This window comes from Triticum aestivum, chromosome 7D, assembly GCF_018294505.1.
Source record: "Triticum aestivum cultivar Chinese Spring chromosome 7D, IWGSC CS RefSeq v2.1, whole genome shotgun sequence".
Lineage (NCBI taxonomy): Eukaryota > Viridiplantae > Streptophyta > Magnoliopsida > Poales > Poaceae > Triticum > Triticum aestivum.
The window spans coordinates 478,799,239-479,087,596 of NC_057814.1; the positions used below are offsets into that span (position 1 = coordinate 478,799,239).

General features: G+C 45.5%; 1 protein-coding gene across 1 annotated transcript; it reads left to right on the top strand.

Annotated features, from left to right (window-relative positions):
• The first annotated feature begins 272,310 nt into the window (after positions 1 to 272,310).
• Positions 272,311 to 275,418, top strand: LOC123164695 (ras-related protein RIC2). The gene is made up of 2 exons (XM_044582244.1): positions 272,311 to 272,644; positions 274,766 to 275,418. Exons 1-2 carry the CDS (start codon positions 272,421 to 272,423, stop codon positions 275,193 to 275,195), a joined length of 654 nt encoding a protein of 217 aa, XP_044438179.1. The 5' UTR covers positions 272,311 to 272,420; the 3' UTR covers positions 275,196 to 275,418.
• The last annotated feature ends 12,940 nt before the right edge of the window (positions 275,419 to 288,358 follow it).

Below are 288,358 nucleotides of genomic sequence, written 5' to 3' on the forward strand. Positions count from 1 at the left end.
ATCACATATAAAGATCAATGATTTTCGACTTAGATGACCATACCCATGAGCATCTTCATGGCACAGTAGATGATAGCTTGAACATTTTTGGAACTAACAAGGGTGCTACAATAGTGAGCAATAATTCCACAAAAAGATTGAAGATTTGGTTAATAAATAGTTAATTTTCCATTTTTTCTAGTGTCATACATGAATTTTTTTTGTGAAGCAAGTGCCATGAATAGAATTGTAAACAGTGCCGTCACAATTTTCACCTGAAGTATACCACATGTGATTGCAGCTACCAATTTTTCATGAATTTCCGACTGATATTGCTATTTTTCATTGATTTTTGGAATTTCCAGCGATTTACATCAAGCAATTCAATTTTGAACTACAAGTGTGTTCTAGTTTGGTCCAATAAATGATGAAAAATCATTTTCACCTTCCACATTAGGAATGTAGGTTGTACCTACAAAGAAAACTCTAATTCCCAACCATTTTATATAATTAGTCATCCATGCAATTTTGAAAACACATTGAAACAAATTATAAAAAATAAAAAAATGCTCAAACATTGAAATCCTTTTGCATGGTGTCCTCTAATGTGCAATTTCTTGTGGAAAAAAATGATAAACTGACAATACCACAGACTTAAAAAAAGCCTTTCACAAAACTGACATATCTCATATGAAGATAAGTGACTTAAACTAAGATGACCATACCCATGAGCATCTTCATTGCACAATAGATGATAACATGAACATTTTTGGAACTAACAAGGGTGTTACAATAGTGAGCAATAATTCCACAAAAATATTGAAGGCTTGGTTAATAAAAAGTTAATTTTCTATTTTTCTAGTGCTATACATGACTGTTTTGTGAAGCAAGTGCAATGAATAATATTATGAATAGTGCCCTGTAAGTGCATCTAGTGTCCCTTAGTGATTTTGGTGTATTGAAGACTTATAGGTTAAGGGACTGATGCGTTTGTGAGTGTACATAGGTCTATAAGTCTATGAGGAGTTTGATATTTACAGAGAAAGTCGACCCCTAAAAATGAAGTTCTTCGACTGAAGACTTTGGATTTCTGAAGATTTTCTGAAGACTTTGAAAGTGAAGAAATTGGTGTGACCTTGAAGACTTGGTATTCATTTGAGGAACATGAAGCGTGAAGACTTTTGTTTTCGTAGTTTCATTTTCTCTTTCTTGAGTCATAGGAAACACCGTACTGTTAAAGGGGGTCGAGGAAATACTAAGGAAAAATTTCCATGTGATGCTCAACTCAAAATCCTACACCTACCAATCCATTCGAGTGAAGCCACTGGAAATCTCATATAGTTCAGTCATATTCTTCAGTGTCAGAGACGAAGTTCTTCTGGTCTCTGAGGAATTTGTTCTGACTAAGGAGTTAGGAATTCGCCAGTGCGGATTGCCTACACAGTGAGGAACATGATAGCCCTGAGGAATTTGATACTCAAAATTCCGACCGTTGCTGTGCTATGCGCCAGCTGTCCCAAAATATCTACCCACCTAACGGTCATATCATTGAAGGGCATTTTTGTCTTATCATGGCAGGCTGCTCCCTAGGCTATAAATAGCCGCCCCCTTCAACCACTAGCTGGTTGGCTCCTCCGAGAGAAACTAACACTTGTCAATTGAGAGCATCCCATCCTTCGATGACTTTGAGCAAAAATCATCAAGTGAGGAAAACCCAAACCCAAACACCTACAAACCCCAAGTGATTGAGCATCACTGAAGAGATTGATCCTGCGTGGATCCGATGCTTGTTACCTTTGAAGACTGTGCTTCTTCCAGACAGTTAGGTGTCATGGTCTAGAGCATCCAAGAGGAAATTGTGGATCGCCGAGTGACCGAGTTTGTGAAGGTTTGGAAGTCACCTGAAGACTTACCACGAGTGATTGGGCGAGGTTTCTGTGACCTTAGCTCAAGGAGAATATGGCGAGGACTGTGTGTCCTCAGGTTTAAATACCTAGCCGCTCCAACTAGACGTACAACTGAGACAACAGTTGGAACTGGTCTAACAAATCATTGTCTTCACCAAGCCAACTCGTTCTATTTCCTCAACTCTTTCATTTCCTCATTACTGTGTTGTATGCTTTGACATGTCTGTGTTTGAAGACTTTGACTGAAGACTTTCTCAATTTCCTCAGTTCAATTTCTTCAGTCTGTTTGTCTTGATCCTGTGTTATCCTGTGTTTACGCTTTCTGTACTCTGTGCTTGTCTTCATTTCATCATGATGACCATGCTTGTGTTCTGCTGTGCATACTTTTGAGTACTTATTCCGCTGCAAGTAGTTCTTCACTAAGGAATTTCCTCACTAGCAAATTCCTCAGTGAAGAATTCATAAAAATCGCCTATTCACCCCCCTCTAGTCGATATAACGCACTTTCAATTGGTATCAGAGCAAGGCACTCCCTTGTTCTGTGTGATTTTGGTTTAACCGCCTGGAGTTTTAGTTATGTCGACCGCAGGTTTGATCAAGGTCTCTGCTGGGTGTCCTACCTTTGATGGGACGGACTACCCCTACTGGAAGAATAAGATGCGAATGCATCTTGAGGTAATTGATAACGATCTCTGGTATGTTGTGGAAAATGGTGTTCCCTCTGTCTCACCCTCACTGAACGCTACCGATGTGAAGAGATTCAAGCAACTCGATTCTCAAGCGAAGAATATCATATGTGGCCATCTGAGTAAAGGACATTATGGAAGAGTGAGTGCTTTGGAAACTGCTAAGCTTATTTGGGATAGGCTGTCCAAAGTGAATGAAGGAGTCTCAACTCAGCGTGACTCTCGAGTTGATGTTCTTCGCAATCTCTTCAACTGCTTCAAAAGACTCGACAATGAAAATGTTCAACAAACCTTCGATCGCCTCACTGACATCTCAAATGAGCTTCAAGCGCTTGGTGCCACTGACATCACCGACCATGAGGTGGTGAAGAAATTGTTGAGATCGCTTGATTCCTCATTTGATACTCTGGCATTGATGATACAAGAACGTGCTGATTACAAGTCACTTGATCCAGCTGATATCCTCGAAAGGCTAAACACTCATGAGTTTCAGCTTGCTGAAAAGAGAGATCTATATGGTTCGAGCTATGGCAAATCACGTGCACTGAAGGCCAAGGCAGTTTCTGAGTCTGAAGATGAAGACTCTGACAGCAGCCTTGGTGACCCTGAAGAACTGAGCCATGATCTAGCACTGCTCATGAAGAAATTCCAGAAGTTCTCAAGACGTGGTCGCTTCGGAAGACCCTCAAGGAGCAATGATTCCTCATCCAGTGGCTACAAGAAGAGGCTTTGTCACAAATGCAAGAAACCCGGACACTACATTCAAGATTGTCCTCAGTGGGAAAAGGAATCAAAGAAGAAATACAAGGATTACAGTTCTGATGATGCGAAGAAAAAGAAGAAATCCTCAAAATCTTCATCATCAAAATCCTCAAAGTCTTCATCTCACAAGAAGAGCAGCTCCAAGAAGGCTCGGGCATTCATTGGCAAGGAAATGGACTCTGAGGCTGAATCTGAAGAAAATGAGGAAGAGGAGGCATCTGAAGATTCCGAATCCGGTGTGGCGAGACTAGTCCTCGCTACTGCATTCGTCAGCAAGTCTATCTTCAACACTGAAGAAAATGACCTCACCAACAATGCTGATGAAGGCAATGATGACTACGCTCCCACCTATTGCTTCATGGCAAAGGGTGCCAAGGTACTCAAATATACCTCCTCTGAATCAAGTGAGAGTGAATCTGATGAAAACCTCAAGCCCAGCTACTCTAAACTTGCTAAGATTGCTGTGAAACAACAAAGGGCTTTCGAAAAGGTTCAAAGCATGCTAGACAAAAGCGATGATATGTTGGGTGAAGAAATGGATCGCACTAAAACCTTGACTGAAAATCTTCAGAGACTTCAGACTAGGTTTGACAACCTTCAGGGTCATCATAACACTCTCTTATCTGATCATGAGAAGCTTTCTTATGAATTTCTTCAAAGAAAGCAAGATCTTGAAAAGCTAAGAGTGAGTTATGAAGATCTTCAGAAGGAGCGCGATTCATTACTTTCTCAACAAATCAGCGCTGCTCAGGAAGAATTTGTTCCTCCATGTTTGAAATGCATTGAACGTGAATCTGCTAATTCTTCACCTGAATGTTCAAATGCTTCTAATGCTACAAATTCTTCAACTGTCTCTGCTATCACTAATTCCTCATTTGAGGACATTGCTAGTATCACTGACGATGCAGGGCTGAAGGAATTGTGCATGACAGGCATGTACAAAAGCCTCAAAGGGCATCAGACTCTTTGTGATGTGCTTAAAAAGCAGATCCTCAACAGGAACCCTAGGAAAGAGGGTATTGCCTTTGAGAGGAAACTCAATGCTGATGGTACATATTGGAAGCGTGAGCAGTACCCCAAAACCTCATGGGTTGCTGCAAAGGGACCTCCAGTTGATCCATCTAATTTATCTGGCTTTACATGTGAATCTTCTCATTCTTCTGATGAGTCATTTGACTCCAACTATAAACTATTTAAAAATCAGAATGGTGAAGTATTTGCTAGATATGTTGGCACTAACTGCAGGAACGGTTCTCCTATGAAGAAAATCTGGGTTCCCAAAAGGTGCCTTGAAAGTCTTCACGTGAATGTCCTCATGACACCACCTGTGAAGAATAGGAACCCCAGATCAAATTCTTCATATGGACCAAATTCTTCATATGGATCCAAGTCCTCATACGGACCAAATTCCTCACATGGATCAAATTCCTCAAAAGGATCAAAGTCCTCATATGAACATCATCGTGCTAACAACTCTGTTTCGCAGGGAAGAGCTAAGGGCTATGAATATGAGCATTATTCCTCTAAGCATTATGTTCATAAGTCCTCGAAGAATTTCTCTGCTTATTCATATGCTTACCCTAACTCCTCTTATGTGAAACGAAATGGATTGGCTTCTATGCCACCTTTCTCGTATGGAGCTCACAGAGTGATGAACTCTTTGCCACGCCTTCAGATGTGGGTGGTGAAGAAAAAGAACTAATTCTTCTGCAGGGTCAGGTCTCCAGACGTACTCAAACGTCTGAAGAATTTGCTGGAGACCTGAAAGGTGCCTGAAAGGACGCAGGCTAATCATGAAGAAATGAACTTTCATTTCTCACGTCCTCATACTGTTTTAACTATTGCATTGCTTGATGAAATTGGTCTGATGAATTGTGATGTCATATTCTTCACTGATGAAGTATATGAAGTTCGTAAGCTGCACTAATTCATCTGCAGGATGATCAACCCAAAGCCACTGAGTGGGTCCTCGATAGTGGATGTACAAATCATATGACTGGTGACAAGAATCTATTGATGGATGCTCCTTTATCACCATCGCATCTGAAGCATATCATCTTCGCTGACAAGGGAAAAAGTCAGGTATTGGGTCTACGTAAGGTTGCGATCACAAAGGGTCGACACATGGACAAAGTCATGCTTGTAGAGTCCTTTGGATAAAACCTCATGTCTGTCTCAATGCTTTGTGATCTTGATATGGTTGTTGTCTTTGGCAAGTATCATTGTGTTGTGGTTATGGAAGCTGACAATTCCAAAGTCTTCGAAGGCTTTAGGAGAGGAGACTTGTATATTGTTGATTTCTCTATAGGACCGCAACCAGCCGTGTGCCTACTTGCAAAAGCTTCAAAAGGTTGGCTATGGCATCGACGACTTGGTCATGCAGGCATGAGGAATTTGCACACGCTTGCGAAGAAGAAGCATGTCATTGGCATTGAGAATGTCAAATTCCTCAAGGATCACTTGTGTGGAGCTTGTGAAGCTGGAAAGATGACCAATGCTAAGCATCCAGCGAAGACTATCATGACCACTACTCGACCATTCGAATTGCTTCACATGGACCTCTTTGGTCCTAACCATTACTCAGCTGTCACAAATGATGCATCTCTCTATGGCTTTGTTATTGTTAATGATTACTCTCGATACACATGGGTACACATTGTTACTTACAAACATGAAGTGCAGGAAGTCTTCAAACGATTTTCCTCGAGGGCTTCAACCAACTTTGGTGTGAAGATCAAGCACATCAGAAGTGACAATGGAACTGAGTTCAAGAATTCTGGTCTTGATGACTATCTTGATGAACTTGGTATTACTCATGAGTTATCTGCTCCTTACACTCCTCAGCAGAATGGTGTCGTGGAGCGCAATAATAGAACTCTTGTTGAGATGGCTCACACTATGCTTGATGAGTACAAGACGCCTCGTCACTTCTGGATTGAGGCAATTTATACTGCGTGCCACATCATCAACATGGTATATCTTCACAAATTCTTCAAGAAGACTACCTATGAACTCCTCACTGACAAGAAACCCAATGTGAGTTATTTCAAAGTCTTCGGTGCTAAATGTTGGATTAGAGATCCTCATCACAATGCTAAATTTGCACCGAAAGCACATGAAGGTTTTATGCTTGGTTACAGAAAGGACTCACACACCTACAGAGTATTCAACAACGTTCTTCACAAGGTTGTTGAAACTGTAGATGTGCGGTTCGATGAAACTAATGGCTCGCAAAGAGAGCACCTACCCTTTGTGATAGATGAACCAGCACCTGAGGAAACAATCAAGTTCAAGGCTACTGAGGATGTCATTCCTACCGAAGAATCTGCTGAAGAATTCATTCCAGAACATGAAGAACGTCGAGCTAATGCATCTGAAGAAAATGCTGAAGAAAATGGTGCTGAAGAAAATGCTGATCAAATTCCTCGACGACAACCCACTCATCCTCGCGTTGCAAAAGAAGTGCAAGTTGAAAAGATCATCGATGACATTAAAGCACCAGGTCCTCTCACACGCTCAAAAGCTTCACATTTATCTAACTTTTGTGGGCACTATGATTTTATCTCTATCACAGAGCCCACTAAGGTAGATGAAGCATTTCTGGAGCCTGAGTGGATTCAGGCCATGCAAGAAGAATTACATCAGTTCGAGCTCAACAACGTCTGGGAACTGGTCAATTGTCCAGATCCTCGCAAACACAATATCATTGGCACAAAGTGGATCTACCGCAACAAGCAAGATGAAAATGGCCTTGTGGTGAGGAGTAAGGCACGGCTTGTAGCTCATGGCTACACACAGGTTGAAGGAATTGATTTCGATGAAACTTTTGCACCTGTTGCTAGACTTGAAACTATTCGCATATTACTTGCTTATGCTAACCATCATGATATCACTTTATATCAAATGGATGTGAAAAGTGCATTCCTCAATGGTAAGCTTGAGGAAGAAGTATATGTTGCTCAACCCCGAGGTTTTGAAGATCCAAAGAATCCTGACAAAGTCTTCAGACTCAATAAGGCTCTCTATGGCCTCAAGCAGGCCCCTCGGGCGTGGTATGATACTTTGAAGGAATTCCTCATGAAGAAAGGCTTCAAACCCGGTTCACTCGACCCTACTCTTTTCACTAAATCTTATGATGGTGAATTGTTTGTGTGCCAAATATATGTTGATGATATTATCTTTGGCTGTACCGACCAACGTTATAGTGATGAATTTGCCTATATGATGAGTGAAGAATATCAAATGTCTATGATGGGAGAGTTGAAATTCTTCTTAGGTCTTCAAATTCGTCAACAGCGCAATGGCATATTCATATCTCAGGAGAAATACCTCAAGGATGTACTGAGGAAATTCGGCATGCAAGATTGCAAAGGCGTCAAAATTCCGATGCCCACAAATGGCCATCTGTGCACTGATGAAAATGGTATTGACTTCGATCGAAAGGTATATCACTCCATGATTGGTTCTTTATTGTATTTATGTGCATCTGGGCTAGATATTATGCTTAGTGTTTGCATGTGTGCCCGATTTCAAGCTACACCGAAGGAATCACACCATAAGGCTGTGAAACATATTCTTCGATATCTAGCGCACACACCAACACTTGGATTATGGTACCCCAAGGGCTCGGCTTTTGATCTCATTGGATATTCTGACTCTGACTATGCTGGTGATCGTGTGGACCGCAAGTCAACATCTGGTACATGTCATTTCCTCGGACGATCTTTGGTCTGTTGGTCCTCGAAGAAACAGAACTGCGTATCACTATCTGCTGCTGAAGCTGAGTACATTGCTGCTGGTTCTTGCTGTGCTCAATTGCTGTGGATGAAGCAAACTCTCAAGGACTACGGCGTCAACGTGAAGAATGTGCCCCTCTTCCGTGACAATGAGAGTGCCATCAAGATTGCTCACAACCCAATTCAGCACTCGAAGACAAAGCACATTCAGATTCGTCATCATTTCCTTCGCGATCATGTGTTGAAGGGCGACATTTCTATTGAGCATGTGAAGATTGAAGAACAGCTAGACGATATCTTCACAAAGCCCTTGGATGAGAAGAGATTTAGCAAGTTGTGGTGTGAGCTAAATATCCTAGAATCTTCAAATGTTCTTTGAAAAGGACACTCATCCTAACACTTATGCAAAATTGATGACTTAGATGTGCAACACATGAAGAAACGTTTTTCTTCAATCAATGAAGAATAACACTCTAAGTGTGAAGAAATTAATGAAGAATTTGATTCTCAGAACCCTACGACAATTGTACGCGGTGTCTGAAATCATCATTCTTATACGGTGGGTCACGCCACCACAAAAGTTGAAAATCTTCAATTTGAGTTTTTCCTCAGTTTTTGAAATTCCTCAGTTGTTCATATTCTTCAACTTTGCATTGTCTTCACCTTCTCCGTCGTTTTTCTTCATTGGCTATATATATATGAGTTTATGTCCTCTACAGCATTCACTTATGGCTAATTCTTCAAGTTGGTTTTTCTGCTAAGTGAATGTGATCGGACCCTTCCCCCTCTATGCTATACTCAACCCAATCTATTCACAAATTCTTCATATGCGTTCTATTTGAAACTCGTTCAAAATCTTCACTGTGTCCTTGTCAGCTGAAGAATTTGCGAACGGAACTTTTAACTTACCTTATCCAAATTTTCGGCTTTGCCGCTCAAACCGTTCCGCATCCCACGATATAGTTATCTATTCACCCACGATCTAACATGATCTCCACTTCTCAGTACGTGGGTGACACATGTCAAGCGAATGAGAAGGGTCAGGGGCACGTTCGTCCAATTTCTTCGGGCGAACAGTTTTTCACCGTGGCTATAAATACCCCCTCTCCCCTTCCTCACTTCCTTTACTCCGCTCGACCTCTCTCCCGCTCGAGCTTCTCAAACCCTAGCGCCGCCGCTACTTCATCGTCTCCGGTGAGGAAGAGCTTCACTGGCTCGACCTCGTCACCGCCGTACTCACGCCGGCCGCGGAAATCTTCACTCCGCCACCGCCGTAGCTGTCTTGCTCCGCCGGGTTAGGGCGTGGAAGATCTGCACAGACGAACTTCACTTCTCCACCTGTCAGTTCATCGTGTTCTTCGTCCAAGGTAATTAAAAGTTACTTTTACTGCCCTCTTTGATTCAAATGATTCCCACAAAATCTTCAAAGGTGTTTATTCCTCCAATTTTTCACACATTGAACACCTCACATGTCATCTGTTCTTGATTCGTTTCTCTAAGCATCATTTTTCTTCAAGATTCCTCAATTGTGTGGATCTTCATCTATACAACTCTGGAACCTAAGACAAAGAACGCTTAGTGAAATTCTTCAAGACTCATCTGGTCAAATTCCTCAAACTTGTTCTTTATGAAAAACCTTCTGAGAACGCATATGAACTCTCCAAATTCCTCGCAACTATACTCTGTTCACAGGTACTCATGTCCGCTGCTGAATCACTAGGTTCTCATCAACTTAACTCATTTGCAGTGTTCCTCGAAGAAAAGTTGCATACTTCTTCAGAGAGTTCAATTGTTCAAATTCCTCAACTGAAGAAAATGGCTGATGGAAAGAAGCCACAGAAAGGAGGAAAGAGGCCTGAAATCAATACTGCCTTTGAAATCCTTGAGGACATTTATGCTGGGTACTGCACACCCCCTGAGGAAGATAAAAATCAGTGCAAGGTGCGCATTCAGAGGATAGAGAGGAGATGGGCAAAAGAGTGGAGGGAGTACAGGTATGTGACTCCAAAATACATGAAGAAATTCGCCGTTACTCCTCCATGCTCAAGACCACCATTGGCACCTGGCCAAGAAGCAGATCCCACTAGCATCAAGCGCGGTGAGGATTTTCCTGAAGAATGGGCCAAGCGCCAGGCCAAACAGGCAAAAGATGCAGTGAGGAAATTCAACGAAGACTCCACTGCTGCTGCCGCTGAGGCCTCTGTAAGGCCGAAGAAATCCATGGCAAAGAAGCCCATGCACAAGCCAAGTGCTTCTTCTTCAATGCCATCACAGCCAATTTCCTCAGCTAAGCCCTCACGACCAATTCCTCAAGCCGCTCCCACTCCTCCAAAGTCCTCAGCTGCTCCGACCAAATCCTCAGCACCTGTGCATCTTGCCACGTGCTAAAGGACTACAGGCATCTCTATTGCCTCAGGAGCTTCAGCTAGTTCCTCAGCTGCACCTAATTCTTCAACAGGACCCTCTCTACTGAAGACAAAGACCATTGCTGGACGAGGCTGTCGCCCAAGTCTTCACAAGAAGCAGGTCACCTTCCAAGTGCCGTCTGAAGAAGACGAAGCTGACGATGAAGAACTTGCTGAAATCATCAGAGATAGGCAAGTCAGGGCCGCTAGAGCCAAGGGCACAAATGTGCCACTGCTTTTGGATCCAAAGTTGATCCTCGACTACATTGATCTCTGGCACAAGGACCCAAACACTCCTATGCCTGACTTCAAGCTGACTCCTGGTCAAAGTCATATGCTAACTGCCTTCATCCAAGAAGAAAAATGGAAATTTGAGAAGGCCAGGCAGCTCAAGAAAGCGCAGTACGGGAAGGAGAAATTCCTGAAGAACAACGTTGTCTCTATGACAACCGATGAACTTGTGAAGATCCAGTCTGAAATCAAAGTCCTCAATGATGATTTCAATGCTTACTGTGCTGATTGGAAAGGAGCCAAGGTTAGGTTTGTTAAACTGACTAAGATGTTCACCTCAAATGTTGCAGCCCCATCGCAACAAGAAATTCCTCAGGCTGAAGCATCTGCTCAGCCAACTGAAGAACATGCCAGCACCGCTGATGAAAATCAGGCTGCTGAAGAAAATATAAGTTCCAGGGCTGATGACTGCATTCCAGCCGCTGATGAAATTGCCAGGGCACACACTAGTGGTGCGCCTGAAGAAAAATGAAGAGGTCAGGGCAACTACATCAGTTGCTTCTGAAGAAAATCAACCACATTCCTCTGCTCCTCCTACGCCTACTCCAACTCCAATCCTTCCATCTGCATCAGATGTGAAGAAGACCATGGCTGCAGAGCGTGCAACAGTGAAGAAAAGGAAATCATCAGCTCCTTCAGATTCTTCAGCACCGAAGAAGATGAAGAAATTCACAAGCTCATTTGCTAATCCAATTGATGCTGTTCCAGTTTCCTCCATGCCATCAAAGGAAATCATCCCTTTTGATGAAGAATATGTGATCCCTAGCGGATCTGATGAAGAAAATCCTTCTGCTGCTTCGTCAGAGCAGATGGATGAAGAAATTGAAGTGGATAAAATCCCTTCAACCCCCATTGTTTCCTCGCCTATGCCTCAGTTTACTGATGAAGAGGCTGGCGTTGAAGAAATGGAAGATGAAGATGTGGACATTGGCTGTACCACACCAGTGATGAATGATGACTTTTGGGAAAGTCAGCACCCCAATTCTCCACTCTTCACTCCATTGCAACAAATTCCTCAGTCCCCAGCAACTACAGTTCAAATGGGATCTGATGAAGCTCATGAAGACATTCCAGCCGCTAGTGCTGAAGAAAATGAAAATGAAGATTTGAAGAACCAGGCTGCCACTGAAGAGGAACCCGAAATTCCTCAGCCTGAAGAACCTGAGATTGCGATTCCTGAGGTCATCATGCAATTGACTGACACTCCTCTGCCCAAGCCAAAGGATCCATTCTCAAGGAAGCAAAAATTCAAGGCTGATGATTTCTTCGGCGAGCACATATTCTTCACTGATTACAACCCATATGACTCTGCTCGCATTAGGAAGAGGCGTTTCTGGACTGCCAGCCAGGCAAATTTTTATTCCTCAGTGTTGTTCAACAAAGACAAAGTCTTCAATCATGAGCACATTCCTCACGTGGATATGGAATCTCTGCCGTGCTTCGGGCCAGTCCTCAGTGTTCTTTACGACGCTGGACTGTTAAATTTCTGCACTGATATCTGTGATTGGAATGAGGAGCTCATTCTTCAATTTTATGCAACTCTGCACATCACCGGAGACTCTGAAGATGTGAATTCATGGGTGCTGGACTGGATGTCTGAAAATACTCACTACAAGGCACCAGCTACTGAATTGCTTCGTGCTTTGCCTCTCAGTCCTCCCCTTGAAGGTGCTTGTTGAGTCTACAAGGAACCTGAGCTTACAGATCACTATATGCAAGTGCTGATGAAGCCATTGAAGCCAGGTCAGGCCCCAAGAACAAAATTCCTTGTGAAGGAATTGTTGTATGTGCCTCGGACTGTCTATCGCATTCTGACGAAGACATTGAGTCCTATCAAGGGCCATGACTCGAATGAAGAAGAAGTCGTTGGCATCATGAAGAATCTGCTTTTCAATATCATTCATGGCGTTCCCGTCAACTTCCATGATTTCTTCATGAGGACTCTGGCCAATGTCGCAATGTCACCATTTGAGTTGAAGCCTTATGCTCCGTGGATTACGAGATTCATCAGAACAAGGTCTTCACTCAACTACAAAGCTGATACACTGAATCATTGCAGCTACTTGCCCCCGATTGAAGTCCTCAAACGGACATTTTCCTCAGCTGATGAAAAGGGCAAGGCTACTGCTGTAAAGGATGAAGGCATTCGTCCATTGGATGGTCAATTTCGCAAGGCTGCATCCTACTCCACCAATGATGACTCTACCACCCATGACTCTGCCGCCAACGCACCCAAGCAAAATCCTCAAGGCACAGCTCCCAGGGTGATGACTGACCGTGAGCTACTCCTCAGTCTTCACCAGAAGGTTGATCGCAATCACAAATGGGTCAAGCGTCAGTTGTAACGCCCACGATGCGGCTATATCTCCCACGTGTCGAGGCACGACTTAGAGGCATAACCACATAGTGGTTTTGTCGCAAGAAGGGTCATCTTCACACAATCCCATGTAATGAACAAGAATGGGATAAAGAGTTGGCTTACAATCGCCACTTCACACAATACATAAATATAATTCATACATCAACCAAAATACAAACATATAGACCGACTACGGTCAAAATCCAGATGAAAATAAGACAACCCCAAATGCTAGATCCCCGATCGTCCCAACTGGGCTCCACTACTGATCATCAGGAAAAGACACATAATAACGACCACGTTCCTCGTCGAACTCCCACTTGAGATCGACCCCATCATCTGCACTGGCATCGTCGGCACCTGCAACTGTTTTGGTAGAATCTGTGAGTCACGGGGACTCAGCAATCTCACACCCGCGAGATCAAGACTATTTAAGCTTATAGGAAAGGATGGTGTAATGAGGTGGAGCAGCAGCGGCAATAAGCATATATGGTGGCTAACATACGCAAAAGAGAGCGAGAAGAGAAGCGACGGAACGGTCGTCAACTAGCAATGACCAAGAGGTGATCCTAAACTCCTACTTACGTCATACATAACTCAGACCGTGTTCACTTCCCGGACTCCGCCGAGAAGAGACCATCACGGCTACACATGCAGTTGATGTATTTTAATTGGGTCAAGTGACAAGTTCTCTACAACCGGACATTAACAAATTCCCATCTGCCTCATAACCGCGGGCACGGCTTTTGAAAGATAAAACCCTGCAGGGGTGTCCCAACTTAGCCCATCATAAGCTCTCACGGTCAACGAAGGATAAACCTTCTCCCGGAAAGACCCGATCAGTCTCGGAATCCCGGTTTACAAGACATTTCGACAATGGTAAAACAAGACCAGCAAAGCCGCCCGAATGTGCCGACAAATCCCGATAGGAGCTGCACATATCTCGTTCTCGGGGCACACCGGATTGTCCAAGCTTCCGATAGGCCAGCCTAGAGTTGCCCCTGGTGGCCACCGGCGACTGATAGTTTGGACCAATACTCAGAGGAGCACTGGCCCGGGGGTTTAAATAAATATGACCCTCGGGCTCTAGAAAACCCGAGGGAAAAAGGCTTAGGTGGCAAATGGTAAAACCAAGGTTGGGCCTTGCTGGAGGAGTTTTAGTCAAGGCGAACTGTCAAGGGGGTCCCATAAATCACCCGACCGCGTAAGGAACGCAAACTCAAGGAACATAATCCCGGTATAACAGAAACTAGGGCGGCAAGAGTGGAACAAAACACCAGGCATAAGGCCGAGCCTTCCACCCTTTACCAAGTATATATAGATGCATTAATTAAATAAGAGATATTGTGATATCCGAACATATCCATGTTCTGACATGGAACAAACTTCAACTTCACCTGCAACTAGCAACGCTATAAGAAGGGCTGAGCAAAAGCGGTAACTTAGCCAAACAATGGTTTGCTAGGAAAGGATGGTTAGAGGCTGACATGGCAAAATGGGAGACATGATATAGGATGTGATAGGTAGCGCAGCATGGCAATAGAGCGAACAACTAGCATAGCAAAGATAGAAGTGATTTCGAGGGGTGGTCATCTTGCCTGCAAGGTTCTCAGAGTTGTCGAAAGCTTGATCCTTGCAAGCGTACTCAACAGTTTCCTCGTTCACGAACTCGTCTCCCGGCTCTACCCAAGACAAGAACACAAGCAACGGAACCACAATCAATCACGAGAAATGCACAAGCAACATGATGCGAAACATGTATGATATGCGAGATATGATATGCGATGCATATGCGTGCTCCGGAAGGAAAAAGATGAACAAGGTAGTAACTTGGAAAACCAAGCATGCCACTGGAAAGATGAGATGATTTCGGTCGAAATCGATATAAAGATCACCGGGAACGGATGCACGGTTTGCAAATGGCAAGCAAAACAAGAATGACACGAATCTGCGATTAACAGCATGATAGCACTTAAAATGCAACAAGCAACAATGCTACAGCACTCCAACATAGCAACAAAGCATATGACAGTAATCTACAGGAGATGCTTGACAAAAGATGAACACTGAGCTACGGCTAGTGCACAACATATCAAGCTCAAACAAGCATGGAAAAAGTGCAAAAGATAACAGGATCACAGACTTGGTGAAAAACTGGACATGGCAGAAAACAGCATCAGGTAGCAATGTTCAGAGCACGAAATCAACATGCTACAGGAACTTAACATAGCAAAACAAGGCATGGCAGTGTTCTACTAAATGCATATGACACAAGTCCCTTACTGACCATAAGCCAAAAAGGAACAGAAGATATGATGGCAAGCATGTGAACATAGCAAGTTTCGTTATCAGGTTCCAGACTTGGCAGAAAACAGAGCATGGCAGAAACGATAATATGTAGGCATGTTGGTGAGCTTGATGCACTCACCACAAAGAAATGCATGATAACACAAGTATACCTACAGCAAGATGGCATGTTTATGAAGCTATCAATGGAAAGAGCAAGAGCATAGCATGTACGGATCAACTACAATAAGCTTGGCAAAATTGCATATCATGTTGAGAATCTGCCAGAAATATTTTATAGCAAAAGTAGAGCAAGATTGAGTCATGCTATGACACTCCATAATTGCAAACAAGGGCTGGAATAGATCAGTTACAATAATAGCTACAAAACATCCTTACTGAATATCTCCAAAATATGCATGGATCTCTCTGTAGCATCAACTTTACATGGCAACAAAATAACAGCAGACAAGGACTTGGAGAAATCACTGTCCCTGAAATCAGAAACATTACGGAGCCTAGTTTGCATGCTTGTGCTAGTCACCACAAAGATCACAAAAATACATGGCATACACCCTTGGAAAGATGGAATGGCATACAACAAAACACATGTAGAGCTCATGCCCACTAGATGCACAGATTTAATGATACAAAAATGACAAATCTCAAAGTTCTGCTAAGAACCAGAGGATAACAGCAACTAGCCCTCTTGCAACAGATATTTGGGCATCAAGATGACCTCTAATGAACATGGTGCAATTGAACGAAATGTGGAGCATCATGGGACAAACAATTTGACATATTACACGCGTGAAACGGAGCTACATGCAAGGAGTTATGCACTGAAGAACATGAGCACTTGCTGTAAAATTAAGAGGACTGAGAAAAAAACGAGATCGAGAAAGTCAACGCTACGGCTCACCGATTGGATCTCGCGCAAGCAGAGGAGCTCGAGCTCGGGGCCGGCGATGGAGGAGAGGGAGGCCGCGGCCGGAGGAAGAGGAGGCGGGGTGGCCGGCGACCGGGGGGGGGGGCGCCCGCTGCGGCGGCGGGGAAGGCGGCGCCCGCGGCGGACCGGCCGGCGGAGGACCGGCGAACGGCGGCGAGCGCGGCGGCGGGGCCGGCGGACGCGGGAGGCGGCGGCGCGGGGATCCGCGGGCTCGGGTGGGCCCCTCGTGGGCTGAACGGGCCGGCGGCGGAGGGAGGTCCGGCGGGCGACGTGGCGGCTCGCGATTCGTCGGGGCGGCGGCGGTGGACGCGTCCGGCTCCGCCCGGACGTGTCCGGCTGCACGGAGGGACGAGGTTAGGGTTTGGACTGCGTTCGTTTACGGGAGGGGAAGGAGTTTTATAGGTAGAGGGAGCTAGGAGAGTCCAAATGAGGTGCGGTTTTCGCCCACACGATCGTGATCGAACGACCTAGAGCATGGAAGAGAGTTTGGTGGGTTTTGGGCTGGTTTTAGAGGGGGTTTTTGCTGGACACTCAAATGGACTTTGCGGATGCCCGGTTAACCGTTGGAGTACCAAACGACCTTCAAATGGAACGAAACTTGACCGGTGGTCTCCGAGTGGTATAATAAGGCCACTTAACAAGCCTCGGTCCATTCCGAGAAAGTTTGACACCCGCACACGAAAGAAAACAAGAGGGGTGCACCGGAGGAGATAGGAGCGCCGGATTGCAAGACGGAACACGGGAAAATGCTCGGATGCATTAGACGAACTCGTATGCAAATGCAATGCACAAGATGACATGATATGAAATGCATGACATGAACAAAATGCAAAACGAGAAACAAAACCCGACCACGGAGGGAATATCATAACACATAGCCGAAAATGGCAAGAGTCGGAGTTACAATTATGGAAAGTTACATCCGGGGTGTTACATCAGTTTGGTTCAATTCTTCACAATATGACTGCTACTCACAATGCAGTGAAGAAAAACCATTACTACCTTCATGAAACCATCAACCGCACCTGGGCTGTTCTGTCGCACATATATGGTGAAGAAGATATGAAGAAAATGGGTCTCAAGGAAGATTTTGACTGGGCAGCACCTCCTCCGAAGAAGTACAAGGAGGTCAAGGTTCCTTCCTTGGTGTCCAGCTCCTATTCTTCATCACGTGACACTGATGAACATGAAGACTTGGACGACACTGCGGCAGGCCCTACTACAATGAACGACCCCAACAATGCTGACGCTCCTTCATCACCTTGATATTCTTCAGGGGCGTTAGTCCTCATTTTCGAACCTTTTGGTCATTCGATGACAAAGGGGGAGAAATTTGAGGTAGTCTTCAAGCGGGTCTATCTTATATGGGCGTTTTTTTCTTCTAAAGTTACAACTCTCGTTCTTCTGATGACTTTGTTGGATCGAGTTGTAAACTTAAACTCTATGGTGGCCTAATACTTTTGTTATTTCTTCTGCATGCTTATTCCTCGTTAATGTTATTGCACGCATGCTGAATTACATCAGTCACCATATTTCATCATGGATTTCAAATTCTTCATATATTATGTCAAATGCGTGTATGAATTACAAGATATAGGGGGAGATCTCCATGATTCAACTCTTCAAGTGTGCATTGCTTCAAAAGCAAATTCCTCACTATGCACATCTTCAGGGGGAGTTCTTCTATATCTTGCAATCAAATTCCTCAATATCAGTATTTACACTTCATATGTTTATTCCCGTTGAAAACTTAACCTATATTGTCATCAATCACCAAAAACGGGGAGATTGTAAGTGCATCTAGTGCCCCTTAGTGATTTTGGTGTATTGAAGACTTATAGGTTAAGGGACTAATGCGTTTGTGAGTGTACACAGGTCTATAAGTCTATGAGGAGTTTGATATTTACAGAGAAAGTCGACCCCTAAAAATGAAGTTCTTCGACTAAAGACTTTGGATTTCTGAAGACTTTCTGAAGACTTTGAAAGTGAAGAAATTGGTGTGACCTTGAAGACTTGGTATTCATTTGAGGAACATGAAGCGTGAAGACTTTTGTTTTCGTAGTTTCATTTTCTCTTTCTTGAGTCATAGGAAACACCGTACTGTTAAAGGGGGTCGAGGAAATACTAAGGAAAAATTTCCATGTGATGCTCAACTCAAAATCCTACACCTACCAATCCCTTCGAGTGAAGCCATTGGAAATCTCATACAGTTCAGTCATATTCTTTAGTGACAGAGACGAAGTTCTTCTGGTTTCTGAGGAATTTGTTCTGACTGAGGAGTTAGGAATTCGCCAGTGCGGATTGCCTACACAGTGAGGAACATGATAGCCCTGAGGAATTTGATACTCAAAATTCCGACCGTTGCTGTGCTATGCGCCAGTTGTCCCAAAATATCTACCCACCTAACGGTCATATCATTGAAGGGCATTTATGTCTTATCATGGCGGGCTGCTCCCTAGGCTATAAATAGCCGCCCCTTCAACCACTAGCTGGTTGGCTGCTCCGAGAGAAACTGACACTTGTCAATTGAGAGCATCCCATCCTCCGAGGACTTTGAGCGAAAATCATCAAGTGAGGAAAACCCAAACCCAAACACCTACAAACCCAAGTGATTGAGCATCACTGAAGAGATTGATCCTGCGGGGATCCGACGCTTGTTACCTTTGAATACTGTGCTTCTTCCAGACGGTTAGGCGTCATGGTCTAGAGCATCCAAGAGGAAATTATGGATCGCCGAGTGACCGAGTTTGTGAAGGTTTGGAAGTCACCTGAAGACTTACCACGAGTGATTGGGCGAGGTCTATGCGACCTTAGCTCAAGGAGAATACGGTGAGGACTGTGTGTCCGGGACTGTGTGTCCTCAGGTTTAAATACCTAGCCGCTCCAACCAGACGTACAACTGAGACAACAGTTGGAACTGGTCTACCAAATCATTGTCTTCACGAAGCCAACTCGTTCTATTTCCTCAACTCTTTCATTTCCTCAGTACTGTGTTGTATGCTTTGACATGTCTGTGTTTGAAGACTTTGACTGAAGACTTCCTCAATTTCCTCAGTTCAATTTCTTCAGTCTATTTGTCTTCATCCTGTGTTTACGCTTTCTGTACTCTGTGCTTGTCTTCATTTCATCATGATGACCATGCTTGTGTTCTGCTGTGCATACTTTTGAGTACTTATTCCGCTGCAAGTAGTTCTTCGCTAAGGAATTTCCTCACTAGCAAATTCCTCAGTGAAGAATTCATAAAAATCGCCTATTCACCCCCCTCTAGTCGATATAACGCACTTTCATGCCCTCACAATTTTAACTTGATATATACCACTTGTGCTTGCAGCTGCCAATTTTTCATGAATTTCCGAGTGATATCGCCGTTTTTCATTGATTTTTTTTGGTGATATACATCTAGTAATTCAAATTCGAACTACAGGCGTGCTCCAGTCTGGCCCAATAAATTATGAAAAATCAATTTCACCTTCCACATTAGGAATGTAGGCAGTACCCACAAAGAAAACTCTAATTTCCAACCATTTTATATGATTATCATCCATGCAATTTCTACAACACATTGAAATAAATTATAGAAATGAAAAATGCTAAAAAATGGTAATCATGTTGCATGGTGTCCTCAGATCCACAATATTGAAATTGTCAGCCATAAACAAAAAAAACTTCAGTAGATAAGGTGGCATACACATCTCAGATCAAGAAACTAAAAGTAGATAAGGTAGCATACACATCTCGGGTGAATATAGCAAACTTCTATAGATAGTGATAAACAAACTAAAAGTACATCACAACTCCAATTACACAACTACCGGCTTCCACTCATCCTCCGGCTTTGCTTTGTACATCATAAGCCCTAAAATCTCATCGTCTTTTCTCATACGCTTTACGAGGTACGAATACCTACCCTCACTACAATAGGATGATGCTAACGCGACACTACGATCAGAGACCCTTTGACAAAACTGTGTGCGATGCATTAATCGCAAATGGTGATGTAAAAAACCATCAAAAAAGATGCAAAACATTTGCGATGAATGATACATCAAACACGGTTCAGATTTTAGTTGCGTGTGCGATGTTGGGCATACGGTTGATCCATACGAACCGTTTGCAATGAGACAGAACAACAGAAACGGGCAGCCAGATCAAGGTGTGTGCGATATACGACATACAGTTTGCTCCAATGAACCATTTGCGATGATCGAGGTGAACACAAACGATTCGGCGTAACAAGATGTGTGTTATACGCGGCAAACATGTCGGTAATCAGAATTGTGTGCGATCATTATAGACAACCCATACGGTCTTTTTTGTGAATTGTGTGCTCGTCAGGGCACACAATTCAACAAACCAACCTGTGGGCAATAATGTAGAAGAACTCTGTCGAATATGTATTACTAGCCGTCTGCGATGAGATTGACAGGATAAACAGAGATAACAAATTAATATGAGCGAATGGAAACAGAGATATATACAGTCTGCTTAATTTAGTCCTTCTTGTTGTTGTTGTTGTTGGATGGCCTCGCGATATCGTCTTGGTGAGGATGCTTCTTGCCGCTGACTGTTGGCTTTTCATCGCCGCCGCAGTCGTCATCGTTGATGCTGTCGTCGTCATCCTCCTCCTCGTTCAACCATTCCTCCTCCTCCTCATTGTCGTCCTCTTCTTCGTCCTCCGACGGCTCCTCGTCCGTCTGGTTGTTGTCTGACGACTCCGGAGGCGGCGTCCCTTCCATGATCCGGATATAATTGAGGTCTGGGCTCGACACCGGACTCATGGAAGATGAGCGGGATGATTCCGATGCTGACCTATCATCGGGCGCCAGACTGCTGGCCGAACCGTCGTCCTCGTTGTCGCTCGACATGGCTGCAGAGTGTGTGCCAGTGTGTAGCGCGGCCTACCGGGGACGATGAAGATGGTGGGCACTTAAGCGGGGTATGCAGATAAGAGGAAATGCCAATTGAAGTGGGGGTTGACGTATTATCTAACCGCTGATATAATCAACCGCAATTATTTGTACCCAGTCGCTCCCAATTCCTGGGGTTGCACAGGACTCCTATTGGCTATTTGGCTGGTTTCTTTTTTTAGGAGAAAAACAAGGAACAAGTTTTAGGATTATGCACCGGTACCGGTACGAACGGAGTAGGACAGTTGGCAAGCAATACATTGAGCTCTTCTTATTGATAAAGCCAGTAATAATCAAACTACAAAGGAAATGAAAAAAGACAAAGGAAATATATGCACGAATCTCTGCGTAACATCAATGGCATAGGACCTAGATGTGCAATACTTAGAGCACATCTAGATGTGCTTTAGCAATACTATCAAACAAAACCCCTACTCATCATTGCAAACAGCACATAGAACATGGCTAATGCGACAACCACAACTACACATGCTAGTTCCTTCTTGTCTCTTGCTTTCATCTGTTGCCTGTGATTGATTCTTTCTTGCTTCATTGTACTGATTGTACATTCCAAATCAGCCAGTTTCTTCTTCAGCTTTACATTATCTTCTGCGAGCTTGGTGATAACACTCGAAGCCCTGCCATGCCATTCTTCATCCGGCCAGTTAACAAAGGCATAAGCCTCATATCCCTGCCAATGTTAAATAGTATTCAGGATGAGCGGTGGCATTAACTCAAGTAAAATGATGAACTTAGCACTAACCTCTAAGGGGCAACTGAGAAACTGCCTGCCAATGTCGAATCCCTCCGTGCATACACATCGAGCGGGGGTGTGCCCATGCACACAACTCAGCTTTTGGTACTTCTCGGTGGTGCAAAACTCGGAGTCGAACTCGTGTTGCGGGAGTTTGGAGTCATGCTCTAGATCCAGCGGTAGATCGCTTTCCTGGGGGGGGGGTGGCGGTGGGGGGAGGTTCATCCAGGACAGATTCAACAAGGAGCTACTTCGGACATGCTAAAAAAGATCAGGATAGATTGGAACCTGACAGGACGATTCGGATCCGTAGTACACCTGCCTTCTGATGACCTTAGGCAAGTGCTTGGCGGCGACTGCCGTCGTGGCGGCGATATGAGCAGGAGCAGCCGCACCGAAACCATCAGCACCACTCATCCGCATTCCCCCAATGCCAGCGCCACGCGAGGGAATTTGGAGGCTATGTAGGGGTTTGGGGGAAATGGGGAAAATATTGGGGATAAGCTAACGGTCGGGAACTACTTATGGCACTATATGTTGTATACGGCACACTGTTTATACATGTCATTTGTGTTAGGTATTACAATGTCACACACGATTTCCGCACAAAACCATGTGAGAAGACAACGTAGGTGAGACATGGTTGCCGTTACATAACCGTATGTGATGTACTACCCTGTACATATAATTGAGTTACAGTGATACCGTGTAAACAGCCGCTCTGCGGATATCCGTCCAAAAAAAATTGCCGCTCTGCATATAGAGATGGCGGCGGCGGCCTAGGCAGCAGCTACCGGAGAAGAGGTCAATCCTCGGTCGGTGGGCGGTGGCGGCATCATAGGAGGCCAATCCTCGGCCTGCGGCGGGAGATAGGAGGAGCTCAACCATCAAGGTCGGTGGCGGCGTGATTCAAGCACATCCATCACGGTCGATGGCGGGATAGTGGAGGTCGAACTTCAGGCGGCAGCCGCACTAAGCTTTGCTCCTCGACCCTACTATCTCGGCGTGCCGCCGCATCGCGCTTCTCTGTTTGCTGGGCGGAGGTCACCGCACGGCAAATTAATTAAGGTATTCTTGTCGTGAGTGGCTTAATTAAGGTATTCAATTCCTAAGGGTAGTGATGTACTAGTACTCTGCGTGTAAATTGACTGGCCATTAATTTTTGTCATTACATGTCTGGATAACAATATGGATCGCCCTCAGTAATTATGAAAATAAAAACTTATGATTTATGCACGCATCTTTGGGCAACAGTTAATCCGTGTATTAATGTTGTTGTTTTGTTTTTAATTACCATTCGTGTGGTGCAGATGGAACGATCTCGATGGATGAAGAATCGGACAACCGCAAATTTTATCAGTGGCATGACAGAGTTCATGAATTTGGCTGAAAGTACAAAGAGGAGAATTGGTGATGCGGATTACATCCTGTGTCCATGTACTGATTGTGCCAATACGGAGTCACATGAAGTTGCAGATGTCCGGTGGCACTTAGTCTCTCGGAGATTCATGGATGGATATACACGTTGGACCAGACACGGTGAAGAGGAGGTCATGGATGGAGATACCCAGGGCTGCGAGATGCCAAACCCCGATCAGTGTCACATGGATGTTGAATCTAACATCGGGGCAGAGGCATCAAGCTACCAATGGAACACCGGAAAGCCGAAACACCCACTGGAAAACCAAGACGTCGACGTAGATGACGACGATCTTGATATGCCAGATTTTGCTGCTATGATTGCAGATTTTGAGGGCCCAAAAAAGGATATGATTGGGTACAAGGATTTGCCAACCATTAATGCGGACTCCAAGAAAGAATTGTATCCAGGTTGCAAAAATAAATATTCCACGTTGAGTGCCACCCTGGCACTTCTCAGATTTAAAGCAGCAACGGTCTATCAAACAAGGGCTTCACAGATATGTTAGGTCTTTTCAAAGAAATTCTTCCAGAAGATAATGTGCTCCCCAGAAGCACGAATGAAGCGAAGAAAATTGTTTGCCCATTGGAACTTGAAGTACAAAAGATACACACTTGTGTGAATGATTGTATATTGTACCGTGGTGAGTACAAATATTTGCGTGCATGTCCCACATGCAAGCATGCATGATACAAGCGCAGGAGAGCAAAGGACAAGTACAAATTGGACGACGAGATCAAGACATGAATCCCGTTCAAGGTTGTTTGGCACTTGTCTTTAATTCCAAGGTTGAGGCGTTTGTTTGCAAACCCTAGAGAGGCAAAGAGGTTGCGGTGGCATCATGATGAGCGAATTGCGGATAAGTATATGAGGCCCCCGAAAGATGGGGCTCAGTGGGAATTAATCGACAATAAGTTTGAAGACGTTGCCAAGGATCCTAGAAGTATAAGGCTCGGGGAGTGTACTGGCGGATGAATTCTTTTGGCGATATCAGCACCAATCACAGCATATGGCCGGTGCTTCTGTGCATATATAACCTAGCTCCTTGGTTGTGTATGAAGAAAAAAACATTATGATGTCAATGATTATCCCAGGCCCGAAGCAACCTGGAAATGACATCGACATTTACTTTCAACTACTGGTAGAAGAACTGCTGACAGTGTGGATAGATGCGCCTGTTGTAAAATGTTATGATGCTTATAGAAAGGAGATTTTCGATCTACATGCGATGCTAATGCACACCATTCAAGATATGCCGGCATTAGGCAACACACCAGGGAAGAAAACAAAGGGAGATGTAGGGTGTGTCACATGCATGGCTAGGACAGCTAGTAGATTTCTTCCCAACTCGCGCAAAATCGTGTATTTGCGTCATCGTAGGTTCTTACAGAAAAATCACCCATACCAAAAGACGAAAGCTAAATTTGATGGTACGGCATAGGTAGGTGTGGGCCCAAGATCCTATGATGGGGAGGTGGTCCACAACATGGCTAAACAAATTAATGTTGTGCTTGGCAAGAAGCACCCTTTGACGGTGAAACAAACACCCAAGGGTCAAGTGTTTAAGAAGAAATTGGTGTTCTGGAAAGTACCTTACTGGGAGATTCTACGTGTACGTCACTACATCGATGTCATGCACGTAGAGAATAACGTATGCGAAAGCATCCTTGGTACTCCGCTCAAGATTAAAGGTAAAAGAAAGGATGGTGATGGTTCACGGCTCAATATGCTTGCTGATCAATCAAAACGCAAGAGTGAAGCAGAAGATGATGACAAATTCATCAAAGCTCGCCAGAGTTACAATTTCAGTACAAAAGAAGCAACACAGTTCTTCACCTATTTGTTGTCAGTTAAGACACCCTCTTCCTACTCCGCAAACATCAGAAGTCTCGTGGATGTGAGCTCAGGTAAAATGAAGTTGGGACACATGAAGTCACATGATTTCCATAAATGTTGACACAAATCCTCCCGGTGGCCATCAGGAATCTGATGGACAAAGAAATAAGAAACACACTCATTGGGCTCTATGATTTCTTCAACCAACTATGGCAGAAAGTTGTATATCCTGAAGAGTTGGATCATATGCAAGATGATATTGCAAGAATATTGTCCACCCTAGAGATGTTTTTCCCACCGTCATTCTTTGATGCCATGGTCCATCTCACTGTGCAGCTTGTCGACGAGATAAAGTATTGTGGTCCTGTGTTTCTTCGCAACATGTATCCCTTCGAGCGGTTCATGGGAATACTGAAGCGCTTTTGTTGGAACCGAAACCATCCAGAGGCAAGCATCCTACAAGATTATACCACGGAGGAGGTGGTTGAGTTTTGCACCGAATACATGAAACAAAGACCTATAGGTTTGCCCCTCTCTCTCCACGAGGGAAGGTTGAAAAGTAAGCCGGTCCTTGCTGGCACGCAAATGGCTGCACCCAGAGAATTGGCAGAGAAAGCCCATTTGACGGTACTGCTTAACAGCCCAGTTCTCAACGCTTATGCCGAAGAACACTTGGCGTAGATACGCCAAAGCTTCTTACCAATGGTGCCTTCATAAGATGTGGAGATGATGGAGAACACTAAGAACTACGCTGAATGGCTGAAGAATCGTTTGGCACAAGGATCCATCGATGACATTGCTACGTGGTTGGCACAAAAGCCATCACCTACGGTGTTGATGTACCAAGCATATGACATAAATGGATACACGTTCTACATTGAGGAACGTGATCAGAAGACCTCATATCAGAATAGCTCTGTTCTAATAGAATGCATGACCGTAGATGAAGCTGATAAAAGGGTATACTATGGAACCATCAAAGAGATTTGGGAGCTTGACTATGTGAAAGTTAAGGTGGCATTATTCAGGTGCGCATGGATCCCTCTTGGTCATGTAAAGGTTGATGATTACAGGAAGACCTGTGTTAACAGGACAACGATGGCATATCACGCGGACCCGTTCATTCTTGCCAGCGATGCTACGCAGATTTTCTTTGCGGAAGACCCCTTGCATAAGAACTGCCATGCAGTGATGCATGGGAAGAGGAGGGTACTGGGTGTCAAGGATGTTGCCGATGAGGACGAGTACGATGAATTTGCTGAGTAGCCAGCCAAGGGATCATGCACCCGTGTAACAGAGCAGCGTAAAATCATCAGAAAACCCAAGTTCATTCGGGGTCAACGTCATGATCCCAGTTCCCCCATGTACATGGGAATTAAGCTGTAAGACTAATATTTATGCCTACCCTGCAACTTAACTCGTTCAATTTAGAACTGTCGCCTGTACTGAATTTGTGAGTTATGCCCGGATTTCTGTTGATGTAAGAACCGTTAATATGTTGACCTTGATATGTTGTCAGCTCAGGCAATGAATATGAACTGTTTTTTGTTATTTTTATTATTATTATTATTATTATTATTATTATATCATAGAGGTAGCACACTCAATTGATCTCACTACAGTATGTGTGAACAAAAATATGCAATCTGGTTTGCGAATAGCACACGGTTCGTTGATGAAATCCGTGTGCCGACCAAACCCCGCCCGCGATCTGAGTCGTGCTTTCTGATTGGCCAGAACCCAAACCCCACGGATCGTACGTCTGCACCGTTGGATGCTCCCAAATCAAACGGTGATCATCATCCCTTTCGACAACACATGCAGTTCTGGTTGTAATTTTATTTTTATGCACAAAATGCATGTTAAACTCAAAAAAGTCTTAAATATAGCTAACGATACCTAAAATGCGCCAGAAAATCAAACCCGTGCTATAATGGTGATTGCATACCGTGGAAATTTTTATGAGGCCAAACGATGAAGTCACCGGCCACTGGAGTTTGATTTGACACGTCTCCTTTTGGAAACCATGATCCTTCATGTGAGATGCTCCGGTTTGGAAGGAGCGATCATCAAAACTTGTGCCAAACTTTACCAATATTTTTCCACGGGGTCGTGAGAGCATGCCACGGGCACACATCGATTTTGATGATGTCCGGACTCCATCTAAATTTCATGTGATTAAACTACCACCTAGGCCTATGCCAGTGGCTGCACCTCGCGGCCGAAATGTTTGAAACTTCTCCCCGCTTCTCGAACAAACGGATGAAAACTGGGAAAGCGATGCACAAATGATTTTTACACCTTTCTTTGCTAGGCTGATCGTAATGGGAGTATCATATATAACTAGTACCATGCATGCCAACTAGGCATTTTTGATGAGCTGTCATAGAATTAAATGAAGAAAGAGAGGGTTAAGTATCATATCATGATACCGTATCATAATAAATGCTATGATACTATGTGTCATGCATGACAATAAATAAAATACTACATGATACTAACTTATGATACTATGCACGTGTTACGGAGGTAGTATCATATGCATGATACTAGTATATGATACTCCCCATTAGGATGCTTCCAATGCATATTGGTGCTTACATGAGGTGCTAAGCATATTAAATACTTTAGCAACTAAAGACCCCAATGCATAGGTGCTTAACTTGTTGGTGCTAAGTATCCTTCATTTAATGATTTTGCAACTAAAGTTCTTCATGCATTGGTGGGATTCTTCCATTTAAGTGTTTTGCCTAGGTTCTTGTGCTTGGCATTGTTTCTTCCTGGGGTCACCACACTCATCTCTCTCTTCTTAATTACCTTGCCACATCAGATTTTTTGCCTACATGGCAGCCTTAGCACCTGTACAAGGTGGAGCATTGGGAGGGGCCTTACAACCAGCCTTATCATATACTAGTATCATGCATATGATACTATAGTATATGATACTACCTCGCATAGTATCATAAGTTAGTATCTTAGGTTGCCTTATTAATTGCCATGCATGACACAAAGTAGTCCACCATTTAATATGATACGGTATCATGATATGATACCACACCCTCTCTTACCTCATTTAACTGTGTGCCACTACATCATCCAAAAAGTCTAGTTGGCATGCATATTATACCGCTTGTGATACTCCCATTACGATCAACCTTAGGGTTGCCATAGTGGGGGTATCATAGCCTGTATCATGCACTCGGGAATAGCAAATATGATGATGTGGCAAAGAAGTAACATAGGTAGATACCATAACATAATAAATATGCTATACTACTTTGTGTCATGCATTGCAATAAATACCACTACTGAAGGATGCTGCTAACGCGACACTATGATCAGAGGCCCTTCGAGAAACTATGTGCGATGCAATAATCGCAAACGGTGGTGTATGAAAACCGTCAGGAAGGCGGGCGGCCATGGAAGTCAAAGGGCTCGCTTCCCAGTGAGCCTGCGCAGCGTACAACTTGCACGCTTCCCGGTGAGCCTGCGCATTGGAGGACAGCTTGCATGCCTCTCGGTCAGCCTGCGCTCGCACGCCTCCTGTTCAGTCAAGGTCAAGCAGCTGTCCGCCCGGCACCTCCTACAGCCATTAAAACCAAGACACGTGGCGTGACGTGAATGGTTAACAGAACGCACACGGTTTGAATTCTACAAACGTTTGAGATATTAAAGTGGCAGCTATTTTTTCAAAGTTCCGTTGTTGGCTGTCATTATTCGAGTGCGCCTTCTCTCAAAATGGACACAAAAAATGCCACAGCATGTCGCGTGCCATTCCATGATAGCATGCCAAGTTTCATGAATTTCAGACGAGTTTTGGATTTACTAGAATTTAAAAACCAGGCATCACAATGTTTTGCCTGCAATCAACGGTGCCCTGGTGTTTGAAATTCATTCCCATTTCTTGCATGGGACCTAAGCATGAACCCAAGGACATAGATTTGTTTTTTCAACCAATTTATATGCACTGGAGCATGTGCATGTAGTTCAAATTTGAATTATGCACATAAATGCATTGAAAACTCACTTAATGCATAAAAATGTCCAAACGAACCCCGAAAAATCCCAAAAATTGACACAACACTCCTGTTGTTCTATCTTGACACGAGAATTTTTTTGAAAGCAATAAGAGGCAATGGATATCGTTTCGTCCCCAAAGGTGGGACGTTCCCTACCGAAACCATCATGCTTGTTGTGAGAAGCTCTGGTTTGTGACAAGCATATACCCGAACCTGCCCTGAATGGGACAATGTTTTTACCACGACATGTTGATGCCGCTACATGATAGCATGCCAAGTTTCATGAATTTCAGATGAGTTTTGGATTTACTAGAATTTAAAAACCAGGCATCTCAATGTTTTGCCGGCAATCAACAGTGCCCTGGTGTTTGAATTTCATTCTCATCTCTTGCATGGAACCTAGAAATTCACCCAAGGACACAGATTAGATTTTTCAACCAACTTTAGTGCATTGGAGCATGTGCTTGTAGTTCAAATTTGAATTATGCACATAAAATGCCTAGAAAACCTAGTTAATGCATAAAAATGTCCAATGAACCCCGAAAAATCACAAAAATTGACACAACACTCCTGTTGTTATGTTGACACTAGAAAATTTTTGAAAGCAATAAGAGGCAATGGATATCGTTTCATCCCCAAAGGTGGGACGTTCCCTATCGAAACCATCATGCTTGTTGTGAGAAGCTCTGGTTTGTGAGAAGCTTATACCCGAACCTGCCCCAAATGGGACAAAAATTTTTACCACGACATGTTGATGCCGCTCCATGATAGCATGCCAAGTTTCATGAATTTTAAACGAGTTTTGGATTTACTAGAATTTAAAAACTAGGCATCTCAACATTTTGCCGGTAATAAACAGTGCCCTGGTGTTTGAATTTCATTCCCATCTCTTGCATGGGACCTAGAAATTCACCCAAGGACACACATGTGATTTTTCAACCAAGTTTGGTGCATTGGAGCATGTGCATGTAGTTCAAATTTGAATTATGCACATAAAATGCCTAGAAAACCCAGTTAATGTATAAAAAAGGCCAAACAAACCCTGAAAAATTCCAAGATTAAACATAACACTCCTGTTGTTCTATGTTGACACTAGAATTTTTTTGAAAGCAATAAGAGGCAACGGATATCGTCCCGTCCCCAAAGGTGGTACGTTCCCTATCGAAACCATCATGCTTATTGTGAGAAGCTCTGGTTTGTGAGAAGCTTATACCCAAACCTGCCCCAAATGGGAAAAAAATTTCGCCACGGCATGTTGATGCCGCTCCATGATAGCACGCCAAGTTTCATGAATTTTAGACGAGTTTTGAATTTACTAGAATTTAAAAACTAGGTATCTCAATGTTTTGCCGGCAATCAACAGTGCCCTGGTGTTCGAAATTCATTCCCATCTCTTGCATGGGACCTAGAAATTCACCCAAGGACACACATGCGATTTTTCAACCAACTTTGGTGCATTGGAGCATGTGCTTGTAGTTCAAATTTGAATTATGCACATAAAATGCCTAGAAAACCCAGTAATGTATAAAAAAGGCCAAACGAACCCCGAAAAATTCATTCGCATTTCTTGCATGGGACCTAAGCATGCAATGAAGGACACATATTTGTTTTTTCAACCAATTTGTATGCACCAGAGCATGTGCATGTAGTTTAATTTTGAATTGTGCACGTGAAATGGCTAGAAAACCAGTTTAATGTATAAAATTTCCAAACGAACCCTAAATAATTCCAATTCTTTTACGACACACATATAGTTGCATGTTCACTGCAGATAAAAGGTCTAGCAATTCAAACATCGTCCATTGCCGCTGTGACCCCATATTGTAATTCAAATCAAGTAGATCCCACACAGTTTATTATCACCAACCGTGTGAGATGTTGTACAAAATATCTTGGAGCATCGTTGGTGTATAGTACGCCTATGGCTTACGCGAGAAGGTGCGTCGACTACAGTCCACAGCTGGCGTGTCAAGCACACTAGCTCACTCCCCAAAAACTCCCGCCTCTGCATCCCTCGCAATCTCGAAAATATCTACCGCCTGGAAGGTTTTAATGTTTGATAGCACACGATTAGTATGTGCGGACCGTGTGCAATGTTTATTACTCCCGCTCTACTTCAGTCCCTTGATTCAAATTTTCAGTAGCCCCGGCATTTTACTCGCGCCTCTGCATCCCTCGCAATCTCAAAAATATCTGCTCGCCCTTGATCCAAATTTTCAATAGCCCCGCCTTGTTACTCCCGCCTAGTAAAATTTTCAGTTGCCGCAGTATTTCCTCAAACACAACCTTGCCCCCCGCCCCCTCCACACACACCCAAAAACCTCCGCTCACACAGACACACACAACCCTCGAAACCATTGGTAGGTCACCGCCATCACTGGCGCCTCCATCCTCAACCTCTGCCTGTGTGCCGGGGAGCTCGACGAGCCAATGGCCAAAAAGAGGTTTATCGCGGCCTTTTCGCCCGACGCTGGCGAGGTGGCCGCCGATGTGTCCCCGTCGTCCTCCGCGGGCCCGATCCGCCGTCGCCGGTCCCCCGATCCGCCCGCCGCCGCGCCCCTACGCTGGTTCGAGGACTTCCCCGTCCTTCCTCGGACCCGGCAGCCGACTAAGTCCTACCTCGGGGTCCGGCAGCGGCGGTCGGGGACATGGGTCACCGAGATTACAGATCGAGAGACCCACACCCGCCGGTGGCTCGGTAGCTTCCACACGGCCGAGCTCGCGGCTATGGAGTACGACCACTGGCAGGTCCGCTACCACGACGCGGTGGCTAGGCTCAATTTCCCCTTCGGCACACGTCCAGTCGACCTTGTTCCGCCGGAGCGAGGGGTGGTGAGCTCGGCTATGGCACAGGAGGACCGCGAGGCGTGGGAGCGCCTCGAGGCCGAGGCCACCGACGAGGCCTACATGCAAGAGCTCCGCTGGCATCACCCGGAGCTCGTGGAGGCAGAGTGGGTGATCTTTGCCGTCGCGGAGGGCGGCGAGGTTATCGCGGTCTCCTCCAATGACGAGGTCGAAGGCGGCGAGGACGGCGGCATAGAGGGCGGCGAAGTTATCGCGCTCTCCTCTGATGATGAGGTCGAAGGCGGCTACGACGGTGGCGCGGAGGGCGTCGAGGTGGGCCCCGAGGATGAGGAGATCAACATCGACGAGTGGAGGAGTGCCTTCCCCAACAACCCTGATGACGGTACTGGCCCGGACCCGGCTCGCGACACACCGTACATGACGAGGAAGGATTGGCTCGACCTCTACTTCGACCGATAGTAGTTTAGCTTAGTTTAAATTTATGTTTTATGTTTGGTTATGCAAAACTATCTATGTTTATGTTTGAACTCATGCTACTTTCGGTTGAACCTGCTTTGGACTTGATCAAATTGAACTTTACAACCTTAAGTTTAGGGGATCGACTAGAAAAGGCCAAAAAATGCTGGAGTATATATATCCACTAGGGGTTTTAGTCCTTTAACTTTTTAAGGATCGCCTAGAGATGTCCTTATGACTTCTTTATTTCAGTTCTTCACGATGTGATGCTCTATATGTGCAACTATTTGCCTTGCAGTTCAATTTCATCAATAACAGTTTCAACAATACCACTATGAATTACGATATTTGGTTGCTGTTAAGGATATTGCAGTTAACATGCCTTTTCGTTTTTCAATTGTTGTTTAGCAACATGCATTGTACTGAATGACTAAATATGCAATCCTAGGCTACATAGCAACAAGGAATAGTGTTACCTTAATGTTCTGATGATGTCTAGATATACATGTAATAAAATCTTATATAATGGGATGGATGGAGTGTTGTGCTACATCATTTTTCAATTGTTGTTTAGCTTCTAATATTAACTTGGTGCTTTTAGGTACATATATCATTGCCAAAGATCCACACTTCGACCCTTTCTGCGTATGGGGCAATGACATATTCATGAACCAGCATCAAGTGAGGAAACTGATGAAGATTGTTATTAAAATGGGTCAAAAGATGTCAATCAAACTATTTGTTTTCACTTTATGCAAGACAACCGTGAACTGCAGGATGGTAAGTAAGAACCCTGTAGCCTTCTTTTTACTGCCCGCAATGAGTTGTGTTAGATGACAATATCTGAATCTTTTTTCTTTTGCAGTGGATCCTGAAGCAGTTTAGTCAAGATAACCTCTCAAACTACATGATTGGCGGCCGACCATCACAAGGGGTTGGACTAGAGTCCTGCATGCCTTCTGCATCCAGGAGAGCACAATAGGGCCATTCCGCTTCACCTTGTTCAGCAACTGGAATGTCTGTCGCCTCTTTCTTTACCATCTGTAATAGTACAAGTATAGAACCCTGGTACATCATTCTTTATTTGGTACTTATGTAATTCTTAAACATATGTACCTGTGAATCGAATAATGCATTGGTTGTTTGAACCTGATGGATATGAATAAAGCTATAGCCTACTTTCAAGTTTAAATTAGGTACAATTTTAAATAGCAGCAATTAAATTAGGGCGAAATTACGTTGTGCAGGTCATTACGGCACACACGGTTGGTAAAACACTAACATTTGCGATATACACCATAATCCGAGACGGTTCACAGAGAGGAAATGTGTGCAAGCATGCACACAGTTGCTGTTTGCAAAGCATGTGTGATGTCAGACACTATCACATATGGTGCGGGAAAACTAAATGTGTGTGATTGTCTACCCATCGTACACGGTTTATAATCATGAACTGTTTGTGATGTGCCAGGCATCGTAAAACTCCCGTGCCTAGAATCTCCCTGGAAAACTCCCGTGCCTAGAATCTGCCTGGTTTTAGGCAGAACCACAAAACTCCGACTGTGATGGCAATGCGAGCACAAACGAGTAGCAAGGATGAAGCGTTCGGGATATTCGAGATATCGGAAATGTTTATATAGGGACAACTGTATGCATCAAGGCTCCCTATCCCCGACGGTTTCTGGGTCATGTGGGAAGGACCCCCGTATCGCCCACACTCACTTGGCAACGGTTCCAAATGCCGTCGCGGAAAGGGGTTAAAAACCGTTTGTTTAGGACTGACGCGTACCAGTGTACGATCATTTATGATACTACTCTATGATACTATGCACTATGAAGGTACGTACGTAGTATCATACACTAGTATCATATGCATGATACTATAGTTATATGATACTCCCCACTATAATTAGGTTGGCCATAGTGGTGGTATCATAGCCGATATCGTGCACTCGGAAATAGCAAGTATGCTGATGTGGCAAAGAAGTAAATAAGATAGAGAGGGTTAGAGTAACATATAGGTAGATACCGTATCATGTTAAATGCGATTCTAATTTGTGTCATGCATGGCAATAAATATGATCATCTATGATACTACTCTATTATACTATGCACTATAATTAAAGGTAGTATCATACACTAGTATATATATATGCATGATACTAGTATATGACACTCTCCACTATGAGTAGCCTAAGTATAGCCTAACTAAAACACCCACATGTAGTTGTAGTAGGGTTTTTGACTTTATATGCACTAAAATGCAACGTAAGTGCAAAGAATGACTTAAACATAGCAGACGAGACCTGAAATGGGACGGAAAATCAAACCAAGGGTATATCCACGATTGTTTACAAAGATTTTTTTCCGAGGCGGAACGATGTAGTAACTAACGATTTGGAGTCCGAAGTGCCGCGCCTCCTTTTGGAAACTATGATCCTTCTTGTGAGATGCTCTGGTATGGAAGGTGCGAGCGCCAAAACTTGTGCCAAACTTTACCATTTTTTCCATGCGATCTTGAGAGCACGCCGCAGTGACACAATGATTTTTGTTATTCTCTGGACTCTATATGCATTTCCTAAAATTAAAATACCAACAAGGCCTACGCCTCTGGCCGCACCCTGCGGCCGAACTGTTTGAAGTTTTCCCCCGTTTCTCGGACAATGAATAAAAACTCGCAAAGCGATGCACAAATGATCTTGCTAACACCCACATGTAGTTGCGACTATATATATATATATACAAACAAGATCTCTTCTTTTTTGCATATTCAAAGTTTGAGATTGCTAGCCAGGCCTGACGCCTGGTAAAATGTACCAGAAAATTGAACCATAGGGTACAATCGTGATTTCTTACCGTGGAAAAAAATTGGAGGCGAAACGATGATGTTTCCATTCAAACAAAAATATGTTGTTAGTTAATGTAAATCTTTTCAAATAGCACACGGTTCACTCACAAAAGACGTGTGTCCACTAAACCGTGGCTGATGCCCCCCGCCACGCGCGCGATCTGAGTCGTGCGTTCTGATTGGCCAAAACCCAAACCCCACGGATCGTACGTCTGCACCATTGTTTGCTCCTTGATTGAACGACGACCCTCATCCCTTTCGACAACACATGCAGTTTCGGTTCATGTAAATGTTTTCAAATAGCACACGGTTCACTCACGAAAGCCGTGTGCCTACCAAATCGTGGCCGACCCCACCCCTTACTGCGCGCGTGATCTGAGTCGTGTGTTCTGATTAGCCAGAACCCAAACCCCACGGATCGTACGTCTGCACCGTTGGATGCTCCCAGATCGAACGACAATCCTCATCCCTTTCGACAGGAAATGTAGTCCGGCTAGGATTTGATTTATATGCCAAAATGCACGATAAATGCCAAAAAATGTCTTAAATATAGCACATGAGACCTGAAATGCGCCAGCAAATCAAACCGGTGGTATAATGGTGATTGCTTAACGTGGGAAAAATTTAGAGGCGAAACGATGAACTCACGTCTTCATTTCAAACGAAAATTTTCTCTTTGTGCACACGAGCGCTTAGAGGCAACCGTTTGCATAGGCCTTTCCATGCGGTGACCGGGGATATTTTTCACCCTTTTCACCTAGGCTGCCAACACCCCCAAACGCCCACCCATGTTTCACTCAACTAGTCCACCCAATCTTCATCACTAGATCCCCCCTCCCCCAGATCCATAGCAGAACCCTCTCTGGCACCGGCGTGCTCACCCCGGCCGTGTGCCCGCTCTTTGGCGTCAAGTCTACCTCCACCGTCGTTCCCAACACGTGGCTGCCCGTGCCTCGCCGTCTTCGTTTGCTCGCCAGGCACCCTAGAGCATATCAATCCTGTAACCCTCGCCTCTCCTGTGGTCCGACCGGGTTTGCATTAAGAAGCCTGTTAGTTACTGCTCTCCATCACGGTGAGGCATATTTCCTCGCAATTCCTCTTCCTATTTCGTTCTGTATGTTTCCAAATTGGCTATAAAATAATAGAGAGCGTATATATGTTCATTATCTACCTTCCTAACTAGTACATATAAGCTGTATTTGTTCCAATAAGTTACTGCCGATTTATAGATCGCGGGCGCCCGAGTCACACAAACTTAACAAATAAGCCGTACATTTCCTAAATATTGCATGACATGTTCAGACAGCTTCATACCAAGTTGTTAGTTTTATGCTTATCCTCCTTTCCTGAGTTTCGCATGTGTTCTCTGTAGATGCTGAGTAGCAGCGACAACACTCATGCTTCAGGCGATGTATCTTCATCTGATTCCGACAACCCTAGGTCTTCAGCAAATGGTGAGGGAGGTAATCTTGAACGGGATAGAGCTGCAGCAATTACCCTTCCGGTCAGGACACAGAGGAACGCTCCAAGGAAGCCCACACACCAGCCTAAAGGTGTATATGAAGTAACCGAGATCGATTTAAAGTCTTGGGCTCCAACTAAACCAGATAAAGCACACGCGAGGTTCAGGAGTGTGTGTGGATTTGTTGGCAGGGCAAGGCTCAACATTAATCTGCCGGGGTTTCGGAAGGCTGACACAGAAACACGGCGAAGGATAGTCCGGGAGATCATGGATCACTTCCACGTTCCAGAGCAGTGGAGAATGCAGGTGGAACACGCTGCACTGAAGAAGGCTAGGGATGCTTGGAGAAACTTGAAGCGCGTGCTGTACAAGAAGTACTTGAGTGAAGGCAAGGATCCAATCCCCGCATACCCCCAAATTACAAAGGCAGACTGGGTAGAATTCAAAAGGGTCAGGGCAACTAAAGTGTTTGCTGAGAAGAGTGTCAAGCAATCGGAACTTCAGAAGAAGAACATACACCCCCACCGTATGGGTGTGGCAGGATACTACGGCATGAAACCGATATGGTACCATCATACGTCTCCAACGTATCTATAATTTATGAAGTCTTCATGCTATTATATTATCAATCTTAGATGTTTTATATGCATTTATATGCTGTTTTATATGATTTTTGGGACTAACCTATTAACCTAGAGCCCAGTGCCAGTTTCTGTTCTCTCCTTGTTTTTGAGTTTTACAGAAAAGGAATATCAAACGGAGTCCAATTGACGTGCCAATTTTTGACGATTTTTTATGGACCAAAAGAAGACCCCGGAGTAAAAGTGTTGGGCCAGGAGAGTCCTGGGGTGTCCACGAGGGTGGGGGCGCGCCCACCCCCCCAGGCGCATGGGCCTGCCTCGTGGACACCTCAGGCACCTCCTTGACGTGAGACCGATGCCAAAAATTCCTATAAATACAGAAACCTCGGAAAATTAACCTAGATCGAAAGTTCCGCCGCCGCAAGCCTCTGTAGCCACGAGAAATCAATCTAGGCCCTCTCTGGCACCCTGCCGGAGGGGGCCATCATCACCGGAGGCCATGGAGGAGGATCCCGGAGGGGCCATCATCGCCATGAAGGCCAAGGACCAGAGGGAGAACCTCTCCCCATCTAGGGGGGAGGCCATGGAGGAGGAAGCACAAGGGGGAGAACCTCTCCTCCTATCTCTCGGTGGCGCCAGAGTGCCATCGGGAGGGGAATCATCGCCGCGGTGATCGTCTTCATCAACATCACCATCATCATCACCATCCTCATCTCTTTTACGCGGTCCACTCTCCCGCACCCCGCTGTAATCCCTACTTGAACATGGTGCTTTATGCCACATATTATGATCCAATGATGTGTTGCCATCCTATGATGTTTTGAGTAGATATCCTTTGTCTTTGGGTTGATTGATGATATAGATTGGTATGAGTTGTATGTTTTATTTTGGTGCTGTCCTATTATGCCCTCCGTGTCGCGCAAGCGTGAGGGATTCCCGCTGTAGGGTGTTGCAATACGTTCATGATTCGCTTATAGTGGGTTGCTTGAGTGACAGAAGCATAAACCCGAGTAAGGGGGTTGTTGCATATGGGATAAATGGGACTTGATGCTTTAATGCTATGGTTGGGTTTTACCTTAATGATCTTTAGTAGTTGTGGATGCTTGCTAGAGTTCCAATCATAAGTGCATATGATCCAAGAAGAGAAAGTATGTTAGCTTATGACTCTCCCTCATATGAAATTGCAATGACGACCACCGGTCTTGTTAACAATTGCCTAGGACAATTCCGCACACCGATCCATCATTATTCCACACTCGCTATTTATAATATTTAGTAATATATTCTAACTTTACGATAATAGCACCTACTTTTATATTTTAGCTCTCCGATATCATGCAAAGTTATCCTCTTCATACCCATAACGTAGTTTTATTTCTCGTTGCTAGTTGGAAGCAAACGTTCGGTGTACGTAGAGTCGTATCAGTGGCAGATAGGGCTTGAGAGAATATTGATCTTACCTTTAGCTCCTTGTGGGTTCGACACTTCATACTTATCACTTCCACCTTTGGAAATTGCTATGATGATTCCCTGCACTTGGGGATTATCAGACCAGGAGGACAAAGAAGCAGTAGCGGCGGGTGGGCAACCGGCAAGAGACTACTTGCGGGCACGTGCAAGGAGGCGTGACGACGGAACTTATTACTTTGAAAACTCATGTGACGAAGAACTGTATCAAGTGATGTTAGATGCTTCCAAGATCCCTGGAAGGTTCTATAGGAACTCAGGGCCATGTGTCATTTTGTCCAATGCTCTGGAAACAAGAGAGTCCCCTGGCCGTGCAAGGGCTATAGGTGTTAATGTCCCGCACAAGAGGGCTTTCACACTCAGCAAAGAAGAGAGGCTCAACATGAAAAAAGCGAGGAGTGGAATGAAGCAGAATGAATTGTATGAAAGGTTGAGGAAGGACATGTATCCGGCTGTTCGAAAGGATATTGAGGAGTCAATGATGATGTAGAAGACTCTAACACTGACAGATAGCCAGCAGACGGGAGGGGAGGCGGGCATGGAGGATGCTGCTTATTGTGCGATAACACCGCACAAGAGTAGCTATGCATCAGCTGATCCCAGAGACACTGAGACTGCAGCTGCTCATGATGATGCTATATCTGATCTATCTAGAATGAAAGACAGACTGAAGGGCGTGCTTACACATTATGAAGGTACATTAAAATGTGCAACAGCCTAGGTTTGCCCACCCTTCTTGGAAGAGGGCCTCTTGTTGGACAATGTGCCATTGAAGCCGGGCTGTGTGAAGTGCTACGTGACTGAAGTAAAGCCTGGATTCAATGAATTTGCCCAGAAGAATGTTCTAGGAGACTTTGATGAGCAAAGGACCTTGGGATAAACATTGTTACATCACATCTAGTGGCCACGAAAGGAAATAGAGTTCATCGATGAGATCCCTGAAGCCCCGCCAAGAGCAACCAATGTCGCCCCTCAACCGGTGACGCTCTCCTTGCCACATCAGCTCTTATGTGCTTCCCCCAAAGAACCTAATACTCGTAATCCGACAGTTGATGCATCAACCTGTGATCAGCCAGCCCGACTTTGTGCCGTACATGCCATGTCATGCTCCGCAGAGCAGCTAGTGGCAAGGCCTACAACTGTTGAAGACGCACCACCGGTTCAGATGCCTGCCACTGAAGCAGCGGGGGGAGACCCAACTGCAGCACATGCTCAGCAGACCAACCTAGTGGAACGGACTGCTAAGCAGTCTGATGCTTCGGAACCGCCTGCTAAGCAGTCTGTAGGTCCAGAACCGACCGCTCATCAGTCCATTGGTCCGTAGTCGTGTGATCAGCATACCAATGTGTCAGCACTTCCTGCTGAGCAAACCAACATGTTGGCATGGCCTCCTTAGCACACCAACAAGTTGGCACTACCTACGCAGAAACCCGACATAGCTTCAACGCATGGTCAGCAGTCCAATGCCTCTGCTCCTACAGCCCAGCAGTCCGTCACAGCAGCACCGCCAGCTCAGCGGTCCGGCATAGATAAACCGTCTGCTAAGCAGTCCATCGAAGCTTCACCATCTGCTCGGCAGTCTAGCTTGCAGCCAACCAGACGTTCTTCCAGAAATGCTTCAACTACCAAGAAGGAAGCGGCCAAAAAGGCTGCACCCGCGAGGAAGCGCGGCGGGAGAGCGAAGAGGAAAGAGAACGATTGCCTCTTACTTAAAGCACTCATCACCTAGAACCAAATTAACAGCAGGTTGTTCGAATCGGGGAGTAATATTATTTCTGACAACATGGATGATGAAGAAGTAGATTCGTTGCTTGCTAAAAGTAAAGCAGACGTACTTGAAGCACGCAATTACGTCCATGGCCAACCATTTCTTGTTGGCGAATACTTTGATGAGTGCAGCTCCAGTTGCCGCGAGTTACATGAATATTGCATGGATCACATGTCAGCAGGTCTTCATGGTTTGCTAGTCCACTACAATAGAGATCATTTCTAACACGATGCTGGTTCCATCAATGTGAGTTTCGAGGACTTACATCTCTTCTTCAACTTCAACGAGCTCGATGCCAGTCTTGTTAGATGCCTGACTTTGTAAGTACTTAACAAACTCTGATCAACTTCTCCATACAAGGCTGTAAATGATACACAACTAACTGCATTTTATTCCTCTCAGGGGATTGAACACGCAGAGAAGAAAAAGGGAGAATGTGTATTTCATAGATCCTACATTAGCAAATGGGACAACATTAGATGGTAAGGACCTACGGGACTGGGCCATTAACACGGCCATCCGTCTCTTCGAAAACACGTCCCATGCAGAATCATTTCTCTGGCCATATCATGAACGGTAAGTCAAGTAAACAACTACGCATACACTGATTGTCTTTCAGATTTCGACATAATTCGTAAGTTCATGGCTTTCTTAATATGTAGCGATCACTGGATATTGGTATTCATTGTTTCAAACAAGAACAGAGTTTACTACATGGATTCTCTCAGAGAGTCAACAAACGCTCAGGATCTGACGCATCTTCATCAATTCATGGATAGGTATTGAATTCTATGATGTTGAAATTAATTTGCATTCATATCTGGTTCAATAATTGATGTTGTCAAAATTCATCTTCTTTGCAGCGTGCTCGCATTGTGGAAAACTAAACAAGGGAACCTGTTCAAGAGGGAACTACCTCTGCAGCACGAGATCGTTTCTCCGGTAACACACTGAAATCTGTTATTTTTGGAAAATTTATCCAATAGTCTGCAAATACCTTTTCTTACGCTAGTCAATTGATCAAGCTTCTAAATAAACCTCTTTCTATTTTTGTCCAAAGAAAAAAAATACATCTAACACCGGTTAGGTTGTTCCTAACATGACTAATTCTGTACAAAAAATTTCAGTGTCCTCAACAACAAGCAGGGACCAACCTTTGTGGATACTATGTTTGCAGACACATGATCTCCATCCGCAAATCTGTTGATAGTTGTGACGATCCTCATGAATTAGTACCAGTAAGTCTATCTTAATTAATATCTTCTACTACACTCATATGGCACATTCTGATCTTAAAAATACTGCAGCTCATCTTAGACCCGAGGACCCCTGAACCGCTCCCAGCTGGTGAATTGCTGATGGTTTGGAGATTTATCAGCGAATTCTTCCTGAATCATATCAATCCCACTGGTGATATTGAAGATTTCAGCATGCCTTGTCCTGAAACATTGAGTAAGAGTTAGCCGCCAAACATATACGCATGGATCCATTATTTTCCATCTGATGAGGTCTTTGTATTTCGTGCACTATGATTAATTATGTAGTGCATGTATGTGTGGACAAATCATTGGAATTTAGCTACCATGTGTTCAATTGCAACTGTTGCGAAATCTGATGAATGTTCTTCCTGTGGACACTATTTGTTCGATTGAATATTGTGGCAAATTTGCTTTTTGCATGCCGATTCAAAATGGGATATTTTTGTTTTAACCTGGCAATTTCTCTGCACACGGTTCAACTAAATGAGTGTGTGTGATCCTGAAAGTGCGTTATATCGACTAGAGGGGGGGTGAATAGGCGATTTTTACAATTTCGTCATTAAGGAATTTCAGGGTGAGGAAATTCCTAAGCAACGAACTACTTAGCAGCAGAATAAGTACTCAGATTCAAGCATAATAGAGTAGTAGCACAGTCATATTGATGAAATGAAAACAAGCACAGAGTACAAGTAGTGTAACACAGGATAAGCAGGCTGAAGACAAAGTGACTGAAGAATTAGGACTGAGGAAATTGAGAAAGTTTTTAGTCAAAGTCTTCAGCAATAACAATCAAGTACTTCAATGCAGTAATGAGGAAATGAAAGGGTTAAGGAAATAGAACCAGTAGCTCGGTGAAGGCAGTGATTTGGTAGACCAGTTCCAACTGCTGTGACAGTCGTACGTCTGGATGGAGCGGCTAGGTATTTAAACCCGAGGACACACAGTCCCGGACACACAATCCTCACCGTATTCTCCTTGAGCTAAGGTCACACAGACCGCTCCCAATCACTCGTGGTAAGTCTTAAGGTGACTTCCAAACCTTCACAGACTCGGTCACTCGGCGATCCACAATTTCCTCTTGGATGCTCTAAACCATGATGCCTAACCGTCTGGAGGATGCACAGTCCTCAAAGGTAACAAGCGTCGATTCCACACAAGAACAATCTCTTCAGTGATGCTCAATCACCTTGGGTTTGTAGGTGTTTGGGTTTGGGTTTTCCTCACTTGATGATTTTCGCTCAAAGTCCTCGGAGGATGGGATGCTCTCAATGACAAGTGTCAGTTTCTCTCGGAGCAGCCAACCAACTAGTGGTTGTAGGGGGTGGCTATTTATAGCCTAGGGAGCAGCCTGACATGATAAGACATAAATGCCCTTCAATGATATGACCGTTAGGTGGGTAGATATTTTGGGACAGCTGGCGCGTAGCACAACAACGGTCGGAAATTTGAGTATCAAATTCCTGAGGGCTATCATGTTCATGAATACCAAGTCTTCACGGTCACACCAATTTCTTCACTTTCAAAGTCTTCAAGAAAACCAAAGTCTTCAGCTGAAGACATTCATTTTTAGGGGCCGACTTTCATCGTAATTATAAAACTCCTCATAGACTTATAGACCTGTGTACACTCACAAACACATTAGTCCCTTAACCTATAAGTCTTCAATACACCAAAATCACTAAGGGGCACTATATGCACTTACAATCTCCCCCTTTTTGGTGATTGATGACAATATAGCTTAAGTTTTCAACGGGGATAAACATATGAAGTGTAAATACTAATATTGGGGAATTTGATTGCAAGATATAGAAAAACTCCCCCTGAAGATGTGCATATGTGAAGAATTTGCTTTGAATAGCAAATGCACATTGTAGAGTAATATCATGGAGACCCCCCATATATCTTGTAATTCATACACACATTTAACATATAATATGAAGAATTTAAAATGCATGATGAAATATGGTGACTGATGTAATTCAGCATGCGTGCATTAACATACTTGAGGAAATAGCATACAGAAAAACAGAGAAGAAGTATCAGACCACCATAGGACTTAAGTTTACAACTCGATCCAACAAAAACTTCAGAAGAACAAAAGTTGTAACTTAACAAAAAAACGCCCATAAATATAGACCCGCTTGAAGACTAACTCAAATTTCTCCCCCTTTGTCATCAAATGACCAAAAGGGACGAAAAATGATGTCGGTGTACAAAAAGAGGGGTGTGTTTTATACCCCTATACCTGTGCACGGGCAGTCGGAGCCGCGCCTACGGTCACGCCAAGCAGAACGGGGGAGGTGAGCCAAGGTAAGACCGAAGCCCAAGACAATCAGAGCAACGCCAAGGCCAAGACCACAAAGAGCAGAGGGACGAAGCAGGTTCCCCCGGCAAGACCCTTGCCGTGGCAGCCTCAGCAGCCCCGGCAAGACCCTTGTCGTGGCAGCTCGCCCCACACCAACAGAGCAAGCCACCCTTGAGCCCATGGTCCCCAACGCCATCATCCATGTGGGGCCAGGGCTCGGGAAGGCACCTCTGTGGTGGCATGCAGATCTTTGTGAAGACATATCCAAGATCAAATGAGGATTAGAAGACGGCGATCCACGGCAAGATCCTTGCCGAGGAAGGCCACCAGACCCCCGGCAAGGCCCTTGTCGGGGACGACAATGCACCACGGCAAGACCCTTGCCGGGCCACCCGGCAAGGCTCTCACCAAGGACACCAGCAGGGCCACCAACCAAGCTTCCACCGCCATTCACATGCAGCTGCCAGCCCAACCAGCTGGGCGGGCACCTGCGTGGCAACATACAGCTCCCAGGCCAACTCATCGAGTGCCTATGTGGCGGCATGCAGATCTTCGTGAAGGCTCCACCACCGCGCCACCTCAGCTGCCTGCCTGCCTACATGGCGCCGCACACATCGCTGGCCAGGGCACGTGTCGAAGCGAGGAGGAGCGGCAATGGACGGGACGGGCCTCGCCCCCGTCCCCAATAAAGCAAGGGGACACCTAAGCTACGCATTAAATGCGTCTTGTCCTGTAATACGAGCGATAAGCTCAGGGCACTGTACGCCTTTCCACCTCCTGTGTGCCACTGTGGCAGCCCCTTCCAACTATAAAAGGAGGCCCATGGCATACTGGAGAAGGATTCGGCTCTTTCGAACCACGCACACACCACAGCTAGTTCGAGAGCTCAAGAACTCTGTGAAATACACCCACCAAAGCAGGACTAGGGTTTTACGCATCCTCGCGGCCCGAACCTGGGTAAATGATCCTTGTGCTGGCTACTGATCCTGCTCTTCTTGCAACCCCGCGCCCCAGCAACCGTACTAGGGATTCTTGTGGTCCCATAGGTGTCGTTCCACACCGACATCTTTGGCGCGCCAGGTAGGGGGGCGCAATTGTGAGAATCTGGTCTAGTAGCTAGCCAACCAGTTCTTCGTCGCCATGGCTCCGAAGAAGAAGACGGCCACGGCGGTCGACTCGTTGGGAGCCGAACGGCCCGTGCCGGTGCGAACGAGCAGTGGCCCGGTCGCGGATAGGACCCGGGCCATGGTCCGCGAGCACCAGCATCGCCCAGGCAGTCGGAGCCTGGCGAGCGGCGTCGTTCGCGCCCCAGACGACCGGCTACGCGTCACCGGATCCAAAGGCGGAGCTGGGCCCCCCGCAGGCGGCGTGGGGCCCTCCGGGGATGTTGTTGTGCCACCTCCGGGCGGTGCAGCGACCTCCAGGACACCCACACCGGCGACCACCGCGCGCTCTTCCCATGGTGTGCGCGCCGAGCAGCGTCACCACGCTGGTGACCCTGGGCACTGCTGTGGGAAGAGCCTTGTGCGTCACCCATGAGATGAAGGGGTTCAGCATGCCCGCCGAAGTGCTGGCGAAAATGGCACGCAGCTGCTGGGTCGTAACGGAGCTCCTTCTAACACAGTTAGAGGTCGAAGCGCGCCGTGATCCACGCTGCTGTCGCCGCCGCCCACGCCAGCAGAAGCTTTGGCGCGCGCGCAGCTACTCCTCGACTTCCCTCCTGCTGCGGAGAAGCTCGACGAGTGGAGGGCCACCATCTGGAGCCTTGTTGCCGTCGCCAACAAAGACGATCCGCGACCGGCGGGGCCCTCTGGTCGGTGCTCCGCCGAGCCACCACACACTGGCGCTGGGAGGACCGGGGAGCTGCGGCCACGGTGCACTCTCCTCTTCCTCGCCAGCCGCCGCAGGCATCGGCCCGCCGTGACGATGCTTGTGATAACATCTCCATAGCATCGTCCGACCCGCGGACCCTCCGCGACCAGCGGCAGGTCCTTCGGGAACGAGCTCACGAGGACGCTCGAACCACCATCGAGCGCCGGCGCGAAACGCGCCGCCAGTCGGACAAGCGGGCGGGACCCGCTATGGACCACCCGGCACCGGGGGGCTCCGGTGGCCTACCTTACGAGGTGGGCTGCCCGGCCTTTACCCGTGAGCTGCGGTAGTTCCAGTGGCCGTCCCACCGCATGTTCAAGCCCGACGTCGGCGAGAAGTACACTGGCAAGACCCATCCATCCGAGTTCCTCAGCATCTACACCATCGCGATGCAGGCTGCTGGAGCTCACGACGACAAGGTACTTGCCAACTATTTCCCGTTGGCGCTCAAGCCCAATGTGATGTCTTGGTTGATGCACTTGCCGGTGGATTCCATTTCTTCTTGGTCGGATCAGCCCAAGTCTTTCAGCTACTGTGCCGAGGCCACGGATGCCGATGATTGGCTCGTGGACATCAACAAGCATTTTGAATGTAGCAATGTCAGGCCTGAGGACTATGTCAAGTTCGCTTCTTTCCAGCTCAAGGACCAAGCTGATTCCAGAGCAGCTTGAAGGAAGACGGCACCCCTTTCGACCAAAAGGACTTTGCTGCCTGTGTGAAAATCGTGCGCCCGGTGGCCACCCTCATTGGGAATGACACTAATATGACCAAGTACCAGCCGGGCTACGATGCAGAGAATCAGAGGATCCCCACTCCGCGTTATGAAGCCATCAGCTTAGTCCCGCCGACTCGTAAGCACACCTTTGCCCCGGAAATTGACCCGGCCGGGTTAATTGACGAGGAAGCTCAATTTGAAGCTTTGAGCGGCATTGACTGGAAATCGTCAACCTTCCAGGTCTTGGGAACAGCCGGAGGAGCGGAGAGGGATGAGCTGGAAGCTTCGACCCGGCAAGCATCTTGACTCTTTAGGCGGCTTCTTAAACAATGCTTCACCCTTTTGGACTCGGGGAGTCTTGTAATAGAATAGGACCAACATTTTAACTTTTTCGTGCCATCGTGCATGTGCTGAATGCTTAATTCCATTGAATTTGCTTCCTTATATTCCTCTGGGTCATAATTGATCATTCATTTTCCTTAAGCTCAAATAGTTGTCTTTAACTATCCTGCATAGAAAAACAAATCACAAGTCTCTAGGCGGCTTACCGCACGGAGAATCATAGTCTCATACATATAACCCGGAATATAAATCTAAGTCACGAAAGACTGGTCCTCAATTATGTCCTTGATATAACCGTAATAACACACTTACAGGCCTTCAAGCACACTTCCGGTTTATATAACCCGGATAATAAGGTTGGTACCTCAACTCTGGTTTACTAGTCTTGATAATGCTGATTGTGTGCGACTAGCACTGTGAATCGAAGTTAAGCCGGCGGAACAAGAACCGCCGTGTACACTGTTGATACAACCAGGAAAACTTGTTGTAAATCAGAAAATCAAACTCAGGGGCTTCCGGTTCGAATACGACCAGAGACCCGTCCCAAAGGGGTTAAGCTAAGATTCGAATGCGATCATATAGCCCCCAGTGGGTTTGGCGATGCCGATCAAGAGGGTACCGACAGCTATGTTCTCTTTGGTTCGAATACGACCCATGTTTGAACAGGAAGCCCCCAAATGACCTTGAGAGTTGTTTAACGACGCTGATTCGAATACGATCCACGTCGGTTCCCAAAGGGGGTTGAGCCATGATTCAAATATGATCAAAGAAAACTCCCCAATGAGCTCGGCACTTTGCCAATCAAATGGGTATCGACAGCTATGTTCTCTTTGGTTCGAATACGACCTATGTTTGAACAGGAAGCCCCCAAGTGATTATATTGCGTACGGCTAGATTCGAATACGATCATAAGCCGGATCCACCTCCAAGTTACCATGTGATCTTGTAATGGAAACAACACATTTACCTTTGGAGGAGAAAAAGGACAGAGGTCCTGCTTTATTGCTTATCATAATATATACATGGCTTATAGAAATATGTACATTACGAGAGCCGGCGGCTCAAGTGTAATAAGGCCGAAGCTGAGCTATGTTCCACGGCCGACGGGTCTCCTCCTCCGACTTACGTGAATCTTTGTGCTCCCGAATGTCAATGAGGTAATATGACCCGTTGTGCAAGTTCTTGCTGACCACAAAGGGTCCTTCCCAAGGCGGGGATAGCTTGTGCGCATCTGTTTGATCTTGGATGAGCCGGAGCACCAGATCACCTTCCTGGAAGACCCGGGACTTAACCCGGCGACTGTGATAACGGCGCAGGTCTTGTTGGTAAATCGCTGATCGAGCTGCTGCCACATCACGCTGTTCGTCCAACAAGTCAAGAGCATCTTGGCGCGCCTGTTCATTATCCGCCTCAACATAAGCCGCCACTCGAGGCGAGTCATGACGGATGTCACTGGGGAGGACTGCTTCCGCTCCATAAACCATGAAGAAAGGCGTGAAACCCGTAGACCTGTTAGGAGTAGTATTGATGCTCCATAACACGGAGGGTAACTCCTCCACCCAACAACCCGGCGTCCGTTGCAAAGGGACCAAAAGCCGGGGCTTGATGCCTTTCAGAATCTCCTGATTAGCCCTCTCAGCTTGACCATTGGATTGAGGGTGAGCCACTGATGAAACATCAAGTCGAATATGCTCTCGTTGACAAAACTCCTCCATGGCGCCCTTGGACAGATTGGTACCATTGTCAGTTGTAATGCTGTGTGGAAAGCCAAAACAAAATATCGCCCTTTTCATGAACTGAACCGCCGTGGCTGCATCACACTTGCTAACTGGCTCTGCTTCAACCCACTTTGTGAAATTGTCAACTGCCACCAAGAGGTGGGTCTTCTTGTCCTTGGACCTTTTAAAGGGCCCAACCATATCGAGCCCCCAGACCGCAAATGGCCAAGTGATTGGTATCATCCTCAGCTCCTGAGCCGGCACATGAGCCCGTCGCGAGAACCTCTGGCAACCATCACACTTACTGACCAAGTCCTCCGCATCAGCATGAGCCGTCAGCCAATAAAAACCATGACGAAAAGCTTTGGCCACAAGGGATTTTGAGCCGGCATGATGGCCACAATCCCCTTCATGAATCTCACGCAAGATCTCTTGACCTTCCTCAGGGGAGACACAACGCTGAAACGCTCCCGTAACACTGCGGCGATGCAGCTCACCATTGATAACAACCATTGACTTAGACCGCCGGGTTATTTGTCTGGCCAAAGTTTCATCCTCAGGCAAATCTCCCCGGGTCATGTAAGCCAAGTATGGCACCGTCCAGTCCGGGGTGATGTGGAGAGCCGCCACCAACTGTGCCTCCGGGTCAGGGACAGCCAAATCTTCCTCTGTAGGTACCTTAACAGAAGGGTTATGCAAGACATCCAGGAAAGTATTAGGCGGCACCGTTTTTCGCTGAGAGCCCAGCCGGCTTAATGCATCAGCCGCCTCGTTCTTCCTGCGATCGATGTGCTCTACTTGGTAACCCTGAAAGTGGCCAGCAATGGCATCAACTTCACGGCGATAAGCCGCCATGAGAGGGTCCTTGGAGTCCCACTTGCCTGATACTTGTTGAGCCACTAAGTCTGAATCGCCAAAACACCTTACCCGGCTCAAGCTCATCTCCTTAGCCATCCGAAGACCATGGAGCAAGGCCTCGTACTCAGCCGCATTGTTAGTGCAAGGAAACATCAACCGTAACACATAATGAAACTTGTCACCTTTAGGGGAAGCCAATACAACTCCAGCCCCCGAGCCCTCCAACTGCCTGGACCCATCGAAGTGAATAGTCCAATATGTATTATCCGGCTTTTCCTCGGGCACTTGTAGCTCTGTCCAATCGTTGATGAAATCCACCAAAGCTTGAGATTTAACAGCAGTGTGTGGTACGTATTTTAGGCCATGAGGCCCAAGCTCTATAGCCCACTTAGCCACTCTCCCTGTAGCTTCTCTGTTTTGGATGATATCTCCAAGGGGGGCAGAACTAACCACAGTGATAGGGTGACCCTGGAAGTAATGCTTAAGCTTCCGGCTTGCCATGAACACACCATAAACAAGCTTCTGCCAATGTGGATACCGCTGTTTGGACTCGATGAGCACTTCACTGACGTAATAAACCGGCCGCTGAACCGGATGCTCCTTACCCTCTTCCTTGCGCTCCACCACCACAGCCACACTGACGGCCCGTGTGTTAGCAGCTACATACAGCAATAAAGGCTCCTTGTCAACCGGAGCAGCAAGGACTGGGGGCTCTGCCAGCTGTCTCTTCAAATCCTCAAAAGCAGTATTAGCAGCATCATTCCAGACAAAGTCATCAGTTTTCTTCATCAACTGGTACAATGGCATGGCCTTCTCACCCAAACGGCTTATAAACCGGCTTAAAGCAGCAATACGACCCGCCAGGCGCTGGACGTCGTTTATACACGCCGGCTTAGCCAGAGAGGTGATTGCCTTGATCTTCTCCGGGTTAGCTTCAATGCCTCTGTTAGAAACCAAGAAACCCAAGAGCTTGCCTGCAGGAACACCAAAAACACACTTGGCCGGGTTAAGCATCATCTTGTAGACCCGGAGATTATCAAAGGTTTCCCTCAGATCATCTATCAAGGTTTCCTTCTCCCTGGACTTAACCACAATATCATCCACATAGGCATGAACATTGCGCCCAATCTGGTTATGAAGACAGTTCTGCACGCAACGCTGATAAGTCGCCTGTGCACTCTTGAGTCCAAAAGGCATAGACACATAGCAGAAGGCTCCAAAGGGAGTGATGAACGCCGTCTTCTCCTGGTCCTTAACTGCCATTTTAATCTGATGGTATCCAGAATAAGCATCCAAGAAACTTAAGCGCTCGCAACCCGCCGTAGCATCAATGATTTGATCAATACGGGGAAGGGCAAAAGGATCAGCCGGACATGCCTTGTTTAAGTCCGTGTAGTCCACACACATCCGCCAGGTGCCATTCTTCTTGAGCACGAGCACCGGGTTAGCTAACCACTCTGGGTGAAAGACTTCAACAATAAACCCGGCCGCCAAGAGCCGGGCCACCTCTTCACCAATGGCTTTCCGCCTCTCTTCATTAAACCGCCGAAGGAATTGCCTGACCGGCTTAAATTTCGGATCAACATTGAGAGTGTGCTCAGCGAGTTCTCTAGGTACACCTGGCATGTCAGAAGGTTTCCATGCAAAAATGTCCCTATTCTCACGGATGAACTCGATGAGCGCGCTTTCCTATTTTGGATCCAGATTGGCACTGATGCTAAACTGCTGAGATGAATCACCTGGAACGAAATCAACAAGTTTAGTCTCATCAGCCGACTTAAATTTCATTGCCGGCTCATGCTCCGTAGTCGGCTTTTTCAGAGAGGTCATATCTGTTGGGTCAACATTGTCCTTGTAAAATTTCAACTCCTCTGTTGCACAAACAGATTCTGCATAAGCTGCATCGCCTTCCTCACACTCCAAGGCCACCTTCCGGCTGCCGTGAACCGTAATGGTCCCATTGTGACCCGGCATCTTGAGCTGTAAATACACGTAACACGGCCGTGCCATGAACTTGGCGTAAGCCGGCCGCCCAAATATGGCATGATACGGACTTCTTATCTTGACCACCTCAAAGGTCAATTTTTCCACCCTGTAGTTGTACTCGTCTCCAAAGGCCACTTCCAACTCGATCTTGCCAACTGGATAAGCCGACTTACCAGGCACCACACCATGGAAAATAGTGTTGGACTGGCTGAGGTTCTTATCAATCAACCCCATACGACGGAAAGTCTCATAATAGAGGATGTTGATGCCGCTGCCTCCATCCATGAGCACCTTAGTGAACTTATATCCTCCCACCTGAGGAGCCACCACCAGGGCCAAGTGACCCGGATTATCAACCCGGGGAGGGTGATCCTCCCTACTCCACACAATAGGCTGCTCAGACCATCTTAAATAGCGTGGAACCGCCGGCTCAACAGCATTCACAGCCCTCTTATGAAGCTTCTGATCTCGCTTACACAGACTGGTGGTAAATACATGATACTGTCCACCGTTAAGCTGCTTTGGATTGGTCTGATAACCCCCCTGCTGCTGTTGATGACCCTGGCCAGACTGCTGATTAAAGCCCCCTTGACCGTTCTGTGGATTAGAATTTGAGCCGCCGCCCGGGCCATGAAAACCGCCAGCGCCTGAGCCGCCGCCCGGGCCATTGTTGCCATTAAAGGCATTGGAATTCTTAAAGGCCTTCATGATCGCGCAATCCTTCCATAAATGAGTAGCTGGCTTCTCCCTAGAGCCGTGCCTTGGACAAGGCTCATTCAACAGCTGCTCCAGCGTCGGGCCTGACCCGCCGGCTCGGGGAGGTGGCCTCCCCTTGCGTCGCTGGTTATTACCCTGTGAGCTGGCGTTGGCCACGAACTCTAGGCTGCCGTCGGCCTTACGCTTGCCACCTCCTTGGTTCCCCGGGTTATGCTGAGGACCCTTGCCATTGCCGTTCTTCTTTCCCTTCCCTGTCCTTTCATCATCTGAAGCGGGGTCCTTGGTACTATCAGAGTCGGCGTACTTGACGAGAGCCGCCATCAGCGTACCCATATCATTGCAGTCGCGCTTAAGCCGCCCGAGTTTCATCTTCAGGGGCAGGAAACGACAATTCTGCTCCAACATTAAGACTGCAGAGCCGGCATCCATCTTATCAGATGAATGTATGATCTCTTTGACCCGGCGAACCCAATGTGTCGTAGACTCACCCTCCTGCTGTTTACAGTTAGTCAAATCCACAATTGACATAGACTGCCTACAGGTATCCTTGAAGTTTTGGATGAACCGGGCTTTCAGCTCAGCCCAAGACCCGATGGAATTCGGTGGTAGCCCTTTCAACCAAGTGCGGGCAGTCCCATCTAACATCATGGTGAAGTACTTGGCCATCGCCGCTTCACTGACCTCCAGCAATTCCATGGCCATCTCGTAACTCTCGATCCAGGCTCCGGGTTGTAAATCAGCCGTGTAATTAGGCACCTTCCTAGGCCCTTTGAAGTCCTTGGGTAGACGTTCATTGCGGAGAGCCGGCACTAAACAAGGGACACCTCCAGTCCTCGTAGGGATACCCACGTCGACGGAAGTCGTCGGATAAGCCGGGGGTGTCTGGTAAGCCGTCAACTGAGGCACCTGCTCCGCCTCTTGCCGCGCTCTGTCTTGGTCTGTTGCGTGAAAGGCTCCGTTATGAGCCGGGCCATGGCCAGGGGGCGGGTCATGGCGTCGGACATTACTTGAGCCGGTCGCTGAGACCATGTGTCTGCTATAACTCGGGCTCCGGCCTGGACGAGGGGTTGAGTGGATCCTGTCCCGGCTGTAAGAGTACGCCTCTTGCTGCGCCAGCGCTGTCTGAAGGAGTTCTCTGACCCGGCGGGTTTCAATAGCCGTTGGAGAGTCGCCGTCAATTGGGAGAGCCGCCAGCCGTGCTGCTGCGGCGACCATGTTCTCCAGCGGGTTAGCATAATGACCCGGTGGTATTGGCACATACTGAGGCGGGGCAGGGTTCACCCGGGGAGGCCCCATCACTTGTGGCTGAACAGGGGTCCCAGACCCGGGCACTATGATCCCCGGCGGGTTACTAGACCCTGCACCTGGCGTGTTGAAGAGGTTTCGAGGATCGTAGACCGGAGGGAGTCGAGATTGGGCCTTTTGATGCCTCCTTCTCATGACCTCATTGGACGCGTTCTGATCCATCGTGAGCCGGAAGGACTGCGCCTGAATCAACTGAGTCTGGGCGTCGAGAGCCGCCCTCTCCGCAGCCATCCTGATCCCTTCCGCTGCCAGATCCTCCTTGGCTTTCACTAGATCTAACTTTAACTGCGCCACCTCCGCGTCATGCTGAGCTTGATCCGCCGGGTCAACCGTGGCGGTTAACAGGGCCGTCATCTTGTCCGTGAGGTCCATCAGCACCTGAGCCGGTGAGGGCACCAGGTTTCCCGACCCAGCGGTAGGGTTCTGAACAGGTTGTGCACTGGCCATGAAGATTCCAACCCGGCTCGGCGGCTCAAACGGGTCCGGAATACTATCACCATCGGAGAAACCCATGAGCCTGCCATCTTGAAGTTGATACAAGGAGTTTGACTCATCTGTGGATGACTCGCCGTCAGAGCCGGCGGCCGTCTCATCACCAGATCCAGATCCATCAGAGAGCCCTCCGTGGATACATCCCACAAAAGCATGCTTCAAGGCAGGTAGGGCCCGGGCGGATCGTGCACGCTGAGCCGTCTCGATGAGATCGGCGCAGAGATCCGGCTTAGGGCCCGGCTCACCAATCTTGCCAATGAAGACATGAATTCCGCCGAAGGGGACCCGGTACCCATACTCAATGAGCCGGCGTCGGGGCCTCAGTTTGCATCGTCGATGTAGAGCTTGCCGCGATGACTCTTGGTCATCCGGCCCACCACGTATCCCTTGAGCCCTTCGAAGCTACCCTTCAAGAACTCAAATCCACCGTGCGCTGGCCCCACGGTGGGCGCCAACTGTCGTGGAATTGTCACGGCAGATGTCCTCGAGCTAGGACTTAGTCGTGGAGCCATCGCAGCTAGGAAGCTTGAAGGGGTTAAACGGGACAAGGAACACGAGGGTTATACTGGTTCGGCCCCTTACGGTGAAGGTAAAAGCCTACGTCCAGTTGAGGTGGTATTGATTAGGGTTTCGATGAGCAGGGAGCTTGATTGCTATGCCTGGCTCTCGATGAGATCATTTTTGTCCCTAAACCGCCGCCAGGTCATCCCTTTATATAGGGAGGTTGACGCCCAGCAGCTCTCAGAGTCCCGGCCGGCTCATAAGAGTGTCCGGCTCGGACTCTCAACTATTCTTGCCTTACACTACAAGTTCTACCATAATGGCGGTTGTAACTACGGGCCTTAAGCCATCTCCGGGTCTTAAGACCATCTTTGGCCCGCCGTCTTCAAGCTTGGCGCCGGGCTTCAGGCGATGACCATTATGAGTAACCCGGCCCCTCCGGGCGGGTGACCATAAGGTTTATATCCTCAACAAATTATATTTATGTATTGTGTGAAGTGGCGATTGTAAGCCAACTCTTTATCCCATTCTTGTTCATTACATGGGATTGTGTGAAGATGACCCTTATTGCGACAAAACCACTATGCGGTTATGCCTCTAAGTCGTGCCTCGACACGTGGGAGATATAGCCGCATCGTGGGCGTTACAACGGGGGAAGAGCTGGAAGACGAGGCGGTAGGACCGGCAATACACGACGAAGGCGTCGGTGCCCGCGTACTCCGAGTTGACAGCCCGCCATCCGCCTTCTTCGCCTTCCCCGGGCCTCCTACGCCAGCCGCCCAAGGAGGCGACCCTGAGAAGTTCAAGGGGCCCGGTGCAGATGCTGCTGCTGCCGACGCCGCCCCGAGACGGCAGGTCCGACACCTAGTCGGACCCGTCATCCTCCCGCATATTACCCTCGTCGTCGTTGCCGCTGTCCTCCTCATCACTTTTGCTCGAGGTAGAGCTTCCATCGTCGGAATCTCCATCGGAGGAGCTCTCCACGCAGCACTTCAGGCGAGTCCCGAAGACACCGAAGACCTTGACGGAGAGCAGGCCGTCCTCTATTAATTTGAAATAGAGGACGAGCCCCGCCGTCATGCTGTGGATGCGGGCGAACGTCTTCCACCCACGACGGAGGTACATGACCTGAGGAGCCGGGAAGTCGACGTCGACCCGCGTGCCCCCATTCCCACAACCCCTCGTGCAATCTGAGGGATTGGGGCCGGTCACGCTCCATCTCCCGAGCGAACGGGGCGGGAAGACGGAGACGGCGATGCGGAGGCCGGCGCAGCCTGATGAAGAACTCGCGGGGCTGTTCTCCAACATGGCCTTCCATCGGGAAAGGCACCATTGGCGGGGGCGAAGCCGGCGCGCCGCCCCGTCCTCCTCTTCCCCGAACACTACGGCCTCTGCCCTGGCCTCGCCCACGGCCTCGTCCCCTCCCCCTTTCCCTCATGGCCGGTTCCACCACCGCGGGCTCAGGAGGAGGAGGGATGCGCTATCGAGCGGCGACCCTCGCCGCCACCGTTGAAGGACCAGGATTCCCCTTCTCCATGGCGAGTGAAAGGGAGGAGCAGAAGCAAGGGGAGGAAGATGACAGAAGATGTGCGGGAGGCCATCCCCCCTTCCCCCTCTTTATAAAGGGGTGGGATCGGGGCTCGGCCGCCCTGCTCGGCCAATCCAGCCACCAGAGGCGCAGGGAATCAAGACCGGCCCGCTGCCCCAACCAGCGACGGCCCGATTTACCGCCTCCACCGCTTGCCACCCCAGGCGCATGAAGGACGCGTGGCGGACGGGCAGAATCGAGGGGACGGGTGAAGCAACCTCTCCCCACCCCGTGATCGTGGGGAGTGGACGCCTTGAAGACCACGACCCGGCCCCATTCAGTAAATGAGCCGCGCCTCCACGCCTCCCTCTTTTTACGGGGAAGGCGCGAGCCGCCTCTTTACTATGATGTGACGCATGCGTGAGAAAACCGCCCCACGCATGCCTCCCACGTCACGCACACCCTTCCACGCCGCGCCGCGCGCGCGGGTTGTGGGAGGCGCAACGCGCGAAAAGTTTTACTGCGGTAAAAACCACCCCGCCTGCCCGCACACCGTTTTGGGCCTGGCCATACAACGTGTCGCGCTTATGTGTGGCCCAGGCCCGGGGGCTCCTGTCGGTGTACAAAAAGAGGGGTGCGTTTTGTACCCCTATACCTGTGCACGGGCAGTCGGAGCTGCGCCTACGGTCACACCAAGCAGAACGGGGAAGGTGAGCCAAGGTAAGACCGAAGCCCAAGACAATCAGACCAACGCCAAGGCCAAGATCACAAAGAGCAGAGGGACGAAGCAGGTTCCCCCGGCAAGACCCTTGCCGGGGCAGCCTCAGCAGCCCCGGCAAGACCCTTGCCGTGGCTGCTCGCCCCACACCAACAGAGCGAGCCACCCTTGAGCCCACGGTCCCCAACGCCATCATCCATGTGGGGCCAGGGCTCGGGAAGGCACCTCTGTGGTGGCATGCAGATCTTTGTGAAGACATATCCAAGATCAAATGAGGATTAGAAGACGGCGATCCACGACAAGATCCTTGCCGAGGAAGGCCACCAGACCCCCGGCAAGGCCCTTGCCGGGGACGACAATGCACCACGGCAAGACCCTTGCCGGGCCACCCGGCAAGGCTCTCACCAAGGACGCCAGCAGGGCCACCAACCAAGCTTCCACCGCCGTTCACATGCAGCTGCCAGCCCAACCAGCTGGGCGGGCACCTGCATGGCAACATGCAGCTCCCAGGCCAACTCATCGAGCGCCTATGTGGCGGCATGCAGATCTTCGTGAAGGCTCCACCACCGCGCCACCTCAGCTGCCTGCCTGCCTACATGGCGCCGCACACATCCTGGCCAGGGCACGTGTCGAAGCGAGGAGGAGCGGCAACGGACGGGACGGGCCTCGCCCCCGTCCCCGATAAAGCAAGGGGACACCTAATCTACGCATTAAATGCGTCTTGTCCTGTAATACGAGCGATAAACTCAGGGCACTGTACGCCTTTCCACCTCCTGTGTGCCACTATGGCAGCCCCTTCCAACTATAAAAGGAGGCCCATGGCATACTGGAGAAGGATTCGGCTCTTTCGAACCACGCACACACCACAGCTAGTTCGAGAGCTCAAGAACTCTGTGAAATACACCCACCAAAGCAGGACTAGGGTTTTACGCATCCTCGCAGCCCGAACCTGGGTAAACGATCCTTGTGCTGGCTACTGATCCTGCTCTTCTTGCAACCCCGCACCCCAGCAACCGTACTAGGGATTCTTGTGGTCCCATAGGTGTCGTTCCACACCGACGAATGAGGACTAATGCCTCTGAAGAATAACATCACGATGTTGATGGAGGAGCGCCAGTGTTGTTGGGCTCGTCCATTGGAGTAGGGCCTGCCGCAATGTCATTTAAATCTTCGGCTTCATCCATCTCGCGCGATGAAGAATATGAACTGGCAAGCAAGGGAGTAACTTTGACCTTCTTGAATTTCTTCGAAGGTGGCTGAGACCAGTCAAAGTCCTGTTGGAAGCCCATCTGCTTGAGATCTTCATCACCATAGAGGTGAGACATTATGGCCCAAGTGCGATAAAAAACAAGTAGTAATGGTTCTTCTTCATACAGTTTTGCGTGATTGTCACATTCTGAAGAATTGAACCAAACTGACGCTTGACCCACTTGTGGTTGCGATCGACCTTCTGATGAAGACTGAGGAGAAGCTCACGATCATTCATCACTCGTGGTGCAGTGGCTTGAGGAAATTGCTTGGATGCATTTGCGGCAGTGTCATGTGTGGCAGAGTCATCATAGGTGGAATATGAAGCAGCTTTGCGAAACTTTCCATCCAACGACGAGTGCCTTCATCAATAACAGCGGCCTTGCCCTTCTCATCAGTTGATGAAATAGTCCTTTCGAGGACTTCAATTGGGGGCAAATAGCTGAGATGATTTTGAAAATCTGCCTTGTAGTTGATTGAAGACCTTGATCTGATGAATCTTATGATCCATGGAGCGTAAGGCTTCAATTCAAACGGTGATAGAGCTACATTGGTGAAAGTCCTCATGAAGAAATCATGGTAGTTGATAGGAATACCATGTATGATGTTGAATAGCAGATTCTTCATGATGCCAACAACCTCTTCGTCATCAGAGTTGTGGCCCTTGATCGGACTGAGGGTTTTGGTCAATATTCTGTACATTGTCCTTGGCACATAGAGTAGTTCCTTGACAACGAATTTGGTCCTTGGAGCTTGGCCTGGCTTCAAAGGCTTCATTAGCACTTGCATCAGATGGTTGGAGAGCTCAGGTTCAGCATAGATGAACCTTGCACCTTCAGGGGGCGGACTGAGTGGGACGGCGTGAAGCAATTCAGAGGCCGGAGCTTTATAGTGAGTGTTTTCAGTCATCCAATCTAGCACCCATGAATTAACATCTTCAACATTTCCAGTGATGTGCAAAGTGGCATAGAACCGAAGAATGAGTTCTTCATTCTAGTCGCAGATGTCGGTGCAGAGGTTGAGCAGCCCAGCGTCATGAAGAACACTGAGGACTGGGCTGTAGCATGGTAGAGACTCCATATCCACATGAGGAAGTTGCTCATGGTCAAAGATCTTGTCCTTATCAAACAACAGCAAGGAATAGAAGTTCATCTGGCTAGCAGTCCACAAGCACTTGCAATGAAGTCGAGCAGCATCATAAGGATTGAAGTCAGTGAAGAAAATATGCTCAACAAAGAAGTCATCAGCCTTGAACTTCTGCTTCTTGGAGTGAGGATTCTGTGGCTTGGGCTGAAGATTAGCAATTGGAGTCTTCACCACCTCTTGACACACAACCTTTGGAGCCACAGGCTAAGGAATTTCAGGAGCAGTGTCATCAGCAGCAGCCTTGGCCTCCATTTCTTCAGCAACATTTGCATCAGCGCTAGTGGCTGGAACTTCTTCTGGAATAGACAGAAGTGAAGCTTGATGTTCTTCAGAGCCCATACGAATTTCTTCAGTTTGGATGGAGGACTGAGGAATTTGTTGCAGAGGAGTGGTCAGTGGTGAATTGAGATGATGACTTTCCCAGTAGTCATCATTTAGAATCGACGTTGTAGACCCAATATCCACATCCTCATCTTCTTCATCAATTTCTTCAACGCCTGCCTCTTCAGCTGTGAACTGAGGCATGGGTGATGGTACCAGAGGAGTTGAAGGGATATCATCCACTTCAATTTCTTCATCCATCTGCTCTGACGTAGCAGCAGAAGGATCTTCTTCATCAGATTCACTCGGAATCACATATTCCTCACCAAAGGGAATAATCTCCTTTGATGGCATGCTTGATATTGGAACATCATCTATGGGATTTGCATAGGAGCTCGTCAAAGTATTCACTTTCATCGGAGCTGAAGACTCTGAGGATGCAGATGCTTTCCTTTTCTTCACAGCTGCCCTCTCTATAGCCTTGGTCTTCTTCGCTTCTGATGCAGAAGGAAGAACAGTACTTGTTGTCTGGGCAGGAGGAGCAGAGGAAATTGGTGCAATTTCTTCAGGCGCAATTGATGCGGTTGCCCTGGCATGGTCAGTTTCCTCAGGCGCAGTAGCAGATGCTTCAACTGCCCTGGCTTGTTCTTCAGGCACAACACTAGAGGTTGCTGATACGTCTCCATCGTATCTACTTTTCCAAACACTTTTGCCCTTGTTTTGGACTCTAGCTTGCATGATTTGAATGGAACTAACCCGGACTGGCGCTATTTTCAGCAGAATTGCCATGGTGTTATTTTTGTGCAAAAATAAAAGTTCTCGGAATGACCTGAAACTTCACGGAGAATATTTTTGGAATTTATAAAAAATACTGGTGAAAGAATCAAGAGCAGGGGGCCCACACCCTGTCTACGAGGGTGGGGGCGCGCCCCCTGTCTCATGGGCCCCCTGAGGCTCCACGGACCTCAACTCCAACTCCATATATTCGTGTTCGGGGAGAAAAAATCAGAGAGAAGATTCATCGCGTTTTACGATACGGAGCCGCCGCCAAGCCCTAAACTCTCTCGGGAGGGCTGATCTGGAGTCCGTTCGGGACTCCGGAGAGGGGAATCCGTCGCCGTCGTCATCATCAACCTTCCTCCATCACCAATTTCATGATGATCACCGCCATGCGTGAGTAATTCTATCATAGGCTTGCTGGACTGTGATGGGTTGGATGAGATTTATCATGTAATCGATTTAGTTTTGTTAGGGTTTGATCCCTAGTATCCATTATGTCCTAAGATTGATGTTGCTATGACTTTGCTATGCTTAATGCTTGTCACTAGGGCCCGAGTGCCATGATTTCAGATCTGAACCTATTATGTTATCATGAATATATGTGAGTTCTTGATCCTATTATGCAAGTCAATAGTCACCTACTATGTGTTATGATCCGGTAACCCCAAAGTGACGATAATCGGGACCACTCCCGGTGATGACCGTAGTTTGAGGAGTTCATGTATTCACTAAGTGTTAATGCTTTGGTCCGGTACTCTATTAAAAGGAGGCCTTAATATCCCTTAGTTTCCAATAGGACCCCGCTGCCACGGGAGGGTAGGACAAAAGATGTCATGCAAGTTCTTTTCCATAAGCACGTATGACTATATTTGGAATACATGCCTACATTACATTGATGAATTGGAGCTAGTTCTGTGTCACCCTATGTTATAACTGTTGCATGAGGAATCGCATCCGACATAAGTATCCATCACTGATCCAATGCCTACGAGCTTTTCACATATTGATCTTTGCTTAGTTACTTTTTCGTTGCCACTGTTACGATTACTATAAAAACTGCTACTGTTACTTTTGCCACCGTTACCGCTACTTCCATACTGTTTTGCTACTAAATACTTTGCTGCAGATATTAAGCCTTTTAGGTGTGGTTGAATTGACAACTCAACTGCTAATACTTGAGAATATTCTTTGGCTCCCCTTGTGTCGAATCAATAAATTTGGGTTGAGTACTCTACCCTCGAAAACTGTTGCGATCCCCTATACTTGTGGGTTATCAAGACTATTTTCTGGCACCATTGCCGGGGATCATAGCTCTATTCTTTGAGTCACTTGGGATTTATATCTGCTGATCACTATGAGGAACTTGAAAGACGTAAAAACCAAGATTTATCCCTCAACTACGAGGGGAGGTAAGAATTTGCCATCTAGCTCTGCACTTGATTCTCCTTCTGTTTTGAGTAAACTAACGACACCTAAACCTGCTTCTACTATTAATTCTGATATGTCGCATGTTATTGATGATGCCACTTCTGCTATGCATGATACTTATGATGAAACTACTTCTATGCTTGATAATACTGTGCCACTAGGTGAATTTCTTGATGAACAACTTGCTAGGGCTAGAGAGACTGAAATTATTGAAACTGATAATATTGATGAAAGTGATGAAGACTCTCCCCCTAGATATGAATTGCCTGTTGTGCCTGAGGGTTATGTTATGGATGAAGAAACGGCTAGAGATTTTCTTGCTTGCAATGATAGATATGATCTTAAGAAATTATTAGCTAAGATGAAAGAAAAATCTTTGAATGCTAGAATGAAATATGACCCTGCTTTTGCTACTTCACCTATCTGTTTTACTGATAAGGATTATGATTTCTTTGTCGATCCAGAGATAATTACTTTGGTTGAATCTGATCCTTTCTATGGCTATGAATCTGAAACTGTTGTGGCACATCTTACTAAATTAATTGATATAGCCACCCTGTTCACTCATGAGGAAAAAATTCATTACTACTATATCCTTAAGTTATTTCCGTTCTCATTAAAGGGTGATGCAAAGACATGGTTTAATTCTCTTGATCCTGGTTGTGTGCGTAGTCCCCAGGATATGATTTATTACTTCTCTGCTAAATATTTCCCCGCTCATAAGAAACATGCTGCTTTAAGGGAAATATATAATTTTGTGCAAATTGAAGAAGAGAGGCTCCCACAAGCTTGGGGGAGGCTTCTCCAATTACTTAATGCTTTGCCTGACCATCCTCTTAAGAAAAATGAAATACTTGATATCTTTTATAATGGACTAACCGATGCTTCCAGAGACCACCTGGATAGTTGTGCTGGTTGCGTTTTCAGGGAAAGAACTGTTGATCAAGCTGAATTGCTATTGAATAATATGTTGAGTAATGAAAATGATTGGACACTTCCTGAACCAACTCCGAAGAAAAGGGGTATTCTATTTCTCAGTCCTGAAGATATGCAAGAGGCAAAGAAATCTATGAAAGAAAAGGGTATTAAGGCTGTTAAGAATTTACCACCTATTGAAGAAATACATGGTCTTGATAACCCGACACAGGTAGTAAAGGTAAATTCTCTCTATAGATATGATGAAGGTGATATTCCTCGTTATAAGTCCGCTAGCCAATGCTTGGATGAGTTTGATAATTTTATTGTCAAACAAGAAAACTTCAATGCTTATGTTGGTAGACAATTGAAATGTAATGCTTATATGATTGAACACTTGAGTGATTATATGTCTAGAGTTAAAGGTGAACTTAAACTCATTAGTAAACATGCTTCTATGGTTACCACTCAAGTAGAACAAGTGCTCAAAGCTCAAAATGATTTGCTCAATGAATTAAATAATAAGAAAAATGATAATGCTATTGGAGTTGTGACTAGAGGGGGTAAAATGACTCAGGAACCTTTGTATCCTGAGGGCCACCCTAAGAGAGTTGAGCAAGATTCTCAGAGAACTAATGTTGATGCACCAAGTTCTTCTAAAAAGATGAAAAATAAAAATGAAAGGACTTTGCATGCTTCTAGTGAACCTATTGTTGACACACCTGAGAATCCCAATGATATTTCTATTTCTGATGCTGAAACACAATCTGGTAATGAACGTGAACCTAGTGATAATATTAATGATGATGTTCATGTTGATGCTCAACCTAGCAATAACAATGATGTGGAGATTGAACCTGCTGTTGATCTTGATAACCCACAATCAAAGAATCAACATTATGATAAGAGAGACTTTGTTGCTAGGAAGAACGGTAAATAAAGAGAACCATGGGTTCAGAAACCCATGCCTTTTCCTCCTAAACCATCCAAGAAAAAGGATGATGAGGATTTTGCGCTTTGCTAAAATGATTAGACCTATCTTTTTGCGTATGCGTTTGACTCATATTCTTAAAATGAATCCTTATGCTAAGTATATGAAAGATATTGTTACAAATAAAAGAAAAATACGGGAAGCTGAAATTTCCACCATGCTTGCTAATTATACTTTTAAAGGTGGAATACCTAAGAAACTGGGAGATCCAGGAGTACCAACTATACCATGCTCCATTAAAAGAAACTATGTTAAAACTGCTTTATGTGATCTTGGAGCCGGTGTTAGTGTTATGCCTCTCTCTTTATATCATAGACTTGATTTGAATAAGTTGACACCTATTGAAATATCTTTGCAAATGGCCGATAAATCAACTGCTATACCTGTCGGTATTTGTGAGGATGTGCCTGCTGTGGTTGCAAATGTTACTATTTTAACGGACTTTGTTATTCTTGATATTCGGGAGGACGATAGTATGTCGATTATCCTTGGTAGACCCTTTTTGAATACTGCATGGGCTGTTATTGATTGCAACAAAGGCAATGTCACTTTTCATGTTGATGGTAATGAGAATACGATACACTTTCCGAGGAAACAACCTTAAGTCCACAGTACCAATTCTATTGGAAAAATTCCATCAATTATTATTGGAGGTTTTGAATTTCCTATTCCTACTGTCAAGAAGAAATACGATATTCTTATTATTGGGGACGTGCATATCCCCGTTGAGGTAACCTAGTGCTATTCGAAAATTCTCCGGTTTCATGCAAGTCGGAATGAGTTTGTTAACAAGACTTGATGAACCTTGTTAGTGGATTCCTTTTGATGAGCATGAGATGGATGAAGTTAGAAAGCACAACTCTATGTACCCTCCTTTTACTTTCTGTTATTTAGATTAAATAAAGCAAGAATAGTACTTTCTGTCTGTTTTCTGAATTATCTGTGCAATAAAAAATACCCCCAAAATAAAAGTTCTCCAAATGCCTTGAAATTGAAATATGATTTTTTTCTAGAATATTTAAGAATATTTGGCACTGAGAACACACCAGAGGGGGCAACCACCTGGCCACGAGGGTCCAGGGCGCGCCCACCCCCCTGGGCGCGCACCTGCCTCGTGGGCCCCACGTGCCCCCCTCCACTTATTCTTGCACCCACACACTTCGTCTTCCTCCAGAAAAAATCACCACACAGCTCAAGCCCGTGTTCTAGCTTGTTTTGCTGCGATTTTTGATCTCCTTGTTCAAAGCTTCACTCACAAAACTGCTTTGGGGGATTGTTCTCGATATGTGACTCCTCCAATGGTCCAATTAGTTTTTGTTCTAGTGCTTTATTTATTGCAAAATTTAGCTGCTTAGCTGACCCTGTTCTTGAGCTTGCATGTCAAGTTTATTTGGTCCCAAGTAGTTCTAATGCATGATATAGTCTCTTGGCACTTGTGGGGGTAGTTGCTATCAATTTTGTTGAGTTTGGTTCAATTTTATTTTGAGTTACTAAAAATTTCAGAAATTTTCAGAAAATGATGAAGAGATTATTGAGGGGCTCTTCGAGCCGAAGCTCGAAGGATAAGCAAAGTGAAGAGAATAAGAAGCCCAAATATAATCTTCCTCGCACCACGGAAGTTCGTCCGTGTGAATGGCCTTATGATGAGTTCTTGAGAGCAGCCGGAATTTATGATGTTTTTTATTACTTGGCTGAGAATGCAGGCCTCACCGACTTCCTCCACGACCAGCGCGAATAGTTTCTCCTCCTCACTAATATTTTTGTGCAAATTTTTTTACTTTCATGCTAAGAAATCACCACCTTCGGTGGAATTTCATTTATATGATGAGGTTAAGGAGATGTCACTATATGATTTATGCCGGGTATGTAAGACACCCTTTGCGGGTAGCATAGAGGAACCACATCGTAATGATGTGGAAGGGTTTATTGATATGATTGTTGTAGGGGAAACGAGGAAAGTTTCCGATGCAAGAATCACTAGCATACATTTTCCTATTCTACGTTAGTTTGCAATATTTGCTAGTAGATGCTTAATTAGTCGTGGGAACAGTGGAAACCTTAGTGCCCCTGATATTGTTATTTTGCGCCATGCCTTGTTTCGTGATACTACCTTCAGTTTAGGCGCTATTGTTGCTAAACAATTAAATCTGAACCGTACAAAGGGTCCCATCTTTGGAGGCATCTTTGCTTCACGCCTTGCTGCACACTTTAACATACCTATCAGGCATTATGAGAAAGAGGAAAAGTTGCTGCCTCCTATTTTTCTAGATTATAAGAGTATGGTAGCACATGATATTATTGTTAAAGATAAGAAGAAGATGCTTAAGTATAAACTGATATTTGATAAAAATTATTGTGAGATTATTACCTTGCCCGCGCCCTCTTTGTTTAACATATTTTCAGGCACGTACCTCATTTTGCCGGAGGCCGTTCATGCATACTTGAGCGTGACACCTGCTCCAGAGGCTGAGCTAGAGCCACCACTTGACCCTTATCGGCAGTCTGTTTATCAGTGGGATCCGGAGGAGATCGCTAACAAGTGGCACCCCGAGGATCCTCCTCAATACACCGGAGAGAGCAGCTTTGATCCTTGGGCATAGAAAAACTTAGGCCAAAATCCTAAGCTTGGGGGAGTACGTATTTCTCACCGACATTACATTCATGTTCACACACTTATGCCAGTTGTTGGTGCTCATACTTTTTCATTGTACTATCCATGCTAGTTTATTTTCCTTTTTCTCGCTTTCTTCTTGTGTGTTTGAAAGACCTTAAGAAAAACAAAAAAATAGTTGTAGCTTTTAGCTAGTTTACTTTCCATGCCTGTAGTAGTAATAATTAAAAGAAAACCCAAAAAAGATTTCTCGTTCTTCTTTTGCTTGTTGGGAGCTTTCCCGTGTAAATAGTTTTATTTCCTTTCTTTTCTTTGGGGGTCGAGAGGAGAAGACCATGATGAAAATGTTGAGTGGCTCTCATATGCATTATTGTTGATTTAACCAAGAGCCCATATTACCTTATCTTCTCCTGTGTATTAAATGCTTGCAGATTCTAGTCCAATGCACGTGCACTATTATTATTATCCACACCGTTCGGTCGTGCAAGTGAAAGGCAATAATGACGATATATGATGGACTGATTGAGATGAGAAAAGCTGGTATGAACTCGACCTATCTTGTTTTTGTAAATATGATTAGTTCATTGTTCTTGATTCAGCCTATTATGAATGAGACATGTTTGCAATGACAATTAGAGATTATAGTTGCTCATGCCATGCTTGATTAGCTAGGAGTTTATAATGGCTGACCTTGCGTGCCAACATGCTATTAAAATGGTTGTGATGTGGTATGATAGGGTGGTATCCTCCTCTAAATGATTCGAGTGGCTTGACTTGGCACATGTTCACGCATGTAGTTGAAACAAAATCAACATAGCCTCCACGATATATATGTTCATGGTGGATTATATCCTACTCATGCTTGCACTCAATGTTTATTAATTTTAATGCATGTTCATGACTGTTGTCGCTCTCTAGTTGGTCATTTCCCAGTCTCTTTGTAGCCTTCACTTGTACTAAGCGGGAATACTGCTTGTGCACCCACTTCCATAAACCCCAAAGTTATTCCATATGAGTCCACCATACCTTCCTATATGCGGTATGTACCTGCCGTTCCAAGTAAATTTGTATGTGCCAAACTCTAAACCTTCAAATGAAATTCTGTTTTGTATGTTTGAATAGCTCATGTATCAACTAGGGTTGTCTGTATCTTCCATGCTAGGCGGGTTATTCTCAAGAGGAGTGGACTCTGCTCCTCACTCACAAGAAAATGGCTGGTCACCGGGATGCCCAGTCTCATGCTTAAACCAAATTAAAATTATTGCAAACAAAACTCCCCCAGGATTGTTGTTAGTTGGAGGCACCCGTTGTTTTGGGCAAGCCATGGATTGATGCTTGTTGGTGCTGGGGGAGTATAAACTTTACCATTCTGTTTGGGAACCGCATATAATGTGTGTAGCATGGAAGATATCGAGATCTCTCGGTTGTTATGTTGACAATGAAAGTATGCCACTCTAAATATTATTTATCTCTATTTCAAAACTCGAGCTCTGGCACCTCTACAAATCCCTGCTTCCCTCTGCGAAGGGCCTATCTATTTACTTTTATGTTGAGTCATCACCCTCTTATTAAAAAGCACCAGTTGGGGAGCACTGCTGTCATTTGCATGCATTACTATTTGTTTACATTGAGTATGAATATGACTGGATCTCTTTTACCATGAATTACAATGTCTAGTCAGCCCTTGACCTTCAGAGGCGCTCTGGATTTATGTTTCGCGGTCTCAGAAAGGGCTAGTGAGATACCATCTTGTTATATCATATTATGATTGTTTTGAGAAAGTGTTGTCATCTGAGATTTATTATTATTGCTCGCTAGTTGATTATGCCATTGATATGAGTAAACATGAGACCTAAATGTTATTGTGAATATGGTTAGTTCATAATCTTTGCTGAAAACTTGAATGATGGCTTTACATATTTGCAACAACAAGAGCAAACAGAGTTTGCAAAAGTTTTTCTTTATCACTTTCAGTTTGTCAACTGAATTGCTTGAGGACAAGCAAAGGTTTAAGCTTGGGGGAGTTGATACGTCTCCATCGTATCTACTTTTCCAAACACTTTTGCCCTTGTTTTGGACTCTAACTTGCATGATTTGAATGGAACTAACCCAGACTGACGCTGTTTTCAGCAGAATTGCCATGGTGTTATTTTTGTGCAGAAATAAAAGTTCTCGGAATGACCTGAAACTTCACGGAGAATATTTTTGGAATTTATAAAAAATACTGGCGAAAGAATCAAGAGCAGGGGGGCCCTTGAGGCTCCACCGACCTCAACTCCAACTCCATATATTCATGTTCAGGGAGAAAAAAATTAGAGAGAAGGATTCATCACGTTTTACAATACGGAGCTGCCGCCAAGCCCAAAACTCTCTCGAGAGGGCTGATCTGGAGTCCGTTCGGGGCTCCAGAGAGGGAATCCATCGCCGTCGTCATCATCAACCTTCCTCCATCACCAATTTCATGATGCTCACCGCCGTGCGTGAGTAATTCCATCGTAGGCTTGCTGGACGGTGATGGGTTGGATGAGATTTATCATGTAATCGAGTTAGTTTTGTTAGGGTTTGATCCCTAGTATCCATTATGTTCTAAGATTGACGTTGCTATGACTTTTCTATGCTTAATGCTTGTCACTAGGGCCCAAATTTCATGATTTCAGATCTGAACCTATTATGTTTTCGTGAATATATGTGAGTTCTTGATCCTATTATGCAAGTCAATAGTCACCTACTATGTGTTATGATCCGGTAACCCCGAAGTGACAATAATCGGGACCGCTCCCGGTGATGAGCGTAGTTTGAGGAGTTCATGTATTCACTAAGTGTTAATGCTTTGGTCCGGTACTCTATTAAAAGGAGGCCTTAATATCCCTTAGTTTCCAATAGGACCCCGCTGCCACGGGAGGGTAGGACAAAAGATGTCATGCAAGTTCTTTTCCATAAGCACATATGACTATATTCCGAATACATGCGTACATTACATTGATGAATTGGAGCTAGTTCTGTGTCACCCTATGTTGTAACTGTTGCATGAGGAATCGCATCCGACATAATTATCCATCACTGATCCAATGCCTACGAGCACATATTGATCTTTGCTTAGTTACTTTTCCGTTGCCGCTGTTACGATTACTATAAAAACTGCTACTGTTACTTTTGCCACCGTTACCGCTACTTCCATACTATTTTGCTACTAAATACTTTGCTACAGATATTAAGTCTTTCAGGTGTGGTTGAATTGACAACTCAGCTGCTAATACTTGAGAATATTCTTTGACTCCCCTTGCGTCGAATCGATAAATTTGGGTCGAATACTCTACCCTCGAAAACTGTTGCGATCCCCTATACTTGTGGGTTATCAAGACTATTTTCTCGCGCCGTTGCCGGGGAACATAGCTCTATTCTTTGAGTCACTTGGGATTTATATCTGCTGATCACTATGAGGAACTTGAAAGACGAAAAAACCAAGATTTATCCCTCAACTACGAGGGGAGGTAAGAATTTGCCATCTAGCTCTGCACTTGATTCTCCTTCTGTTTTGACTAAGCTTGCGACACCTAAACCTGCTTCTGCTATTAATTCTGATATGTCGCATGTTATTGATGATGCCACTTCTGCTATGCATGATACTTATGATGAAACTACTTCTATGCTTGATAATACTGTGCCACTAGGTGAGTTTCTTGATGAACAACTTGCTAGGGCTAGAGAGACTGAAATTATTGACAACATGCTTCTTCAGAAATTGCTCTTCTTGTATTGAGCTTTCTTCAGTTTCCTGGCCTTTTCAAACTTCCATTTTTCTTCGCCTATGAAGGCAGTTAACATATGACTTTGGCCAGGTGTGAGATTGAAATCAGGCATAGGAGTGTTAGGGTCCTTGTGCCAGAGATCTATGAAGTCCAGGATCAACTTGGGATCCAGCAGAAGAGGCACATTACTGCCTTTGGCTCTAGCGGCCCTTTGTTGTCTGTCTGTGATGATTTCAGCCGATTCTTCATCCCCAGCTTCGTCTTCACTAGACGGCACGTGGAAGGCAACCTGTTTCTTGTGAGGACTTGGCCTCGAGCCACGTTCAGCAGCAGCCTTTTTCTTTGGCAAGGTCGGAGCTGTTGAGGATTGTGGAGGAGCTGAAGAACTTGTAGAAACTCCTGAAGCAATGGATATGCCAGTGGTCCTTTGGCAAGAGGCGAGATGCACAGGTGCCGAGGACTTGGCAGCAGCAGCTGAGGATTTTGTAGTGGGAACTGGAGCTGCCTTGGAGGAGGTGGCGTGAGGCACTTTCCGTGAGGGCTTAGAGGAACTTGGCTGTGAGGGCATTGCAGAGGAACTGGGCTTGTGAGCAAGCTTCTTGGGCATAGCCTTCTTGGGCTTGCTAGCAGAGGCCTCAGCAGCGGCAGCAGCAGAATCTTCATTGAATTTCTTCACTGCTTCTTTGGCCAACTTGGCTTACCGCTTTGCCCACTCCTTGGGAAATTCCTCACCTCTTCTGATGCTAGAGGGATCAGCAACTTGGCCTAGTGCCAATGGAGGTCTTGGGCAGGGAGGGTGTACTGCGAATTTCTTCATGTACTTGGGAGTTACATATCTGTACTCCCTCCATTCTTTGGCCCATCTCCTCTCTATCCTCTGTATGCGCACCTTGCGCTGATTCTTGTTTTCCTTGCCATGTTTTGCTTCACCAGAAGTGCAATATTCCTCATAAATGTCATCAGGAATTTCGAAAGCAATGTTTGCTTCTGGTCCCTTTCCTCCCTTCTGAGGTCTTTTGCCATCAGCCATTTTCTTCAGTAGAGGATTTTGAACAACTGAATTCTCTGATGAGGTATGCAATCTGTCTGCGAGGAACGCTGCAAATGAGTTAAGTTGATGAGAACCTAGAGATTCAGTAGTGGACATGTGTACCTGTGAACAGAGTATAGGTGCGAAGAATTTGGAGAGGTCATATGCGTTCTCAGAAGTTTTTCAAAAGAATTAAGTTTGAGGAATTTGACCAGGAGTGTCTTGAGGAATTTCACTAAGCGGTCTTTAACTTAGGTTCCAGAGTTGTATAGATAAAAAATCCACACAATTGAGGAATCTTGAAGAAAAACGTTGCTTACAGAAACAAATCAAGAACAGATGCAACTGTGGTGTTTAAGAGTGAGGTAGTTGAAGAATAAACACCTTTTGAAGATTTTGTGGAAATCATCAGAATCAACAAGGGCAGTAAAAATAAATTTTATTTATCCTTGATGAAGAACACAACAAACTAGGAGTGGAAGTTGAGAAGTTCGTCCGTTCATATCTTCCACGCCCTAACTTGGCGGCGGAAGACAGCTACGGCGGCGGCGGAGGGAAGATTTCCACGACCGGCGCGAGTACGACGACGACGAGGTCGAGGCAGTGAAGCTCTTCCTCACCGGCGATGATGGAAAGTAGCGGCGGTGCTAGGTCAGAGAGATCGAGCAAGGGGAGTGAGGTCGAGCGGGGTAAATGCGGTCTGAGGAGGGTGAGAGGTATTTATAGCCGAGGTGAAAAACCGCTCGTCCGAGGAAAATGGATAAAAGTGCCCCTGACCCTTCTCATCCTAGCGACATGTGTCACCCACGTACTGAGAAGTGGAGATCGTGTGAGATCGTGGGTGAATATAATAATCTCATCATGGGATGCAGAACGGTTTGAGCGGCAAATGCAGAAAAATCAGATAAGAATATTTTAAAGTTTCGTTCACAAATTCTTCAGCTGACAAGGACACAATGAAGATTTTGAATGGGTTTCCAATAGAACACACACGAAGAATTTGTGAATAGACTGGGTTGAGTTTAGCATAGAGGGGGACGGGTCCGATCAGATTTACTTAGCAGAAAAGTCAACTTGAAGAATTAGCAATAAGTGAATGCTGTAGAGGACTGAAAACTCAAATATATATATAGTCAATGAAGAACACAGACGGAAAGAGTGAAGGCTTTGCAAAGTTGAAGAATTTGAACAACTGAGGAATTTCAAAATTGAAGAAAAACTCAAATTGAAGATTTTCAACTTTTGTTGGTGGCGTGACCCATCGCATAAGAATGATGATTTCAGACGCCGCGTACAATTGTCGTAGGGCTCTGAGAATCAAATTCTTCATTAATTTCTTCACACTTAGAGTGTTATTCTTCATTGATTGAAGAAAAACGTTACTTCGTGTGTTGCACATCTAAGTCATCAATTTAGCATAAGTGTTAGGATGTATGTCCTTTTCAAAGAACATTCAAAGATTCTAAGATATTTAGCTCACACCGCAACTTGCTAAATCTCTTCTCATGCAAGGGCTTTGTGACGATATCGGCTAGCTGTTCTTCAGTCTTCACATGCTCAATAGAGATGTCGCCCTTCAACACATGATCTCGAAGAAAATGATGACGAATCTGGATGTGCTTTGTCTTCGAGTGCTGAACTGGGTTATGAGCAATCTTGATGGCACTCTCATTGTCACAGAAGAGTGGCACATTCTTCACATTGATGCCGTAGCCCTTGAGGGTTTGCTTCATCCATAGCAATTGAGCACAACACAAACTAGCAGCAATGTACTCAGCTTCGGCAGTAGAGAGTTATACGTAGTTTTGCTTCTTCGATGACCAACATACCAAAGATCGTCCGAGGAAATGGCATGTGCCTGATGTTGACTTGCAGTCCACACGATCACCAGCATAGTCAGAGTCAGAATATCCAATGAGATCAAAAGCCGAGCCCTTGGGATACCATAATCCAAGTGTTGGAGTGTGAGCTAGATATCGAAGAATATGCTTCATAGCCTTATGGTGTGATTCCTTCGGCGTAGCTTGAAAACGGGCCCACATACAAACACTAAGCATAATATCTGGCCTAGATGCACATAGATACAATAAAGAGCCAATCATGGAGTGGTATATCTTTTGATCAAAGTCAATACCATTTTGATCAGTGCATAGATGGCCATTTGTGGGCATAGGGATTTTGACGCCTTTGCAATCTTGCATACCGAATTTCCTCAATACATCCTTGAGGTATTTCACTTTAGATATGAAGATGCCTTTGCGCCATTGACGAATTTGAAGACCTGAGAAGATTTTCAATTCTCCCATCATAGACATTTGATATTCCTCACTCATCATATAGGCAAATTCATCACTGTAACGTTGGTCAGTACAGCCAAAGATAATATCATCAACATATATTTGGCATACGAATAATTCATCATCATAGGTTTTGGTGAAAAGAGTTGGGTCAAGTGAACCGGGTTTGAAGCCTTTCTTCATGAGGAATTCCTGAAAAGTATCATACCACGCCCGAGGAGCCTGCTTGAGGCCATACAGGGCCTTGTTGAGTCCAAAGACTTTGTCAGGATGCTTTGGATCTTCAAAACCTGGGGATTGAGCAACATATACTTCTTCCTCAAGCTTACCATTGAGGAATGCACTTTTCACATCCATTTGATATAAGATGATATTATGATGGTTAGCATAAGCAAGCAATATGCGAATAGCCTCAAGTATAGCAACAGGTGCAAAAGTTTCATCGAAATCAATTCCTTGAACCTGTGTGTAGGCTTGAGCTACAAGCCGTGCCTTATCCCTCACCACAAGGCCATTTTCATCTTGCTTGTTGCGGTAGATCCATTTGGTGCCGATGATATTATGCTTGCGTGGGTCTAGTCGCTTGACAAGTTCCCAGACATTGTTGAGCTCGAACTGATGTAATTCCTCTTGCATCGCTTGAATCCACTCAGACTCCAGAAATGCCTCATCTACTTTGGTGGGCTCTGTGATAGAGACAAAAGCAAAGTGCCCACAAAAGTTAGACAAATGAGAAGCCCTTGAGCATGTGAGAGGACCTGGTGAGTTGATGTCGTCGATGATTTTCTATATCTGCACTTCATTTGCAACGCGAGGATGAGCAGGTGGACGACGTTGATTGGGCTCAGCATTTTGTTCAGAGCCATATTACTCAGGTGCACCAGCATGAGTTTCTTCACTTTCTGGAATGACTTCTTCAGCAGATTCTTCGGTAGGAATGACATCCTCACTAGCCTTGAACTTAATGGATTCCTCAGGAGAAGGTTCATCTACACTACAAAAAAATACACTTTCGTGACGATACGTGTTTGTCACAGTAGGTCACGTTTCTGTCATACATGTACATCCGTGAAAATTTTATGACAGAATCAAGATAGTCACACCTGTGCTGTCATAGAAGTGTTCCATGACATTACCAAAATTATCATCACGGAAGTGTCCACTTCCATGACGATAAATCGCGCGTCACAGAAGTGCTTTCGTCAAGGGTGACCGACACGTGGCATCCACCGTAACGGAACACCGTTAAGCTATCGGGTCCGGTTTTGGATCTGATAACCCGTTAACAGCCCCGACCAATGGGGATTTTCCACGTGTAAAATCATCATTGGCTGGAGGAAACACGTGTTGGCTCACCGTTGGGACAGGTGTCATCCACTCATTGGACCCAAACCGCCTATGATACGTCGACACGTGGCACGGCCCAACAGAGGCCCATTCCTGTGAAAAGGCCGGCCCGTTTGACTTGGTCAAAAGGTGGCGGGCCGGCCCACGGTAAGCCTGTTAACGGCCTATTCGCATATAGCCCATTTACAGCCCGCTAACCCAGGGCCCGTTTACGGCCTTTCCGAATTAGGCCCAGTATCGTCATCTGGGCCGTCCAATATAATTCCAGCCCATTTTAACTTCCCGCCCATGTATGGCCCATGACGTCTTTCGGCCCATATGAGGCCCTTAGTAACTCTCGGCCCATTAACGGCCCGTGGTGAAACTGGCCGGTAATGAATAGTGTATCACTTTATATCCATTAACGGCACGTGGTGAAACTGGCCTGTAATGAACAATGTATCACTTTATACCCATTAACGGCCCATTATTCCGTTGGGCCGTTTACATCCCATGTTATCTTTCGGCCTTCTCAGGGCCCATTTATTCTTGGGCTCATTTCCAGCATTCGTTTACTTACGGCCCGTTACTGTCATTTGCTGCTTGTGGGCCAAATTCATCCCGTGGTTACAGTCGGCCCGTTTGTGGCCCGTTAATACGTTGGGCCATTTTCATAGCGTCATCAAATACGGCCGATTAACGATGGCCCATTATGGTCGGCCCATGAACGGACGATTTCAAGTCTAGCCCATTTACGGCCATAATGTGGTCTGTTATTGGCCCATGTTTGGCCAACCGATCATACGGCCCGTAGAAGGCCCATTGTGTCTACGGCCCGCATAAGGCCCATTTTTTCTATGCTGCAGAAGGCCCATTGTTTCTATGGCCCTTAGAAGGCGCATTGTTTCTACGGCCCGTAGGAGGCCCATGTTAACTACAGTAAATATGTAGCCCATGGTTATTGTGGCCTAGTTTAAAAAAAATAGGTTATTGCAGCCACTAGCAAACCGCGGAAAAAGAACTGCACTGACTACAAGAAAACAAATAAACAAGACAATAAGGAAATAAATAAGCAAGCAACTTACGCTAGGCTATCACGGCTATTACACATATTACATCACTGGGCATCAAAGTTCACCACCAGTGCAAATATAGGGAACAAAGCAGCATATAAACGCCGCAGCAAAACAAGTCCAGAACTGAAACCACTTCAGAAGAGCTCAACAAACAATATCCTGGGTACCCATAATGCTGGTAAGATGCTTAGCAAGCTTATTAACTTTCTCTTGTTTGGCGCTTAAATCCTCCAGCACTTGCGGTTGCACCAGAACGTATGCATCTGAATTCTGCAGGGACTTCCTCAGTCCTTTGGCTTCCTGTCGCATAACATCTGATCGATGTCTTTCAACTTGAAGTTGAGACTCAAGAAGCCGAACTGATTCAGGCAGCGAGTTCGAAGAGCTGGTGCCAGCAGTAGTTGCGAGTAACTCGAACACTACATCAAGACAGGACTTTGGGGTTGTCTCAATGTCTTCAATATAGTTTTTATCAGCTTTCTTGGAGATCAACAGGGATGTCTCACTATCTTGAACCTTATCTGCATTACTTCCTTTACCATTGCATAACGGGGTACTCTTCTCCAATATTTTATCCGCGTTCTAAAAGAGAAACAAACAAACACATCACAGGTTTACAATGTAGTATATGAAACTCATTTTGGTAAACCAGTTCAGTAGTAAGGTGGACAGGATAACAGCATGAAACAAACATATATCTATGTAGTATGGTCACTGTATGGTCTATATCATTCTAGTTTATGTTGCAAAATCAAGATAGATACAGTTCGAATAATATCTATTTAAGACAAAGCAGCATAGATAGAATATAAGTGTGGGAAACTACACAGCAATAACAACACTTGTAATGTGCATGGCATGAGAACATAACTGTTTATTCAATTGAAACTGAAATAAACATAGAGCAAGTTACAACAGCAAACACGTTAAAGAAACAGGTTTAAAACATACCTGTTGTGCCATTGGAGTTTCAATTGCATCCTTCAAATTTGAAATTAGTTGGTATGAGTAAATACAGTGATGCAAGAGCAAAGTAGTATGAACCATAGCTACGGAACCTCACCTGAGAACAATTCTTCTTCTGTTTTAAGCGTTGACTTGGGGTTCGGAGTGGTGGTCCTCGTGCTTTGGGCACTGTAGTTGCCTTACTAACTGCTCGTGTTTGGGTGCTCTGTGGTGGGGATGGTGCTGTGTCAACGGGAACTGGGTTACTATCTGCTGGGGTTGGGGTTAGAAGGGGTGTAGCTGGTTCTCTGTCCAACTGGGTAGGGGTACAATCTGCGTGAGTCTAGGTTATGTGTGGTGGGGTTGGTTCTTGGGCAAGTGCAACCGTGGTTCTATCTCCATCGACAGGTAGCACAATCTTTTCTGAAGACCGTGTTTTTACTCCCGCAGATGCTGCCATCACCCCCTCCAATTGAAATGGCTGATAAACAAGAAAAGTAATTGAATGTACAGACATTGTGAGATAGACAGGTGCAATGGATAGTAGGGAAAAAATAGGGCATGAAATAATTCACATTTATGTTGTCTAACCAAACAGAATAGTAGGACATAATTTCACATATATGATGGCTAATTAAACAGGATAGCATGACATAATTTCACATGTATGATGGCTAACTAATCAGGATAGAATGACATACTTCAAAATATGATGACTATGTAATAAAACTATACGATGTGTCTATTAAAGTGGTTGGCATGCCATAAATCACAAACATGCCGTCGATGGAAACATGATGGCATGATATAATTCACGGATAGAATGACATAATTCAAAATATGATGACTATGTGAACAGGATGAGATGATATAACTATTATGTCTTTAGAAAATGGGTTGGCATGCCATAATTCAGATACATGCTGTCTATGTAAACATCATGGCATGATATAATTCAAATATATGATTTATATACTAAGGAAGTGAGCAGAGGGCAATCGCATATATGATGTGTCAACTAAGGAGATGGCATTCAATATCGTGTATATGATGTAAAAACTAAGCATTGCAATACAACATATGCATGATATGAGTAATATAACCCTGCCAAGTTTGAGCATACACCTCAGGGGGATAATAGGACTGGTCATCTGCCTCTGAATCCTCCTCTGAAGAGCTATCTGTAACCAGCAAGATATCTGCTTCAGCAGGTAGCATTGTCTGCTCTGAAGACCTTGTTTTCACTCTAGATTTCTCCATCACCAATTCAAATGGCTGATGCACAGGAAGAGTAGTTGAATATATAAACATTGTCGACAAAAGCAATGAGAAATACAAAAAAGGACGGCATGATATAATCCACATATATGACGCTTGGCTAAACAGCATGGCATTGCATAATTCACATATATAATGCCTTGCAACAAGATAGCATTGCATAATGCACATATATAATATCTTGCAACAAGATGGCATTGCATAATTCACATATATGGTAATTAGACACTAAACAGGTGGCATTCACGCAAAGCATGTCTAAACTAAGTAAATGACATAGCAATGCAAGATACCATACGCACGATATGAGCAACATAACCCTGCCAAGTTAGAGCATGCACCCCAGGGGGGAAATAGGACTGGTCATCTGTCTCTAAATCCTCCTCTGAGGAGCTATCTGTAACCAGCAAGGCATGCGCTTCGTCAGATAACATTGTCTGCTTTGAAGACCTTGTTTCCACTCCAGATTTTTCCATGACCGTGCCGAATGGCTGATGCACAGGAAGAGTAATTGAATGTACTAAAATTGTTGACAAATTTAACACGTAATAAAACATGATGTCATGATATAATTCACATATAAGATGACTGGCTAACCAGGGTGGCATTGCAAAATTCACATATATGATGCCTGGCTAAACAAGATGGCATTGCATGATTCACATATACGATAAAGAAACTAAACAAATGGCACTGACACAAAACATGTCTAAACTAAGCAGATGACATCTTTGATGTATACAGTAAGCAATGCAAGGCAGCATATGCATGATATTACCAGCATTAGCATGCCAAGTTAGAGCGAAGACCTCATGTGGTAAATAGGAGTGGTCTTCTGCTTCTGAATCCCCCTCAGAACAGTAATCTTCCTCTTGATTACGATCTGAAATGGGTGGAGGGGGGATGCCTTTGTGCCCACCATGGAGCGACGTCTGCATGAAATTTTATTGCCATGCAAGGCTCCACTACAAGAAATATGTCAACTTGTGACCTTGACTATTGGTCACTGAAAGGTCATTGTTTTTCATTTGCGACCTTTTTGTGACAAAAAACAGAAGGTCAAAAGCTGGCAATCGTAAACTGAAATTAACAACCTTCTCTGTGAGAAGGTCGTAGACGTTTACGACCAAAATATGCCTACTGTTTTTTTATGGTCACTAGCAGCCTCCCCAGGCCACGTAGGCATCCGACATGGCAATCTGATGTGGCACAAGAATCAGCCCGGTCCAATTCAATTTTCTACATGGGCCTAGCCCAACAATTCAGCCTTTTTAATGTATTTTTTCTATTAATTTTCTCTACATACATGGGCCTGGTCCAACAATTTGGCCTTTTTATTTTCTAGGGCATGGCCTTTCTGGCTCCAAAGTTTTTTATTTTATTTTTAAAAAAGATAGGCCCACTAGTGTGATGGGACCCGGTTGTCAGGTTCTAATAAGTGGGTCCAAGTTGTCACTGTTATATTCTTCAGATCTCAATTTTCTAGTAAATAAATAACAATATTTAAATCAGAACAGAGAGAAAACAAAATGCTTCAAACAGAGCACGACTAATCCAAAAAACTATGGTTCACATCATGAATACAATCAAAAAGAGCCAAACTTGGCACATTATTACAATCAAACATGGTTCACATTAGTTTTACAATAAAAAATGTTCACATCAGGTAACACAGCTATCACAGTATAACTAGCTCCAATGCTTCTCCCAACTTGTTCATCCTGGACTTCACGACAAAACATGAATGACGGCCAGCATCTGCAAGTTATCAAGCAAAATGGTTAGAACAAGCAAACTGCGAAATTTTTATCATTTAAGCATAGAAAGACAGGGTCAGCAACATTTCAATGTCTGAAAAATGAACCAGGAATTTAATGTTCGAACAGCAAAAAATTGATACAGTAGATCATATGCGGTTTAAATCAACCCCTAAGGAGAGACACGTTGACACATTCATTTGGCAACACCTATAGAAATTGTGTGTTTATAAACCACATGGCAGGCACCTATCATTTTGCACATACACACACCAATAGAAACAAAGGCAGGGGGATATGTTCACATTGCAGAAATTAGATATGCATACACAGCTTGACTTGACTAGTAGTGGATGTGTTCACAGGGCATCCAAGAGGAATGTTCTTTGCAATCTTCATGTGTTAAGTTGGGATGATAGCAAAGGAAAAACCCTTGCATACGTCTATGTATTCACTGTTGATTAATGCACCACCACACCATTGCCACATACTGCAGCTTCTAATTCAACTCGTCATGCCAACTCGTGAGGCAGCAAACAACTGCAGTAGTGGTATGAGACGCTAACTCGACAGCAACACAACAGCGATGGGATAAGCAACAGCTGGTTCATACAGCAGTACGGCACAGATCGCATCAAGCAGCACGGCGAGAGGGGGGCAGGGGAAGTACCGGCGGCCCGGGGCGGGCGGGGGCAGAGCTCGAGGTTGAGGAGCATGGGCGGACGGGAGCGGAACTCCAGGTCGAAGAGCACGGCCGCTGTCATCTGCGCCAGCTCGCCCCTTCCTTGGTGAAGCCCGCCGGCGGATCTGGTGGATGCGCCTGCCGCTGCACCAAGATCGAGGGGATAGGGTTCCCGGAGGGAGCAACCAAGCCGCGTCGGCCGTGCACAGGGCCAGGACTAGGCGTCGGGGAGGATGTGGCCACCTGCAACGTGAATCGGAGGTCGGTCAGTCAGATCTGATCTGTGAGACCACGGACGAATCGTGAATCGAAGGAGAGGGGTGCGTGCATCGCTTACGAGGGCGAGGGTGCTGGGTGAACGGCATGGCTGCGATGGCGGCTGGATCCGGAAGACGAAGGTTCGGCGCTGCGACGGCGGAGTGGAGGACCTGTGACCGACGAGGGCTTCCCTTCTATCTGCGCCGGCCAGTCAAGGTGGAGCAGAGAGCCCCGCGGGCGAGTGAGGCAGAGGAGCATCGGAGGAGGACCTCGGGATTATCTTCTGTCATGCGCGGGCGTGGAGTGGCAGCGATGCGAGAGCCCCGCGAGCGGCGAGGTTGGTCGAGGACAAGGGAGATGAGGGGAGAGTGAGGGCAGCAGCAGAGGTGGGTGGCGACAAGGTTCGGAGGGGTGGGTGGCGGCGACGAGGGGGACAAGGTGGATCTGCATCGGGGGAGAGGGGAGAGGATCTGAGGGGGAGGGAGAGAAAGAAAGAAAGAAAGGAGGCGGGGGGGGTGGATGGAAGATGCCAGCTAGGGTTTCGCCTCAGGTGGGGTTGGTGGGGGAGGCGAGGAGCGATGGCTACCGTTGGATCCGGGAGGATCCAACGGTGTTTTGTGCATGATCCGTGTGCCTTGTCCACGGACCAATCAGAACGCAATACAATATTATGACCAATTAAATTGGTCGTGATAAATTTAAAAATAAGATGTTAGATCATCTCAGCTATTTACTTGACCTGAGAAATTAGAAAAAATGAAACAAATGAAAAACCTTCTCATCATGTCATCAAATGTGACCTAGTTTTTAGAAGAAAAAAATAACAAAATAGTAATAAGGAACTTTTCATTTTCTTTGCACGAAAATTCATTTTTCATTTTTTGAGTGCTCAAAATGAGTTTTTTGTGTGAAGGACATACCAAATATTTGTTGCAAAATTGTATCAAATCATTTTTCTAAAATACTAGACCATAATTAATGTACAACTAACCAAATGGTTGGGTGTCAAAACTTTTGATCCACCTCTCGTGAAAAAGACAAATTTCCGCCGATTCAGCTAGAAGCGGGTCAAATTTGAACTGCAACTGCCTCATAGCTTGCTCTTTATTTTTTTCCAAAAATCATTTCTAGGTACATAAGTATCTATTTAATCATAGAAACACCAAAAGAATTTCCAAGATTCAACCACTAGCTAGGAACGGTCATTCCCGCCGTTTTGACCGCATTATGAAACGAGCATAAAAAATTCAAAAAAAAATCAAAAAATTGGAAAACCTTCATATTCTGTCATTATATGTGACTAAGTTACCAGGAAAAATAATAAACTTGTAATACCGAAATTCTTTTAAAAAAGTGTTCTCAGAAATGAGCTATCATCTCTGAAGATTCATGGCTTTTAAGCCAAATGCTCAATCTTCTGGCCACATTCATGGCATAGTTTGTTCAAATGATCTCATATTGTGCACAAGGGTGCATCTTGGAATGACAAACAATGTTGCCTAAGGAAGTTATCACATTCTTTGCACGGAAAATTCATTTTCCATTTTTCGAGTGCCCGAAAAGAGGTTTTTTTGTGAAAGACCTACCAAATATTTGTTGCAAAATTGGACCTAATCAATTTTCTAAAATAGTATGACATATTTAATGCACAATTGACCAAGTGGTTGGGTGTAAAAAGTTTTGATCCACCTCTCGTGAAAAAGACAAATTTCCGCCGATTTAGTAGGAAGCGGGTAAAATTTCAACTGCAGCTGCCGCGTAGTTTGCTCATTATTTTTTTCAAAAATCATTTCTAGGTACATAATTATCTATTTAATCAGCGAAACACCAAAAAAATTCCAAGATTCAACCACTAGCTAGGAACAGTCATTCCCGCCGTTTTGACCGCATTTTGAAACGGGCATAAAAAAATCAAAAAATTGAAAAACCTTCGGATTGTGTCATCATATGTGACCAAATTTCCATGAAAAATAATAAACTTGTAATACGGAAATAATAAAAATTGTTCTAAAAATGAGCTATCATGCGTGAAGATTCATGGATTTCAAGCCAAATGATCAATCTTATGGCCACATTCATGGCATAGTTTGTTCAAATGACCTCATATTGTGCACAATGGTGCATCTTGGAATTCCAAACAATGTTGCCTGAGGGAGTTATCATTTTCTTTGCACGGAAAATTCATTTTCCATTTTTCGATTGCCCGAAAAGAGGTTTTTTGTGAAGGACCTACCATATATTTGTTGCAAAATTGGACCTAATCAATTTTCCAAAATACTAGGACATATTTAATGCACAATTGACCAAGTGGTTGGGTGTAAAAAGTTTTGATCCACCTCTCGTGAAAAAGACCAATTTTGGTCGATTCAGTAGGAGCGGGTAAAATTTCAACTGCAGATGCCTCGTAGTTTGCTCATTATTTTTTCCAAAAATCAGTTCTAGGTACATAAGTATCTATTTAATCAGTGAAACACCTAAAAATTCCAAGATTCAACCACTAGCTAGGAACGGTCATTCCCGCCGTTTTGACCGCATTTTGAAACGGGCATAAAAAATAAAAAAAATCAAAAAATTGAGAAACCTTCGGATTGTGTCATCATATGTGACCAAGTTTCCACGAAAAATAATAAACTTGTAATACGGAATTATTTTTAAAAAGTGTTCTAAAAAATGAGCTATCATGCGTGAAGATTCATGGCTTTCAAGCCAAATGATCAATCTTATGGCCACATTCATGGCATAGTTTGTTCAAATGACCTCATATTGTGCACAGTGGTGCATCTTGGAATTCCAAACAATGTTGCCCAAGGGAGTTTTCATTTTCTTTGCACGGAAAATTCATTTTCCATTTTTCGAGTGCCCGTAAAGAGGTTTTTTTGTGAAGGACCTACCATATATTTGTTGCAAAATTGGACCTAATCAATTTTCTAAAATACTAGGACATATTTAATGCACAATTGACCAAGTGGTTGGGTGTAAAAAGTTTTGATCCACCTTTCATGAAAAAGACCAATTTCGGCCGATTTAGTAGGAAGCGGGTAAAATTTCAACAGCAGCTGCCTCGTAGTTTGCTCATTATTTTTTCCAAAAATAAGTTCTAGGTACATAAGTATCTATTTAATCATAGAAACACCAAAAAAATTCGAAGATTCAACCACTGGCTAGGAACGGTCATTCCCGCCGTTTTGACTGCATTTTGAAACGGGCATAAAAAATTCAAAAAAAATAAAAAAATTGGAAAACCTTCGGATTGTGTCATCATATGTGACCAAGTTTCCAGGAAAAATAATAAACTTGTAATACGGAAATTATTTTAAAAAAGTGTTCTCAAAAATGAGCTATCATGCGTGAAGATTCATGGCTTTCAAGCCAAATGATCAATCTTATGGCCACATTCATGGCATAGTTTGTTCAAATGATCTCATATTGTGCACAAGGGTGCATCTTGGAATGACAAACAATGTTTCCTAAGGGAGTTTTCATTTTGTTTCCAGGGAAAATTCATTTTCCATTTTCTGAGTGCCTGAAATGAGTTTTTTTTGTGAAGGACCTACCATATATTTGTTGCAAAATTGGACCAAAACAATTTTCTAATATAGTATGCCATATTTAATGCACAATTGAAAATTGGTTGGGTGTCAAAAGTTTTGATCCACCTCTAGTGAAAAAGACAAATTTCCGCCGGTTCAGCAGGAAGCGGGTCAAATTTGAACTGCAGCTGCCTCATAGTTTGCTATTTATTTTTTTCCAAAAATCATTTCTAGTTACATAAGTACCTATTTAATCATAAATACATGGTTTGGTGGCGATACGTCGAGGTTTGGACGGTGGTTGAGGGCCCCAACTCTAGAGCGCGTAAACTCGCATGCTCGCCGCGTGGTCACCGCGTGACCGTGGCGTTGCCATGTGTTCTGGGCGGCCTAGGCATGTCTAGTGGGTTGGGCACTCCCCAAGTAGGTGGTACGAAGAAAATCACAACATCATATTCTCACGAGGAGACCGATCGATGCTCAAACATGAATAAGCAACCAAGTGTTTTATTAGCGGTACGGGAAATGCACATGGCTAATGGGCGTGAGTTTTGGCTAAGGAAGATCAGTTACTAAGAAGACCGTCTTCACAAATTTTCAGCTCAAAAGGAGGAGCCTAGGTGGTACTTGCTTTGCAAAGTACCACGCTGGACATAAATACAAATGTTGAAGCTGGGCTCAAAATAATGAATGGATTGAGCTGGCATTTGGTGTAGGATGGTTATTTGGGCATAGGAAAGCACTGTAGAAAATGGATACCATTTGGACATGCCAAAGTGGTACTTCCTTCACAAAGTGTTTTTCTGAACAGAATAGGAAAATGAATATTTTTGAATTATTTTTGAACTAGGCAAGGAAGGTTTTTTATATATTTGATGAAGATATGACCCAAAGAATTTATGAGATTTTTTTGGGAATTTCGGGAATGACAAAAATATAGGTTGCTTCACAACCTAGGGCAAAAACTGCCACATGGACATGACACATAGGCAAAACTGATGAGGTGGTGCCTAGTCATAGCAACCCACCACAATTTACAAGGTTATGACCATCTATATTGGTCATGATCAGCTAGAAATAAGGCAGCGAACCAGTGCTATCTACTTTATGACCATTTCATGTAAGGAAATTACGACCTTTCTGACCAAAATGGTCGTTATAGTTTAGGATTTAGAGCCCCCCGAACAGCTTTTGACCAATTGGTCTGAAATGGTCATAGATCTATGACCAATTCTTCCAGGGTGACTTACAGAAGGTCACTAGTTGACATATTTCTTGTAGTGCTCGTCTCTTTTGCTCTACATGTTCAGTTCCATTGTGTACAATAACTGACATGCATAGGAATAAAACATAGTGAGATTATGTAAGGAGTGCATGCACAAATCTAGAGTGATGGTAGCAAACTGTGGATAGACCCAAAACCAATGATAGCAGACAGATAATAGCTTTAGTTAAAAAATACAGATAATGGCTCCTTTAAAGTTTGTTTGCACCCAACATGAAACTCATAGTAGACACCCGAGATTAACCAGATAGTAGACATATAGTACTGATTGCTGCCCCAATATGTACCCCACAACCATTTAAAAACTCAAGTTTCAGCATAAGTTTGGACCTGAGTCGGAGTCTAATAGGTGAACACGACGATAAAGTAGCATGTCATCATATTAAGCAATGCATAACGTAAGCAGACACGAAAGAGTGCGACCTCTCTTGCGGACAAGTGTAGTCCTCGAGGTCATCTGCTCAGTTGATGATGGTAATGCAGTTGTCGTGGCTACCAGCAAGACATCTGCTTCACCAGGTAGCATTGTCTGCTCTGAAGACCTTGTTTTCACTCCAGATTTCTCCATCACCAATTCAAATGGCTGATGCAAAGGAAGAGCAGTTGAATATAAAAACATTGTCGACAAAAGCAATGAGAAATACAAAAAAAGGATGGCATGATATAATTCACATATATGACGCTTGCCTAAACAACATGGCATTGCATAATTCACATACATAATGCCTTGCAACAAGATAACATTGCATAATTCACCTATATATTGTCTTGCAACAAGATGACATTGCATAATTCACATATGTGGCATTCACACAAAGCATGTCTAAACTAAGCAAATGACATAGCAATGCAAGATACCATACGCACGATATGAGCAACATAACCCTGCCAAGTTAGGGCATGCACCTCGGGGGGGAAATATGACTGGTCATCTGTCTCTGAATCCTCCTCTGAGGAGCTATCACTAACCAGCAAGACATGCGCTTCGTCAGATCGCATTGTCTGCTCTGAAGACCTTGTTTCCACTCCAGATTTTTCCATGACCGTGCTGAATGGCTGATGCACAGGAAGAGTAATTGAATGTACTAAAATTGTTGACAAATTTAACACGTAATAAAAAAATGATGGCATGATATAATTCACATATAAGATGACTGGCTAACCAGGGTGGCATTGCAAAATTCACATATATGATGCCTGGCTAGACAAGATGGCATTGCATGATTCACATATACGGTAAAGAAACTAAAAAGATGGCATTGACACAAAGCATGTCTAAAGAAGCAGATGACATCTTTAATGTATACAGTAAGCAATGCAAGGCACCATATGCATGATATTACCAACATCAGCATGCCAAGTTAGAGCGAAGACCTCATGGGGTAAATAGGAGTGGTCTTCTCCTTCTGAATCCCCCTCAGAACAATTATCTTCCTCTTGATTATGATCCGAAATGGGTAGAGGGGGGCTGCCTTTGCACCCACCATGGAAGGACGTCTGCATGAAATTTTATTGCCACGCAAGGCTCGTCTCTTTTGCTCTACATGATCAGTTCCATTGTGTACAATAACTGGCATGCATAGGAATAAAATGTTGGGGAACGTAGCAGAAATTCAAAATTTTCTACGCATCACCAACATCAATCTATGGAGTAATCTAGCAACGAGGGGAAGGGGAGTGTATCTACATACCCTTGTAGATCGTGATGCGGAAGCGTTGCAAGAACGCAGATGAAGGAGTCATACTCGTAGCGATTCAGATCGCGGTTGATTCCGATCTAAGCGCCGAACCACGGCGCCTCCGCGTTCAACACACGTGCAGCCTGGTGACGTCTCCCACGCCTTGATCCAGCAAGGAGAGAGGGAGAGGTTGGGGAAGACTCCGTCCAGCAGCAGCACAACGGCATGGTGGTGATGGAGGAGCGTGGCACTCCAGCAGGGCTTCGCCAAGCACTGCGAGAGACGAGGAGGGAGAGGGGTAGGGCTGCGCCAAAGAGAGAGACGTTCTCATGTCTCTGGCAGCCCCAAAAACCCACTATATATAGGGGAGGGGAGGGGCTGCGCCCCCGTCTAGGGTTCCCCCCAAGGGGTGCGGCCAGCCCTAGATGGGACTTGGAGGGTCGGCCAAGGGGGGAGAGAGGGGGGCGCACCACTAGGTGGGCCTTAGGCCCATCTGAGCCTAGGGTTTCCCCCTTCCCCCTTCCCTGCGCCTTCGGCCCCTTGTGGGAGGTGCACCAGCCCACCTAGGGGCTGGTCCCTTCCCACACTTGGCCCACGCAGCCCTCTGGGGCCGGTGGCCCCACCTGGCGGACCCCCGGGACCCTCCCGGTGGTCCCGGTACGTTACCGATAGCACCCGAAACTTTTCCGGTGACCAAAACAGGACTTCCCATATATAAATCTTTACCTCCGGACCATTCCAGAACTCCTCGTGACATCCAGGATCTCATCCGGGACTCCGAACAACATTCGGTAACCACGTATATCTATTCCCTATAACCCTAGCGTCATCGAACCTTAAGTGTGTAGACCCTACGGGTTCGGGAACCATGCAGACATGACCGAGACGTTCTCCGGCCAATAACCAACAGCGGGATCTGGATACCCATGTTGGCTCCCACATGTTCCACGATGATCTCATCGGATGAACCACGATGTCGGGGATTCAATCAATCCCGTATACAATTCCCTTTGTCAATCGGTATGTGACTTGCCCGAGATTCGATCGTCGGTATCCCGATACCTTGTTCAATCTTGTTACCGGCAAGTCTCTTTCCTCGTTCCGTAACACATCATCCCGTGATCAACTCCTTGGTCACATTGTGCACATTATGATGATGTCCTACTGAGTGGGCCCAGAGATACCTCTCCGTTTACATGGAGTGACAAATCGCAGTCTCGATTCGTGCCAACCCAACAGACACTTTCGGAGATACCTGTAGTGCACCTTTATAGCCACCCAGTTACGTTGTGACGTTTGGTACACCCAAAGCATTCCTACGGTATCCGGGAGTTGCACAATCTCATGGTCTAAGGAAATGATACTTGACATTAGAAAAGCTCTTAGAAAACGAACTACACGATCTTGTGCTAGGCTTAGGACTGGGTCTTGTCCATCACATCATTCTCCTAATGATGTGATCCCGTTATCAACGACATCCAATGTCCATGGTCGGGAAACCGTAACCATCTATTGATCAACGAGCTAGTCAACTAGAGGCTTACTAGGGACATGGTGTTGTCTATGTATCCACACATGTATCTGAGTTTCCTATCAATACAATTTTAGCATGCATAATAAACGATTATCATGAACAAAGAAATATAATAATAACCAATTTATTATTGCCTCTAGGGCATATTTCTAACAGTCTCCCACTTGCACTAGAGTCAATAATCTAGTTCACATCGCCATGTGATTAATACCCAAGAGTTTACCAGAGTCAATAATCTAGTTCACATCACCATGTGATTGCAATGAATCCAACACCCATGGGGTTTGTTCATATCTCGCTTGTGAGAAAGGTTATTAGTCAACGGGTCTGAACCTTTCAGATCCGTGTGTGCATTACGAATATCTATGTCATCTTGTAGATGCAGCTACCACGCGCTACTTGGAGCTATTCCAAATAACTGCTCTACTATACGAACCCGGTTTACTACTCAGAGTCATCCGGATTAGTGTCAAAGTTTGCATCGACGTAACCCTTTACGACGAACTCCTTTTCCCCTCCATAATCGAGAAAATTCCTTAGTCCACTAGATACTAAGGATAAGTTTGACCGCTGTCATGTGATCCATTCCCGGATCACTATTGTACCCCTTGACTGACTCATGGCAAGGCACACTTCATGTGCGGTACACAACATAGCATACTGTAGAGCCTACGTCTAAAGCATAGGGGACGACCTTCGTCCTTTCTCTCTCTTCTGCTGTGGTCAGGTCTTGAGTCTTACTCAATACTCACACCTTGTAACACAGCCAAGAACTCCTTCTTCGCTGGTCTATTTTGAACTCCTTCAAAATCTTGTCACGGTATGTTTTCATTTGAAAGTACTATTAAGCGTTTTTTATCTATCCTTATAGATCTTGATGCTCAATGTTCAAGTAGCTTAATCCAGGTTTTCCATTGAAAAACACTTTTCAAATAACCCTGTATGCTTTCCAGAAATTCTACATCATCTCTGATCAATAATATGTCAACAACATATACTCATCAGAAATTCTATAGTGCTCCCACTCACTTCTTTGGAAATACAAGTTTCTCATAAACTTTGTATAAACCCAAAATCTTTGATCATCTCATCAAAGCGTACATTCCAACTCCGAGATGCTTACTCCAGTCCTTAGAAGGATTGCTGGAGCTTTGCATACTTGTTAGCATCTTTCAGGATTGACAAAAACCTTCTGGTTGTATCACATACAACCTTTCCGCAAGAAAATCGTCGAGGAAACAATGTTTTGATATCCTATCTGCAAGATTTCATAAATAATGTAGTAACTGCTAATACAATTCCAACAGACTCTTAGCATCGCTACGAGTGAGAATGTCTCATCGTAGTCAACTCCTTGAACTTGTCGGAAAACATCTTAACGACAAGCCGAGCTTTCTTAATGGTGACACTTACCATCATTGTCTGTCTTCCTTTTAAAATCCATCTGCACCCAACAGCCTTACGACCATCAAGTATTTCTTCCAAAGTCTATACTTTGCTTTTATACATGGATCCTCTCTCGGATTTCATGGCCTCTAGCCATTCGTCGGAATCCGGGCCCACCATCGCTTCTCCATAGCTTGTAGGTTCATTGTTGTCTAGCAACATGACTTCCAAGACAGGATTACGTACCACTCTGAAGTAGTACGCATCCTTATCGACCTACGAGGTTTGGTAGTGACTTGATCCGACGTTTCATGATCACTATCATAAGCTTCCACTTCAGTTGGTGTAGGTGCCACAGGAACAACTTCCTGTGCCCTGCTACACACTAGTTGAAGTTATGGTTCAATAACCTCATCAAGTCTCCACCATCCTCCCACTCAATTCTTTCGAGAGAAACTTTTCCTCGAGAAAGGAACCGTTTCTAGAAGCAATTACTTTTGCTTCCAGATCTGAAATAGGAGGTATACCCAACTGTTTTGGGTATTCTTATGAAGATGCATTTATCCGCTTTGGGTTCGAGCTTATCAGCCTGAAAGTTTTTCACATAAGCATCGCAGCCCCAAACTTTTAAGAAACGACAACTTAGGTTTCTCTAAACGGTGTCATCTCAACGGAATTGCGTGGTGCCCCCTTTTAAAGTGAATGCAGTTGTCTCTAATGCCTAACCCATAAACGATAGTGGTAATTCGATAAGAGACATCATGGTATGCACCATATCCAATAGGGTGCAGTTATGATATTCGGACACACCATCACATTGTGGTGTTCCCGGCGGTATTAATTGTGAAACACTTTTCACAATGTCTTAATTGTGTGCCAAACTTGTAACTCAGATATCTCTATGATCATATCATAGACATTTTTTCCTCTTGTCACGATGATCTTCAACTTCACTCTGAAATTACTTGAACCTTTCAATAATTTAGACTTGTGTTTCATCAAGTAAATACACTCAGCATCTACTCAAACCATCTGTGAAGTAAGAACATAACGATATCCACTGCATGCCTCAGCACTCATTGGACTGCATACATCAAAATGTATTACTTCCAATAAGTTGCTCTCTTGTTCCATCTTACTGAAAACGAGGCCTTTCAGTCATCTTGCCCATGTGGTATGATTTGCATGTCTCAAGTGATTCAAAATCAAGTGAGTCCAAACGATCCATCTGCATGGAGCTTCTTCATGCGTTCTATACCAATATGACTCAAATGGCAGTGCCACAAGTATGTGGTACTATCATTACTATTTTATATCTTTTGGCATGAACATGTGTATCACTGCGATCGAGATTCATTTTAGGTGCAAGACCATTGAAGGTATTATTCAAATAAACAGAGTAACCATTATTCTCCTTAAATGAATAACCGTATTGCGATAAACATAATCCAATCATGTTTATGCTCAACGCAAACACCAAATAACAATTATTCAGGTTTAACACCAATCTCGATGGTAGAGGGAGCATGCGATGCTGGATCACATCAAGCTTGGAAACACTTCCAACACATATTGTCATCTCACCTTTAGCTAGTCTCCGTTTATTCCGCAGCTTTTATTTCGAGTTACTAACACTTAGCAACCGAACCGGTATCTAATACCCTGGTGCTGCTAGGAGTACTAGTAAAGTACACATTCATATAATGTATATCCAATATACTTCTGTCGACCTTGCCTGCCTTCTCATCTACCAAGTATTTAGGGTAGTTCTGCTTCAGTGACCGTTCCCCTCATTACAGAAGCACTTAGTCTCGGGTTTGGGTTCAACCTTGGGATTCTTCACTAGAGCAGCAAATGATTTGTTGTTTCATGAAGTATCCCTTTTGCCCTTGCCCTTCTAGAAACTAGTGGTTTTACTAACCATCAACAATTGATGCTCCTTCTTGATTTCTACCTTCGCGGTGTCAAAGATCGCGAGTTGCTCAAGGATCATCATGTCTATCCCTGATATGTTATAGTTCATCACAAAGCTCTAATAGCTTGGTGGCAGTGACTATGGAGAACCATCACTATCTCATCTGGAAGATTAACTCCCACTCGATTCAAGCGATTGTAATACTCAGACAATCTGAGCACATGCTCAACGATTGAGCTTTTTTCTCCCTTAGTTTGCAGGCTTAAGAAACTTGTCAGAGGTCTCATACCTCTTGACGTGGGCACTAGTCTGAAATCCCAATTTCAGTCTTTGGAACATCTCACATGTTCTGCGACGTTTCAAAACCGTCTTTGGCGCCACAATTCTAAACCGTTAGCATTACGCACTGAACTATCACGTAGTCATCAAAACGTTTATGTCAGATGTTTTGCAACATCTACAGACGACGCTGAGGTTCATCACACCGAGCGGTGCATTAAGGACTTAAGTCTTCTGTGCAGCAATGAGGACAATCCTCAGTTTACGGACCCAGTCCGCATAATTGCTAGTATCAACTTTCAACTAAATTTTCTCTAGGAACATATCTTAAACAGTAGAACTAAAGCGTAAGCTATGACATAATTTGCAAAGACCTTTTGACTATGTTCATGATAATTAAGTTCATCTGATTATTCAATGAACTCCCACTTAGATAGACATCCCTCTAGTCATCAAAGTGATACATGATCCGAGTCAAACTAGGCCGTGTCCGATCATCACGTGAGACGGACTAGTCATCATCGGTGAACATCTCCATGTTGATCGCATCTACTATACGACTCATGTTCGACCTTTCGATCTCTTGTGTTCCGAGGCCATGTATGTACATGCTAGGCTCGTCAAGTCAACCTAAGTGTTTCGCATGTGTTCCGAGGCCATGTTTGTACATGCTAGGCTCGTCAACACCCGTTGTATTCGAACGTTAGAATCTATCACACCCGATCATCACGTGGTGCTTCGAAACAACGAACCTTCGCAACGGTGCACAGTTAGGGGGAACACGTCTCTTGAAATTTTAGTGAGGGATCATCTTATTTATGCTACCGTCTTTCTAAGAAAATAAGATGTAAACATGACAAACATCTCATGCAAATCATAAAGTGACGTGATATGGCCAATATCATCTTGCGCCTTTGATCTCCATCTTCGAGGCGCGGCATGATCACCTTCGTCACCGGCATGACACCATGATCTCCATCATCATGATCTCCATCATCGTGTCTTCATGAAGTTGTCTCGCCAACTATTACTTCTACTACTATGGCTAACGATTAGCAATAAAGTAAAGTAATTACATGGCGTTTTCATTGACACGCAGGTCATACAATAAATCAAGACAACTCCTATGGCTCCTGCCGGTTGTCATACTCATTGACATGCAAGTCGTGATTCCTATTACAAGAACATGATCAATCTCATACATCACATATATCATTCAGCACATCCTTTTGGCCATATCACATCACATAGCATACCCTGCAAAAACAAGTTAGACGTCCTCTAATTGTTGTTGCATGTTTTACGTGGCTGCTATGGGATTCTAGCAAGAACGTTTCTTACCTACGCAAAAGCCACAACGTGATATGCCAATTTCTATTTACCCTTCATAAGGACCCTTTTCATCGAATCCGATCCGACTAAAGTAAGAGAGACAGACACCCGCTAGCCACCTTATGCAACTAGTGCATGTCAGTCGGTGGAACCTGTCTCACGTAAGAGTACGTGTAAGGTCGGTCCGGGCCGCTTCATCCCACGATGCCGCCGAATCAAGATAAGACTAGTAACGGCAAGTAAATTGAAAAAATCGACGCCCACAACTACTTCGTGCATAGAAACTACGCATAGACCTAGCTCATGATGCCACTGTTGGGGAACGTAGCAGAAATTCAAAATTTTCTACGCATCACCAAGATCAATCTATAGAGTAATCTAGCAACGAGGGGAAGGGGAGTGCATCTACATACCCTTGTAGATCGTGATGCGGAAGCGTTGCAAGAACGCGGATGAAGGAGTCGTACTCGTAGCGATTCAGATCGCGGTTGATTTCGATCTAAGCGCCGAACAACGGCGCCTCCGCGTTCAACACACGTGCAGCCCGGTGACGTCTCCCACGCCTTGATCCAGCAAGGAGAGAGGGAGAGGTTGGGGAAGACTCCGTCCAGCAGCAGCACAACGGCATGGTGGTGATGGAGGAGCGTGGCACTCCAGCAGGGCTTCGCCAAGCACTGCGAGAGACGAGGAGGGAGAGGGGTAGGGCTGCGCCAAAGAGAGAGACGTTCTCATGTCTCTGGCAGCCCCAAAACCCCCACTATATATAGGGGAGGGGAGGGGCTGCACCCCCATCTAGGGTTCCCCCCCAAGGGGTGCGGCCAGCCCTAGATGGGACTTGGAGGGTCGGCCAAGGGGGGAGAGAGGGGGGCGCACCACTAGGTGGGCCTTAGGCCCATCTGAGCCTAGGGTTTCCCCCTTCCCCCTTCCCAGCGCCTTCGGCCCCTTGTGGGAGGTGCACCAGCCCACCTAGGGGCTGGTCCCTTCCCACACTTGGCCCACGCAGCCCTCTGGGGCCGGTGGCCCCACCTGGTGGACCCCCGGGACCCTCCCGGTGGTCCCGGTACGTTACCGATAGCACCCAAAACTTTTCCGGTGACCAAAACAGGACTTCCCATATATAAATCTTTACCTCCGGACCATTCTGGAACTCCTCGTGACGTCCGGCATCTCATCCGGGACTCCGAACAACATTCGGTAACCACATATATCTATTCCCTATAACCCTAGCATCATCGAACCTTAAGTGTGTAGACCCTACGGGTTCGGGGACCATGCAGACATGACCGAGACGTTCTCCGGCCAATGACCAACAGCGGGATCTGGATACCCATGTTGGCTCCCACATGTTCCACGATGATCTCATCGGATGAACCACGATGTCGGGGATTCAATCAATCCCGTATACAATTCCCTTTGTCAATCGGTATGTTACTTGCCCGAGATTCGATCGTCGGTATCCCGATACCTTGTTCAATCTCGTTACCGGCAAGTCTCTTTCCTCGTTCCGTAAAACATCATCCCATGATCAACTCCTTGGTCACATTGTGCACATTATGATGATGTCCTACCGAGTCAGAGATACCTCTCCGTTTACACAGAGTGACAAATCCCAGTCTCGATTCGTGCCAACCTAACAGGCACTTTTGGAGATACCTGTAGTGCACCTTTATAGCCACCCAGTTACGTTGTGACGTTTGGTACACCCAAAGCATTCCTACGGTATCCGGGAGTTGCACAATCTCATGGTCTAAGGAAATGATACTTGACATTAGAAAAGCTCTTAGCAAACGAACTACACGATCTTGTGCTAGTCTTAGGATTGGGTCTTGTCCATCACATCATTCTCCTAATGATGTGATCCCGTTATCAACGACATCCAATGTCCATGGTCAGGAAACCGTAACCATCTATTGATCAACGAGCTAGTCAACTAGAGGCTTACTAGGGACATGGTGTTGTCTATGTATCCACACATGTATCTGAGTTTCCTATCAATAAAATTTTAGCATGGATAATAAACGATTATCATGAACAGAGAAATATAATAATAACCAATTTATTATTGCCTCTAGGGCATATTTCTAACATAAAACTATGTAAGGAGTGCATGCACAAATCCAGAGTGATGGTAGCAAACTGTGGATAGACCCAAAACCAATGATAGCAGGCAGATAATAGCTTTAGTAAAAAATACAGATAATGGCTCCTTTAATGTTGGTTTGCACCCAACATGAAACTCATAGTAGACACCGGAGATTAACCAGATAGTAGACAGATAGTACTGATTGCTGCCCTAATATGTACCCCACAACCATTTAAAAACTCAAGTTTCAGCATTAGTTTGGACCTGACTCGGAGTCTAATAGGTGAACACGATGATAATGTAGCATGTCATCATATTAAGCGACGCATAACGTAAGCAGACACGAAAGAGTGCGACCTCTCTTGCAGACCCGTGTAGTCCTCAAGGTCATCTGCTCAGTTGATGATGGTAATGCAGTTGCCGTGGCTATCGGTGACGGGGAAGAAGATCTGAGGCTGCGAAAGACAGTCTGGAGAGCGGATCCCTGCTGTGGTGAACCCTTCCATCGTTGGAGCAGCTGAGCTGGGGTGGAACACAGCGCCGCAAGAGCAGGACAAACCACACAAGGTTTTCTTTGACACATATCTGTAACAGAAGTAATTGAGTAAGGGCTTGTTTGAATTTGAGGATTCTAACAATGCAGGGATAGGAAATAGACAGGAATAGGATAGGAATGCACGTGCAAAACAGATAATTTAAAAACACAGGATTTCTACCAATCTGGGTGTTTGATTCACAACAATTGGAAGATCACAGGATGCAAAAAAGCATGGTGAGATTAAGTCAAACCACAAGAAAATGTACGGTTATAATGCTATTATGCTACTATCTCTTAGTCTTGTGCTTGATGAATAGGAATATGAAAAGGAGGAGAAGTGGAAATTAGAATTCCTATAGTTTTTCTTTCAAGGAGACACTAAAGGAACAAATCCTACAGTTTTCCTTTGCTCCATTCCTTTGCACCAAATTCATGAAAAGTAGTACCATACGAAACTCTCCAATTCCTTTGTTTTTCATTCAATTTTCCTTTCAAGCACTGGCGATTCTAGTAGGCAGGCTTGAGCAAGGAAAAGCCTACAATAAAAAAATGTTTTTGTGCTACTTCTATTACTTTGGACCCAGGCCACTGCCCTACTAGCTCAACTCTCAGGGCCATCGACAAATGCACACCTCAAACGCACAGAGATAAATAATGATGGCGTTCAAGAGAGTCCATCACGGATAGCTAAGTTGCCTGGTACCTCACTTCTTGTCATATAGTAGGATAAAATAATCGTATTTCCCGTTACTCCATGTGCTCAATGGATAATATATATAACATGTAGAGTAAAAAAGATATGCAACAAGTGTACAACCTCTTTGGCGAAGCCATGTCGATCTCAGCGTGATTGGGTTGGCCGGTGAAGATGCTCCAGCTGACTTGGCTGTCGGAGGAGGGGAAGAAGATCTTAGGCGTCTGGAGATGGAGCCCGAGGTACTGCTCCACTATGATGGAGGGTTTCGTCGTTGGAGCAGCTCCGGTGAGTTGTACGATGCCGAGGCTGAAGCAGGAGAAGAGAGACAACGTTAACCTGAGTGGAATTCTAATAGCATCTCCAATAGATGACGTAAAATACATAACCACAAAGTGCTAGATGTAAAATACATCAGCCACTCATCTCTAAACTTAACTGTCGAAACTGAATTTTACTGTCGAAACTGAACTTGACTGTCGAAACTGAATTTTGCTGTCGAAACTGAATTTTACTGTCGAAACTGAACGCACTAGAGGTGAGGCTACACGTCAGTCGACTGACTTTTTCATCTCTGGTCAGTCGATTGTGCAGCCGTTGGATACGAAATCAAGGGCCTGCAGTTCATCTTCAACCTCCACCCCCAGTGCCGCCAGCCACCACCGGCCAAACAGCCGCCCGCGGCCGGCGGTGCGCCGCCCCGCCCGCCCCAAAAACACTCCCCACCGCCGGTCCGCCACCGCCCCGGCCATCCCTCTAGGCCCCCTACGCCGAGCTTTTTCTCCGGCGATCCCCACGCCACCGCCCCACCATCGCCGGCGACCACTACCCCCACCCTGAACCCTAAGATAGATAGTGGCGTACCTCTCCAGCGAGCCACCCTCCACGTTGCGGCTGGTTCTTCCTTCACTCCGGCGAGCGCCCTACCCCCTGAAAATCGACTGACCCAAAAGTCGATTCAGTCGACTGAAGTGTAGCTAAATCGGAGCAGCAGCGCGAGCAAGAGCAAGAGCAAGAGCAGACCAGGCAGGGGACCGAGAGCAAGAGCAGAGCAGCAGCGCGAGCGAGAGCTAAAGCGGCAGCAGCTCCTACTGATGTGGACGTCGCCGCCGAGGGAGCGACGCCATGGAGGAAGTGGCCGGCGACGCCGCCGTGGATGGAGCCGCGCCGTGTCGGCTCGGGACCGAGCACCGGCAGCGCCGTGAGATCGAATCAAGAAGAAAATGCGTCGATTAGTGTACAACCTCTTTGGTGGTGCTGATTAGGCCGCAGCTTCATCCGAGGAAACGGTGATGATGATGCTCGTCCAGTGGTGCAGGTGAAGACGGCGGTGTGGGAATGGAGGTGGCGCGAAAGATGAGGGGAACGTCGGGGCAGCTCCTTAGAGGTGGAGGACGGGGTGGCTGAACCGGTGGGACGACCAGATCGACGACGGATCCTCATCCGGTACGGTGGATGAGGGACGTCGAGGTGTTGCTATCGACGATGTCGTCGGGGAAGAGGCTCCGGCTGGGTGACGGACGGAGGAGGGTGTGGGGCTTCGCGGGTTTTCCCGGCCTCGGTGTACGAATGGGTGGGCGGATGGGATGGGAGTGGGGAAGCATGGCTTAGGGACGCGCTTGTCCGAAATGTGGGGTAAGTTATGAAAGTACCCCCACCGATTTGAGGCGGTTCTTTCGGTTCAGGGGTATCACGGGCATTTTGTGTGTCGGGATTTCACAGGAGGTGGGAGTTTTCGTGCGCGTTGTAATTTTGGAATAGCAAGGCGCGGGTTGAGATGGAGGGAGTTGTCGGAGCACAACGAGACAAAGATTTATCTTAAATATTTTGGGGTAACAAGGCACGGGTTGAAGAGGCGGGAGTTTCGCAGCACGATAGACAGAGACGCTAGCTTGAAATTTCGGCATAACAAGGCGCGGCTTGAAATTTCGGGAGAACAAGCTTAACGTGTACAAAAAAGAGACAATTTAGACTAGTATGATATACTACGTACATTGTGTTTAACACGCACAACACACATATAGACACCATGTAGACTAGTAAGGTACACGTGCATTGCACGCATGAGATTTGGCAACCAAATTATGAATAAATACCACATTATAGCATGTAAGCTTTGAGTCATATATGCATGATGTAGATGTTCGTTTAATTCTTATAGTTCATTTCATTCAAATCATCTAGTTTTTATAAGAAAGCTAATCTATTTTAAGATTCATGGAATTGTGCGTTGTAAGGCATAAAGTAAAAACAAATCATGTAGAAACATTTGGGCAATTCTGATACGGAAGATTCTAGAACAAAGAAGAAGTGCTTGTGTTTTGAGGTTTGTGCATTATGCTTAAGTTCAACCATAGAGTCTTCTAGATTGTACATGTGGCAAAATCTGGTGGAATCTAGATGATATCCAACGGCCAGTAGTGCTCAAATTTGCCAGCTCCGCACCATCGGATTGGCCGCATCCAACGACCATCTTTCAAAGTTAAAGTTATCCACACACTATCTAAAAATATAAAATATTATATATATATAGGGGTATAGATATAGATATGTGATGCGAAAGCCACGCATCATCTCCAATTAGAATAGTGTCTCCATGCACGTATGCAATGTGGCCAAATGATGTCTGCCATCAGTATCTCAAATTCAAACTAGTTTGACCTTGTTCAATGTGTATACATTACAACATGCTCGTTTCCAAACCACACCGCACAGATCTCCGTTATATTCATGCATGCATGGGTTTCAAACATCATGATCTCTTATTCAAATATTTGAATTCAACTTTACATTGATTATGACCTCACCTAGTATTTTACACCCACACACTGGTCTTCTCTTTATAATTGTACCACTAACTTTCTCTCGTGCATACATGCACACACACTACCAGTCGGCATTATCCATCGCACACATGCAATCTTTTTCTTCAGGTCGGTCTCCCATGAAGGCACACACACACACATCCTCCTCTCCATCATATCGGGCATTCTTTATCTCTCACGTGCATGCGCAACGATCGATGTTCCTCTATGTGTGTGTGTATATAGCTAGGTCTTTCATAGTTTTCCACATAAACGGATCAATCTATACATCTAGTGAGGTCTCACCCTCTTTCCCACGTCCACATCGATCAATCTATAACTCTCTATATAGGATTACATATATAGCTAATACACCCACATTAATTATATATCCAACGCCCCCTCTCATCATCCATGCCTTCCGCTTCATCTCTCAGACGCGCGCACAATGGCGAAGACAGGGGGCAGCAAGGGCCCTGCCCCCCTAACATCACTATATATCGAGGCTAATATGAATGTGATCATTAGACAATTGCTGGTAAAAATGGTTTAAGTTGATGAATTGGCCCTCCTCGTAAAGGATTAGCAATGCTTGGCCCCGTAGCTCATGGGACATTTTTCATGGCTCCGCCACTTTGCGCAACAGCGCACGTTCTCACCCCCTCTCTCTAAATATCGATCTCGCAGTTGTGCACTCCTTCATAGTCTTCCTCCACTCGGCCCCTCGCACCATCTTCTAGCCCCCCACCGGATTTTTCCACATGTACAATCTAGCAGACTCCATGGTTTAACTTAAGCATAATGCACAAATCTCAAAACAACAGTGGTTCTCCTTTGTTCTAGAATCTTCCATATCATAACTGCCCAAACTTTTTTTCTAGTTGAATTGCCATTATTTGTTTTTACTTTATGCTTTACAACGCACGAGTCCATGAATCATAAAATAGATTAAGGGCTTCTTTGATTCAAAGGATTCTCAAAGGAATTTTGGAGGATTCTAATCCTTAGGAATTTTCCTATCTTGGTTGTTTGATTCGTAGGATTGTAAACCATAGGAATTTTTCCATATGATTCATTTGCACTAGATTTCATTGGAAACATCCCATCCACTCAAACCTCTTTGAAAGAATTCTGCGTTTTTTCTATGCACAATCAAACACTCGTACAATCATGTAGGATTCAAGTCGACATTCCACTCTAATCCCATGTTCTTCCTATTCCCGCGTTTTGGAAATCCTACGAATCAAAGAGGCCCTAGGTTTTTTATAAAAACTAATTTATTTTGAATGAGATGAACTATAAGAATTAAACGAAGGTCTACATCAGGCATATATGACGTGGAGCTTACATGCTATAGTGTGGTATTTATTCATAATTTGGTTGCAAAATCTAACACGTGCAATGCACTTGTACCTTACTAGTACTTCGAGTATGTGCAAAACACAACGGCACGCTACACAGTGTCTCTCTTACAGTTCATGAAGCCACGTGGCACATGTGGAGGCGTTGTCGCGACATCCTTATGTGGATTGATCACAGTGACATGCTGCTGGTTCCAAAAGAATGCACTCATCCTCCCTGAGCCACACTGGCGGTACATGCACGAAGCGAAGATGTGCACGCACGCCACGCACGCACTCATTCCCTCGCACGCACACGCGGGTACACGGGCGGACGCAATTTTGTACCAAGATCCACCCCATGTGATAATTTGACGCGTGTAAAGTCCTTCACTTCATTGCTGGTCAATTAATAGAACGCATGCAAATTGAGTGGACGTGAGGGTGGAATAAAGACATTACTACTCCACTGCACGCATGCGAGTAGTTAAATCATGGGTTGCTAGTAGTACTTCCATTGGTCTCCTTCGTATTTTGTGCCAATTTTTGACAGTAACATAGAGGGTGCTTGGATACGTTTTAGTCCCATGACTAAAAGTAGTGGGACTAAAACTTGCTAGCCTCATCCATGCTTGGATCCAAATACTAAAGAGACTAAAATCAAGTTAATGAGCATTTATTATCTTCCAAACCCTCCAATCCAGAACTCGCCTGTGTTAAAGGAGAGGAGTTAAATGAGGAGAGAGAGGACTAATCCACATTTTAGTAGGGGTACCCCTGACTAAAAATTTGTAGTCTCAAGACTAGTTTTAGCCCCTCTTTAGTCAGGGGTGCTTGGAACTTTAGCCTCTTAAAGAGACTATTTTTAGTCAGACTAAAATAAGTCCCTTGGATCCAAGCACCCTCTGTCATGGGTCTAAGACTGACAGTAGAATAGGGGGTAGGTATGTAGAGGCAAGATCCTAGCTATGGCGAAGTTGTACACACGAGTTTTACGAGTTCAGGCCCTTTGCGGAGGAAGTAATAGCCCTACGTCTCGGTGCCCGGAGGCGGTCGACTCGATTATGCGTGTGTGTGTGTTACAGGGGTGCGAACCCTTGTCCCAGAGGAGGGGGTGGCTTATATAGAGTGCGCCAGGACCCCAGCTCCCCTCTGTTACACAGGGTTCAATGTACATAAAGAAGGAGCGTTACAGGTAACGTCCGTAATAAAGTGCTATAAATGATCATTAAGTCTATGAGTAAACGCCCGTCCGTTGCTGTGCAGAGTGACTTTAGATCTTCAGCATGTCGAGTGGTTTCTGTTACGGTCGAGTGACAGCGATTCTTCCGAGTGGAATGTTTCTGGTCGAGTGGATGATGGTACCCTTCAAATGCTTCTAACTTTGGGGTGATGTCCTTGGGGAGGGTGTCTAGGTCAGGCCTATAACCCTACCCTAGGTGCATAGCTTCATCATTAGCCCCCGAATGGTTCAGGGTTTGAGTGGAGAAGGAGTTGAAAATACTTCCGATTCAATTTTCGCGCTTCGGAAGTGTCTTGTTGGGATCAATGAATCAATATGGTGACACCAACTTCTTTTTCAGTCGCCTTGATCCATTCTTGGTTCTGTCGAGTGAACTTTTATTGAAAAAGTTTCTAGCGTTGATATGGAGAAAATATTCCGTCTGACAGGTTGCTCTGTTGCCCACGGATCTCGCAGAATTCGAATTTCGGGAAGCGCGAGAGGCGGAGGAGGCCGCCGTAATCGGGTTGGATTAGGCAGGGCCGCCTCAATTTCCGTGCCACCTTTTTCGCCAGGTATCACGCGCGCGACTATTGCGGGATTTGATAGGATCGCCCGGGTCAACGGGTCTGTCACTCAGAAGCAACCTCATATAAGGCGTCGGACTGGGGTTTTTGAATAGTGCGTTCCCATTCTTCCTCTTCCTTCTCCGTTTTCTCCACCGCATCCGCTCCTGCCCCGGTGCCGCTGCTCTGTTCAAGCTCCGTCCACTGCGATGGGGAAGGAGAAGACGGTGGCTTTGGAGCACGCAAAGAAGGCGTCGGCAAAGGCGAAGGGGAAGAAATCCAGCCGGGGCGGATCTTCGTCGAGGTCCGGTCTGCCGCGCGGCTGGATCCAGGGCGATTGGATCCGGTCGACAGTTCGCCAGGACGACATCGATGATCTGGCCGAGGAGGGATTGATCCCCCATGGATCTGCTCGGCTTCCGGAGGGTGAGACTGAGCCCCGACCGCAGGAGGGTGAGTGCGTCCTCCTCGCCACTCACGTTGACCGCGTGTTTTCTCTGCCTCCTCATCCTTTTTTCCGAGCTTTCTTGAACTTCTTTGGAGCACAAATTCACCACTTTTCCCCCAACACCATCGTGTATCTTGCCACTTTCGTGTCTATGTGCGAGAATTTCTTGGGTTGTCGACCACACAGGGGCCTCTTCAAGCACATTTTCACGTGTCGCTCTCAGTCGGTCAAAAAAGCTAATCCGAGTGATGAGAGGACAAAAGTGATCCAGATGTGTGGGGGTCTTGGGATTCAGATGAGGGGTAAGAGCCTTTCCCAGCCATAACCCTTTCCGAGTCAGTCCGTGGGTGGCAGTCGACCTGGTTTTACTGCAAAGACCAGCCGACTCCAGGCCAGTCGACTGGACTTCCCCCCTTTTCTATGGCTCGAGTAGAGAAGCCCTCCACCTTGAAAGTGACCCCGAGGGAGAAAGCGGAGGTGAAGGTGCTGGTTGAGCAAGTAGTCCAGCTCATCCGTGATGGCGTGACCGGCATGGATATGTTGGAAGTCTTCCTCAGACGCCGCATTCAGCCGCTTCACGCCCGTGACCATCCGATGTGGATGTATTCAGGCATTGACGATTACACTCGGATCCATCCAGAAGAAGTCGACGAGGATACAGTGGAGAAGTGGTTGAGGGGTATCACTGGCAACAAAGATAACCCCAGGGGGCCAGGAGAGTCCCTCTACTCGACAACTCGTACGAAACAGACCAGGTCCAACTCTGAATTGCCGAGTGTTATCTTGATTCATCATGTAACTGCTTGTAATCAACCGACTAACTTTTGTCTTGCTTGTTGACTTCTAGGCCCTTACTGAGATGTATTCGATGCCCAACGGAGAGCAGGAGCAGGACCCAGAGGGGGAGGCGAGCGGAGGCGAGAGTGGCGAGTGGCATTCTGATGGTGAAGAGGACGAGGATAGCGACGACCTGAGTGATGAAGAAGAGGTCGACTCACCTCCCCGTAGGGAAAGGCGATCCAAGCTCACTCACTATCCGGCAAGCGTCCGCGACAAAGCGACTGTTCAGACCGGGCAGTCATCAAAGCGTCCTCGGATCTCTTCTCCGACGCCGACTGAAAAGGCCCCGAAGTAGTCCAAGGTTGTAACACAGAAAACTCGGAAGGCTCTGCCCAAAATCAAAATCGACATCCCTGTTGCCTCTGCTTGAGTGTTCTATCTTCCTTTTTACCCGAGGTTCTGTGTTGTCTACTTTTTCCTTGGTTTGACCGAATGAATCTTGAAACTAGCAGTGCTGCTACCTCTGGGACTTCTTGTTACAAAAACGAGGACGAGGACGAGGACATGGAAGATGCGGTCACTTCCAACCCAAGTATAACCTTCGTGATCTTGTCTTTGTTTTGTCAATTGAACTGCGGTATAACCAACGAGGATGAATTTTTGGCGACTGATCCTTTTACAGCTCCTCCGAACGTCATTGATCTCCCAGACGACGACGAGGACGAGCCAGTGAGGCCCTTGGGAAGAAGAAGCAGGAAAACGTCCACTGGCAAGACACCTCAGTCGACGTCGGTGGCGGAACCGGTAATCCAGGAGGGCGGCGATGCCAATCGGACTTCTGTCACCTTCGCCATACCACTGTCGAGTGCTCAGCCTTCAGCGTCAGCCGCGCAAATTCCAGCCGATCCACCTTCACTTTTTGCTGCACATCACGTCCCAGAGGACCAGGTGGGTGCTGCCAAGGAAGCTATACGCCAGGCGGGCATTATGATGGAGCAGATGAAGATGGTCTGGGAAGCCAGCCAAGCTGCTTATGACGCCACCTCCGCTCTCCAGAGCAACGTCCAGGTTAGCAGATTGCCGACTGACTCTTTTAGCTTGTTCTGTTAGGATATGCTACCTGAAAACTTCCCTCGAGGAATCTTTGCATCCGTCTGTGTTTCGCATTCGTACACCCACTGGGTGTTTTGACTTGCCACTGAGCAAATTTGTATCTTGAGTCGACTAGGTTGTGTCGATTGGATCTTTTAACTAGTGGGGGCACGCTGAGTGCACCCACTGGGTGTTGTCCCCGAGACTTAGTTGTCTGCGGGCAGTCGACTGTAGTCTTAGTATTAGAATTTTCTCACTCGGCCTGGTCATACCATGTCGAGTGGAACCTGAACCAGTGGGGGCACGCTTAGTGCACCCACGGGGTGTAGTCCCCGAGACTGTGGTCGATTGCGGGCAGTTGGCAACGGTCTGAGAACAACTTGTTTTTTTTACACTCGGCCTGGACAGACCATGTCGAGTGGAAACTGGACTAGTGGGGGCACACTAAGTGCACCCACTTGGTGTAGTCCCCGAGACTACTGTTGGATGTTTGATTCGGCAGTAGTCTTAGATTTTGCTGAATTTATCAGACCATTGTTCTGAAGTAACCAGTCTTTCCATCTGTTGATTGACAGTCCTTTGATTACAGACATCTTGTGAATTTGGAGCTCATTTTGCTGACCTGGAGAAGAAGCAGATTCAACTCAACCTCGATCTGGAGCTCGCCAAGACAAATCTGAAGAAGGCCAAGGATGAAGCCGCTGGTAAGAAAAAACTTGTCGACTGATTTGTCTCTAAACCGGATTTTATTTTGCTTTTTCTGAATCGAGCGTTGTTTCTTTCAGAGAAACTTAACCAAGCTCTGGCGAAAAAGGACCAAGATCTTGCGGCCGCACAGAAAACAGCTGATGAGAAAACTGCACTCGCTGAACAGAAGCTAGCTTCAATCGGCAAACTGGAGGAAGAAAACGCCAAGCTGAAAACTGCCCTTGATGAAGCCAATAAGGAAGCGACTCGCCTAAAGAAGGACAAGAACAATCTGAACGAGAAGATGGAAGGCATTGCTCGCAAAAGGGACAATCTGGAGAACTGTCTGGGAGGTCTTGCTAAGAAGCTGTTCATCATGCTTGAAGGTATTTTCTTCGACCCGACTGACTTGTTACTGTCGACTCGACATACAACCCCTGACTCATCTTTGAATTGTGCATGCAGAATTTTGCCAGAACTTCGAGGAAGAGACTGGGCGAGTTGAGACAAGCTTGGACCCCATCCACTCTCCAGTGAAGGACGAAGCTGCCATGAACGTACTCCGACTGGAATCTCGCGTTGCTGGTGTCGACTATCTTGCTCGACTGAAAGTCGCAATGTCGCGGATTGACACATCTCTCTGGCCAAGGGCGACGCTCTAGAATAACCTCGAGTCTCTGATGACTCGGCTTGTTGAGGTTCCAGGTCGAGTGCAAAAATGGAAGAAGTCTTCTGCCCGGTGCGGCGCTGATGTGGCTCTGTCCTTGGTTCGTGTCCACTGCAAGGAAGTGCGAGAAGAGAAGCTGGCAGCGATCAAGGTTGCCAATACCAAGAAGCACGACTTCCAATCTTTCATGAAGACCTTCATTGCTGCTGCCACTCGGATTGCTGACGGAATCGACCTGGACGAATTTGTCGAGCCTGCTAGCCCTCCCCCTGCGGAGTGAACAAACTTTTATGCCTCACTTTAAATTCGCCTCGGAATGCCGAGTGATTTTGTAACCATTAAACTCCTTCGGGCTTGATGCCCGAGTACTTTAATCCGCGGTCTGGAACCTTAGGATTTATCTGAATTTGGTTTATCTTCGAATATGCTTGTGATTGCTGTCGAGTGGAACTTGTCTTTCACTCGGAATAACTTTTGTACTTGAAATGCAGCTCTGAGGAGGAGATTCCAGTCATCCTGCATCTCGTCGACCTTGCGGATAGGGATGGAGCGTACGTTATACTTGTGGCATAGCTCTGAGGAGAAGGTTGTAGTCGACCTGCACCTCGTCGTCCTTGCGGATAGGGATGGAGCATACGTTGTACTTGTGACGTAGCCCCGAGAAGAAGGTTGCAGTCGACCTGCACCTCGTCGCCCTTGCGGATAGGGATGGAGCGTACGTTGTACTTGTGACGTAGCTCCGAGGAGAAGGTTGCAGTCGACCTGCACCTCGTCGTCCTTGTGGATAGGGATGTGTTTCAAACTTAGGCGAGTACTGGACTGCAGCTAAGCCCCCGAGTGGGAGGGTTGCTCACCACTCGGTAGGATTATTCAAACTTAGGTGAGTACTGGACTGCAGCTAAGCCCCTGAGTGGGAGGGTTCCTCACCACTCGGTAGGATTTTCCAAACTTAGGCGAGTACTAGACTGCAGCTAAGCCCCCGAGTGGGAGGGTTGCTCACCACTCGGTAGGATTTTTCAAACTTAGGCAAGTACTGGACTGCAGCTAAGCCTCCGAGTGGGAGGGTTGTTCACCACTCGGTAGGATTTTTCAAACTTAGGCGAGTACTGGACTGCGGCTAAGCCCCCGAGTGAGAGGTTTGCTCACCACTCGGTAGGATTTTTCAAACTTAGGCGAGTACTGGACTGCAGCTAAGCCCCCGAGTGAGAGGTTTGCTCACCACTCGGTAGGATTTTTCAAACTTAGGCGAGTAGTGGACTGCAGCTAAGCCCCCGAGTGGGAGGGTTGCTCACCACTCGGTAGGATTTTTTAAAACTTAGGCGAGTACTGAACTGTAGCTAAGCCCCCGAGTGGGAGGCTTGCTCACCACTTAGTAGGATTTTTTTTTAAACTTAGGCGAAACGGATTCGCAGCTAAGCCCCCGAGTGAGAGGCTTGCTCACCACTCGGTAGGATTTTTCAAACTTAGGCGAAACGGATTCGCATCTAAGGCACCCACTGGGGGATCTGAAACATATAAAAAAGAAACAGCAATCATTTAGGAGACTGTAAAATTGTGTCTTTGATAATCAAACTAGAAGGTATTTCTTATTACATCTCAACAGTCTGAATGCTTAAGTGTTAAAGGGGTGGAGCAACTCCGCATTCCAAGCGCGTGGCTCCTCTTTCTTGTGCTCGACATTGTAAAGGTGGTATGCTCCGTTGTGGATCACTCTGGTGACGATGAAGGGGCCTTCGCATGCAGGAGCAAGCTTGTGTGGTTTCTGCTGATCCACTCGAAGAACCAAGTCTCCCTCTTGAAATGCTCGACCCCTCACGTTTCTGGCGTGGAATCGACGCAGGTCTTGTTGATAGATGGTCGACCGGATCAAGGCCATCTCTCTTTCCTCTTCCAGGAGATCAACTGCATCTTGCCGTGCCTGTTCTGCTTCATCTTCTGAGAAAAGCTCGACTCGGGGTGCATTGTGGAGCAAGTCACTCGGAAGTACAGCCTCAGCTCCATAGACCAGGAAGAATGGAGTTCGGCCAGTCGACCGATCGGAAGTTGTCCACAATTCCCAAAGCACTGATGGAAGTTCATCGACCCAGGCGCCTACTGCGTGCTTGAGATCACGCATCAGTCGGGGTTTCAGTCCTTTGAGAATCAATCCGTTTGCTCTTTCAGCTTGTCCATTCGACTGGTGGTGGGCAACTGAAGTATAGTCGACTCGAGTACCTTGGGAAGCACAGAAGGCTCTGAACTCATCAGAGTCGAAGTTTGACCCATTGTCAGTGATGATGCTGTGTGGAACACCATATCTGAACGTTAACTCTCTGATGAAGCTGACTGAAGTACTGGCTTCAAGGTTTTTGATAGGCTTGGCTTCAATCCATTTGGTGAACTTGTCGACTGCCACGAGCACATGAGTGAACCCGCTCCTACCAGTCCTCAGAGGTCCAACCATATCCAATCCCCAAACAGCAAAGGGACAGACGAGTGGAATGGTCTTCAGGGCTGATGCAGGCTTGTGAGACATGTTGGAGTAAAACTGGCAACCTTCACATTTGTCGACTATTTCTTTTGCCATCTCATTTGCTCGTGGCTAATAAAATCCCGCTCGGTATGCTTTGCCCACAATGGTCCGAGAGGACGCATGGTGACCACAGGTCCCCGAGTGGATATCGTTGAGGATCACTCGACCTTCTTCTGGTGTTATGCATTTCTGGCAGACTCCAGTCACACTTTCCTTGAACAATTGTCCTCTTATCACAGTAAAGGCTTTGGATCGACGGAGGATCTGCCGAGCCTCTTCTTCATCCTCTGGGAGTTCCTTTCTAAGAATGTATGCGATATATGGTACTGTCCAGTCGGGAGTGATGACCAAAACCTCCATGGTCAAGTCGACAACAACTGGGACTTCGACTTCAGTCGGGTCAGTGGCACTCTTTGGTTGTGGGGGCACTTAAGTGAAAGGATCTTCTTGAACTAAAGGTGAATGAATATGTTCCAAGAACACATTGCTGGGAATGGCTTCCCTCTTGGAACCTATCTTTGCCAGATCATCGGCTGCTTGATTTTTCAGTCGGGGTATGTGATGGAGCTCTAACCCCTCAAACTTCTTCTCTAACTTTCTCACTGCATTACAATAGCCAGTCATAGCTGGGCTTCTGACGTCCCACTCCTTCATCACTTGATTGACCACTAAATCTGAGTCGCCATAGACCATGAGGCGACGGACGCCGAGTGAAATGGCTATACGCAACCCGTACAGAAGTGCTTCATATTCAGCTTCATTGTTGGAGGAGTCAAAGTGAATCTGGAGAACATATCTGAGTTTGTCGCCTCGGGGGGATACCAATACCACCCCAGCACCGGAACCATTCAGCATCTTGGATCCATCAAAGAACATGGTCCAATGCCGAGTGAATCTGAGTCGGAAGTTGCTGTTCGATCCACTCGGCGAGGAAATCTGCTATTGCTTGGGACTTGATATCTTTCTTTGCCTCAAACTTGATATCCAAAGGAAGGAGTTCAATCGCCCACTTTGCCACTCGACCAATTGCATCTCTGTTATTCAGAATCTCTGACAATGGTGCGTCGCTGACGACTGTAATGGAGTGATCAGAGAAATAGTGAGCAACCTTCTTTGTGGTCATGTAAATTCCATAAACAAGCTTCTGATAATGTGGATATCTTTGCTTGGATGGAGTCAGAACTTCAGAAACATAGTATACTGGGCGCTGAACTTTATAGACTTTTCCTTCTTCTTCCCGCTCGACCGTGAGTACTGTACTGACAACTTGTCCTGTGGCTGCAATATAAAGCAGTAAAGGCTCTTTGCTAATTGGGGCAGCAAGCACCGGCTGGGTGGAAAGTAGGGCTTTGAGCTCTGCAAACACTGCGTCAGCTTCGTCTGTCCACTCGAACTTGTCAGACTTCTTCATCAGTCGGTAAAGAGGCAAGGCCTTTTCACCGAGACGAGATATGAATTGACTCAAGGCGGCCAAACAACCAGTAAGCTTCTGGACATCATGTACACGCACAGGGTGTTTCATCCGGAGTATAGCACCAACTTTCTCTGGGTTAGCGTTGATTCCTCGTTCGGAAACGAGGAAGCCGAGTAACTTTCCGCCAGGAACTCCGAATGTGCACTTTGATGGATTAAGCTTGATATCATACCTTTTGAGGTTGGCAAAGGTTTCGGAAAGGTCAGCCAGCAGGTCGGAACCCTTACGTGACTTGACCACAATGTCATCCATGTATGCTTGCACATTCCGACTGATTTGAGTGAGCAGACACTTCTGAATCATCCTCATGAATGTGGCCCTGGCGTTCTTTAGGCCGAATGGCATGGTGGCATAACAGAAGCATCCTAATGGAGTGATGAAAGCCGTCTTGATCTCATCGGGTCCATACAGTCGGATCTGATGATACCCGGAATAGGCGTCCAGAAAAGACAATCGCTCACATCTCGCAGTCGAGTCGACGATTTGGTCGATGCGGGGGAGAGGAAAATGATCATTAGGACAGGCCCGATTGATATGCTTGAAGTCAATGCACATGCGAAGTGAGTCGTCCTTCTTGGGGACCATGATAACATTGGCGAGCCACTCGGAGTGGTAAATCTCACGGATGAACTCAGCTGCCAGGAGCTGAACCACTTCCTCACCAATTGCTTTTCTCTTCTGTACGGCGGACTGACGAAGATGTTCCTTGACTGGTTTTACTTTCGGGTCGACTCGCAAACGATGCTCAGCCAGTCCCCTGGCTACACCCGGCATGTCAGAAGGCTTCCATGCAAAGATGTCCCAGTTCTCACGGAGGAACTGGATGAGCGCTTCTTCCTATTTGTTGTCGAGTGAAGTTGAAATATGAGTAGGAGCAGCACTAGGATCGGTTGGGTGAATATGAATCGACTTGGTTTCACCGGACTGAAATGCAGAATCAGTGGCAGGCTTCTTGGAGCGCAACAAATCACTCGGATCTGCGTTCTTCCGGTATTCTTGCATTTCGACTGCTGCCATTTGTGCATCGGCGATTTTTGAGCCCTTCTGGAAGCACTCTTCTGCCTTCTGCCGATTGCCAGTAATAGTGATCACTCCTCTGGGGCCAGGCATTTTCAACTTGAGGTACACGTAACATGGTCGAGCCATGAAACATGCATAGGCAGGCCTACCCAGAATAGCATGATAAGCACTCTCAAAATCCACTACTTCAAATGTCAACTTTTCTTTGCAGTAATTCTTGGAATCGCCGAAAACCACATCAAGGCCAATCTGGCCGAGTGATTCAGCCTTCTTGCCAGGTATGACGCCATGGAAACTCATATTGTGTAACGCCCACGATGCGGCTATATCTCCCACGTGTCGAGGCACAACTTAGAGGCATAACCACATTGTGGTTTTGTCGCAAGAAGGGTCATCTTCACACAATCCCATATAATGAACAAGAATGGGATAAAGAGTTGGCTTACAATCGCCACTTCACACAATACATAAATATAAGTCATACATCATCCAAAATACACACATATAGACCGACTACGGTCAAAATCCAGATGCAAATAAGACAACCCCAAATGCTAGATCCCCGATCGTCCCAACTGGGCTCCACTACTGATCATCAGGAAAAGACACATAGTAACGACCACGTTCCTCATCGAACTCCCACTTGAGATCGATCCCATCATCTGCACTGGCATCGTCGGCACCTGCAACTGTTTTGGTAGAGTCTGTGAGTCACGAGGACTCAGCAATCTCACACCCGCGAGATCAAGACTATTTAAGCTTGTAGGAAAGGAAGGTGTAATGAGGTGAAGCTGCAGCAGGCAATAAGCATATGGTGGCTAACATACGCAAGTGAGAGCGAGAAGAGAAGCAACGGAACGGTCGACATCTAGCAATGACCAAGAAGTGATCCTGAACTCCTACTTATGTCATACATAACTCAGACCGTGTTCACTTCCCGGACTCCGCCGAGAAGAGACCATCACGGCTACACACACGGTTGATGTATTTTAATTGGGTCAAGTGACAAGTTCTCTACAACCGGACATTAACAAATTCCCATCTGCCGCATAACCGCGGGCACGGCTTTCGAAAGATAATACCCTGCAGGGGTGTCCCAACTTAGCCCATCATAAGCTCTCACGGTCAACGAAGGATAAACCTTCTCCCGGAAAAACCCGATCAGTCTCGGAATCCCGGTTTATAAGACATTTCGACAATGGTAAAACAAGACCAGCAAAGCCGCCCGATGTGCCGACAAATCCCGATAGGAGCTGCACATATCTCGTTCTCAGGGCACACCGGATAAGTCAAGCTACGAGTAAAACCAGACCTCGAGTTTCCCCGAGGTGGCCCCGCAGGCTGCTCGGTTCGGACCAACACTCGAAGGAGCACTGGCCCGGGGGGGTTAAAATAAAGATGACCCTCGGGCTCGCGAAAACCTGGGGGAAAGGCTTAGGTGGCAAATGGTAAAACCAAGGTTGGGCCTTGCTGGAGGAGTTTTATTCAAGGCGAACTGTCAAGGGGGTCCCATAAATCACCCAACCGCGTAAGGAACGCAAACTCAAGGAACATAATACCGGTATGACAGAAACTAGGGCGGCAAGAGTGGAACAAAACACCAGGCATAAGGCCGAGCCTTCCACCCTTTACCAAATATATTGATGCATTAATATAATAAGGAACATACTTCAACTTCACCTGCAACTAGCAACGCTATAAGAGGGGCTGAGCAAAAGCGGTAACTTAGCCAAACAACGGTTTGCTAGGAAAGGATGGTTAGAGGCTGACATGGAAAATATGGGAGGCATGATATAGCAAGTGGTAGGTAGCGCAGCATGGCAATAGAGCGAACAACTAGCAAAGCAAAGATAGAAGTGATTTCGAGGGGTGGTCATCTTGCCTGCAAGGTTCTCAGAGTTGACGAAAGGTTGATCCTCGTAAGCGTACTCAACAGGTTCCTCGTTCACGAACTCGTCTCCCGGCTCTACCCAAGACAAGAACACAAGCAACGGAACCACAATCAATCACGAGAAATGCACAAGCAACATGATGCAATACATGAATGATATGCAAGATATGATATGCGATGCATATGCGTGCTCCGGAAGAAAAATGATGAACAAGGCAGTAACTTGGCAAACCAAGCATGCCACTGGAAAGATGAGATGATTTCGGTCGAAATCGATATAAAGATCACCGGAAACGGATGCACCTAGCACTCTTGCACCAGATATTTGGGCATCAAGATGGCCTCTAATGAACATGGTGCAATTGAACAAAATGTAGAGCATCACGAGACGAACATTTCGATATATTACACGCGCGAAACGGAGCTATATGCGGAGAGTTATGCCATGATGAACAGGGGTATATGCTGTGTAAATCTCAGGACTTAGAGAAAAAAAGAGAGGGAGAGAGGTCAACCGTACGACTCCAGATCCGATCGGGCCGGCTAGGGTTCGGGGCTCCGGCCGCCGGAGTGAGAGGTGATGGCGACGGCGGGGCGTCGGGGCACGGGTGCGGCGGCGGGAGGCGCTGGGCGGAGGACGAGGACCGCGGCGGCGGCGGGCGGGGCACCGGCGACGAGGCGGCGGGGCGGCGGCGGCGGGGCACCGGCGACGAGGCGGCGGGGCGGCGCCGGCCGACGGGCGGCGGAGAGGCCGCGGCGGCGCGGGAGCGTGGGAAGGCGCACGGCGCGGGCGGTGTACGGGCCGGCGGGCCCGCGGCGGGCCGGGCGGGCCGGCACGGTGGAGGCAGTCGGGCGCTGATGTGGCGGCGTCCGGTTCACCGGGCGTGGCGGCGGGGAGGTGTCCGGCGCAGACCGGACACGTCCGGCGGCGGAGAGGGAGCGGGGCTAGGGTTGGACTGTGAGCGTTTTTCGGGAGAGATGCATATTTATAGGTAGAGGGAGCTAGGAGAGTCCAAATGAGGTGCGGTTTTCGCCCACACGATCGTGATCGAACGACCTACAGCAGGGAAGAGAGTTTGGTGGGTTTTGGGCTGTTTTGAGAGGGAGTTTTGCTGCAACACACAGAAGGCATCTGCGATTACCCGGTTAACCGTTGGAGTACCAAACGACCTCCAAATGGAACAAAACTTGACCGGTGGTCTACCGGTGGTATACCAAGGCCACTTGACAAGCCTCGGTCCATTCCGAGAACGTTTGACACCCGCTCACGAAAGAAAACAAGAGGGGTGCGCCGGAGGAGATGGGAGCGCCGGATTGCAGAACGGACAATGGGGAAAATGCTCGGATGCATGAGACGAACACGTATGCAAATGGAATGCAAATGATGACATGATATGAAATGCATGACATGAACAAAATGCAAAACGAAAGACAAAACCCGACCACGGAGGGAATATCATAACACATAGCCGAAAATGGCAAGAGTTGGAGTTACAAATATGGAAAGTTACATCCGGGGTGTTACATATTGCTTTCACTAAGCTTGGACATCAGAATGCCCATTCCCTTCAAGGTCTCAGCATACAGGATATTCAGGCCACTACCACCATCCATCAGCACTTTAGTCAGTCGAGTGCCTTCAACAACTGGGTCGACCACCAGCGCTTACCTCCCAGGGGTGGCTATACGTGCTGGATGGTCAGACTGGTCGAATGTGATGGCAGTCTGGGACCACTTCAAATAACTTGGTGTTGCCGGAGCAACCATGTTCACCTCTCTGTTGATAAATTTCAGTCGACTTTTGCTTTCAACATCAGCAAAAATCATCAGAGTGGAATTGACATTGGGAAAACCATCATCTTCTTCTTACTTATCCTCACCCTTGTCCGACTCCTTTTCCTTCTCCTTGGGTTGTTTCTCTCGGAACTGCTGGATCAGGAGCCGACACTGTCGAGTGGTGTGTTTAGGGTAAATGAGATTACCCTCTTCATCTTTTTTGTTGTGAATGTGGCATGGTAAATCCAACACATCATTTCCATCTTGATCTTTCATTTTCTTGGGGTTCCATGGCCCTTTGGCCTTCCCCTTGAACTTTCCTTGAGCCACAACTAAAGCTTCACCAGGAGCCGCTGGTTCGGCCTTGCGTTTCTGTTTTCGATTGGACTTCCCTCCTCCGGTTTCTTGGGTGACTGCTTTGTGCTTGCCACTCTGGAGTCGGTCTTCCTCTTCACCATTAGTGTACTTGGTGGCGATCTCCATCATCTGACTCAGGGACATATCTCCTGTCCGACCGAACTTCAGATTCAATTCTCGATACTTAACACCCTCCTTGAAGGCACAAACTGCTTGGTGATCTGACACATTCTCCACTGTGTGGTGCAATGTGATCCATCTCTGGATATAGTCTCTCAAGGTCTCATTCGGTTTTTGCACACAGGACTGCAACTCTGTTAACCCTGCTGGTCATTTGCATGTACCTTCAAAGGTTCTAACAAACACTCGGGCAAGTTCCTCCCAACTATATATGCTGCCAGGTGCTACCTGATTCAACCATGCTCTGGCTGAGCCTTCCATCATTACAGGAAAGTGCTTCATGGCCACTTCATCATTGCCGCCACCGATCTGTATAGCCACTCGGTAGTCCTCAAGCCAAGTGTCAGTCTTGGACTCACCAGTGAACTTGCTGACTCCAGTCGCCAACCTGATGGCTCTACTGAAACACTCTGGACCTGAAACATGCACTCTGCTGCCAGTCGGATAATCTCTGTCATGGCCTCTCTGTGTGCTCTGTTCCTGTCAACCATACCTTGAACGAGAATAGATCTTGCATCAAAGCCTGACTCCCTGGGGTCGACTGGAATTCTTCGCCCACCACTGTGAGGGCGTCTGTCATCGTGCTGCCGAGGCACATATGACCCACTCCTCGGGGAGGCGTGGGCACTCAACGACGGTCATCGTGGTCGAGTCGGTGATCATACTATTCATGGTTTCTGAACTGATCTCGTCGGTCTCCACGTCCCTCACTCCGCGGGGGCGATCTTCGGCTGTGAGCCGACTGAACTGTGTCTGCCAGCACAGATCTACTATGAATCCTATTCCGCGACTGAGATACTGTTGTGTTCTGCTCTCCTGCTGCCCGGAGCAAAGCCCGGATCTGCATCAAACCTCTGCCAGCTTCCGACTGGGAAGGCTGAATCAACTCTGCTATTCAGGCTGCAGCTGTGAGATTCTGAATCGGAGTTCGGTATACCTGAGTTGGAGGCGGAAAGAGCTATCGTCGACTAGACTCGGGAATCCGCTGCCGAGCACGCTAGTCGAGTGTGTGCTGGAGATTCTCCAGTCGAGTGCACTCAGCCAAGTTGGCCAGGCGCACCTCCTCCAAGGCCCGGGCCTCGGGGGTTTCTCCAACGATAGGAGTGTGAAGTGCATCCATATTGCGGCGGCGGAGCTCTTCCCTCTGCTGCGAAGAAAGAGGCTCGGGGCGGTACTCCTCGTGAGCGCGCAACGGATCGCCACCACCATCACCACCTTCATCGCTGGGGAAGCCAGGACGACTGCATGGTCCATTGACCATCAAAACTTCCGCCGCGGGGTCACTGTTGTCGCAGTCGGATGCGGTCTCGATGGAGCCAGTCGACAGGTCGAACAGGCCGTAGAGAGTTTCGTCGGGCTCGATTGCCGCAACTTGTGGGGTGGCCGACTGGCGGGCCACCGCGTGCCTCACCCACCGCTGGATCCGCGACCGACCGGAACACTTGCGCCGGCGACCAGCGGGGAGCGAGGACGCCACAGGAGCCGACCGATACTGAGTCGACGGCTGCCGAAGGAGGACGCCGCGGACGCATGCACGAAAGTGCGTCGCCCTGCGGACGGGGAGCGCATTGACGTCGAGTGGAGCCTCTTGGAGCCAAGCGGAGTTGTCGGTGATGAACACGAGCGCGCCGAGACGGATCTCACGGCCCTCAGCAAATCCACCGCCGGAAACCATTATGATGGGAATCAGAAAAATCGCAACTTTACCAACAAGTCGCTAAGACACCTGCCCCACGGTGGGTGCCAACTGTCGTGGGTCTAAGACTGGCAGTAGAATAGGGGGTAGGTATGTAGAGGCAAGATCCTAGCTATGGCGAAGTTGTACACACAAGTTTTACGAGTTCAGGCCCTTCACGGACGAAGTAATAGCCCTACGTCTTGGTACCCGGAGGCGGTCGACTGGATTATGCGTGTGTGTGTTACAGGGGGTGCGAACCCATAAAGTGCTATAAATGATCATTAAGTCTATGAGTAAATGCCCGATCGTTGCTGTGCAGAGTGACTTTAGATCTTCTGTATGTCGAGTGGTTTCTGTTACGGTCGAGTGACAGCGATTCTTCCGAGTGGAATGTTTTTGGTCGAGTGGATGATGGTACCCTTCAAATGCTTCTGACTTTGGGGTGATTTCCTTGGGGAGGGTGTCTAGGTCAGGTCTATAACCCTACCCTAGGTGCATAGCTTCATCACCCTCATAATATTTACACATCTGAGCAGTGTAGTCTACTTGAAATTTATGTTCCACTAAACTCATCGGGAGCCGTTTCGGGCCTCGAAACCAAAACCCATCAATTTATCTTTACCTTGTTCCCATCACATTCGAAAGTACTAGTGCTACAATTAAGTGCAAGCCTGTTCACACCTACTAGTACGTACCAGACCTGAACGTGTTCCCACTATGCAGGTATTAGTACTAGTGCTAGTACTTAGGTTATAAAAAGGAGAACTACCTAACCGAAAATTACTCTACCTTTCCTTCTCATAAGTGCTTCTTCTTCGTCCGTCCTTGCCATGTCCGGTGCGCAAAGCTCTAGGTCGAGAACTACTCATAACAAGAGAGCGGCAACCAAGGCTGCGGAAAAAAAAAGAGGGCTCGCCGCCACGCAGAGACCTCGAAAGATCTTTCACGGGCTGGCGATGGCTCCCAGGAGCGCCCTAACCGTGGAGGCAAACATGCCGAGCTGGCGGCGCTGGAGTCGTTATCCCTCGGCGGCATGCCGGATCAGCTCAATAAGCACCTCAGTAAGCAGAAGGAGTTCATCCATGGCTTGGTGGAGCTGCTGAAGGAGAGCCTCGACGACATGCCCGCTGAGCTCAATAAGCAGGGGGAGTTGACCGCCGGCTTGGTGATGCTGCTGAAGAAGAGCATTGCCTCGGAGAAGAAGGCGACCGGTGAAATCCTGCAACTTCAGGAGGACAAGGCGAAGCTCTGCCACGAGCTCGACCTGCTGAAGGAGAAGAACGCCGGCTAGAAGAAGGTGCATGAGAGTAGTAGTTACTCGATGAAGATGCTGCAGGCCCTCGTCATGGAACAGAAGGAGGAGTTGGCGAAGCTCCGCATCGAGCACCCAGCTGCTATCAAGGTACGTAATGCGGCCGTGGAACAGATGATGAAGGCTCGCGTCGAGAAATCCCGCGTCATGGACACAATGAAGAAGATGGCGGAGGAGACACATAAGGAGATGGAGGTCGTGGAGGCGATGAAGAAGCAGTTACGACTCCGCGGTGAATTAGATCATTTGGGGTGATAATCTTCCTTCTTCTTTTGCTCCTATGTTTCTTCTTTTGCTTCGGGTGTTTTGCCGCACGTGTCACGTTCTCTGCGAGGCATGAATAGAACAATGCTAACAATGAGATGACTAGCAAATTAGATCATTTTTATCGACATATGGCACTGGGCTGCTGTGTTTCGTGCTCCTCTGTCGTAGTACTACTCCAGTGGAAAACTTGAGTATACCGCACAATTCTTTGCTCCGCCTCAGGTCGTTGGCACATTTATACGAGCAGTCAAATCACAAGGCCCCGCCTTCCAGCAGTAATGAGCCGTCAAATCACAAAGGCCCTCGCCTCTCGTGAAAAGGACCAAGCTAGACTGCCCCGCCCTCTAGCCTTTTAAAAAATGTATACATTTGTACAGTAGTAGCGATGGATTGTGCCATGGAGCAAAACTAACAAGATGAAATTAAAGAAAAAAGGTGGTACATATAGAGAGCGCTCGTCGCCAAATTATGCATATACTACTCCCTCCGTCTAGGTGTGTAAGTCACCTTACGAAAACCAAATAATCCCAAAACACTTAGGCACGGTACATTAACTCCCTCCCTATTTCTTGTTTTGTGACATATCAACCAATAAGAGATGTGGGTTGTGCATGCTTTCAATGACTTGAGACTACCAAACATGACATGCAGTGGTTAGTTCATTGTATGCAATGCTATTAATTAGCAAAAAGACATTAAGTTTTCTTGTTTTTCTCTCCGCCTTGGTCGTGGTGCACAACGTAAGATGACTTACACACCGAGACGGAGGGAGTATATGACACTGCCCACTATGAAGGTACTAGTAACATAGACTAGTAACTAGTCTATGTTACTCTCCACTATGACCAGCCAAAGTCGAGGCACGGATACCAATGAGGGCCTGGTTGTGTCTATACTTGGACAACTCACCCAACTACATGCGCACTAGGCAGACAAAGCTCGTGTCATGTTGGTGTCGTGTGCGGCCCGCACATTAACCAAAACCTCGCGCCTCCATCTTAGCCTCCGCGTTTTAAACTTCTCAATCTCAAGGCCAAGGAGCAACGTGAAACCTATGATAAAGCCAATCGGATGGTTGAGAACACTACAATTCGTAGCTACAGATGCGTGTGAGAGAGGACGAGTGTGTGCACCTCTTCTCAGAGTACAAGTGTATGTGGGTGGCATCGACCTAGGGAGCAGTGATGGTGCGTGCGATAAGTCCCGAGAGATAGGTGTAATGCATCTGAAAAAAAGACTAATCTATAGCTCGCCACGAGGCTATTCCTGTCGAACGCCAAGCGTAAGATATGTATTCGACGGTGCCAGTTTTTGCACGTACACGGCAGTAGAAAAAGAACTAGTACCATGGCATATGCTACACCACGGTCGAGAAAACGTGCCGACGTTACGCCATCCGGGAATAGTGCCACACTTCGAAACTAGAACCGTCAATAAATTTTGAGCGCGTCTCGTCACATTCCAAATTACTACTACTACCACGCTATATTTAATTGCAAACCTGTTCACACCGATCACAACCTAAATGGTTTCCCACTTAGGAGCGTATTAGTAGTACTCGGTTATAAATACTACTATGCTAAGATGACTGCACATTCCTCCTCAACTCCTCATTCACAAAAAACAATCAAGTCAATCAAGCCATGGCCAGCGTGAGTTCTGGGTTGAGAGATTTCCACATGGGAGAGGTGAGCATGGAAGATGAAGCACGAGAGATGTCCCGCCTTGCCGCGAAAGCAGCCGACATGTCCAGCCACGCAGCAGTAGCAGCACAGAGGTCCCGCCGCGCCGCCGAAGCAGCACGGAGGTCCCGCCGCGCCATCGATGTAGCAGACTGGTCCGGCCATGCCGCGGAAGCAGCAAAGATGTCCCGCCGCGCCGCCGAAGTAGCACGGAGGTCCCGCCGCGCCGCGGCGGCCTGGGAAAATTTCTCGTGGGCAGGCGAGGACTCTTACAGGTGCATGCATGCGATGGTCCATAGCCAGATGGATCAGATCTCCGGCTGGGCGAGGTTGCAGGACGAGGCTACTGGCGTCATCCGGCAACTAGGGGAGGGCAATGCGAAGCTCCGGGGCGAGAGCGACCTGCTGAGGGCGAAGATCGCCGGAAGGGTGAAGCAGGAGGAGGAGACCGCTGCCTTGTTGCAGAGGACGGGCGTCATCATCAAGAAACTTATGGACGAGAATGCCATGCTCCGCATCGAGCGCAACAGGCTGGTGGAGGAATCCATGGATGCAGCCAAGCAGCGTATTAAGGACATTAAACTGATGAAAGAGATCATCGCCCGCCACGAGAACTAGTCTCCGTGACCTACAACGCATAAAGAAAGTAGAGATCAGCGAGCCAGATTGTTGTATGCATCTTCCTTCTTCTTTTGCCCTTGTGTATTTCGGGCGTAGCCGCATGTGGCTTTTTTAATTATCTTCCTAATTATGTAAGACAATTATTATCCACTCTCGTCGTCCTTATATATATTCATCAGTCTTTCTATAAGTCGCAGTAGATGCTATATAGGTCCGTCGGATCTTACATCAAGATCCGTGCAAAATTTTCTTTTCAGATTTTCTTTTCTCTCTCTTAAATCTCAGTCGAGTGAGACATTGCCACGCCATTAAACAGAGGCTCGGGCGCCATTAATGGAGACGTTGGGAAAGAGGTGGACGGCAGATGGATGTCAAAGGGCTCTCCTCCCGATAAGCACGCGCAGGGGTCTGATCGCACGCCTCCCGTACTCAAATAGCTACCCTGCACGGCGCCTCCTAGCTAATAAAAAAAGGGGACACGTGGCGGCACGTAAATGGTAAATAGAACGCCCACGGTTTCAATAATACTTGTGTTTTCGATTGTAACGTGACAGCACTTGTTCCAAAATGACTTTGTTGATTGTTAATGTGTGCGCCTTCGCATATCGGACATCAAAATTACCACAGCATGTTGGTGCCATGTCATGACACCAACCAAGTTTCATGATTTTCATGCGTGTTTCGAATTTACGGGAATTAAAAAACCAAGTTTCTCAATGTTTCCAGCCGAGCCATCACGCTCAGATGTTTGAATTTCATTCCCATTTCTGGCATGGGACCTAGAAATTTACCCGAGGACACACATGTGATTTTTTCAACCAACTTTGGTGCACTGGAGCATGTGCTTGTATTTAAAATTTGAATTATGCACACAAAGGTGACACGTTCCCTCTCAGAACCACGAGCCTTCTTGAGAGAAGCTCCGATTTGCAAGAAACTTATACCAAAACTTGTTCCTATTCTGCAAAAAAAATTACCACAGCATGGTAGTACCATGACATGACACCATGCCAAGTTTCATGATTTTCAGGCGTGTTTTGGATTTACAAGAATTTTAAAACCAAGCTTCTCAATGTTCTCGACCGAACCACGATGCCCAGATGTTTGAATTTCATTCCCATTTCTTACATGGGACCTAGAAATTCACCCGAGGACACACATGTGATTTTTCAATCAACTTTGGTGCACGGGAGCATGTGCTTGTAGATCAAATTTGAATTATGCACATTAAATGACCAGAAACTCAATTAATGTATAAAAAAGGCCAAACGAACCCGGAATAATTCAAAATTCAACAGGGCACTCATATAGTTCTATGTTGCCTCTGTAAAGAAAATCTGGGGGGAGGCAGCACATATTGTTTCGCACACAAAGGTATAAAGAAATAAAGAAATTAGCATACCTATTTAATTCTTGGGTTCTTATTATTTATGCCACTAGTTGTGTATCACTACTCAGTTTTGCCATAAGAAGTTACAACTACTCAAAAAATGCCATCGATCCGTGAGATGCCTGCTCAAAATGCAATTCGATATCTAAAAATGCCATCGTTAAGTTAGATGTTTGCTCAGAAATGCCATTAGACATTGTTATTTTCACGTCAAACCCGTTGACCATGTTACATGACAAAAATAAGCCGATTCTCACAATGATAAGTTAATGGTGTCCAGCACAACACACCCCTCAAATAAAACTAAGCACCCTGGAATTCTTTGACAAAACTAAGCACCCTGAAATTCTTTGACAACTAAACTGCTGGCTATATGATGTTGGCCATATATATTGTACGTATATAATGTGAAGAAATGAGTGGTAGTACTATACCAACTAAAAGATGAAATGTACGAAATATAACGAGAAGAAACATAACATAGTTCTGCTGGGGGCTCAGCACAACACACCCCTCAAATTAAACTAAGCACACCTGAAATTAAACTATGCAACTAATCCGGTAGACACTGCATTAGAACCACCATGAGCAATGACACTTCCACCTTACTTGGAGTCCTCATCCATGTCCTCGACTTCGTCCTTGTCCCTCTTCCTCTTGGCCGATACTTCTTTGCTTGAACCACACACTTGGCTCTTGCTCTTCATCCAACCCTTGTAGATATTGAAACAAAGGTAGCCATCCATTGCAGCGTAGTGGATGTGGTCTATATCTAGTACATTTCACTGCCATGCATGACGATGAAACGTGTATGGAGGTTTCTCTAGTTTACCGTACGAAGGATGAACCATGGCTCCTGCCAGGGTCAGCATTGAAGGCTGACCACAGAAGGGCAGCAGCCGATTCTTCTGGAGGTCGAAGGGGTTGCCTACAACGAGGCCTATCCGACCCAGGACTCTTTTATCGTTCGTAAAGTCTATAGTAACAAATTTGACTAGGCCGCCCTTGAGGAAGTACTTAAATTCCTCGCACTCAACGTCGGCATGGCATATGTGGTAAACCAAGCATAAGTCATGCACACAAACCTGGATCACGGCGGGCTTCTTCTTCTCTTCCTCCTTTAGATCCTTCTCTTATCCCAGGACTGTGGTGTACTCAACATCTAGCCCAGCGACCCACTCATCATTTGAGTTTTCGAACATGCGACTGAAGCGACACCGTCGCGGAAGAACGGGTGCAGATGACGTTGAACTCATCGCCGGTGATGGTTCTAACCTTGTACTCACCGCCGATCATGGAGATTTGGGACGCCATGAATTTGGGAGGAGGGCTAGGATTAGTGGAACTGCCGTAATGTGAAAGGATGGGACGACTAGGAGCGAACTGTCGTAATGTTAAAGGACGTCCGGGGACGAGTAGGAGCGAACTGCCAACGATTTTTTGATTGTAAAAATATTGAGTGGGGCGTGCGAACGGCAGGGTAGTGGCTTGCCTACTGGATAAATGGATTCATGCACAGTGCTATGGGGGCCCAATTAGATGTCATGTCTACTCGACGCCCAATTAAATGGCTTTCAATGTCATGTCAAGCGTTGGGAAAATTACAGGTGATACAAAGCTTTCCATTCTCCCATGATACGGGCTTCCGAGAGCCCTTGGATCTGAGATCGAACGGTTGCATGGCGTGATTCTAGACCTATGGGTGAATATCCTATCCTGGAGGGTTATTTTGCAAATTTTCAGCAACTTAGCATGCGACCGTTCGATCTCAGATCCAAGGGCTACCAGCAGCCCGTATCATGGTCGCGCCGCCTACCACGACCGTCGCCTGGCTCGCGCGGTCGCGCCCTTGGAGATTTAACACGGTGCGTTGGGCTATCTGATGTTGGCATGTCATACATAGTCATCACTTAGTCACTCATACTACAACAAGGTTAGCTATAAGGTTGGCTATAAGAGTATTTTTTTACTTCTCTCTATCTCTTTCTTCGTAGTATTTATTGCATTTGCCAAGGAGTGACATCTTTCAATGAAATGGTGCTTAGATGAGGTGCTAAGGGCATTAAATGGCTTAGCAATCAAGTTCCCAATGCATAGGTGCTTAGTTTTTTGTTGCTAAGTTTGCTTCATTTAATTAACTATAGACTCAAAATTGTCTTTTCACCTAGGTACACGCTCTTAGCACCGTTTCTTCCTTGGGTCACTAAACTAGTCTCTCTCTTCTTAATTAACTTGCCACATCAGACTTTATGCCTATGTGGCAAGCTTAGCACCTGTAGGAGCAAGTAAGTACTCCATCCATTCCAAAATAGATGACTCCACTTTGTACTAACTTAACTTTAAGTTAGTACAAAGTTGGGTCATCTATTTTGGAACGGACGGAGTACAATAGTGGGCTATAAGCCCGCTTTACATGGCATTTTTGCATATGTGGAGGAAAGAGGCAAGGAAAAAGTGGAGGAGTGGGCTCTCATGCAAGAGCCAGCCTCTACATGGTGGAGCATTATGAGAGCTACCTGTATGGAGGTGGTCAGGAATCGGGAGACTCACGCCGGTTGTAGCGCTGCAGTTAAAATGATAATGGCAAGTCAAATCATGGGGCCCCACCCGTCCAGCAGTAACTCGCTGTCAAATCACATAGCCCTACGTTTGCAGCAGCCTACTCCCTCATCTTCTCGCGTCTCTGTCGAACCGACTAGCCGGAACGGCCCCGCCTACCGCACAGGAAAAGCCCCGCCCTCGACTTTTAAATAGTACAGTATACTAATTTTGTATCCATGGATTGCGCCATGGAGCAAAGCCTCAAGAAAACGGCGGTACACATGTATGGAGTATACAGCACGCCCATCGCGTTCGCGTCGCACCCCAGACGGTCGGTCGGTCTGGCATGCCGCTCTCCAAATGGAACGCGCGTCATATTGCGTTTGCACACACATGTGGGACCGCAATTGAGAACCGACCATAGGCACACTCCCCGGCCCCGCAAGTCGGGAGAGTTAATAGAAGAGAGAGACGAGCGATAGTACTACTAGAGAAGTGTTGTAGGAGTACATACGTTGGTACCTGGACGATCCATGCAAGACACGGAAGATCAGTTCGTCCATGCATGTGACCACACTCCAGCAGACACGCCTGGATTGGCTATCATCTACATATCGTGCAGGCTATGTTGTACAGGGCTGCAGTTCTGGTGAGAAATCTAAGAAAAGGTTTCTTGTCATCTCGCAAAATTAGGTGTCATGTGCTTCGGATCACTGCGAGGGTTAAACAGCGACAAATGAGTTGGGCTAGTCATTGGGGGCACATGCACGAAGACTACTCAGCTGCCATCAAGGTCAAGCCGGCTATGTTAATTAGGACATCTATGGATGGACCCCTTTTCTACGAGTTTATCTTTAATTTGAGCTTTGATCCTCGTCTAGTTTGTCCGTCGGGATTCATCTTGTCTCCTTTGGGCAGTGAGGTTATGATTTCTTGTCATGTGGCGTTTTTTCGTGTTATATGTTATAATCCGGTGCTTCAGATCAAAATGACGACAACTGCGCCTCCGGGGCACGTGCATGAAGACTTCTCGACAGTCATTGCCGAGGTCAAGCCGGCTCTGGCCGGTAGACAAAAGAAAACTAGTACTCCACTATATAGGCAGGAGCCTCCGCGCTTGCTTGCTAGTGTTGCTTTCATTTTTGGAATGTTATAATAAATAGATAGATTCGATTGATCGTTTCATTGATTGAGTGAAGTTGAGTGAAATTCGAAACTTTTTTTAAGTTAAACGAGAGGGAATAAAAGGACTTTCCCAAACTTTCATTTTTGCTTTTATGATCTCCGTGAATTCAAATTCTATTCACCACAAAACCCTAGAGAGAAGATGACATGATTTCTTCCATTTATTTAAATGACAAGGGGTGTTAAAAATATTTGAATTTCATTTGAGAATATTTCCAATTCTAAAACTTTATGCAACTCAATGATTTTCATGAGCGAAGATAAAATGACTTCTTCAAAACATATGAAATATGAGTTGGGAGTTTCAAAGGATCAAATTCAAAGTCCTTTTAGAATTATTTTTTTCAATTTGGAGTTATTTGGATTTTATTCAAATTATTTTTCTCCAAAAATAAAATACATATAAAATAGGGTAACATGATTCCCTACAATAGAAAATTGGAGAGAAATAAATTTGAATTCATTTTGGTATTTTTAAAAATGATTTTTATTGGATTTTATTAGAGCAGTAGCACTCTTGGCTTTCTTTAAATTTGTGTGGATTTTATTTGACTCTAGAAAAATGTCCATCTTGTAGAAAATATTTTTCTGAAAACTTTCATATATTATATGCCTATAGTATTTTTATTTATTTAAGGTTTTCTTTATTTTCTTTGCGCTGTTTTTTTTACTTCTTCCCCGACGGGCCGGCCCCGCCAACCGGGCCAGGCCACGGCCCAGCCCAACCCTGCCATCCCCGACCTCCGGTCGGAGACCGGCTACCGCACGCCAGCGCCGCCGTGCTCCGCACGGACTCGCGCCGCCGCCTCTGCCTGCCCCCTCGCCCACGCCTTCCCTCCCCTCCCCTTAAATAGCGCGGCCCCGGGCCCCGCCTCTCTCTCCTCGCCACCCGCAGCCGCCGCCGCACTTTGCATCTCGCCTGAGCTGCGCCGCCGCCTCGCCGCTGCACCACCACCGCTCGCCTGCGCCGCCGCCCGCGCCTTGCCCCGCGCCCGAAGCCGAGCCGCCGCGCCGGAGCCACCTCGCCTCGCCCCGCCCGATCCGCCGCCCTCGCCGGACTCCAACCGCCGCGGTAGACCGCTGCCGGCGTCGAACCCGTCGTGAACTGGTAATAAACCCGCCCGGTTCACCGTTTTTTTAGGGTTTCGGTTTTTGTTTAAAACCCGTTTTTATTATTTATTTAGTTAGTTTATTTAGCGAGCGTTCGCTCGTTAGCTTTTAGTAACGAACGTTTTTCGTTCTGTAGCATTCGGCAACGAACGTTCGTATGGTAAAGTTTTTCTTTTTCCTTTTAATTTCGGCTAGGGACCTATCTGTGATGATTTCATTTACAGATTAGTCCTTGATTTTCAAACGATCACTACTTTTTACTCGTTTGTCCAAATCCAACGAAACCAACGCCCACGTCTTCGTTATGATCCCCTCTATCCAGATAATCAACTGAAACATGTTTTTGAAAATTAAAATTTGGTTTCAAATAGATTTAGATTCAAACTTCGTTTGATCGTAACTTGAGTTTTATAACTCCGATTTAGTTGATTCTTTTTGCAAATCGAAGATCTTGACCTAAACTTTTTGATAAGGCCAAATTCACATAATTTTGGTACTGTTAGAAATTGTTTTATTTTGCAAGAGTTATTTGCTTGGTTTTGATGTTTTTTGAATTGTCTTCTTCGTTCTTTCCGATCTTTTGAGTGATTGCTTATGTGTGGTTACTATTGCTTGCTTATGATAGATTGACCGGAGTGTGACGAGTAGAACTATCAGGAGTTGTGAGTGTGAATCATCTTCATCAACAGTACAAGGCAAGTTCACACTTTGATCATATCCCCTTCATATCCAGTTTTTATGCATTAGTTTCACCCCTCAAACATTGCATGAGTAGGATTGATAACATGTGGGTATTCGGAAGTAGTTGATGAGGTAGGAACCTATTGCCCTGCATTCAAACCTTGGGAGTTACTTCTACGTTATGCTGATACTGCTATGTTATGCTCGTAGACGTGGTTTGGTTTGAGTGATTCATGACAGATGTGAGAGTTATTATTAATGGTTAACTTAAGGTGGCTACTTTAATACACATCTGGGTGGAATGGTAGGGGCACCCTGGAGCACCCAGTGGTTTGCCCGGGCACCTGGAGAACCCAGTGCTTGCCCAAGGGGATCCTGGAGGACCCGTGTGATCACCCTATGGAATGCCACCCAGGCTCAAAGGGATCATAAGATTATTCATGCTAGAAACTTCCGTGTGCACCCACAAGCTATTATGGGCTCTAGCATAGTTGAGTAAGTTGCGTGAGCTCTTGAAGAGGTGGACTAGCAGATGTAGGGATGTAGGTTGGTATAGTCTACCCGGAGTAAAGAGTTAATGTTTCTGAAAGACTGTGTCTCGGTCATCCGTTTCTCAAACACCATGTAGAGCGAGAAATCCAACGCAGGAGATCGAGTCTTGTGGGAAAAAGTGCGCAAACCTCAGCAGAGTGTACAAACTAATCATGATTAGCCGTGTCCCCGGTTATGGACATCTTGAGTATCTGGTTCTTGGATTATCGTATTGATCTCATCATGTTACTTAAATAATTTTTTGGGTTATTGATGTTAATTTGGGATTGAGTTGGAGGAACCTTCTCAATATTTTCAACCAACTTTGTAGTTAAATAAATTATATTCCTTTGCAGTAGGGAAAAATTGGCTTTTCGCAAAAACCTTATAACCATAGAGCTTTTCCACCAGCCAAATATGCATGTAGTTATAGCCTTTATTCATCATTATCCTATGGTGTGAATTTGCCAGTACATTCAATGTACTAACCCTTTGTGGCTGCAACGTCTCATGTTGCAGGATTCTTGCGACGTGTAAGTGATACTTTAGGGTTACGATTTCTACACTCAACTTTGCCATTGGTGTTGATGGGAATCCACAACCTTGTTGTTACTTCCACTATTTGGATTGAGGTAATAGTATTTACGTTACTTTATACATGTGATTTACCTCTGTTATAAATCCTCGAGTACTGTGTGTGTCAGCATACCGTTCCAGGGATGACACTTAAGCATAGAGACTTGACCGTCTGAGGTCGGGTCGCTACAAGATGGTATCAGAGCACATGTTGACTGTAGGACGTGACCCTAAAAACTGGCAAGCCCATAGGAAAGATTTTCTCTACAACTTTCTCTTCAAAAAGATGTTTTACCTCTCTTCTCTTCTGAGCTTATTCAAATATTTCCTTTTAGTGAGACCATACCCTTTTCCCTTTTGACCACGAAGATTCGACTGATGAGACCACTCCAAGAAGTACAAGATATCAGACAGACCACTTTGGAATGAAGAGGATTTTACGGAGCACTATAATAATGGAAACTACAACGGTTGAAGACTCCGAAGACTAGGAGAATTTGAAGGCTCTGAAGAATTTCCAGATTGGTATAGGAAGGCTAACCTTATGGATTTTGTCAGACTATGGAAGCCGTCAATACCCGAGATCAAGGTGTGTCGGAGAAAGACCGGAACATGGAGAGTTAGAAACTCAAAGTTTTGTCAAGAAAAGCCTAAGGCATGAGATATCAACTATGGAATGATAGCTCATGGCAATGACAAGGGAAGAAACCCGGCTATCCATGATGTTATCGCCCGCTTATGCTATTGTCACCGTGCTGAGTTAAGCATGCATATGCATGGAAGGATTGGATGGTAGAAGTCTGATGGAGCATCTATCAGCAAAAGATGAAGTTTTAACCTTAGCTGGTGTATCGCCAAGATTTGGAGTATTACATGAAGACTTTGATGGACCTTCAAGAAGCCGTATTTGACACAGAAGTGTTTCGTGAAGAACTCAGGACCTAGAAGTTGAAAGTAGCCAAGCTGGAGGAGCAAAACCTCGACATACCAGAGAACTCGTTCGGAACTAAAGAATAGTAGGACCATGGTTCATGCCAAGGATGTTGAAACCCAGAAGTTTGAAATGCAACTCCAGAATATTAAAGGATGTCACGAGAGACTTCGCGTCAACAGAGATGATCTAGCAAAAGGACTTGAGGAAGACAAGCATGATCGGAAGAAGCCATTGGAGGCATGAACAAGAATTGAAGAGTTTGACGACTTTGAGGAGTTTTTGACCTTTAGAAGACCAAACCCCTGTTATATACCTACGTTAGATGCGATGTTTGTGAGCTGTCATTTGTTTGATGTCTTTCCGACAGCCACAAATAAAATCTTTCTTTTCAAAACTATTGTTTGCATTATGTGTATCCCTCTCTATCTCTCCTATCTCACCCCAAACCCATGGACCCAATAGAGGATGAATGGAGATGAGCTTGTATTTTCTGGACTGACAAGTCAATTGGAGATGGTCCGATGGATTCAGAACATGGAGGATCGCATGGAGAATAACCCTATAGCCGGAAAAGATATGACCCAGCATGCTCTTCAGTGCTTTGAATGAGGTGCTGCTACTTGGTGGAGGATGTACCAAACCATCAATGGATGGCAGGGAGTAACCACTTGGAAAGAATTTAAGTTGACTCTGCAAAGATCTCATCTTGTGTCCCAGAAGTTGAAGCCTTATGGAAAGGATATAAAGAAACCTGGTGCATGCAAGATTTGTGGAGAAATAGGACACTCCCATAAAGAACACAAGGATGAATGCCCTAATTGTGAAGGAAGTCACCTAGCTGAAGAATGCCCAACTAGGCAGATCACTTGTTTCTTGTGTGAAGGGACTACCCACTACCCTGCTCAGTGTCACATTTACCCCATGGTACAAAGAACCATCCAGCAGAAGAAAGAAGCAATGAAAGGAGCCCTCACGGAAGTTCTAGAAGAACCAGTGTTGAAGAAAGAGTGGGAGGACACACCCAAAGAAGAACCAATTAAACCCTGCACCAAGTCTTGTTATTCATGTGGAGAAGAAGGACACATCTCCCAGAATTGTATGAATGGGGATCTAGTAGAATTCCCGACGGAGGAAGTAGAGTATGACCCACAGGAAATAGAAGCCCTGATTGGAATGGAAAAGTCCAGGAAGAGAAGTAGATTGGATTCCAGGAAGGACCTGAGTCATATCACCTGTTTTAGGTGCAAGGAGTCAGGGCACTACTTCAACAGTTGCCCAAAAAGGAAGCCGAGGACCCAAGGAGGCTATGTAGTCATAAGGAAACCATGAGACTTGTCGAAAGTAATATGTTTTCGTTGTAAGGAAGCATGGCACTTTGCCAGAGATTGTCCCAAGGAGAAGAAGACTTGTGATAATATTTGTGTTTGTGAGAAGTATAGTAGTAGTAGTGAGAACATTTTCCTTTATATCGAGGCGATGAGTTGAGGCATATAATGGAAAGGCAAGAGATTGTAATCATTGCAGAATCAATAAAGTTAGCATCGTTGGTAAAGATTTGGATTTTATGAGTTTCTACTCTATGAAGAAAGATTTCGACCAATTTCGAGGATATGAGAAATATGGTCTATGGATGAATTGTGCATTCCAAGGGTGGTAGTACCCTGTGAGGACACTTGACCCCTGGAAAGGATAATGACATTCCACGGGGTGGAATTTGGACAAAGTAAGTACGAGTTTTGTCTCGATATGTAGAACACCCCAAGAATATGAAGGGATGAAGTACTATTGGATATAAAGGAGATATAATGTTGGTAATATGGAGCAATGGTAACTCCATGATGAGTCTGAGTAATCACGTCTTAGTTTGGTGCCAATAGAAGGAAGCAGGAAAGTACAATTGGATGGAATTAAGTATGCTAGGAAGCTGGATGTTGGAATAATGATCAGTTGCCCCCGATGATGAGTTCAAGGTTTACAAGTGATGAGATGGGCCATAACCCACAGGCCCCAGGACCTGCCAAGAAGCAAGCACACTCTTGCTGAAGGAAAAAACCCTGGAAGAAGTTACGTTTATCGACAGACGATCTTATAGGAGTTACGCAAAAACCTGAGAGTTGTGAAGAAATGATAGATTGTTTGTTTGGCTTGCAGAATTCATGGATTTATCCGAACTTAGTTCGTCGACAAGAGAAATGCCGCAATGCTTGTGAGGATGACCGAGTGTTACAATGCGAGATTCACTAAACCGTATACAAGGTAATGATTTGGGTGCGGGATGGATTGATCACCATACCGACTTACTCTTATTATTCGCCTCTACTATATGGGATGGTAAATCTGAGTGAATTACCCATAGTACAGAGACAACGATCAAACCGTGTTTAATCACTTAGAATGGTATAGGTATTTTCCCTTGTACAAGGCAGCTCTTGCCAATCGTAGGATATACTGTGAGGTCAACCTAGACCCATTTCCTGCAGGAGAAACCATAAATTGTTGACCCCCATGAGATATCGATAGTAGCTTAGAATTGGCGCCAGACCCGTCAGCTAGGAAGACCCAGTGTCTGAAGGACCATATCAAGACAAAGGGACAGAAGAATTGAGAAAAAGGTTATGCCACTACCTGAAGATCCAGAGAATGAATTTTCCCGAGAATTTGAGAAGACCGGCCCTGTCAAGAATAAGGATGGAGTATATGTGTATTGATGGGACCGTAACCATGTTTCCAAGGGTGGTAGCACCCCAGACCCCTGGTGATGATCGATGGATTTTGAGAAGAACCCCAAACCTAACCTATTTCTTTCTAGCCTCTCCGAATCTCAAGGACGAGATTCATTTTAAGGGTGGTAGGTATGTAACATCCCAAAATTCTAAATTTTGGAATGTTATAATAAATAGATAGATTCGATTGATTGTTTGATTGAATGAGTGAAGTTGAGTGAAATTCGAAACTTTTTGAAAGTTAAATGAGAGGGAATAAAAGGACTTTCCCAAACTTTCATTTTTACTTTTATGATCTCCGTGAATTCAAATTCTTTTCACCACAAAACCCTGGAGAGAAGATGACATGATTTCTTCCATTTATTTAAATGAGGTGTTGAAAATATTTGAATTTCATTTGAGAATATTTCCAATTCTGAAACTTTTTGCAACTCAATGATTTTCACGAGCGAAGATAAAATGACTTCTTCAAAACATATGAAATATGAGTTGGGAGTTTCAAAGGATCAAATTCAAAGTCCATTTGGAATTATTATTTTCAATTTGGAGTTATTTGGATTTTATTCAAATTATTTTTCTCCAAAAATAAAATAGATGGAAAATTGGGTAACATGATTCCCTACAATAGAAAATTGGAGAGAAATAAATTTGAATTCATTTTGGTATTTTTAAAAATGATTTTTATTGGATTTTATTAGAGCAGTAGGACTCTTGGCTTTCTTTAAATTTGTGTGTATTTTATTTGACTCAAGAAAAATGTCCATCTTGTAGAAAATCTTTTTCTGAAAATTTTGATATATTATATGCCTATAGTGTTTTTATTTATTTAAGGTTTCTTTATTTTCTTTGCGCTGTTTAAAAAAAAGAACTTCTTCCCAGACTGGGCCGGCCCAGCCAACCGGGCCAGGCCACGGCCCAGCCCAACCGCGCCGTCCCCGACCTCCGGTCGGAGACCGGCTGCCGCACGCCAGCGCCGCCGTGCTCCGCACGGACTCCCGCCGCCGCCTCTGCCTGCCCCCTCGCCCACGCCTCGCCTCCCCTCCCCTTAAATAGCGTGGCCCCGGGCCTCGCCTCTCTCTCCTCGCCGCCCGCAGCCGCCGCCGCACTTTGCATCTCGCCGGAGCTGCGCCGCCGCCTCGCCGCTGCACCACCACCGCTCGCCTGCGCCGCCGCCCGCGCCTTGCCCCGCGGCCGAAGCCGAGCCGCCGCGCCGGAGCCACCTCGCCTCGCCCCGCCCGATCTGCCGCCCTCGCTGGACTCCAACCGCCGTGTTAGACCGCAGCCGGTGTCGAACCCGTCGTGAACCGGTAATAAACCCGCCCGGTTCACCGTTTTTCTAGGGTTTCGGTTTTTGTTTAAAACCCGTTTTTTATTATTTATTTAGTTAGTTTATTTAGCGAGCGTTCGCTCGTTAGCTTTTAGTAACGAACGTTTTTCGTTCTGTAGCGTTGGGCAGCGAACGTTCGTACGGTAAAGTTTTTCTTTTTCCTTTTAATTTCGGCCAGGGACCTATCTGTGATGATTTTATTTACAGATTAGTCCCTGATTTTCAAACGATCACTACTTTTTACTCGTTTGTCCAAATCCAACGAAACCAATGCCCACGTCTTCGTTATGATCCCCTCTATCCAGATAATCAACTTAAACATGTTTTTGGAAATTTAAAATTTGGTTTCAAATAGATTTAGATTCAAACTTCGTTTGATCGTAACTTGAGTTTTATAACTCCGATTTAGTTGATTCTTTTTGCAAATCGATGCTCTTGACATAAACTTTCTGATAAGGCCAAATTCACATAATTTTGGTACTGTTAGAAAGTGTTTTATTTTGCAAGAGTTATTTGCTTGGTTTTGATGTTTTTCTGATTGTCTTCTTCGTTCTTTCCGATCTTTTGAGTGATTGCTTATGTGTGGTTACTATTGCTTGATTACGATAGATTGACCGGAGTGTGACGAGTAGACTATCAGGAGTTGTGAGTGCGAATCATCTTCATCAACAGTACAAGGCAAGTTCACACTTTGATCATATCCCCTTCATACCCAGTTTTTATGCATTAGTTTCACCCCTCAAACATTGCATGAGTAGGATTGATAACATGTGGGTATTCGGAAGTAGTTGATGAGGTAGGAACCTATTGCCCTGCATTCAAACCTTGGGAGTTACTTCTACGTTATGCCGATACTGCTATGCTATGCTTGTAGACGTGGTTTGGTTTGAGTGATTCATGACAGATGTGAGAGTTATTATTAATGGTTAACTTAAGGTGGGTACTTTAATACACATCTGGGTGGAATGGTAGGGGCACCCTGGAGCACCCAGTGGTTTGCCCGGGCACCTGGAGAACCCAGTGCTTTCCCAAGGGGATCCCGGAGGACCCGTGTGATCACCCTATGGAATGCCACCCAGGCTCAAAGGGATCATAAGATTATTCATGCTAGAAACTTCCGTGTGCACCCACAAGCTATTATGGGCTCCAGCATAGTTGAGTAAGTTGCGTGAGCTCTTGAAGAGGTGGACTAGCAGATGTAGGGATGTAGGTTGGTATAGTCTACCCGGAGTAAAGAGTTAATGTTTCTGAAAGACTGTGTCTCGGTCATCCGTTTCTCAAACACCATGTAGAGCGAGAAATCCAATGGAGGAGATCGAGTCTTGTGGGGAAAAGTGCGCAAACCTCAGGAGAGTGTACAAACTAATCATGATTATTCGTGTCCCCGGTTATGGACATCTTGAGTATCTGGTTCTTGGATTATCGTATTGATCTCATCATGTTACTTAAATAATGTTTTGGGTTATTGATGTTAATTTGGGATTGAGTTGGAGGAAACTTCTCAATATTTTCAACCAACTTTGTAGTTAAATAAATTATATTCCTTTGCAGTAGGGAAAAATTGGCTTTTCGCAAAAACCTTATAACCATAGAGCTTTTCCACCAGCCAAATATGCATGTAGTTATAGCCTTTATTCATCATTATCCTATGGTGTGAATTTGCCAGTACATTCAATGTACTGACCCTTTGTGGCTGCAACGTCTCATGTTGCAGGATTCTTGCGACGAGTAAGTGATACGTTAGGGTTACGATTTCTACACTCAACTTTGCCGTTGGTGTTGATGGGAATCCACAACCTTGTTGTTACTTCTGCTATTTGGATTGAGGTAATAGTATTTATGTTACTTTATACATGTGATTTACCTCTGTTATAAATCCTCGAGTACTGTGTGTGTCAGCATACCGATCCAGGGATGACACTTAAGCACAGAGACTTGACCGTCTGAGGTCGGGTCGCTACATACTCTCCTTGTACGATTGCCATTCAGATAAGGAACATGCTTTTTTCATTTGATGCATGTTTCATCACTTGTTAGTCACCCTCCTTTCCACCTTTTTTGTGCAAACAGAGATATACATTGCACGCTTGATCTTAGTTGAACTGCACAAATGATATCCAAATTATTGTTGAACATTCCAGGGGCTTAACGACCAACCTTGATGTTGCTCAATTTTATTGCAACTAATGAAGAAGAAGCTCTGTGGGTTTCGTTTTCTGATGGAAATGGAACCGGGGCTGGAGCCCTTTTCTTAATAAAAAGAAGCTGCTAGCCCATGGGACATTGCTTCATTTTAGGTGAACTGCACCAAAAGGTCCCATGAATTGAATCATCCATGTTGGTGACTAGTGTCATCCCTTCTACGATGGCGTTGACTGCAGATATGGTTCCCATCACGAGGTATGTTCCTTTTTGGTCTGACCGTTTGCCAAAGATCCTGCATGTTGATCCTGCTCTTGTGCTACTGTTTTGGCACTGCCATGATAAAGCAGTAATGTTATTATTTTGCACCTTAATCTAGTGGCACTATTAATTTGAGGCAATGTTTTGGCACTGCTAGTGCCACTGTTTTTTTAATATCGAAAGAGGGGGTTCCCTCCGATTTCATTAAAGAAACCCAACCATAGAGAACCATTATCCGACAACATCTCAGTGTAAACGGGCAGTTATGCAACTACTACTAGAACAGACTGAGTACTAGCAGGAGACAAGTTCGCCACATAAGCTAGGCAGGTAGGGGGACGCAGCACCAGCTCGACCAAGTTTGGATTACAACCCAAATGCTACCACAGAAACATCAGGGGGAAGATAGGGACTGAAAGAGCCAGCTATAGCATCCCAGTCTTAGCACCCCCGGCCTTCATCCTTGCGACGCACGGTACACCTCGTTTGCCACCTGCTCGACCCTAGTGTCACCGATACAATGAAGTAATAATACAGTTAAAATAGAGCGAGTGTCCTCTCTATCATTTCATTTCCAATGTAGATAAAGAAAGTGCTTCTCTTTGTCAATGTATGTTTCATCAACTAGGGCCATTGTTAATGTTTAAGCGTTTTTGCAAACTGGGGTGCTTAATTTTAGTTGATCTGCACAGAAATAGAGATTTGAATGTCTCAAGGCCCCTCCTTGTACTACCGTTGTACACTGATGTTCATCACTGGCAGAAGGTGTATCGGGGAGACTTGGGATGATTTCCAGTATGAGGCATGGCGTACCGTATGAGGCGTCGCAGGGCCCATCTCGCCCTAGCAGCATGGCATACTATGATACTATCACAATATTTTCTTCTATTTATTTTGCGTGTTTCATCAACTAGTGCCACTATAATGTAATCACGCTTTTTCATTATCTGTGCAAACAGGGTTATTCAGCTGCATTTTTGTGGAACTGCACAAATGTACAGATGGAACCGGCATATATGCAGAGTGTGAGGTGTGCCAAGTAAAAATTACCGATACCAACCATGCTCCACGCACGCATTGGCATCCACCACCACCAGTCGGATGTGTGGCGCTCTCTGTGGACGGATCTTTCTCGGCAGCAAATCCTCTAACCAAATACTAGTAGCTTATATTGGCAGTTTTCTAGGGAGTACTCTTTTCTGAAAGAAGCACCAATCTATTTTTCTTTATTTGTACACAGTGTCACAACTTTGACCCAAAGGTCCAGAGCTATTTAAGGGTGATTGGCGTAGTACTCGGAGACTGATTGTAAGCAAGATTTTCATTACCTGTCACACTGATTGTAAGCATGAGGAGGTGGAAGATTAGGTTAGTGTGAAGCTTACCTTAAACCCTACTGCCGCCGTTGAAACGAGGCGAGCATCGAGGGAACTGTGGAGAACAGCGGGGAAGCGACGTCGCGCCATCCAGCCTCCTCTTGCGGTGGGAGAACGAATACTAATGTGGCTCCGACTAGCTCTGCACCCTCACGAATGGCACACCGTACTCGATCGATTCGTTATCCTCTGGGTGCTCGACCTTCGACCTATACGCCCACCACCTCCGCCTGACCTTTGCCTCGGGCAAATCTGTCTGCTCCATCGCCCAGAGGAGATACTCGATGAACTCGAAGGACTGCGGCGTGACTGCTGCCGAGGAGTACATGTACATCGCCGCCCTCATCGCCGCCGTCTCGCTCTTTCGCACACATTGCCACATGGCCCTCACCGTCCTCGAAATATCCCACTCAGTGTCAAACCAAGTAAGGATCTCCGTCAACCTGGCTAACTTTGCCTGGTCGCCGCCGGCGATCTGCCTGATTCGCTGCTGCATCCTCTCCATAAATGGCCTTCTGAGTGGTCCGGTGCTAGCTTTGGAAGATGGGAGGAGAGACGGTGGTCTTGCAATAGAGAAGAGGGAGAGGCGAGACGGTGGTTTTGGAATGGAAATGATGGAGAGGAGAGGAGGTGGTTTTGCCATGGAGAAGAGGGAGAGGCGACATGGTGGTTTTGGAATCGAGATGATGGAGAGGAGAGGAGGTGGTTTTGCAATGGAGAAGAGGGAGAGGCGAGACGGTGGTTTTTGAATGGAGATGGTGGAGAGGAGAGGAGGTGGTTTTGCAATGGAGAAGAGGGAGAGGAGCGTGCGGCAGCGATTTAGGATTGGACGAGAGGGCCCGTGCACTGTGACTGGATCAAAATCAAAATCAATTTACCCTTCAATTAAGAAAGCGACCCCACATTAAATAGTCTCCCTTTTATTCTGGGTCATAATTGACCATGACTTTCACAAATAAAATATATGTTATTCGTTGCAAAAATAATATAATTTGAAAGTACATTCAGATACGAACCAAACGATACAATTTTTGGTGACATGCATTCACATTTTGCTTGTCAAATATAGTACGTGGTCAAACTTTGACCCAAAATACGCAAAACAAAAAAATACTTCCAAGACCAACGCCGCTCGTCCGCTCTTCTCCTCTTAAACCACCGCCGCTCCTCTCCTGTTCCAATCTAAATCCAGCGCCGCTCCTCTCCTCTTCCATTTCCTAACCACCGCCCCTCCTCTCCTGTTCCAATCCAAAACCAGCGTCGCTCCTCTCCCGTTCTAATCCAAAACCAGCGCTGCTCCTCTCCTCTTCCATTCAAAAACCACCACCGGTGAGTGAAGGTGTTGTGGAGAAGTAGATCGATGGAGGAGTACAACCGATATGTGAGGATCACGGACGGCGACCCTGTGAAGCTAGCTAGGATGTTGGAGATACAGTCTTGGTTTGACAACAAGGACCAACTAGCGGCGACGGCGACATCCATGGCCAAATATCTGCAATAGAGCGAAAAGGCGGCGATACTCCTGAAGGGAGTCGCGCGGGAGTACATAGAGCTGCTCCTCTGGGCCATGGAGCAAACAGATTCACCGAATCCGATCGTGAGGGAGTGGTGGTGGGAGTATCGGTCCCAGATGGAGCATCCACCAGGGATTGAAGGATCGAGCATCTACAGGGTGCCGTTTGTGAGGGTGTCGTGCCAGAGCAAACTGGTGGAGTCGTCGTCGACCGAACCCAACTGCAACAGGAGAAAAGTTGTTGGCCCGATGACGCTTCCCGGTCATCCTCTCCCTCGGCGTTCACATCGTCTCACGGGGCGGATGTCTGCCGCCGAGGAATAGGTGGGGACTGCCCCCGCCAACCCAATAGTCGGGCAGGTTGTGAATTGTCAGGAGGAGCTTAGGGTTGTCAGTATTTGCAGGTTGTGAATTGTGTTTTGTGTTGTGTATTTTGAGAGTACTTTCAGATATGAATGTATTTTGAATTTCAGATTTGCAGTATTGAGCATATGAAGTATTTTATGAATTCTAGAGATCTATTTTTAGCACTTAAAAAGATGTAGTTTCATAGGAGTATAAAAGTGCAGACAATGTGATTCTCAGAGAAGAAACTGCAAGTTTCAGTTTCAGATAAGAAACTAAGTTCAGTTTCAGATAAGAAACTGCAACTTTGAGAGGCAGAGCATTTATATTAACACAGCCTTTTCAAACAGTGTTAACATCATATTGGAAGTTTTATTCATGGTCAAAACTGGAACTACCAGCCAGTTAACATCATGCTGATCAACATTCATGCATAGCACATCTTCATATGATGCACAGTCAAAAAGATATGCTATTTTCAAAATGCCCACATAATGTCGAGTGTGCAAAAAATAGAGAAAACAAGGGACGAAGTTTTGGCAAGTGTTGGACGTGGTGTGCGTAGATGACAATTGGGACCCACAAGTCAATAAAGGCAGAGGCAAAAAATTTGGAGATATTTCCTCTGCACAGGTGGAATCGAACCTGGGCGGAACAGTTGTCGGGTAGTCTCACTCGGCCACTAGGCTAGTTCAATTGTTTCGTTACTAATAAGGCACTTCCTCAGGTGGTCGGATCTCCTCCTGCACCTTTGTGCGCTCTCCGTGACGCCGCTGTCTGCCATTGTGAACATGTTGAACAAACAAGAGGAATCTGGAGAGGACTGTACGTGGAGAGGCGGATAGTCGGGACCCACCACGTCTATGGCCGTACGCAAGCAAGTGCCTCATCGAAAAAATACTTCATCCTAATGCTATACTAACGTTGGGGCTCACTGGTTTGTCAACATAGTTACATTTTTTAGGTGCTTCAACGTAGTTACTATAGGAGATAAATTCACAATGAAGCCGGGGAGCTAGCAGGTATCATTTATTATCACTGGGGCAGCAAGTATCAGCTGGGTTTTGGGCTGCCGCGTCTAGGCTTTCTTTTTTAACATGCGCAGCCCACGACCTCGGATGGGAGGTCCGTAGGCCTGTTTGTATTTTCTTGAGGGCCGTCATGTATCGATCAGCCTATGGACCTCCCATCCGAGGTTTTATTTTTCCTGAAACATTGGCAGCCCAATTTATGTATTTTTTTTTAAGAAAACGCAGAGGTCTGTTCTATTTTTCTATATAAGAATAGGAACGCCTGGTCCAACTTATGTTTCCCTTCTAACTATATTATATATATTTAAATTATTTTATATGTTATTATATATTATTGTTATTGTCATCATATATTTAACAGATACTTACATATGTAAGAAAACAATATCCCACATCTTATTAACTTATAAAAATAATTTCTTAACAATAAAATCCTGGATTTTTTTGGCAACGAAAATCCTGGTGATTGTGTACAAAAGCTTGGTAAGATTTAAGGACCAATGTAATAATAAATCACTTATTATTTAAATATATATATATAACAAAATGCTCAACCCCTGTTTATTTTTTGATAACATTGCTGCGCCCACCCCAACATTGTAATTAGAATCAGCCCAGCAAAATCGTGTATTTCGAGAAAGTGCAAATGGCCTGTAATTTTTTAGGAAAAACATAAATGGGCCGCATGGACGCTACATTATTTTTTCACCCAGCCCAGCTAATGGACTGTAATTCAAAAAAAACATCAAATTGACTGTAAATTCTACCCCGCAAAAAAAAGACTGTAAATTCTAAAAAATATGGGTTGAATACGTACCACATTTTTGGAGGCTGAAATGTGGGCCAATAGGTCGAAGCCAATGCAAGTCGTTGTCAACTTAGTCAACAAATGATTCTGACATCGTTAGCCGTTGGATTTACATCCAAAGACCGGCATCCATCTTCAAGCTCTTGTCTTCTTCCTCCAGCGCCGCCGGGACCACCGCTCCCGCCTCCTGCTGCTAGCAGCTCTGCTTAGCACGCTTCACTGTGAAGCGCTACTCCACCGTTGGCCAGGCCATCCCTACACCCCTCCACACCTCAAGTTCTTCTCCACTGACTGTCGAACCACATCGCACCAGAACCAGTTAACCCTCGTACACCTCTCCGTCTGCGAATCTACTCCCATGTCTTCCCATCTCCAGCTCATTGCTGTCCAGGGCCTCGCCGTCGTCCACCAACTTGGATGCGCTCGGTGCGGATTGGTCAACATGGTCAACGAACGACACCATCGGAAGTAGACTGTGCGTGGAGAGGCTGGCCGCTGGGTCCACGGCCGCACGTAAGGAAATGCCTCCTTATTACGCGCAAAATAATGATTCCTCCACCTGACAGCTGGGACCCACCCGAAGGGCCTTTGTATTTCGCGAAAAAATGTTCCACCGCTGACAGGTCGGACCCACCAGCTATATCTTCGCACGCAAGGAAGTGCCTCCTTATTACGCACAAAAAATGAATACCCCTTGCTAGCTGGGACCCACAATAGTGGGAGGTTGACTTTTGGGCCAACTAAGTTGACGGGGACGGAGGGCTTTGTCAACTTAGTCAATATGAACGATTCTAGCTCCAGTGACCGTACGATGTCCATCCAACGGCCGTAGTGCTTCTTCAACCTCTGGTCTTCTTGATCTAGCCGCCCAACCAACGCCGGTCGTGCCTTGTGCTCCTGCCTCCCGTGGCCAGCTGCGATGTCGCAGAGGCCTCACCGCCCTCTACTACTCCCACCGCTGGCCACGCCATCCCTCTACTCACCCACACCCCCTGTTATTCTGCGGCGACGGCAGCCTCACACCGCAGCGAACCAGTGAACCCTCATACTCCTCTACGCGTGGGCATCCACTGCCGCGTCTTCCTTGGCTCCGCGTCGTCCCCTTCCTAGGCCTCGCCGTCACCCACCGCCCTGGTGCTCTCGGTGCAGCGCGGTCAACGTGGTCAAGGAACGACTTCCATCGGAAGAGTACTGTACGTGGAGAGGCTGACAGCTGGGTCCACGGCGGCCGCAAGGAAGTGCCTCCTTATTACGCGTAAAATAATGATTCCTCCACCTGACAGCAGGGACCCACCGGACGGGCCACCGTATTTCGTGAAAAAATGTTTCCCCCTGACTGCTGGGACCCACCAGCTACATCTTCGCATGCAAGGAAGTGCGTCCGGGCAAAAAAAATGATTCGCCCCCTTGACTGCTGGGACCCACTAGCTACATCTTCGCACGAAAGGAAGTGCCTGACAGTCGAGACCCACCTGGTTGAAGCGTACGTAGCGTTGTCATTCTGGTCGCGAACGTGTACGTACATACTGGTCGATGTAGAGGCGCGCACGTGTCGTAGTAGAGGCGCGCACGTAGCATGTACACGTACGTACAGCGGCCAGGTGCAAGAAAGAAAATACGGCCACGTACGTACATACGGGCGGGGTCTCGAACGCCTACTCACGGATACGTACGGCCAGGGCTCGTGTACATGGCTGGGTGGAACGGAGAAACTGCGTCGTCGTCGTGTTCATGGGGAGGCAACGGAATGCGTCGTGTTCATCGGGAGGCAACGGAATGCGTGGGAGCCAACCTGCTTGGAAGGAACAGCCGATGGAAACGAGGCCTGGCGTACCGCAGAACGGAGGAAGCGGCCTTGTGTTCGACCGGCCACGTTCGAAACGGGATCCTGTTCATCGGGAGGGGTCTGGCATACCGCAAAACGGAGGAAACGACCTCCTGCTGTCGAAACGGGGGTCCTGTTGATCGGGAGGGGTGTGGCGTACCGGAAAATGGAGGAAACATACTTGTGTTGGAACGCTACGGTCGAAACAGGGGTCCTGTTCATCGGGAGGGGTGTGGCGTACCGCAAAATGGGACTCCACGGGATACTGTTCATCTCCACCATCGACCCCCTCCAGCCTCCACGGGCTACTGTTCATCCACCGTCGACCTCCTCTAGCCTCCACCTGCGACTGTTCATCCACGGGCTCCTGTTCATCCAGCCTCCACTGCGCGCTACTCCACCAGCTACTGTTCAACCAGCCCTCTCCACGGGCTCCTGTTCAACCACCCCTCCACGGGCTACTGTTCATCCAGCCCTCCACCGTCTACTATTCATCCAGCCCTCCACGGGGTGGTCCTGTTCATCCAGCCCTCCACGGGGTCCTGTTCATCCAGCCCCAACAGGCTCGATCGATCGGGGTCCTATTCATCCAGAGGCAACACCACGGGGTCCTGTTCATCCACCCCCACCGGGAACTGTTCATCCAAACCCCCCAGCAATGCTCACTGTTCATCCAGAGGCAGCATCGATCGGCTTCAGTTAGCAGCAGTACCGAAGGAATCGCGCGATCGGGTTCAGTTAACAGCCATTGATCGATCGCTCGGGTTCAGTAACGCGTAGCCTGCAGTGCAATCGCTCGGGTTCAGTTAGAGCCCAACGCCTCGCTCGGGTTCAGTTACAGCCCAATGCCTCGCACCCACGCGCGTGCGGGTACGAGAGAAACGTGCATCGCTCGGCCCCGACCACCCACCATAACCGGGAACACCCTAATATTTTCCTCGCCCTCGCTTCTACCACGGTTTTTCCGTCATGGACGGCCCAAAGAATGTAATGCAGCTGCGTCTCCGGCCCGCCCAGGACGAAAAGCCCATTTTCTGTCATGATTTTTTGTCATAGAAGTAGGAGCCCACCACATCTATGATGATACCGGGTTTTGTCACAATTATCGTCATAGAAGTGTCATAAGTATGATAGAAAAAAAATTCGTTCGGCCCAAAATGTCACGGATGTGTCTTTTTTTGTAGTGCTAGCACAGCAGGTAGGTGCTCTCTTTGCGAGCCATTAGTTTCATCGAACCGTACATCTACAGTTTCAACAATCTTGTGGTGAACGGTGTTGAAGACTCTATAGGTGTGCAAATCCTTTCCATAACCAAGCATAAAACCTTCATGTGCTTTCGGTGTAAATTTAGAATTGTGATGAGGATCTCTAATCCAACATTTAGCACCGAAGACGACTTTCTCACATTGGGTTTCTTGTCAGTGAGGAGTTCATATGAGGTCTTTTTGAAGAATTTGTGAAGATATATCATGTTGATGATGTGGCACGCAGTATCAATTGCCTTAGCCCAGAAGTGACGAGGCATCTTGTATTCATCAAGCATAGTGCGAGCCATCTCAATAAGAGTCCTGTTCTTGCGCTCCACGACGCCATTCTGTTGAGGAGTATAAGGAGCAGATAACTCGTGAGTAATACCAAGTTCATCAAGATAGTCATCAAGACTAGTATTCTTGAACTCGGTCCCATTGTCAATACGGATGTGCTTGATCTTCACTCCGAAGTTTGTTGAAGCCCTCGAGGAAAATCGTTTGAAGACTTCCTGCACTTCAGTTTTGTAAGTGATGATATGCACCCATGTGTAACGAGAGTAGTCATCAACAATAACAAAGCCATATAAAGATGCAGCGTTGGTGAATGTGGTATAATGTGTTGGGATCTACGGTAGGGTACGTCGACTGCAAATTTAAAATTTCCTACCCGCAGTACATCCAGGAAGATGCTATGGGAGATGGATCATAGATCGTTACCACAAGACGCGCAGTGCCATGCAGCAGAAGTAGATTTGAGGCAGCGCCTTCCCGGAGTCGTCTCCTCCTAGCCGATCTCCCTCGAACAGCCGGTTGTCCGATCCCACGTACAAGTTTGCCGGAGCAGCGCAGGTGCACCGCCTCTAATGGTATCCGCGCGTGCAGGAGGAACACCGTGCGGCGGACTGCTAGGTCGGATCACACAGTCGGCAGCGAGTGGAGGTGACTATTTGCAACACATGCAAACCCTAGTGACAACGACGAAGCGATCAACCGCATGAGTGTGCCGCACCCCCACTTTATATAGGGATCCGTCGCGGGCTCAACACTTGGGCCTCGCACGGATCCTAGAGCCCAAAATCTGTTCGGCCGGGATCCGAGTCCGAGTAGGATTACATCTGACTCGTGGAGTCTGATCCGGCCTCACAAGTTCCTTCCCTTAAGCGCGCGACCCCTTAGGTTCAAGTCGGCTTGGTCGCAGGTCGGATCACCTCTGACCTGCTCGGCTAGTAGCGGCCTCTAGCAAGGCGTACCAACCACCAAGTAGACAATGAAGCTGGTTAGGTGAACCTATACATCACACTTCCATTCCTTTTGCCACACGATATATGTTGTCGGGCTCAAGGCGAGTCCGTCATCCTTGTGCTAGCCCGACCTATTTCTCGTTCCAGTGATGCCAACCACAAAACCAGATTATCTCATAATCCTTGTCGCATGGCCATGCTTATCCTGATCGGATCACACGAGGGGCCCAGAGTATATCTCTCTTGATAGGAGGGGAAAATCCCATCTTGCTCAACCATGTCTCGCAGCATGGGTCTGGACAAGCCCGAAACCTACCTTCGTAACTACCCAGTCATGGAGTAGCGTTTGGTCGGCCCAAAGCAGGTCTATCACCATCCCGAGTACATGCACCAGCTCAGGTCTTAGGACATAGAACGTATGTTGTACTAGATACTCACAGATGACATATTGCTGCATCTCATAGTTGGGTCTGTCCGACTCGGACCTTATCTCGACTCCTATCCGACCAGATCCTTCCAAGTCCTTATTATCCGATTAGCATCCAATGCTCCATGGCTAGTGAGACCAAGCCATCGACCGTGTCATATGCTAGTCTAGTCGGCTGTGCGTCCACACAGCCCTTTCGACTAGGGACCTTTTAGGACAGTCATCATACAATGCATAGTCCCACAAACAAGTCACGTACTTGCTGATACACATCATTGATAATGTCCAAGGACTATCTTTATTCATAAACACATAGGAAATATCATCATACATGATTGCCTCTAGGGCATATCTCCAACAATCTCCCACTTGCACTAGAGTCAATAAAATAGACATCGAATGCCCGTAGCTCTAACGTGCCCCTCATGCTTGTGTTGTGGAAGCAGCTTAGTCAACGGATCTGCAACATTTGCATCCGTGTGAATTTTGCATAACTCTACATCACCATTATTTATGATCTTTCGTATCAGGTGATATTTCCGATCTATGTGTTTGACCTTGTGGTGGTTCCTCGGCTCCTTGGCTTGTGCGATGTCACCAGAATTGTCACAATAAAGGTCTAACGGTTTTACCGAGGCTGGGAAAATACCAAGATCATCCAGAAAGTTCCGGATCCAAACACCTTCCTTTGCAGCTTCACAAGCCGCAATGTATTCGGCTTCTGTGGTAGAATCGGCCGCCGTATCTTGTTTGGAACTCATCCAGCTCACTGCTCCTCCGTTCATGACGTACACAAATCCGGACTGTGATCGACAATCATCTCTAACGGTTTGGAAACTAGCATTGGCATAACCCCTTACGACGAGCTCTTCCTCACCTCCATAAACTAGGAACATCTCTTTAGTCCTTTTCAGGTACTTCAAAATAGTCTTTACCGCTGCCCAGTGACTCTCACCTGGGTTAGCCTGGTATCTGCTTGTTAGGATTATTGCAAAGGCAACATCAAGCATTATACATATCGTGGCATACATGATGGATCCGATTGCCGAGGCATATGGAATCCTACTCATCCTGCTTCGCTCATAAGATGTCGAAGGACTCTGATTCTTGCTTAGCCTTATACCATGTCACAGTGGCAAGAACCCTTTCTTTGCCTCACTCATGTTGAACCGCTTCAACACTTTTATCTATGTACGTGCTCTGGCTTAAGCCGAGCAGCCTCCTCGATCCATCTCTGTAGATCTTAATGCCTAAAATATACACTGCCTCACCAAGGTCCTTCATCGAAAACTTGCCATTAAATGACTCCTTGATCGAGTTCAACATCAAAACATTGTTTCCGATCAATAATATGTCATCCACATACAAGATCAAAAACACTATCGAGCTCCCACTTAACTTCTTGTATAAACAAGCGTCCTTTTCCCTTTTGATGAAACTAAGACCTGTGATGACCTAATCAAAACGAATGTTCCAACTCTGAGATGCTTGCCTCAACCCATAAATGGATCTCTTGAGCTTGCATACCTTACTAGCGCTAGTCGGATCGACAAAACCCTCGGGCTGTATCATATACACGTCCTCGGTTAAATTTCCGGGAAGGAAAGTCGTCTTGACATCCATCTGCCATATCTCGTAATCAAAATATGCAGCTATAGCTAGTACGATCCTCACCGACTTCAGCATTGCTACCGGCGAGTAAGTCTCGTCGTACGCAATTCCTTGAACTTGTCCATAACCTTTAGCGACAAGCCGAGCTTTGTTGATCTGAACATTTCCATCCACATCGGTTTTCTTCTTAAAGACCCATTTGCAACCAATGGCCGTTATGCCAGGCGGCGGATCAACCAAGTCCCAGACTTGATTCTCATCCATGGACTTTAACTCGGATCTCATGGCCTCTAGCCATGCCTCGAAATCTAGGCTCACCATCACCTCCGCATACGTGGTCGGCTCATCTCTTTCTAGCAACAATACAGCACACACTCTGTGCAATCTTTTCGACCTCCGTAGTTCCGGTGCCGCTTCCACTACGGGTTCCCTAACTGACTCCGGTATGATGTCATCACCAGCCGAGCCATCCCCGAGTGGTCCTCGAATTTCTTCGAGTTGAACCGTCCTCCCACTGGCCTCCCGACTGAGAAACTCTTTCTCAAGGAAAACCCCATTCCGAGCAACAAACACTTTGTTCTCTTCCCGGTTGTAGAAGCTATATCCAAGGTTTCCCTTGGATATCCCACGAATATGCATTTACCCGACTTAGGTGTAAGCTTGTGTGACATAAGTCGCTTGACAAATGCTTCACAACCCCAAATCTTTAGGAAAGACAAACTGGGACTCTTCCCGGTCCACATCTCATGTGGTGTCTTGTCTACGGGTCTTGATGGTACCCTGTTAAGTCTGAAAGCTACAGTTTCTAGAGCATATCCCCAGAATGACAAGGGTAAATCCGATTTGCTCATCATCGACCAAACCATGTCCAACAAGGTCCTATTCCTCCATTCCGACACGCTGTTTCTCTGTGGCGTACCCGGAGGTGTGAGCTGAGGTACTATACCTCAGCTTTTCAGATGATCATCAAACTCCTGGCTCATGTACTCACCTCCACGATTAGATCGTAGAAGCTTTATAGTCTCGCCGAGCTGATTCTCAACTTCGTTCTGAAACTCTTCGAACTTTTCAAAAATTTCCGACTTGTGCCTCATCAAATGGATATATCCATATCTACTCAAGTCGTCAGTAAAAGTCACGAAGTACTGATAGCCACCTCTGGCAGTTGTGCTCATTGGACCACACACATCACTGTGTATAAGCTCCAATAGCTCGGACGCCCTCTCGCAACTCTTTGCAAAAGGAGACTTAGTCATCTTGCCTAGCAAGCATGATTCGCATGTCTCGAACGACTCAAAGTCAGACGAAGTTAGGAGCCCATCATCATGGAGCTTCTTCATGCGTTTTAGACTAATGTGTCCAAGCCGGCAATGCCAGAAGTATGTCGGATTTATCTCATTAGGCTTATGCCTCTTGACATTCACATTATAGACCGGTTCCTGTTCCAGATTCAATATAAATAACCCATCAACAATGGGTGCATAGCCGTGGAACATACCATTCAAATAAAACGAACAACCATTGTCCTTTAAATTGAATTCATAACCCTGAGTCATCAAACATGAGGCAGAAATAATGTTCCGACTAAGTGCATGAATGTAATAGCAATTATTCAATTCCAAAATAAATCCAGAAGGAAGCTGGAGCTGCATCGTGCCGACCTCCAACGCAGCAACTCTTGCTTTGTTTCCGACCCTGATGTCAATCTCCCCTTTTGCCACACGCCTAGTTCTTACCAGCCCCTGCATCGAGTTGCAAATATGAACAACTGATCCGGTATCAAATACCTAAGAGCTACTAGGTATGCCAGCAAGGTAAATGTCTATAACATATGCAACAAGTGTACCTTTCCCTAAAGAAGCATTTCCGGCCTTCTTGGCATGCTCTGCAAGCCACTTGCTACAGTTCCTCTTCAAGTGACCGGTCTCCTTGCAATGATAGCAAATGGTCTTTGAGTCCGGTCCAGACTTCGGTGCAGCGGCGGAGGTTACCATCTCCGTGCCCTTTGCCTTAGCCTTCTTCTTGGACCAACTCTTCTTGAACTTAGCCGATTTCTGCACCATCAACACTTGATGTGTACCTTTCTTAATATCTGGCTCTGCCACTTTGAGCATCCCATGCAATTCAGTGAGCTTCTTATCCATGCCATGCATATGATAGTTCGAGATGAACGTCCCATAGCTGGGCGGAAGAGAACCCAGAACTGCATCAGTAGCAAGCTCATCCAAGAGCGGGAAGCCCAACCGATCCCAAGCTTGCACATATCCGATCATCTTGATCACATGTGGGCTCAGTGGATCACCTTCCTTCAGCTTGCAATCCATCAAGGATCGCCAGACGTTTAACCTTTCGGTCCTAGCCTGTGTCTGAAACATGCTCTTGAGACTCTCGATCATATCGTAAGCCTCAACATTTTCGAAATGCTATTGCAAATCAGGGTCCATACAAGCCAGCATCACATAGCTGATCTACGTTGATTCATCAATGAGTTTCTGGTAGGCATTCTTAGTTGTGGCATTAGCATTATCAGCAGGTTCCTATGGAAGTGGATCCTCTAGAACATGTTCCTTTTTATCATGCTTGAGAACAATTCTTAGATTTCTATACCAGGTGGTAAAGTTTGTTCCATTCAGTTTATCCTTTTCTAGAATTGATTTTAATACAAAGTTGGGTTGAGCAGGTTGTGCCATTGATCTACAAAAGAAAAATATTCAATCACTAAGTAATGTGTTTATGTAGAGTAATTCTAACCTTAAACAGAAATACTCCCACTAAAGTTATCATCCCTCCGCAAACTCTCATTGATTCAGGATCCGACTAGCACATGCGACTAGTGAGCTTTAGCATCACTGCTAGACAACATGCCTATCCGGTAAGCAACTCCATGCTAATCGTATCTCTATACGACTCCTGTCGGTCAGGAAGGTATCTCATACCCCGGCTCCCAACCTTCTATGCCACACGGCCCAAAACCATTTTGATAGCCTTGTCAAGTTAACCTGATGCAGTGCATGTCCGTGTCCGACACGAACCATTCAGTTCAAGGACACCTGGCAACACCCCAATTTTATGAGCCCACTACTAGACGTACTTGACGTGCGAAGGTGCAGCATCTGGGATGGCAATTCACTTGATATTCATGAGGGATCTTTCTACCTTTTTAACATGCATAGAAACAAAGAAGCATAATAATCACAAATAAACACATATTGTGAAATAGTATGGCTCCTTCTTGGATGTTCTTCTAGGTCGGCTCCAACTCCGTTGACCATCTAGGAACTCCATCTTGTTTGTCACGCCGGGACGCCAAGCCACCAACCTGATCTCTATTATCCAACTACTACAACTAGTAATGAATTTTACATAGAGACACAAGTCGACACGCAGGTCGTTATACATTATAATGACAGCACTTTGGCTCCTGCCGGCTGACAAACATGACACGCGGGCCATGTATAAATTACACACATGCATCACATACACATGAGCCATACTATTCACATCAAACCTGCAAAACAAAGTTACGCATAGAATCGCATTCTACCGGTTTGAGTGATCGTGTACGAAATATAAGGCGGCACACACACGACGGTCCCGACGTTTTCGAAAATCACAGATCACATCTGAACTCCGATCACGCTAAATTTTCCTATCTGACCGATCTCATCAATCATCGGGAGTCCGATTCGGATTTACGTTTCACTGTTAACCCCGATGGCGGATACCTACCGGTAGGGGTAGGTTGTGTCATGACCTCATCAATTCTGATTGACAGAAGACATAGCCACATCGATCCCCACGTGCAGTTGATCTCATCAACCGTGCACATAGCCGATCTGATAAACGATGACAGATCTCATCAGCCGCCTCCACATATCTAATATGCATATGATATGAATCCCAATCCTATAACAGAGGCTCTGATACCACTGTTGGGATCTACAGTAGGGTGCGTCGACTGCAAATTTAAAATTTACTACCCGCAGAACATCCAGGAACATGCTATGGGAGATGGATCACACATTGTTACCACTAGATGCGCAGTGCCGTGCAGCAGAAGTAGAGTTGAGGCAGCGCGTTCCCGGAGTTGTCTCCTCCTTGCCGATCTCCCTCGAACAGCCAGTCGTCCGATCCCACGTACATGTTCGCCGGAGCGGTGCAGGTGCACCGCCTCTAACGGTATCCGCACGTGCAGGAGGAACACCGTGCGGCGGACTGCTAGGTCCGATCACACAGTCGGCAGCGAGTGGAGGTGGCTATTCGCAAAACATGCAAACCCTAGTGACAACGCCCAAGCGATCAACCGCATGAGTGTGCCGCACCCCCACTTTATATAGGCATTCGTCGCGGGCTCAACACTTGGGCCGTGCACGGACCCTAAAGCCCAAAATCTGTTCGGCCGGGATCCGGGTTCGAGTAGGATTACATCTAACTCGTGGATTCCGATCCGGCCTCACAAGTTCCTTCCCTTAAGCGCGCGACCCCTTAGGTTCAAGTCGGCTTGGTTGCAGGTCGGATCACCTCTGGCCTGCTCGGCTAGTAGCGGCCTCTAGCAAGGTGTGCCACCCACCAAGTAGACAATGAAGCTGGTTAGGCGAACCTGTACATCACACTTCCATTCCTTTTGCCACACGATATATGTTGTCGGGCTCAAGGCGAGTCTGTCATCCTTGTGCTAGCCCGACCTCTTTCTCGTTCCAGTGATGCCGACCACAAAACCGGATTATCTCATAATCCTTGTCGCATGGCCACGCTTATCCTGATCGGATCACACAAGGGGCCCACAGTATATCTCTCCTGATCGGAGGGGCAAGTCCCATCTTGCTCGACCATGTCTCGCAGCATGGGTCTGGACAAGCCCGAAACCTACCTTTGTAACTACCCAGTCACAGAGTAGCATTTGGTCGTCCCAAAGCAGGTCTATCACCATCCCGAGTACATGCACCAGCTCAGGTCTTAGGACATAGAACGTATGTTGTACTAGAGACTCACAGATGACATATCGCTGTGTCTCATAGTTGGGTCTATCCGATTCGGACCTTATCTCGACTCGGATCCGACTATGTCGAATCCGACCAGATCCTTCCAAGTCCATATTATCCGGTTAGCATCCAATGCTCCATGGCTAGTGAGACCAAGCCATCGACCGTGTCATATGCTAGTCTAGTCGTCTGCGCGTCCACGCAACCCTTTCGACTAGCGACCTTTTAGGACAGTCATCATACAATGCATAGTCCCACAAACAAGTCACGTACTTGCTGATACACATCATTGATAATGTCCAAGGACTATCTTTATTCATAAACACATAGGAAATGTCATCATACATGATTGCCTCTAGGGCATATCTCCAACATAATGAGTAGGGCCAAAGAGATCCATGTGAAGCAATTCAAATGGACGAGTGGTAGTCATGATAGTCTTTGAGGGATGCTTGGCCTTGGTCATCTTTCCAGCTTCATAAGCTCCACACAGGTGATCCTTGAGGAATTTAACACCCTCGATGCCAATGACATGCTTCTTCTTTACGAGCGCGTGCAAGTTCCTCATGCCAGCATGACCTAGTCAACGATGCGATAACCAGCCCTCTGAAGCTTTTGCCAGTAGACATGTGGCAGGTTAAGGACCTGTAGAGAAATCAACAATATACAAGTCTCCTCTCCTAAAGCCTTCGAAGACTTAGGAATTGGTAGCTTCCATGATCACAACACAACGATACTTGCCAAATACAACAACCATATCAAGAACACAAAGCATTGAGACAGACATGAGGTTGAATCCTAAGGATTTGACAAGCATGACTTTGTCCATGTGTCGATCCTTTGAGATCGCAACCCTACCTAGACCCAATACCTTGCTTTTGCCTTTGTCAGCGTAGGTGATATGCTTCAGATGCGATGGAGATAAAGCAGTGTCCATCAATAAGTTCCTGTCCCCAGTCATGTGATTTGTGCATCCAGTGTCGAGGACCCAATCAGTAGCTTTGGGTTGATCATCCTGCAGATGAATTAGTGCAACTTACAAACTCATATACTTCATCAGTGAAGAATATGACATCAAATTCATCAGATTAATTTCATCAAGCAATACAACAGAAAGCAGTATGAGGACGTGAGAAATGAAAATTCATTTCTTCATGATTAGCTTGCGTCCTTTCAAGCATATTCAGGTCTCCAGCAAATTCATCAGACATTCAAGTTCGTCTGGAGACCTGACCCTGCAAAATAGATTAGTTCTTTTTTCTTCACCACCCACATTTGGAGGGGTGGCAAAGAGTTCATCATTCTGTGAGCTCCATAAGAAAAATGTGGCATAGAAGTCAGTCCACTTCGTTTCACAGAAGAGGGTTTAGGGTAAGCATATGAATAAGCAGAGAAATTCTTCGAGGACTTATGAACATAATTATTTGAAGAGTAATGCACATATTTATAGCCCTTAGGCTTTCCCTGTGAAACAGAAGTGTTAGCAAGATGATGTTCATGTGAGGATTTGGATCCATATGAGGAATTTGATCCACGTGAGGAATTTGGTCCGTATGAGGACTTGGATCCATATGAAGACTTCGGTCCATATGAAGAATTTGATCTGGGGTTCCTATTCTTCATAGGTGGTGTCATGATGAAATTCACCTGAATACTTTCAAGGAACCTTTTGGGAACCCAGATTTTCTTCATAGGAGGACCGTTCCTGTAGTTAATTAGTGCCAACATATCTAGCAAATACTTCACCATTCTGATTTTTGAACAGTTTATAGTTGGAGTCAAATGACTCATCAGAAGAATATGAAGATTCACATGTAAAGACAGATAAAGTGGATGGATCTACGGGAGGTCCCCTTGCAGCAACCCATGAGGTTTTGGGATACTGCTCTGGTTTCCAGTAGGTCCCATCAGCATTGAGTTTCCTCTCAAAGGCAATACCCTCTTTCCTAGGGTTCCTGTTGAGGATCTGCTTTCTAAGCACATCACAAAGAGCCTGGTGCCCTTTGAGGCTTTTATACATGCTTGTCACATACAATTACTTCAGCCCTGCATTGTCAGTGATACTAATGGTATCCTCAGATGAGGAATTTGTGACCACAGAGACAGTTGAAGAATTTGCAGCAATAGAAGCATTTTAACATTCAGGTGAAGAATTAGCAGATTCACATTCAATGCATTTCAAACATGGTCGAATGAATTCATCCTGAGCGGAACTGATCTGTTGAGCAAGCAATGAATCACGCTCCTTCTGAAGATCTTCATAACTCGCCCTGAGCTTCTCAAGATCTTGCCTTCTTTGAAGAAATTCATAAGAAAGCTTCTCATGATTGGCTAAGAGAGTGTTATGATGACTTTGAAGGTTATCAAACTTAGACTGAAGTCGCTGAAGATTATCAGTTTGAGTTTGATCCATTTCTTCACCCAACAGGCCATCGCTTTTGTGTAGCATATTTTGAACCTTTTCAAAAGCCTTCTGTTGTTTCACAGCAATCTTAGCAAGTTTAGAATAGCTGGGCTTAAGGTTTTCATCAGATTCATCGTCACTTGATTCAGAGGAGGGGTATTTGAGTACCTTGGCACCTTTTGCCATGAAGCAATAGGTGGGAGCGTAGTCATCATCGCCGTCGTCAGCAGTGTTGGGGAAATCATTTTCCTCAGAGTTGAAGATGGACTTGCTGATGAAAGCAGTAGCGAGGGCTAGGCTCGCCACACCAGAGTCTGACTCCTCAGATGCCACCTCTTCCTCATTTTCCTCAGATTTAGCTTCAGAGTCCATTTCCTTGCCAATGAATGCCCGAGCCTTTTTGGAGCTGCTCTTCTCGTGAGATGAAGACTTCGAAGATTTTGACGATGAGGACTTTGAAGATTTCTTCTTCTTTGCGTCATCAGAACTGTAATCCTTGTATTTCTTCTTCTTTGATTCCTTCTCCCACTGAGGACAATCATTAATGTAGTGACCAGGTTTCTTGCATTTGTGGCAAGTTCTCTTCTTGTAGTCACGGGATGAGGAATCTGATGTCAAGTCATCACCTCTTGAGGATTTACCAAAGCGACCACGCCTTGAGAACTTCTGGAATTTCCTCACGAGCATTGCTAGCTCTTGCCTTAGTTCTTCAGGATCACCAAGGCTGCTACCAGAATCCTCACCTTCAGATTCAAAGACCGCCATGGACTTCAGAGCGCGTGATCTGCCATAGCTCGGTCCATAGAGATCTCTCTTCTCAGCAAGCTGGAACTCATGAGTGTTTAGCCTCTCGACGAAATCAGCAGGATCAAGTGACTTGTAGTCTCCACGCTCTTGAATGATCAGTGCAAGAGTGTCAAATGAGGAATCAAGCGATCTCAGCAATTTCTTCACCACCTCATGGTCGGTGATGTCAGTGGCACCAAGTGCTTGAAGCTCATTTGAGATGTCAGTGAGGCGATCGGAGTTTGTTGAAAATTTTCATTGTCGAGTCGCTTGAAGCGATTGAAGAGATTGCGAAGAACGTCAACTCGAGAGTCACGTTGAGTTGAGACTCCTTCGTTGACCTTGGACAGCCTATCCCAGATAAGCTTGGCTGTCTCCAAAGCACTCACTCTGCCATACTATTCTTTGCTCAGATGGCCACATATGATATTCTTCGTTTGAGAGTCGAGTTGCTTGAATCTTTTCACATCAGCAGCATTCATGGAAGGTGTGACACAGGGAACACCATTTTCCACAACGTACCAGAGATCGTTGTCAATTGCCTCAAGATGCATGTGCATCTTATTGTTCCAGTAGGGGTAGTCCGTCCCATCGAAGGTAGGACACCCAGCCGAGACCTTGATCATGCCTGTAGTCGACATAACTAAAACTGCAGGTGGTTAAACCAAAATCACATAGAACAAGGGAGTACCTTGCTCTGATACCAATTGAAGTGCGTTATATCGACTAGAGGGGGTGAATAGGCGATTTTTACAAATTCGTCACTAAGGAATTTCAGGGTGAGGAAATTCCTAAGCCATGAACTACCTAGCAGCAGAATAAGTACTCAGATGCAAGCATAACAGAGTAGTAGCACAGTCATCATGATGAAATGAAAACAAGCACAGAGTACAAGTAGCGTAACACAGGATAGGTAGGCTGAAGACAAAGTGACTGAAGAATTAGGACTGAGGAAATTGAGCAAGTCTTCAGTGTCAAGTACTTCAACGCGGTAATGAGGAAATGAAAGGGTTGAGGAAATAGAACCAGTAGCTTGGTGAAGACAGTGATTTGGTAGACCAGTTCCAACTGCTGTGACAGTCGTACGTTTGGTTGGAGCGGCAAGGTATTTAAACCTGAGGACACACAGTCCTCGTCGTATTCTCCTTGAGCTAAGGTCACACACCTCGGCCAATGACTCATGGTAAGTCTTCAGGTGACTTCCAAACCTTCAAAGACTCAGTCACTCGGCGATCCACAATTTCCTCTTGGATGCTCTAGACCATGACGCCTAACCGTCTGGAGGATGCACAGTCCTCAAAGGTAACAAGTGTCGGTTCCACACAGGAACAATCTCTTCAGTGATGCTCAATCACTTTGGGTTTGTAGGTGTTTGGGTTTGGGTTTTCCTCATTTGATGATTTTCGCTCAAAGTCCTTGAAGGATGGGATGCTCTCAATGACAAGTGTCAGTTTCTCTCGGAGCAGCCAACCAACTAGTGGTTGTAGGGGGCGGCTATTTATAGCATAGGGAGCAGCCCGGCATGATAAGACATAAATGCCCTTCAATGATATGACTGTTAGGTGGGTAGATATTTTGGGACAGCTGGCGCGTAGCACAGCAACGGTCGGAAATTTGAGTATCAAATTCCTCAGGGCTATCATGTTCCTCACTCGTAGGCAATCCGCACTGGCGAATTCCTAACTCCTCAGTCAGAACAAATTCCTTAGAGACTAGAAGATCTTTTTCTCTGTCACTGAAGAAATTGACTGAACTGTATGAGATTTCCAATGGCTTCACTCGAAAGGATTGGTAGGTGTAGGATTTTGAGATGAGCATCACTTGGAAACTTTTCCTTAGTTTTACCTCGACCCCCTTTAACAGTACGGTGTTTCCTATGACTCAATAAAGAGAAAACGAAACTACGAAAACAAAAGTCTTCACGCTTCATATTCCTCGCATGAATACCAAGTCTTCACGGTCACACCAATTTCTTCACTTTCAAAGTCTTCAAGAAAACCAAAGTCTTCAGCTGAAGACATCCATTTTTAGGGGTCGACTTTCATCGTAAATATCAAACTCCTCATAGACTTATAGACCTGTGCACACTCACAAACACATTAGTCCCTTAACCTATAAGTCTTCAATACACCAAAATCACTAAGGGGCACTAGATGCACTTACAGATCCACATCGGAAAGCATACGTCAATCATAGCGGAACCGTCGGTGATACACAGCAGATCGCAAACGATTTGCAACTCTACTGCGTGTGCGTAGGGTCTCTGGAACCGTTTGTGATATCACAGTATCGCACACGAGAGCTCAGAGTAAACCATGCCCAATGTAAAATGCAATCCCAGTCGTAAATTTTTCAGGAAACGTGTGGGATCCCAAACGAAAAGCACACGTCACTCTTGCCGCAACTATCGGTGATACAAAACAAATCACAAATGGTCTGCAGCACTTGTATGTGTGTGAAGGGGCTCCTGAACCGTTTGTGATAGAACATTATCGCACACAGTAATTGTTGGGAAACATGTGCGATGGAGTCTTGCATGGCAGACGGGTTCCGCAGAAAACTCGTGTGCGATGGGGCACATATCGCACACAGTTCATATGTTGGCACGTGTGCCTTACATTCTGTTTCCCAAACGGTTCATTACGACACACCGTTTGGTTTCACTGCGTCATTAGAAACATTTAATCACCGATCCCACACGTGTGAAAGAATTTAGTGTGTGATGCATCGCACACAATTACATTTTGCAAGGCCTCTGGATCATGGCTCCATATCCCCGACGGTTTCTGGGTCGTGTGGGAAGGACCCCCCTATCGCCCACACCCACTTGGCGACAGTTCCAAATGCCGTCATAGAAAGGGGTTATAAACCGTGTGTATAGCACCGACACGCACCAGTGCGTCCTATGCATATTCATCCTCGTGCTCCTCCTCGTCGGTGGCCGGAGCAGGCTTTGACAACCAATCCTCCTCCTCCTCCTCAACTGCCATTTCCTCGTCTTTGGGTGCAGGTGAGGGAGTCCTGGACTAAGGGGTCCTCGGGCGTCCGGCCTGTTACTCATTGGGCCGGACTGATGGGCTGTGAAGACACGAAGACCGAAGACTACACCCGTGTCCGGATTGGCCTCTACATGGCGTGGAAGGCGAGCTAGGCGATCGATTATGAAGATATCCTCCTTAATGTAACCGACTCCATGTAACCCTAGATCTCTCTGGTGTCTATATAAACCAGAGAGCATAGTCCGGATAGGACAGATTCATTACCATATACTCATAGGCTAGACTTCTAGGGTTTAGCCATTACGATCTCTTGGTAGATCAACTCTTGTAAGACTCATATTCATCAAGATCAATCAAGCAGGAAGTAGGGTATTACCTCCATAGAGAGGGCCCGAACCTGGGTAAACATTGTGTCCCCCGTCTCCTCTTACCATCGATCCTAGGCGCACAGTTCGGGACCCCCTACCCGAGATCCACCGGTTTTGACACCGACATTGGTGCTTTCATTGAGAGTTCCACTGTGCCGTCGACGAAAGGATTCGATGGCACCTTCGATCGTCAGTAATGACGCTGTCGAGGGAGAAATCTTTCTCCCCGGACAAATCTTTGTGTTCGGCGGCTTCGTACTGCGGGCCAACTCGCTGGGCCACCTGGAGCAGATCGATAGCTACGCCCCTGGCCATCAGGTCAGATTCGGAAGCCTGAACTATGTCGCGGACATCCGTGGAGACTTGATCTTCGACGGATTCGAGACCGCGACAACCGCTGCCCTTCACCCCGATGAACGTGGCTTAAACCTGTCATCGGGCCGCATCCAGGAGATAGTTCCTGTAACAACTTTGGCCTTAGACCCGGACCAGACCAAGTCGTCCGAAGATGGGAAACTCAACCCCATCACGGGGCCTACCAATTCTGCGGCGTTGGAGCCGCAGGCAGATTCCACTTTGTACGATACTTGCATCAACGGAACCCCGGATCTGTTCCCGGTATCAAGTTCCAAACCCTGTGAGCCCGCGGATACCGAACTCGATCGGCTATCGATCTTCAAGTTCAGCGCCACGGATATCTTCCAACACTCGCCCATGGGTGACCTACTAAACTCACTAAAAAACCTATCCCTGGCAGACGGCTCGTCGCCGAACTATGTTCGGTTCGACCTTACGGCGGATGATGGAGAATTTTGCTTCCCACCCGCCACCCACTTCATAGCCACCGTCGAAGACCCAACCAACACGCCTGACCCCTGCACCGAAGACATCGATGGTCTGGACGACGATGAGGGGCAAAGCCAGAGCTTACTATTCGCTAGACACGGGCGACCACTTCCTGGTATGACGTGTGTATGGTAGACACACCCAACGACGATCTCGACGATTTCAAGGAGGATCCAGTCAAGGATAGGCCTCCTGGTACACAGTCCGAACACCGGTGCCCCTGGCGCCACTCTCAGTCATGTCATTCAAGAGAAAACAATACCAGCATCGGAGGTGATAATACTCTGGACAACGAAGACCCTGTTGGATCCGAACAGGAGGACCAGGAAAGCGGGCAGGATAGCCCTGATGAACAGGCCACATACGGAGACTCGGAGGATAGTAATTATCTTCCACTGTCCGACGAAGAAGAGAGCCTCGGCAACGAGGAATTCATCGTGCCTGAGGAACCTCTAGAACAGGAGCGCTTCAAACGCCGGCTCATAGCCACTTCAACGAGCCTAAGGAGGAAGCAGCTGCAGCTTCAAGTAAGCCAAGATTTGCTCAACGATAGATGGACCGAGGTCCTGGCCGCCGAAGAATATGGTCTTAGCATCCCAGACAAAATCCACTGCAACAGTAGGTGGCTCCCTCAACACGATGGTAAAGCTTTGGAGCCCACACCACCATCGAATAAGCCGGTAGGTCGACCACAGTTCGGTCCGGGCAAAGCAGCAGCCCCAGCAGAGCACCATACCAACCCATCCAGCCGTCCAAACAAGAATAAAGAAGCTTGGGGGAACACTTGCGACATCCAACAAGACCTGGATGGTAGAACAAGACACACAAAATCAACACACAGATCGCGGAGACATGCCCCGGCCAGTAATAACGGTTATCTATTCCGACACAACAGACACGAGCATGCTCGGTCCGAAAACCGTAAGTGGAGTCCGCCGGAGGTGCTTCACAGTGTGGCCCAACATAGAGGAGCCGCACACCCTCTTTGCTTCACCAACGAGGTAATGGAGCATGAATTTCCAGAAGGGTTTAAACCCATCAACATCGAATCATACGATGGAACAACAGATCCCGCAGTATGGATTGAGGATTACCTCCTCCATATCCACCTGGCTCGCGGAGACGACGTTCATGCCATTAAATACCTGCCGCTCAAGCTTAAGGGGCCAGCACGGTACTGGCTAAACAGTCTGCCAGAAAATTCCATTGGCAGCTGGGAAGACTTGGAAGATGCCTTTCGTGACAACTTCCAAGGAACGTATGTCCGGCCACCAGATGCCGATGACTTAAGTCATATTGTCCAACAACCCGGCGAGTCAGCCAGGGAACTCTGGACTAGGTTCCTAGTCAAAAAGAACCAAATCGTCGACTGTCCGGACGCGGAAGCCCTCGCGGCCTTCAAACATAGTGTCCCGGATGAATGGCTAGCACGTCACCTCGCCCAGGAAGGACCTAAATCCATGACAGCCCTTACCGCTCTAATGACTCACTTTTGTGCGGGAGAAGACAACTGGCTTGCTCGCAAAAGCAACAACGCAAGCGACCCGGGCACTTCCGAAATCCGAGACGGCAATGGCAAGCCACGACTAAACGAGCATAACAGTTGCAGCAACAACGAAAGATTGCTTGACACAGCGGTCAACGCCGAATTTCACAATCCGAAACACGGCCAACGGAAAAAGCCATTCAAAGCAAAACATGACGGACCATCCGCCCTTGACAGGATATTGGACCAACCTTGTCAGATTCATGGCCACCCTGATAAGCCAGCTAACCATACCAACAGAAACTGTTGGGTCTTCAAGCAGGCAGGCAAGCTTAATGCCGAATACAAGGGTAGAAGGCCACCAAGCGATAAAAACGACGGCAAGGCTCGCCAAACACCGAGGGCCAAAAGCAGTTTCCTTCCGACGTCCGACAACTGCCGGAGCGGAAATAGCAGTTCGGCTTCCGCCACCCACCCACTATGACGGCAGGTTTTACACCACGCGTACATCACTACGCGCTCAAGATACCATGGGCATCGGCGGAAGCACAATACGGACAACCCTGCAAACTTTCCCATAACGCTTTTTTATCCATTTTCTTTATTTTACTTTATTATAAACAGGTGACCGATAGGACGGCATATGCAATGGACTCTGTTGGAGTTCGGATCCGTACACTCACCTAAGGGGTTACTTCAGTCAAGGACTCCCCTCCCAGAGGAAGGGCGACGCAGACGTGCGACAGGAGGTCCAAAACATCTTTTTGCAGACCGCACTCTTTATTTTTGAGCCTGTACTATGCCTTTTTCCTCCGTTCCCGACCCCGAGCATGTCAAATAGCTGGGTTGTGGTTTTTTCTCTTCTTTTTTATATGAATTTATCATTGGCTTATTGCTCCACTCCCAGCAAACTTCATCCGAACTAATCTTCTATACTCTTTTTTCAATGAGTACGGCCGTAACGGCGGTGTTACAAGACACACCCCGGCATAACCTGCCAGGGGCTCGGTATGGGAAAAAATGAGTCGCCAGTAAAAGCCCGAACAACTCTATAGCGTACTTCGGCGTTGCAAGTTTGGCCTTATATACATCAGCTCCGAATCATTGTCTTTGGTCAATAGTTGGGTTGCCTGGCTCCTGTGCTTGCTACCCTACGTTCCGCTCTATCGGCTAGGGTAGTAAAGGGAGAACTACTGCGATTGTGCCCTGGCTTTGACCGGATGAGCACCTCAGTAGAGAAAGCCGAAAACTGACTGTCATGATGCGGCGAGAGCTGGTCAACCACTTGACGACTTATTCGAATCTTTAGCGATTCTCTGTGTTACACGAAGGATCTTTTAGATCAAAACATGTAAGGCACCGTATTATAATACGCCGCATACATACCAGGGGCTATGTCATAGCCCCACCATAAAACTCCTATGGCTAAGTGAAAGTGTTAACGCCCTATAGTCCGATTGCCTGGTTCGCCGCATTATCACCTCCTTTATGGACCAAGACGTTGGATAAAGAGTGATTCAATGCTTTTCCGAACACCCCTGTATTTCCTACGAGGGGGCTGAAGCCGACGACTGGAAAACTTTCAGATTATACTAAAACGGCCGCACAGGAGGAATTCAAGCTTTTACACAAAATATAAATAGACTAACTATAAAATTGTTTGTTACAACCATTATACAATTCCTCGAAAATTATGTCTTTCGAGCATTAGCCCTCTACCAAGCGGGCGGCCTCTAAGACCTCTTCAAAATAGTGCTTCGGCTCATAACAGTCCTTGCCCTTGGGTGGACTCCTCGCCGCAACATCGATGGCCTTCATCTTTCCCCAAAATGTTTTGACTCGGGCAAAGGCCATCTGTGAACCCTCAATGCACGTCGACCTCTTCACAGCGTCGATATGTGGCACCGCGTCGACAAGCCGCCGCACCAGGCCAAAATAACTACTCGGAATAGGCTCACTTGGCCACAACCGGATTATGACGTTCTTCATGGCGTCGCCGGACATCCTATGCAGGTCGGCCCACTAGGACATCTGTTCATTCAGCAGCAGAGGGCGCTTCGACGCGCCGAATTGTGACCAGAAAAGATTCTCCGTTGCATAACCCTCTTGCGCCTTATAAAACTGCGTCGCATCGGAAGAACTCTTCGGCAAGTCTAAAAATTTGTCCGGAGAACTCCATACTTGGTTAAGCTGAGCATAGTTCGGATCGCCGAACTTAGCCTGTAGCAAAAAGGGCTTGCCAGCCACTATCTCCCCAGCTTGCCGGTTCTCCTCGCGGGCTGCTCTAGATTTAGACTGCGCCTCTCTCGCCTCTCGTAAGGCCTTGTCAAGTTCAGCCGTTTTGGCTTCATTTTCCTTCTCCAGAAGTTTATAGCAGCCAGCCGCATTCTCTAACTCGCGCGCCATGGTGGACATGGCCTCCTTGTCCCGGCGCCGCGCGGCTTGTTCGGCCTTCAATTCAGCCGACGCCTTTTCGGCAGCCGCATTACTAAACCGGGCCTGTTCCTTGGCCCGGGCTAGCTCCGCCCGAAGGGCTTCCACGGCGGCAGCACCATCTGCGTTAACGCACATTTTATGTCAAACTCTCTTCAGAGTCATGCTTAGATTATAAGCACATTGGTGTAAGGAATGCTCGAAATATATACCTTGCGAGTCGTCAAGACGCCTGTTGATCAACGCAATGTCATCCTCTGCAATATCCTGCTTTTGCTGTAGTTCGGTTACCTCCGAATTTTGGGCAGCGGCAGGAGGGGAGACAACTTGGATTTCAAATTAAACCAAGGTTAGTACCTGAGAATACCTTTTCAATCCTCCGATCACTTCCTTTAGAAGGTGATCCGAGTCTCAGGGGCTACTGCATGTGCAACAGGTGCATTCTGTCAATATTGTTCAATTGGCAAAATTACATCACAAACCTCAAAACCCCTTATAAGGCTTACGAAGGCCTCGTTCAACCCGCTTTTCGCGGAGAGAACCTTTCCAAACACCGTAACCATTAAGGCACGGTGCTCCTCTGAGACGGATGCTTTTTGCAGCAAGTCCGTCAACGTCTCCGGTGCTCCTGGGTCTTCGGACACCGCCGCCGGAGTACGACGTTCCTTTGAAGGAATCCGCCTACCCGCCTCGAGAACCACCTCTGGTTGTAAGCCAGACAGTCCGGGGCCGTCATTCTTGACCCCCGAACCCGGAGTGATGAAGCCACCACCTTCGGGTAACTCCTTCCTCGTTTCCTGTGCTACTTGCCGGTCAAGAGGAGCCCTCCGGGATGACACTTCAGAATCATCCGCCCTGTCGGGCGAAGAGGCCGGAGACGGTGTTTCACTTTCCATCATCTCTGGAGGAAGGTCCCCCGAGGAGGAGGACGAAACACCAGGTGTTAACCTGCGAGGATGCACATATGTCGGAGAACTACTTCAATAATGAGAAAAGAATGAGGTATGATCAAAATACCCCGCTTCACTTACGGTCTGGCCGGAGGCTCATCCTCATCATCAAGCTCTACATCGACATCGCTTGCCCGGCTCAAGCCATCCGGCGATGGCATTTTTCCTTTCTTGGAAGGTTTCCACTCCTGGCTTCCAGAAGCAGCCCGTTTTTTGCCATGGCAGGCATCTCCTCTGGGCTCCTCGCCCTCGCCTCCCTCTGCGGACACCTGGTACGGTGTCGGAGTTAGCATTCTCGTCAGCAGAACGGTCGCAGGATCCTCGGGAAGGGGCGCCGGACACCAGATTAATACCGCTTTCTTTATCCAGTCCTGCGTAGGGATGGATTGCTTAGTATCTTGTTGAAAGATGTTGGAATAAAAGGTGTTCGGAGATTGAATACTTACCGGAGTATCCGGATGGTTGTAGTTGAGGCCAGTATCTTCGGTGGTATCCGGCCATTGCTCTCGCTCCCCGAAATATAAATTCCACATTCCTTCGTGCGTAGTGCCGAAGAAGTGCTGAAGAGTCCGTCGCCCTTCTGGGTTGAACTCCCACATACGGAGGGGTCGCCGTTGACACGGCAGGATCCGGCGAACCAGCATTACCTGAACGATGTTCACAAGATCGACGCCTCTCTCGGTAAGGCTTCGGATGCGACTTTGCAGAGTCTGCACCTCATTAATGGATCCCCAGTCCAACCCCTTGTTACTCCATGAAGCGAGCTGAGTTGGAGGGCCGGGTCGGAAAGCGGGCGTAGCCACCCACTTGGAGCCCCGCGGCTCGTCGACATAAAACCACCCCTGCTGCCATAGTTCGGAAGACTCGGCGAAAGATCCTTCAAACCAAACCGCGCTGGCAAGCTTGCTTATTGTGACGCTGCCGCACTCTGCCTGCTCCTCCTCCGCCACCCGCGGCCTCACGCCAAAGGTCTTGAGCCACAAACCAAAGTGCGGAGGAGTTCGGAGGAAGGCCTCACACGTGACGATGAATGTCGAGATGAGAAGAATGGAGTCCGGGGTCAAATCGTGAAAATCCAATCCATAGTAGAACATGAGCCCCGGACGAAGGTGTTAAGCGCGAACCCTAACCCATGGAGGAAGTGGGACACAAATACTACCCTCTCGCCAGATTTAGGGGTGGGAATAACCTGCCCCTCGGCGGGAAGCCGATGAAAGATTTCTGGGGTCAGATACCTCGCCGCGCGGAGTTTCGTGGTAACCTCCTCCGTGACAGAAGAGGCCACCCACCGGCTTGGACGGCTGAACCCGGACATGATTGGGGCTGGTGGTGATTGGAACTCGAGGGCTAGAACTCGAGGTGGCTAGGATGGAGGAAGAAGCAACCACAGGAGAGAGAGAGAGAGAGAGGTCCGGATCCCTATATAAAGGCCTGGAATATTGAGCGTCCCTTCCTGGGTCTCGAAACTTACCTATCCTCAAAGAGTTGTACCCAGGGAACGGTTGGGTTACCCATGCCAACATTATTGAAAATCCCGTGAATAAGGGACACGATCTCTGCTTTGACAAGACACGCAAGTAAAACCGCTTCCCGAGACGTGGGGCGGTAGGCTAGCCAACAGTTGGAAATAATAACCGGGCAGGCGTGATGCGACGTCATAAACTGTTGCCGGCAGATTGGACTCGGGAAGTATTGTATTTTTTGCAATTATATACACAGGTCCGGATACGATCACCACATCCGAAGATTATATTGGGGTTCGGAAGAAGGGGAACCCGCCTTGCAATGCCGAAAACAATCTGCGCGCCGGACTCCTCGTCATTGAAGCCAGGTTCAGGGGCTACTGAGGGAGTCCTGGACTAAGGGGTCCTCGGGCGTCCGGCCTGTTACTCATTGGGCCAGACTGATGGGCTTGGAAGACACGAAGACCGAAGACTACACCCGTGTCCGGATTGGACTCTACTTGGCGTGGAAGGCGAGCTAGGCGATCGATTATGAAGATTCCCTCCTTAATGTAACCGACTCCATGTAACCCTAGATCTCTCCGGTGTCTATATAAACCGGAGATCATAGTCCGAATAGGACAGATTCATTACCATATACTCATAGGCTAGACTTCTAGGGTTTAGCCATTACGATCTCGTGGTAGATCAACTCTTGTAACACTCATATTCATCAAGATCAATCAAGAAGGAAGTAGGGTATTACCTCCATAGAGAGGGCCCGAACCAGGGTAAACATTGTGTCCCCTGTCTCCTGTTACCATCGATCCTAGGCGCACAGTTCGGGACCCCCTACCCGAGATCCGCCGGTTTTGACACCGACAGCAGGCCTTTCGATGGTCCTCATAAACTCCTCCACATTATCATGCATGATTATGTGTAGAGACATACCAGGAGGAGGTTGCAGGTCTCGGAATAGTTGCGAGCTCTCGCTTGACCTTTAGATCCGGTGGGTCATGGCGAAACCGTAAGAGTACCAGCGAGCTCGCTGATGAGGATCCGGCGACTCCATTGCCTCACGCATCGCCCAGGCGAGAACCCCCATACAAGTCACCTCATTGACTAGATAAGGAATCATCCGTCAGATCTCATCCGGCGTTGCATCTCTCAACAATTGCAACGCATGTTCCCCCAGAGCTTGCGTGCTAGGAAACCAAGAGGAGATCTCCTTACACTTCTCCAGCAAGACGGTATCACCAGCGTAGAACATCTCCATAGCCATCATCATCACCGCCGACGACCGCTGTATTTGGGGTGGGTGGGGATGGGAGAGGTGGAGGTGGCTTGCTCGGGCCGTGGGGGAATTGAAATGAGAGAGAGATATTTCGTCCCCCCTTTTTTAGACAAACACGTCAGCACCTGCCGTCCACCAACCGGTCCCACATGTCAGCATCTCAGGTTGGTCCCACGCGTCAGCACCAACTGGTCCCACATGTCATCATCTTAGGTCGGCCCCATGCGTCAGCACCAACCGGTCCCACATGCATCTCAGGTCGGCCCCATGCGTCAGCACCGACGAAGTAACGATCAACAACTTTGACCAGACAGCCCGACACCGTTTGACCATTTGTGAGGCGTAGGCGAGTGGAGGAGGGCAAAAGTGAGCACACTTAGATGGGCGGGGGGAAATTGAGCAGAACAAAGGAAGAAGGGGCATGAAAATATAAATCCTTTAGTATTATGTGGTGTTACATATGTATGTAGGAAAAGAAATAAAAATAGATAAACTAAATGAAGCTAGCAATCCAAGATTAGAAGTCAATGTATGCTTTCCTAGTTGCTCTATGCTTAGCCATTGCAATTTTTTCTTTCTAAAATGCTCCTACATCTATAAATACCGAGCAGAATTCTTTTATCTATATGTACTAATAAAGGGGTTAGTGCTTCTTCCTGTCCGACGTCAAAAGTGCCTTTGAAGTTCAAGGAAATTACCCACTCTGCCACTCTTAAGTAAAAAATATGTTTGAGATTTGTTTTTTCGTGTCGCCCACGCCACGGTTTTTGCTCTTTCTCGCGCAGCGGTTGAACCATACACAGGCAGGTTGTTGGCCTTGAGTTTTTTTCCTCTCCCTCGTGAACACAAAAAGGCGCCGGTGGCGGCTGGAATCTCGGATGAGTGACGGAGGGCAGAGATCCAACAAGTCACGGTGGCGTGCTTTGACCTCTGCAGGTCTTTCCCCTCCCCATCTCTCTAGCATGTTTCCTCCCTCTCTGGAGTGGCGAGCGTCGATGACGAAGAACAGGCAATGCTAATGGTGGGGCTTAGCAAAGGCGGATGGGGGCAGCGTGGACACGTGCTGGAGAGTGTATAGAGTGGCAAGAAAGATTGTGTCGGAGGGGAATTGGCAGGGAGGCAGGAGAATAAGCAGCGCCGACGGACCATTGCCTCGACCTATGCCGCACAGCTGCACAAGATGGACACATGCGACCTTGCGATCTCTGGTGAGTGGGTGGCGAGGCCATGTCATCTGCCAAGCGAGGTTGGGGAGGGCTTGGAGGTCTTCATCGGCGATAGAAGGTGGCGGAACAGGCGAGGCCGATCTGACCTGCTCTCTCTTTTGTTTCTCTGCAACTAGGACATAGAAGCACAAAGTTGCTGCTCATAGAGCATCTCCAATAGAAGATGCAAATTTGGATATGTAAAACTAGGAGATGTAAACTTTACATCTCCAAAAAGTGCATCTTACATCTCCAAAAAAGAGGCAAGTCCAAGATTTGATTTAAATTGGTGATGTAAAATTGTTTCTTTGAATTCTTTTCTTTTCTTTGAGTCATCATATGGGGAAGACTGTGTAAGAATTGTTAAGTGGCTCTCATAGGCATTACCTTTGATCTAACAAAGAGCCAATATTTCCTTGTCTTCCCCTTTGAGTAAATTGTTTGCAGATTTCAGGTTAGTCCATGACACACTTGCACTATTTTTATTTTCACATCATTCGTCCGTGCAAGTGAAAGGCAACAACAACGATGATTTGATGAAGTGACTGTGGTAAAGGAAAGCTGGTATGAACTCTTCTTATTTTTCGTTCTTGTAAATATGTTTAACTCAGTGGGCTTGATTCAACATATTATGGGTAAACATGTTTGTGATGACAATAAGAGATTATTGTTGCTCATGCCATGCTTAAGTAGCTATAAGTGGATAATGATTTATCTTGAGTGTTTACATGCATTAAAATGATTGTGATGTAGTACGTTAGGATGGCATCCTCCTCTGAAGAATTCAAGTGGCTTGACTTGACACATGTTCTCACATGTAGTTGATTCAAAACCAATGCAGCCTTTATGATATTTAAATTTAGGGTGTTTATATCCTACTCATGCTCATGGTCGATGGTAAATATTTTCAATGCATGATTATGACCGTTGTCGCTCTCTAGTTGGTCGCTTCTCAATCTATTTGCTATCCTTCGCCTCTACTAAGCAGGAATACTGCTTGTGCATCCAAAATCCTGAAACCTAAAGTTATGCGAGATGAGTCAATCATACCTACCTATATATGGTATTACCCTGCCGTTTCAAGTAAATTCGTATGTGCCATCTCTAATCATCCGAATAAACATCTATTTTGTGTGCCCGTACCGCTCATGGAGCGACGGGGCGTCAATATCTTCCATACTAAGCGGGTTATTCTCATAATGGGTGTTTATTCACTTGTAATTGCATGAGAGAGGCTGGTAATTGGGATGCCTAGTCCTGTAAACAAAAACAAAGACAAATATAATAAAACAAACTCCCACTGGAAAGTTGATTGTTTGGAGGGCACCCATGGATTCGGCTAGCCATGGCTTGTGTTTGTATGGTTGAGGGGGAGTAAACTTTTCATTTCCGCATGGGAACTGCCAATAATGTGTTTAGCATGGAAGATGTTGAAATCCTTTGTCGTGACATTGACAAGAAAAGCACACCACAAAAAATGTATTCATCTCTGTTTTAATCTCTCAACTTTGGCACCTCTACAAATCTCTGCTTCCCTCTGCGAAGGACCTTTCATTTACTTTCATGTTATTCACTTTTATTGTTGAGTCATCGCCTTCTCATTTAAAGCACCAATTTTGAGAGCGCTATTGTCATTCTTGGTTTAACATGCATTGAGTCTAGTTAATGTTGGAGACGAGCATGACTGGATCTCTTCTACCCTGAAGTACAATGTTTAGTTGCTGCTTGAACTTCGGAGGTGCTCTGCAGTTATGTTTTGTGGTCTCAGAAACGGCTAGCGAGATACCATGTTATCATATTATATCCTGGTTGTTTTGAAAAATTGTTGGCATTTGAGATATATTATTATTGCTCGCTAGTTGATTATGTTATTGTCATGAGTAAATATGAGACCTAAGTGTTGTCATTCATATGGTTAGTTCAGAATCTTTGTGGAAAACCTGAATACTAGTTAAGCATATATATACAACAAAAGAACAAAAGAGTTTGTAAAAGTTTTTATTTATCACTTTCAGTTTGTCAACTGAGTTGCTTGAGGAGAAGCAATGAGTTAAGCTTGGGGGAGTTGATACGTCTCAAAAGTATCTACTTTTCCAAACACTTTCGCTCTTGATTTTGGACTCTAATTTGCATGATTTGAATGGAACTAACCCGAACTGACGCTTTTTTCAGCAAAACTACTATGATGTCATTTTTGTGCAGAAATAAAAGTTCATGGATGGGGCTGAAAATTTTACGGAGAATTTCTTTAGAATATATAAAAATTACTAGCGAAAAGATCTCCTTGACCGGGGCACCATAAAGCAACAAGCTCAGGTGGCACACCCTAGGGAACGCCACCTGAGCTTGTGGGCCCCATGAGCCTCCGTTTGCCCTACCTCCAAGTCCATAAGTATCGTCTCACGAAGAGAAAAAATAGAGAGGAAAGTTTTATCACCTTTTACAAACATAGCCGCTGCCACCTCCCGTTCTTCACCTGGAGGGCTGATCTAGAGTTTGTTTAGGCTTCCGAAGAGGGGGATTCGTCATCGTTGTCATCATCAAACCTTCTTGATCAACAATTTCATGATGCTGACCACCGGGAGTGAGTAATCTCTTCGTAGGCTTGCTGGATGATGATGGAGTTGGATGAGATTTATGATGTAATCGAGCCAATTTGTTAGGGCTTGATCGCTAGTATCTACTATGTTCTGAGATTGATGTTGCTATGACTTTGCTATGCTTAATGCTTGTCAGTAGGGCCCGAGTGCCATGATTTTGTATCTGAACACTATATGTTTTGATGGATATATTTGAGTTGTTGATCCTATCTGCTAGTTATATGCACTTGTTATTGTTCTGAACCGTAGACCCCAAGGTGAAAACAATTGGAATACACTCCGGGGATGACTGTAATTCGAGGAGTTTGTGTAACATCCCAAAATTCTAAATTGTGGAATGTTATAATAAATAGATAGGTTTGATTATTGTGTGATTGATTGACTGAAAGTGAGTGAATTCGAAACTTTTTGAAAGTTAAATGAGAGGGAATAAAAGGACTTTCCCAAACTTTCATTTTGCATTTATGATCTTCGTGAATTCAAATTCTTTTCAAACACAAAACCCTAGAGAGAAGATGACATGACTTCTTCCATTTAAATAAATGAAAAGGGTGTTTGAAAATATTTGAATTCCATTTGGAAATATTTTCCAACTCATAAATTTATGCAACTCAATGATTTTCACGAGACAAGATAAAATGACTTCTTCAAAACGTATGAAATATGAGTTGGGAGTTTCAAAGAAACTCAAATTTAAAATCCATTTGAAATTATTTTTTAATTTGGGTTATTTGAGTTTTATTCGAACTATTTTTCTCCAAAAATAAAATATATGGAAAATAGGGTAACATGATTCCCTACATCAGAAAATTGGAGACAAATAAATTTGAGATCATTTTGGTAGTTTTAAAATGATTTTTACAGGATTTTAGTAGGGCAGTAGCACTCTTTGAATTATTGGAATTTTTCTCGATTTTATTTGACTAGACAAAAATATTCATGACGTAGAAAATATTTTTCTGAAAATTTTGGTATATTATATGCCTGTATAATATTTTTATTTATTTTTTTATTTATTTATTTTTGTTTGTTTGAGAAAATGTTTTTTAAAGGACTTCTTTCCCCGCGGGCCAACTGGGCCGAAGCCCAGCCAGCCGGCCCAGCCCAGCGCCGCGCCCCGCTCGTCCCCGAGCTCGGGCGGACTCCCGCACCCGCACGGCGTCGCCGCCGCCGTCCTGTACCAGGACTCCGCCGCCGCCTCTCCGTTGCCCCTCCTCCACGCCTCGCGCCTCCCCTCCCCTCCTATAAAGCGCGTCACTCGGGCCCTCTCCTCCTCGCCTCTCGCGTCGCCGCTCCTCGCTAGATCTGTCGCCGCCGCCTTGCTAGCTCCGCCGCCGCTCGCTGCTGCTGCTCGCCATCGCCGCCGACGCCGCCCAGCGCCCTGCCCCGCGCAGCCACCGCCCGCCCCTCACCGGAGTCTGCCGCCTCGCCGGAAACCGCCGCCATCGTCGAAACCGTCCGAACCGGTATAAAACCGCCGGTCCGATCCAGTTTTTCTTCTAAGTTTGGTTTTTCTTTAAAACCCTAGACTAGATTTGTTTTTTTGTTTTATTAAACAGCGAACATTCACTGGTTAGGTCTACACAGCGAACGATCTTTGTTCGTTAGCGTTCTGTAATGAAGGTTCGTTCTTTAGGTTTTTATTTTTATTTTTATTTTCTGGCAGGGACCTATCCGTAGTGATAATTTTACTGATTAGTCCCTGTTTTCAAACGATCACTACTTTTTACTCGTTTGTCCAAATCTAATGAAACCAACGCCCACTTCTTCTTTATGATCCCCTCTATCCAGATAATCAACTTAAACATGTTTTTGAAAATTTAAAATATGATTTCAAACAGATTTGATTTTGAATCTTCTTTTGTTCGTAACTTGAGTTTTATAACTCCGATTTAGTTGATTCTTTTTGCAAATCGAAGCTCTTAACCTAAAATTTCTGATAAGGCCAAATTCACATAATTTTGGTACTGTTAGAAATTGTTTTATGTTGCAAGAGTTATTTGCTTGGTTCTGATGTTTTCCGAATTGTTCTTCGTTCTTTCCGATCTTTTGAGTGATTGCTTATGTGCGCTTACTATTGCTTTCTTACGATAGATTGACCGAAGTGTGACGACTACAACTATCAAGACTTTTGAATGCGAATCATCTTCATCAACAGTACAGGCAAGTTCACACTTTGATCATATCCCTTTCACACCCAGTTTTTATGCATTAGTTTCAACCCTCAAACATTGCATGGTTAGGAATTGGTAACATGTGGGTATTGGGAAGTAGTTGATGAGGTAGGAACCTATTGCCCTGCATTCAAACCTTGGGAGTTACTACTGCGTTATGATGATATTGCTATGCTATGCTCGTAGACGTGGTTTGGTTTGAGTGATTCATGACAGATGTGAGAGTTATTATTAATGGTTAACTTAAGGTGGCTACTTTAATACACATCTAGGTGGATTGGTTGGGGCACCCTGGAGCACCCAGTGGTTTGCCCGCGCAGCTGGAGAACCCAGTGCTTGCCCAAGAGGATCCCGGAGGACCCGTGTGATCACCCTATGGAATGCCACCCAGGCTCAAAGGGATCATAAGATTATTCATGCTAGAAACTTTTGTGTGCAGCCACAAGCTATTATGGGCTCTAGCATAGTTGAGTAAGTTGCGTGAGCTCTTGAAGAGGTGGACTAGCAGATGTAGAGGGATATAGGTTGGTATAGTCTATCCGGAGTAAAGATTTAGTGTTTCTGAAAGACTGTGTCTCGGTCATCCGTTTCTCAAACACCATGTAGTGCGAGAAATCCAACAGAGGAGATCGAGTCTTGTGGGGAAAAGTGCGCAAACCTCTACAGAGTGTACAATCTAATCATGATTAGCCGTGTCCCCGGTTATGGACATCTTGAGTATCTGGTTCTTGGATTATCATATTGATTTCATCACGTTACTTAAATAATTTGTTGGGTTATTGATGTTAATTTGGGATTGAGTTGGAGGAACCTTCTCAATATTTATCAACCAACTTTGTAGTTAAATAAAATATATTCCTTTGCGGTAGGGAAAAATTGGCTTTTCGCAAAAACATTATAACCATAGAGCTTTTCCACCAGCCATATATGCATGTAGTGATAGTTATTATTCATCATTATCCTATGGTGTGAATTTGCCAGTACATTCAATGTACTGACCCTTTGTGGCTGCAACATCTCATGTTGTAGGATCGTACGACGAGTAAGTGATACGTTAGGGTTACGATTTCTACACTCAACTTTGCAGTTGGTGTTGATGGGAATCCACAACCTTGTTACTTCCGCTATTTGGATTGAGGTAATAGTATTTACGTTATTTTATACATGTGATTTACCTCCGTTATAAATCCTCGAGTACTCTGTGTGTCAGCATACTGACCCAGGGATGACACTTAAGCACAGAGACTTGACCGTCTGAGGTTGGGTCGCTACAGGATGGTATCAGAGAACATGTTGCATGTAGGACGTGACCCCTAGAAACTGGCAAGCCCATAGGAAGAATTATTCTCTACAACTTTCTTTTCAAAAAGATCTTTTACCTCTCTTCTCTTCTGGGCTTATTCAAATATTCCCTTTTAGTGAGACCATACCCCTTTCCCCTTTTGACCACACCAAAATTCGACTGATGAGACCACTCCAAGAAGTACAAGATATCAGACAACTAAGACCATTCAAAATGAAGAGGATTTTACCATACATTATGATAATGGAAACTACAATGGTTGAAGACTCCGAAGACTAGGAGAATTTGAAGGCTCTGAAGAATCCCCAGATTTGTATGACCTAGGAAGAAGATGTCAATACCCGAGATCAAGGTGTATCGGAGAAAGACCGGAACATGGAGCATTAGAACTCAAAAGTTTTGTCTAGGGAACCCTAATGCAGGAGAGATCAATTATGGAATTAAAGCTCATGGCAGTAACATGGGCATAGACACGGCTATCCATGGTGTTCTCGCCCGCTTATGCTATTGTCACCGTGCTGACTTAAGCATGCATATGCATGGAAGGATTGGATGGTAGAAGGCTGATGGAGCACCTCTCAGCAAAAGATGAAGTTTTAATCTTAGCTGGTGTATCACCAGGATCTGGAGCAGAAGATGGACCCGCAGGAAGCCGTATATGACGAGAAGGCATTTCGTGAAGAACTTAGGACCCAGAAGCTGAAAGTAGCCAAGCTGGAGGAGCAAAAACCTCGAGATACCGAAGATTCGTCAGTAACTGAAGGACAGTAGGATCATGGTTCATGCCAAGGATGTTGAAACCCCGAAGTTTGGAACACAACTCCATAAATATTTAAGGATGTCATGAGAGACTTCGTCAACAAAGATGATCTGGCAAAAGAACTTGAGAAGGACAAGCACGATCGGAAGAAGCCATCGTAGGCATGATCAAGACTTGAAGAGTTTGGCGACGTTGAAGATTTATTGGCCCTTTAGAAGACCAAACCCCTGTTATATACCTACGTTAGATGCGACGATTGTGAGTTGCCATTTGTTTGATGTTTTCCGACAGCCACAATAAAAATCTGTCTTTTCAAAACTTTTGTTTGTATTGTGTGTATCCCTCTCTATCTCTCTTATCTCATCCCAATACCCATGGACCCAATACAGGATGAATGGAGATGAGCTTGTATTTTCTAGACCAATGAGTCAATTGGAGACGGGCCGATGGATTCAGAACATGGAGGATCACATGGAGAATAACCCTATAGCCGGAAAGGATATGACCCAGCATGCTCTTCAGTGCTTTGAAAGAGGTGCTGCTACTTGGTGGAGGATGTACCAAACCATCAATGGATGGCAAGGAGTAACCACTTGGAAAGAATTTAAGTTGACTTTGCCAAAGTCCCGGTATGTGTCCCAGAAATTGAAGCCTTATGGAAAGGATATGAAGAAACCCTGGTGCATGCAAGATTTGTGGAGAAATAGGACACACCCATAAAGAACACAAGGATGAATTCCCTAATTATGAAGGAAGTCACCCAGCTGAAGAATGCCCAACTAGGCAGATCACTTGTTTCTTGTGTGAAGGGACTACCCACTACCCTGCTCAGTGTCACATTTACCCCATGGTACAAAGAACCATCCAGCAGAAGAAAGAAGCAATGAAAGGAGCCCTCACGGAAGTTCTAGAAGAACCAGTGTTGAAGAAAGAGTTGGAGGACACACCCAAAGAAGAACCAACTAAACCCTGCACCAAGTCTTGTTATTCATGTGGAGAAGAAGGACACATCTCCCAGAATTGTATGACTGAGGATCTAGTAGAATTCCCGACGGAGGAAGTAGAGTACGACCCACAGGAAATAGAAGCCCTGATTGGAACGGAAACGTCCAGAAAGAGAAGTAGATTGGATTCCAGGAAGGATCTGAGTCATATCACCTGTTATAGGTGCAAGGAGTTAGGGCACTACCTCAGCAATTGCCCAAAAAGGAAGCCAAGGACCCAAGGAGGCTATATAATCACAAGGAAACCACGAGACTTGTCAGAAGTGATATGTTTCTGTTGTAATGAAGTAGGGCACTTTGCCAGAGATTTCCCAAAGAGAAGGAGACTTGTGATAATTAGTTGTGTCTGTGAGAAGTATAGTAGTAGTAGTGGGAACAACTCTTTTGTATTGAGGCGTTGAGTTGAGGCATGTGATGGAAACGCAAGAGATTTGAAATAATTTGAGAAGCAATAAAGTTAGCATCGTTGGTATTGATTTGGATTTTATGAGTTGTTACTCTATGAAGAAAGATTTTGACCATTTTCGAGGATATGAGAAATGTGGTCTATCGAAGATTGTGCAGTTCAAGGGTGGTAGTACCCTGTGAGGAAACTTGACCATTGGAAAAGGATAATTATGTTCCACGGAGTGGAGTATGGACTTCATAAGTATAAGTTTTATCTCGGTATGTGGGATATCCCACGAGGATGAAGAGATGAATTACTATTGGATATAAAGGAGGTATGATGTTGGAAATATGGATCAATGGAAATTCCATGATGAGTCTGAGTAATCATGTCCTAGTTTGGTGCCAATAGAAGGAAGAGAAATAATACAATTGGATGGATTTTAAGAATGCTGGGAAGCTGGATGTTGGGATAATGATCAGTTGCCCAGATGTTGAGTTCAGGGTTTGCAAGTGATGAGATGGGCCATAACCCACAGGCCCCAGGACCTGCCAAGAAGCAAGCACACTCTTGCTGAAAGAAAAACCCTGGAAGAAGTTACGATTTTATCAATAGACGATCTTATAGGAGTAACGCAAAACCTGAGAGTTGTGAAGGAACGATAGATGTTTGTTTGGCTTGCAGAATCAATGGATTTATCTGAACTTAGTTCGTCGACAAGAGAAATTCTGCAATGCTTGTGAGGATGACCGAGTGTTAGAATGCGAGATTCGCTAAACCATGTACAAGGTAATGATTTGGGTGTGGGATGGATTGATCACCATACCGACCTACTCTTATTATTCGCCTTGCTATATGGGATGGTAAATGTGGGTGACTTGCCTATAGTAGAGAGACGACGATATTAAACCTTGTTTAAACCTTAGAGTGGTATAGCAATTTTCCCGTGTACAAGGCAGCTTTTGCCAACCGTAGGTTATACGGTGAGGATCAACCAGACCCATTTCCTACAGGAGAAACCATAAATTGTTGACCCCCATGAGATATCGATAGTGGTTTAGCATTGGCGCCAGACCCGTCAGCTAAGAAGACCCAGTAATGGAAGAACCTTACTAAAATGAAAGGACAGAAGACTTGAGGAAAAGCTAATGCCACTACTGGAAGAGCCAGAGAAGGAATTATGCTGAAGATCTGAGAAGACTGACACTGTCAACAATAAGGATGGAGTATATGAGTTTTGATTGAACCTTAACCACGCTTCTAAGGGTGGTAGCACCCCAAACCCCCTGTGATGATCGATGGATTTTGAGAAGACCCCAAAACCTAAGCTATTTCTCGCTAGCCTCTCCGAATCTCGAGGACGAGATTCATTTTAAGGGTGGTAGGTTTGTAACATCCCAAAATTCTAAATTTTGGAATGTTATAATAAATAGATAGGTTTGATTGTTGTGTGATTGATTGACTGAAAGTGAGTGAATTCGAAACTTTTTGAAAGTTAAATGAGAGGGAATAAATGGACTTTCCCAAACTTTCATTTTGCATTTATGATCTTCGTGAATTCACATTCTTTTCAAATACAAAACCAGAGAGAAGATGACATGACTTCTTCCATTTAAATAAATGAAAAGGGTGTTTGAAAATATTTGAATTCCATTTGGAAATATTTTCCAACTCATAAACTTTATGCAACTCAATGATTTTCACGAGAGAAGATAAAATGACTTCTTCAAAACATATGAAATATGAGTTGGGAGTTTCAAAGAAACTCAAATTTAAAATCCATTTGAAATTATTTTTCAATTTGGGTTATTTGAGTTTTATGCAAATTATTTTTCTCCAAAAATAAAATATATGGAAAATAGGGTAACATGATTCCCTACATCAGAAAATTGGAGACAAATAAATCTGAGATCATTTTGGTAGTTTTTAAAATGATTTTTATTGGAATTTAGTAGGGCAGTAGCACTCTTTGAATTATTGGAATTTTTCTCGATTTTATTTGACTAGACAAAAATATTCATGACGTAGAAAATATTTTTCTGAAAATTTTGATATATTATATGCGTGTATAATATTTTTATTTATTTTTGTTTGTTTGAGAAAATGTTTTTTAAAGGACTTCTTTCCCCGCGGGCCAACTAGGCCAAAGCCCAGCCAGCCGGCCCAGCCCAGCGCCGCGCCCCGCTCGTCCCCGAGCTCGGGCGGACTCCCGCACCCGCACGGTGTCGCCGCCGCCGTCCTGTACCAGGACTCCGCCGTCGCCTCTCCGTTGCCCCTCCTCCACGCGTCGCGCCTCCCCTCCCCTCCTATAAAGGGCGCCGCTCGGGCCCTCTCCTCCTCTCCTCTCGCGCCGCCGCCCCTCGCTAGATCCGCCGTCACCGCCGTCGGTTACCGTCGCCGCCGCCTCGCTAGCTCTGCCGCCGCTGGCTGTTGCTCCTCGCCCGCGCCGCATCGCCATCGCTACCGACGCCGCCCAGCGCCCCGCCCCGCGTAGCCACCGCCCGCCCCTCACCGGAGTCCGCCACCTCGCCGGAAACCGCCGCCGTCGTCGAAACCGTCCGAACCGGTATAAAACCGCCGGTCCGATCCTGTTTTTCTTCTAAGTTCGGTTTTTCTTTAAAACCCTGGACTAGATCTGTTTTTTTTTGTTTTATTAAACAACGAACGTTCACTGGTTAGGTCTACACAGCGAACGATCTTCGTTCGTTAGAGTTCTGTAATGAACGTTCGTTCTTTAGGTTTTTCTTTTTATTTTTATTTTCTGGCAGGGACCTATCCGTAGTGATAATTTTACTGATTAGTCCCTGTTTTCAAACGATCACTACTTTTTACTCGCTTGTCCAAATCCAATGAAACCAACGCCCACTTCTTCGTCATGATCCCCTCTATCCAGATGATCAACTTAAACATGTTTTTGAAAATTTAAAATATGATTTCAAACAGATTTGATTTTGAATCTTCTTTTGTTCGTAAGTTGAGTTTTATAACTCCGATTTAGTTGATTCTTTTTGCAAATCGAAGCTCTTGACCTAAAATTTCTGATAATGCCAAATTCACATAATTTTGGTACTGTTAGAAATTGTTTTATGTTGCAAGAGTTATTTGCTTGGTTTTGATGTTTTCTGAATTGTTCTTCGTTCTTTCCGATCTTTTGAGTGATTGCTTATGTGTGGTTACTATTGCTTGCTTACAATAGATTGACCAGAGTATGACGAGTAGAACTATCAAGAGTTTTGAGTGCGAATCATCTTCATCAACAGTACAGGCAAGTTCACACTTTGATCATATCCCTTCCACACCCAGTTTTTATGCATTAGTTTCAACCCTCAAACATTGCATGGTTAGGAATTGATAACATGTGGGTATTGGGAAGTAGTTGATGAGGTAGGAACCTATTGCCCTGCATTCAAACCTTGGGAGTTACTACTACGTTATGCTTGTATTGCTTGCTATGCTCGTAGACGTGGTTTGGTTTGAGTGATTCATGACAGATGTGAGAGTTATTATTAATGGTTAACTTAAGGTGGCTACTTTAATACACATCTGGGTGGATTGGTTGGGGCACCCTGGAGCACCCAGTGGTTTGCCCGGGCACCTGGAGAACCCAGTGCTTGCCCAAGGGGATCCCGGAGGACCCGTGTGATCACCCTATGGAATGCCACCCAGGCTCAAAGGGATCATAAGATTATTCATGCTAGAAACTTCCGTGTGCAGCCACAAGCTATTATGGGCTCTAGCATAGTTGAGTAAGTTGTGTGAGCTCTTGAAGAGGTGGACTAGCAGATGTAGAGGGATATAGGTTGGTATAGTCTATCCGGAGTAAAGATTTAGTGTTTCTGAAAGACTGTGTCTCGGTCATCCGTTTCTCAAACACCATGTAGTGCGAGAAATCCAACAGAGGAGATCGAGTCTTGTGGGGAAAAGTGCGCAAACCTCTGCAGAGTGTACAATCTAATCATGATTAGCCGTGTCCCCGGTTATGGACATCTTGATTATCTGCTTCTTGGATTATCATATTGATTTCATCACGTTACTTAAATAATTTGTTGGGTTATTGATGTTAATTTGGGATTGAGTTGGAGGAACCTTCTCAATATTTATCAACCAACTTTGTAGTTAAATAAAATATATTCCTTTGCAGTAGGGAAAAATTTGCTTTTCGCAAAAACATTATAACCATAGAGCTTTTCCACCAGCCATATATGCATGTAGTGATAGTTATTATTCATCATTATCCTATGGTGTGAATTTGCCAGTACATTCAATGTACTGACCCTTTGTGGCTGCAACGTCTCATGTTGCAGGATCGTACGACGAGTAAGTGATACGTTAGGGTTACGATTTCTACACTCAACTTTGCCGTTGGTGTTGATGGGAATCCACAACCTTGTTACTTCTGCTATTTGGATTGAGGTAATAGTGTTTACGTTATTTTATACATGTGATTTACCTCTGTTATAAATCCTCGAGTACTATGTGTGTCAGCATACCGACCCAGGGATGACACTTAAGCACAGAGACTTGACCATCTGAGGTCGGGTCACCACAGTTCATGTATTCACCAATGCTTTCTTCTGGTTCTCTATTAAAAGGAGGCCTTAATATCCCCTAGATTTCCTTATGGACCCCACTGCCACAGGAGGGTAGGACATAAGATGTCATGTGATGCGGCTTGAAACTGTGTCGGTATTTCCCCAAAGAGGAAGGGATGATGCAGTACAGCTACGGTAAGTATTTCCCTCAGTTATGAAACCAAGGTATCAATCCAGTAGGAGAACCAAGAAACACTATCTAAATGGTACCTGCACACAAAGAACAAATCCTCACACCCCAACGCGTAAGAGGGGTTGTCAATCCCTCCCCGGTAAAAAGATAGATTAAATTGTATGTGTTTGGATAAATAGATCTGAATAAAACAAAAAATAAAAGATGCAAATACAAAGTGCAGCAAAGTATTTTTGTGTTTTTGGAATAATAGATCAGAAAACAAATATAGTGAAAAATAGATCTGAAAGCAATATGATAAAAGATAGACCGGGGGGCGTAGATTTCACTAGTGGCTTCTCTCGAGAAAATAGCACACAGTGGGTAAACAAATTACTGTTTGGCAATTGATAGAATAACTAATAATTATGACGATATCCTAGGCAATGATCAATATATAGGCATCGCGTCCAAGATTAGTATACCGAAACGGTTCTATATCTACTCCTATTACTCCACACATCGACCGCTATCCAGCATGCATCTAGTGTATTAAGTTCATGGGAAAACAGAGTAATGCAATAAGAACAATGACATGATGTAGACAAGATCTATTCATGTAGGAGTAGACCCCATCTTGTTATCCTTAATAGCAACGATACATACGTGCCTCGCTACCCCTTCTGTCACTAGGTGAGGACACCGTAAAATCGAACCCATTACAAAGCACCTCTTCCCATTGCAAGAAAAATCGATCTAGTTGGCCTAACTAAACCAAAGATTCGAAGAAGAAATACGAGGCTATAAATAATCATGCACATAAGAGATCAAAGAAAACTCATAATATTCATGGATATAGATCTGACTAAAAACTCGAACTTCATCGGATCCCGACAAACACACCGCAAAAAGTTATTACATCAAATAGATCTTCCAGAGACCATTGTATTGAGAATCAAAAAGAGAGAAGAAGCCATCTAGCTACTGCCTACGAACTCGTAGGTCTATGGTGAACTACTCACGCATCATCGGAGAGGCACCAATGAGGATGATGAATCCCTCCGTGATGGTGTTAGATTGGATCTCGTGGTTCCGGAACTTGCGGCGGCTCGAATTGTGTTTTGTCGACTCCCCTAGGGTTTCTGGAATATTTGGGTATTTATAGAGCGAAGAGGTGGTGCAGGAGACCTCCGTGGGCCCCACAACCCATCAGGGCATGCCAGGGCCTTTGGCGCGCCCTGGTGTCTTGTGGGCCCCACAGGCCTCCCCCATGTGCTTCCTTGACTCCCAAGTTGTCTTCCAGTCCAAAAAAATCTCCAAAAAGTTTCGCCGCGTTTGGACTCCATTTCATAGGGATATTCTGCGAAGTAAAAAACAAGGAAAAAACAGCAACTGGCACTGGGCACTATGTCAATAGGTTAGTCCCAAAAAATGATGTAAAGTTGCTATAGAATGATTGTAAAACATCGAAGAATGATAATATAACAACATGGAACAATAAAAAATTATAGATACGTTGGAGACGTATCAGCATCCCCACGCTTAATTCCCACTCGTCCTCGAGTAGGAAAATGACAAAAATAGAGTTTTTGATGTGGAATGTTGCCTAACATGTTCATCACATATTCTTTTCTTTTGTAGCATGGACATTTGGACTTTTAGATGGTTCAAAGCAATAGTCTATATTTGACATGATAACTTCAATACTCAAGCATATCAACAAGCAAACATGTCTTTCAACATATCAACACTAAAGAAAGTTATCCCTAGCCCATCATGCTCAATCATTGATCCATTCATGAAACACACTCGAATATTAGCTACATCCAATGCTTAAGTACGATCATAGTGATCCCTAGTTGGTGCTTTATAAGAGAAGATGGAGACTCAAGTAAAAATAAAAATTACATAAAAGTAAATAGATAGGCCCTTCGCAGCGGGAAGTAGAGATTTGTAGAGGTGCCAGAGCTCAAAGCTTAAATTGAGAGATTGTTTTTGAGAGGCATGTTTTTATCGTCAACAAAAATGACCGAGTAATTACCAACACTTTCCATGCTAGATATATCATAGGCGGTTCCCAAACATAAAATAAAGTTTATTCATTTCTTCACCATACTTTCACACTCCACGGCTAGCCGTATCCACGGGTACCATCCATACCAACACTTTCCAAGGAATTTATTATTTGACAACATAAAGTAAATTTCTTTTTCATTTTGGGACTGGGCATCCCTATTACCGCCATACTCTCCTGTAATGACAAGTGAATAAACACTCATCTTGAGAATAACACATCTAGCACGGAAAATATTGGCCACCCCCTGTGATACGTCTCCAATGTATCTATAATTTTTTATTGTTCGATGCTATTATATTATCTGTTTTGGATGTTTAATGGGCTTTACTAAGCACTTCTATATTATTTTTGGGACTAACCTATTAACCGAAGGCCCATTGCAAATTGCCGTTTTTTGCCTATTTCAGTGTTTCGCAGAAAAGGATTATCAAACGGAGTACAAACGGAATGAAACCTTCGGGAGAGTTATTTTTGGAACAAACGTGATCCAGGGGACTTGGAGTGGACATCAAGAAAGAAGCGAGGAGGCCACGAGGCAGGGAGGCGCACCTGCCCCCCTGGGCGCGCCCCCACCCTCGTGGGCCCCTCGCAGCTCCACCGACCTACTTCTTCCTCCTATATATATCCATATACCCCGAAAACATCCAGGGGCACCACGAAACCCTATTTCCACCGCCACAACCTTCTGTACCCGTGAGATCCCATCTTGGGGCCATTTCCGGCGCTTCGTCGGAGGGGGCATCGATCACGGAGGGCTTCTACATCAACACTATAGCCTCTCCGATGATGTGTGAGTAGTTTACCGCAGACCTTCGGGTCCATAGTTATTAGCTAGATGGCTTCTTCTCTCTCTTTGGATCTCAATACAAAGTTCTCCTCGATCTTCTTGGAGATCTATTCGATGTAACTCTTTTTGCGGTGTGTTTGTCGAGATCCGATGAATTGTGGGTTTATGATCAAGATTATCTATGAACAATATTTGAACCTCCTCTGAATTCTTTTATGTATGATTGGTTATCTTTGCAAGTCTCTTCGAATTATCAGTTTGGTTTGGCCTACTAGATTGATCTTTCTTGCAATGGGAGAAGTGCCAAGCTTTGGGTTCAATCATGCGGTGCTCGATCCTAGTGACAGGAGGGGAAACGACACGTATTGTTGCCATCGAGGATAAAAAGATGGGGTTTATATCATATTGCTTGAGTTTATCCCTCTACATCATGTCATCTTGCCTAATGCGTTACTCTGTTCTTATGAACTTAATACTCTAGATGCATGCTGGATAGCGGTCGATGTGTGGAGTAATAGTAGTAGATGCAGAATCGTTTCGGTCTACTTGTCGCGGACGTGATGCCTATATACATGATCATGCCTAGATATTCTCATAACTATGCACTATTCTATCAATTGCTCAACAGTAATTTGTTCACCCACCGTAATACTTATGCTATCTTGAGAGAAGCCACTAGTGAAACCTATGGCCCCCGGGTCTATTCTCCATCATATAAGTTTCCAATCTATTTTTACTTTGCAATCTTTACTTTCAATCTTTATCATAAAAATACCAAAAATACTATCTTATCATCTCTATCAGATCTCACTTTTGAAAGTGGCCGCGAAGGGATTGACAACCCCTTTATCGCGTTGGTTGCAAGGTTCTTATTTGTAGGTACGAGGCTACTTGTGAGTAGTCTCCTACTGGATTGATACCTTGGTTCTCAAAAACTGGAAACACTTATGCTACTTTGCTGCATCACCCTTTCCTCTTCAAGGGAAAAACCAACGCAAGCTCAAGAGGTAGCAAGAAGGATTTCTGGCGCCGTTGCCGGGGAGTCTACACACAAGTCAAGACATACCAAGTACCCATCACAAACTCCTATCCCTCGCATTACATTATTTGCCATTTGCCTCTCGTTAGCCTCTCGCCCACTTCACCCTTGCCGCTTTATTCGCCCTCTTTTTCCTTTCACTTTTTTCCTTCGCTTGCTTCTTGTGTGTGCTTGTGTTTTGGATCGTTCGTCACGATGGCTCAAGACAATACTAAATTGTGTGACTTTTCCAATACTAATAACAATGATTTTCTTAGCACTCCGATTGCTCCTATTACCGATGCTGAATCTTGTGAAATTAATGTTGCCTTGTTGAATCTTGTCATGAAAGATCAATCGCCGGCCTTCATAGTGAAGATGCCGCTACCCATCTAAACAGCTTTGTTGATTTGTGTGATATGCAAAAGAAGAAAGATGTGGATAATGATATTGTTAAATTGAAGCTATTTCCTTTTTCGCTTAGAGATCGTGCTAAAACTTGGTTTTCGTCTTTGCCTAAAAATATTATTGATTCATGGAATAAGTGCAAAGATGCTTTTATCTCTAAGTATTTTCCTCCCGCTAAGATCATCTCTCTTAGAAACGATATTATGAATTTTAAGCAACTTGATCATGAGCATGTTGCACAAGCTTGGGAGAGGATGAAATTAATGATACGTAATTGCCCTACACATGGTTTGAATTTATGGATGATTATACAAAAAAATTATGCCAAATTGAATTTTGCTTCTAGAAATCTTTTAGATTCGGCCGCGGGAGGCACTTTTATGGAAATCACTTTAGGAGAAGCTACTAAACTCCTAGATAATATTATGGTTAATTATTCTCAATGGCACACCGAAAGATCAACTAGTAAAAAAGGTTCATGCGATAGAAGAGATTAATGTTTTGAGTGGAAAGATGGATGAACTTATGAAATTGTTTGCTAATAAGGGTGTTTCTTCTGATCCTAATGATATGCCTTTGTCTACTTCTATTGAGAATAATAATGAATCTATGGATGTGAATTTTGTTGGTAGGAACAATTTTGGTAACAACGCTTATAGAGGAAACTTTAATCCTAGGTCGTATCCTAGTAATTCCTCTAATAATTATGGTAATTCCTACAACAACTCTTATGGAAATTTTAATAAGATGCCCTCTGATTTTGAGACTAGTGTTAAAGAATTTATGATTTCTCAAAATAATTTCAATGCTTTGCTTGAAGAAAAATTGCTTAAGGTTGATGAGTTGGCTAGGAACGTGGATAGAATTTCTCTTGATGTTGATTCTTTGAAACTTAGATCTATTCCACCTAAGCATGATATCAATTAGTCTATCAAAGCCATGAGCATTTCCATTGATGAGTGCAAAGAAAGAACCGTTAGGATGCGTGCTAAAAAAAGATTTCTTTGTGAAAGCGTGTTCTTCTAGTTTTCATGATAATAAGGATGAAGATCTAAAAGTGATTGATGTGTCTCCTATTAAATCTTTGTTTTGCAATATGAATCTTGATAATGATGGGACTGGAGATGAGTCAACTTTAGTTAAAAGGCATCCCAATGATTCGGAGTTTTTAGATCTTGATGCAAAAATTAGTAAAAGTGGGATTGAAGAGGTCAAAACTTTACATAGCAATGAACCCACTATTTCAGATTTCAAGGAATTTAATTATGATAATTGTTCTTTAATAGATTGTATTTCCTTGTTACAATCCGTGCTAAATTCTCCGCATGCTTATAGTCAAAATAAGGTTTTTACCAAACATATCGTTGATGCTTTAATGCAATCCTATGAAGAAAACCTTGAATTAGAAGTTTCTATCCCTAGAAAACTTTATGATGAGTGGGAACCTACTATTAAAATTAAAATTAAAGATCATGAATGCTATGCTTTGTGTGATTTGGGTGCTAGTGTTTCCACGATTCTGAAAACTTTGTGTGATGTGTTAGGTTTCCATGAATTTGATGATTGTTCTTTAAACTTGCACCTTGCGGATTCCACCATTAATAAACCTATGGAAGAATTAATGATGTTATTATTGTTGCAAATAGGAATTATGTGCCCATAGATTTCATTGTTCTTGATATATATAGATTGCAATCCTTCATGTCGTATTATTCTTGGTAGGCCTTTCCTTAAAATGATTGGTGCAATTATTGATATGAAAGAAGGGAATATTAGATTCCAATTTCCGTTAAGGAAAGGCATGGAACACTTTCCTAGAAAGAAAATTAAATTACCTTATGAATCTATTATGAGAGCCACTTATGGATTGCACGCCAAAGATGATAATACCCAGATTTATCCTTGCCTTTATGCCTAGCTAGGGGCGTTAAACGATAGCGCTTGTTGGGAGGCAACCCAATTTTATTTTTCTTCCTTGCTTTTTCGTTCTGTTTAGTAATAAATCTTTGATCTAGCCTCTGGTTAGATGTGGTTTTATGTTTTAATTAGTGTTTGTGCCAAGTAAAACCTATAGGATCTTCTTGGATGATAGTTATTTGATCTTGCTGAAAAAGTCAGAAACTTTCTGCTCACGAAAACAATTGTTAAAAATCACCAGAACACGATAAAATACTGATTACAATTTCAGTAGATCAATAAACAAATTAGCTAGGTCTTCCAATTTTGGTAGATTTTTCTGAGTTACAGAAGTTTCGTTAGATATAGATTACTAAAGACTGTTCTGTTTTTGACATATTCGGTTTTTCGTGTGTTGTTTGCTTATTTTGATGAATCTATGGCTAGTATCGGAGGTTATGAACCATAGAGAAGTTGGAATACAGTAGGTTTAACACCAATATAAATAAAGAATGAGTTCATTACAGTACCTTAAAGTGGTGGTTTGTTTTATTACGCTAACGGAGCTCATGAGATTTTCTGTTGAGTTTTGTGTTGTGAAGTTTTCAAGTTTTTGGGTAAAGATTTGATGGATTATGTAACATGGAGTGGAAAGAGCCTAAGCTTGGGGATGCCCAAGGCACCCCAAGGTAAAATACAAGGATAACCAAAAGCCTGAGCTTGGGGATGCCCCGGAAGGCATCCCCTCTTTTGTCTTCGTCCATCGGTAACTTTACTTGATGCTATATTTTTATTCACCACATGATATGTGTTTTGCTTGGAGCGTCTTGTATGATTTGAGTCTTTGATTTTTAGTTTACCACAGTCATCCTTGCTGTACACACCTTTTGGGAGAGACACACATGAATCAGAATTTATTAGAATACTCTATGTGCTTCACTTATATCTTTTGAGCTAGAAAATTTTGCTCTAGTGCTTCACTTATATCTTTTAGAGCACGGCGGTGGTTTTATTTTATAGAAATAGTTATTCTCTCATGCTTCACTTATATTATTTTGATAGTCTTTTAGAACATCATGGTAATTTGCTTTGGTTAAAATTTTAGTCCTAAAGTGATGAGCATCCAAGATAGGTATAATAAAAACTATCATATAGAGTGCATTGAATATTATGAGAAGTTTGATACTTGATAATTGTTTTGAGATACGAAGATGGTGATATTAGAGTCATGCTAGTTGAGTAGTTGTGGATTTGATAAATACTTGTTCTAAAGTTTGTGATTCCCGTAGCATGCACGTATGGTGAACCGTTATGTGATGAAGTCGGAGCATGATTTATTTATTGATTGTCTTCCTTATGAGTGGCGGTCGGGGACGGACGATGGTCTTTTCCTACCAATCTATCCCCCTAGGAGCATGCGTGTAGTACTTCATTTCGATAACTAATAGATTTTTGCAATAAGTATGTGAGTTCTTTATGACTAATGTTGAGTCCATGGATTATACGCACTCTCACCCTTCCACCATTGCTAGCCTCTCTAATACCGCGCACCTTTTGCGGGTATCATACACCCACCATATACCTTCCTCAAAACAGCCACCATACCTACCTATTATGGCATTTCCATAGCCATTCCGAGATATATTGCCATGCAACTTACCACCGTTCGATTTATTATGACACGCTTCATCATTGTCATATTGCTTTGCATGATCATGTAGTTGGCATCGTATTCGTGGCAAAGCCACCATTCATAATTCTTTCATACATGTCACTCTTGATTCATTGCATATCCCGGTACCCCGCCGGAGGCATTCACATAGAGTCATATTTTGTTCTAAGTATTGAGTTGTAATTTGTGAGTTGTAAGTAAATAAAAGTGTGATGATCATCATTATTAGAGCATTGTCCCATGTGAGGAAAGGATGATGGAGACTATGATTCCCCCACAAGTCGGGATGAGACTCCGGACTAAAAACAAAAAGAAAAGAGGCCATAAAAAATAGAAGAAGGCCCAAGCAAAAAAAGAGAGAAAAAGAGAGAAGGGACAATGTTACTATCCTTTTACCACACTTGTGCTTCAAAGTAGCACCATGATCTTCATGATAGAGAGTCTCCTATGTTGTCACTTTCATATACTAGTGGGAAATTTTACATTATAGAACTTGGCTTGTATATTCCAATGATGGGCTTCCTCAAAAATGCCCTAGGTCTTCGTGAGCAAGCGAGTTGGATGCACACCCACTTAGTTTCTTTTGTTGAGCTTTCATACACATATAGCTCTAGTGCATCCGTTGCATGGCAATCCCTACTCACTCCCATTGATATCTATTGATGGGCATCTCCATAGCCCGTTGATACGCCTAGTTGATGTGATGACTATCTTCTCCTTTTTGTCTTCTCCACAACCACCATTCTATTCCACATATAGTGCTATGTCCATGGCTCACGCTCATGTATTGTGTGAAGATTGAAAAAGTTTGAGAACATCAAAAGTATGAAACAATTGCTTGGCTTGTCATCGGGGTTGTGCATGATTCAAATATTTTGTGTGGTGAAGATAGAGCATAGCCAGACTATATGATTTTGTAGGGATAACTTTCTTTGGCCATGTTATTTTGAGAAGACATGATTGCTTTGTTAGTATGCTTGAAGTATTATTATTTTCATGTCAATATTAAACTTTTATCCTGAATCTTTCGGATCTGAACATTCATGCCACAATAAAGAAAATTACATTGAGAATTATGCTAGGTAGCATTCCACATCAAAATTCTGTTTTTATCATTTACCTACTCGAGGATGAGCAGGAATTAAGCTTGGGGATGATTGATACGTCTCCAATGTATCTATAATTTTTTATTGTTCCATGTTATTATATTATCTGTTTTGGATGTTTAATGGGCTTTACTAAACACTTTTATATTATTTTTGGGACTAACCTATTAACCGAAGGCCCAGTGCAAATTGTTGTTTTTGCCTATTTCAGTGTTTCGCAGAAAAGGAATATCAAACGGAGTCCAAACGGAATGAAACCTTCGGGAGAGTTATTTGTGAAACAAACGTGATCCAGGGGACTTGGAGTGGACGTCAAGAAAGAAGCGAGGAGGCCACGAGGCAGGGAGGCGGGCCTGCCCCCTGGGCGCTCCCCCCACCCTCGTGGACCCCTCGCAGCTCCACCGACCTACTTGTTCCTCCTATATATATCCATATACCCCGAAAACATCCAGGAGCACCACGAAACCCTATTTCCACCGCCGCAACCTTCTGTACCCGTGAGATCCCATCTTGGGGCCTTTTCCGGCGCTCCGCCGGAGGGGGCATCGATCACGGAGGGCTTCTACATCAACACTATAGCCTCTCCGATGATGTGTGAGTAGTTTACCGCAGACCTTCGGGTCCATAGTTATTAGCTAGATGGCTTCTTATCTCTCTTTGGATCTCAATACAAAGTTCTCCTCAATCTTCTTGGAGATCTATTCGATGTAACTCTTTTTGCGGTGTGTTTGTCGAGATCCGATGAATTGTGGGTTTATGATCAAGATTATCTATGAACAATATTTGAATCTCCTCTTAATTCTTTTATGTATGATTGGTTATCTTTGCAAGTCTCTTCGAATTATCAGTTTGGTTTGGCCTACTAGATTGATCTTTCTTGCAATGGGAGAAGTGCTTAGCTTTGGGTTCAATCATGCGGTGCTCGATCCCAGTGATAGAAGGGGAAACGACACGTATTGTATTGTTGCCATCGAGGATAAAAAGATGGGGTTTATATCATATTGCTTGAGTTTATCCCTCTACATCATGTCATCTTGCCTAATGCGTTACTCTGTTCTTATGAACTTAATACTCTAGATGCATGCTGGATAGCGGTCGATGTGTGGAGTAATAGTAGTAGATGCAGAATCGGTTTGGTCTACTTGTCACAGACGTGATGCCTATATACATGATCATGCCTAGATATTCTCATAACTATGCACTATTCTATCAATTGCTCGACAGTAATTTGTTCACCCATCGTAATACTTATGCTATCTTGAGAGAAGCCACTAGTGAAACCTATGGCCCCCGGGTCTATTCTCCATCATATAAGTTTCCAATCTATTTTTACTTTGCAATCTTTACTTTCAATCTTTATCATAAAAATACCAAAAATACTATCTTATCATCTCTATCAGATCTCACTTTTGCAAGTGGCCGTGAAGGGATTGACAACCCCTTTATCGTGTTGGTTGCAAGGTTCTTATTTGTTTGTGTAGGTACGAGGCGACTTGTGTGTAGTCTCCTAATTGATTGATACCTTGGTTCTCAAAAACTGAGGGAAATACTTACGCTACTTTGTGCATCACCCTTTCCTCCTCAAGGGAAAAACCAACGCAAGCTCAAGAGGTAGCACCCTGCCGCTTCATGAGCGGTACGGGCACACAAAAACGAAATTCATTTTGAAAATTAGATTTGACACATACAAATTTACTTAGAACAACACGGAAATACCGCATATAGGTAGGTATGGTGGACTCATATGTCAAAACTTGGTTTAAGGATTTTGGATGCACAAGTAGTATTTCTACTTAGTACAAGTGGAGGCTAGCAAAAAGATTGAGAAGCAACCAACCAAGAAACGAAAATTCTCATAAGCGAGCATTAAGTATAACTAACACCGAATAATGCACCATAAGTAGGATGTAATTTCATTGCATAACTATTGACTTTCGTGCTTGCATAGGGAATCACAAACCTTAACACAAATATTCTTACTAAAGCATAATTACTCACCAACATGACTCACATATTAATATCATCATATCTCAAAACTATTACAAAGAATCAAGTTTATTTTGTTCGTGGAAGTTTTTATTATATCCCTATTGAATATCTATCACTTTGGGACTAATTTCATATATTGCAATTGCTTTTGATAAGCTCAAACAAATTTAAGTGAAGAACATGAGCATCAAATGTTTTCATCTCCCAAAATAATATAAGTGAAGCATGAGAGAATTTCTTCAAAAATTAACTAACTCTCAAATAGATCTAAGTGAATCATGAGAGTATATTTCTTCAAAACTCAAAGCACGCCGTGCTAAAAAACATATAAGTGAAGCACTAGAGCAATTCCATGGCTCAAAAAATTTATGTGAAGCATAAAGAGCAATTATAACAAATCATAGCATAATTTTGGCTCTCTCAAATAGGTGTGTACAACAAGGATACTTGTGACAAACTAAAAAGCAAAACAAGCAAAGACTCATATAATACAAGATGCTCCAAGCAGAACTCATGATATGTGACAAATAAAAATATAGCTCCAAGTAAAATTACTGATGGTCGTTAGAAGGAGGGGATGCCTTCCGGGGCATCTTCAAGCTTAGTTGCTTGGTTCTCCTTGAATATTAACTTGGGGTGCCATGGGGCATCCCCAAGCTTAGGCTCTTGACACACCTTATTCCTTCATCCACCGTGATCTCACCCAAAAAGTTGAAAACTTCAATCACACAGAACTTAACAAAACCTTCATGAGATCCGTTAGTATAATAAAGCAATCACTTTAAGTACTGTTTCAAACTCATTCATATTTTATTATTGCATTACATATACTGTATTCCAACTTTACCATGGCTTATACCCCCGATACAATCCATAGAATCATCAAAATAAGCGCACAATGCAACGAGAACAGAATCTGGCAAAACAGAACAATCTGTAGTAATCGAAACTTACCATACTTCTGTAACTCAAAAAATTCTGAAAGGACAACATGGAAAATTTGTATATCAATCTTGTGTAAAAAAATCAGAAACTTTCGTCACTTATGTAATTTTTTAAAATTCTGCTACTGGACGCAAAAGTTTCTATTTTCCAACAAGATCAAATCAACTATCACCCAACATGATCCCAAAGGCTTTACTTGGCACAAACACTAATTAAAACATAAAAACACAATCATAACAGTAGCATAATTTTGCAAACACTCAAGAACAGAAAGAAAAAGGCAAAAATAAATTTTATTCATTGGGTTGCCTCCCAACAAGCGCTGTCATTTTATGCCTTTTAGCTAGGCATTGAGATTTCAATGATGCTCACATGAAAGATAATAATTGAAACACAAAGAGAGCATCATAAAACATGTGACAAACATATTTAAGTCTAACATACTTCCTATGCATAGGCATTTTATAAGCAAACAAGCTATCAAGGCACGCAAAAACTAGCATATGCAAGGAAGAAGAAAGAAGCAAAAGCAATCTCAACATAATGAGAGGTAATTTAGTAACATGAAAATTACTACCACAATATTTAGCTCTCTCATAATAACTATATGTGGGATCATATTCAAAATTCAATAGCATAGCTATCGCATAACATATTTTCCACATGCATGCAAAGTTGACACTCTTCCAATATAGTGGGATTATCATCAAATAAAGTCATGACCTCTCCAAGCCCACTTTTACCAAAAAATTCATAAGATTGATCATTCTCCAAAGTAGTGGGATCATTATCACCTAGAGTTGACACTCTTCCAAACCCACTTTCAATATTATCACAAACATATTCATCTTGAGGCTTAAATAAATTTTCAAGATCATAAGAAGAATCACCCCAATCATGATCATTGCAATAAGTAGTGGACATATCAAAATTAGCATCCCCAAGCTTGGGGTTTTGCATATTATTAGCACAATTGACATTAATAGAATTTATAATAACACCATTGCAAATCATGCTTTTCATTCAAGGAGCTATCGTGAATCACTTCATAAATTTCCGGTTTTAGCACTTCATCACAATTTTCACATTCACGAATCTCAAGCAAAACTTCATAATCTAGCGCACTCAACTCACTAGCAATCGTTTCATCATAATTTGGTCTTTTGAAAGATTAGCAAGTGGATGAGGATCCATATCAATAAATTTTTAGCAAGCGAAGATGCAAGCAAATAGGAGATACATGGCAACACAAGCAAACAAGAGATCTAACAAGAAAAAGGCAAACGAAAAAGAAGGCAAATAAAAGGCAATTTTGTGAAGTGGGGGAGATGAAAACGAGAGGCAAATAGCAAATAATGTAAATTGCAAGGAGATGAGATTTGTTATTAGGAACCTAATAGATGTTCATGATGTCTCCCCGGCAATGGTGCTAGAAATTCCTTTTGATGCGGCTTGAAACTACGTCCGTATTTCCCCAAAGAGGAAAGGATGATTCAGTACAACTACGGTAGGTATTTCCCCCAGATATGAAACCAAGGTATCAGTCCAGTAGGAGAAACAAGCAACATTATGTAAATGGTACCTGCACACAAAGAACAAATCCTCGCAACCCAACGCGTAAGAGGGGTTGTCAATCCCTCCTCGGTAAAAAGATAGATTAAATTGTATGTGTTTGGATAAATTGATCTGAATAAAACACGAAATAAAAGATGCAAATAAAAAGTGCAGCAAGGTATTTTTGGGTTTTTGGAATAATAGATCTGAAAACAAATACGGTGAAAAATTAATAGATCTGAAAGCAATATGATAAAAGATAGACCCGGGGCCCGTAGATTTCACTAGTGGCTTCTCTCGAGAAAATAGCACACGATGGGTAAACAAATTACTGTTGGGAAATTGATAGAAGAACTAATAATTATGACGATATCCAAGGCAATGATCAACATATAGGCATCACGTCACATATTAGTAGATCGAAACGATTCTGCATCTACTACTATTGCTTCACACATCGACCGCTATCCAGCATGCATCTAGTGTATTAAGTTCATGGGGAAATGGAGTAATGCAATAAGAATGATGACATGATGTAGACAAGATCTATTCATGTAGGAATATACCCCATCTTGTCATCCTTAATAGCAATGATACATACGTGCCTCGCTACCCCTTCTGTCACTGGGTGAGGACATCGTAAGATCGAACCCATCACAAAGCACCTCTTCCCATTGCAAGAAAAATTGATCGAGTTGGCCTAACTAAACCAAAGATTCAAAGAAGAAATACGAGACTATAAATAATCACACAGATAAGAGATCAAAGAAAACTCAAATAATATTCATGGATATAGATCTGATCATAAACTCGAACTTCATCAGATCCCAACAAACACACCGCAAAAAGTCATTACATCAAATAGATCTCCAAGAGACCATTGTATTGAGAATCAAAAAGAGAGAAAACCATCTAGCTACTGCCTATGGACCCGTAGGTCTATGGTGAACTACTCACGCATCATCGGAGGGGCACCAATGAGGATGATGAACCCCTCCGTGATCATGTTAGATTGGATCTTGTTGTTTTGGAACTTGCGGTGGCTGGAATTGTGTATTGTGTTTCGTTGACTCCCCTAGGGTTTCTGGAATATTTGGGTATTTATAGAGCGAAGAGGCGGTGCAGGAGACCCCCATGGGCCCCACAACCCATCAGGGCGCGCCAGGGGCCTCTGGCGCGCCCTGGTGTCTTGTGGGCCCCACGGGCCTCCCCCAGGTGCTTCCTTGACTCCCAAGTTGTCTTCTGGTCCAAAAAATCTCCAAAAAGTTTCGCTACGTTTGGACTCCGTTTGATAGGGATATTATGCAAAGTAAAAAACAAGCAAAAAACAACAACTCGCATTGGGCACTATGTCAATAGGTTAGTCCCAAAAAATGATACAAATTTGCTATAAAATGATTGTAAAACATCCAAGAATGATAATATAACAACATGGAACAATCAAAAATTATAGATACGTTGGAGACGTATCATCATGCAAGTTCTTATTATAAGCACATATGACTATATACGAAATACATGCCTATGTTGAATTGATGAATTGGAGCTATTGTGTATCGTTCTAGGTTGTGATTGTTAAATGATGAATGTCATCCAACACATATCCATCGCTGATCCAATGCCTATGCTTTGCTCATATTGATCTTTCCTAAGTTGCTACAGTTCGTGCTGCTGTTACAATCACTACAAAACTACTACTGTTACTGTCACCGTTACTATTGCTACTATTACGGTTACTATCAAAACTATCAAACTACTATGTTACTGAATAATTTGCTGTAGAGAAACAACTCTCCAGGTGTGGTTGAATTGACAACTGAACTTCTAAGGCTTATAAATATTCTTTGGCTCCCCTTGTGTCGAATCAAAAAATTGGGTGAAATACTACCCGTAAAGACTATCGTGATCCCCTATACTTGGTTTATCAGACATGGGGAAGCTCCGCATTGAGCGTGACCTGGTGATGGATGAAATAGTAGCTGCTGTGAAGCAACATCTTGCGGACATGAAAGAGATCATGGACGCTCGCCTCGAGAAATCCTGCACCATGGACGCAATGATGAAGATGGTGAAGGAGAGGTGAGAGGATATGAAGGTCGTGGAGGCAATGAAGAATGAGATAGAGGAACTCCGCACCCAGCAACCCTTCATGAAGTAAAGAGCAGCGACGCAGATCCTTGACTGCGTCTTCCTTCCTTCCTTTCTTCTTCTTCCTCTTCTTCTTCTTCTTCTTCTTCTTATTCTTCTCTTCTTTTTTTGTGGGTAATCTTCCTTCTTCTTTTGCCCATGTGTCTTTCGGGCATTGCCGCATGTGTCCTTTTAAATTACCCTTAATAGGTAAGACAATTAATATTCGTTGCCATTGTCATCATATTATTTTGTTTGTAGGTAAATGTATATGAGCAGAAAACAAGCTAAAAGTCACGTTCACCGCGAGGCACGAATAAAACAATGCTAACGATGAGAGGGGTCGTGGGATCACAAGAAAACTACATCATATCAAGCCGATCGCTTGGTCAAAGGCGTTGCAACGTGTAGTTTAGACGCATTTGTGACATGCGCGAATTAGGGGGGGTTAGTGTGTGAAATAAGATCCTTCAGGGGTCATTTAGTAAAAATAATACCTAATTCTCCACACACACACACACACACCGATCGATATACCTCTCTAGTTAGGTCTCTCTCTCATTCTCTAACACACACTAGTTGATCCACCTCTCCAGTGTTAGGTCTCTCCCTCTCGCTGGTGGCGAGAAAACGATGGGTAGAGGAGGAAGTGGTGGTGGTTTTTTATGGGACATGCTAGGAACGCTTTTTAATGGCTGGAATGTACATCATTCTTTATCGCCATATCGCATTGGGCTGTCGTGTTTCGCACTCCTCCGTCATACTAGTACTCTAGTGGAACACTAGAGTATACTACACAGTTCTTTTCTCCTCCTAGGTCGTCATCAACAATTATACTACCTTTGACTGACATGTAGGACAACCAGCACCCGGCTCCACGTGTCAGGCACAAGATTAGAGTGGGGAACGGAAGCGGAAACTCATCCCGGTCATAACGCCACAATAATAATGACTATAATTAGCAGTCAAATCACAAGGCCCCACCTTTCTAGCAGTAATGAGCCGTCAAATCACACAACCCCATCTTTCTAGCAGTATGTTTAATTTGCTACTCTCTCGTCCTCCTCGCCTCTCTGTCAAACCGACTTCGTGAAACTGCCCCGCCTACTGAGCGTGAAATGCCCCACCCTCACCTTTTAAATATATTTTTGTATCGATGGATTGCGCCATGGAGCAAAACCAAAAGGAAAAGGTGATACATATATAGCACTCCTGTCGCATTCGCATCACACCCACACGGTTGTTCCGACACGCTGCTCACCGAATGGAACGCGTGTCATCTTGCGTTTGCACTCACATGTGGGACCGCAGTTGAGCAACCGACCATAGCCACACTCCCCCATCCCCGCATGTCGGCCGAGTTACTAGAAGAGAGAGATGGGCGATAGTACTAGAGAGTGATGTACACACGTCGTGGCCTGGACAATCCCTGCATGACATGGGAGATCAGTTCGTCCATGCATATGACCTCAGTCCAGTAGACGTTTGGATTGGCTATCATCTACATATCGTGTAGGCTGTGTCGTACTAACATACGAGTTGTAGTTTTGTTGAGAAATCTCAAAAACAGTAGGAGCACCAGGTATATTACAGTGCCAATAAAATTTGAATCCAGTTTCGGTATGAATACAAATCTACTCCACTGACCCTAGGAGGCTAAGACAACCTCTCCCCTCCATGCTCCCGTGGACTCGCCCCTCCCCTCTTCCCACCGCTCCATCGTTCTGTGGCAAGGAGGGGAACCCTGGTGCCTCCACTCTAGTTATTAGTTTACATTAGGGTTCTTAGTCCTCACACGCACAACGCTCAGGCAAATGTCAGCGCTTCTTATCCAAGTTTGTCTTTTGAGCTATGATCCTCCTTGAGTTCGTTCGTCTAGACATAGTCGATGGAAATCCAGCGTAGGTTCTTACCTTCTCCTTTGGGGAGGTGAGGTTAAGGTTTCTTTTCATGTGGTGAGATTTGGTGTCATGTGCTTCAGATCAATGCAAGGGTTAAACAAATAAAACTACGTTCCTCCAGGGCGCTGGTCATTAGGGGCACATGCACGAAGACTACTTGGCTGCTGATACGTCTCCAACGTATCTATAATTTATGAAGTATTCATGCCATGTTTGCAATAATTTTACATGGTTTTGGTGCACTTTTGTATGATTTTCATGGGCTAACATATTAACCTAGTGCCCAGTGCCAATTGTTGTTTTCTTCTTGCTTTTGGTTTTCCGGAAAATCCATACCAAATGAAGTCCAAATGTGGCGAAAATTTGTGATGATTTTTTTGAACATAAGAGACCCCAAAGCTTCATGGGAGGACCAGAAGACCCACAAGGCGGTGACAAGGCAACCCGGCGTGCCCTCGGGGTATGGAGGGGGTTGTTTCCTTGTGGGCCCCTCATGACTCCTTTTAACGTGAAACAATGCCAAAAATTCTTATAAATAGAGAAACCCCCAAAAATAAACCTAGAACTTGACTCCGCCGGCGCAAGCCTCTGTTTCGAAGAGACCCCATCTGGAGGCCTTTTCTGGCATCTTGCCAGAGGGGGAAATCATCACCGGAGGCCAGCTTCATCATCCCAGCGGCCTTCATGATGAGGAGGGAGTAGTTCACCCTCAGGGCTGAGGGTATGTACTAGTAGCTATGTGTTTGATCTCTCTCTCACTCACTCTCTCTCATGTTCTTGATTTGGCATGATCTTGATGTACCACGAGCTTTGTTAATACAGTTGGATCATATTGTGTTCTTCCTTCTCTATCTTTTTGTGAAGAATTGAGTCTTTTCCTTTGATGTTTCATTATTATCAGATTGAATGTTTTGGATTTGAGAACAATTGATGTATGTCTTGCATGTGGGTACCCGTGGTGACAATGGGGTTTTCTATTGAGTCACTTGATGTATGTTTTGGTAATCAACTTGCAGATTACTACTACTTGTCAGCTGCGTTGGGATTTCCCCATAGAGGAGAGGATGATGCGGCACAGTAGAGATAAGTATTTCCCTCGGTTAAGAACCAAGGTTATCAATCCAGTAGGAGAATCACACAAAGCCTCGTGAATAGTACCTGCACACACAAAAGAAAATACTTGCACCCAACGCAAACAAGAGCGTGGTCAATCCCCTTGGCGGTTACTTGCAAGGATTAAATCTAGTAGTGGTAGATAGATAAATTGCAAAGATAAAATAAAACTAAATAGAAAATTGCAGCAAGTATTTTTGTGTTTTTATATATGATAAAAGTAGACGCGGGAGCCATAGTTTTCGCTAGAGGCTTCTCTCTCGAACACATAGCATACGATGGGTGAACAAATTACAGTTGGGCAATTGATAGAAAAGCATAGTTAGGATGATATTCAAGGCAATGATCATGTATATAGGCATCATGTCTGAGACAAGTACACCGAATTCTGCCTGCATCTACTACTATTACTCCACCCATCGACCGCTATCCAGAATGCACCTAGGATATTAAGTATAAAACAGAGTAACACCTTAAGCAAGATGACATGATGTAGACAAAGTAAACCCAATCAATATGAATAAACCTTGTCATTTTACCCTTAATTAATGGCAACAATACAGATAGAAGGGGCAATGTTACTATCTTTTTCCACACTTGTGCTTCAAAGTAGCACCATGTTTTTCATATAGAGAGTCTCCTATGTAGTCACTTTCATATACAAGGGGGAATTTTTCATTATCGAACTTGGCTTGTAGAATCCAATGATGGGCTTCCTCAAATGCCCGAGGTCTTCTAGAGCAAGCAAGTTGGATACACACCCACTTAGTTTTGAGTTTGAGCTTTCATACACTTATAGCTCTTAGTGCATCCGTTGCATGGAAATCCCTACTCCTTGCATTGACATCAATTGATGGGCATCTCCATAGCCCGTTGATTAGCCACGCTGATGTGAGTCTTTTTCCTTTTTTGTCTTCTCCATATTAATCTCTACCACCGTACTCTATTCCACCCATAGTGTTATATCCTTGGCTTGTGCTCATGTATTGCGTGGGGGTTGAAAAAGCTGACGCGCGTTAAAAAGTATGAACCAATTGCTCAGTTTTTCATCGGGGTTGTGCATGATAAATACTTTGTGTTAAGATGGAGCATGACAAGGCTATATGATTTTGTAGGTATATCGTTCTTTAGCATTTTTATTTTGAAAGACATGATTGTTTGTTACTATGCCTGAGTATTGGTGTCTTTATGTCAAATTATGGACTATTGCTTTGAATCATTCAGATCTAGATATTCATACCATAAAAGGAAGATTACATGATAGACATGTTAGGTAGCATTCCCATCAAAAATTCTATTTTTATCATTTACCTACTCGAGGATGAGCAAGAATTAAGCTTGGGGATGCTTGATGCGTCTCCAACGTATCTATAATTTTTTACTGTTCCATGCTATTATAGTATCAATCTTGGATGTTTTATATGCAATTATATATCATTTTTGGGACTAACCTATTAACCTAGTGCCCTGTGCCAGTTGCTGCTTTTTGCTTATTTTTGGCTTTTCAGGAAATCAGTACCAAACGGAGTCCAAACGCTACGAAACTTTTTGATGATATTTTCTGGACTAAGAGAGACCGTAGAAGGTTCTGAAGAAGACCGGACGAGGCACGAGGGAGCGACAAGCTCACCAGGCGCACCCTAGGGGGCAGCCCCTGGGCTTGTGGGCCCCTCGTGGCACATCTTGACCTAATTATACCTCTATAAATTTTCAAATACTCCCAATACATCAGAGAGCCACCCGAAACACTTTTTCCACCGCTGCAAGTTTCCGTTATTCTGAAATCCCATATGGAGGTCTACTTCGGTACTCTGCCGAAGGGGGAATCGATCACAGATGGCTTCTACATCATCCTTGCTGCCCTTCCGATGATGTGTGATTAGTTCACCACAGACCTACGGATCCATAGCTAGTAGCTAGGTGAACTTCTTCTCTCTCTTTGATCCTCAATAGATTGTTCTCCTGGATGTTCTTGGAGTTCTATTCGATATAATCTTATTTTGCGGTGTGTTTGTTGGGATCTGATGAATTGTGGGTTTATGATCAGATTATTCATGAATATTAATTGAGTCTTCTCTAAATTCTTTTATGCATGATTTTTATAGCTTTGTATTTCTCTCCAATCTATCCATTTGGTTTGGCAAACAAGCTTGATTTATCTTGCAATGGGAGAGGTACTTTGTGATGGGTTCAACCTTGTGGTGCTCAATCCGAGTGATAGAAAGGGATATGACACGTATTTGTATTGTTTCCATTAAGGATAAAAAGTTGGGGTTTATTCATATTTCTTGGGTTCACTTTGTCTACATCATGTCATCTTCCTTAAGGCATTACTCCTTTTTTATTAACTTAATACCCTAGATGCATGCTGGATAGCAGCCGATGGGTTGAGTAATAGTAGTAGATGCAGGCAGAGTCGGTCTACTTGTCTTGGACGTGATGCCTATATACATGATCATTGCCTTGAATATCGTTATAACTATGCGCTTTTCTGTCAGTTGCCCAACAATACTTTGTTTACCCATTGTATGCTTTTTGTTCGAGAGAGAAGTCTCTACTAAAAACTATAGCCCCCGGGTCTACTTTTATCATATATAAAATCCAAAAATACCTTGCTGCAATTTTATTTCCTTTATTTTATTTTGCAATTTACTTTATCTATCTAGCACTATGAGATTTGATCCTCTTGCAAATAACCGCCGAGGGGATTGCAACCCCCTTGTTTGTGTTGGGTGCAAGTATTGGCTTTTATGTGTGCAAGTGCTGCTAACGAGGTTCTGTGGGGTTGTCCTACTGGATTGATAACCTTGGTTCTTAACTAAGTGAAATACTTATCTCTACTGCGATGCATCATCCTCTCCTCTTCGAGGAAATCCCAACGCAGCTCACGAGTAGCATGCATCCAACTTGCTTGGTCATGAAGACCTCGAGAATTTGAGGAATCCCATCATCAGAATTTACAAGCCAAGTTCTATAATGAAAAACTCCCACTAGTGTATGAAAGTGAGAACATAGGATACTCTCTATATGAAAACATTGTGCTACTTTGAAGCACAAGTGTGGAAAAGGATAGTAACATTGCCCCTTCTTTCTTTTTCTCTCTTATATAAATATATATATATATATTTTTTTTGGGCTCTTTTTGGCCTTTTTCCCTTTTTATTTCCTCATTGGGATAATGCTCTAATAATGATGATCATCACACTTCTATTTACTTACAACTTGATACTAGAACAATATGACTCTATATGAATGCCTCTAGCAGTGTACCAGGATGTGCAATGATGCTAGCGTAGCATGTATGATAATGATCAGGGGCGGATCCACCATGGGTCATGGGTGTATAGATGTACACCCAAATTTTTCTGCAAAAAATTCGTATATAGGTATATACATATTACTCTATATGATAAATATACCAGCCTATAAGCCCATTACGCTCAGTTCAACTCTTTAGATGCAGCCCACTAGCCCGGCAGCAAAACAATGGCCAACCACATATGTCCACTCGTGTACGAGACAAGAGAGAATCACACAGCCGCCAACGTGTTTCTTCTTCCGACTAAGCGCAGGTCCTGGGTTCGAATTTGAACCCTAGCCTGCTTCCTCTTCCCACGGACCAGGCAGCGGCGCAACCTCTGCCAATGGCAAGCCACGGCTAGGAGAGGAAGCCACCGGTGCCGGAGCCCCCCATGATTCCTGCGGAGGATGCGTGCAAGCCCAGCAATATCGTGCCCACCGCTGCCTGTGGGGAGGAGACGGGGATGGGATGTTGTAGCACAGGGTGTGGGCATTAGCATCGCGGCGGCGGCCACCGCGGTGGTCAACGACAGGGAGGGGAGCATACCAATGCGGAAATTAGCTCCAATAACCCCAATTTCTGAGCGTAAGGTGAATCCTCATCTTATTCTGAAATTGCAATATTGTGAAATCCCGAACTGAATGTGTAGCCGCTATTCAGATTCAGAGAAAAAGAAAACTGTAGATGACATTGAGGAGTGAGCATCTGTAGTCCATATTGTTGTGAACCAATGGCATCACTATTAGGGTGCAAATTAACACCCAATGTTGAATTCCTGGATGCGCCACTGATAATGATGAATGGTGGTTGAGCCACAAATACTATGTCAGCTATATGATCATGCAAAGCAATATGGCAATGAAGATGTATGTCATAATAACGGAATGGTGGAAGTTGCATGGCAAAATATTTTGGAATGGCTATAGAAATGCCATGATAGCACTACAAAAGAGCACTTCCGTGATGATACTTGTTTGTCACAGTAGGTCACGATTTCTGTCATGCTTTTACATCCATGACGGTTTTATGACAGAATCAAGATGGGAAAATTTTGTTTTTGCCACTCTATATTTTGCCAATTTTCCTTATGCCACTCTAGATTTTGACATTTCACTTTTGCCACTCTTAGTTTTTGACAATTATCACAATTTCCATTTCCATGGCAAAAGCAAAATTTTCAGAGTGGCAATTGTGATACATTTCAAAAGCTAACTGTGGCAAAAATGAAATAAAATTATTTTGGTTTTGACGAATGACAAGTGTGATAATTGTCAAAAGCTAAGAGTGGCAAAAGTGAAATGTCAAAATCTAGAATGGCATAAGGAAAATTGGCAAAATCTAGAGTGACAAAAACAAAATTTTCCCAATCAAGATAGTCATACATGTGCTATCGTAGAAGTGTTCCATGACAATACTGAAATTATCATCATGGAAGTGTCCACTTCCATGACGATAAATGGCATGTCATGGAAGTGCTTTCGTCAAGGGTGACCGACACGTGGCATCCACCGTAATGGCATGACGATAAATATTTCGGATCCGATAACCCGTTAACAACCACGACCAATGGCGATTTTCCACGTGTAAAATTCTCATTGGCCGAAGGAACCACGTGTCAGCTCCGCGTTGGGGCATATGTCAACTGTCCAATGGACAGGAGGCGCCTATGATACATCGACACATGGCACGGCCCAACAGAGGCCCATTTAGGTTAAAAAGGCTGGCGCAGTCAAGGGCCCGTATAATTTACTCAGGTACTAGTGGGATGGCCCACCAACGGCTTGCATAAACATGGCCCATTGCAACCCACCACCAGAACTAGCCTGTTAATTGTTTTCTCAGTCTTTGGGCCCATTACGGCCCAGCGAGTTTTCGGTCTATTAGAGGCCCAATGTGGGCATGGGCCCATTTCAGCCCATTGAGTCTTTCGGCTTGGTAATGGCCCGTGCTGCCCATGGGCCATATAAGGTCTGACACGACATCCGGCCCATTAACGGCCCGTGATCACAATGGCTAAAGTTCAGCCCAGTCTGACCTTGGGCCTATTAAAGGCCTGTCGTACAATTCAGCGCGTTGATGCCTCCAATAAGCTTTTGATCTCTTAAAGGCCCATGATATCAGTGGGCCGACCAAGGCCCGACATATGTTTCGCCCTGGTAACGGCCCATCATATAAGTGGGCCAATAATGGCCCCGGTTATATTTCAGCCTGCTAAAGGCCCATGGAAGACTCTCAAAAATTGTGGCCAAACATGCATTTCGGCGTGCTGAAGGCCCATTGTGTCTTCTGGGCCATAACAGGCCAGCTGGCCCAAAGCTACATGGCCCGACTAAACATTGGGTCCACTAAGGCCCAAATAAACATTGGGTCCACTAAAGTCCCAACAAAACGTTGGGCCCAATGAAGGCACATGTGAGTTATGGGCCTGGCGCACCGTGTCCCTGAAGGGCCCATATGGTCGGTCCGTGCAAGCCCAATTAAGTTGAGGGCCGACCCAATTATTGCAGACTGAAATGCAGGCCCGTTAGAGGAGAATGTTTCGGCCCGGTCGTCTACATCAGATTTTCGCCATTTTTCAGATAGTGAATGATGGCATATACGGTAACTAGGAATTTAGAACAAGCCTACTGTATACAATAAATAAATTACGGCAAAGTAACTTAGAATAAACCTACACTATACAATATGGATTTAGGGCATATTACATCCACAGGGCATCAAAGTTCGCCACCAGTGATCATAAAGCGCAACCAAGAAGCAGATTACAAAAACTAGGTATCAAAGGTCTTGCTATTGCAGCACAACAAAATAATACTAAACCAAGACCACTTCCAAGACAGTTCAATAAATGTTAGCCTTGTGAGGGAGCAAGCAGCCGAGCAAGGCTGTGAGACCGGCCTAGTATATCAGTCATATCTTCCAGCTGTAGCTGTTTAGCAATCAGGTTCTCATTGGATTTCTCCGCGATCTTCCTTAGAGATTGAACTTCAAGTTGAAATTGAGTTGAAGAATGCCTTTCAGCTTGAAGTTGAGACTAAAGAAGTCGAACTGATTCAGGCAGCGAATTCTGTGAGCTTGTGTGACTGCTAGTGTCAAGTAACTTGAACACTGCATCAAGACATGACTTTGGGGTTGTCTCGCTATCTTCAAGATGTTTTGCCTACTTTGCTGTAATATATGTTGGGTTTGTCTCACAGCCTTCAGCAGAATTGTGCATGCCATCAGGCATATCACCCTGAAACAAGCAGACAGATGACATGTTTTGCATGTATATAAACATGGTAATTGAGCTGCCATTCCATCCAATTTCATATTAGAAAATAAAGAGACAGTTCAAAATGTCAATAGCATAATTTGGCATTGTTCATAATGTGCGGAGCTTCACCACACTACTGGATTACATATCAACAAAACAAGCATAGAAGTAGGGCAAAAGACAATCATTGTCTCTCTTTTGGTTAATGTGCATGGCATGTTGTTCGTATCATCAGCCAGATTAGTAAGATAAAGCAGGAAATGACAAGCTTGGGCTGCTTCAGCACACACTGGATTATAGATCAACAAAACAAGCATACATGCAGGGCTAAATAAAATCATTGGTATATATTGAGTAATGTGCATGGTATTGTCAGTGCAACAAACATTCACATTTGCCGATCGTACTCATGTACAGGCGTGCTGACGATCATACATCCAGCACCAATGCATTACACAAGGTCAAGCCAGAAAAGCCGCTCTTCGTGAGATCAAGGAGAGCATTAAGAAGAACAAGATAGCAGAAGGCCACCTTGGGAAGGCCTCCCTTGCCGGACAGGAAAGCCTTGCCAGTTCGAGGCTGCACCCAACTTTCATTTTTTCTCTATCTTCTGCAGTGGCCGGGCATTGAGTCTCACTCAACTTCACACCTTGTAACACAAGCAAGAACCCTTTCTTTGACTGGTCCATTTTGAACTTCTTCAAAATCTTATCAAGGTATGTGCTTTGTGAAAGTCCAATTAAGCGTCTTGATCTATCTCTATAGATCTTGATGCCCAATATATAAACAGCTTCACCGAGGTCTTTCATTGAAAAATTCTTATTCAAGTATCCTTTTATGCTATCAAGAAATATTGTATCATTTCCAATCAACAATATGTCATCCACATATAATATTAGAAATGCTACAGAGCTCCCACTCACTTTCTTGTAAATACAGGCTTCTCCAAAAGTCTGTATAAAACCATATGCTTTGATCACACTATCAAAACGTTTATTCCAAATCCGAGAGGCTTGCACCAGTCCATAAATGGATCGCTAGAGCTTGCACACTTTGTTAGCATCCTTTAAATCAATAAAACCTTTTGGTTGCATCATATACACCTCTTCTTCCAGAAATCCATTCAGGAATGCAGTTTTGACATCCATTTGCCAAATTTCATAATCATAAAATGCGGCGATTGCTAACATGATTCAGACAGACTTAAGCATCGCTACGGGTGAGAAAGTCTCATCATAGTCAACTCCTTGAACTTGTTGAAAACCTTTCGCAACAAGTTGAGCTTTGTAGACAATAACATTACCGTCATCGTCAGTCTTCTTCTTGAAGATCCATTTATTCTCGATCGATTGCCGATCATCGGGCAAGTAGTCCAAACTTTGTTCTCATACATGGATCCCATCTCAGATTTCATGGCCTCAAGCCATTTTGCGGAATCTGGGCTCATCATCGCGTCCTCATAGTTCGTAGGTTCGTTATGGTCTAATAACATGACGTCCAGAATAGGATTACCGTACCACTCTAGTGTGGATCTTACTCTGGTTGACCTACGAGGTTCAGTAGTAACTTGATCTGAAGTTTCATGATCATTATCATTAGCTTCCTCACTAATTGGTGTAGGAATCACTGGAACTGATTTCTGTGATGAACTACTTTCCAATTCGGGAGAAGGTACAATTACCTCATCAAGTTCTACTTTCCTCCCACTCACTTCTTTCGAGAAAAACTCCTTCTCTAGAAAGGATCCATTCTTAGCAATGAATATCTTGCCTTCGGATCTGTGATAGAAGGTGTACCCAACAGTCTCCTTTGGGTATCCTATGAAGACATATTTCTCCGATTTGGGTTCGAGCTTATCAGGTTGAAGCTTTTTCACATAAGCATCGCAACCCCAAACTTTCAGAAACGACAACTTGGGTTTCTTGCCAGCCCACAGTTCATAAGGTGTTGTCTCAACGGATTTAGATGGTGCCCTATTTAACGTGAATGCAGCCGTCTCTAAAGCATAACCCCAAAACGATAGCGGTAAATCAGTAAGAGACATCATAGATCGCACCATATCTAATAAAGTGCGGTTACGACGTTCGGACACACCATTACGCTGTGGTGTTCCAGGTGGCGTGATTTGCGAAACTATTCCACATTGTTTCAAATGAAGACCAAACTCGTAACTCAAATATTCTCCTCCACGATCAGATCGTAGAAACTTTATTTTCTTGTTACGATGATTTTCCACTTCACTCTAAAATTCTTTGAACTTTTCAAATGTTTCAGACTTATGTTTCATCAAGTAGATATACCCATATCGGCTCAATTCATCTGTGGAGGTTAGAAAATAACGATACCCGCCGCGAGCATCAACACTCATGGGACCGCATACATCAGTATGTATTGTTTCCAACAAGTCTGTTGCTCGCTCCATTGTTCCAGAGAACGGAGTCTTAGTCATCTTGCCCATGAGGCATGGTTCGCAAGTATCAAGTGATTCCAAAAGCCCATCAGCATGGAGTTTCTTCATGCGCTTTACACCAATATGACCTAAACGGCAGTGCCACAAATAAGTTGCACTATCATTATTAAACTTATATCTTTTGGCTTCAATACTATGAATATGTGTATCACTACTATCGAGATTTAGTAAAAATGGACCTCATCAAGGGTGCATGACCATAAAAGATATTACTCATATAAATAGGACAACCATTATTCTCTGATTTAAATGAATAACCGTCTCGCATCAAACAAGATCCAGATATAATGTTCATGCTCAACGCTGGCACCAAATAACAATTATTCAGGTCTAAAACTAATCCCGAAGGTAGATGTAGAGGTAGCGTGCCGACCGCGATCACATCGACTTTGGAACCATTTCCCACGCGCATCGTCACCTCATCCTTAGCCAATCTTCGCCTAATCCGTAGCCCCTGTTTCGAGTTGCAAATATGAGCAACAGAACCAGTATCAAATACCCAGGCGCTACTGCGAGCATTAGTTAAGTACACATCAATAACATGTATATCAAATATACCTTTCACTTTGCCATCCTTCTTATCCGCCAAATACTTGGGTCAGTTCCGCTTCCACTGACGAGTCCCTTTGCAGTAGAAGCACTCGGTCTCAGGCTTAGGTCCAGACTTGGGCTTCTTCACTTGAGTAGCAACTTGCTTGCCGTTCTTCTTGAAGTTCCCTTTCTTCCCTTTGCCCTTCTTCTTGAAACTGGTGGTCTTGTTCACCATCAACACTTGATGCTCCTTCTTGATTTCTACCTCCGCAGCTTTTAGCATCGTGAAGAGCTCGGGAATTGTCTTATCCATCCCTTGCATATTATAGTTCATCATGAAGCTTTTGTAGCTTGGTGGCAGTGATTGAAGAACTCTATCAATGACACTATCATCAGGATGATTAACTCCCAGTTGAGTCAAGTGGTTGTGGTACCCAGACATTCTGAGTATATGTTCACTGACAGAACTATTCTCCTCCATCTTGCAGCTATAGAACTTATTGGAGACTTCATATCTCTCAATCCGGGCATTTGCTTGACACATTAACTTCAACTCCTGGAACATCTCATATGCTCCATGACGTTCAAAACATCGTTGAAGTCCCAGTTCTAAGCCGTAAAGCATGGCACACTGAACTATTGAGTAGTCATCAGCTTTGCTCTGCCAGACCTTTTTAACGTCATCAGTAGCATCTGCAGCAGGCCTGGCACCTAGCGGTGCTTCCAGGACGTAATTCTTCTGTGCAGCAATGAGGATAATCCTCAAGTTACGGGCCCAGTCCGTGTAGTTGCTACCATCATCTTTCAACTTAGCTTTCTCTAGGAACGCATTAAAATTCAATGGAACAGTAGCACGGGCCATATATCTACAACAACATAGACATGCAAAATACTATCAGGTACTAAGTTCATGATAAATTAAATTTCATTTAATCATATTACTTAAGAACTCCCACTTAGATAGGCATCCCTCTAGTCATCTAAGTGATCACGTGATCCAAATCAACTAAACCATGTCTGATCATCACGTGAGATGGAGTAGTTTTCAATGGTGAACATCACTATGTTGATCATATCTACTATATGATTCATGCTCGACCTTTCGGTCTTAGTGTTCCAAGGCCATATCTACATATGCTAGGCTCGTCAAGTTTAACCTGAGTATTCTGCGCGTGCAAAACTGGCTTGCACCCGTTGTATGTGAACGTAGAGCTTATCACACCCGATCATCACGTGGTGTCTCGGCACGACGAACTGTCGCAACGGTGCATACTCAGGGAGAACACTTGTACCTTGAAATTTAGTGAGAGATCATCTTATAATGCTACGGCCGAACTAAGCAAAATAAGATGCATAAAGGATAAACATCACATGCAATCAATATAAGTGATATGATATGGCCATCATCATCTTGTGCCTTTGATCTCCATCTCCAAAGCACCGTCATGATCACCATCGTAACCGGCTTGACACCTTGATCTCCATCTAAGCATCGTTGTCGTCTCGCCAACTATTGCTACCACGACTATCGCTACCGCTTAGTGATTAAGTAAAGCAATTACATGGCGATTGCATTTCCTACAATAAAGCGACAACCATATGGCTCCTGCCAGTTGCCGATAACTGTTACAAAACATGATCATATCATACAACAATTTATATATCATCATGTCTTGACCATATCACATCATAGCAAGCCCTGCAAAAACAAGTTAGACATCCTCTACTTTGTTGTTGCTAATTTTACGTGGCTGCTACGGGCTTAGCAAGAACCGTTCTTACCTACGCATCAAAACCACAATGATTTTTTGTCAAGTGTGTTGTTTTAACATTCAACAAGGACCGGGCGTAGCCACACTTGATTCAACTAAAGCTAGAGAAACAGACACCACTAGCCACCTATATGTGAAGCACGTTGGTAGAACCAGTCTCATGAACGCAGTCATGTAATTTCGGTCTGGGCCGCTTCATCCAACAATACCGCCGAATCAAAGTATGACATGCTGGTAAGCAGTATGACTATTATCGCCCACAACTCTTTGTGTTCTACTCGTGCATATAACATCTACGCATAGACCTCGCTCGGATGCCACTGTTGGGGAACGTAGTATTTCAAAAAAATCCTACGATCATGCAAGATCTATTTAGGAGAAGCATAGCAACGAGCGGGGAGAGTGTGTCCATGTACCCTCATAGCCCGAAAGCGGAAGCGTTAAGTAACGCGGTTGATGTAGTTGAACGTCTTCGCGATCCAACCAATCAAGTACCAAACGCACGACACCTCCGCGATCTGCACACGTTCAGCTCAGTGACGTCCCTCGAACTCTAGATCCAGCTGAGGCCGAGGGAGAGTTCCGTCAGCACGACGGCGTGGTGACGGTGATGATGAAGTTACCGGCGCAGGGCTTTGCCTCAGCACTACGACGATATGACCGAGGTGGAAAACTGGGGAGGGGGCACCGCACACGGCTAAAGATCAACTTGTGTGTCTATGGGGTGCCCCCCTCCCCTGTATATAAAGGAGTGGAGGAGGGGGTCGGCCGGCCTCATGGCGTGCGCCCGAAGGGGGGAATCCTACTCCTACTAGGAGTAGGTTCCCCCCTTTCCTAGTCCAACTAGGAGGGGGAAGGAAGGGGAAGAGGGAGAGAAGGAAAGGGTGGCCGGCCCCCCTCCCCAATTTGGATTAGGCTTGGGGGGCGCGCCCCTCCACTTGGCCGCCTCCTCCACTCTTCCACAATGGCCCATGAAGGCCCATTAACCCCCCGGGGGGTTTCGGTAACCCCCCGGTACTCCGGAAAAGGCCCGAACCTATCTGAAACCTTTCCGGTGTCCAAACATAACCTTCCAATATATCAATCTTCACGTCTCAACCATTTCGAGACTCATCATCATGTCCGTGATCACATCCGGGACTCCGAACTACCTTCGGTACATCAAAACACATAAACTCATAATACCGATCGTCATCGAACGTTAAGCGTGCGGACCCTACGGGTTCGAGAACTATGTAGACATGACCGAGACTCGTCTCTGGTCAATAACCAATAGCGGAACCTAGATGCTCATATTGGTTCCTACATATTCTATGATGATCTTTATCGGTCAAACCGCATAACAACATACGTTGTTCCCTTTGTCATTGGTATGTTACTTCCCCGAGATTCGATCGTTGGTACCACCATACCTAGTTCAATCTCGTTACCGGCAAGTCTCTTTACTCATTCCGTAGTGCATCATCCCGTGACTAACTCATTAGTCACATTGCTTGCAAGGCTTATAGTGATGTGCATTACCAAGAGGGCCCAGAGATACCTCTCCGAAACACGAAGTGACAAATCCTAATCTTGATCTATGCCAACCCAACAAACACCATCGGAGACACCTGTAGAGCATATTTATAATCACCTAGTTACGTTGTGACGTTTGATAGCACACTAAGTGTTCCTCCGGTATTCCGGAGTTGCATAATCTCATAGTCATAGGAACATGTATAAGTCATGAAGAAAGCAATAGCAATAAACTAAACGATCATAGTGCTAAGCTAACAGATGGGTCTTGTCCATCACATCATTCTCTAATGATGTGATCCCATTCATCAAATGACAACACATGTCTATGGCTAGGAAACTTAACCATCTTTGATTAACGGGCTAGTCAAGTAGAGGCATACTAGGCACACTCTGTTTGTCTATGTATTCACACATGTACTTAGTTTCTGGTTAATACAATTCTAGCATGAATAACAAACATTTATCATGATATAAGGAAATATAAATAACAACTTTATTATTGCCTCTAGGGCATATTTCCTTCAAGCACCTCCAGAGGTCCCCTAACCCCGCAGCCACCGAGTGCCTCCCAAGGCCTGGGGACCTTCGAATCCTCAAGAAGTAAACCCCTGGTAGGACCTCTCTAGAACAAGGGGCGCGCAGTACAAGCTCCGGAGAAGCATGCTCTCACGACACGGGAATCTACCGCAAGCACACTAAGCTAAGTCATCCCAATCACGATCAGCAAGAACCTGTCAATTAGCAACAACACGGATGTGAGGATGCAATATAAAAATGATAATATAACGGCTTAAGAGCCATGGTTCATTACATGCCCTGGCAGGGCCTTCTACTTTCTTGATGCAAGAAAAAGAGAGAAGCAAAAGCGGTCGCACGACCACCGCGCTTCCCGAGGCCCGGCTCCAGCAACGCCCACGCTCAGTCGAAGTCCTCCTCCTGCTTCACTGGGGTGTGGCAGCGGGGCTGCTCGTCGCCCTCCCCGGTCCGAGCTCGGCGGCGTGGCGGCTCCTCGTAGTCGCCGTCGCTCGTGCTCTCCCCAGAGGAGGAGCCGCCACTGCTGGAGGCATCGCGACCGTCGCCAAGGGCATGTTCAAGGCCAGAGAAGCTACCGCCCCTCCGACCGTCGTCGTCAGAGGGGTGGATGTCGTCGTTGTCGATGTCGCTCTCCAGGCAGCACCCAAGGCGCCTGTGGTCCTCCCCGAAGACCCTGACATAGAGGGTCGCGGCGCCGTTGGAGGGTATACCTCCCCTATAGGCCACGTGCGCGAGCAAACGACTGCCACCCGCGGTTCAGGAACATGTTGCCGGCGGGGGTGAACTCGACCTCCACCCACGAGGCCTTGTTGCAGCAACCATCGGCCTGTGGCCAGAGGTCGCTGGGTCCCCCGGTCGGTACCGCGCCCGCGAAGAAGCGCGGGAGCTAGAACCAGACGCCTGCGGGCCTCTCCGCCCACACCACGAACTCCGAGGACGTATCGGCCAAGTGGGATCGCGGGCGCGGTGGCCGAATGGCTGCCACGTGCCTCCCTCCTTGGCCGCGGCCACCCCGGCCGCGGCAGCCCCCGCCACGTTAGGGAGCGCCCCCACGACTCCCAGAGGCGGTGCCAGCCTTTGAGGGGGGCGCCCACGCCCCCGGGGAGCCACCGCTGATGTCGTGGCGTGCTTGCGGGGACGGCCGCGGCCCCTCCTGGGTGGCGACGAGCCTGGTCCCTCCTTGGGAGCCTTTCCCTTCTTGGTGGCCGAGAACCTCCTCACTAGCGCCATGGATGCTTCGGCAGGACGGCGGCGCGGCGAAGAAGAAGAAGAAGAAGAAGAAGAAGAAGAAGAAGGAGCGAGTAGCAAGGAGATGGAGATGGGCTGGGGGCTCTGCCCCCTCTCCCCATTTATAGCTGGAGGAAGGCTAACCGCCGGCCTGTCACTTCCCAGGCAATGATGGCCTTTCTGCATGCACTAGGCAGTTGTCCAGTCGGGCAGTTGCCGAGGCGGCGTGGGGAAGCGGAGGCTCCCATGTCCCATCAAGCGCCACGCATCAACCTAGCCCGCAGGCGATTGGGGCCCGCGGCGCTTCGCCCTTGCCTTTGGCTTTGCCTCAAAGCCAAGTCCGAGCGCGCCTTGGGCCCAGGGGCTACTGTCGGCGTTCTGGGAACCAGGGTAACCAGACTTGCCTGCCTGTGGCCCATGGCGTAGCTCCCTCGACGGCCTGGTATGGCCCATCTACAAGACCACCAAGACAAGACTCTCGCGAGGGGCCAAGCCTCACGAGGTGGACGACGCCAAGACCTCCTGAGGGAGCGGCCTCCCTAGGCTGCTCCTGAGGAGCAGAGATACCTATGCAGGTGACCAACCTCATGAGGTTGCGATGACGCAAGCCATGACGATCAAGGCCAGGCGGGCGCTAGCGGGCGTAGAGAAGACAGTTTCCTCTTTGGTGCTACGGAGGCAAGTGCAGGTGTGGGTTCCCGAGGAATCAGGCAAAGGTTTCCATTCCAGTGCATCAAGACCAAGACCGCCAGGACGGATATCATTGCCGAGCCCACCGCAGCGTCACGACCAGAAGCTTTGCAGGCGAAGACCACCTTTCGTTAGGATAAGATGTACTACCTGTCCCCTTTCAAATTGGCCACTGTGGGATCCCTTCCCGCCTACAGTTTGGGGGAAGAGGACCGAGGCCACTATAAATATAGGTTAGCCACCACCATAAATGAGATATGAACCTCTCGACTCATTCCCTCACCAGAGCAGACCTCGCGAGGTTGTTTATCCCTTGTACTTGTTCATCCTCAGCCCCTCGTGAGGTAAATCCACCACAAAGTAGGAGTAGGGTCTTACAACGCAAGGTGGCCCGAACCTGGGTAAACTGCCGAGTCCATCTTCTTCCTTGTTCATCGAGCTAGGCCGTGGGGCGACGAGTCGGTTGGCTGGATAGATTGAGTTCTTTGCACACGCCCTAGAGTTCGAACCTTTCTTGGGTTTGCGGAGCCATGGATTTGACAGTACCATTGCTATTAAGGATAACAAGATGGGGTTTATTCCTACATGAATAGATCTCATCTACATCATGTCATCATTCTTATTGCATTACTCCGTTTCTGCATGAAATTAATACACTAGATGCATGCTGGATAACGATCGATGTGTGGAGTTATAGTAGTAGATGCGGGCAGGAGTCGGTCTACTAATCTTGGACGTGATGCCTATATAATGATCATTGACTGGCTATCGTCATAATTATTTGAGGTTCTATCAATTGCCCAACAGTAATTTGTTTACCCGCCGTGTGCTATTTTCTAGAGAGAAGCCACTAGTGAAATCTACGGGGCCCGGGTCTATTTTCACATCATATATTTTCAAATTTATATTGCTATTTGTCTTTTTATTTATTTGCATCTTTTATTTTCAGATCTATATTACAAAAACCCCAAAAATACCTCACTGAATTTTATTTGCCTTTATTTTATTTGCATCTACCAATCTATTACCCGAGAGGGATTGACAACCTCTCTTTCGCGTCGAGTTGCAAGTATTTGTTCTTTGTGTGCAGGTACCGTTTACATAGTGTTGCTTGGTTCTCCTACTGGTTCGATAACCTTGGTCTCATAACTGAGGGATCTACCTACCTTAGCTGTACCGCATCATCCCTTACTCTTTGGGGAAAATTATAACACGGATACAAGACATCAGAAACGGGAGGATCAGGGGGCGCGCCCCTAGAGCTTGTGGGCCCCTCGGGCATTGTCTCATGTTGATTTCGCTTCCTAAAAATCACATATATTCCAAAAAAATCTCCATAAATTTTTATCGCGTTTGGACTCCGTTTGATATGGATTTTCCGCGAAACAAAAAACATGCAACAAAAAGGAACTGGCACTGGGCACTGGATAAATATGTTAGTCCCAATAAATGATATAAAATGTTGCCAAAAGTATATGAAAGTTGTAAAACATTGGCATGAAACAATAAAAAATTATAGATATGACGGAGACGTATCAGAAATCTTGGGGCACTCTTTGAGGTTCTTTGTGTTGGATTGAGTATTATGAATCTGAAATAGTTTGATGCATATCATATAATCAACTCACGGATACTCACGGTTACATTGGAGTATCTAGGCGACATTAGAGTTGGTTGATGTGTATCATATAGTGTTATTTTAGTACGAACTCTAGGGCTGGTTGTGACACTTATGGGGATAGCTCAAAATATTGATCGGAAAGAATAACTTTGAGGTGGTTTCGTACCTTACAAATAATCTCTTCTTATGTTCTCCGCTAGATAAGAACTTTGGAGTGATTCTTCATCGCACGTTGAGAGATGTTTATATGATCCAATTATTAGCATTGTTAAGGATTGCACTAGTGAATGTACGAACCCTAGGCCTTGTTTTCAAGCATTGCAATACCATATGTCCTCACTTTTATCATTTGCTACCTAGCTGTTTTTATAAAAATATATTTCTACTATCCATACTACACTTTTATCACCATCTCTTCGCCGAACTAGTGCACCTATACAATTGCCATTGTATTGGGTGTGTTGGGGACACAAGAGATTTTTTGTATTTGATTGCAGGGTTGTTCGAGAGAGACCATCTTCATCCTACGCCTCCCATGGATTGATAAACCTTAGGTCATCCACTTGAGGGAAATTTGCTATTGTCCTACAAAACTCTGTGCTTGGAGGCCCAACACGACTCTACAAGAACAAATTATGTAGTAGACATCAGGTACCGCCGGTCCCTTCACCCCGCAGAAACAGTAGATAGGGAATAGGTAACGGTATCTATGTGTCCGTAACATGAAGGGGGAAATCTGAGAAATCACCCTTGATGGATTCCCACTCGATGTAACCATCAAGGTGAACTTGGACGAATCACCCTCGGTAGGTTCACACCTGAAGAGATGCACGACAGAGTCGTTATCGGGAGTGGTGAAGGAGAATCACCCTCCGTAATCCATGCCCGATTAGCTACACTACAGAGATCTCATCAAAAGTGCTATACGAGGTATCACCCTCGGCACTCGATAGTAACTCTGCAGAGTCATACAACTAAGGGGGTGTGAGGTGATGTGTCGAGCTCTGGATGTCGATCACATTGATCGAGTCATCGATCATAACGTAGGGGCAACAGGGACAAGGTGAGGGGTCACTGGTGAATCACTAACCAACCTATACTAAGCATATAGGATAAGCAGGTAGGTAACAATAGCAGGTTGCAAAATCAGGCTATGCATTAGAATGGGATCAATCAAATACACTAGCAAATTCTAATACAAGCATGAGAGAGAAGGAAATGGGCGATATAGGAATGATCAAGGGGGGTTTGCTTGCCTAGAAGCTCTGTTTAAAAGGGTTGGTCATCAGGAGTGTAGTCGATCTCGGGAGCAGCGTCAGTATCGGTGTCTCCCGGAGAGAAGAGGGGGAAGAAACAATAAATATAAAGCAATCAAATGCATCATGATGCATGACATGGCAATATGCAATGCTAGGGGTGACCTATCGCAGGGCTATGCGTTACAGACAAAGCGAGAAAACATCTGGGAATGTTCTCCCAGTGTTTGACTGTTTTCTGGCAGATGAAACGGATGGGAAGGGTCCATGTTTATCATGTTAGAGGCATATGACGGATGAGTGGATAGCATATTCGGATTTGTTACATTTTTCTGAGCAACTTTCATATATAAAATATTTTCATATGACTTATAGATTGTTTTATATGATTTTTCAGAGTTTTAAACATTTTCTAATATTTCTGGAATATATTAATTCGAGTTAAAAACAATAAATACAATTGTCACCTAGTACTACTCCAGCGAGAGTGTATTACAGGTGGGGTCACGGGGGTTTGCTTGACTGTTGACCAGTCAAAGTTTAACTGGTCAATAGGGTGTGGGGGCCCACATGTCATTGTCACTGTTTTTGACTAATTATTTAGTTAGCAGTAGGGCCCCACATGTAATAGACTAGTTAGTGGGGGGTTAGACTAATGGGGTTAGCACTAATTGGGGTTAGTCCCCAAATTAGTTGCTGCGGGGCCCCCCGAAGGGAAGCCGCGCACCGCGGAGCAGTTCTTCGCCAAGGTGGAGGAGGGAGCCTGTGTTACCGAGGCCATGTGTCCAAAGGACACTTTGTATTTTTAGGTAGCACTTCGGGATGCCAAAGTTTTGGAATGTACAAAAGTTATCGTTCTTGAATAAGTATGTCTTTAAATTCCCTCATAAAATTGTGTTTTTAATAATTTTCCTCCTGTGCGGCTTTGTTAAACTGAAAGTGGTCGGTCGTCGGCTTCTGCCCTAGTGTAGAATATACAAAGGGTGTTACTTGAGGCATCTTTGACCCTTAGCCGACCTCTCGGTACCCGGAGGTGGTCTGTGCTCATAGGAACTAGGAAATTAGACTATAACAGCTTTATAACTGTCATGTAGTCATAGGAGTTTGACTGTGGGGGCTGATGACGAGCCCCCAGCATGGGAAGTGGTCGTCTTAGCAAGCCGAGGTCTACACCATGACGCACTTCGGCTAAAAAGGAAGCCCTTCATTTGACACGATGATCTCTATCGTCACATCGCTTAATGCGGTCTTCAGATGGCCGACCAGTTTGCACTTACCTAGATAGTCACTTTTCGACTTTCTCCACTAAGGCGCTCTGCCAATGAAATTGGCGGCACAATCGCAGTGGTTCTCCCCTTACACCCTTAGCCGAATTCATTAGGAACGTAAGAGGTACACATAGGAGCCAGGCAACCCAACATTTAACCAAAATCTAGGTTCAAAACTAATGCATATAAAGCAAAATACGAGACACCGAGTACTTCGGACTTGTATTGCAAGACAGGGGAACGGAGCCCCTTAACAGATGTATCTTGAAGACATTCTTGTAGCGCAAAGGCAGTGCTTGTACAGAAATACAATAATGACCTTAAAGGGCATGATTTTTGTAGTTTATAACTTCAAGCTTTTACATGCCGAGCTGCAACAAGAGGAACGAAAAGAATACAATGTAAAAGAGTAAATAAAGAAGGAAGAAAAAACTGGGCGTATATAATCATCGGGTTTTAGGATCCTAGGTCGCTTCCTGCCGCACGTCTGCGCTTCCGAGATGTTAACCAGCTTGTCTTCGTTAATGTCGAGGACTAAAGGGGACTAATGCAGTCTCGGCCCTTTATACGCTTCAAGCGTTTATTGGCCGAGCCCTGTGAAAGAGGTCTTGCAGAAGTCCGTTGTGCGGTTTAGGACACGTTGATGTAGTTATGCTAGGCGGTTCTTTGATAGAGCCTTTCTGATGTGTGGGGGCTCAACGCTACATTTCTCCTCGGTCGAGCCATTTCGACGTTTCCGTAAATTTGGGCTCCCCGACGGCCCAGGGAATTTTGAGTGCAAAATTATGCACCCTGGGAACGTAGTGCCCCATCCAAGGAGGACACGCAAGGAGACCATATCCCTATTTAGGATGTGGGGGTACGTGACTGAGGTCGACTTGTGCAGCCCGCGTGCGCGTCAAAGAGCTGGTGGTGCATTAACCGCTGCGGGCTGCCTCCTCGGACGCATGTACCTCGGCTGCGAAAGTCGCGGTCTGCTCCTTGATCCGGGCGTCTGGTGTTACCATTGACTGTGATAATGTTGTTAGAGGTCCTGGCATTTTAAGCTTGAGATAAGCGTAATGCGAGACTACATTGAAGCGTGCGAAAGTTGTGCACCCTAAGAGCGCATGGTATCCACTTCGGAAGGGGACGTTGTCGAAGATTAACTCCTCGGTTCTGAAGCTCTCGTGTGACATGAAGACAACCTCCAGCGTGATTGTTCCGGTACAGCGGGCTTCAATGCCTGGAATGACACCTTTGAAGGTGGTGGTGCTCGTCTTGGTTTGAGATGAGTCCATGCCCATCTTCCTAATCGTGTCCTCATATATTAAGTTGAGGCTGCTTCCCCCATCCATAAGGACTCGTGTTAGATTATAGCCATCGACAATTGGGTCCAGAACGAGTGTTGTTGATCCGCCATGCCTGATGCTGGTCGGATGGTCATGCTTGTCGAATGAGATCGGGTAAGCCGGCAACTGGTTAAACTTCAGGGCGACTGGCTCTAACGCGTAGATGTCCCAAAGTACGCGCTTCCTCTCCCTTTTAGGGATGTGGAAAACATAGATCATATTGTCTTCTGTTACCTTGTTAGGAAACTTATTTTGGCCCCCATTATTAGGGCAATGAGGTTCATCCTCGTCTTCGCTTCGATTTTGGGTTTTAATTTGTCCCTCCGTCGCTACCTTTCCGGCCTGCTTGAAGACCCAGCAATTCCTATTGGTATGGGTTGTTGGTTTGTCCTGAGTGTCATGGATTTGGCACGGCCGATCTAGGATCCTATCTAGCTGGCTAGGTCCATCATTGTTACCTTTAAAGGGATTCCTTTTTTGTCTGGATCTAGGTCCGCTGAATCCTGCATTGACTATGGCGTCCTCTGTGTCGCTCCCGCCATTTTTATGCTCGCGCTTGTTTTTATTGTGCTTAGGCTTTCCATTGGCGTCACGTGTTTCCAAGGTGCCTGCTTCGCCATTGTGAGTACTTTGGGCGAGCCAGCTGTCTTCTCCCGCGCAAAAGCGGGTCATGAGTGAAGTGAGGGAGGCCATGGTCCTTGGCTTGTCTTGGCCGAGCTGGCGGGAAAGCCACTTATCTCGAATGTTGTTCTTAAATGCCATGATAGCTTCAGCGTTAGAGCAGTCTAAGATCTAGTTCCTTTTGGTAAGGAACTTGCTTCAAAACTTCTGAGCCGATTCACTTGGCTCCTGGGTGACATGGCTGAGGTCATCTGCGTCCGGAGGTCGAACGTACGTGCCATGGAAATTTGCCCGAAAACCATCTTGAAGGGCTTCCCGGCTACCAATAGAATGAGGGGGCAGGCTATTGAGCCAATGCCTAGCTGGCCCTTCAGCTTAAGCGGCAAGCATTTGCTGGCATGGATCGTCTCTGTTGGCCATATGTATGTGGAGAAGGAAATCTTTAATCCATAATGCATGGTGTGTGGTGCCATCATATGAATCTATATTGATGGATTTAACCCTTCTGGAAACTGGTGTTCCATGACCCTATCTGTAAAACAGATGGGGTGGGCTGGACCTCGAAATCGGGTGGTCACTACTACAGGATGCTGCTAACGCGACACTACGATCAGAGACCCTTTGACGAAACTATGTGCGATGCATTAATCACAAATGGGGAGGTAAAAAACGTTGAAAAAGGTGCAAAACGTTTGCGATGAATGATACATCAAAAACGGTTTAGATTTTAGTTGCGTGTGCGATCCAGGGCACACGGTTGACCCGTTCGAACTGTTTGCGATGAGGCAGAACAACAAAAACGGGCAGCCAGATCAATGTGTGTGTGATATTGTGACGCCCGGATAATTAAGCTACAGTAATCCCAAGTTAATGGTGCCACATCACCACTCTTACTGTTGCTAATCCGTGGTTGATCAAAATCACAATCCAAATTCAAATTTAAAATAAAAAAATCCAAAATCCAAATTTCTCAAACATGCAAAATAAAATGTTCAAGTGTGCAAAATAATCTCTGGTTATTTGTCATGTTCAAACCCACATTTTTGCAAAGTGTTTAAATGCCCTAAACTAATCAAAACAATGGCTAAAAACAATTATTAAATGCTTTTTAAATAATAAAGTTGCAAAGTATTTTATTTATGTACCAAACTTTTTATGGAAGTAGCATATTTAGTAACATTAAATTAGGTGCTAGTTTCATATTTTGTAGAAGTAAAATAAGATGAAACTAATAGGTGAAAATATAAAATATAAAAGAAATTAGAAAATAAAATGAAATGGGTAAAAAGGAAAAACTCCATGACCCCTGGACCTTAGTCCACAACAGGCCAGCCCAAATCCCCTCGGGCCCCTTCCTTGTTGCTACAGGGAAGCCGACTGAGGCACGCTGGCGCGTCCCCGACGGACCAGCTCGCCGGCCGCGCCGCTACAGCGCCGCCGAGGGGGATAAAGGCACCTCCTCGGACGCCTCTCTCTCCCTCCCCGAAACCCTAGCCCCCAAATCCCCCATCTCCATCTCCCTCGCTCGCTCTCCTCGCCCCGCGCGAGATCGCCGCGTCACTGTCACCACGACCAACGAGCTCCCTGTAGAAGTGCATGCTCTAGCCAAAGACTGATCTGATGAAAGAGACTAGGCAGCACATTATACGTCAACACTCCCCCTCACGTGTGGCTCCCTCGGGCCTAAACGTGGACCAAAAGTGGGCTGCAATTTAATTGCGCCAGCTAGGTCTTGAACTCAAGATCTCTTGGCTCCGATACCATGTAGAAGTGCATGCTCTAGCCAATGCAACCAAAAAACCAATCTGATGGAAGAGACTAGGTAGCACATTATAGGTCAACACTCTCCGCCGCGGGAGAACCTACCAGGAGCCCTGCCTCGCTCGTCCACACCGTCCTCGCCCGCAAGCTCGAGCCGCGGAGGTCGTCACCGCCGGATCGAGCCATCTTCCTCTGTCGGCCGCCACACCTCGCCGCTCGACCAGCTCGTCTCCGACCAGCCCCGGCCTCCTCGAGCTCGCCACTGCGCTCACTATGAGCACTCCTCTGGTTCCCTCTATTTCTCTCGTCGAACCCATCGCCGTAGAAGCCGTACACCACCGCGGCCGAAATCACTGGAGCTCGTGCTCGCCGCGTCCGCGCGCGCTCGTGACCGTGCGCTCAGGCACCCCTGCTAGCGAGCCCGAGCCCTCGCGCGCCCACTCATTCCTCGTTCCTCCCTTGGCCAGTCGCGGCCCCGCCCGCAGCTGTCCACTGCGCGTTCCCCTGCTGCATGCCGCTACGCTCGCAAGCTGCCGTGGTCGCCCGTGTAGCCCCGCGCCTCTGCCCCTCGCAGCTAGTTGCGCTGCTGCTCGCTGCTTGGCCGCTGCTTGCTGCTCTGTGTATCTGCTACTGCGCTGCTCTGCTTGCTGTGCACTGCTTGCTACTGTAGCTGCTACTAGTTAGCTTTTTAATTTCTACATTGACTAAGCCTCTAAACAGCCCCTAATCAGCGGTTAAATAGCTGTTAATATGTGTAAAAATAATATGAGTAGATAGTACACTTGGCAAGTCTCAAATGTTTTCATTGGACCAAATCCACTTGATGCATGGATTAAATCCTACGAAAATCATAAATTGCTATCTTCTATTAAACAAAGAACAGATTTAACCTCTAGCATTGTGTGCTGCGTGCTGTGTGTGTGCCGTGCGTGTGGCCGGCTGGGTTCTCCCAGTAGTGGCCGGCCCTTGTTGGTACTAGGTTTATCTAGTAGTATTAATTAGTGCTAAGTTAGTCTAGTAGTAGATGACATGTAGGCCCCCATTAAATAATTTAGGTTTATTTAATAGTCAGGTAAATAGTCCATGACATGTGGGTCACAGCTCTCCTTGTGACTAGTCAAATTGACTTGGTCAACTTGAATTAAAAGTAATTTAGAAAATCTGGAATATTGTTAAATCTTTGAAAAATCATAGAAAATAATCCGTAACTCGGATGAAAAAGTTTTATACATGAAAGTTGCTCAGAACGACGAGACGAATCGGACAACGCTCTCCGTTCATTTGTCACATGCCCCTAGCATAGCGAACATCGAACTTTTCCCTCCGCTTCGTTTGTCCGAAAATGCCTAACTCAGGGAAAACTTTCCGGACATTATCCCCCTTCGCCGGTACCGTGTAGCACCGTGTTAGAACACCCCTAGCACTACGTGTTACCCCCGTCATGCATCTGTGTTGCATTTGTTTGCATTATATTTACTGTTTCTTCCCCCTCTTCTCTCCGGTAGACCCCGAGCCCGCTGTTGATGCCCCTGTGATCGACTACGTCGACGACGACCCTTCTTCCCTTTCAGCGGAGCTTCCAGGCAAGCCCCCCCTTTGATCATCCCGATATCGCCCATTCCATTCTCTCATGATTGCATTAGATTTTGCTACTGTAATTGATTGCTCCTATTCTGATGCATAGCATGCTTTTGTACCTGCTATTGTTACCTATAACCTTATCCTAATTAAACTGCTTAGTATAGGTTGGTTAGAGATCCATCCATGACCACCACCGTGTCCTGGTTGCCCCTGCTTCATCATCGACGACTCGATCAACGTGATCGATGACCAGAGCCCGACACCTCACATCACATCACGCCCCTTTTGTTGCTCGACTCTGCAGAGCTGCTATCGAGTGCCGAGGGTGATCCCTCATAACGCACTCCTGATGATAATTCTGTAGTGTAGCTATTCGGTCGTGGTCATCAAGGGTGATTTCCTCTTTCACCATTCCCGATACGGCTCTGTCGTGCAACACCTCAATTGTGAACCTCGAGGGTGGTCCCTCTTACGTTCACCTTGATGATTACATTGAGTGGAATCCATCGGGGGTGATTCCTCGGGTTTTCCCCTTGATGTCTAGACACACAGTTACCTTGACTTTACTTGAGACCGTTGTGAAAGCCGGGCGGGCCCGGAGAGCAACCGTGCGATGTGACGGTGGCGGCTGGCTGTTTAGCGGTATCACCCAGGAGGGGTGATAGCTCCGGACTTGTCCAGACAGCCGTCACTACTTTAATTGTTAATGCACTAACAGGTTTGGGTATTTGTTCTGAATTGGCCTTTGGCCTTTACACACTAACCACCACGCGAGAATAGATATGGGCCTCGACGTCGCAGTATCAGCCGAAGCTTTGTCAGACGTCCAATTCAGCATTGTGGCACGGTCGGATCGTGCTGGCCATCCGAGGCGGTGCTGGTATCCACCCTGCTCGCAACGACCCGGAGTGCAACGGGCGATGGGCCCAAGACCCCGGAGTGCTTAGGATGTAGACCGGTGGGGACCTCTCTGCTGAGCCTAGGTAGGGCTGCGACGTGTTGATCTTCTGAGGCCGGGTATTGACCCCAGAAAGGTCTGTCCGGCCAGAGTGATCGAGTAGTTGGGTAACGTGGTGCACCCCTGCAGGGAAGATATATATTCGAATACCGTGTCCACGGTAATGGACGTACAGACTTGTATCCTGATCTTATACAAGTAGAAATGGATACTTGATATGTGATGGATATGTGGCTCCGGGATTGCTTTCTCTTAGGGAGTCGAGGAAGGATCTCTGGGCGTTAATGCTACAACATGTTTGTTAAATATAAACTGCTATTCTTTACTCTTCTACATGCTGCAAGATGCTTGGAGCTGCTTGAAGACGCTAGTCTTTGATAGGCTAGGCTTTCCCCTCTATTCTGGCATTCTGCAGTTCAGTCCACAGATACAACCCTTCCATTTGATATCAATGCATACTTAGTATAGATCTGATGCTTGCGAGTACTTTGGATGAGTACTCACGGTTGCTTTGCTCCCCCTTTCCCCCCTTCTTTCTTCTTTCTCGTTGTTGCAACCAGATGGTGGACCCCAGGAGTCAGATGCCACCCCCGCCGACTACGACTACTACCCGATGGTGCTTGCTGCTACGTGGAGACCGTCGATGACCAGGAGTAGTTAGGAGGTCCCATGCAGGAGGCCTTGCCTCTTCGATCATTGATGTTTGTGCTAGCCTTCTTAAGGCATCCTTGTTTAACTTATGTCTGTACTCAGATATTGTTGCTTCCGCTGACGCTTGTGTATCGAGCTTGTATTCGAGCCCTCGAGGCCCCTGGCTTGTAATATAAAGCTTGTTTTATTTTGATTTGTGTCTAGAGTTGTGTTGTGATATCTTCCCGTGAGTCCCTGATCTTGATCGTACACGTTTGCGTGTATGATTAGTGTACGGTCGATATCGAGGGCGTCACAAGTGGTATCAGAGTCGACTGCCTGTAGGAATCCCGTTTCCAACTCCTTGGCCGAAGTTGAGTCTAGTCTTTGAAAAAACTGATTTACTAACATGGCTGTGAGGCTTATGGGCCCACGTCGCCAATGGGTGGTATTAGGATCTTTTACTCCTCGTCAATACTCTGGGACTCTGATCTCTCTTCTACTCGGGTTAAATGATTTTGCTAAATCTAACATTAGGTTCTCGTGATCACATCCACCCGGAGATTTGTATTACGCCTTTCTTGAATTGAGGGCCAAGTTCTGCTTTGCCTTATTCACTGACCCCAGGATCCTCTTATCGAGGGCACCATGCATCGTCACTTGCTAATCCCTTGCTCCAGAGGTTTTCACTGACGCTGATGTAGCCTTTGCTATGTTCCATTGTTGTAGCCTTCGATCGCATGCATGCGTGCCGCCTAGTATGTCTAGGGTGTTCTCTTGTCCGAACTCATACGAACGTGTAATTGGCTCTATACATGTATCAGTATGTCTTTAATGACTACTGCTTTGTACATATTGCGCCTTTGCTCATTGTTCTGATTACGTCATGAATGAGTCCATACACTTGCTCCACCCCTTGCTAAACTACCCATGTTGCCTTAAGCAGGATGGTTAGACCCGCTGGTCGTCACCGAATACATGGCCGGAATGATACAACAGTTTGATGTTGAATCGCAAGTTCATGGTATGAGTCATGGCTCAGTTCCCGCGCCCCAATATGAATCGGCAACCAGCCCCAGTGACTTTGCAAGACTTCGCGCGTCTAAACCCAACCATCTACCGTAGCTCAACTCAGCCACTAGATGCTGATGACTAGCTCCATGACATCACTTTCGAGTCGGAGTCTGCTGTTGTAGCCCCTACTAACTATGTCACCTTCGTGGCTTACTACCTGAAAGGTCCCGCTTCTCAATGGTGGGACAACCACAGGCGTTCCTTACCTATTGGAACCGTCATCACTTGACCAAAATTCCAACCTGAATACCGCGGGCCAATGTCGAACCACCATGGTTAGTCACCACGTCCCTGTTCAAATTAAAGGATTGGAATTCCATGTTTCCCCATTGTTTTGAAGTCTTCCAATATCGACCTCATTCTGGGAATGGAATGGTTGAAAACACATACCGCTTCTGTCATTTGCGCCACTAAGACCGTTCATCTACTACATCCTTCAATTGAACTAGTAAGCTACCATGCTCATCTTGTTAGAAATGCCGAAGCACTGATTTATTCCTTGGACGCGGAAATGCTTCTCCTCTTGTGAGAAGTGAAAACGCCGCAGTCGTTTGTGGATTCTATGGTGTCTTTCCAGAAGAACTACCCAGTCCATGACTTTGAACTTGATGCAGTTAAATTTGCACCAAAGTTGTGGTGGCATTATCTTCCTGCTAATCGTTGCGAGACCTTCACCGATCATCAAAGTCTGGAGTATCTGTTACTCAGCTAGATCTGGACCTCCGTCAACAGCGATGTATGGAAACAATCACAGACCATGACTACGTATTTTTATACCCCTGGCAAGGCTAATGTAATAGCCAATGTCCTGAGTCGCAAGTCTTATTGCAACAACCACATGGCATATAAAGCTCAACCCTTGCAAGATGATCTCACTTACAGAGAGCATATGGTCTGCGTTCTCGATCAAGTTGAACGTCGCACCCGTTTGAGGGCTGCCAAATTTCTAAAAGTTCAGTGGTCAAATCCTTCTGAAGGTGAAGCCACATGGGAACTCGAGGATCGTCTTCGTGATGAATACCCTGTTTTGCTTCCGTCTACCTCCTAGAATCTCGGGATGAGATATCTTGTAGTGGAAGAGAATTGTGACGCCAGGATAATTAAGCTACATTAATCCCAAGTTAATGGTGCCACATCACCACTCTTACTGTTGCTAATCCGTGGTAGATCAAAATCACAATCCAAATTCAAATTTAAAATAAAAAAAATCCAAAATTCAAATTTCTCAAACATGCAAAATAAAATGTTCAAGTGTGAAAAATAATCTCTGGTTATTTGTCATGTTGAAACCCACATTTTTGTAAAATGTTTAAATGCCCTAAACTAATCAAAACAGTGGCTAAAAACAATTATTAAATGCTTTTTAAATAATAAAGTTGCAAAGTATTTTATTTATGTACCAAACTTTTTATGGCAGTAGCATATTTAGTAACATTAAATTAGGTGCTAGTTTCATATTTTGTAAAAGTAAAATAAGATGAAACTAATAGGAGAAAATAGAAAATATAAAAGCAATTAGAAAATGAAATGAAATGGATAAAAAGGGAAACCCCCATGACCCCTGGACCTTAGTTCACAGCCGGCCCAGCCCAAATCCCCTCGGGCCCCTTCCTTGTCGCTACAGGGAAGCCGACCGAGGCACGCTGGCGCATCCCCGACGGACCAGCTCACCAGCCGCGCCGCTACAGCAGCGCTGAGGGGGATAAAGGCACCTCCTCAGACGCCTCTCTTTCCCTCCCCGAAACCCTAGCCCCCAAATCCCCCATCTCCATCTCCCTCGCTCGCTCTCTTCGCCCCACGCGAGATTGCCGCGTCACCGCCGCTGCGTCGTCGTCACCACGACCAACGAGCTCTCTGTAGAAGTGCATGCTCTAGCCAATGCAACCAAAAGACCGATCTGATGGAAGAGACTAGGCAGCACATTATACGTCAACACCCCCCCTCACGTGTGGCTCCGTCAGGCCTAAACGTGGACCGAAAGTGGGCTGCAATTTAATTGCGCCAGCCGGGTCTTGAACTCAAGACCTCTTGGCTCCGATACCATGTAGAAGTGCATGCTCTAGCCAATGCAACCAAAAGACCGATCTGATGGAAGAGACTAGGCTGCACATTATACGTCAACACTCTCCGCCGCGGGAGAACCTACCAGGAGCCCTGCCTCGCTCATCCGCACCGTCCTCGCCCGCAAGCTCGAGCCGCGGAGGTCGTCACCGCCGGATCGAGCCATCTTCCTCTGTCGGCCGCCGCACCTCGCCGCTCGATCCGCTCATCTCCGACCAGCCCCGGCCTCCTCGAGCTCGCCACTGCGCTCATTGTGAGCTCTCCTCTGGTTCCCTCTATTTCCCTCGTCGAACCCGTCGCCGTAGACGCCGTACACCACCGCGGCCGAAATCACTGGAAATCGCGCTCGCCGCGTCCACGCGCGCTCGTGACCGTGCGCTCAGGCGCCCCTGCTAGCGAGCCCGAGCCCTCGCGCGCCCACTCGTTCCTCGTTGCTCCCTTGGCCACTCGCGGCCCCGCCCGCAGCTGTCCGCTGCGCGTTCCCCTGCTGCATGCCGCTACGCTCGCCTACTGCCGTGGCCGCCCGTGTAGCCCCGCGCCTCTGCCCCTCGCTGCTTGTTGCGCTGCTTCTCGCTGCTTGCTCTGCTACTGCGCTGCTCTGCTTGCTGTGCACTGCTTGCTACTGTAGCTGCTACTAGTTAGCTTTTTAATTTCTATATTGACTAAGCCTCTAAACAGCCCCTAATCAGTGGTTAAATAGCTGTTAATATGTGTAAAAATAATATGAGTAGGTAGTACACTTGGCAAGTCTCAAATGTTTCCATTGGACCAAATCCACTTGATGCATGGATTAAATCCTATAAAAATCATAAATTGCTACTTCTGTAACAGAGATAGAAACTCTAGATTGTGACGCGTGTGTGTTATGTGTGTGTGCTGGTCTGAGGTGGCGGCCTGTTAATACTATCTATCTAGATATTAATAGTGCTAAGTTAGTCTAGTAGTAATGACATGGGCCCCCATTAAATGTTAGGTGATGTTGGTAGGTACAAATGTCCATGACATGTGGGCCAGCTCTCATTTTGACTTGTAAATTACTGTCAATCGATTAAAAATTTTAGAAATTCTGAATAATGTTAAATCTTTGAAAATTATAGAAAATAATCGTAACTCGATGAAAAGTTTATACATGAAAGTTGCTCAGAACAATGAGACGAATCGGACTACGCTCTCCGCTCATCTGTCACATGCCCCTAGAATAGCGAACATCAAATTTTTCCCCTCCGGTTCGTCTGTCCGAAAATGCCTAACTCAGGGAAATCTTTCCGGACGTTATCCCCCTTCGTTGGTACCGTGTAGCACCGTGTTAGAACACCCCTAGCCCTACGTGTTACCCCCGTCATGCATTTGTGTTGCATTTGTTTGCATTATATTTACTGTTTCTTCCCCCTCCTCTCTCCGGTAGACCTCGAGACCGCTGTTGATGCCCATGTGATCGACTACGTCGACGACGACCCTTCTTCCCTTTCAGCGGAGCTTCCAGGCAAGCCCCCCTTTGATCATCCCGATATCGCCCATTCCATTCTCTCATGGTTGCATTAGATTTTGCTACTGTAATTGATTGCTCCTATTCTGATGCATAGCATGCTTTTGTACCTACTATTGTTACCTACCTGCTTATCCTAAACTGCTTAGTATAGGTTGGTTAGAGATCCATCAGTGACCACCACCGTGTCCTGGTTGCCCCTGCTTCATCATCGACGACTCGATCAACGTGATCGACGACCAGAGCCCGACACCTCACATCACATCACGCCCCTTTTGTTGCTCGACTCTGCAGAGCTACTATCGAGTGCCGAGGGTGATCCCTCATAACGCACTCCTGATGATAATTCTGTAGTGTAGCTATTCGGTCGTGGTCATCGAGGGTGATTTCCTCTTTCACCATTCCCGATACGGCTCTATCGTGCAACACCTCAAGTGTCAACCTCGAGGGTGGTCCCTCTTACGTTCACCTTGATGATTACATTAAGTGGAATCCACTGGGGTGATTCCTCGGGTTTTCCCCTTGATGTCTGGACACACAGTTACCTTGACTTTACTTGAGACCATTGACAAAGCCGGGCGGGCCCGGAGAGCACCCGTGCGATGTGACGGTGGCGGCTGGCTGTTTAGCGGTATCACCCAGGAGGGGTGATAGCTCCAGACTTGTCCCAACAGTCGTCACTACTTTAATTGTTAATGCACTAACAGGTTTGGGTATTTTGTTCAGAATTGGCCTTTGGCCTTTACGCACTAACCACCACGCGAGAATAGATATGGGCCTCGATGTCGCAGTATCAGCCGAAGCTTTGTCAGACGTCCAGTTCAGCATTGTGGCACGGTCGGATCGTCCTGGCCATCCAAGGCGGTGCTGGTATCCACCCTGCTCGCAACGACCCGGAGTGCAACAGGCGATGGGCCCAAGACCCCGGAGTGCTTAGGATGTAGACCGGCGGGGACCTCTCTGCTGAGCCTAGGTAGGGCTGCGACGTGTTGATCTTCCGAGGCCGGGCATTGACCCCAGAAAGGTGTGTCCGGCCAGAGTGATCGAGCATGTTGGGTAACGTGGTGCACCCCTGCAGGGAAGATATATATTCGAATACCGTGTCCATGGTAATGGACGTTCAGACTTGTATCCTGATCTTATACAACTAGAAATGGATACTTGATATGTGATGGATATGTGGCTCCGGGATTGCTTTCTCGTAGGGAGTCGAGGAAGGATCTCTGGGCGTTAATGCTACAACATGTTTGTTAAATATAAACAGCTATTCTTTACTCTTCTACATGTTGCAAGATGCTTGGAGCTGCTTGAAGACGCTAGTCTTCGATAGGCTAGGCCTTCCACTCTATTCTGGCATTCTGCAGTTCAGTTCACTGATACAACCCTTCCATTTGATACCAATGCATACTTAGTATAGATCTGATGCTTGCGAGTACTTTGGATGAGTACTCACGGTTGCTTTGCTCTCCCTTTCCCCCCCTTCTTTCTTCTTTCTGGTTGTTGCAACCACATGGTGGACCCCAGGAGTCAGATGCCACCCCCGCCGACTACGACTACTACCCGATGGTGCTTGCTACTACGTGGAGACCGTCGATGACCAGGAGTAGTTAGGAGTTCCCAGGCAGGAGGCCTTGCCTCTTCGATCGTTGATGTTTGTGCTAGCCTTCTTAAGGCATCCTTGTTTAACTTATGTCTGTACTCATATATTGTTGCTTCTGCTGACGCTTGTGTATCGAGCTTGTATTCGAGCCCTCGAGGCCCCTGGCTTGTAATATAAAGCTTGTTTTATTTTGATTTGTGTCTAGAGTTGTGTTGTGATATCTTCCTGTGAGTCCCTGATCTTGATCGTACACATTTGCATGTATGATTAGTGTACGGTCGAAATCGGGGGCGTCACAGATATACGGCATACAGTTTGCTCCGATGAACTCTTTGCTATTTGGGAGTGCAACAGAAACGGTTAGCCAGATCAAGGTGTGTGTGATATAGGGCATACGATTGACTCGGATGAACTGTTTTCGATTAGCGAACACAACAGAAACGGTTCAACTTAACAAGATGTGTGTGATATGTGGCAAACAGCCGACTCAACGGCGAGCAACCACGTGGTCAACCTTCTGCCATCAATAAATTTTGACCTTGTTTCTCGTGACATTGCAGATTATAACACAATAAGTAATTGCAAATCTGTTCACACCTATCAAACTAATATGTGTTCACACTTAGCACCGGGCTATAAAAACTACCCACTAGAAAATTACTTCAAAGTTCCTCTCCTCATCACCCACAAAACTGGTCTTTCCTGTCAAGTCGTTCCGCCATGACCGATAGGAGGAGTTTAGGGTGGACATAACCAGGCAGCAAAGACCAAGGCCGCAGAAGCACTAGAGAGGTCCCGCCGCGAAGCCTCAGCCGCAGCAGAGATGTCCCGGCGCGCCGCGGAGCCCTCGAACGAGCTCTCACGGGCATGCGAGGGCTCTCACAAGGGCATTCGCGGTGTCGGCCATCGCGACAAATCGGCGTTCCTGAAGTCCTTCGCCGGTGACGACGACATTCTCGCTGGCGTCACTACGCAGCAGGAGCTGGTCGACGGCTTGATGAAGCTGCTCAAGATCAGCGATGCCTTGGTTCACAAGGCGACCGGCCTCATCGAGCAACTCATGGGTGACAATGCGAAGCTCCTCAAGGCGCTCGCCGAGAAGGAGCAGGAGGCTGCCGGCTGGAAGATGTTGCATGAGCAGAGCAGTGCCTCAGGGATGACGCTGACAGCGGTCGTTGAGGAACTGATGAGTGACTTGAGGAAGCTCCGGATCGAGCACGAGCAGGAGGTGGAGGAATCTGTGGCTGCTTTCAAGCAAAGTCGTGAGGAATTGAAGAAGGAGCTGGAGGATGTCGTTGCCCGATGATCCATCGACGAGTAGAGACAATAGCGACACAGATCGTTGTCTGCAATTTCCTTCTTCTCTTGCCCCGTGTCTTCTGGGCTTTGCCGCATGTGGCATTTTAAATTATCCGGAATATGTAAGACAATTATTATCTGCGCCATTATAAATTTGTCGTCGTATTATTCGTTTCCTTTTTATTTGTGGTCGTATTATCCATTGCCCTATGTGGCAATTTAAATTAGGGCGGAATACGAGTTGAAAACGCAAACAAAGCAAATGCTAACATGGGATCACAAGCAAACAACCTCCGTCCAGGTGCTTTAATTAACCCATTAATGAAGAAGTTGTGAGCGAGGCGGGCGACGGCTGGTGCATGGAGGTCAAAGAGCTCGCTTCCCGCTGAGCATGGGCGGCCTTGCTGCTCGCACGTGTCCCGTCGAGCCTGCGACTGCGAGGTGGACAGGATGCACGTGTCCCGTCGAGCCTGCGCAGCGGACTGCTCGCACACGTCCCGTCGAGCCTGCACGGCAGACTTCTCGCGCTCGTCCCGTCTAATCAAACAGCTGCACGCACGCCACCGAGTATGGTTAAATTTCGACACGGTTAATATAATACAACCTTTTGCGGTATTAACGTGTCAGCTTTTTGTTTCAAAAAGGACTTCGTTGGCTACTAATGTGTGCGCCTCTTCTCAAACTGGACGATTTTTTTTACCACGGCATATATGTGCCATGTCATGAAACCATGCCAAGTTTCATGTTTTTTGGGTGAGTTTTTGATTTACTGGGATTTAAAAACCGAGATTCTCAATGTTTCAGGATGACGACAAGTTTGTAATTCATTCCCATTCCTTAAATGAGACCTAAACATGCACCCAATAACACATGTACGATTTCCCACCCATTTTGCTTCACTGCAGCATGTGCTTGTAGTTCAAATTTGAATTATGGACTACATTAAATGCGTAGAAAACTTAGTAATTAGTAATATATATACAATGGCCAAATGAACCCTGAACAGTTTCAAATTTCAGCCCGACACTCTTGTTATTCTATGTTGCCTGTAGAAAACAAAGTTCAAGGCGAGAAGAGGCAGCGATTATCGTTTTGCCCACAAGAGGGGCATGTTTCCCTATCGGAACCATGAGGGTTGCGACAGGCTCTGGTTTGTAAGAGGCTTGTAATATAGCTTCACCCAAATTGGACAATTATATGTACCATGTAGTGACACCATGCCAAGTTCATGATTTCCTGGTGAGTTTTGGATTTAAAGAGATTTAAAAACCAAGATTCGCAATGTTTGTGGCCAAGCCAGGACGGCGAGACGGTTAAATTCGTTCTCATTCGTTCCATGGGACCAAAACATGCACCCCAAGAAAACATGTACGTTTTTTCTAGCCATTTTGGTGCATTGGAGCATGTATTTGTAGTTTGGATTTGAATTATGGACATTAAATGCCTAGAAAACTCAACTGATGAATAAAAAGGTCAAACGAACCCTGAATAATTTCAAAGTTCAGCGTGAATCTCCCGTTGTTTCGTGTCGCGTGTAGAAGAAAATACGAGGCTAGAAGAGGGAGTGATTATCGTTTGGCCCACAAGAAGACACGTTTCCCTATCGAAACCATGAGGGTTCTTGCGACAGGCTCCGGTTTGTAATAAAGCTTGGCCCAAATTGGCAATGTTTTTACCACGACATATATGTGCCATGACGTGACACCATGCCACCTTTGATGACTTTCTGGTGAGTTTTGGATTTATGGGAACTTAAAAACCGAGATTTGAAATGTTTGAGGATGAGCCAGGACACCAGTACGGTTGTAATTCGTTCCCATTCCTGGCATGGGACCTAAACATGCACCCAAGGACTCATGTATAATTTTTCTAGCCATTTTGGTGAACTGGAGCATGTATTTGTAGTTCAGATTTGAATTATGGACATTAAATGCCTAGGAAACTCAATTAGTGTATAAAAAGGCCAAACGAACCCTGAATAAGTTTAAATTTCAGCATGGATATCATGTCGTTCCATGTTGCCCGTGGAAGAAAATACAAGGCGAAAATAGGAAGTAATTATGTTTCGCCCACAAGGGGAACACGTTTCCATATCGGAACCACGAGACTTCTTTGAGAGAAGCTCCGATTTTTGTAAGAGGTTTGTAATAAAGCTTGGCCCAAATTGGACAATGTATTTACCACGACATATATGTGCCATGACGTGACACCATGCCACCTCTGATGACTTTCTGGTGAGTTTAGGATTTACGGGGATTTAAAACCCGAGATTCCAAATGTTTGAGGACGAGCCATGACGCGGGTACGGTTGTAATTCATTCCCATTCCTGGCATGGGACCTAAACATGCACCCAAGGACACATGTATAAATTTTCTAGCCATTTTGGTGAACTGGAGCATGTATTTGAAGTTCAGATTTGAATTATGGACATTAAATGACTAGGAAACTCAATTAGTGTATAAAAATGTCGAACGAACCTTGAATAAGTTTAAATTTTAGCACGGATATCCTCTCGTTCCATGTTGCCCGTAGAAGAAAATACAAGGCGAAAAGAGGCAGTGATTACGTTTCGCTCACAAGGGACACACGTTTCCCTACCGGAACCACGAGGCTTCTTTGAGAGAAGCTCCGGTTTGTAAGAGGCTTGTAATAAAACTTGCGCCACATTGGACAAAAAATTTCCTCGACATATAAGTGCCATGTCGTGACACCATGCCAGGTTTCACGATTTTCGGATTAGTTTTGGATTTATGGGGATTTAAAAACCGAGATTCTTCTCACGAAATGTTTTCAAATAGCACACGGTTCACTCACGAGAGCCGATATTCAATGAAAACTTCGTGGAAACCATACTTTAAAGTTTCATAAAAATCTAGAAAAAAATGTGGATGTTAAGAAGGTGATGTTTTATTGCGACACGGAATTTCAAGTTGAAAAACATTACGAGATGTGAGCTATGAAAAAGACAAATTCAGCCCTGAATAGTGACATTACTATTCGGCACTATTCAACGCAGATTTTGTCTTTTTCATAGCTCACATCTCGTAATGTGTTTCAACTTGAAATTTTGTGTGGCAATAAAACATCATCCTCTTAACATCCCGCATTTTTTTCAAAAAAATTTGAAACTTGAAAACATCTTTTTCTCATGGTTTTCACCGGTTTCCACCGAATGTTGGTTTCCGTATGATATTCTCCCCCTGTTGCGCGCGCGATCTGAGTCGTGCGTTCTGATTGGCCAGAACCCAAACCCCACGGATTGTACGTGTGCACCGTTGGATGCTCCCAGATCGAACGGCAACCCTGTGCCCTTTCGACAGCACATGCAGTACATGGGTAAGCACTGTGCGCATGCGTCATGCTAGCTCACGCTTCCTTCTCTACTAGGTTTTCTAAACAGGCTACCGTTTCTCGCCACTCCTCTCATCGGTTTCCCGCCTCTTCTCCCATCATTTTCCCGCTACTAGTGTTAGTGCTCATTGAAGGCTAGCGGCGACACACCGGCCATGCAGGGTATAGGGGGTAGGGTGTTCTTCTCGAGCATGTCTCCCTTGTGCGGCTTATGGACGCGGCACATATCTGTGCGTTCCCCAAGGTATATATACTATCCTTTACCGACAATTAGGGGGGCCCACACAATATATCCATTTGACCCAACAACGAGAAGGGTTTGACCATGATGGTTTCCTATTGATACTAGTAAGGTACACGTGCATTGCACGCATGAGATTTGGTAACCAAATTATGAATAAATACCACACTATATCATGTAAGCTTTGATTCATATATGCATGATGTAGATGTTCGTTTAATTCTTATAGTTCATCTCATCCAAAATCAATTATTTTTATAAAAAACTATTTTAAGATTCATGGAATTGTGCATTGTAAAGGTAAAAACAAAAGGTCACAATTCATTTAGAAAAAAGTTTGGGCAATTAAGATATGGAAGATTCTAGAGAACAAAGGAGAAGTGCTTGTGTTTTGAGGTTTGTGCATTATGCTTAAGTTCAACCCTGGAGTCTTCTAGATTGTACATGTGGCAGAATCTGGTGGAATGTAGATGATATCCAACGACCAGTAGTGCTCGGATTTGCCATCTCTGTACCGTCGGATTGGCTTCATCCAACGACCAACTTTCAAAGTTATTCGCACACTATATAGGTGTATAGATGTGTCCCATGCTAGACCAAATAAAGTTTGAGCGCATGCGTAGGACGACCCCCCCTGCCGCCACCGCCTCAAAGTTGGGAAACTGACATCGTACGTATTGAAACATGCTTGGAGTCGGGTACGGTGTTCGGTTTGTAATGTAGTTGGTGGCCCATCAAAGTTGTGCATTTGGGATTTAAACACATCACACACCACCGTACCCATACATATTTTCGGGCCGCATGCAGTGTATATGGGGTCTTCTGATCGACCACGTCTCCCTTGTGCGGTTTTTTGTGAAGACACGCATATCTGTGGGCTCCCCGACTGTATATATATCATCCCTTTGACCGATAATGAGGGGTATGTGTTGGACATGAATGGATTCCTCCTAGTTCGTGTTAGGGCCGGTCACCGTCACATGTCGCTCAACCAAAGCTCGAGCTCATGCGTTGTCAGGATTCCCTCCCACATGCTCGGATTGCTGGGTTCGACCTACATCAAACCCTGCGTATCTCGTCCTTAACTACCTAGCCTTCATGGTTGTTGTCTGTATCGAGAGGTAGGCACCACATCTAAATTGTACATTATTCTATATTGAAAACACACATCACCCCTTCCCAACGTACATCATTTTGGGCCGCATGCAAGAGGTGCTGGTTTTGTGGTCCCTCTCGTGCGGTTTTTATGATGGTTCAATATATTGGCCCAAGAGGTTTATCGATAACAACAACTGTCATTTGACCAAACGATAGATTCATTGGTCCGTCTTATGGTAGGTCATGGCGACATGCATGTATGACCAAAGTATCGATCATTACGTGCATCCACCCCGCTGACACGAAGTGGGAGGTGGTGGGCCAAGCATCCTAGCTAGGTATGACATTATGTCATTATATATATATATATATATATATATATCCAAGGGTGCTTTCGGGTTTGCGAGGCAGGTGCCAGCAAAGTTATGCATTGTGTATTTAAAGTTTTAAACATCCCCAATATTCCTACATATATTTGGCCACTTCCAGGTGGTTCTTGACTTCTGGCCCCTCTCATCGATCTTCGACGACGCGCCCAACCATGGGCCCGCGCGGTCAAAGTTGTGCATTGGAATTTTGCACATCACAGACCACCCTTTTCACTCATATATATTTGGGCCACATGCTGGTGTGGCTGTCTTCTGACCCTCTCTAACGTTATTTTTTGCTGCAAAGACTTTGATGACACTCAACGGACACGGGTATAATATCTTAACCGTGTGCGATAAAAGTGCACAATGAATCCCCATGCCTGCGCAAGCGCGATCAAAGGTGGAGGTACTGGCTCAACCGTGTGCGATGCAAGTGCGCGATAAAATCACCACGACCACGCAAGCACGAGCAAAGGGTGGAGGTGCTGGCTTAACCGTGTGTGATGCAAGTGCGTTGTAAAAACACCACCTGTGCAAGCTAAAGGCGGGTAAGTTTATTTGGAAATTAGAACGAACCATGTGCGATAGACCAGCTAGCTAGAAATATAAAAACAAACTACCCGCCTTGAGCGTTGCAAAAATCGGCGGTTCCGCGCCACTTTTCCTTATTATCATACACGCATATTGTTATTGGACCGTACGCGATCTTTGGCACTCCCGCCCCGCATCAATTCCTTTACCCAAATTTTAGTAGCCGTCGTAATTCAACCGTCGCCCAAACTCCTCCAGCACCGACCTTATAGTAAAATTGCAGTAGCTGAGGCATTTGAACCGTCGCCCTCCCTCGTCCACCACCATCTCCACCCACCATTACTAAAATTTCCAGTAGTCGCGGCGTATCCTCAAACACCAACCCCCCCCCCCCCACAGTCCCCCCTGCCCCCCTCCCCCTCGAACCCTAGCTCGTCGCCACCGCCAACCCCTACCGGTCTGCCCGTTCCTCCTAGCTTAGATAATAAAGTTCAGGTTACGCAGCGATTCCCATATCGTCGCCCCACTCCCCTGAGTTTTTAGATGAGGCCTGCGGTGTCCCTCCCCACCAGATCCACATCCCCTGCTCCAGAATGTCGCAGCCTAAGCTCAACCACGTATCCCGGGGAGCCCGACGAGCGTTCGACCAAGAAGAGGTTTATCATGGCCTCTCCGGTGGACATTGGCGAGGTGGCCGCCGTTCGCCCCGACCTGTCGATCCCGGAGCAACACGTCACCGCGGAAGCCGGTGAAGACATTGACTATGTTGCCATGTCGAAGGCTTCATGTCAGCGGGCTAGCATATTACTGTATCTTGGGAAAGCTGGCTACGACATCAAGCTCGTCCACAGCGACGGCTTCACGCGGGCCATGTCACAGGTTAAGTGGTCCATCCCCAACCCCTCTGGTTCAACCGCCGTTGATCTCTTTGATGGCCCTGCCACTAATCTCCTCCGCCAAGCAGTCAAGGATTTGCGAGCTTTATACGCCATCGAGCCCATTTTGTCATTTCTGAAGGACACGTTCTACGGCGGCGGCTTGGGATCCTCAATTGCCAAGTCAGATCTCATCGACCACGACCACGAGGAGGGCACCCACGAAGGTTCTTCCAAGGTGAAACAGCCCATCTGTGACATCATAGAGTGCACCATGGGTTTGTGCTCTTCCAACTGGAAGGATCCCGTCCATGAAATGTGAGGCAACATTCTATCAGCAAATCTTACCTTTTCTAGCTTGCCAACCCGTACCCTTTGTTGTAGTAGCATTTTCGTGCGGTGCTTTAACTGTGCCGTGTTTAATTATTTCAGTTATGCAAAAATGTATTGTTCAATAGGGCTATGTGATGTTTAAGTATGAATTGTCCACTTCAGTTTCACGAATGGCTATATTTGGTTGTTTATAGTGAGTAGATGCCTTGTTTATCTGTATTTGATTGTTAGGTTGGTTGGAGTGAGCATTTTTTCAGTTATCGAGCAGATGCCTTATTTATATGTATTTGGTTCTTAGTTTGGTTGCAGTGAGCATTTGTCCAATTATCAAGGAGATGCCTTGTTTATCTGTATTTGGTTGTTAGGTTGCTTTTTTAGCATTTGTCCAGTTATCAAGCAGATGCCTTGTTTATCTGTATTTGGTTGTTAGGTTGCTTTTTTTAAGCATTTGTCCAGTTATCAAGTAGATGCCTTGTTTATCTTTATCTGCTTGTTAGGTTGGTTGTAGTGAGCATTTGTCCATTTTTCAAGCATATGCCCTGTTTATCTGTATTTGCTTGTTAGGTTGGTTGCAGTGAGACTCTATCCAGTTTTCAATGGCTATATTTGGTTGTTATACTGGTCATTTATGCCTTGTTTATTTTAGTCATTCACAATGTGTTGTTCATTATGTGCAAGTCGGAGCTGTGCCGCTCGACTACATCAATACTAGTTTGAAAAACTATATTTGGTTCCAGTTATTCCTGGTGTAGTTAACACATGCCCTTTATTTTAGTTTTACACATTTATCCAGTGTGATGTTTAAGCATTACCTACGTTCTATTCATTTTCAACAATACTGGTTTGAATTGCAATATTTGACGGCTATTAAGCCTGCTGTCGGTAACATTGCCTTCCATTTTATATCTGCTTTAACAGCATGCTGAAACCAACACATTCAAGCTATCATTTGGAGATGATGTTGTTTACCTTTGCTATATTTGTTTGATGTTAAGGTTGTTGTACTTATCATGCCTTTCCACTACTTATGCAGGACAACAACCGGAGTGGCCACCATTTTTTGCCGAGGTTAGCTTCATCCCTCGGCTTCTACTCCCCCCGTCGTTCCATAATGTAGTGCACATAGATCCAGGCCTGGACACTTGTTAGCTTCTAATATTGACTTGTCACTCCTGCAGGATGGTCCAAACGCGACACTACGATCAGAGACCCATCGACGAAACTATGTGCGATGCCATACTCGCAAACGGTGGTGTAAAAAAACCGTCAAAAAAGGTGCAAAACATTTGCGATGACAGATGCATCAAACACGGTTCATAATTTAGTTGTGTGTGCGATGCAGGGCATACGGTTCAGCTCAATTAACTGTTTGGGATGAGGAGGCACAAAAGAAACGGGCAGCCAGATAAAGGCGTGTGCGATATACAGCATACAGTTCATTGGGATGAACTGTGTGTGATTAGGCAACACAATGGAAACGGTTCAACTGAACAAGATGTGTGTGATACGCGGCAAACAGGTCCGTAATCTGAAATGTGTGTGAAGACCAATAATAACACAGACGATTGCTGCTAATAAGCTGTGTGAATTGCTCTATCTACAGTAGAATAACATGTATATATATAACTGAAATAAACATCCAATTACATAAGTGACTATACATATCATTCGCATACACCTCAATAAAAAATTGCATGCATTCTAAAGTAGGAGAAACGATCGTCTAGTCATCTACTTCTTGTGACGCTCCCACCACTGCTATGTGGCTCGATCCCTCGTCTTTGTCAGGAAGAAGACAGTTCCTCATGTCAACGATCCTCCTGTACATCTCGTAGCTTGTGTACGCGTCCATGGCCGCGTACTTGACATGTTGTTCATCCAGTCTCTTATGCCACACACCGTGCCAGGCGTTCTTGTCCTTATTGCTCTCTTCCTTCATCTTCGCATAGTAGGGGTCGATGATGGCCGAGGCGAGGTCAACTAGGGAGTTCAGTTTGTTTTTGTCGCTGCCCCAGACCTTGTAGTGGTGCTGGATGTTGACAAGATTTGGGCATTTCAAGTGTGAAACCTTGAGCCCTTTTAGATCGTTGGTGGTGTCCACCGTAGCGAAACTGTAGTCGGAGCTCTTGATAAACCTGGAGAAACGCTCGCAAGGCCTTGTGGCAAGGTGGAAGTGGTAGACAAGGACATCATGTCGCACGCACAACTGGGCGACGGCAACCTTCTGATCGTACCCGGGACGACCGATGGTGTACTCGAGGTCGAAGCCGACCACTCGGTACTTGTCCTCGGCAAGGAACCGCTCCATAGTTTGGATGGAGCTCTCCACCGAGACCGGATCGTTCGTCTACACCACCGAGAGTGCCTTCCCCCTCATGTGGGTGTCCACTACGTGATGCATTGTGAACTGCCCGCCGTTGTCGTCGTCGGCCGCTGGGAGCGCCATTGGAGCCACGGGGAGCGCCATTGGAACTGTTGGATGTCCTCTCTGTATGTGTCCTCGTGGGTGTGCTTATTGTGTCATGTGAGATGAGAGATGGAGGTAAATGGCCGCGGGAATAAAAGGGGGCCGGGCGGCGTGGATTGACGGCGCGTCCGCATGGCAGTTTTTGCAGCGGGTAACTGCATCGTCGCGCCGCGCCTAGCGCAACCGCTTGCACACAAACGTGCGTGATCGTGCGCCGACCCCAAACACTGGCAGCCCGCGTGGAGGGACGAGGGCAGAGCAGCCAGAGGGATGCGAGAGCAGAGCGCGCGCGGCGGGACGCGAGCAGAGCGCGCCGCGGCCGCCTGAACCGCAAGCAACCACACGCATAGAGCAGTTGAACGCGCAGGAAATGGTCGCCTACAAGCCGGCCGACAGTTGCGTCGTTGCGTGGAGAGCGGCCGTGTGGTACCATCTTCGTTTAGTCTATAGTCTCCTTTATATTCCGTGCCATACTTTGCCCTCAAATTTAACCAACAAAATGTTAATGCATGTTTTAAAAATTATATAATTGGAAACTATGTTCAAATACAAATCCAACTATATAATCTTTGGCGACATGCATTCGTATTTTATTAGTTAAATCATACTTATAAACCAGGACGGTGGTATAGTAGGTAATTAAATCGCAAACGTTTTTTATTAACCGTATGTGTACGTGGCCTTTCGTCCTCCTCTCGCACGTCTTGTCACCCCGCTGCCGCAGACGGCTTACAGCGCAAGCTTGCGTAGCGCGCGGGGGCGTTCTTTTTGCCAAACGGTGGTGCCAATGAATCGTCGGTGAGCCCATTCCCGCACAACCTCGCAGGTTCCCGCGCAAGCTTCGCGCCTGACTCGGTGAAATCCCACAAAATCCCAATGCTTACTGGCCTGCTATAAAAACCCTCACGGCCGGCGAGTCCCGCGTCGCATTTTCCCCTCCATCCCTGTAGCTTATCTCGTCTGCTTCTCCCACAATCGCCAATGGCATCGGTCCGTCGTCGTTGCTCAGCCACTCCGCCGTCATCAGAGGAAAGCTCCAGCTTGGAGGCTACACCACAGCGGCGGCGCAGTCCCCGGCATAGTGTAGTGCATGTGGCGTCCCTATTGGGTGTGCGCGGAACACCCACCACACGCTCCGCCACCGGTGTCCGTAGGCAGCTGTTGCCGGCCGTCGTTGCCGCCACACCACTGTCGAAAGCCAGGGCCATCACCCGCTCCGCCACCGCGGCCCGAAGGCGGGAGGTGGTGGTCGTGGCCGCCACCCCGTTGTCGGCCGCCGTGGCCGCCAGCGCACCGTCGACCGCCGGGGTCATCACCCGCTCCGCCACCGCCGCCCGAAGGCGGGAGGCGGAGGTGGATGCCCGCACGTGCGTCAGCGACCTTGCACGCTACACCGAGTTCCTGCGGGAGGAGGAGGAGCACCTCGTCGAGCATGCAAAGAGCCTTACCGCCGCCGTGGTCGCGGCACACGCCGCCTCAGAGGCAAGGAATCAGGAAATCTACGAGGAGAACCACCGCTTCGAGAGGGGTCGTCTGGAGCGGCAGAGGGCGTTCGAGACGAGCGTCGCTGAAGCTGCATTAGCGGCAGGCACCGCATTGCGGTTGCCCAGCTCGTCGGTAGGCTCCTCCTCCTCCGCCTCTTACTGAGCGCGCTCGGCAGAGGAGAGGCAGCCGGAAGTAGTACAAAGCCCCTCCGCAGTAGTAGTAGTAGTAGTAGTATTTAGGGGCTATTTTGTTCAGTTCATTTGACTATAGATGTGGTGGAACTGTACAACGTACTTAAAATTAGCTACTATATATAGTTGAACTAGCTATTTCAGTACGTGGTTGGCAACAATTGGGGAAAGTTTGGTCGGTTCAGCTGTCGAGTTGAACTGTTTGTATAAATTAAGAACGACTGCTTAATCTATGAATGAAATCTATGCTTAATTACTGAATTTTGACAAATAGCAGTGTTACAAGGATTGACAAATCTTACCAAATTGTTTGTACGTGGTTGCACACGGGTCATCCAAAACAATCGTTTGCGTTGAAGGGATGCACAAATCCTGCGCTGCTCTCACTTTGCATACGGGTGTTCTATCTAAATCCTGCTCGGCACATTTTCTCTTGGCTTCCTGGGGAAGCTGTCGGTTTGCATACAGGTGATCTAACTAAAACGTTTGCGATGAGTGTTTTATATTTAAAAAGCGAATCAAACTGCGGCTTGGGCGCCATTAATGGAGAGGATGCGAGCAAGGCGGGCAGCCATGGAAGTCAAAGGGCTCGCTTCCCATTGAGCCTGTGCAGCATACAGCTCGCACGCTTCCCGGTGAGCCTGCGCACTAGAGGACAGCTTGCATGCCTCTCGGTCAGCCTGCGCACCGGACAGCGCTCGCACGCCTCCTGTTCAGTCAAGGTCAAGCAGCTGTCCGTGCGGCACCTCCTACAACCATTAAAACCAAGACACGTGGCGTCACATGAATGGTTAACAGAATTTTGGATTTACTAGAATTTAAAAACCAAGCATCTCAATATTTTGCCGGCAATCAACGGTGCCCTGGTGTTTGAAATTCATTCTCATTTCTTGCATGGGACCTAAGCATGCACCCAAGGACACATATTTGATTTGTCAACCAATTTATATACACTGGAGCATGTGCATGTAGTTCAAATTTGAATTATGCACATAAATGCATTGAAAACTCAGCTAATGCATAAAAATGTCCAAACAAACCCCAAAAAATCACAAAAGTTCACACAACACTCCTGTTGTTCTATGTTGACACGAGAAAAAAAATTGAAAGCAATAAGAGGCAATGGATATCATTTCGTCCCCAAAGGTGGGACGTTCCCTACCGAAAACCATCATGCTTGTTGTGAGAAAGCTCCGGTTTGTGAGAAGCATATACCCAAACCTGCCCCAAATAGGACAAAATTTGTACCACGGCATGTTGATGCCGCTCCATGATAGCATGCCAAGTTTCATGAATTTCAGACGACTTTTGGATTTACTAGAACTTAAAAACCAGGCATCTCAATGTTTTGCCGGCAATCAACGGTGCCCTGGTGTTTGAAATTCATTCCCATTTCTTGCATGGGACCTAAGCATGCACCCAAGGACACAGATTTGATTTTTCAACCAATTTATATGCAATGGAGCATGTGCATGTTGTTCAAAATTGAATTATGCACATAAATGCATTGAAAACTCAGTTAATGCATAAAATGTCCAAACGAACCCCGAAAAATCACAAAAATTCAGACAACACTCCTATTGTTCTATGTTGACACGAGAAAAAAAAATGAAAGCAATAAGAGGCAATGGATATCGTTTCGTCCCCAAAGGTGGGACGTTCCCTGCCAAAAACCATCATGCTTGTTGTGAGAAGCTCCGGTTTGTGAGAAGCATATACCCAAACCTGCCCCAAATGGGACAAAATTTGTACCACGGCATGTTGATGCCGCTCCATGATAGCAAGCCAAGTTTCATGAATTTCAGGCGAGTTTTGTTTTACTAGAATTTAAAAACCAGGCACCTCAATGTTTTGCCGGCAATCAACGGTGCCCTGGGGTTTGAAATTCATTCTCATTTCTTGCATGGGACCTAAGCATGCACCCAAGGACACAGATTTCATTTTTCAACCAATTTATATGCACTGGAGCATGTGCATGTAGTTCAAATTTGAATTATGCACATAAATGCATTGAAAACTCAGTTAATGCATAAAAATGTCCAAACAAACCCCGAAAAATCATAAAAATTCGCACAACACTCTTGTTGTTCTATGTTGACACGAGAAAAAATTTGAAAGCAATAAGAGGCAATGGATATCATTTCGTCCCCAAAGGTGGGACGTTCCCTACCGAAAACCATCATGCTTGTTGTGAGAAGCTCCGATTTGTGAGAAGCATATACCCAAACCTGCACCAATTGGGACAAAATTTGTACCACGGCATGTTGATGCCACTCCATGATAGCATGCCAAGTTTCATGAATTTCAGACGAGTTTTGGATTTACTAGAATTTACAGACCAGGCATCTCAATGTTTTGCCGGCAATCAACGGTGCCCTGATGTTTGAAATTCATTCCCATTTCTTGCATGGGACCTAAGCATGCACCCAAGGACACAGATTTGATTTTTCGACCAATTTATATGCACTGGAGCATGTGCATGTAGTTCAAATTTGAATTATGCACATAAATGCATTGAAAACTCAGTCAATGCATAAAAATGTCCAAACGAACCCCGAAAAATCACAAAAATTCACACAACACTCCTGTTGTTCTATGTTCACACGAGAAAAAAATTGAAAGCAATAAGAGGCAATGGATATCGTTTCGTCCCCAAAGGTGGGACGTTCCCTACTGCAAACCATCATGCTTGTTGTGAGAAGCTCCGGTTTGTGAGAAGCATATACCCAAACCTGCCCCAAATGGGACAAAATTTGTATCACGGCATGTTGATGCCACTCCATGATAGCATGCCAAGTTTCATGAATTTCAAACGAGTTTTTGATTTACTAGAATTTAAAAACCAGGCATCTCAATGTTTTGCCGGCAATCAACGGTGCCCTGGTGTTTGAAATTCACCCCCATTTCTTGCATGGGACCTGAGCATGCACCCAAGGACACATATTTGATTTTCCGACCAATTTATATGCACTGGAGCATCTGCATGTAGTTCAAATTTGAATTATGCACATAAATGCATTGAAAACTCAGTTAATGCATAAAAATGTCCAAACGGACCCCGAAAAATCACAAAAATTCACACAACACTCCTGTTGTTCTATGTTGACATGAGAAAAAAAATTGAAAGCAATAAGAGGCAATGGATATTGTTTCGTCCCCAAAGGTGGGACGTTCCCTACCGAAAACCATCATGCCTATTGTGAGAAGCTCCGGTTTGTGAGAAGCATATACCCAAACCTGCCCCAAATGGGAAAAAATTTACCACGGCATGTTGATGCCGCTCCATGATAGCATGCCAAGTTTCATGAATTTCAGACGAGTTTTTGATTTACTAGAATTTAAAAACCAGCCATCTTAATGTTTTGCCGATAATCAACGGTGCCCTGGTGTTTGAAATTCATTCCCATTTCTTGCATGGGACCTAAGCAAGCACCCAAGGACACATATTTGATTTTTCGACCAATTTATATGCACTGGAGCATGTGCATGTAGTTCAAATTTGAATTGTTCACCTGAAATGGCTAGAAATCCAATTTAATGTATTAAATGTTCAAACGAACCCTGAATAATTCCAATTCTTTTACGACAGACATATAGTTGCATGTTCACTCTAGATAAAAGGTCTAGCAATTCAAACACCGCCCATTGCCGCTGTGACCCCATTATGTAATTCAAATCAAGATGAAAAATCAAGTAGATCGCACACAGTTTATTATCAGCAACCGTGTGAGATGAAGTACAAAATATCCTGGAGCACCGTCGGTGTATAGTACGCCTATGGCTTACGCGAGAAGGTGTGTCGGCTACAGTCCACAGCCAGCGTCTCAAGCACACTAGCTCGCTCCCCAAATATAATTTCACTGTTCAATCATCGCCGGTGAAAGATGGGCACGTGGACCCGCGTCGTGAGGGCAACTTCGGTGGCCCACTCCGGCGAAAGCATGACCGCAGCCGCCATGCGCGTGCTAACAAGGTGCATGAGCGCGGCCTCAATCTGCGACCGGGCGGCAAAGGCAGCCCAAACGGCCGCTGTTGCTTCTCAGGTGGCAACAGCAACATCTACCTCGGGGATAGCAACTGGCGAGAGCGGCACGACAGCTGTCTGTTCTGCAGCGGCGGCCTTAGCACTGATGGAGGCTGCCCACGACCATGTCGAGGCCGCCCACTCCCAGCTCCTGGCGGTCACCGCACAAATCGAATGAAGCTTCTCCGACAACGGCCGGCAACCCACGGCCGAAGAGCTGGCAATCGCCGAGAGCGTTCGAGCAGTCGTCCGTTCCTCCACCGCATACCTTGTGATGATGGAGCCCGTCCAAGCCCATATCGCGTCCGCCCACGCCCAGCTCATGGCGGCCTTTTCCAAAGAGATTGTGGACGCGGATGGCGAGATGCTTGCCGAGTATGGTGCGATGGATGCCATGGAGCCCCTTCCCCAGGAGACCGTCGGGCGCCAGCTAGACATGGAGGCGGCGGCGGAGATCGACGAGCACCAGCCGTAGTTGTACTCTTTGTTTTGTTTAATTAAGAGGTCGGTCTTTAATTTTCTAGAGTAATGTTTAGGTCAGCTAGCTCTATTTAATTGCTGAACTTGCTCGATTAAGAAGTGTGGGTGTGCTGTAGTCTCCTTTGTGTACCCAAATTATGCAATGACGTGGATGGCCACTGTAACCATGCAAATTCGAACCAAAACTTTTGACGTTCAAACTCATCACACACGGGTTAAGCTATCTGAATCGTTTGTGATGTCCACATATCGTACACAGTTCTGAATAAGGGACTGTGTCTGATTACACTTCACGCGCCAGTTTTTTCGCTGAAGCGATTCCAAATTTTCGGCTTCCATGGAAATATCTAACTCCCCGCCCCCTCCCCCCTACCAAAAGCCACATTTCCCCTCTTTCTGCCTTCTTTTCCAAGTTGAAACCTTCACTCCTTGCTTGCAGCGCCGTCTCCTCGTCGGTGACCCTCCTTCACGCTGCTCGGCCTCCTCTATCCAGGCAGGTAATCCACACCTGACCCCCATCCTCCTCCTCCTTCCACATCCCACATGCCCCGACCGCCGGCGCGAGCGTGACACCTTCCACCCAAATCACCGACCCCTCCACCAAATAAGCGCCAGCCTAAGCCATGGTGAACGCAGTATAGCCAGGACCTCAAGGAGCATTTGGCAGCAGAGAAGCAAATCGCAGCCGCACGCGCGGATGAGGTCGTGATGGCTGCCATTCGTGCCGACCCTCAGATCTTGAAGGAGCACCTTGCCATTTGCTAGCTATGCCGGTTAAGCATGCTCGGTTTACCCGTTGCGTGTGCTGCTCCTGCCTTTCCTTCACAAATTCTAGTGAATTGTGCGATCTAATTTTACCATGCAATCTGTCGCTCTAGTGTATATGTTCTATATGTCGTGCAGTGTGGTGCTCACTTATTAACTGTTTTGTTAATTAGTTGTCGCCTTCAGTTAACTGTTTGGTTAAATTCTACAAATGTGATGTTCAATTCTTCAGGCTGCAATTTTGTATTGTCTTCCGTGTGACAAATAAATCGAATTTATCTTTACAAAATTGTGGGTGCATTTTGTTATTGTATACCATGTGAGGAATAAATTGAATTTGGCTGTAATAAATACATGAGAAACAAATACAATTGGTTGTAGTTAACTATTTGGTTAACTGTCTGATCTTCTATTATGAGTATGTTATATTGTGCAATGTGGTGCTCAGTTAATGTTTGGTTCATTTGTTGTGATGTTTAGTTAACTGCTTGGTTCAATTCTGCAATGCAATGTCCAATTGTCGTGGGTAGAATTTTGTATTGTTGTGTATGTGAGGAATAAATCGAATTTGGCTGCACTTAATACATGAGAAACATATACAAGTGCTATATTTCCTAGTTCTTAATCATGCTTGGTTTGGGTAAATGGGTTTTCCGTGTGGCTTGAATTAATCTGATGAATCTGCAATGTGCTTATTTTTCATCAACATATTTTGCTGATAGCATGCGAACCCTTACTTAACCTGATGACTAACTACCTTATATGTGTTGCAGGGAAACAATGGGAAGCACTAAGGTTTACAATCGAGGTTAGCACATGCATGGTCCGTTTTCTAATAGCACATTATTGTGCAATTGCAGGAACCATTCTAATATTTAGTTTTTTTACAATTTGGTCTTACACATGTAGGTCCTGCTGTCAGAGGTTTTGACCCACTGTTCGACCCTTTTTGCATATGGGGAAATGAGTTGTCCATGAATATCAATCAAATCAAGAAACTCAGAAAGAATGTTAGGATAAAGAAATTAGCGACAAAAAACAATAAGATCTTTGTCTGCACAATTAAGAAGACATCAGTTCACTACAAGATGGTACTAACTATTATACCTTGCCTTTTTTTATTCATTTGCCCCATTTTCAATATAGGAAGATATTTATGCACATCCTTGTTTTCAGGCCTTTCCAAAGCAGTTCACTGATGATTACCTCTCAAACCACCTCTATGGTTAGGAGGCGAGGAAGGTTTTTATACAACACCCACGGTTCAATATTGAAGTGTTCCTGAAGAGGACGAAGGACGGACGGTCAATCATCCACATGCACTAGCCTAAAGTTGCAAAGACCTTCAACATGAATGAAGGCTCAATATTCGCCTTCCGCTTCAGCAGTTTTCCAGATGAGATGCATCTGTCTATATACCGTCTATGATGCTAATTTCGAAAGGTTCTACATGTTGCATGTGGAACTTGCTGCTGGTGCAGTTGTGTAATGGGGTAGCTGAGTGCTGAAGCTATATCATGTTGTACTCTGATGTATTTCAATTATGAAATTATGCTTCCTTAATATGGAAATGAAATATATTGTGTGCTTAATATGAAATGTCAATTAGATTAATAAATTGATTATGAACAATTGAATAATTAGCCTGCTAATGGCGAATTTGCCTGCTAATTGGGTTTTGCTATTGCAAACGGTTGTTGAAATAATACCGTGGGCGATGACCTCAGGCAATGCACACAGTTTCTAGGAATAAACCGTGTTGGATCAATGAACAATCACACACGACTTTCTCTTGAAAACTGTTTGCGTTAGGCCACCTTGCGCAAACGTTTACCACATAAAAATTGTGTGTGATGGACAGCCTTTGCCAGACAGTTTCTTCTACGGACCGTGTGTGATACATTCAATAACGCAAACGATTTAACGGGAAAAATTGTGTGTGATGTACCTGTGAACGGAAACGTTTTCCTTGGAGCGACTGTGTGGGATGTGCATACGAACGGAAACGTTTAGCGGGGACTGACTGTGTGGGATGTACTTGCGATCGGAAACAATTTCGCTGTATAATTCTATTTTTTTGCTCTACTGTACGTATTACCGTATTTGAGCGCTCGTCGGTCGCATAGGACCTCATTTTGCCGAACGTGTGTGCCAGGAGGGCATATCCCCGACGGTTTCTAGGTTGTGTGGGAAGGACCCCCCTATCGCCCACACTCACTTGGAGACGGTTCCAAATACCGTCGCGGAAAGGGGTTAAAAACCATTTGTTTAGGACCGACGCACACCAGTATGTTGCTTGTAGGTACATATGCCCTTGGCAAGGATCCACGCATCGACCCTTTTTGCGTATGGGGCAATGAGATATTCATGAACAAGCATCAAGTGAGGAAACTGATAAGGATTATTAGCAAAAAGATACGAATGGTGGCAAGCAAATTATTTGTTTATGCTCTATCAAACACAACAGTGAGCTGTAGGATGGTAACTACAAACTCTGCATCCTTCTCTTTTTACTGCCCATAATGAGTTGTTAGACAACAATGTATGAATCTTTTTTGTTCCCAGTGGTTCCCGAAGCAGTTCACTTAAGATTACCTCACAAAGTACATGATTGGTGGACACGCAATGAAGGTTAAAGTATTTCATCCAGACTACAATGAGCATCGAGAAGTCGTAATGAAGACAGTGAAGGATGGACGGGCAGCCATCACAAGGGGTTGGCCTAGAGTCGTGCGCGCATTACGCATGGAGGAGGGCACAATATGGGCATTCCGCTTCACCTTCTCCAGCAACCAGAATGTCTTTCGTCTCTCTCTTTACAATCTTTAGTACAACTGTGGTTCATCATTCTTTACTTGGTGCTTCTGTAGTTCTTCAGTATATGTACCTGTGCATCGAGTTACGCATTCGTGGTTGAACCTATATTTGTAATAAACATGGTTGGATATGAAATAAGTGATTGCCTACTTTCAAATTCAAAACATGTGATTTTTAAATTAGAGATTAATTAGGGATTACACTACACACGGTTTGCGAAACCGAAACGTCTGCGATAGACGTGGAGATCAGAAACGTTTCTACGATCCACTACGTGTGCGATCAATCTCCACTGCACACACGACATCCTCTTGAAAACTGTTTGCGTTAGGCCACCTTGCGCAAATGTTTACCACATAAAAATTGTGTGTGATGGACAGCCTTTAACACACAGTTTCTTCTACGCACCGTGTGTGATGCATTCAATAACGCAAACGATAAAATTGTTAATATCGTGTGCAATGGCAATGCTATCACAAACGATTTAACGGGAAAAATTGTGTGTGATGTACCTGTGAACGGAAACGTTTTCCTTGGAGCGACTGTGTGGGATGTACATACGAATGGAAACGTTTAGCGGGGACTAACTGTGTGGGATGTACTTGCGACCGGAAACAATTTCGCTTGTATAATTGTAATTTTTAAGCTCTACTATACATATTTCCGTATTTGAGTGCTCGCCGGTCGCACACAACCTCATTTTGCCGAGCGTGTGTGCCAGGAGGGCATATCCCCGACGGTTTCTGGGTCGTGTGGGAAGGACCCCCCTATCGCCGTCACTCACTAGGCGACGGTTCCAAATGTCGTCGCGGAAAGGGGTTTAAAACCGTTTGTATAGCACCGACGCGTACTAGTGGGTATCCTGTCGGAGGTCAGGGGAGAGCCATGTGTAGGCTTGATCTCGGGCGTGGCCGTTTCTGTCCATCCAGGCATCGTAGCCACCCGTCCCAGCAGGCATGCATCCTCTTGATCTGCAAATTGACCAAGGAGGTGCATTGTTTGCCTCAATGTGATGTCAAACTTCGTGAGGGCCTAGGGTCCACGGGATCCTTGCCATAACGGCGCGTAGCCGTCTGAGTGTTGAGATTTTCCTGCATTGGCCAATACCGACCTCTAGGGGGGCGATCAGGCTCATCGGCGGCTAGCTCTTCATCAAACTCTGACAGTAGACGCCTACATGGGTACGATTTTGGCGCACTACGGTGCCGGTCTTCTACATCTTGCTCGGCCGAGAGCACTTTGACCCACTTTTCATTCAGTGCATCGGTGTTAGCCTACAACTACTGCTGCTTGTGTTTCATGCTCCGAGCCATGGCAACGAGGCGCCGTCGGAAGCGCTCTTGTTCAAAAGGGTCTTTGGGGATGATGTAGTCCTCGGTGCCGAGGCTCTCATCCTCCTCAGACTCCAACATGTAATTGTCGTCGACCCCTTCAAAGAGGTCATTGGGATCTAAGTCCTCAGGGTTTCCTTTGGGACTGTGTTTTGTACTGGGGAGGCTTGAAAGTGCTCCTCGGGGTTACTGGCGTCCCTGGCCGTTGCGTCGCCGTTGACGGCGGCGGTGTTATTGCCGTTAGGTTCCCCATTGTTGCCCCTTCTGCGTCTACGCTGACGTCTTGGAGGGGAATTGGGGATGTCAACCATGTAGACATCGCAGGTGGATGTCGCGGTCCACTTGCCAGTGTTTAACAGGGGTGAAGTGTTTTCTGTGGGGCCATCAGCATCTTTATCCATGTCTGTGGCCTCACCGTAGTCCAATACATTGGTTAAGTCGTCGACAGTGGCGACTAGGTGGGTGGTGGGTGGGATGTAAATCTCCTGGTCGTCGGCTTTAGGTTCGATCTGATCATAAACTGAAGTCTTGTCGTCCGAGATAGACATGCTCTGGATACGGTCAATCATCTCATTGAGGTGGGATAATTCTTTGGAATTCAGGGCTAGGCTGTAGGCGGGGCTGACTCGAAGTGTACCTGGCGTATAACTTGGCATGTTTTTTGGTGTGAAGGCGATCTGAGAGTGATTCTCGATCCGGCGCCAGGGTCGGTTCTAAATCCGATGTAGTTTTTGAGGCGGGGGCCGGATCTCTGTTTGGGCTAGAGATCTATGGCACCACGGGTCCTGGCCCGACGTCCTCAAAAGAGATCAGTTCCGGAGTCGAGACTCTGAATCCGGGCAGGTTCTCAATCCGGCCGGGCGTCCAACCCAATAGGGTGAGTTCGCCACGGGAATCTGTGGTGTACTCAAGGCCTCTAAAGGTCACGACCCGACCTGGGGCATAGTTCTAGACGGAGGCGAGATGGCCCGTCGAATCGGCACATAAGATCATGCTGCCGAACACAAAAAGCTGACTGGGGGCGTAAATGCTCCCACGACCATTGCCGTAGTTGATCTGCAAATGAGCCATTGATACTTCTGTTGATCCCACAGCAGAACTCTCGATGAAGGCACCAGTGTGGGTGTCAAAACCGACAGACCTTGGGGTAGGGGGTCCCGAGCTATGGATCTCGGACAGATGATAACAGGAACAGAGAGACGATGTTTTACCCAGGTTCGGGCCCTCTTGATAGAGGTAAAACCCTACGTCCTGCTCTTGTTTATATTAATGGAGATGTATCAAGTACACAGTTGATCTACCTCAAGATCATAAGATGCGGTCTAACTATAGGTCCAGGTGAATGATATTGCGCTATGTCCCCTCTACGGGCTAAACCCCACGGCTTATATACACGCCAGGTAGGGCATCTAGGGTTACAAAGTTGGTATCTAGGCACAAGGCAGCAGGAGAAATCTTGGAGTATACGACAAGTCTTCGGTGGAGGTAGTCTTGATCACGCCTCCTACATATAGCCTCCGCAGTCCTTCTTGAGAATGAATGAGGGCCCATCGTCCCAATCCGAGGAGCATGGGCCTACTAGGTTGGCACCCCCTAATCCAAGACACCGTCAGCCATGAAGATAATGAAGATGCTTCTTTTCATTTCATGTATGTTTCATATTTGGTTATTGACCAGTAACTATTTTCTCTCTATCTTTTTTGTGTAGATGGGGATATCCATTTCACCTCGTTGCTATTGTGACCTTTTGGTGAACTGCACGAAACACTTTTTTTGGAAAGTGTGTCTTGTGCAGTTATACTAAAATGTCACATGGGCAACATCTCTCGATTTTAGTGGAACTGCACAAGGGTGATTGGAGTTCCTAAACTCTTCGAATAACTCTGCCGATATTCGGGTGCAATAGTTTATTTGCCTTTGCACAAAAGGATAAGCAATTATAGTTGCACCTTGCATGAGCATGACAGCCAACCTTAATGCTGCTCAATTTTAGTGCAACTAATAAAGAACAAGCTGCCAGCTCATGAGACCAAGTACTTCTTGCTAGCTACATGATGCAAAAATTGCTTCATTTTAGGTGAACTGCACAAAAAGGTGGCATGAATTGAATCATCCGAGTGGAGCTGCAGGTTCAGCACTTGCATAAGGCGTATCCGGGAGAATCGAGTACTGAACTAGCTGAGTCCATCAGGCCTACCGTCATGGCGGCGTAGGGCCCCTCTCTCAGTTATGGTTCCCATGACTGGGTATGTTCCTTTTTGGTTGATTTTGACTCTGCATCCAGCTAGTGATCTTGTGCTACTGTTTTGGCACTGCTATGAGAAAGTAAGAATGATATTGTTTTTGCATCTTAATGTAATGTTACTAATAATTTGAGGCAATGTTTTGGAACAGTTACTCCCACTGATAAAATGAAGTAATGATAATTTAAAATAGAGCTATTGTCTTAGCTACCATTTCATTTCCAATGTAGATAACTTGCAGAAGGCGTATCCGGCAGAATCAAGCCCATGTGCACTGCGTCAATCACATAGCATGTGCACTGAAATAGTTGAGTCCATCAGGCCTACCGTCGAGGATGTGCCATAATTTTAGTTGAACTGCACAAAAAAGAGATTGGAATGAGTCGACGCTCCTCCTTCTACTGCCACAATGAGGTTGTTAATAGATGTCAATGAATCACCTTCATGGCAAGATACGGGGACCTGAAGAATAACTTGATCTCCCAAAGTCATCTCACACAGGTCAGTATTATCCTTTATCCACATTATCATGTTTTGTCATACTGTGCTAACGTTCTGTTTTTTTAATAAAGCTATTCTATCGCAATCTTTTCTCGTTTTGAAAATAAAGTTGCTTCAACTAGTGCCACTATTATAGTAATCATGCTCTTTCTTTCTCTGTGCTAATAGGAATACTCAACTACAAATGTTGGGATGGTCAAAAGCATTCGCTAAGTCCTTGGGTTGTATGACACGGCTAGCCAAGATGGATTTAATCTCGAGTTCCACTTTAGCCAAAGGAGAGACACCTGGCACCACTAGAGTTCATATGTTCAGATCTGTGCGAGATGAATGGTGTCTTGATTAAAGGTGGAAAGAAATATTTCATGACGTTGATTCCACTAGAATGTGCTATGTGTATTTGTTAAATACTAAGGTGGAGGCTCTACACTACTTCAAAATCTATAAGGCAGAAGTTGAGAACCAACTTGAAAAGAAAATATAAAGAGTCCGGTCTGATCGTGGTGGAGAGGAGCGACCCACTTATGCATATATTGGAAGTGGTAGTGCCACCAGTGATGCAGAACATTTTATCTGCCAATGTTTGACCTGCGTGGCCGTAAACAGGACTGGTTTCAATGTTTCAGAAAATCCTTGAATCAAATTGCTTACATGAAGAATCGATATTATTTTATTTATTTGTTCACATTCTCATAATGTTTTAGTTGTATAGTAACTATTGGCTCTGATATGTGAATCATTGAGATGTGTAGGCATCTTGTTGTACTTATTATTTGAATCTTATTGGTTGTTTGTCAATCTTGCAAGCTGGGAAACACGGCACGATGATGCAGAGGACAACAACCATAACAAGTTGTTCAAACTTGGTAGTATTGTAAGATTGTAAGTGGCAAATGAGTTGATCGTGTGCGCCCTGGGAATAATAATTCTAATTGTTTTGCATGTTGATCCTGTGGCACTGATAGAGTGAGACAATGCTTTGCTTGATTTAAGAATAAAATTTAAGTAAAGCAAATAAAATTTAAGTAAAGTTGCCCGCTTGTGAACGGACACGTGGCTGGAATAGGTTTCTCGGCTTCCAGGCCTGTTTAATGGAGGCATTTGAATGCGTCGAGGAGGCGTGTTCTTCCGGGCGTATAGCGGGCAAGGGAGGAGGGGTACTATAACTATTGCTACCTGTACCCACTCCGTTTACTAGCGATTGCAGTTCCCCAAGAGTTGAAAAACAAACTGCTGCCGCCACCTACCCACTACGTTCACTGGCGATTGCAGTTCCCCAAGATTGAAAAAATGAACTGTTGCTGCCGACCCCCAGTACCCCACTACACACTGATCCCCAGTGTAAATAAGGACCCCTCCGCTCTCCATATCTCCCCATCGTCTTCATCTTCCCCCTGCCCCCAATCCCCACAAAACGAGAAACGCCACATCAACTCTATGTGAGAAGATAATCCAATGGCAATCCGAGGGGTGAGCCTGCTGGATATGGACTTCAGCAAGGAGTTCACCTTTGAGTTCATCGTTCAGACCCATGGCAGCACCAAATTGAATGTGATGTACACCAACGATCCAGACTCGGTGAAGCTCTGCCTCGCCAAGTTCAAGCAATACCTACAAGAGGAGAAGCACAAGGTCACGGGACTAGACCTTGTGCCCATCCATCTATCTCCTGGTAGGGACCAACGGATCGCCGTTGCCCAGGTATGCGTGCAGGACGAGATTCTCATCTACCATTATTATAGGGCCATCAGAGGTTCTGGAGCATTCGCCCATTTCATTGGCACCACCGACTGCACCTTTGCTATGGTGGATAGCAAGAAAAACGCCACTGTTCTTTACGATTCGACCATCTGGTGCAAAAAGCTCGTCAACATCTAGAAGCAATACAAGATCATCGGCAACGGGCAGGAGAAGGACTCCGTGGTTGACCTCACCGGGGCCATCATCGACCCCTGCTATGCCAACATGAAAGAAGATGTGGTACGACAGACCTGAACACATGGGAGGTACCTCCAAATCTAGCCTACATCACCTACGAGGCCAAGGACGCATACGCATGCTATGACATGTACAAGCATCTTGGACATGAGGGCGTGTCTGCTTCCCATAACCGGGGAGTACACGGATAGCCGCAGCATCATGATCAAGTGTGCCAGGAATATCTAGATGGTGTAATTTGTCCGTTTAAGCACCTTTATCATCTCAGTGATTCATGCATTAGCCTATGTGTCGTAATTATGTGTTGTATCTGAAATATTTCGTCTAAGAACCCATTAATGTATTTACATTTTTGGTGGCTATTTGCTTATGTATGTAGCTAGTTCACTGGCCTAGCATGTTTCCTTTTTTAAGGTCAAGTGGGTATCAACTGGGCCATGGCTGCCCAACGCAGGTCTATTTTCTTAGGACATCCGCGGCCCACAACATGATTATGGGAATCCAGCAGGTGTATCATTTTTTTCAGCGCAGTTTTATCTAGGTCCGAGTCCAGTTTCCTGTAGGTTGCACATCCATTCATTTTGGCAAGATTACCAGATAACTTCACTCAGGGTGGTCATCTTTGATCACGAACGATGAGAACAGGTTAAGTTTGATACCTCTTGCGCCAGTCCTTCTGGTAGCCATTAGATTAAAATCCAACAGCTGGTGTGCTTTGAATCTCCTTCCTCTCAACATATTCCCCTTCTGAGGTTGACCCAGCAGATCTCGTACACGGACATCGGGACCAACCACCTATCCATTTCTAACCTATCCATTTGTATTTCTTTATTTTGTTCAATCTTTTGTCCTCTTCCTACAGCGGCTGGCGGCGCTGCCCCGCACGCCTTGGCGACCCATCCTAGCCTATGGAGGCCAGGCCATCCCTCTACTCCCCCACATCTCATTTTGTTCTTCGGCGACCCCAACTCCACCGGCCCACCCTGCACCCGAACAAGTCAACCCTTGTACTCCCATCCGCCTACGTCTTCCCCGGCTCCGGTTGGTTCCAGTCCGAGTTCTCGACATCGTCCTCCGCCTTGGTGCTCTCGCCGCTCCGCCGCCGTTTGTCGTTCTCAACGTGGTCAACAAACGAGAGGAATTAGGAGATGACTGTACGTGGAGAGGCTGACAGTCTGGGCCCACCAGGTCCATGGCCTAGGTTTTGTTGTTTAACATGCACAGCCCATCATACAGACACGGTTGATCCAGCAGGTTTCAACATATTTTTGAGGTCCAGCAGGTATCAAGCGGCCTTTGGGCCTCCTAGCCTATCTTATTTTATAACATCAGCAACCCAACTTATGTTTTTTTAAGACAACGCACAACCCAGTTCTATTTTTCTATAAGAATGCCAAAATGAACCTATGTTTTCCCTTCTATAATAGTATATTTTATTTATATTTTATTTTATTACATATATATATATTAGAAACAACCTAAGGTTCCCGTTTGACCTGTCCTTCGTCCAACCTTTGTATAGACCTTCCCACTTCCTTTATTTTTCTTTTTTATTAATCCTATCTCTGTTTTTTTCTCCCACTTTCTTTTTTGAGGTAATCTGATTTTTCTCCCACTAGTTTTCCCTAGAACCAACTCAACTGTCTCATGTCTAGCCTAAAAGATAATAATACCCGACATCTTATTAACTCATCAAATTAAAATAATATTTTATTTGGTAAATTGATAAGTTCTTACAAAATAATAATAATAACAATAATTGTTTAACAATAAGTTCGCAAGTTAATTCTTGGTGATTGCGTACTAAGTTTGCTAAGATTTTACTGACTGGAACCAACCAGTAATAAGGCGTCGAAGCCTAAGCAATAATAGACGTGCAATCACGTGTTTATGTTTTTATAACATTTCTCCGTCCAGCCCAGCAAATCTGTGTATTTTGAAAAAAATATGCAATGGGCTGTAAATTCTAACATAATATATAAATGGGTTGCATAAATGCTACATTATTGTTTCACCCAGCCAACCAAATGGACTGGTTGACATGTGGGCCAATGGGTCGAAGCCTAAGCAAGGCGTTTGATTTACATCCAATGGCCGACATTCTTCTTCAATCTCTTGTCTTCTTCCTCCAGTGCTAGCGGGACCGCCTGCTCCAGGCTCAGGCGTCCAGCGGTGGTGCTTTGCGCGCCTCGCAGCGAAACGCTACCCCACCGACGGTCAGGCCATCCTTCCACTCCTCCGCACCTCCTATTATTCTCCGCCAAGTGTAGCCCCACCCCGCGCCTGAACCAGTCAAGTCTCGCACTCCTCTCTGTCTGCAACTCCACTACCTCGTCTTCCCCATCTCCAGGTCGTTCCCGTCTGGGGCCTCGCCATCTAGCACCGCCTTGGTGCTCTCGGTGCGGCGTGGTCAACGTGGTCAACAAACGAGAGTCATCAGAAGACGACTATACGTGGAGAGGCTGACAGTGGGGACACACCACGTCCATGGATGCACGCATCCAACTGCCTCCTTTTTACACGGAAAAATAATGTTTCCTTCCTCTGACAGCTGGACCCACCAGCTACATCTTCGCATGCAAGGAAGTGCATCCTTATTACGTGCCAAAAAAGATTCCTTCCCCTGACAGCTGGGACCCATTAGCTACATATTAGCACGCAAGGAAGTGCGTCCTTATTACGCGCATAAAAATGAATCCTCTCCCTGACAGCTGGGACCGACCAGCTATATCTTCGCATGGAAGGAAGCTCCCCCATAACTTCCATTATAGTTGGGACCCACCAGGTCGAAACATACATAGCGTTATATGTCTTGTCAGGAACATGTACGTACATAGCGGTCGAACGGTCTCTCTGTAGCGATGAATCGTGGCCGAGCAAGGAGCGGCTTGTGTCGTAGTAGAGCCCCGACGTAGTAGTTCAGGTAGTCCTATCTAAATCGTGTACACGGCCATGCTACAAGAAAGTAAATACGGCCACGTACATACATACAGGCGGGGTCTCGAACGCGTGCAGCAACAGCGTCATGTTCATCGGCAGCCAACCGGTTGGGTCGGAATGGAGGAAACAACACCGTGTTCATCGGGAGGCAACCGACTGGGTCGGAATGCGCCTTGTTCATTGGGAGCCAACCGGCTTGGACGGATAAGCCAAAACAGGGTCATGTTCATCGTCTCAAGGTCTGGCGTACCGCAAAACGGAGGAAACAAAGTTCTCTTTGACCGCCTAGAGTCGAAACGGGGTCCTGTTCATCGGGAGGGGTGTGGCATACAGCAAAACGGAGGAAACAGACTTCTCTCCAACCGCCTTCGGTCGAAACAGGGTCCTGTTGATCGAGAGGGGTGTGGTGTACTGCAAAACATAGGAAATGGACTTCTGTTCGAGCGCCTACAGTCGTTAGGGGTGTGGTGTACCGCAAAACGGGACTCCGCGGGCTACTGTTCATTCATCGTCTACTACCTCGCTCCAGCCTTCACGGGCTACTGTTCATCCACCATCGACTTCCTCCAGCCTCCACCTGCTACTATTCATCCACCGCGACTTCCTCCAGCCTCCACCAGGTACTGTTCATCTAGCCTCCGCCAGCTACTATTAATCCAGCCTCCGCGGGGTCCTGTTCATCCACCCCAACCGACTGGGGTGTGGCGGCCTCTTCGGGGTCCTGTCATCCAACGGCAACCACGGGGTCCTATTCATCCAACCCCCACCGGGAACTGTTCATCCACAGCCAACCAACCGGCTCGACTCACCACGTCTTGACTCGTTCTACGTATCGCGCGCGCGGTAGCAACGGTCATTGTTCATCGAGAGGCAACCCAACACCGGCTAGCTACGTCTCGCACGAGGGCTCGATCGGCTTCATAAGCAGCAGCAGCGATCGATCGCTCGAGTTCAGTTAGCAGCAACAAAGAAGGAATCGCTCGGGTCCAATCAACAGCGAAGGAATCACTCAGGTTTAGTCAGCAATGAAGGGATTGATCGCTCGGGTTCAGTAACGTAGCTAGTGCAATCGCTCGGGTTCAGTCAGCTGCGAAGGGATCGATCGCTCGGGTTCAGTAACATAGCTAGTGCAATCGCTCAGGTTCAGTAAGCGAACGCCTCGCTCGGGTTCAGTTAGAGCCGACGCCTCGCAGACATACGTGTACATACGAGAGAAACGCGCAAACCACGGTGCATCGCTCGGCCCTGACCACCCACCGTAACTGGGAACTCCCCAAAAATTTCCTCGCCCTCAATTCTACCAGGATTTTTCCGTCATGGACGGCCCAAAGAATGTCATGTAGGTGCGTCTCCGGCCTGCCCAGGGCGAAAAGCCCATTTTCTGTCATGATTTTTTGTCATGGAAATAGGAGCCCACCACATTATGATGATACGTGTTTTTGTCACAATTATTGTCATAGAAGTGTCATTAGCATGATAGAAAACGTTTTTGCTTGGAACATAATGTCATGGATGTGTCTCTTTTTTGTAGTGAAGAGCATCAACTTTAGGTAATAATGATTCCACTACTTTGTAGAATTATCAATCTTGTGAATTTTTTGATAAAAGTGGGTTTGGAGAGGTCATGACTTTAGTTGATGTTAATCCCACTATCTTTGATGATTATAAAATTCTTATGCATGTGGATCATGAAGCGAAAATTTTATTGTTGAGTTTGAGTACGATCCTACTTGTAATTATTGTGATAGAGGAAAATATGGTTGTATAAATTTTCATGTTACTAAATTACCTCTCATTATGTTGAGATTGTCAATGTTTTATTCTTCTCCCTTGCATGTGCTAGTTATTTCTTGTCTTGATAATTTGTTTTGCTTATAAAATGCCTATGCATAGGAAGTATGGTAGACTTAAATGTGTTTTTCACATGTATTATGATGCTCTCTTTGTGCTTCAGTTCTTCTCTTTCATGTGAGCATCATTGAAATCTCAAAGCCTATCTTAATGGTTATAAATGAAGGGCTTGTTGGAGACAACCCAATAGTTATCATTTATAATTTTGGTGTTTTGACACAAATATGCTACTGTCATGATTGTGTTTTTATGTTTTAATTAGTGTTTGTGCCAAGTAAAGCCTTTGGGATGATTTGGTTGATAGTTGACTTGATTCTGTGAAAAACAGAAACTTTTGTACTCAGTCCAGGAATTTCTAAAAATCACTAGAACGTCCATTTGATCTGATTTTTACACATAATTGTTATAAAAAATTCCTATGTTGTCCTAATGTTTTAGTTTTTTTGTTTTACAGAAGTATGGTATTTTTTCAGGTCATTACGAATTGTTTTGTTTTAGAAAGATTCTGTTTTCGTTGCATAGTTTGCTTGTTTTAATGATGCTATGGATTATATCGGGGGGTATAAGTCATGGAGAAGTTAGAATATAGTAGGTATTATGCAATAATAGAATATGAATGGGTTCATAACAGTACCTAAAGTTTATGATTTTCTTATTAGACTAACAGATCTCATGAGGTTTCTGTTCAGTTTTGTGTGTTGAATTTTTCAAGTTTTGGGTGAGATAACGATGGATGAAAGAATAAGGAGCGGTAAAACCCTAAGCTTGGGGATGCCCAGGGCACCCCAAGGTAATATTCAAGGAAGACCCAAGCGTCTAATCTTGGGGATGCCCCGGATGGCATTCCCTCTTTCGTCTATAATCTATCGGTATGTCACTTGGAGCTATATTTTTATTCATCACATGATATGAGTTTTGCTTGGAGCGTCTTGTGCCATAGTAGTTTATTTATTTATTTTTATTTTTAGTTTGCCATAATCATTGTTTTCTGGACACACCTTTTGAGAGGGACACGCATTTATTCATGATTTGTTAGAATGCTCTATGTGCTTCACTTATAGCTTTTGAGCTAGGCAGTTGCTCTAGTGCTTCATTTAAATCTTTTTGAGAGTCTAATAAATAGTAATGGTAATTTCTACGGGTTATAAGACTAGTCCATAAAGGATAGGTATTCAAGAGGGGTATAATAAAACTTTAATGTAGATCATTGAATATAATATGTTTGATCCCCTGCAATAGTTTTGTGATATTAAGATGGTAATATGTGGGGGTACTAGTAGATGATTATGGTTTAGTAAGAATATTGATGTTAAGGTTTGTGATTCCCAAAGTATGCACGTATGTCTTTAGTTATGCGATGAAGTTGGAGCATGATTTATTATTGAGTGTCTACCTTATGAGTGGCGGCCGGGGACGAGCGATGGCCTTTTCCTACCAATATATCCCCCTAGGGCATGCGAGTAGTACTTTACTTCGAGGGCTAATAACTTCCACAAAAATTATATGAGTTCTTTATGACTAATGTGATTCCATATATTATATGCGCTCTTACCTTTCCGCAATTTGCTAGCCTCTTCGGTACCGTGCATTGCCCTTTCTCACCTTGAGAGTCGGTGCAAACTTCGTTGTTGCATCCAAACCCCGTGATATGATACGCTCCATCACACATAAGCCTCCTTATATCTTCCTCAAAACAGCCACCATACCTACCTATTATGGCATTTCCATAGGCATTCCGAGATATATTTCCATACAGTTTCCACCGCCCCGTTTTCATGACATACATATTCATTGTCATATTGCTTTGCATGATCATATAGCTGACATAGTATTTGCGGCTCAGCCACCGTTCATCATTTTTTATACATGTTACGCTAGATCATTGCACATCCTGGTACATTGCCAAAGGCATTCATATAGAGTCATGTTGTTGTAATATCAAGTTGTAAGTAAATAGAAGTGTAAATGATCATCACTATTAGAGCATTGTCCCAATGAGGAAATGATGATTGAGACTATGATTCCCCCACAAGTCAGGTTGAGGAACCGGACGAAAAAAAAGAAAAAAAAGGAAAAAAGGAAAAAAGAAATCAGAGAAAAAGAGAGAAGGCGCAAATGTACTATCCTTTTCCACACTTGTGCTTCAAAGTAGCACCATGTTTTTCATATAGAGAATCCCCTGAGTTGTCACTTTCATATACTAGTGGGAATTTAACGTTATAGAACTTGGCTTGTATATTCCATGATGGGCTTCCTCAAATGCTCGAGCTCTTCATGAGCAAGAAAGTTGGATGCACACCGACTTAGTTTTCATTGAGCTTTCATACACTTATAGCTCCTAGTGCATCCATTACATGGCAATCCCTAGTCCTTGCATTGATATCAATTGATGGGCATCCCGTTGATTAGACGCATCGATGTGAGGCTTTCTTCCTTGTTTGACTTCCCCTTACTGATCTCTATCACCGCATTATATTCCACACATAGTGCTATATCCATGGCTCACGCTCATGTATTGCGTGGGATGGAAAAAGCAGAAGCGCATTAAAAAGTATGATCCAATTGCTTGGCTTGTCATCGGGTAGTTCATGATTAATATTTTGTGTTAGGAAGACTAAGCATGACGGGTTATATGATTTTGTAGGGATAACGTTCTTTAAATTATTTATTTTTGAAAGGCATGATTGTTTGTTGGTATACCTGAGTATTGATGGCTTTATGTTAAATTATAGACTATTGCCTTGAATCACTCGTATTTCAATATTCTACTGTAAAAAATATTACATGATACACGTGTTAGGTAGCATTTCAAATCAAAAAAATTTGTCTTTATCATTTACCTACTTGAGGACGAGCAGGAATTAAGCTTGGGGATGCTGATACGTCTCCAACGTATCTATAACTTCTGATTGTTTCATGCTATTATATTATCAATCTGGGATGCTTTATATGAAATTAGATGCTATTTTATATCATTTTTTTGGGACTAACCTATTAACCCAGTGCCCAGTGCCAGTTCCTTTTTTTGCTTGTTTTTTAATTTTCAGAAAATCTATACCAAACAAAGTCCAAACATGATGAAACTTTACGATGATTTTTTCTAGACCAGGGCGCGCCCCCCGAGCTCATGACTCCCACACAACTCCGTTTGACCTAATTCCACCTTTATAAATTCCCAAATATTCCCAAACCAACAGAGAGGCACCCGAAACACTTTTTCTGCTGCCGCAAACTTCTGTTCTTCTGTGATCCCATCTAGAGGCCTTTTCTGGTACTCTACCGGAGGGGGAATCGATCACGGAGGGCTTCTACATCATCCTAGCTTGCTGCCTTCTGATGATGCGTGAGTAGTTCACCACAGACCTACAGGTCCATAGCTAGTAGCTAGATGGCTTCTCTCTCTCTCTCTCTGATCTTCAATACAATGTCTCCTCGATCTTCTTGGAGTTCTATCCGATGTAATCTTCTTTTGCGGTGTGTTTGTTGGGATCCGATGAATTGTGGGTTTATTATGTGAATATTCATTGAAAGCAATTGAGTCTTGTCTAAACTTTATTATGCATGGTTGTTATAGCTTTGTATTTCTCTCCTATCTATCCATTTGGATTGGCCAACTAGATTCATTTTTCTTCAGTAGGAGAGGTTCTTTGTAATGGGTTCAGTCTTGCGGTGCTCTACATCCCAGTGATAGAAGGGGACAAGACACGTATTTGTATTGTTTCCATTAGGGTAAAACTATGGGGTTTATTCATATTGATTGGGTTTACTTTGTCTACATCATGTCATCTTGTTTAAGGCGTTACTCCTATTTTATGAACTTAATACCATAGATGCATGCTGGATAGCGGGGGCGATTGGTGGAGTAATAGTAGTAGATGCAGACAGGAGTCGGCCTACTTGTCTCGGACCAGATGCATGTATACGTGATCATTGTCGTGAATACATCATAACTATGCGTTTTTTGATCAATTGTCCAACAACAATTTGTTCACCCACCGTATGTTATGTGTTCGAGAGAGAAGCCTCTAGTGAAAACTATGGCCTCCGGGTCTACTTTAATCATATTATAAAAACCAAAATTCCTTTGCTGCAATTTTATTTACTTTATTTTGTTTTGCAATTTATCTATCTACAACGAGAAGATTTGATCCTTGCAAGTAACGAGTTCAATGGGATTGACAACCCTCTTGCCCGCGTTGGGTGCAAGTATTTGCTTTTGTGCGTGCAGGTGCTATTCACGAGGCTTTGCATGATTCTCCTATTGGTTCGATAAACCTTGGTTCTCACTGAGGGAAATACTTATCTCTATCGTACTGCATCTACCTGCTCTTCGGGGAAAATTCCAACGCAGCTCACAAGTAGCAGGCTACTAACTACCATCCGCACAATAACCTCATCGGTTTGGGTTTGAAAAATCTTAAGCTTGGGGAGGTTACTTCCACGTCTACATCAAGATGTGGAAGTATTTATTTGAATAATTTGTAATGAGGATGTACTTCAGCTCGGTGAGCTTCAAACACTCGTGATTGTTTGTTCCAATACTTTGATTTCTATTCGGTTTCGCTTTCTGTTTGTTTGTTTTCTTTTTCTTTTTGCCGGTTGCATTTCTTTTGCATTTCAAAAATAAAAAACCAGAATAATGTTTTACTTCGCTTTCTCTTTTCTTTTCTCCGCGGATTTCCGTTCGTGTTCTTTCTAATATTTGTCCACAGTGGAGCTGGTCTATGTTGGGTAGCGAGGAACACTACTTGAGGAAGAGAAACACGAACATTCATGACCGTGAAGGTGATGAGTCCCTTTGGTGATTCGGTAACGGATAACAGAAAGGTTCCTAGCCTCTTTCCCCAAGGTGTGACCCTGAGTTATCAAACCCATGAGAGGATGTGCACTTACGACAAGGGTTTTCTACCAAGCTTTTGCGAGAGAATTCAATTCCAGTTTTTAGACCGGACTGTTATCACAGTTGCTACTGAAAACACTTATAATAAAAACATGCATGGGTACGAGGACTTGATTCTTACAACCGTATGTTTGTGATCGGGATCATCATGATCTTAATTTGTTCTCTAGAAGACACCCGTCAAGATGTCCTTGCAATGACTCGAAGTGGGGGATGTGTCCAAATTACGTCTTGACCGGAACACGCCCTACATCAAGAGTCAGTTGTCCAACCATAGGCCCTATCCGCTGCACGTCGCAATCACATCATAGCGGTTGTCTTCCAGAGCTCAAATTAATCATTAAGATCCCGAGCACAAATATAAGGTTGTGACAGTATGACCTCATACCCATGCCTATTTTTCATACTATTGTTTTCACCCCTATGGTTGTTAAAGGTCTGGTTGAAAACTGGATTTTAGTTCGTTGACAGAGATTTGTGATAGCCTTTATCCTAGTGCACATCCTCTCATGGGTTTGATAACTAAGGGTCACTCCTTGGGGAAAAGGCAGGGAACCTTTCTGCTATCCAAACCGGATCTTAAAGGCATCACTCTAAATGAAAAATATGCACATCGATGTGGTGGTTCCATTCATACGATCGGTTTCTATTTTCGTTGATATAAATGTTCAACTTCATGTTCATGTTTGGAGCTACTTTAGACGAATTTTGTCAAACTCATCATGCACGGTTGATCATTGGAAATTTCCTTTGTAGTTTCATCTCGCTATTTCACACGAACTTTGTATTGTACATTTTCTATTTCGACAGTCGCACACGAGTATATGTGTATCTCCCTATTTGTACTGCAATAAGGTGTTCATGAGCTGCAAGGCGGAGAATGTCGCCCGGAGGGAGCAGCAAAGGAAGCAACACGAGAGGGAAGTAGCGACAAAGGATGTTCCGGCAAAGGAGGTTGTGGACGTCAAGGAGGATGTCCCCTCACTGCGCCCGGCCGCCCCGCACGGGTCCGCCCTGCCACCGACAAGGAAACCGCCATCCGCATCGCCCATGACTGTTGTCCCAATGGGCGATTCCGGACGGATTAACGCCATTGGGAGGGGGCATAGTCACATAGATGGTGTGCGACTCACTGCAACGCCAACAAACATAGACAAGCACGGGCAGCGCCAACACCCAGTCTTCCTAGGTCTTGTTCGATGGAATTTCGCAATAAGGCACAATATATGTTTTGCTCCATTTTAAATTGCTTCGTTCGTTACTTGCCATGCCATTGGATAAATTTTTGCAATGCCATTGGATCAATTAGTTGCATAGGTCACTGCATCAATTAGTTGCATATGTCGTTGGTTTATTTGGAATCATGATCACTGTAACCACTGTTGGATGAAATTGAATGGCAAACCAAAGTGGATACATCCTGTGGAAGACCTCAAAATCGTCAACAAGAGTTTTAAGAAAAATGATGGCTCATTAGATTGGATGAATAAGAGGAAGAAGTTGTTGGGCAGAATGGGCGCGCCACCATGCCAATGAATAACCGACAAGTGATGAGAAACAAATGGGAGAAGAGGAGGGTTGCCCGTGACGTTGCGGTGACAAAAATTGTCCACCACATGGATGTGCACTTTTTTCACAAGGGAGGAGAAGAATGAGGAGAGGTACAAGCTCATGTTGGATGTGCAAAAGGAGACGATGAATTGAGACCGGGATACGGCGAACCATAAGTTGCAGAGACGGAAAAGATCGAGTTGGAGAAGAAAGAGATGCGTGTCAAATGAGAGCTCGAGAAGGTCCAAACTTTTGGATCAATAGAGCTTGAGAAGGAGAGGTTGCAACTTAATCGAGACACCGAGGATTGACGGATAATGTTGGCGAACGCAAGTCTTTATGCGGAAGGCAAGAAATGGCTTGAGGTGAAGAAGAAGATCGACTTGTGTAGGGAGTACGAGGCGGCAAGAATGGTGACCGAAGCAGCAGACGCGACACGGATGGCGGCTACGGCAGAGCACGCGAAACAGATGGTGTCCGATGACTGATTCATCACGTTTGGCTAGCCTGGCCCGGACGTGAGTTTTATTTTGACATGTTCGGATTATTGAATTGTGATGAATTTGTGCTATATGATCGATATGATCAACATGCATACATTTGCGGGATTTGAGGGTTTAGATATAAGACGCGTGGCTGTTTGACATGTCTTTTTTATTTTTTTTGCGGAAACTGTTTGACATGACTTGAGAGGGAGTCCGATGCTATTCAAGATCACGCTTAAACGCGCCCGTGGACATTTAGAAAGCCAGATTTGCCAAATCTGACTGTACAAGCTTAAGGGGCAAGTGCTTCCAAATGTATGGTAGGGTCTAAAATACCCGGGCATGCGAGTACAATTATTTTTTGAGACAAATGCGAGCACAAATGATCTTGATCTACACGGGTAGAAGAAAGAAAAAAGATGGCGACGAGACATGAAGAGCAGAACTGGCCCGGGTATTTCTCGGTTAAATCTTTCTCCGGATGTTTCTCCTGCAGCGCGGTGGACTGCACTGCAGCGACTGCCGACCCGGCCCCCGAAATGTAGGCGGGCCGGACCCGACCAAAATGCCCCATTCGGCGCACTCCACGCGGACGCGATCACCACGCGCCGCTCCCCGTGGGCGCTGCCGTGCCCGTGCCCCCTTCCTTTCCTTTCCTTCCTTCTTTTCTTTCCCCTCTCCGTCCGCCCCCGCTTTTACACCACCTCCCCCCCACCTTTCCCTCCCCCTCTCGCTCTCCTCCTTCGCCACCCCCGCAAACAACCAGATCGCCGACGCGACGGGAGCAATGGCGGCGGGGTACCGGGCGGAGGACGACTACGACTACCTCTTCAAGGTCGTCCTCATCGGCGACTCCGGCGTCGGCAAGTCCAACCTGCTCTCCCGCTTCACCCGCAACGAGTTCAGCCTCGAGTCCAAGTCCACCATCGGGGTCGAGTTCGCCACCCGCTCCCTCCAGGTCGACGGCAAGGTCGTCAAGGCCCAGATTTGGGACACCGCCGGCCAGGAACGGTACGCGCCACCTCCCTCGCCTCACACCCGCCCTCTCCCTGCTCCCGTCTGCTCGGCGGCTGGTAGATCTGTGCTCCCTCCCGGCCGTATGTAGATCTGTGCTTGGCTTCGTGGTTACTCCCGTTCACATCCCGATGCATGCGTGCTTCCCCTTCCCCTTCTCCTCCCCCTTCAAGTGTGTGTGTGTGTCTGCTGTGGGGCTCTTGCTGGTTGGATCTCGCTGCCGAATTATGCTGCGTGCTGGCGCGGCTACCTGGTGGAGTGTAGGGGTAGCTTCTGTCGGTCCTGCTAATGGATCATAGCAGCGGCTGCTTACGAATCAGTAAGCAGGGACTCTACTGGTGAGTGGCTGCACGATTTGGGGACTTGCACAGCTAGAATCGCATGATCTGTTTGGTGCTGTTTTCGGTGATGATTTGGTCATGGAAATGCCCACCTTGTAGATTTAGCTCACTACACTCTGACCGTGTAGTCTGTATAGGATTATTACTCTGTGTGGGTTTATCTTGCTACTGCAGTGAAGATCAGGGAGTTAGTTCTGAAATTTCGATAGTAATAACAGTTGTTACTTTTCTCATGTTCGATTCCTCTTCTGAAAGTCTACGTAACTTACAAAGCACGTCCTATCATGATACTATATTGCGTGCATATTTGGTTTCTGGTTGATGCATGGTTGGTGTGCTAGCTCCAGATTCGAATCTTCCTTGGTACACCATTTTTAGACGCGATGCTTATTGTTTGTTGGGTTCTTCTAAAGAATAATAACTAATTACATTTGTTGCAGAAGTTCTGCTATGTATTCATTTACACTTACGACATTGTTTGTGAACTGGTTCTTAGGCTGTCTTACCTCTTTTTACTTGTCCTTATTTTTTCCATTGTACTTTTTTTTGTCTCCAGTTTTACTAATTTTAGAATAATATATGGGCGCGAAGCTTGACAATGGTTTAATGATCCACTACTTATCCTATTTCGTCCTTAGTTATTCAGTTATTATTCTGGAAATTTATGCCACGGTAACCAGAAATAGCTGTTAATTTTGCTGGCTCCTATCCTTTTTCTCAACTAACCCTGCTGTTTGTTATTAGAATGGCAAGCTGTAGTCATCATGCGCTCACGTAATTGTTACAATTCTTAGTTGGATACTTTGAAATATTGAGCCATATATCCATGCACCTATATTCCTGTCTCAATTGTTTCCCAAATTTGGTAGTATTGCATGTCAGCAACGCTGATTATTAGCACCTTGATATATGTTGTTGTTCCAATCTGCATTTTTTGGGGACCGCAACCAATGAAAATCACAGTAGCAGAGCGGAGCATTTTGCCTAATCAAGGCTATGATATAGTAAAATTTCTGTTGACTCATATTTGTATGGGTTAATGCTACTACTCTAGTAGTAACATGGAACTAACTCAACAGAAATTTGCTATTCGAAGGACTATCAATATTCTAGAAGTGCAATATGTGCCCTAGAAAAAAAAATAGTTTGAGGCTCACCTGAATTCTGCTCATAGTGCTGGAATTGTCATGCTATTTATTTTTTGTTGGGGCACCCTGTACTCCATGTGAGCTTGGAGTTAGTGAGCCGATAGGTTAATTGGCATTACTGTATAAAGTCTAGATCACCAAAGCACAGAATCATGTGGTTTGTAATTAATCGTTAAGTAAAGTATCTAATGCCATCTTTTCTTTATATGAATGCCTTTGATGACATATTGACTTGTAATTGTATGCATCTGGAAATAATATAGGCTTGATGATAGTTCTGAAGTTGATTTAGTTAAGCAATGGTGGTACCGTAAGCTTCATTTCAGTGTTCCTCACCAAAATTGGCTCAGGATTGAAGCTCTGTGCCACCTTGCTGTTAATTGTGTTGCTCAGGCCTGTGGATAAGCAACCCTTCCACCGAACAGACTACATCTCATTAATTAAAGCTTGAATTACCCATGTTGGAGACACATGATTGTAAAGTTATTGCAAACTTTTAACTTTTTTGCTGAACTACTTCAGGATTCTTTATCGGTAGTGAATTTTTTTGCTTGTCAGAATGTTTGTCTATTCGGTTCACATCTGCCTTAACTTGCAACATTTCATTTCTGATCTGAAACCTGCTGCAGATACCGTGCTATTACTAGCGCATACTACCGTGGTGCTGTAGGAGCGTTGCTTGTCTACGACGTCACTCGGCACGCAACCTTCGAGAATGCAGAGCGCTGGCTGAAGGAATTGAGGGACCATACGGACCCGAACATAGTTGTCATGCTTGTTGGCAACAAGTCTGATCTCCGCCATCTCGTGGCCGTCCCAACTGACGAAGGGAAGGCGTTTGCAGAGAGGGAGTCACTCTATTTCATGGAGACCTCTGCGCTCGAGTCGACCAATGTGGAGGACGCGTTTGCGGAGGTCTTGAAACAGATTTACCGCATCGTGAGCAAGAGGGCGGTCGAGGCAGGCGAAGACTCGGCCGCCGGCCCTGGCAAGGGTGAGAAGATCAACATGAAGGACGATGTCTCGGCGGTAAAGAAGGGCGGGTGCTGCTCTAGCTGAGGCGCCATGATGCATTCTTTTTGCTGAGCTTTTGTGATGTGGCATTTCCAGCGACCGGGAATTATTAGTAGCAGTAGTAGCAAGTATTATTATTATGAATGTTACCTAGAGAAGTTGAAGTTTGTTGCTGAACCGGGAAGTTTGTCTAGATGAGGTGAGACCTTCCTTCATATTGTTGTATGGTCTTTGAGGCAATCGGCATGGAGTATTGTTTTTCAGGTCATTTCGTTGCAACCATGCTTGAACTTTTCAACTTGATTTAAATTTGCTTCACGTTTGCCAATAGCAGATTCTTCTCAGACGCTAGGAACTGTTCACTCACTATTATAAGCTGAACAGTTGAACGAGTTCTGTCGGAATATAATTTAGTGAAATCTAAGAGCATCTGCAATCGAATTGGGCTATTTTGGTACACATATGTTCGGGTCCGAACTTGTCCAAGAATAGGAGCCGACCGAGCCCCATTCGTCTGCCACGTGTGATGGATAAACACAGGACAACTAAATGTGAGATTTGACATAATACTACATACTAGGACACATGAAAAGAAAAATGTATAACTACCTCCTACTCCTCGTCTGAGGAAAGCTTGATGACCCCTTTGCCGGAGCCGTCGGCATCTTCTCATCGTCGGGGTCCTTCGCGAAGAATTGATCTCGCTTGACGTCGCAGAGGCGTATCTCGCGGCGGTGCTGCTGCAACCACTCACTCTGTCGCTTGGACTCGAGGATGATGCGGTTCTCGACAACAATGTGCTGCGACGTATCTTGCGGGGGTGCTGCTGCAACCACCCACTCTGTCGCTTGGACTCGAGGATGATGCGGTTCTCGGCAACAATGTGCGGTCGTCGACGAGCTCGGCAACGATGTTGCCGTCCATGCGGTCAACCTTGAGATGCACCTCCGTCGCGAGGTGCTCTGCCTCATTGGCTTGCATGTGGCGGAATTGCTCCTTTGTCTCCTCCATAGAGAAGAGACATATGTCGTCGGCCCCCGCCGGCCGCGGCATCGGCCACCTCAAACCCGGCAACGGGGTCAAACTGTTGGGAAACGGTAGTAAAAAAAGCAAAGAAAAACAAAAACAACCATTATGAAGATTGTGCATACAAGGTTAAATCTGATCTTACCAACAACGCGTTGCAGCTGAAGAAGAGTTGGCGAAGATCGCGTTCTTGAAATCCCACGAACAGATCCCTCGAACCAGAACTGAACGTACGGTCCCTCTGTGGATTGCACATGTACGACACCTTTGATCCGGCAGCGCTTCGCCGTCGAGCTTCACGATGTTGGAGAAGAAGTGGAGGGAGGAGCAGTCCTTCGGTGAGAGGTTTGGTGGAGAACTAGAGAGGGGGCACCTGAACCTTCGCGGGGAACTTGTGTGTTCAATAGGGGCGCCCCCACGAGTATATATAGGTGGGAGGGAGGCCGGCTTGGAGGAGGGGCTCCCTTCCCTAGGGCCGCGACCAAAGGTGGGGACCCTCCTCCAACCCTAGCCGCACGGGCCGCTTGGAGGGCAAGGCAAGGAGGGGAGGGCGCCACCTACATGGGCCTTTAGGCCCATGTGGCTGCCCCCATCGGCAGAGCTGTGTGTTAGAAAAAAAAGGCCATGGCCCGCCCAACTTGTAACAAATACAATGGAGGACTTCTAGTAATCTAAATCATGAGAGAAATAAATAGTGGGTTTTCTTTGTACTGGCCCGCCCAACTTAGAAATTGTACCTCCGTCATTGCCCCCTTAATAGGCCTATCCTATAAGGGCAGCTCATGGCACCTATATTTATTCCACCTGGAGGGGGGGGGCTTCCGATAAATACCGAGGTCCTCCTAAATTATTGTTAAGTCCTCTGGAACTTTTCCCACATATCCGGTTTACCAGATTTTCTCCAAAAAACTTACAGTTTTCCTGAAACACTTTCGATTCTCTCCCGAAATAATTTTCGTTATCTCCGAAACTTTTTCGGTGATATACTCCGATACTTCTAACTCAATTACCACTCAACATATCAAAGAATCTTAAGTGTGTGATCCTACAGGTTCAGTGAAATATAGACATGACCGAAAAACCTTTCGGTTAATGATCAATAGTGGAACCATGGACATCCATATTGATCTCTATACTCACATGAAGCTGTAGCTCCCATATGCTATTCCTTTTGCTTCACGATACTTACACAACCTGAGGTGAGATATATCGGTGTCCCCCATTGTGGCACCCCGACTCAGAGAAACCAGAACGCCCCGTATTCCAGCCCAGAGATCGAGATGAAGTCTTCTGTAATACAACACTGCTTGACATAGAACAAATCGGCTCTTATTACAAAGGATAAATACACGGGTCTGATGTTACAAAGGATCACATCAGCACGGCGACACTATGCCTGCGATACTACACTTGCTCTATGCTAGCAGCGGAACAACTCGAAGCAGCGGAATACTTCTAGCCGCGGAACAACGACGAAGGTGGTGAACTCCACTCCGCAGGGACTCTGGCTGGGACACGATCTAGCTCGCACAAACGGAAACCTTGGCAAACAATCAAGCAATCACAGCATCACCTGCAATCTGGCATGACACGCCAGGTCAGTACATTGAATGTACTTGCAAGCTCACAACAACCAAAAGCATCAAGGCAAGACAATAACATAGCATTAGCAGATTAATTAATTAACAGCTACCATGATAAAGCAACTACTAAACATGATATGAAACTACTACCATACTGATAAACCACCATCTTAATCTCAAAGAACCATCTCACGCTTGGCTATCCGGCCAAGTACTATACCATCTCTATCACCTTGTGATCAATACCTCCACGTGATCAGCGTGACGACATCACAAACTGAATGATCATCCTCGAGATCATCCCAACAACATCATCAACATCCTGCCAAACGGTTACAGCTCACAATATATCAACATATAAATCATCTAAAGTCATTCCGTCATGTGAGTGTTGATTGAACGGTGTGACCTAGTACGAACTTATGCCCATGACCGAGGACGCGGCTATCGATAGATTAAACACACACACTCTGCAGAGGTAACGCACTTTACCCACACCACATAACCCATGGCCTCGCACTCCCATTCGGGTGGACCAACGGCGTTCCGACAAAACCGATCTACTGCCATGGCACTCTCCCGTCCACTCCGACCAACACCCCTTTTGGGTTCAGTCCTGGGTGGCCCCGTGCCTACCAAAGGCATCAACGGCCACCATCGTGGCAAAACAAAAAGGTCCCAAACGGGGACAAAAAGGGCCCTATCCAACTACGGACACACAAGGCTTATGTCCGCCTACCTGATCAGGGTAGCGCACACCCATAACCTTCCCTCGTTGGAGGCACCGGCGAGAGGCACGATAATAGCATCGCATTAGGGCCTTCCCATAAAAGGCAAATGTGGTTGCACTGGAAAAGCCCGGTTCGGTGGCACCTGACCAACTAAATGACGGAATTTATCCCCCCAAATATACCTGAGATACCTGATACTCCGATATCATCTATCAAACTATAATCCAAGTCATAGCAATAACCAACAAATAATCCAAAGCATACTAGCGTCACATCAAAATACTCCGAGGGCGACATATCACTACTATCAAGATGAATCCAAGAACGATAATGCTACTACTCCAATAGTAAGAACTAGCTATCCAGCTAAGATCCACATGCAAGCATCATCTCCGAAATCAACTAGCATCATGATGAAATAATACTAGCCACTAATAATCCAAAGGCAGCATGACATTCAAAGTAATACTCCAAAATAATACCAGATACCAACATGAAAATGATCACAATATGAGCCACTAATAATCCAAAGGCAACATGACAACCTCATAAGCTGCAAAATATTAGTCCTAGAACTCCAAGCAAACTCATGGCAAAGGCAAGATTGAAATAACTCCGAGAAAATGCCATGAACAGATCACATGCAGCTAAAGCAAATTTTAAACAAGTTCAAATAATTTAAACCATGGCATTGCATTGCAATCATGCAAATGGAGGGTGTGGCTTGCCTGGGGTGAAGGGATTCATCGGGAAGAAGTGCGAGAAACTCGCGGAAAGAATCACCGGAAAACGTTCTCTCTCGGAGGGGGTTGATTTAGTGCAGGGGCAAAATGGTCATTTTCAGGATGTTAAAACATGGTGAAAATGATACCAACAGAATGGACTCGACAAGACGAATAAGTGGGCTTTGGAATCACCTCATTTGGAATTACGGGTAAAAAGTTGTGGCCGTTCACTTTTTAGGCTGAAAAGGGGCTAAACAGTGAACGCTCACAATATAATCACTTCGGCCGGCTGGGCTGAAAAACAGAAAGCGTCTTTCAGAAATACGCCTTCAGACAAGTGAAAACTCACTTTAATCTAAAGAAGCACAAAAATACGCTTTCGGGAACTGAAGACGTAATCCAGAGGATTACGCCTCCACTTATCCACGTCAGCATACCTGGGGTCCGCGCGTGGAGTGGCTGACGAGTGGGGTCACGCGGCCCACTGGCCAGCTGGCGATGGTGGCGCCATCTCCTTCCTCTTGCACGCGCCTGGCCGGAGCAGAGCCGGCCCCGACGAGGCCTGCCGGCGCTACAGGGCACCTCCGGCGATGCTCCGCCCTATGGAACTTCTCAGCATCGAGCGACGCATCGAGTGGTCCCATCCACGGTCGCCGGGGTGGACTGAGTCGATGGCGGCTTCGACGCCGGCGGACGAGAGCTTCGGGCGTGGACGGGGTTGGGGCTACGGTGAGTCCGGCGACGAACGGAGTAGATGGGGAGGATCTTCGGGGACTAGGTGGTGCGCTGGTGGTGGTAGAAGTAGGAGAGGGAGCTCGACTTGGCCGAATTTGAGAGGATGGCCGCGGCGGCCATGGCGGCGATGGTGAGGCAGAGGAGCTCCTCGAGCTTGTTTGGGTGGTCGGGGAGGCCTATATGGGAGAGGAGAGGGGGCTAGTGAGCTCGGGGTGCTGCAGGGCTGGCTATTTATAGCCGTGGCTGAAGTTTCCCGAGCCGGTTGCCGCCGTTCGGGTCCGGCTAACGCTCCGGCAGCGCCAGAGCTCACGGGAGGGAACAGACAAGGTGGGAGAGGCCAAGGGAGTGCAGGGTAGGGTCACGGAGAAGAAACCGACACCGGGGGACAGAGGAAGCGGACGGGAGGAGGACCGGGTCAAGCGGGGCACAGTGCACCCGTGGCCGTGCGTCGGCTAGCTCCGGCGAGGAGGCTTCGGGAGGGGGCAGAGGGTCGAGGGCGACTTGAGAGGGAGGGGGGGTCAGGTCGGCACTCCCAGACGCACGGAAACCGCCGATGCCGAGCTGGCCGGCGCGTCCCGACGCCTAGAGCGCGGCCAACGCTGCCAGAGCGCGTGAAACGCCATGCCAAGGGGACAGTCACCACGGGCACTAGCACGAAGAGGACAGGGGAGGCTGCGAGGAGTTGTCAAGTGACTAGTCCCTACATCACTGAGGCTGTGGGAGGAGAAATATAAGCAGAAGGAGCCATAGACAGCTGGGATTCATCGAGAGAAGTTTGCTGCATCAAACTTGGCAGTGCACTGGTGATCAACAGGAAACTGATTGGGTCAAATGGAGTTGTCTGGAGTGATTAGATTAGGAAGGACTATGATCCTGGAGGTTTTGGAGCACAAAGGAGCACAAACTAATATAGTTGCTGTGCAACACACATTTGGGTCCAGAAACTTGATCAGGAAGGTGCACTCACATGGAGAAGACACTTGAGCTGAAATTTGGCAAGGCTTGATGATTTGATCATATAAATATGCTGTAAAAGTTTCTTATCAATTGGACAAGCCAAAATGGTACTTGCTTCACAGCTATTCTCTCTGTCCAGAAACTTGCAAAAATTCTAGAGAAATATTTGCTTGATGAATTGATCCCAAATTTGGTGGAGAGAGGTTTAGTGGTCATGGGAATGCTCTGGTAAATTTATAGACAAAATGAAGCAATATAAAATATACTTGCTTCACAATCTGAAAATATTAGCAGAATCAAAGATATGATGCTGCGATCACATAGATGATAGGATAGAGCTGAAACTTGGAGGAGTGTGCTAATATGAGCACATGAAGGAGTGTGCAAAATTTCAACTCATTTGGAAACTCCTAGCTAGTACTTCCTTCACAATGCCTTCTGTCTGACAGAAAGTTTGAAAATTTGCTGAGGAAGATTCGCTAGGCAAATAAAGCTGAATTTTTGCATGAGGCAATGATTTGGATGATATATCATGCCCAAAAATTTTGGGAGCAAACAAGATTGGATAGGTGGCACTTCCTTCACAGAAAGCCACACTGGACAGAAATGAAGAATAATTTTTGGGGAATTATTCTTGGGCTAGGACAGGAAAGTTTGGGCATATTTGAGCAACATATGACCCAAAGAAACTATGATAATTATCTGGGAATTTTTGAATGGATAGAAATATAGGTTGCTTCACAACCTAGGGCACTTGAGATTATTCCTTTAATAGAAAATGAATATTCCCTAGAAAAAGGATTTTAGGGTTTGGGATAGAATGGAAATGTCATGATCTTGGAAAATATTTGAGGATGATGATCCACTTGGGAGAAGAAGAAATGATGATCTCCCAGGTTTCAAGGCCACAGAACCACTCCAAAAAGAAAAACAGAGCAAAAATCAAATAAATCAAAAGAAAAAGGAAAGGGCCAAAAACCAGGCTGTTACACCCATGAGACAAACTCATTATAGCGGTCTTATCGTTATCGGTTTTGTTCTCTTTTCTCGTTCTTGTGTTATGGCATCCCCGTGATCAATTCACGTTGTGTCTAGCCAGACGATGACGGATGCTGTCACACCAAGAGGGCCTAAGAATATTTCTCCATCGCCAGAGGAGCAAATTCCAGTCTCGAGCTATCTAATCTCTCTCCTTACACTTCTGATGAACCCGTAAGTTTCCATTATGATCACCTTGTTATAGATGATGTTTGAGCTACCCCAAAGTTCATCGTCCGATATGGAGTGCCTCAATACTCTCATGGTCTAAGGAAATTATACATGTAAGTGCATCTAGTGCCCCTTAGTCATTTTGGTGTATTGAAGACTTATAGGTTAAGGGACTGATGCGTTTGTGAGTGTACACGGGTCTATAAGTATATGAGGAGTTTGATATTTACAGAGAAAGTCGACCCCTAAAAATGAAGTTCTTCAATTGAAGACTTTGGATTCTGAAGACTTTCTGAAGAGTTTGAAAGTGAAGAAATTGGTGTGACCCTGAAGACTTGGTATTCATTCGAGGAATATGAAGCGTGAAGACTTTTGTTTTCGTAGTTTCATTTTCTCTCTCTTGAGTCATAAGAAACACCGTACTGTTAAAGGGGGTCGAGGAAATACTAAGGAAAAATTTCCATGTGATGCTCAACTCAAAATCCTACACCTACCAATCCCTTCGAGTGAAGCCATTGGAAATCTCGTACAGTTCAGTCAATTTCTTCAGTGACAGAAAAGTTCTTCTGGTCTCTGAGGAATTTGTTCTGACTGAGAAGTTAGGAATTCGCTAGTGCGGATTGCCTACAAGTGAGGAACATGATAGCCCTGAGGAATTTGATAGCCAAATTTTCGACCGTTGCTGTGCTACGCGCCAGCTATCCCAAAATATCTACCCACCTAACGGTCATATCATTGAAGGGCATTTATGTCTTATCATGTCGGGCTGCTCCCTAGGCTATAAATAGCCGCCCCCTACAACCACTAGCTGGTTGGCTGCTCCGAGAGAAACTGACACTTGTCATTTGAGAGCATCCCATCCTCCGAGGACTTTGAGCGAAAATCATCAAGTGAGGAAAACCCAAACCCAAACACCTACAAACCCAAAGTGATTGAGCATCACTGAAGAGATTGATCATGCGTGGATCCGACGCTTGTTACCTTTGAAGACCGTGCATCTTCCAGACGGTTAGGCGTCATGGTCTAGAGCATCCAAGAGGAAATTGTGGATCGTCGAGTGACCGAGTTTGTGAAGGTTTGGAAGTCACCTGAAGACTTACCACGAGTGATTGGGCGAGGTCTGTGTGACCTTAGCTCAAGGAGAATACGGTGAGGACTGTGTGTCTGGGACTGTGTGTCCTCAAGTTTAAATACCTAGCCGCTCCAACCAGACGTACAACTGTCACAGCAGTTGGAACTGGTCTACCAAATCATTGTCTTCACCAAGCCTACTGGTTCTATTTCCTCAACTCTTTCATTTCCTCATTGCTGTGTTGTGTGCTTGTTCATATCTGTTTGAAGACTTTGACTGAAGACTTTCTCAATTTCCTCAGTTCAATTTCTTCAGTCTGTTTGTCTTCATCCGGTTTTATCCTGTGCTTACGCTTTCTGTACTCTGTATCTGTTTTCATTTCATCATGATGTCCATGTTTATGTTATGTCTTGTATGCATCTGAGTACTTATTCCGCTGCAAGTAGTTCTTCACTTAGGAATTTCCTCACCCCGAAATTCCTCAGTGAAGATTTCATAAAAATCTCCTATTCACCCCCCTCTAGTCGACTTAATGCACTTTCAATTGGTATCAGAGCAAGGTACTCCCTTGTTCTGTGTGATTTTGGTTTAACCGACTGGAGTTTTAGTTATGTCGACCGCAGGTATGATCAAGATCTCTGCTGGGTGTCCTACCTTCGATGGGACGGACAACCCCTACTGGAAGAATAAGATGTGAATGCATCTTGAGGCAATTGACAACGATCTCTGGTATGTTGTGGAAAATGGTGTTCCCTCTGTCACACCTTCTGTGAATGCTGATGATGTGAAAAGATTCAAGCAACTCGATTCCCAAGCGCAGAACATCATATGTGGCCATCTGAGTAAAGGGCAGTATGGCAGAGTGAGTGCTTTGGAAACGACTAAGCTTATCTGGGATAGGCTGTCTAAAGTAAATGAAGGAGTCTCGACACAACGTGACTCTCGAGTTGACGCTCTTCGCAATCTCTTCAACCGCTTCAAAAGACTCGACAATGAAAATGTCCAGCAAACCTTCGATCGCCTCACTGACATCTCAAATGAGCTTCAAGCACTTGGTGCCACTGACATCACCGACCATGAGGTGGTGAAGAAATTGCTGAGATCGCTTGATTCCTCATTTGACACTCTGGCACTGATGATACAACAACGTGGAGATTACAAGTCACTTGATCCCGCTGATATCCTCGAGAGGCTAAACACTCATGAGTTCCAGCTTGCTGAGAAGAGAGATCTCTATGGTTCGAGCTATGGCAGATCACGCGCCCTGAAGGCCAAGGCAGTCTCTGAATCTGAAGGTGAAGATTCTGGTAGCAGCCTTGGTGATCCTGAAGAACTGAGCCAGGAGCTAGCATTGCTCGTGAAGAAATTTCATAAGTTCTCAAGGCGTGGTCGTTTTGGAAAATCCTCAAGGAGTGATGATTCCTCATCCCGTGACTACAAGAAGAGGCTATGCCACAAATGCAAGAAACCTGGTCACTACATTCAAGATTGTCCTTAGTGGGAAAAGGAATCAAAGAAGAAGAAATACAAGGATTACAGTTCTGATGACTCAAAGAAGAAGAAGAAATCTTCAAAGTCTTCATCATCAAAATCCTCGAAGTCTTCATCTCACAAGAAGAGCACCTCTAAGAAGGCTCGGGCATTCATTGGCAAGGAAATGGACTCTGAAGCTAAATATGAGGAACATGAAGAAGAGGAGGCATCTGAGGAGTCAGTATCTGGTGTGGCGAGCCTAGCCCTTGCTACTGCGTTCGTCAGCAAGTCCATCTTCAACACTGAAGAAAATGGCTTCTACAACAAGGCTGATGACGATGATGATGACTACGCTCCCACCTATTGCTTCATGGCAAAGGGTACCAAGGTACTCAAATATCCCTCCTCTGAATCAAGTGAGGATGAATCTGATGAAAACCTCAAGCCTAGCTACTCTAAACTTGCTAAGATTGCTATGAAACAACAAAAGGCTTTTGAAAAGGTTCAAAACATGCTAGACAAAAGTGATGATATGTTGGGTGAAGAAATGGATCGCACTAAAACCTTGACTGAAAATCTTCAGAGACTTCAGTCTCAGTTTGACAACCTTCAAAGTCATCATAACACTCTCTTATCTGATCATGAGAAGCTTTCTTATGAATTTCTTCAAAGAAAGCAAGATCTAGAAAAGCTAAGGGTGAGTTATGAAGATCTTCAGAAGGAGCGCGATTCATTACTTGCTCAACAAATCAGCGCTGCTCAGGAAGAATTTGTTCCTCCATGTTTGAAGTGCATTGAACGTGAATCTGCTAATTCTTCACCTGAATGTTCAAATGCTTCTAATGTTACAAGTTCTTCACCTGTCTCTGCTATCACTAATTCCTCATCTAAGGACATTGCTAGTATCACTGATGATGCAGGGCTGAAGGAATTGTATATGACAGGCATGTACAAAAGCCTCAAAGGGCATCAGGCTCTTTGTGATGTGCTTAAAAAGCAGATCCTCAACAGGAACCCTAGGAAACGGGGTATTGCCTTTGAGAGGAAACTCAATGCTGATGGGACATACTGGAAGCCTGAGCATTATCCCAAAACCTCATGGGTTGCTGCAAAGGGACCTCCAGTAGATCCGTCCACTCTCTCTGGCTTTACATGTGAATCTTCTCATTCTTCTGATGAGTCATTTGACTCCAACTATAAACTGTTCAAAAATCAGAATGGTGAAGTATTTGCTAGATATGTTGGCACTAACTGCAGGAACGGTTCCCCTATGAAGAAAATCTGGGTTCCCAAAAGGTGCCTTGAAAATCTTCAGGTGAATGTCATCATGACACCACCTGTGAAGAATAGGAACCCCAGATCAAATTCTTCATATGGATCCAAGTCCTCATATGGACCAAATTCCTCACATGGATCAAATTCCTCAAAAGGATCAAAATCCTCATATGAACATCATCGTGCTAATACTTCTGTTCCGCAGGGAAGATCTAAGGGCTATGAATATGAGCATTATTCTTCTAACCATTATGTTCATAAGTCCTCGAAGAATTTCTCTGCTTATTCATATGCTTACCCTAACTCCTCTTATGTGAAACGAAGTGGACTGGCTTCAATGCCACCGTTCTCTTATGGAGCTCACAGAATGATGAACTCTTTGCCACCCCTTCAGATGTGGGTGGTGAAGAAAAAGAACTAATCTCTTATGAAGGTACATGTCTCCAGACGAACTTAAACGTCTGAAGAATTTGCTGGAGACCTGAAAAATGCCTGAAAGGAAGCAGGCTAATCATGAAGAAATGAATCCTCATTTCTCACGTCCTCATACTGCTTTATCTTTTTTATTGCTTGACGAAATTGATCTGATGAATTGATGTCATATTCTTCACTGATGAAGTATATGAGTTCGTAAGTTGCACTAATTCATCTGCAGGATGATCTACCCAAAGCCACTGAGGGGGTCCTCGATAGTGGATGTACTAATCACATGACTAGTGACAAGAATCTATTGATGGACATTCCCTTATCTCCATCGCATCTGAAGCATATCATCTTCGCTGACAAAGGCAAAAGCAAGGTATTGGGTCTAGGTAAGGTTGCGATCTCAAAGGATCGACACATGGACAAAGTCATGCTTGTCGAGTCCTTAGGATACAACCTCATGTCAGTTTCAATGCTTTATGATCTTGATATGGTTGTTATCTTTGGCAAGTATTGTTGTGTTGTGATCATGGAAACTGACAATTCCAAAGTCTTCGAAGGCTTTAGGAGAGGAGATCTGTATATTGTTGATTTCTCTACAGGACCACAACCAGCTATATGTCTACTTGCAAAAGCTTCAGAAGGCTGGCTATGGCATCAACGACTTGGTCATGCCGGCATGAGGAATTTGCACATGCTCGCGAAGAAGAAGCATGTCATTGGCATTGAGAATGTCAAATTACTCAAGGATCACTTGTGCGGAGCCTGTGAAGCTGGAAAGATGACCAAGGCCAAACATCCAGCGAAGACTATCATGACTACCACTCGACCATTTGAATTTCTTCACATGGATCTCTTTGGTCCTAACCATTACTCTGCATTCTCTAATGAAGCATCTCTATATGGCTTTGTTATTGTTGATCATTACTCTCGTTACACATGGGTGCATATTGTCACTTACAAAAGTGAAGTGCAGGAAGTCTTCAAACGATTTTCCTCGAAGGCTTCAACCAACTTTGGTGTGAAGATCAAGCACATCAGAAGTGACAATGGAACTGAGTTCAAGAATACTGGTCTTGATGACTATCTTGATGAACTTGGTATTACTCATGAGTTATCTGCTCCTTATACTCCTCAGCAGAATGGCGTCGTGGAGCGCAAGAACAGGACTCTTGTTGAGATGGCTTGCACTATGCTTGACAAATACAAGACGCCTCATCATTTCTGGATTGAGGCAATTGATACCGCGTGCCACATCATCAACAGGGTATATCTTTACAAATTCTTCAAGAAGACTGCATATGAACTCCTCACTGACAAGAAACCCAATGTGAGTTATTTCAACGTCTTCGGTGCTAAATGTTGGATTAGAGATCCTCATCACAATTCTAAATTTGCACCGAAAGGACATGAAGGTTTTATGCTTGGTTACGGAAAGGACTCGCACACCTACAGAGTCTTCAACAACATTCACCACAAGGTTGTTGAAACTGTAGATGTGCGGTTCGATGAAACTAACGCCTCGCAAAGAGAGCACCTACCTCCTGTGCTAGATGAAAAATCACCTGAGGAATCCATCAAGTTCAAGGCTACTGAGGATGTCATTCCTACCGAAGAATCTGCTAAAGAAGTCATTCCAGAACATGAAGAACGTCATGCTGATGCACCTGAGGAAAATGGTGCTGAAGAAAATGCTGATCCAATTCCTCGATGACAACCCGCTCATCCTCGCGTCGCAAATGAAGTGCAGGTTGAGAAAATCATCAGCGACATCAACATTCCAGGTCCTCTCACACGCTCAAGAGCTTCACATTTGTCTAACTTTTGTGGGCATTTTGCTTTCGTCTCTATCACAGAGCCCACTAAGATAGATGAAGCATTTCTGGAGCCTGAGTGGATTCAGGCTATGCAAGAGGAATTGCATCAATTCAAGATCAACAATGTCTGGGAACTGGTCAAACGTCCATATCCTCGCAAGCACAATATCATTGGCACAAAG

Excerpts from the sequence above, each read along its gene's own strand:
- LOC123164695 (XM_044582244.1), top strand. The coding sequence starts at position 272,421 with ATGGCGGCGGGGTACCGGGCGGAGGACGACTACGACTACCTCTTCAAG. Across the intron at positions 272,645-274,765 it reads GACACCGCCGGCCAGGAACG|ATACCGTGCTATTACTAGCG; the intron begins GTACGCGCCACC and ends AACCTGCTGCAG.